General features: G+C 45.4%; 2 protein-coding genes and 1 long non-coding RNA gene across 5 annotated transcripts; 1 reads left to right on the top strand and 2 right to left on the bottom strand.

Annotated features, from left to right (window-relative positions):
* Positions 1–1,820: 1,820 nt before the first annotated feature.
* Positions 1,821–66,595, bottom strand: SLC7A1 (solute carrier family 7 member 1). Of its 2 annotated transcripts, XM_082675678.1 has the most exons (13): positions 66,414–66,595; positions 31,690–31,786; positions 18,124–18,507; positions 14,914–15,072; positions 13,083–13,257; positions 11,392–11,513; positions 10,675–10,897; positions 9,822–9,961; positions 6,998–7,100; positions 5,069–5,286; positions 4,682–4,848; positions 3,906–4,014; positions 1,821–2,644 (listed from the first exon to the last, which is right to left on the bottom strand). In XM_082675678.1, exons 3-13 carry the CDS (start codon positions 18,491–18,493, stop codon positions 2,541–2,543), a joined length of 1,890 nt encoding a protein of 629 aa, XP_082531804.1. In that variant the 5' UTR covers positions 18,494–18,507; positions 31,690–31,786; positions 66,414–66,595; the 3' UTR covers positions 1,821–2,540. The 2 variants fall into 2 exon arrangements, with proteins under 2 accessions (XP_082531804.1, XP_082531805.1); XM_082675679.1 differs by lacking the exons at positions 31,690–31,786; positions 66,414–66,595 and having other exon boundaries at positions 18,124–19,542.
* A 334-nt stretch (positions 66,596–66,929) lies between these two features.
* Positions 66,930–147,995, top strand: LOC309836077. Its single transcript, XR_014298092.1, has 5 exons — positions 66,930–67,070; positions 67,180–67,393; positions 113,989–114,068; positions 146,138–146,223; positions 147,722–147,995. It is a non-coding gene; the product is annotated as an uncharacterized lncRNA (long non-coding RNA).
* UBL3 (ubiquitin like 3) lies at positions 137,355–208,132 on the bottom strand. 2 transcript variants are annotated; one of them, XM_082675870.1, is made up of 6 exons: positions 207,045–208,132; positions 204,773–204,889; positions 150,244–150,352; positions 145,109–145,195; positions 140,965–141,042; positions 137,355–140,048 (listed from the first exon to the last, which is right to left on the bottom strand). In XM_082675870.1, the coding sequence occupies exons 3-6, from the start codon at positions 150,245–150,247 to the stop codon at positions 139,996–139,998; spliced, it is 222 nt and encodes a 73-aa protein (XP_082531996.1). In that variant the 5' UTR covers positions 150,248–150,352; positions 204,773–204,889; positions 207,045–208,132; the 3' UTR covers positions 137,355–139,995. The 2 variants fall into 2 exon arrangements, with proteins under 2 accessions (XP_082531996.1, XP_082531995.1); XM_082675869.1 differs by lacking the exon at positions 204,773–204,889.
* Positions 208,133–243,793: the final 35,661 nt, after the last annotated feature.

Here is a 243,793-nt window from a genome sequence, read left to right as displayed (position 1 = left end):
CGCACCCCTCACTCTCTGGCACAGGTCCCGGGGACCCCGCGTGGGTTTTCACAAGGCCGTGGACACGCAGGGAGGGGGCCGCGGGCGGCAGGAAGGGGCGCTTCCCCATCACAAGCGGGTCTTTCCAATGTGACCGTTTGGGGCTGGTGCACAGATAAAAAGAGACGCGGTGTCCCCGAAGGGCGCGTCACGGGAAATGTGGAACTTCTGACTCTGCAGGAAAACGTAGCCAAGCCGTGGAACCGAGTGCGGGAGGGGCTGGGATGTGAAACCGTCGGGAACTTCCGGCAGTTACTTTTGGCCGTGTGTCTGTGTCCGTGTGTCTGTCTAGCAGGTCTCTGTGTGTACGTGTTTGTGCGCGTGTCCAGCTCAGGGCCAGGAAGGAGGGGTGTGATCAGAAGGCCCACTGACTTCGGAGGCGCCGCCCCACGCACAGAAGAGAAAACCCTCGGCAACGGCATGAAGACCCGCTCTCAACAGGCCCCGTCCCGGGACCCCAGGTGCTCTTTCCGGGGGGGAGCGCGGGGGCCTTCTCAAGGCAGCCACTGCCCTTCTGCGCGGCGCCTCGCGGCTCTGGGTGAGGAAGGGGACCACGTGTCAGGACGCGCTCGCCCCGTGAGACGCTGAGACACACCTTCTTGGCTGGAGAGCCACGAGCGCTGCTGGCGGAAACATCAGTCGTGCAGTCTGCTGGGGAGCGTCGCACGGGGAAACGTCAGCCAGAACAAAAAAGGGAAAGAACACCTCAACCTGCCACCTTTCTGGGACACCCTCTCTCCCTCGCGCTCTCTGCCTCTGTGGAAAAACAGCAGACACATCACGCAAACCAACGGCCAAGAGGCCCCAGAGGACGGCAGACACCAAACCCCACAAAATACGTTACTATTTATCACAATGTTGTACCAAGCAAAGCACCAAGCTACATAAATTAAATACCTTTCTTTGGAAATCCAAGCTTTGGGCTCTTACAGTCCTCCCGCTGGAAGATTCACAAGTGACACTGAGAATAAAGCTACCATGAGCGACCAGAGCGGCCACCAGAGCCTAGAACGAAGGCCGACCCTGCCAACTGGCTGCTCCACTCATTCTTGCATTTTCCTCCAAGAACTTTTTGGGGCAGAGGGAGAAAAGCCGAGTGCCATCAGTTCATCAGGCTTCTTTCTACCAGGTTTGTGACAAAGGCCAGAGGGAGAGGATATGGGGAGAGAAGCTTCCAAAGCAGCGTTTACACTTCCCGTGGAGTCCAACACGCCTGCCCCTCACCTGCCAACACGGGCCCTTCCGTCTACTGAACTACACTCTCTCGGGAAGGCAGACTTGGCCCGGCTACCAGAAGAGTCCCCAGGGCCTCGGGAGGGAGCGCCGTGTGCACAGGGACACACAGACACCGAGGCAGGGGTGCGGGGCAGGGTCACCGACCCGCACACAAACCCGCAGCGTCTGGACGACACACACCCACACGAGAGGCACAGTAACGTGACCCCAAACCGTGTCACGTGCAGACCCCGCACCCTGGACAGTTCGGGGTGATCGCTCGGCCGTGTGCTGCGCCACTGTTAAGCGCCTGCTGAGTTCAGTGGAGTGACCGATTCACAGCGGCAGACAGGAGGACTCCACGTGAGGATAAGACACGAGAGGGGCCAGAAGCAGCTGCAGGGCCACGCCGTCACTCAGGATGAGCGGACGCCGGCCTCGGAGACCTTGAGACCCAAGAAACCGACCTCCGAGCGGCAGAGGAGGACTCAGGGCGGAGCCAGGACCACAGAAAGCGCTGTTCTCCGCTCGGCTCACTCGAGGCAGGTCCTACAGAAATAGTGTCACATTCCAGTTACTCAGGACTCGGCCGGCGCTGAGAGGCGCCAGAGCAGCAGGAACCGGCCCGGGGCCTGGGCTGGTGGCCGCAGGAGGTCCGGGTGGAGTGGCCACTGCCCTGGCCCCGCGCAGAGCCCGGTCCCGTGGCCCGAGTGTGCAGTGTGCGAGGGGGGCCGGAGCCCCTGCCTGGAAGGAGGGGGGGTGGTCACAGTCCTCACGGGCCCTCCGGAGACAGCTCAGCAGAAGCAGGAGAAGGAGACCGTCTAGTTTTCCTTCCTAAGTACACGCTGTCCTCAGGCTGGGGGCAGCACAGCTGGGCACAGACCGTGTCGCGGTGCTCAGCTGGCATCTGGGGCGGCTGTTCGGGGCTGGGCGGGGAGGCGGGGACTGGAGTGTCCAGCACAGTCCCTGGAAGGGAGGCCGGACCGCTCAGGTGATGAGAGGAGGTGACCTCCATTCTGCCCAAGGCCACAGCAGCAGGGGCGCCCGGCCGGCGAGGAGAAGGGCTGCTGTCTTGCTCAGAGAGAGGCTCAGAGGCAGGTGGGCAGCCTCGGCCCCGTGGCCCCAGCTGGGAGCTGCCAGGTGATGGGCCCAGCGAGCCGGCCTGAGCAGGACACGCAGGCCGCGGGCCGCCCCATCGCGGCACTGTGCTCTCTGGGTGCGGGCGGGTCCCGTGCATGCGCAGGGGGAGCGAGGTGCTGCCGGGGCCTTGGGGGCAGGGCTGTGCGTCACTTGCAATGATCCAAGTGACCGTCAGGAGTCCTTGCTGGGTCGGCGGCCAGGGACGCCTCCTCGCTGTGCCAGAGACCATAGCCAAAGTAGATGAAGAAGCCTGCGGGCCGAGGGCAGAGACCGGGTGTGAGTGGGCACCGTCGGGTCCCGGGAAGCAGTCCCCGCAGCAGCCTCTGCAGGCGGCCCCGCCGGGAGGCCTCGGCAGGTGGCGGCCCCAGGCAGGGCCCCCGTGGAGGAGGGCGCGACTCATCGTGCAGGGTCGCCTCTACGCTCAGCAAAGGCGCATCCTTCTGGGCAGCCTCAGGTCGGGGGAGCGGCTGGGCTCGGGGCCCCGGGGGCAGGGTGGGCGCTGGTTCCACAGCCTCATCTGCTGCCCACCTGGCGGGGTACCCCGCGGCCGCTGGTGGGGGGCCAGGACAGACCCTGCAGGAGTCACGCTGTCCCCGCCACGGCGGACTTCCCAGGGCACTAGGGCTCCCCAGGCTCTTCGCGCCGTCTGTACAGCCCTCGTTCTCCCTACCTGAGTGACTTAGACATTCAGGTAGCCTGGGACTGCGTGCAACCCGTGAATTTAGTCATTCCAGTGAGTGTCAGGGGCCACAGAGGTCCGTGCTCCTAACTGTCCCCCCACCCCGGGGCCACCTTTGTGCCAGTGACACAGGAGAGCAGGCCTTGAAGGAAGGACCCAGCCACCAAAAGCCCTGGGACCCAGGAGCGTGTCGGGGATGCTTGGAAGCGGGCGTCATCCGCCTCTGCCGCCTCCACTCCCTCAGTCACTGGGGCTGGGAGGTTTGGCCGCAACACGGCCTGGAGGTCACTGCTCTCGTCAGTGGCCCCGACCGGTCAAGGCCAGTCTCCCGGGCCTCGGCCCCCGGCCTCCGACACTACACAAGGAACCCGGGTCCATCTCTGCAGCGCCTGCTGTCAGAGGCCCAGAGAGGGGCCACGGTTGGTGCTAAATGGGGCCAGCACCCAAAGGGTGACCCCCCTGCTTCCCACAGGCCCAGCCAGTCCCCACGGCCCAGTGTTTGGGATGGACAGCAGACTCACGGGCTCGTTCTGAGAATGTTAAGCTCTGGCCCGAGACAACTAGTTCAGACAAAGGCTTTAAAGTTATCTAAAAGGGAAGGGAGGACCCACAGCCTACCAGGAGCTCCTCACTGTCAGAGAGGAAACCGCTGACTACGCGTGTTTTCGCTGTGTTTTGAAATCTGAAACGGGGGCGGCTGGAGGGCACAAGCCATCCAGCCAGTAGCAGGGAGGACGAATGAGCAGCTCAGCATAGGCTGGCGGGGCTGGGGGCCTCCAAGAGTCGCTGGGACATCACGTGCTGGTCACCTCGAAACCCACAAGTCACGTACCTATCAGCATCCACACTGCAAACCGGACCCACGTGCCTCGGTCCAGCTGCATCATGAGATAGACGTTCACGAAGATGCTCAGGACCGGCAGCACCGGCAAGAAGGGCACCTGCGGAGACAGGAGGCGGGGCGTCATGAGAGGGCGGGACAGACGGCTCTGCTCCACTCATTTAGCGAAACTACCCAAGAAAGGAGCGCACCCGAGGCTGATACGGACGGCCAGGTCTACGTGGCGAGGGGCTGAGTGCCAGTCCCCAGTCCCGTACCCACACCCCGTACCCCCAGCACCCCCCAAGTACACCCCCGCAGGCAAATCCTAGTAGGTGGGAGTTTGTCCTACGCTACTAATCGCCAAAGTGAGCTGTCGTCTAACTTCCCCGCTTACTCCTCCCCTGAGGGGCCGGAAGAGGGGCTTCTGCTTTATTTCTAAGGCTGAACTACCTTATTATGCGTAGAATCTAAAAATGCAGAAGCCCTGGTCATCCCCAAGGCTTGGTGATGACATGCGATCCACCAGGGCCCACGTTTATTTATGAGAAGCCCAGAGAACGCAGGGCGCTACCCCACCTGAGCGCCAGGGCCCAGCCTCTCTCAGCAGGCGCCGTCTGTGCCCGGGAGCCCCAGGCTCACATCCCTCGAGGCCGGCCAGCGAGCACCTCCCTCCGCCCACCCAGGCCTCGCAGAGCCCAGGCAGGCAGGGCGGCCTCCCGGCAGGAGCGCCAGCCTCACAGCCTCCCGGGGGGTTCCCTCCAGCCCGGTCAGGCCGAGCTGCTCACCTTGAACGAGAGCTTGGTCTTGCTCTCGGGCTGCCGCCAGATGATGGCTGTGACCACGCAGCAGAGGAAGGCGGAGCCCACGAGCACGAAGACTGCCCACAGCTCCCCATTTACCAGGGCCCCATTGCCAAGCACAGCCACCATGCAGAAGGTGATGACCAGCAGGGCTAAGAGGGAGAGAGAGACGCACTTCAGTCATTTCCCAAGTTCCCACACACAGACATCCTCAGCTCTCCCCAGAACCCGTGGAGAGCGAGGCTCCACTTCTGCAGGCACCCACCCCAGTTAGGACAGAATGACGTCACGGTCCAGGGCAAGTGCGGCTCTTCCCCACCCGCAAGGATAAGCAAGACCCCAAACACCCCACCGGGAAGGGCAGGCTCTTACCTATGAGGCTGGTTGAGATGTTCACAATTAGCCCAGAGAATTTGGAAGGCTCTGTATTTTGCGGTGAGAGTACGGTTTTCAGAGAAAATTTTTCTGCTTCTGGTAAAAAGCCCATCTGGGAATCGCTGGTGCTCACCAACTCGTTCTGGTAGACTGGGTCGAGCTCGTCACTAGTCCTGGCCATCTGGTATACCATGTTAGGCTGCTCCGGCTGGTACCTGTGAAGCAGCAGTTTGCTTGACCGTCGTAATGTGCTTTAATTAACAAGCAAAAGGACACACACTAACTCAAGTTCTTAGTAAGCCTTCAGAGGTAAGCTGCCCAGGACACAGGGCATAAAACGGGAAGAGGGTGATCAGAATGGTACATTTTCCCGCAAACAGAAAGAGAGGAGGAGACCCAGGCCTCACCTTCTGCTCCTACCTCTCTGGGCAACACCCTCCTTGGTGTCTCTGTTATGAGGCAACTTGACCTCCACCATGACCCAGCCCAGAGGAAGGTCCCAAGAGTGTCTCTTGCTCTGAGAAGTAGCACTGGCCCTTGGACGCTTAAGATATTAGGCCACTTCCAACCAAACTATGGCTGTAAGGGGGCTAACAGCACAGACAGAAATAGAAAGCAATTACGTTAGGACCCTGTCTGGTGCAGAGAGCCAGAGAACTATGTCTGCAGCCTGATGAATTCGAGAAACTCTGTTTGTAAGACTTAACTGGATCACTTTATTTTAAAACTCCCAGTGCCTTGGAATAAATAACTCTCTAGAGCTGGGTGAAGGACCATGACTTGCAAGACACGAGCCACCTGCAAGTGAGACACTCATTTTAAATGAGGCTCCGTATCTTCCCAGCCAAGATGACCAAAGGTCGGATCCTTCCCACCCGCTTTGCAAAACGGAGCGCTTTACGAATCATTCTGCATATAATCTAAGAGCGAATATAAAGATATTTAACCGCTTTTTTCACTGACTCACTCATACAATACCATTCGGTCTGTTAAGACAGTGGGGTGGACCTCAGAGAGAGTTTAGCACTGAGCTCTTGGGAAGGAAAGAAGGGGTGGGAAACTAGCAAACTAGCTCTAGCTGACTCTCCAGAGCCAGGTAATTAGCTGTAGAGCACGTTAGGGATGGAATCAGTGTCCTGGCAAGTGTAAAGCCCTGAGAAAGTGGGGGGCTCTCCCCAGGTGACCACACTGAGCACCTGCACAGGTATCTGTTCCCATCATGTACCCTTATCTGGGGTCGTTCCTGGGAGTGAGAAAGCAGAGCCCTGTCTCCCAGAGCAAAGGGAAACTGGAGCAGGGGTGTGCTTGAAAGGAGGGGCACCGAGGCAGCGGAGGACCCCAGGACACCAAGCCTCGGCCCAGAACTGCTTTATTAGGGCCCTCCACGGGGCTGGCCCGGTCCAGACAGGACTCCAAGCCAGAACCGGGAGAGTCTTCCTGAACACTGTCAGCTACTCCGGGACCTGTAACGGCACTCACTCCTCTGGGGCCGGTGCACTGCTGCCACGGGAGCACCACACTGACCCACGTTTCACAGGTCTTGGATTCTCCCAATTCCCACCAGGGCCTGACCCCAGTCCTCTCTGTCCCAGAACCTGGACCAAATTGAAATCGTTACCCTAAGCCTTCAAAAATTCTGATCCAAGGATCCAGGCCCAACAGTCGGGTTGATAACCTGTCTCTACCCTCCCAACATCTAGCCAGGAAAATCAGGGCCCATGAGAGAGACAGGTGGGGCCACCCCGGACTCTTCAGGGATATTCTCTGTAACCAGGCTTTCAACCACCAGATGCCACCCTCTCCCAGGCGGGTCCCAAAGGAGCTGTCCGCAGCCTAAAGTTTACACTGTATAAACCATTGACACAAACTACTAAAAAGAAGGCTGTGGCAGTGTGCCTGTCCTGGAACCCAGAAAGCCGTACCTACCGTAAGACCAACACACAGGCAGCCACCAGAGAGTAGGCCAGGAGGGTGCCAATGGACATGAGGTCCACCAGGTCCTTCAGGTCGAAGAGGAAGGCCATCACCCCTGGGGAGGAGACGAACGTCAGGACCGAGCACGACCCTCCACAGCCGGCCAGAACCACAACCCCACCTGCGACCCAGGCTGTGTGAGGCGTGCCGCTTCTACTTTCCCCCTTGCTCTCCCCGGCCCTTTCCATGGAAAAACACTTAAAGGGGAGAAAAGCTCAGGATTAACCATATACGCAGCTCTCAACAGACAGTAATAGTAATTAACATTTATGTGGAGAGTACTTTTATCAACATGATCCTTTCTGACCCTCATGGCAATTTTGCCAGCCATCCCTACACTAAAAATGGAGAAAGTGAAGTTGAGACATGTTAACAGACTTACCTAAGGTCACACAGCTATTAAGTGGAAGAGTCAGGCTCTAAGCTAGCTTCTTATGGCTCTGAGTCCAATGTGTCTTCCCCTACACCATGCAGACGTATAGACAGACATGTATATCTATCCATCACCCCATCCACCACCCATCCACCATCCATCCATCCATCCATCACCTACCCATCATCTACCCACCCATCATCCATCCATCAACTACCCACCCATCATCCACCCCTCCATCGTCCAGCCATACACCATCCACCCATGATCCATCCACCCATCCACCCATCATCCACCCACCCATCCATCCATCCATCCTCCATCCACCCACCCATCCACCACCCATCCACCACCCATCCATCCGTCATCCACCCATCATCCATCCATCCATCCTTCCATCCGTCATCCACCCATCCATCCCTCATCCCTCATCCAATGGCACTCGTGAGCACGCCAGTCCCTGGGTGCTAGGTATGTGCCACTGAACAAGGCAGACCAGACAGCCGCTGGCCTCCCCAAGCATTCACCGGAGACTCGCATCAGCAGGCAACAGTGGTGAGGAGGCGGCTGGGGGCAAGTCCACTGCCCTCAACAGAGGATTCTAACCCAGAAGATGGGCGTGGAAAGCAGTGTTATTCCCAGACAATACAGTCCCTTCACCATGACCCCACTTCCAGCAAAACAAAACATGCATGCTTCTTTGAAAATCTTCTGTAGGTCTTTATGGGAATATGCATGGCTGTTCACGTGGGTGTACGTGTCGAGTCTCCCATTTAAAAAATAACTTGGCTGCATCCACTTTGGGATATTTTCAAATCACATGCAATCAACACAGGTTGAAACATAAACACTAAGCCGTAACTTTCCCGCAAATATTTCTCAAGCCCACACAGACCACTGCAAGTAAAACAAATTCAAATTGAGGCTAAAAAACAGAATTAAAGAGCAGTGAGGCCCTTCTGGATAATTAGAAGAGGAGCCCCCTGTGTGAGCTACAAATGCCTACGCTCCCACTCAGAGGAACTCGAGCCAAACTTTTTCCATGTGAGGTGATTTTAGAAAACGAAATACTTACTTACCACCCCCGCCAAACGAAAAGAAAAAGCAAACCCTTGGTTTGGCGATGTGAGTCACTTTAAACATTATAGTTTGATGTCCCTTAATCAGCACAGGAAGGAAATTAAGGCCAGTCTTCAATACAATCAAATTACCAGTAAATACTGAAAAAACACTATTTCCAATTCCTTAATCCCTTAAACATACTGGTCACATTTTGACACATGGTGCCCCTTAATCTGCCCACGGCAATCACCCTCAAGAATGCAGACTCACGTAACGAACGTGTAAAATAAGAAAACCTGGCTTTCCTTCATTATGTAATGTTAATCCAAAAAACTATACGCACACGTTGCTAAGGGCGTAAACGCTACTGACAACAATTCACTCTGTAAGATGGTCATGCGCCTCACTCAAGGCTATTTGACAAGTTCCTGTGATGCAACTGTCACTGGTATCCTGTGTCATCATTTACCAAGAAGACCCACTGCTCTACTCATGGGCTGGAAGGAACCAGCCATTTTGGCCCCAAAACAAACCAGGAACCAAGCGGCAAGCTCTGCACTCACCGGGCAAGAGCATCCTCACTTTACCTCTCTGAGCCTCCGCTTCTCATCTGTGTGCACCTGCCTCCTGGGCTATGAAACGCAATTCAATGAGGAAACATTAAAAAAAAGCACAGTCTCCTTGCGGGGCTGCCATGGCTTTCATGGCACACACAGAGCTCCAAGGGTTCTCTAGCCCCCGCCTCTCCTCTCTCGGAACTGTCCTCTTGGCGAGGGACCCGATATGCGGTCAGATCAGCCTCCTCTGGACCTGCCATTGTTTACAAACTCAGGGCGAATGGCTTCACCAGCCACACCCTCAATGTCCCCTGGGGAATAGGTGACACGCTTTATAAAGCATCGATCATAAGGGATTCTCACTTCCCAGAGAATTCACAAGCTAAGACGCACGGATGGTGAATTTCCAGTACCAACAAAAAGTCACCCGGTTTGTACCGTGTAAAATGTCATCCCACCAAGGTCTGCTCGGGGACATTCAGAAAAGGGGAAAGACGCCGGGCTTTGAAGGGACAGTGTGTATTCTAAGCTCTGTCCAATGAAACGATAACAATTTAAAAATTCAAATTGTTTGAGAATTCCATCACATGCTCTGTAAAACTGGCTTCTGCCTTTTGTCAAAAAGGCACTTAGTTACCTTGAAATAAACCAGGTACAAGAGTAAAAACCCAAAGTTAAAAAAGACCAGTTATAGCGTCTCTCAGACCAGCACAAGTCAAGATATTTCCCTAGGGAATAATGACTCCACTGTTAAAATACTGGCACGTGAAATTCCAGTTCTTACCGGCAATGGCACCTGAGGTTAACGTGGCGATTATTGGTGTTTTGGTCCTATCGTTGATCTGGGCCAAAAATTTAAACAGCAGCCCATCTTCAGCCATGGCATAGATAACTCGAGGCATGGGAAACATGGACCCTAAAAGGCTAGATGGGAAGAAAAGCAAAATGCATCCGTAAGATATCTCATGGGAATAAAGGCACCGTAACGCGCCATGCGTGTTTACCACCGAGGAGAGGCAGCTGCCTCCAACCTGTGAAGCCCGCACCTAAAAGACGGACTCAACACACCAGCCCCCGGAAAAGCACTCACTGCAAAGGCTAACAGGAACGGGAGATGTGTGACGTAAACTAGCGTGGCAGCTAGACAGTTTTATGGAAGAGAAATTTTGTATTTATTCCCGTGATTATTTCTAGCTGAATCAAGCAGAAAATAAAAGCATCGCTGCGTTCATGAGGATTTCTCTGTGGTCAATCCGTTTTTAGCAAATACTTCCTGTGTGTCCAGGCCAGCAGAAAACATCAAAGTGTTTCTCATTAAAAGGCACGTGCTCCCCTTTTCAAGGTAGCCTCTGCTTTATGGCCAAACTAAGGGCCAAAAGACAGCGTTCACAGAGGCGGCCTGGTCCAGTGGCCACAGATGGGGACAGAGAACCAGGACCTTGCTGAGTAGACAGTGCTAAAATGTGGGCTTCAGGTTCTTCGAGATGAAATGTCAGTAACACCAACAGCCCTTGGGGTGACCGACAGCAGCACGAGGGGAGAAGCCACACGATCAGGGCTGGGGTTTGGCTCTATTTCAAGGGACAAGAGGAATATTCACAGCAGACCCGCCTTCCCGGGAGTTTCCGCTTCCTCACCTGGTGGAAAGGGCACAGAGGGAGCCGATGGCCACTGCGTACTTGGCGCCCTCCCAGCCCACGTGCTTGAAGGCGTCTGGCAGGGGGCTGTCCTTGTCCAGGCAGAAGTAGGGCATCATGAGCGTGAGGGCGGCCGACACCCCGAAGTAGGCGACGAAGCAGATGAGAAGGGACGCGACGATGCCCACGGGGATGGCCTTCTGGGGGTTCTTGACCTCCTCCCCTGCAAGGAGCAAGGGGTCAGCTGGGGGGCTCGGGACCACCCCATGGCATGCGGCCCTGTGGGGACCAGGGCCTTCCCCCGGCACCACAGACCACGACACCCACAAGCCCAGGGACAGTGTTCTCGGCCTTCACACTGATGGTCGGCAAGGAAGACTCGCCGCCTTTAGCAGAGAACACGCGGGAGGCCCGGGAGCCCGGCCTGTTCAGTCACCAGGACGACGGTGTTTTTAGCGGCCCTATGTCTCCCGGAGGGTGCACAGGTCTGCAATCAGCCGCAGCTAATGCCATCCTCCCGGCCCGCAGGGGACTGGTGGTCTCGTTCAGGGTGCCACTTCCCGTCAGGCCTGCCACTCGGGGAGTGATGAAGCGGAAGATTAGCAGGAAGGTGCGCACGCACACGGTACCCAGGAGGGAGAGAGCGGCAACGGGCACGCACGCGCCCGGGAAGGGAAGCAGCGACCTGGCCAGGTGGGCCGAGGGGGGCGGGCGTACCTGTGGTGGCGATGCAGTCGAAGCCCACGAACGCGTAGAAGCAGGTGGCTGCCCCCGACAGGACACCGGAGAACCCGAAGGGCATGAACCCCCCGACGCCAGGTTTCCCCTCCTCCGTGTCACTGGAAGAGAGAGCCACGGTCAAGAGGCCAGCACCCGCTCTGTGGTCCCCAACAGGAACCATCCCAGCTGCCCCCCTGCGGCCGGGCCCCCCCCACGGTGAACGGTCCTGGGACAGCGGTCACAGCCGCCATACTCCTGGGCGACGGGCCTCCCTGCTTTTCACAGCCAGGGCTGCAAGGGGCCACCAAGCCCTTTCCAGACGCCCCGGCTAAACACTGATTTGTGTGGGGCAGGGACCGCAAGGCAGGGTGCCCGTCAGGAAGGGGAGGAACCGGCGACCGCAGCCTCTCCCCCGGGACCCCCAGAGCATGGCTCAGCTGCCCGCCAGGCGCGGCGGTCCCCGCCCGCCCAGGACCAAAATGCAAAGTCCTGCACGTTTACCAGCAGCTCGTGTCTGAAAACAAGCATTTCCAGAGATGCCGCGGTTAGAAAGGGTGAACTGTCTCGGTGGAGAAAAGCCGCCCCTGCCTCCCGTGCACCAGGTGAAGGGCGCGGGTGCCTGTGCGGGTGGGGTGGGTTTTCCGGATCTGAGCGCACTGTCCTCACGCTCTGTCCCCTCGTGGGAGAGCTGGGCCATGCCTGTGCCCACAGCCCAGATGCAACCAGGCGCACGAAGACGGCGACCTCAAGGCTGACGGGACAGCCGGGCGGATGATCTGGTCCCTGAAAGCCACCGTGTGGTCTCGCTGGCCAGCCCCGCCCCCCGACTGTTCATTCCAGGACCTGAGACATCATTTTAAAGCCACTGCACTGTTAGGAAGGTCTGTTCATCAGAGCCGTTTAACCTTCAGCCACAATTAAAACAAAATGAAAACTCCCCACTCTCCATCCTAGGACCCTAAAATTTACCCAAAAATCTGACAAAAGAGATCAGAAAGGCCCGCTTCCACGTTTGGCTTTTGTTTCCTGGATAAGATGAGCCTGTCGGTAAGGGTGCACCCAGAGGCCTGGGGAGCTGGCCAGGCACCTGCCTCCAGCCCTGGGTGTCCTGAGCCCCAGATACGGAAGGGAGATGGGGCCACGGTCTCTCAGGGCTGACGCAACACAAGCTGAGTGAGAGTGAAAGAGATTATCATAATCACATTCTGATACTTCAGTAATTCTGAAAACCTCTGAAAAAAGCCTGTGAGGAAAGTTCCACGTATTACTTCTTTGTTCTAGGGCATCAAATAGGAAGGCATTTCCAGATAAAGTGGCTCCCGCCACGGTGCTGCAAGAAAATCTTTTCTGAAAGCAAAATTCAGAGCTTGATCATGAGAGAAACATGAGGGGAAAGGGATTCCTGAGTGAGTCTGACCATGGGCCCCAACCACGCACAGTCCTGGAATTAGAACGAGGATGCTGTTTCCCCGACACCTTCCTTAGTCAAGTACAAGGAAAGAAAACTTAACCCAAACTTCAAACAAATCAAACACCCTCAGCTACCTGACTGCCAAAAAAACAATTAAACAATAACAAAACATTCTAGTTCAAATTACACTAAAAAAAAAAAAAGACTCGTATTGTCACAGCCGACAGCATCACCAACCTCATGACTGTCACGCACCCAGACACAGAGCAACACTCACTTGTTCAGGCAGAGGTGGCCAGATGTGTTCTGGAAATCCTCCTCCGTGAGCTGCCAGTTTTTAATGGATCCTTTCACGAATCCCGACACCATGATGAAGCCCAGGACCAGAACGTTGACACACGTGAAGACCTTGTTGACCATGGCCGACTCCTTCACGCCCAGGGTTAGCAGTCCTGTAAAGCGCGTCAACAGAAACTCTCTCAGTGTGAACCTCACGCCAGGCACGTCCTTCTGGGACGGGGACGGGGACGGGGACGAGAGGGTGACTTAGGAAGAATCCAAGCAGCGTCAGACCTCCGAGGAGGAAATGGGGCTGAATTCATTCTCATTCTAGAGGCAGGGATCAAAATAACCAAGGTCTGCGGGGGTGCTGAACAAGGCCATCAAGGCTGGCCTTCCAGATCCCCTCTGGACTCGAGACGCCGGGCCAGGGGCACCAGCAGAGGCGGCGACGTGTCAGCCAACGGCCCCCGAGAGCAAGGCCCGCCCTCCCCGAGGAGGAAGAGAGCCCTCCCTCTTCCTGAACCTCCATCCCCCAGAGCCACCCTCGGGGGCAGGATTTCATTTCCTCCAAGAGACACTTTGCTCGGATTCTCGGGAGGGTGAGAGTTTCCCAGAAGACGAGTCATGCGCTCACTGCTAGGGGGCGCTAGCAGTGACAGCCACCTGGGCTGTGGGACCCCTGCCGCGTACGGGTCCTCCTGGGACTCAGCGCACAGAGAACAACGTATAAGCTAGACTAGTGCCAGCTTGTAAACTCCGGATAAAGACGACACCGAATGATAAAAACCCACGGGAGCCACATGACACCACTGCCACAGGGCACGCTTCTGTAGTGAACTCTCGGCTGGGCAAGAAAGAGGCAGGGAAGGTGCCTGGTGACACGTGACCACTGACCTGATTGGAAACTACTGCCCTGCCGTGTAGGTCTCTCATACGTTTTAAAACAAAAGACGCTCTACGTAATAGACTGAATTCTGAAAAACAGGCATTAGGACAGAATTGAGCAATTCGTCACAGGGAACACTTCTCCGCCGTGTTTGTTCTTCAGCGTCCCTCCCTCTCGTGTTTATGAAAATCTCACTCGTGCAGACTTAATTTCTGATACATGTTCCTGCCAGCTGGACCAGAAATACTGCTGAGACTGGCCTGTGCGGAATGATTTCAATTATGTGGTGTGTAAAATACGGCACGTTGTTTTTAAAACCCATCCAAGATTTTCTAACCTCAAAGGAGAATTTATCTGCGTTTCAGCTTAATGTTTATGTAAACAAAACTCCCATCCTAGTGGCTGACTCGGATAAGTGTCACTAAGAAGCTGCCGTCAGCTGTGTTCAAGCCACGTCTGCGATTTTAAAATTCCGTACCGGCAACTTCGTGGTGAAGCTTATTTATTTAAAGGGTGTTTTGCCGGCCGTTGGGTGTAAACCACCCGAGCCTTCGCCAACACTGAGGCCCTCATTCCTCCACATCGCCCTGGCTGACCAACGCCAACTTTCCTTTTCCAAGTAGTCATCCACTGACTGCAAAAATTTGTATTTCTGTATCAAAAAGCCTGCAGCATTAACAAAATCTTATTCCACAGTTACGCAAACACCTGAGATTCTCTTTTAATTAAATGACACGTAACTCGACCGATTCAAGAGGTCAATCCTACGTGAATCTCTAAGAAGCCATTTTGACAAAAAAGATGTCTGTATCAATTACAAAAAGGAGAAGAAAATGGGGGGATGGGAGAAAGAGAAAAGGAAGAAAGCAACTTAATGGGAGCCTGTCCTACACCTTGGACCCCTCGCTCCAACCCAGTGCCTTCCGGTGTGTGGCTTTACCTGTTAAGATGAGAATTATGATCACGGCAAATATGTCCGGGTTTTCGGCCAGCACCCCGGGCGCGTTCAGGGCCATGTGCGTCCGCGAGAACTCCCCGATGGGTTTGCCAATCAGCTCGTCAAACGTTGCGCTCCAGGCTCTGGCTACGCTCGAAGTGCCTGCCACGAAACACACCGTCAGACGAAACTGAAGGGAAACAGTTAACGGAGCACCTGTCACCAAGCTCGGCACCGGCGGCACTCACGTAGGGATCGCAGCCGGCGCACGGGGGTCCAGCGGCAGCCGCCGGACCCCGGGATGTGCTGACTCGGAAGTGAGGGTCAGTTAGTGTTTGCAGAGACGTGAGAAGTGGAGCCTGGCAAGAAACCCGTTTTCCATCACAATCAATACGACGTGTATAGCATGCGTTTCGAACGTACATGTAACTCAATTACAATAAAAGTCTAACAAACTAATGTTACCCTGAGCACAGAGAGGCACTCTGACAGTACTGACTTCTACTTATTTGATCTCATCCGACAAGAACTCCTGAGGGCGAACCGTTCAGGTGACTTCACGACCCACTCCTGGGCTGCAGTGAGCAGGGGCCACGCTCCTCAGGAAGCGCCTCCCCTAAGACCCCAGCAGCAGAGCCGACAGGCCTGCCTCCCGCTGCGGGGGACTAAGGGCGGCGGCTCGGGGCTGGCTCCACGCCAGCAGCGAAGTCCCCGCTCACCCCTGCCTCTGCTGCTCCGGGCCCGGGCGGGCACCACTGACGCGGGCCGTGGCCCCGAGGGTCTGCCCGACGTGCTGGGTGCGGCGTCCAGCACCCCAAAGGCCAAGAGCAGCTGACTGCTCTCTGTCTCTGTCTCTTAATCTGAATAACGGCACTGCTCTTCCAGCAATGCTTCCCGGGAAATGTCGCTAAAGTTCCAATATCCACAAAAAGTTTCTTTATCTTCAAAGGGGGCCCTGCTGGTGACCGTGGTCTGGATCTTCCACAGAACTTGGCCAGAGTGACCTGCAGGACTCCATTTCACCGTCTGGTCTCACGCTAAGTGTTCTTCCAACAACTCAAAAAGGAAACCACATTTCTTCATCCCGAGTAGCCAGCCTATGACGAGTTCTGTCCTTCGAGGCCACAACCCAGTGAAGCAACAGGTCACTACCTCTCCTGCCCCAGAGGCCAGCTCGCTGCCAACAGGGCTGCCCAGCTTTTCCTGCCAGCCTACCCCCTCCCCACCCTTGAATCGTGGCTTTTAAAAGAAACACATTTGATAGAAAAGCTGCCCTTGCTCAGGAGGTGAGGCCGAGAGCTGCCTGCAGTAGCGCGGGGGTGCGTCTCACAGGACACCACCACTCTGGCCAAGACCCCGTCGCCACCTGCTGGTCCAGAAGCTGCAGGTGCTTCACGTTCACCATTCTGTTTTATTCGCAGGTAAATCCTCTGGAAACATAACGGCCCCTTTAAAATAGCTGCGTTCCCACCGAGAGGCTGCAGCTTGTAAGGACGTGTATGGTTGCAAGTTTTGGTGCTGCACTGAGAAAAACGTGATTAGGAATTTTATTTTCCAACCCAGAAGAGTAAGCTCTCGGCAGGTGCTGGAAAGAAAGGGAGGGTGTCGCCCAGGGAGCCTGGCGGAGCCCAGGCGGAGGCCCAGCACCACACACGGCTTCCCAGAGGGCAGGCACGGGAGCCAGCGGGGCCCACGGGGTTCAACGCATCCCACGCCCCGGTTTTCTGATATTACTTCAAAGAGCTAAAGCAGAACTGGAACAGTTAGTGGCCATTTGTATTATTTCTGTTTGCGAACCGGCCACTCGTATCCTTCAGTTATTCTGACATTCAGCCGTTTGTTTCTTTTAAGTGGATGTATTCAGCTTCGGCTGTAATCAAAATACAAATAACATAAAGAGAATAACACTGAAACCTATCGAACAGAAAAGACTATGTTTTTGGTGTTTTCGTTTGTTGGTTGGTTGTTTCTAACGCTGACGCCAAGTCCAGAGTCAGCAAGGACGTGAGGAAAAGGGGCCCTTGGCCGTCAGGAGGATCGCAGGCAACACAGGCCTTGAAGATACGCAGGCCCGCTGACCCAGACATTCTGCTTCTTAGACCATTTTAAAGGAAAAAGCACAGCTTTTTCTTTTTTATGCCGAAGTCATTAAGTTACTATTTATAACAACACCACAGCTGGAAACAATCTAAATACCCCACAAAGGCACCCAATCAATTATCTGCATATAAATCTATATAATGGTACATCATCAAGAATATTACTGTGGGGCTGCCCTGGTGGCGCAGTGGTTAAGAATCCACCTGTCAAGGCAGGGGACACGGGTTCGAGCCCTGGTCCGGGACGATCCCACATGCCGCGGAGCAACTAAGCCTGTGCGCCACAACTACCGAGCCTGTGCTCTAGAGCCCGCGAGCCACAACTACTGAGCCCGTGTGACACAACTACTGAAGCCTGCGCACAGCAATGAAGACCCAACGCAGCCAAAAATAAAATAAATAAACGTACAGAAAGAAAAAAAAGAATATTACTATGGAAAAATAACGCTGTGAAAAATGTACACTATATATTGTTTTACAAGTACAGAGACACGCTAGACAGAAAAATATACATTCAGGTTCACAAAAATATTAACCGTGTTACATCCCTAAACTCTGTGAACGGAGGTCACCCTGCTCCTCCACAGGGTCTAACATTGAGCGGGATGCCGGGCACAGAGGAGGTACCTGATAAACGTTCGCTGAAAGGATGAATGAATAAGAGAATTAATTTCTCCAGGCTGTCAGAGTGGGTAATTTCCACTTTCTTCTTTGCGCTCTTCTACGTTTCCTAAATTTTTCTGTATCAGTGATGTATTTACTCAAGTAATCAGAAAAAAAATACTGAAAGAGACTACGTCCTTTTTAACTAGATACAAACACCCTACTGATTCTGTGTCTGTCGTGCTAACAGGACTGCCCTCCTTGCTGGCCTGGCTTGTCCCCACTAAGGTCATCCCATGTACTTGATCATTAAAAAGCAAGGGCAGTGATGCCCGAGGGTGGCCTCCGCCTTGCGTTAGAGGAAAAGGGAAAGTGTGTAGCAGTTCAGCGAGGCGCAGGTGCCGGGGAGGCGCCAGACTGTGTGTCTAGGGAGCCGAGCGGGGCGCGGCCCACGGCTGGGGTGGGAACAGCCGAGGCGGCAGGGGGCAGGCTCCGGGCCTCCCGGACCTACCGATGATGTAGGAGAGGATGAGGTTCCAGCCGGTGATGAAAGCCCAGAGCTCACCCACGGTGACGTAGCTGTAGAGGTAGGCCGAGCCTGTCTTGGGGACCCGAGCGCCAAACTCGCCGTAGCAGAGGCCGGCCAGCACGGAGGCCAGCGCGGCCACCAGGAAGGAGATGACGATGGCGGGCCCCGCGTTCTCCCGGGCCACGGCCCCGGCCAGCACGTAGACGCCGGCCCCCAGCGTGCTGCCCACCCCCAGCGCCACCAGGTCGAACGTGTTGAGGCAGCGGGACAGCCGGCTCTCCTCCCAGCTGCAGTCCACCACCTTCCGCCGCAGCATCTGCTGCCCGACGCCCACCAGCGCCTTGCACCCCATCCTGCGGCTCAAACCTGCCGAGAGAAAGAACAAAGTGTGTGTCAGCGTCGCCCCGCTCTCACCATCAACCCTTCATCACAGCCGGATGGCGAGGTGCGCCCGTGCCGTCATCTACAGCTAAGGCCTCGCACGTCACGATTCCACGGCCCGCGGTCACAACACCCACCCACGGCTTCCCGGTCTCAGGCGTAACCAGCGGGAGAAACGCCCGGAGGCCCACGCGCCGGCCGACTGGGCTCCGGTCACTGAGCCTCCACACTGATTTCAGTTCTTAACCAAGAGCCTCCTACGGGCAGAAGGAGCACGAGAGGCACACATTGAGGACGTCGTCCCTGCCCTCAATAACCGTGCGATTTGCCAGGAAAGGCAAGACGCCATTCCAAGTGGGCTGCTGGGGAAAGAAAACCAAACCACATTTTAATTTAATTATTAGGACCCAGAGGCCTTGAGTAGCAATGACAACGCCGTTTAGAGACCTTCCTGGGATCCTCTGAGACGGCAGGGGTCAGGCCGCCTCCACTGTAACACAGAGTTAGGTCCAGAGCAGAAAAGCGCTGAATTGCTAACAAGTTAGGGCTCCTTGTAACCGTCACTACCCGGGGAAGCACTTCCCTGGACCAAAATGTTGGCCCCAAGTGCTGTGTGATGCACTCCTGATCACACGCCAAGAGGGGGCCCCCGTGCACACACGGCTCCCGGCCTCCGACTCTCACACGGGACACACCCAGTGGGGGTCCCAGGAGGCCACCCACACCGTGAACAGCATCCCAGGACAGTGATTTAAACGCTGACAGACACGGCCCCGGCCAGGTGGCCAAGGTCGACATCAACAGTGACAAGTTATAGTTGACCATATGATGTGATAAGAAGGGCCTTTACCTCTGACAGCCTCCTCCCCAAACCCATAAGCCCAGGCTAACCCTGAGAAAAAGATCAGACAAATCACAGGCGAGACAAACTCTCTTCGAAACACCTGACCAATCGTCAGGAGTCATCGAAAACAAGGAAGGTCGGAGAACCGTCTCGAGCAGGGGGAGCCCAAGGAGACAGGACGCCACACGTCACGTGGGAGGGGATGGGATCCCGGAACAGAAGGAGAATGGCAGGGAAAACTAAGGCGGTCTGAATAAAGTGTGGACTTCGCTGTATCAATATCGGCTCGTTAATCGTAACTAAAATACCACACTAGTGTAAGATGTTAACCAGAGAGAAAAGTGGGTGCGGGGCACGTGGGCACTCTCTGTACTAGCTTCAGGCCTTCCTATAAATCTGTAAACGTGTGCTAAGATAGTTTTCAGACAACAGCATCCGCAGAGATAAGCTATCACCATGACTTTTAGCTCCTAAAAATTCATCTTTATGATCCATTGGTATTTACTGACCTACCTTTGCTGTAAGCAAGTCACTGGAAAGCAAAACGGTCTAAATGGAGACAGCAGGTCCAGCCAAGTCCACACCCAACCACCTGGCGCCCTGGACCGCCCGCCCACACCCTTGTGGCCCCGCCCCCTCCCAGCCTCAGGCCAGGCCCCCGTGGGTCATGTCACTGGCCAGCTCCCGGTCACAGAGGGACCAGTGGATGGTCCTCTCTGCCAGGCCAAGAGGAGAGATAAAGTTTCTCAAGACTCAGTTTTTAGCTAGAGTGGGCAATCAACTCATCCGATCCGACCTCCTTCTCGTAAAGACGAGGGAAAACAACTCAGACACCCAGTGTCAGACAGGGTCACGAGCTCGGAAGGTGCGGGGGTGGCTCCACATCTGGGTCTGGCGTTGGCGGGGGTGGGGGGCGGGAAATGATATCACCGTCAGTGAGGTGGGGAGGAAGTGGGAGGAAATGAGGGAAAAAGACCTTGTTAGTGGAACAGCAGTGGAGCAGGAAAATCACAGACACAGGGGCTGATAAGAGCTGAGAGGGCAGGGACAGACCAGGAGACACGCAAAGGAGCAATGGCGCCCGGGGGGTTTCCGGCCACTCACGGGCCAGCTGCCGATGCTCGGTCGGGCAGTGAGGACCTGCCGGGGCTCCGGTGCTGTCCGGGGAGCCCAGGGCGCGAGTCCTCCCGGGCCTGCCTTTCCCTTTCTTCCTCCCAGGATTTACCTGGATTCATTCAGGTCAGGCTGTGAACAACAGCAAAGCCTTTACTAAACCACTGCTTGGATAACAAGTCAAAAGGACAGATGCACCATTTCAACACAACCCTTAGCAGAAGAGGAATGTGTGAAGATGCGGCATACAACTGCTCAGCATCATCTTGGGGAGGGAGGGGAGTATTTTAAGAAGCCAGGAACCTTCAAGGGGAGCGGAGTGTGAAAGCTCCCGGTTACTGGCATTGTTTTCAACTTGCCTGGTAAATGGGACTGACATTTGGAGAGAGCGCTGACCTGCTCGCGTCCTCTCCTAGATGTAGTCGTTGGTTCATAACAGACGGATTCTCTCCCCTAAACCAAGTGCAAAGCAAAGACAGTGCAGTTAAATAGCGTTTTCTTTCCTCAGCTTCACAGAGGAAAGTAACCCCAGGGCCCAGGAGGCACCTGCCTCCCTCTGAACGACCAGACACGCTGTGCCCTGGGCTCTTTGCAAGGGCTGGGTCCACAGCGCACACGCCTTTCCAGATGTGCTGCCGTCTGGAGCAGAAGCAAGAGCTGCCGGAGTGACCCGACTGGGACGCCTGGCGAGGGGCACACTGGAGCCTGGGGATACTTTACCAAGAGCCCGGTGACCTCACTTTAGGCCGGAATGACCCCCCTGGACGCGCAGCTGCAGTGCGTGTGCCACATGCCCCTGGGTGGTATCACCGGCACAGGCAGACACCCTCTCCAAGAACCCACTCACTAACCCTGGGGGGCCCCCGCACCATCTTCAAAATAAAGGGGGCGGGGCATCAAATTCTGTAAATTTAGATACCGATTTTAGACGCAGGTTTTCAACCGTATGTGAACGGGACTTCTTGGTGGAGCCCACAAACCGAGACTCCAGGGAGGCAGTGGACTTCTAAGCAGGGACACAGCGCCCCCGTTCCTCACGAAGGGTCCTGGGCTGTTCCTCCCTCACAGGAGCCGGAGGGAAGTGCTCCGGGTGCCAGTGGACGGGAGCACAGGAGGGCCCGTTAGTTCCACCTTGGTTACTTCCTCGGAGCTCCCTGCTGTCTGGGGAAAGGGCAAACCCAACTTCCTTGGAAGCCACTGGCACAGAAACGCAGCTGCTGAGGCCCAGCGCTGAGAACGAGGAAAATGCAAGTACGCTGTTTCTACTTTCCAGGGTGGGAGAAAATGAGATGCTCGCTAACCTTGTTCAGGTTTATTTTAAAGAAATGTCCTTTCTGTCTCCTTGGGAGTCGTGCAAAAACTGTTCTCCGGGTGGCATCGCCTGGCGGCATTTTGTACACATTACGGCACGACTCATTCACGCCTGGACTCCTAAGGTGGGCACTCAGCCAGCAGTGAGACCAAATGAAACTTCTCCGTGTGAAACCCATCTAAGCACGTCAACACCGGCAGCGTCAGGGTCACGCGGACTTCCTGCTGCTGGGATTTACGCAGACAGTCACCAAATACTTTGAAAGGATTATCTGGAAATTACGTTACCCTCTCACATGGGGAGGAATTTGTGCAACAGTCGACACCTACACTTTCAGTTTTTGACAGAAATCCTGTAACAGCAAGAGCCTCAGCTCTGTCTTCCTCCCGATTCATTTATTATTAAAGAGCACTTACCTTATGTGTTATCCTCTCAGAAAAGCAAAGAAAATCTGCCCCTTTCCCACAGAATTTCTAACCCCAAGTTTTATTCTGGTGATCACTATATAGCAATAGGAGCCAAGTGACCAATGGTCCCGACTGCAGAGATAAAGATGCTGTGTTCAAGGCGTCTGACAAAGGTGGGCAAGTGGGAACTGGATGATTTTTTTTTTACTCTCAAACGTCATGACAGTCCCATCACTGAAAAAGTCCGCTTAATGGCTCGTGGGAAGGAGGGGAAGAGGTCAGACGTAGGCTGCGGTAGACACTAAGTTCATAAATCCTTTGGGGAAAGTCTTAATATTGAAATTTTATTGCCCATGCTTGTGCTTTTCCTTTAAGCGATCTTTACAACGGTCCCAGACATGGGAGCCACCTAGAGTGACATCTGCCCTTCCCGTGGGAGAATGATGCACCGTGGTCCACACGTGTCCCGGGCTAGAGAAAGTAGGTCCTCGCTAGGGCGCTCACCTGTGGGACACACAGACCGGGGGGCCGACGAGTCAGCAAACTCACTTCAGCGCTCCTACGGCCACGTGGGGGACTCCCCCCAGGAGCCCACAAGGCTCTAGAGCGCATGCAGGTTTCACAAGGAAGGGAGCAGAGGGCCCACGACAGGGCCCTCTCAACCAGATGTGGTCCAAGGGGGTCCAAAAAAAGCGTTTCGGGACGTGGGCCATCATGGGGACGGAGACTCACGGCAAGGAACAAAATCTGAGTTGAAGGAAGTTCTTCTCCAAGCCAGATTCACAGCCCCCAGATGTCAGGAGGACCAGGTGCAAGAGCTTAAAGTTAAAAAAAAAACTGTGGCGTGGAGGGGACCAGCCAATGCTGATGGAGACCCAACGTGTGGGCACGTGGAAGGAGGGAAGGAAACAACAGAAGGGAACGAAAAGCACAGGGGGGATGGGGGGGAGGGGACAACACAGCGGGGAAGGTCTGCAGTGGGTGACAGGGGCCGGCCGGCTCACACCCCACGTCCTCAATGGGCAGCAGGAGCCTGTCTGCCTCCAGGACCCAGAGTCTCTCTTAAAGTCCCTCAAGATCTACACTTGTCTGACCCCAGGCAGCACGGCCATGCTGAGGATAAAACTGAATTCCTCCAAAATTCGCAGATCTCACAGCTGTTAAGATGCCCTGTGCTGACACGGCCAGGTTTAGGGAAAAGCATAAACCCGGTCCCAGCCCAGGAAGCAGAGCGTCAGGGCCGGGCCGAGGGGTGATGGGGCTCCTGAAGAGGGGTGTGGGACCAGGCTTAACGGTCCGTCTCAAAGACCACCACCTCCACGGGGAAGAAAAGGTCCACTCCACCCAGCGAGGACAGAGGCCTAAAGCCCGCAAGGCGCTTGGGCCTGTCTCTGCTTCCACTGAAGACACTTTGTGCTTGGCTGAAATCCACAACCAATAGGTAATGTGGTCTCCACCGGCATGGGGGGCACAAGGCCCACCATCCTCGGCCTTACCAGAAAGCCAACCCCCAGGACCCCTGCCCCCGGGCTGACCCTTCCTACCGATTCAACAGAACGAACTGCAGGACGCGCCAGAGGCCTCTGAGGTCCCGTAAACTACGGCAGGTATGTTCTGCACCTCAGTCCTAACTCCCAGCCACCAGGCCCAGGAGGGCGGCCCTGGGGTCCAGCTCAGGCACGCACCCACCCCACAGAGCAGCTTCCAGGGGCAGATTCCAATGCAGGGATGCCACAGGGAACTGGAACCGCTGACCACGGGCACAGCGCCCCCTGTGGGCCAGGCACCAAGCCACTGAGGGGCAGGGAACCCCGTGTGGCCCGGGGGCCGAAGCGGTCCCATCTCCCGCGATCACGCCTTGCAGAGGCCCAAGCAGACAATCCCAGGCTGGGAGCAAGGATGCGGCACCAGCTCGGGGCCTAGAGCGAGATCGTCCAGGTACGAATCCGCTACCAGACGGGGTGCAGACAGTGAGTGTCTTCAGTAGTTCTCGTACCGTGGGAAAACGTCAAATTAAAAACTACATGGTATGATCCCGATGAGGATAAGTGGAGGTGGGGTGTAAATACCAAGATATTAACTGAGACTACCTTCCGGATCTTTTCTATACTTGCCATGTCATCTATGGCAGTGAGATGCGTTACTTCCTAAAGCGAAAAACAACAGCAACAGCTAACACGTGGGGGCACCAGCCAAAGGGAAACTCCTTTACATAAATGACCTTATTTAATTCTCACATCACCATATCCAGCAGGCAATACTTTGCATTCTGGAAATAGGGGGACCCAGGCAGACTAGAACTCAGTCATTCCCAACCCTGGCCGCCCATCAGAGTCCCGTGGGGACAGTTTTTAAACTAACAATGCCGGCCCAGCACAGATCAAGTGACTTCTGTGAAGTTCTCCCAGGTCACCTGGTGGAGGGCAAGCAAGCCAATCAAAGATGGAGTCGGGGCTCAGACCCACATCTTACTGCCTCCAGAGCTTTGAGCTGTCCTCTGAATTAGGATCTCCTGGGTCCTGGGGGTGTGCTGGGGGGGGGAGAGGCTGTGTAAGAAAGAAGGGGGGGGCTTCCCTGGTGGCGCAGTGGTTGAGAGGCCGCCTGCCGATGCAGGGGATACGGGTTCGTGCCCCGGTCCGGGAAGATCCCACATGCCACGGAGCGGCTGGGCCCGTGAGCCGTGGCCGCTGAGCCTGCGCGTCTGGAGCCTGTGCTCCGCAACGGGAGAGGCCACAACAGTGAGGGGCCCGCGTACCGAAAAAAAAAAAAGAAAGAAAGAAAGAAGGGGGGACAGATGGCACAGCTAATGGCCAGGGGGAACGGTCCCCCATCGTGGGGTGGAGCATCCACACGTCCCACTGCAGGGCCCCATCTAGTCACCCTCCGTCCCCCCAGCAGTGCTTATGGGACCGGTAACACGTAGAGTGCCCACAGCACACACGCAGTCCTATCGCTGACTTAAATTCAGGAAACTAACAGGACACAGGCTGTTTTTCCGTCCTTCATCTTAGGTCATACACTCGGCGTGACCATCAACGACTAACGAGGGTCTGTCCATCGAAGGAGATCTTATTAGCTGGATATTTAAGGGTGTGATTCACCAAGGAGCTCGGTTCTGTTTCTCTAAATGAACACACAGGCAAGAAGATGCTAGTTGGGTTAAAATCTAACCCAAGCGACGTAGTCTGGTCTATGAAGCCTTGAAATAGTTCCGGACGGCCCCTCCCATCATGGGGGGTGTCCCACCCCCAGCCCACCCCGCTCCACTGTGGGGACAGCTGGAGTCCCTGTCCCCTCTGCCCAGGGCTTTCGTGAGGCTCAGGTTCCTTGTGTTAAACTAGTCCGCGTGGCTGGGGCCTCAGTTTCCACATCTGAAAGATGGGGTGGCCCTGCAGCCCTGCCCGTGCAGGAGCTCACGAGGACTAAATGAGGTAACGATAAGCACGCTGAGAGGAAAATCCCTCCAGTGCCGAGCCAGCACTGCTCCTTCCCTTTTCAGTCTCAGCACCTGCCCGTCGCCTCTGCCTCACAGAAGCAGGGGGCACACACTCCCGGCAGCTCTGCGTTCCCGCCACAAGGCAGTCACGAACTGACACCTCGCCAGACGCTGTGAATGCTGCCTACTTAACCACACTACTTTCCAACACTGTTTACCCAAATCCAAGAATGACAAGCGCCGAGCAGCCGGCGGAAGATCCAGCAAGTCCTTCTTCATGAAAACCAGACACAATCTGGAAACGTTTCCTCCTCAAGCCAGCAGGATGTGTGTGATTAGAGAGTCTTTATGTCTCTGGACGGCATTTCCATCACTAGGGAGGCCACGCTTTATCAGGACACATGCGCGGTGTTGTGTGCAGAAACACGTTACAACAGAAATGCGAGTCCCGTCAGGAGCTCCGAGCTCCTCTGACACATGCCTTAGCCAGACTTATTCTCCAGGATGTAAAGAAAACAAAGTTCTCTCCCTGGTTCACAGCGACGTGAAACCGAGCGACGTACAAACTCTGGGGGGAGGGTCCAGGGGGAGACTCGTCGCCTCGGCCCTCCAGCGCAGGGTCCACAGGGGCCCGGCCCTGAGCTTCATCAGGTCGTGCGCCTGTGAACTGTGAGCACTTCACCTGGGCCTTGACGACCATTACCGAACTGGCTCTCCAATCTCAAATGGAAAAGAAATGTCTGAAATACATTTCCCCTAAGACAGGACTCAGACTAACTCTCAGAACATCGCCTCTTCAATTCTCTAGGCCTCTGAGGCATCCTGAAAGGTCAATTAGTTTTCAGTGGCTCCTTCTAGAAACGTCCTCTTTCAAAATGCCCCAGGACACCTGGCATCTGGAACCAGAGCAGGCAGGGGGTTCCTGCCAGGCTGATCTAATTCCGCTGCACAGTCAGACCGTTCTTCTTCCATGTACTCAGTTACTCACTCAACAAACCCTAACACACCCAGGCAGCGCACCGATTTAGCCGTAAGCCTGCGCCTACCTTAATCCCCAAACGCCTGTAATTTCCTCCCTTCCCCCAGTCTTCCCACCGTCACAAGCAACTCTGAAAAAACTCGGCATTTCCAGAAAATGCACTGGTTCAAAAGTAAAGAAGGTGTGAAAAATCAGGGACAGTTTCCCAAAACTGAGCTGGAGAAGAGACTCTTGGGGAGCTGGGGTCCACTGGAAACCAGCACTGCTCTACACACACCAGCTCTTCGCCAGACACACACACGAGGTCATTTCGTCCTCACCAGAAACCAGCACAGGTTTAGGAAAAACCAAGTGGTTCATAGGTTATTCTAAAGCTGGGAGAGAGGAACTTGTAGATCCGTGTTTCTGTGCTATGCACTGTGCGGGACATACGTGAATTTTAAGGTTCACCTCCCACCTTTCAGCAGGTCACACCCTGACCTGCCTGGGAGACGAAGCTCAGGCCCACTGCGCCGCAGGTGACCCTGGCCAGACTGCACAGGTGAGGCTGGGCCGGGGTGTGGGGAGCTGGACCGGCCAGGGCCGTGCACCTAGGAAAGTCACGGGTGGGCAGCTGAGGGATTCACACTCGAGATGCAGAGGAAGGGCATCAACAACATACACCGGGAGGATTAATCAGGTCTCGTGCAGGACAGACTAGAGGGTAGCGGCCTTCTGTACCTGGGTAGCAAATCGATATGTTACCTTTGAGCAGGTATTTTAATCCAACTAACGAAGCCCCTTGCGCAAGCAAACGCTATATTCTCTCATATGTACCAGCATTTGTTCCCCGTCCCTGCTTTCTCCCCGAAGAGCCCTGAACTATTCCCAGCACCCACGCCCTGGTTACCATGGGGATTATCTGCGTGGGGTGGGGTGCGCCCTGCAGGAATAACCCTAGTAGGAAATGCATGTTTTATGATGGGTCTTGCTGGCGTACTGGCAACCTACTTTCACTGGTGGCCAAAACTTCAGACACTCACCCCCAAGAGAAAAGCATTTACGATTTGAAAGAAACACCACGGCCTCCCTCGTGGCTCGCCACCTCACCTGTTTTCCTGCCACAAGGTTTTCTCTCACGTCACACACCTAGAGGACACGTCCAGTGGGTGGTAACAGAACGCCTCCGTTACAGAGAACGTGATGCCGTTTAGCCCAAGTCACTGTGAGGCATCGGAAGCAAAGGGCCAGTTGCACGAGGGCCTGTGAATACGGGAATGCAGGACCGAGTGATCAAGGGCCAGGAGAGAGTGGACCAGAGGATAAGGCTGAGCCCGAGACGGAGAGAGCAGCCCAGAGCGCTGGACACGAGACCAGAGCTGGCCGGTGGTGCTGAGTGTGAAGCGGCTGTTTTCCTGCACGTCGGATGGACCGTGTGTACACCATACGTCACAGGCAGAGCCCCCAGCTCTGCTGTAATGGACGCTCCAGTGCAATAACCTTAAGGACAGGCTGTCCCCCCAGAATGTCACCCGAACGTGACCCCAGGGCCTCGCCATAAGCCAACGTTCAATATCCGGACTGCAGTGACCTGAAATTCTCCCTTCTCTGGTCCCACTTAGTGACACTTAGAACCCACATCATCAGAGAACGAGGAAACACAGCACAGACTTCTCCTATCGTCTTTAAGGAAGTCTTAAAGGCTGAAAATAGAAGTTGCAACTTATGCCCCAAGTAATGCTCTCTACATGCCCCACTGCACAGAAAGCCCCACGAAGAGGGCGCCTGCCTTCTTCCTAGAAGTTCACAGCCGCATCAGTCACCTGAGACTCAGGGTCACATTTTCCTATACAAAAATGGGACAAAGCCACCACTGGGCTCAAAGCAGCTCACAAAAGGCAGCTTAACCCGAAACGTTCCTGAAGTGCATCCGAGCTCTCTGGAGCTGCCCACTGCCCAGCGGGGCCAGTGAGGGCACGAGGACACCGACGTGGGTTGGGAGGATAAATGGATCCTGCAGAAGTTGTGATCCTTTAATAGATGTAAAGTCATGGGTCATTGTGGAAAAAAGAAAGGAGCAAAACAATTTTTCACCAAAATGAATATCGGGTGGGAGCACATTTACTCCCTCCTCTCGGGGCAAGGAAAGGTGATCTGCGGTGGACGGTGTCTAAGGTGGCCCGTGACCCACTCCCCCTGGTGGGAGCAGGAGTGGGGTGGGAGCTGGGGCTTGCCTCTCCCAGCAGAACCTGGCAAAGGGGAGGGATGTCACCCCACAATTATGTGACACTATTTAAGGCTCTGTCTTACCAGCTTGAGGAAGTGAGTGGCCACATTGGGAAAACCCAAGCGGCAGTCAATGTGGCCTCCAAGTCAGCCAGCGAGAGACTGGGGCCCTAAGTCCCAAAACCATGAGGACGTGGATTTGGCCAACAACCCAAGGAAGCCCGGACACAGATCCCATCTCCAGCTGAGCCTTCAGCTGAGAACCAGGTCCTGGTCCACAGCCCGACTGCAGCTTCGCGGTGCTCCAGGCACCTCGCTAGCTAAGCCACGCTCTGACTCCCGACCAGATGAACCACGAGAAGACAGATGTCTTAGGCCCCTAAGTCTGCGGTGTGTGTGCAGTGACAGCTGACTAATCCATGGTCCAGACGGCCATGAGGTAACAAGTGAGTCTGCATTCACTTTCTCTTTAAACCTTCAAGGACCCAAAAACCAGAGCCCAACGTTTCTTTAACTTTCTCTGCTTCAGTGATGGAGTTAACCTTTAATTCACCTGAAACTATTGTTTCTTGGTTAAGGCGGAATGATTTGAAAGGAATTTCCTCTTTCTGCAAGAATGGTGTACATTAAATAGCTATTATTTTCACTTTTAAAAAATGGTGTTTCTACCCTGTGCCCCTCTTTTAGGACTTGCAGGAGCTACAAAGATAAGCACTATGCTGTCCCTGCTCTCAGGGTGCTTGCAGCCTGGAAAAAAGGCCAAATTAGCCATCCATCCATCCAACAAGTATTTATCTGACGGACACCTACTATATGCCTCTCCCTTCCCTGTGCTGTAGGGAAAGAACAAAGTTCCCTGCTCTCCTGGCAGGAGAAGACAATACAACAAACCAAAGAGCACAAACAGGCGGCAGAGACCCGAGCCCTCCGGAGACACGTCACCTCCGCCACCACCTGGCACCTGGCCTCTTCACTCAGGAAGGGCGCCGTCACGGTGTGGCCGGTGGGCTGTGAAGTCCCCTGATTTAGACACGGTTCAGGATCTGCCCAAGCACTAGGAACCATCCAGGGCCTCCCCAGACACCTCATCACGGCCCTGCCGACCCGAGAAGCCAGCAACCTGAGGCTCTTCACTCAAATGTGAACACTCCCCGCAGCCTGGGTACCAGGTAACAGAGGAAGGGGCTCTAGGAGAGGCTGAGCAGCAGAGAGGAGGAGATGCAGCGTCAACAACTCTCACTTAAGCACTTCTACTAAACAGGTGCTGAAGAGGAGGAGGAGACCAGGCTACTCAAGGCTCACGATGGGCCGCGCTCCCCCTTCCCTGCTGCACGGATCTAACCTGACTCTTCGGGGAAGCGCGCCCGGGAACCTTTGCTTCTGACATTTACAAGCTGCAACAGCCTCGTAAACAAGGTGCTCACTCAGAGCGTGGACCTCTCGGGAAGGAGGAGCTGGGGAGCCCCGCCCGTCCCTGCGAGGCGCCTCCGTGAGGCAAAGGTCCCGGCAACACGTCCGCCAAGCCGCCTGACGAAGGACTCAGAGGGCTGCAGATCCTGATCGCGTGTGCGCTCTTAGCACGGCTCCACACTCGGAAGGAACAACGTGAACGGCCCCAAACGACTGGAAGATCGCAGGGCGGCGGGGGAGCCAGGTGCAGAGCTGAAAACCCCTTGAGATAAATGAAACAGTGACGAAAATGACCGTCTCCACACTCAGCGAACCTGTTTTCTTAACCAAAACCTAAGCAGAGCAACAGCTTTCCAGCATTTTTCTAGTAGAATCCCTTCCCCAAACTACACCCTAGGCTAAGCCCAAATACAAGCATCAGGGGAAGGGGGACCCGCTCTTATGTAAAGGGACAAGGGGTGAGCAGCCCCCCTGCTGGCCTTGACCTTCCCCGCCCTCCATGCCTGCTCCTGTGCCCCGCCCCTGCCCAGGACTCCAGGGCTGCAAGGACCAGCCCGAAATACACCGACCTACAGCGGGTCGTTATAGCCCCTACACCCAAGAATGAGCTACGGGAGAATTCTTAAGGACAAGAGTGACAAGCAGAGGAGTGAGAGGCACAGGAGCAAGACAAGAAGCTTGGGAGCAGAATGGAAAGTGGAGCTGGCCCTTGACCTTGAGAAACCGCAAAGTCTCCCAGAGTCAAAGACAGACACGGAGCAGATGCATCACGGCCGAGGCTCTGTGGCCGCCCACGGGGCACAGTCCCTCCAAGGGCTGCAGACCAGGCGGTGCCCGGAGTGAGGGGACACCTTCTCCCCACGGAGCCCTGCACCGAACGCCTTGCTGTCGCAGGATGTTAAGAGGTCTGTACGAAGCAGAAGTGCAGGTGAGAATTCAAGAACCCATTAGAGTGAAAAGACAAACCTTTCCTGGTGAGTCAATGGGACGGAAGAGCTGGATGGGCGCGGCAGTGAGACATTAAAAAGACAACTTAGGGGGGCTTCCCTGGTGGCGCAGTGGTTGAGAGTCTGCCTGCCAATGCAGGGGACACGGGTTCGAGCCCTGGTCCGGGAAGATCCCACATGCCGCGGAGCAACTGGGCCCGTGAGCCGCAACTACTGAGCCTGCGCGTCTGGAGCCTGTGCTCCACAACAAGAGAGGCCGAGATAGTGAGAGGCCCGTGCACCGCAATGAAGAGTGGCCCCCGCTCGCCACAACTAGAGAAAGCCCTCGCACAGAAACGAAGACCCAACACAGTCAAAAATGAATAAATAAATTAATAAAAAAAAAAAAAAGACAACTTAGGGCTTAGTTATCAGTTAACTTAAAAAGCCAGCGGCCAGCGAAAGCCCTAAATGAGTAACATTCCAGCAAAAAAGAGCAGACTCCCCTGCCGGGGTGCTGACAGGCAGACCGTACCTGGACTATGGCGTGAGGACTGTCACCTTGTCACCCGAGGATCCCTGGGTCCTGGAGCAAAGATGTCTCAGGAGGGACGAGACGGGGCTGCAGGCTCCTGGGAGGCAAGGAAGAGACGTTAGACTCCATCTGTTTTGACCCCAGAACCTCCAAGCCTGCGGCCATCGCAGGGAGGAAAGATTCTGTTTAGCTCAGCATCCGGAAGGCAGACGAGGTCCCACCACGTGGACAGAGCAGCACGCGGGGAGCACCGCTGGGGAGAAGATGGGAAACCAGACCAGACGGCCTCCAAACCAGAGGTTCTACCCCGCCACCGCTACAAACGTGGGGTCATATCTAAGTAAGGACGACAGCAAAGCATCTTCCAGACAGGCTACGCCCACACATCCAGGACACAGAGGTGGAGCTGTGCGCGCTCTGCGGCCCTGCGAGGGGCCAGCCCGGGGAGCGAGCGCTCTCCTGACGCTGGCACTGAGAACTGAGGTCAGCAGGGGCAGAAAGCCTCAGCTGCGTCCTCCAGGGAACGCGGGGCTCCAGTCGGTGTGACCGGCCGCTCTCCTGTCCTTGCCGGCGCTTGCAGTATCAGGGCACCAGCGCAGAGCACACGGCACTAGTGCACCACCCTTGCGGGCCCTGGGCAGCCACCTGCCCGTGACTTCAGGTGGGCCACACGCTGCTCTGACGCGGGGCGTGCTCTGTCACCACGTGCCGGGGGAGCGGCCTGCAGTCCCAGAAGGAATGAATGCGGTGACGGTCACTCCTTACGGGGCATCCAGGAAGAACCTCCTGGACGAGTGGCATATAAAGTCCTCTGTTTTCCCAACTGCGGGGTTCCTACTCTACACAGGCTCACGCGCTCACCCACCCAGGAGCTGGCGTGCTTTAGCCAAGCTTCCTGCATATGACTCTGCACCGATGTGAACCCAGGTGCGGATTATTGCTGAGCCAAAAGCTCACGTGAAGATGCTCATCAACAGCTCAAGCTGCATCACTTCAACGCAGCAAAGCAGGTTTCCAGCGGCTGCAGCCAACCGTTCCACCCCACCAACACCTTCTGTATATTCATTCTGTGCTAATGTTTCAGTCTTTGCCACTTCCCACTTTGAAAATGTCCAAACCTACATGAAAGTTAACGCACACGTTTACACACTTTTCATCTCCATTTGCCAATATTTAACATTTTGCCACATCTGCTCTATCGTTATGTAAATATACACTTTTCTCACGAACCATTTGATACTGAGCTGTAATAGCTAACATGACACTTGACCTCTAAGTACTTTGGTAACTCCCAAGGATGAAACTCACCCACGTAACTGTAACGTCACTTGTTAGAAACCGAATATTCAGTAGGCTCTAAAACACAGCCCACGATCAAACGTCCAAAACCAACAACATACTGGCATTTGTCTGTCATGGGCCAAGTACCACAAGGGCAGTGAGAGAAACGAAGATGAGTTAAGGCCCAGGTTCACAGCCCAGGGGGAGACGGACACACAGATCCTTCCTGGGAGCTGGGCACAAAGGGGGAGCTGTCTCACACGCGAGTCTCTGTCTTGGCAGAAGAGAAAGTGGTCGCTCCACCTGAAGACCTCAGGACAGGTCTCTGCAATCTGGGGCTTTGCAGAGCACGAGGTTACCCAACCTACACGCAGAGAGTGGGAACGGAACACAAAAACGGAGAGGCTAGAATATGACAGCCAGAACAATGCCGCCCAACCCCAAAATGTCCAAATCCTACCTCTGGGAACTTGTGACTACGTCAGGTTACATGACAGGGAGGTTGCAGAAGGAACGAAGGTGCTCATCAGCTGACCTTGGACGAGACGCTCCCGGGGTGGGTCTGATATGTAATCCCCAGGGTCCCTGAAGGATGGGGGAGGGAGCGGGCAGCCTCCAGAAGCCCACAAAGGCAAGGAACTGGATTCTCTCGAGAGCCCTAAGAAAGGCACACACCCTCCCAACACCTGGACGCGAGCCCAGTGAGACCTATTCTGGACTTCTGACCTGCAGAACTGAAGACTAATATTAGGTTGGCCAAAAAGTAAGGTGTTACGGAACATCCCGAACGAACTTTTTGGCCAACCCAGTAAATTTGCGTTGTTTTAAAGTCTTTTTTTTTTAACGAAGAGGCTTGAAACAAGGCTGGAAACTGTCAAAGTGCCAGGGGCTGGGGCCGAGTCATCGAGTCCAGCTGCCGAGAACCATGATAGGATCTGTATTTTAGGAAGAAAGCCCCGGAATGAACGGAACAGAATCCGGAAGGAAAACAACTGGCGATGTTTGTTGCCAAGGATAGAATTTGAGCTTTCAAGCAAGAATCCTAGAACTGTGGAAAACCGGTACCTGTCACCAAGATCTCAGTCGACAGCTTCCCCAAACTTAGAGTTTTCTGAAGACTTCGGTGGTGATGTTAACAGATGTGTTTCTAGTAAACACATACGATGAAATCTGTCAACGCTTAGATCTGGGTCATTCAGTGAAACAGTCACATCCACCAAAACAGAATCACAGATGGGTAAAAGATTGATTAAGTACAAAACAGACCCATTTCAGAGTACAAAAAGCTCACGGACATGGTTTCAGACTCCACGGGGTACCAGCTACCACCTGTCGAGCTTCTGTGCGGTACCAAAAACTCTCCACAATCACCTGAAAAGGCTACTGAAGTACGCTTCCGCTTCCAAGTACAGATCTGCGGCCACATTTTCTTTATGTATTTCAACTAAAACAACACATCAAAACTGAATGAGGTATAATCAGACATAAGAACCAAGTGGCCTTCTGTCAGGCCGAACATTAAAGAGATTTGTAAACATGGAAAACAACACCACTCTTATTAAACTTTTTTTGTTTTGGAAACTAGTTTTCCATAAAAATGTTTTCCATAACAAATGTTACTTGTTAATGTAAAATCGTTTATTGTTATTGTTACTTTTTGCAGGACTAATACGTAAATATTTTAAGTTGTTCTGACTTTTAGTTTGTAACATGATACCTACAACCCACATAAGCGAAAGTTCTCAACGATTTTTTAAAAAATTTTATTTATTTACTTACTTACTTATTTACACTTATTTATTTATTTTATTTTTTGCCACGTTGGGTCTCCGTTGCTGCGCGCGGGCTTTCTCTAGCTGCGGCGAGCGGGGGCCACTCTTCGTTGTGGTGCGCAGGCTTCTCATTGCGGTGGCTTCTCTTGCTGCGGAGCAGGGGCTCTAGGTGCCCGGGCTTCAGTACTTGTCGCACGTGGGCTCAGCAGTTGTGGCTCGCGGGCTCTAGAGCGCAGGCGTCGTTGTCCCGCGGCATGTGGGATCTTGCCGGACCAGGGCTCGAACCCTCGTCCCCTGCACTGGCAGGCGGACTCTCAACCACTGAGCCACCAGGGAAGCCCCTCAATAATCTTTGAGAGTGAAAAGGGTCCTGAGATCAAACAGCTTGAGGACCGCTGCTTCAGGGATGCCGTACGGCGTGGACCCAGCCAGGCTGACACAGGCCCCACCAGCGGAGCTGCCCTCCTGCTTCCTCAGGCAGGACGAGGCAGCCTGAGAGGGGGCCTCACTCTGCTCATTTCCCTGTCATGGTATCAAAGCAGTTAATGCCAAACTTCAGTGCTAAAGAAAGGCCTGCCGTACGTTACACCAGGCTGAACCCACCAGGATTAATGGGATTGGAATGCATAGTCATAAAACTCATTAGCACTGCTTTTCTTTAATCCAAGAATGTTTCAACCGATTTGTTCTACTTCGGATTTGAAATCTCACTTGTTATAAACAGGGTAGTGAGAATGCTACAACCACCTCATACCTAAAGAATGTGATTTCACTCCGTTCATAAGTACAGCAAGCAGCATTCCAACACCACCCTTGCTGGGCTTCCAAGGGCACAGACACTGCACAGGTGTGACCAATGACACCACGTGGCTCTGCGTAACAGGCGACACCCACACACTGATGGGAAATACATACATAAAATAACCCGAAAACATCAGCCAACGTACTTCCACTGAATAATTTATAAACCCAAAGGAATCAGGGCTTCCCATCAAGTACATTGATAGCAACTACTAAACAGGTTTTTGGCTTTATTAAACACAGTGCCCAACTTTGGGGCGGCTTAAATAGCTGCTTTGCCTTTGAATGAGTTTGTGTATTGTTCTTCATGCCACAAATGTCTTTGAGTGCCAGATACACTTCTAGAAACCAGAGATGCAGCGGTGAACTAACTAGACCAAAATCCTGCCTCGGCAGAATTTACATTCTGCGACTAGGAACACGTCTTTGAAAAATAAGGATGCATGAACTATCAACAGGAGGTAGCACGCTTCTGAGCTCCTAAAGCAATTCCATGAAATTATTAGAAATAAGATGAGCCCCCCCATTATACGAGCGACTGCTCCAGCCCATGAGAAGGTCAGATATAAAGGTCATTGTAAGGAATGAAACTACAAGAAGAGTTCAACGCAGTTAGGGGAATTCTGTTAAGTCTTCTGACTGCAACCAAGCACTGTGGCAAGAACAGAGCTCCTGGCTGGCCTCAAGCCCCTGGAACAGACAAGGACCTCCCAAGGGGATGCATGGGGGGTTGGAAGCCTGGAAGGAGGGCATCTGTAGTTTGAAAAAACAAATATTTTAATTAAATTTTTTCTTTGGTATGAATAGTTTTGAAATTTCAGCACGAGATTTTTGTTTGTTAAAAGGGAGCATGGACTCAGAGGCTGACGAGTACCGCGAAGAAGTTAATATCCTTCCTGTTCAAGGAAAGAGAGGGATGATGGACTCAAAGCCTGAGTGGGGGAGAGAGGCCTCCAGGCGTCACCCAAGGATCCAAAACTGTCCTCAGAGACGCTCGCACTTTGTTCCCCTTTCCGTTATGACCCTGCAGGACGGGCGCCATGGGGCTGCTTCAAGAACTGACATCACGGTAGCTGCTCCTGCCATGCGCCGAGAGCTGGTGACTCCGATATGGCCTTCCAGACCACCAGAACCTGGGAGCGATCCCCTCTGTCCTGAGCCTTCCAGTCCTGAAGCTCTGCATTTGGCATTTATCCAGAAAGGAGCCGACTGTCGTAGACTGAAATAATACACTCACGAGGGGCCGACCTGGCCGGTACCAGAAACCACAGTACTTTTACACATCGTGTCCCCAGCCTTCCCCGTGACCCACACCTCCTGCCGCCCAGGGATCTATGACGGCAGGCCATGCTCTTGTCCACAGGTGGTCAGTGAGAAAGGGCTGGCTTCCACCTGAGGACAGGGGGCTCGTGATGACGGGGGGTCTTACAGCTATTACTAAATCCGTTCCCCAGAATGGATTCCAGCGTCCACTGAGAATGTGACTGTATCACCTCTTCCCGCAATTTCCACTGTCCACCCTGTTTCCACCTTTACTGGGGACCAACACCAGTTTCTGTCCACCCGCTAAGGCAGCAATAACATTTAAACATAAAAGCTGTTTGAAAGACCTCACAATATATATAGCCACCTGTGGTTCCACAATGCTTATTAGGGGGGAAAATGTTACAAACTCTAAAGGAAATGTGGTCAAAGAAGTAACAGCAAGATATTAATCCCACTCCCAACCCTTCAATAATTAACATTACTCCCGCCAGTTCTGCACCAAGGAAAAGACCACAATTTGATAGATCATCCTTCCTTTGAGACGCAAGATACTCCACGACAAGGACACTGAATCCTCCTCGGCTGTGTGCTGCGGCAGGCCAGGCGAGGCCGTGCTGCCCACGGGCGTAAATCTCCCGGGGAGGAGGAAGGGGGCATCCAGAGAGCCTAGGGGGCTGGGGGCACCGAGTCGGGGGCTGTAGGGCAGTGGTTCTCAACTGGGGGTGATTTTGCCCCCCAAGGACCACTTGGCCATGTCTGAAGACAGCTTTGTCATCACAGCTGACGGAGGGTGGTGCTGGCATGTAGCGGGCAGAGGCGAGGGACGCTGCTGGACATCCTCCAGCGCCAGCACAGTCCCCACCAACAGAAGGGTGCAGAGCGCCGAGGTGGGGGGAACCTGCCGCGCTGTGTAGAGCTGTGAGTGAAGTGCTCCACAGATGCAGTTTTTTAATAAGCGAAGTGGTTTTTAAAATATTTTAAAGTAATGTTTTACTCTTAAAAAACCTACAAATAATGCCTGCGATTAAACATGTATTCACAAGAAAGCAAAACGTTGTCACCACGTCGCTGGAAAACCCTCGATGTCCCCAAACCAGGGCTGAGAATTACCAAGAGGCAAGCAGACAAAGGAAAAAGTACAAGATGAAAAAAACATGCCGAGGACTAAGACGAGCTGTGCTTCTTAATCCAGGTTTTTAGAGTGAACCGGACCCTGAAGTTCTGCGCGAGCTCGTTCATCCTGCGTCACATGGACATGCTCAAAAGTCCGTGGGGACGGGACCGCTGGCGGGGGCCCCCTGAGAGAGAAGGGAACCAGGCACCCGCCACGCGGTCCCGTCAACGCTTCACAGGTGCGGTGCGGGGCTCAGAACAGGTTAAGTACCTCGAGCGGCTGTCAGGCTCCACCGCCGCCCTTGTTATACCGTGTCAGTGTCTGAGAGGGGAGGACGCCCAGGCTCTGCGGTTCTGGAGGAGCACAAAGAGGGGGCGCGGTCCGCACGCGAGGACCGCGGCTTCCGTCCCAGAAACGCTCCGCCTGCCAGTGAGCAGCCAACCTCTATTTTTAACACCTGACAATCTGAGAGGCGAAATCTTACCTTCTAAGAGTTGGGCAGGACCACCTGGCCACCTAACTCAGAAATCGCCGCAGACTGTAAAAGGGAAAACTGAGCAGGGCAGGAAAGCGGTGGGGAGAGAGAGGAGGGGGAGCCACGGAGGGCTCGCTGACTTTCCATTCAGTCATTTCCCTCCGACACGGCCACCCAACTCCATCTCCGGTCCAGCAGTAACCGGCAGGCATCTGCCGTCAGGTGTCTCCGCAAGGACGGCAGCAGCGATCGTGGCGGCTGGCGTTTACTCTAGGCGCCTACTCGGTCCCGCCCAGACCGAGCTCTGACGTTTACACAGCTAGCACAACCCACTGCTCTACGGAAAAGCAGCTTCCTAAAGCAGGTAGAAAGCAGAGCCCCGGCTCAAACCTCAGCGCGTCTACCACCACTCTGAGGCTCCTGAATTACCTTTCGCGCTACTGAAACTCTGCATGAGGCTTCTAGTAGGTCCCCGAGGACAACGGGCCATGTGATTACAGTAAAACTTTAATTAGACACAAAGATGACCCTCCCACTTCGCAAGCACAGTCAGAGGCAGTGGAATGAGGAGAAATCGTTTTCCGAAGACGACCTGGCTTTCAACCCCTGACTACCTGAATGAGCTTCTGCAGATTACTCTGAACCCCAATTTCCCCACTTCTGCAATGAGGAAACGACTGTCAAACTCACAGAACTGCTTAAAAATCATTGGAAGTTGAGATTATGCCTATAAATACATCAAGCACTTCTTAAAATCAATTCATTGTTGAAGGCTCTCTCTGAGTAAGTGACGTAACTTCAGAAATACTTTCTCTTCATTTCATACTGTTTCCCAACTGCGCTGGCTCCTGACTGGCATTTTGTTTGTTTGGGGGTTTCTTTTGGCCTCACCGTGTGGCATGCGGAATCTTAGCTCCCCGACCAGGGACTGAACCGGCGCCCCCTGCGTTGGGAGCATGGAGTCTTAACCACTGGACCGCCAGGAAGTCCCCTGGCTGGCATTTTGGAATCTCTCTGCCCAAGAGCTAATGGGCGACACCAACAGATAGCATGCAGCCAAGGGAAGCTGTTACCTACAGAAATCCTCCCACTTAAGCGAAGAATCGTTTGACCCGTGACTGTCAGCCCTTAATTACATGGTACGTCAGTATTTTAAAAGAACTGTCTCACGAACCAGCGGTTGGGGTCCACGATGCCGCCTGCCCTGGATGTGGACATTTGAGGCTTCTGTCTGCCAGTGACTTAACCCAAAGAGTTTAATAAAGGAGAGTCTTTGCCAGTGAGGAAGTGACGTTACTATTGCTGGGAAGGTGAAAGAGCTACTCAGGAAATATATGAATACAACACAAAAACTGCAGGGTTTTCTCCAGAACAGCAGCAGAGAGAGGAAGCCGAGGGGAATTTCAGGATGGAGTCATCAGGGGGGCAGTGGTCAAGGTGGAGGCGTGGCCGGGCTAAGGCAGGAAGGCGGGCGCCCATCGGACAGGACAGGGGGGTGGGGGTGGGCAGGGAGGAGCACAGCGGTCCCAGGAGAGTGGGGCCCAGCCTGCCAGGAGGCCGGCAGAGGGAGCCGAGGTCAGGGTGCTGCTGCCCACGGTCCAGGCTGAGCTTCTGCAAGATCTCTTCCGGCTCGACGATGGTTTCCCTGGAAACACACATTCTGGCCTCACACCGATGCATTCTCCTGAGACTCAGAAAATATAATCCACGGCCCTTTGTGCTCAGGATCCCCTCAGGCCACCTGCCAGGGCCCAGGCAGATCTGTCGATCACCAGGCAAAAAAGCCTGTGTGCCGGGAGAGGATGATGTCCCTCTGCCACGCCCAGTGGGCGCCCCCCAGGAGGCAGACTGCAGCCCCCCTCTATTTCCCTGCTCCCGGTTCCTGGGCAGCCTCATCAAGTTACCCCTCCTGCCCCTCTTAACCAACACTTTCTATTTTTAAAGCCATAGCATCAATGCAGAGACAGACCCTACGGTCTGGGGCCAAGGACCCCTCACCCGTTCTCACTCTCAGAGGGCAGTGAGTGGGCTCATTACTAACCCACCGCTTTGCCAAGTCCAAGTCTAAGCCACTTTCCCTTCCTGGGGCCCGAGCGATGGTGTCTACTGTGTCATCAAAGTCTACGAGGAGGAACGTGATGATTACACAACAAGGTGAATGGACTTAATGTCACCGAAGTGTATACTTCAAAATGTACAATAAAAAATAAGTAACAGGGCTTCCCTGGTGGCGCAGTAGTTAAGAATATGCCTGCCAATGCAGGGGATACTGGTTCGAGCCCTGGTCCGGGAAGATCCCACATGCCGCGGGCAACCAACCCCGCGAGCCACAACTACTGAAGCCCACGCGCCTACAGCCCGTGCTCTGTAACAAGAGAAGCCACCGCAGTGAGAAGCCCGTGCACCACAACAAAGAACAAAAGCAGCCAAAATAAATAGATAAAATAAATTTGTGTATATATATAAAAAAGTAACATTCAAAAACTAAAAAGAGGGCTTCCCCGGTGGCGCAGTGGTTGAGAGTCCGCCTGTCGATGCAGGGGACACAAGTTCGTGCCCCGGTCCGGGAAGATCCCACATGCCGCGGAGCGGCTGGGCCCGTGAGCCATGGCCGCTGAGCCTGCGCGTCCGGAGCCTGTGCTCCGCAACGGGAGAGGCCACAACAGTGAGAGGCCCGCGTACTGCAAAAAAAAAAAAAAAAAAAAAACTAAAAGGATTCCTCAAAAATCTGAAGTTACTGCTATAGGACCCAACCACTCCTAGATATATAACCAAGGTAGATGTAAAAAAACTTGTATACAAACACTTGCATACAGATGTTCACTGCAGCATTATTCATAATAGCCCCAAAGTGGTTAAACAACCCAAATGCCCATCAACAAAATGCAGTCTACCCATACAAGGGAATATTATTCCGCCATAAAAAGGAATGAAGTACTCATTCATGCTACAGCGTGGATGAACCTTGAAATCATTACGCTAATGTCACAAAAGGCCATGTACTGTGTTAGTTCAGGTATATGAAATGTCCAGAATAGAGACAGAAAGTAGATGAGTGGTTGCCTGGGCGGGTGGGTGGGTGATGAAAATGTTCCAAAATTGTGGGAATGGGTTGCCTAACTGTGGATCTAATAAAAACCACTGAATTTATACTTCAAATGGATGAACTTTATGGTATTAAATTATATTCAGTAAAGCTGTTTTTTTTAAAAAAAAAAAAAAAAGCCGAGAGGCACCCAACCCACAAGGAACTGCCCAGTAACGGCTTTTCTGTTAAAGGTGCCCAGGCAGACTCTACAACTTCTATCCAAGTTCAGCTGCGAAAGCAGCACTTTGTCCCCCATATTTTAATTCTGCTTCAAGTCAAAACTCTGCCATTCCCCACCCCACCCAATCAATAATTATAGCTCTGGCTGCAGCTGATAAGACGATCTCCACTCTATCTGCACAAGCCATTTAATATACGTAACAGTCTTTCTGCTTTGAGAGTTTCACGAACGTGAAATCAGCTCCTGTTTAATAAGCCCTAACTACACGCACTGCCTCCGCTTTTGTCCCGTTACACTGAACGCAGGCTCCAGTTTCAATACACAGCTTAAATTTCCACGGTGACAGGGCACAGAATAGCAAAACTGAGGAAGGCTGCAGCAGGTGTTGGCTTAAATGATACTTAGTTTAAGCTTCCAGCTCACACAGGGCCCGGGGGAGGCGTATCCCTCTCGCTCTGCGTGTGCCTACGGTCCAGGACCTCAGAGGAAAGTGAATCAGAAGAAAAGATCATCAGGCAGCGAAAAAATTAACAAAATTAACAAAGTCTCTTAGCACCAGCACAGTATCTTCTAAGACTGTCACGGCGCACTAACAGGACGAATAAATCACCGGTGAGGCAGGGGAAAGCCAGGCCCAGCTTGGGAAGCTGCAAGGAAAAGTGCACAGGAGGCGATTTCTGGGGGGCGCTTCCCGTACCGAATGTTCAGAACACTCCCAAGGCTCAGCTGCAGACCTCTGTCTGCCAAGGCACACCTGGCAGGTGAGTTCACACCACCCTCCTGGGCGTTCACAGGCTCCGGGTACATCTCCCTGCGGGCAGGTGTCTGCCTGCCCCTCTCCTCCCACGATGTGGCCGTTGACAGCACGGTGGCTCTGGAGAAGCCTGAGCAGACAAATGAGCCTTGGCTGTGGCCAGGAGAGCAGCCCGGGTCCGGGAACGAGAAGCCTGCCTGTGCAGCCCTGCCATTACCGAAGGGGATCAGGCAAGCACCCTCTGAATTTCTGTACTCCGATAGACTCAATTCGTCCTCCTGGGGCTAACCACTGGCTGTGTCGCTGCAATTCTACACACGAAGGCAGGCAGAGCAACGTTAACTACAAAGAGTGGATGGTGCCTCCCAGAGGCTCCCGCTCAGGGGGCCCTGCTCCCCGGGAGGGGCACCGCACACCTGCCATCGATCAGCCGGGACTCAAGTCAAAAATGGCTCTGTTCTCGTTTTCTCCACCAAACTTACACAAAATTTCTTCTCGAGGAGCTTCCTGAGAACATTTTCATCTGTGTGAAGTGGTCCCAACGCGCTGCACATGAAGTAGGAAAACAGGAAGGCCGGCGCTGGGAAGGAATTACGAGATGATCTACAACATTCCGAACCGGGCTCCCAGCACACCACCCTCAAGAGTCTCTGCTGGATCTGCGTGCCTCATACTGTTGTCATACTGTTCCTTAAAGGAATCCACCTTTTCATAATTAAAATGTTTTCAGAAAACCTGTATTCTTCTCATAAATGGAGCACCACCAAAAGATCTGAAATCAGATACGAAACTCAGCTCCGTCATCCCACGGGAGCGCCGTCTGCTTCCTGCGGGGACCCTGAAGGGTAGGGCCTGACAGGTAGTGAGCGCCGGGCGTGTCAGCATCTAACAGACGTTAGAATTTAACGCACTATTACGATAAAAATGTTCGCGTTCTCCCTGAAATCATCTTGCACGCAGAGCACACCCAGCACGCTCTGGCCCACGAGCTGACGAACTGTGGCACCTTGGGCCCATTTTTGTGTTGACCCTGAGTTCAGAGTGGTTTCTGTTAAGTTGGTTGAAAACAAAAAAATAAAAAAGAGGAAGAGGAAGACGCAGATCATTATTCGACAGAGACCACGTGCAGCCCAAAAAGCCAAAAATATTTGCTACCCAGCCCTCTTCAGCTCGTTCTCATTACACCCCTACTTCGCCAATGAGGCGACCCGAGACCAATTCCGCTGAATGACTCAGATCCACCGCACACAGGTCTTCAGGCTTTTGACAAAGGAATTGCACCCAAGAGGCCATCAGTTAAACGCTTTCAAAACGGGCCTCCGTCCAACCACTTCAACGTCATTATAAGGAGTGAGTCTCGTCTACAGCAAACCAGATGGGGGTGGGAGCAGGGCCAGGACACAATTCCTCCACCTGTTCTCGCCCACCTCCTCAGCCCCCACCACTCCACCCCTCCCACCAGGCACTGAGGCTCACCTGTGTGCATCCTGATCCCTCCGGCACCAGCAGGTGAGGGAGGAGACCCCCGGGATGGAAGACCCCTCCGCACCGCCAGCTGCAGCCCCCTGGTTACCCGAGACAGGCCGCTAACACGCCGGACCACCCCTGCCCTGTCCCCGCCTCTGTAAGCAGGTACCAAACTCACTTCACACGACCCGGTCTGAGAGTGCCCTGCTGCCCGCAGGGGCCCTGATGGCTGCGGCCTTGCAGGCAGTGAGCTCTGGATGTCTGCAGCTGCTGATGTCCCGTCAAGAACGCGGGCAGCCAGGCCACCCCACCAACAAGGCCTCTATTATAGAGCTGCACAGCTGGACGGGCCTTGAAGCCTCTGGTGGCCCCTCCTCCCCCTAAAGGGCGCAGCTCCGGGGCCAGCCTAGACCCCCCCTCACTCTCAAAACTGCCCAGAGTCTAGTGATTCGTTATAACAACACACTGCATTATAAGAAGGCATTTTTAAAAAATCTTCCATTTAATGAAATCTGAGCAGCTGGTATGTCACAGACATGTCCCAGTCACATTACACAAAGTAGGTTAATAGAAAGAAGAGGTCAGGACGGGGGGCAGGTTTCCTGACATAACGCGGAAGCTCTCTCACAGCCTCATTCTCGCACTGCCTGGCCTGGCCCACGGAGTGAAAACACCTGGTAGCTCCTGCCTGAGCGTGAACCCCTGGGCAGGTGTGGTCACAATGTCCTTATGGCACAGAATGAAGTGGCCACCGTGCCCGGCGGTGCCTCTTCTGAAGGTCCTCTGCCCTGACCTCAGCATGAAGAGACCACAGGGATCCGGGCACCCGGGGGAGCTGGAAGCTCGGCTCACGTTACTATCTGTTGAACCAAGCACATGCGAGATGGACACACCTTTCCTACACCCCATTTTATCAGAAGTCCCAGCGCCCCCGAGCTGGGTGCGCTCGGGCACGCGTCACTACCCGGTTTTCTGATGGAAAGACTGCTCCGTTTCAGCCTCACCACCTGAAAACCGGGTAGTGAGTCTTACCTCCCCTACGCCTCCCCACCCGACCCCTGCCTGCTCCCGGCTGTGGAGGTCAAAGAGCAGAGAGGGAAGAGCGAGGTCAACGTCTCAGACACAACCAGATTCAGAATATGGCGGGCAAGTGACTTACCTTCCCCGGGCTCCCTCTCCTTCCGCATAGATACCTCCCGGCCTGGGGCAGGGCCAAGCGGATTAACACGTGCAGGGCCCTGAGGAGCAGCTGGCACACAGGAAGCACTGATTAGTACTAGTTTCTTAATCTGTAAGAGATCTTACTATCAACCAGCATGTAAAGTGCTTTGAAGATTAAGCAGGTACTTCAAATGACAACTGTTTTTAATTATATGAAGGTATCCTGTAATTGACCGTGCACTACGCAAGCATACAGTTTAAAAAGTACTGGGTTGGCCAGAAAGTTTGTCATCTTATGCGAAAACCCGGACGAACTTTTTGGCCAAACCAATAAAAATAAGCTTACTGTTTGACTTATTTCCATCCGTACCAGTTCAGATGGTTGAAGGTTTGAGGGCTACTGCCTCAAAATACTTAAATTGACTTAAAACTGTTAAAAATATTAAGTATATGAAATGTACAAAGAAATAGACATACACATTACAACTAATATTGAGTTTCTGACCACTGATTTTTGTTTCTGAATCTGTAAACATTCCGGTTTCTGTAGCGCTGACGGCCGCCGTCGTCTGCCGTCATCCGCGGTGCGTGGGTCGGGGGCTGGCGGTGACCGTGGCCGTCCTGGTGTCCGCTGTCATTTAGGAGCCAGGGTGGGGGGGCTGCTCTGGGAGCCTGCTTCGCAGGCGAGCAGGTCAGATGGTGCGGGCTGCGGGCTGACACCACTCCACCCAGGGGCCTCTTCACCTGTTTGGCTCTCGGGCCAAATCCGGCCACTTTAGGAAATGAAATGCTCTGTTTCACCTGCCCTGCCGCGGGGACGGCTGCTTCCACTGCGAAACCGCTGGCGGAAAGCGATGCCCAGTCGAGAGGCCACCTTCCTCCCGCCAGGAGGTCTGGACGCGCACAAAGCCCAGTTATTTGTTTTGCCAAACTGTATATACACTGAATGGAAATGTTTGTTTTCTGTGTCCCACTCTACGTCTCAAGAGACAAATGATTAAAGAAGAAATTCAAGGGCATCTTTTTTCCGCTCATCGCCTCCAACCTGGTTATATTAAGAGCCCCACTTCCTGCCTTTTAACTTACGTTTCTGTCGGCCTATCATCCACTCTTCTTTGTTGACCTTTACGTGTACAATGTTGCTTCAAAACCCTTCTTCAAAGGAAAGGTCAGAGTGAAATGTCACCGGGAACGATGCCAGATGGCCAGCAGCCAGGGGCACCCGCTCCCAGAGCTGAGCTTACCTGTGGGGTGTGTGACCCGGGGACCAAAGGCAGGAGGGACAGCCCGCGGCTGGACCCCCTGACCTACTGCCGGCCACGCCCACAGCAGAGAAGCCCAGTTCACCAGCCCGGACCCCCAGGACCCCCCATCCAAGAGCTGCTTACGGTGCGTCCACCGCACGCACACGCTCTGTTGGAACTGTAGGTGACAGAGAAAGCTCCGTGCTCCTTGCCCTGGAGGCTGGTCATGTAACAGGAGAAAGGACATTAAAAAAAAACACAGAGTGAATATGTAAGAGGATTCCCAAAAGGTGGAGGGTTGGGAAGCTGAAAGAAACCTCTAAGGTTACTGCACAGGACAAAAGATGGCTGTGACAGATGGGGAAGGAAGGACCGACAGGATGCAATAAGTGACAACAGTAGAGGCAAGAGATGGGAACGAGTCAAAGGTAACCTAAGCTCTCAAGCCTGGGAGACTGGAAGACTGAGGACTCGTAAAGAGGCAACGTCAAGAACACACGTTCGGGTGAAAAATCCAAGTCCAGGTTTGGAAGCACTGAGTTCGAGGTGAGGGTGAGACCAAGGGAGATGCTGTGACCTGTCATTCTGACTCCACCACTCACTCTCTCAGCTCTGGTTTACAAAATACAAGTGATCCCAGGCTCACAAAAGCAGCGCGTTAGCAGCATGGAAGACCAGCGCTGGCTCACGCTAGAGAACTAAACTAACCAACATACCAACTAGAGACAAGCAACACATACGCACAACTGGCAAAGGCCAACTGAGTACGTTAACAATTCAAATCTGCAAAACCTGATCTAGAAAAACTGCACTCGGAAGGAATAAATGGCACAAAAGAAACAGTGGCTGAAGCTAAATTCACCAGAATCTGCTGTGGACACACGGCTGACAAACGCTGGCAATTTAAATGCAATGTAATTTACCCTGACGAGAATAATTTCAGAAAAAAGCAAAATTTGAATGGTTTGTCTGTGCTCTAAAAACTTAATGACTTAAACTGAAGTTCACTCAGGGAAACGTTTTCATCCAAAATTCATCTGTGATGATATTTCTGACAAAGTATTTATATTCACAAACAGAGTCAAAACATCCTCAGAACAGAACCGTGTGTCAGAATGCCCTGTGTTCAGCAGCACAGACACCCGGCACACAGCGGGGCACACGAGCCGCTGAAGCAAAGGCTCCAGGTGGGGCTTGTGCAGGGGTCAGTGCTGACGGGGGGCTCGGGGGGGAGCTGGCTGCTAAGAGCCCTGTGGGGAGCAGGCCCACGCTTTGAGCCCAAGGAGGAAGCATCGCTCAAGGGAAGGGGCAAGAGCAACCTTAGAAAGAGTCCAAAGCAGGACTTGCCTGGGGGTCCAGCAGTTAAGACTCCGCGCTTCCAATGCAGGAGGCACGGGCTCGATCCCTGGTCAGGGAACTAAGATCCCACAAGCCGTGTGTGCAACCAAAAAGTCCAAAGCAGCTGGACTTTCCTGACGTGGAGAAAGGGGCGTGACTCCATGTTTCTCCCTGAGGCCCACACCCTCACCTCTCAACGTGAGCCAGGAGCCAAAACAAGGCCAGATGAAATACAGGACGCCCACCTGAATCAGAATTTCACATGAACAACGAATAACGGCTTAGTGTATCATAATTACGTCCCAAATATTGCCAATAGATATCTTTTCAGTATAAAAAAAGTTGTACTAAAAAAGTATCCATTGCTTACCTACAATTCAAATTTAACTGCATGTCCAAATTTAACTAGTCATCCGTCCAGCATTTTTAGTTGCTCAACCTGGGAACCCTCGCCTGGTGTCCACGGCCCAGGCCTGAGCACCTCACCTCCACCCACACCCTCCGTGCCCCTGATCACCAGCCCTGAGTTCCGACGGCCTCTCTGCAAAGGCCTTTCCGCAGACGAAGCAGCAAGTAAAGACCCCCCCCCAGCATCCGTATCTACCGAGCCTCCCCCCACACACCCATACTGTGCATGGAGGAAGCTGCCACCACAGACGCAGAAAAGGAGAGAGTCTGCGGGAAGAAGGGAATGGCCAGGCGTGTGAAACATTTCAGAGACAACGGGGGTGCGGGCTGATGACAAACCACTGGAGGGTCTAATGAGAAAAGGCTGTCTAAAAGCGAGCAGTTCCAGTAGCAGCTTAGCTTCCAGAGGGGTGAAAACAGGCGCTAGCTAAGAGCCTGGCGTCCTCGCTAGTCAGCTGAAGCATACAGACACGGCTTCTCACCAACGGCTTGCGTCTTCACGGTGCCTGCAGAGAATGCCACAGAATGTGCCCTGGAAGGACCAGCCAGCACTTGGGCAACTCAGGCAAGTGCGTGTGGGCAGCCAGTCGATGCTGCTGCGTGAATGAATGAATCCACACTTTCTCGAAGAACTTGTTCTGAAATTTGAAATCGTACATAATTATTGAAATATAATATAAGTCCAGGGCCAATCTTCCGTTCCCTGGCACGCACCGCGGGAGCTGACGTTCTCTGCTCTTCCACTAGTCATGCTGAGGATTATTTGTAGGGCGGGTCACGAGCATCTGTGCTGGGCCCGAACCAAACAAATGAACCAAAAACACCTGCCATTCCACGTGATGACGCACACGTTAAGATTCACAGGCACAAAGCCGAGAAGCAAGGCCACCACTTCCCAAACAAAAGTCAATCTAGTTCCGAACCCGTTACTTTCTACGCCCCTTTGTGTAACTGCCGTGGCCGGTATTTAGTTACGGGAGCGCTTAATCAAACAAACATCCAAGAACACCGCAATTTTCTTATTTATACATAAAAGTATTATTCAACCCCACGCCAATTTCCCTTGCTCTGTGCTGGAAGAAATCCCAAGGACGCCTTATCACAGCAAAAAACTTCAAAAAAAAGAGGACGACATATATTTTTAAGAAGAGAGTACTGCATATTGCTTCTAACTTAGGATAAATCCCCAGCATACTTTGAGTTTTTATAAAGGAACTTTTATTTGCTTTGCTACTATGAAGTTTCCATTCTGCTAAAAGCCCCTAATTTAGAATTTACAAACAGATCGAGCCTGGACAAAGTGAACTGTGCTGAGCTTTGGGACACAGTATCCCCTGGCATCGAGCAAACGTGCTCCACGGCTCTGCTGCTAAACGTTTAGGTATTTTACGATGGAGTAAAAAACCTAAGCTAAGAGCGGGTTTAATGCTCAAATTAAACCAAAGGCTTTTCATACCAATGCCTGAAACGTTTAAATTCAAATGGAGTCTGTGTTCTTAGTACTTGTTTTTTTCAAACCTGGCCCAAGGGAATGTATCTCTGTCCTCATGCGGGGGGCGCTGGTGCCAGCTCCAGTTATCTGCCGCTGCCTTGCAACTTCTAAGGAAGGACCTATCCACCCACAGCTCACCGTTCAGTGCTGGAGATACACGTTTTATTATTAATTTTCAGCAAACGTCATTAATGCTCAGGGTTGCCTAGCGCTCCTGTGAACAAGAGCAAACACTCACAGGACCGGCAGAGTCAAGGAAGACCATGCCTTCTGCAGGTGGAAAGAACCACACGACTGTCTCAGCTGAGACCCACCAATGTTCTAACAGCAGGGAGACAGTTACGCCACTGACACAGTCCTAACACTGGGGGTTGGTCACTGCACCATATCTTTGGTTTCTTGGGACCCCAATTCGCCCTAAAGGCTGACACCAACAATACCAATCTCAAATGAGACCTACAGTACTTCGTGGGGCTGGGGAATGTCAGACTTGGAAGGAAGGTGTTCCGGGTCACCTGCTCCTCCTGTGCCGATGGCCTTACCTGAGGCCATCCGCTGAGGACCCCTGTCAGATGAGGGCACTGTGGTCTTTCCAGACGACAAATGTGCCGTGTCTACCGACGTTAAAAGTCAACAGAAGAACGAAAAGTACAGACAAGGGGAAGGAACACCCACTGGCCAAGCACTGAGTGCAGCCCCGGGCTGAGGGCCCCGGTCGGCCACGCCCCCTCGGTTCCCAGACGGCCCAGTGGGCAGCGCCCATCCGAAGGACGCAGGCCCTGGGCTGGAACCCAGGTCTGTCTGGCACCTGGTGCTCCCACTTCCCATTCCGGCGGCCCAGGTGAGAGGAGCCCTCGCCGTGGCTGGTCGTCTCCACTGCTGATTTTCATTATCGATTACCTACATTTAAATGCCAATATGAAACTTTACAAACTCTCAACAGAGAAACACAAGGCCAATTCTAGAATTCAACTACAATTCCCTACATAATGTGGTCTGCCGTCACTGGGGTCTGACGTGGCTAAGGTACGGTGACCTTGACAGTCAGATGGGGCTGAAGGCGCCCTCGCCGGGCGCCTCTCCTCCGTGCCACCTTCTCTGTGGCTGACTTTGCTCCTGGCGGCGTCCTGTTGGCCCTGACACCGTGCTCCCACCCAAGTGGGTCAGGGTCTGCAGAAGCAGGGCACCACGCTCAACCGGCCCCCGCGAGCCAAATGCGCCCCACCGGCTGGGAGAGGCTGAGGGGGACACGGGATGGCCAGGGAAGTGAGGACGGGGCACTGGCTGGAGGGGAGTGGACGGGAGGGAGAGCGCCCTGCAGAGGGCAGAGCAATACTGCAGAATTCGGTTCCAAGAGGGGGCTCCTAATTCAGACGAGAAGGCTGTGCCCATCCTGGGCTGTGTCTCACTTCACAAGGACCACAGAGCGTAAACAAGACAATGCAGACGGCGTCTTAGGCACCAAGCTCGCCCTGCTCCTCTGAAAGGCCACGCAGGCCAGACTCAGAGAGCCAAGAACAGAAGAAATTATATCTCGGTCAAACCTGGTCTACTCTGGCCGAGAGTCCTGTCTGTGGAGAAGCTCACAAAGCAAACTTTGTACGTAGGCATATCCCACGATAGCATCTCCAAAGATTCATGATAAACGCCAGCTCCACGTGCCAGCCAGCCGGGGATAATGCCATCCTTCTTGCGTCCACTTCCCTTTTCCGCCTCTGCTCCTCTGGTTCTGTCATTGAGCAGCTGCGGAAAGCACTATGTGGTTTTTCTTTATGCTGAGGGAGTTGAAAGTCCTGACCACGGCCGAGCTGACCGCCAGGGCTGGTGGGGAAATCCACGGCTCGCCACGCCATGGTCTACGGGAGTTTCAAACTCGGGTCGCATCTCTTTCTGCCGGTGCTGCCAGACTGGGGGCGGGGGGGTCCCAAACCTTCCACGTGGCCCTTGCACGAGCTGAGCTCTCCTCCATCCCCAAACAAAAGCCAAGGCTTCGCTGGGATTTGCAGACTAGAAACTTCCCCTCTCCTGTAATACAACCCTTATCGGATTTCTGTCCAGAGAGCAGATATTTAAGACATCTGAATCGTGGCTGTACAGTCGAAGTCTTTTTTGCAGATCTGACCGTTTGCCATCCTTTGTCTGCCGCTGACCCTTACATGAACTCGGTGGCACAGCTGAGTGTGCACTGCCCAATACAAGGGCAGGTTATTTTTATATACACACATCTGCATATCTAAATAGGAAAGCTCTGTCATCTCCGATCCTGTCCACTAAGGCAAACCCAAAGGACCTTGGGCAGAACGCCCTTCCTTAAGGGGCTCCTTGAAATAGAGGCCCAGGAAAGGCACCTGGTGTCTCAGGGTCTGTCTCCAGGCTGGTCCACCCCAGATGCAGCGAAGGATGCCTGGATGCAGAGACAAACCCAAGTCTGGGACATCCGCCCTGGTCTGCTATTTCTTCCTGGAAGACAGGGCACCATGAGGACCCACCAATGCTAGAAAAGCAGTGACCCTTCAGTATCGCCCGCATCGGCTCCCCGTCTCAGCCTGTCGAAAGCAGCGAACCTTAAAGAGCCACGTTTGCCCTTTTCTCTGCCTGCGGGGCCTGGTGGCAGGCAGGGAGCCTCTGTTCTCTCTCACATCTTCGAGACCACCTTCGTCTTTATTCCACTGCCAAGAAGTATGTCTCTTGGAGGAGGCGGGGAAGAAGCAGAAACAAGGACCCTGAGAAGGATTTTCCAAAAGAAGTGTTTCCAGTGAAAGACAGCTCTTTCCAGAATCACAGGCCCAGAGCTTCAGCTGGGCTCTGCGGCTGACGTGGCTCCATCCGTACTCGAGCTGGGCGGGTTAACAAGGGCAAAGCTCGCTTTCTTTCTCCTTTGACGGCGCCTGTGTATATTTTGGTGTGTGTGGCCGCCTAATCCTTTTGAAAGATAACCTCTCTCAAGCTTCCTCTCTGGTGAGATAGCTTGGAAATGAAACTTCTCATGGCCTATCCCGACATTCCAAAACCCGCAGGAGACGCCCCCCACACACATCAGCACCCGGCTGCCCCTGCTAGGAAGTCCTTGCCCAGGACTACGGGTAAGCGGCCGGCAGTGTTGCATCAGACCGTGAAATCCTTGGTCCAAGGCTGCTGCTCGCTCTTGCCAGAGATGCGCTGAGGAAACACACTGCTCTGACCAGCCTGGGCTCTTCTGGGGGGCTCCTAGGAGGGGGTGCGAATCTGATGCACCACGTGGAGGCCCGCGACCAGGTGCTTTTTTTTTTTTTATAACAGCCACTCTTCTCCTTCTGGTTGCAACAGGTCACGCCACTCGACATTTCTGGGCTCATACAGGCCAAGTGACACTTCTCAGTCAAAATCTCTGTCAGCGTCCTAACACCGGAGCTTCTGGTTTCTACTACCTTGGATCTCTACTGTTCCTACTCAACAACAATTCTTACAGTCTGGACACCAAACTGCTGCACGGAGCTCTTCAGAGGCTCCATAGTCACAGAATGTCACCACTTCCCGCTTAGGGCTGGAAACCCCAAAGCGAGTATCCTAGTGCCACCTCTTCGGACTCCAGAAGCAGAAAGCGTGGCCCTGAGGGCTCGGCCCCGCCCAGGGTCACTCGGTCCGAGGCTGGGCTGGCAGCAAGGAGGTCTCTGGACTTCCAGGCCAGTCTAACCGGTGGGGGGGGGGTGGGGGGGGAGCGGAGAGGCCTGCCTGGGGCACTTGCTGGGGAGGGGGTGGTGAATCCACGGGGGGACATCAGGGCTGGGCAGCAGGGGATGAAGGACTCCAGCTCTAGCCCCCGTCCATCCATCCCGGCTCCCCTGACGCCACCATGCCTGACTCCCGGCTCATTCAAGAGCTGGGAGGGACCGCATCCCTCTTCCGAAAGTCACCCCTTGTCACCTCGAGACGACCCACAAGCAGGCGGGGAGCACGTCTCCTGGGCTGGACGGCACTACCTTCCCCTTTACAGACATTCCCCACACCTTCACACACACACACACGTCTCAACTTCCCCACTGGCTGCTTTGCTGAGCTATCAAGACTAATGCCCTTCGGCTGACGGCCTTCCCCTCTGCCAAGGGGACGAGCGCGGAAAAGCTGAGGGATTCCTCACAGCCCGACCACAAGGTCTCACCCATGTAACACACCGCTCATCCTGCCACCCGGTGAGACAGATAACGGGCAAGTCTCTAGAGACTAAAAAGTGTACGAAAGGTGATTATAAGACACTCTGCACGAGACGCCATGAATTAAATCTGATTTTCCCCAAGAAAATGCCGTGGTGGGATTTCATAAAGCAATACATGCAGGAGGCAAAATGCAGACACCACCAAAGGCCACAGAGTCAAGGACAGGGTCAGCCCCACCCCGACCCCTCAGACCCCACCATCACTACCGCCGTGCACAGCCCTCCAAGAACGAGCGGTCTTGGCTCACGGTTTTTACAGAAGTGATCACAAATCCCAGATTTTAAAGAAAAACGTAAATGATGTTTCCATATACTACTTAACAGAGAGCCTTCCCGTGAGCATATGAATGAACGAGCCAGATAACACGGCAAAAAGAAAAATCAAGTACGGCTGAGTGTAGTAATACTCCGCTCCCATCACTTCTTCCCTCATTATTTCCCCTGTGACAAGGAACATTTAGATCAATTCAAAGGTCAGGGGCCGAGGCCACACCTCTGGGGCCTCTGGGCTGCGGGAGGAGGATGGACCCACACCTGAGCACCCGACCGTTCCCGAAACTTCCTCAGAGGCAAACGGAAGGAAACTGCAAGGGGCTTAACACCTGCAAGTCCGCCCAAACCCACACCCTCCCTCGCCAAGCAGCATCCTGGTCTAGGGTCTTGGAAGCAGGGAACCCCGGCACCCCCAGGCCCCATCCCTCCACACGGCTCCCCTTTAATTAAAGGTCCTGACACCCCCTCTTCCATTAAGAGCTTCCTGACCAAGAGAGAACAAGTAGCAACCTCTCCTTAGCCCCTTCCACCACCCCGCAGTCTCTGAAGCCTCCGCAGCTAATTCACACCTACTGCATTACAGCAGTCACCCCCTCAGGTGGGCTCTTCACTGGGCAGAAACCTCCAGAGGCTGAAGCTTAACCCTTTCCACACCAACCCTAACTAGAGCTCATGGTTTCTGAACACCAGGCAACGTTCTAAACTCATTTTACATATCTAGTCATCAGCACAGCCTACAGCGTAGGGACTGCAGCTCTCCCCATTTTCTAAATGGGGAAACTGGGAGCTGCAGGTGTTCCCACACACGGACTCCTAAGACGGGAGCTGCCAAGTTCTGGTGCCTCCTTCTACGTACGCGATTCCTATCGCCTCTGCCCCTGCCGGGAGCTCTGCCCCTGCAGCCTGAGTTTCCACTCCCTATCTGCAGTTGGTGGCAAACAGAAAACCCGGCTGGTCAGAGATGAATGCGCCCCACGCCCCTCCCACCCCGAGGGCCCGGGGAAAGCAAGCGCTTGGGTTCCTGAAAAGACATCTTTTGAGCATCTACTCAACAGCAGGCACTGGTGGGTCCAGGAGCCTGGCCTCAAGGGGCTTGCGGTCCGACAGCAGCTGAGGTCTCCTTGACGAGGTCCAGTTGCCAGTAGTTTGACAGGTGCCGGCTACTCCCAGAGAACCCAGGAGCTGGTTAGAAACTCTGCCCCAGACCTTCGGAAACAGATCTGCAGGTCGGCGAAATGCCCAGAGGGGATCTGTGCGCAGGCACCTGTGAGCCTGTGAGATGGGTTAGACACCTGAGGTCTGACTTCAGGATGTGAAAGGCACTAGGACATCATGCAAATTGAACTTACATACTTATGCAAAATGTATTCCTCTTCTCCATCCTGCCCCTGCTGCCACATCTGTCCAATCCTACCTACGCGCGTTTTAGATGTGGATGGAGGGGTAGCTGTCCTAACGAAGAGGCAGTATGCACAGTGCCATGGAAGCGTCTCCTGTTTTGTGCGCTACCTTCCCAGCCATGGTTAGTCTTGCCCCTCGGTTTACAGTTTTATATTTATTAGCGCACACTTTGCATCTGTAGGTCCAGGTACTAAGGCGAGGTCTAGACGAGCAGGGCTGTGGCCCTCAGGCCACACGCACGATAAAGTCGGCCGGAAGTCCTGCTGGCTGGGGGCAGTGTAGCGCGGGGGGAGGGGCTGGGAGAACTGAGCCGGCCCTCGTGAGCTGGGGACAGCGCTGCTGGCTCCCACGCAGCGTCAGACTGGAGGGAGGGCTCTTCTGCCTCTATCCCTGCTGCCAGGGCCACACACCTTGCTGGAAAGAGACACCCTGTGAGGGCTCGGGTCAGAGCCAGCAGCCCCCGAAGAGGCTGCGAATCTCCCAGTAACCGGGGGGCTCTCCAGGGTGACTCAGCAAGAGCTGCCTTGCGGATGCTCAAGGCAGGACAGTTCACAGGCAGCCAGGAGCTGCAGGGAAGCCTGAGGAATTCAAGGTGGCAGAGCCCTTGCCGTGACTCATCAGACCACAGACCTGAGAGCCTTTCAGTAACTAGGCCTGAGTCCTAGCACAAGTTACAGCTGGTATTCTCCAAATTCTGACTGCATCCAATTCTGAGGCTAGCAAGACATTCTTCCCAGTTCAATGTGCATTACTCAAAGAATTAGTGAATATTGTTGCCTAATGTCTCCCAAGGTTGCCCTCTAGGGAGAAAGAAAGGTCTTCCAACAAAAGATTTCCTTTTAAAACCAAACTTGCTGCTAAAAATTTGAGGTTATAGACTTATGGGGGACATGTTATACCATTACAATTGCAGATAATCCCCTATTTCACATAATATTAACATATATAACAGCATAAAATCAAGTTCATGAGGATTCTTCTCAAATACTAACAACAGTGGTAATATTTGTAATTTATAAATGAATTTTTAAAAGACTACAAGTTAAGCACTCTGAACTCTTACAATAAACTTACTGAGAAGCACAGCAAATAAAAGAAGTTACAAGAAACAAGCCCAGATATTTGTACAGTTTCAATAAACTAGGTGATTTATCTCGTTCTAGTTCTGTTGTCACTGTGCTTTTGTTCCACAGAATCAATTCCCTTGATTTACAATTGTTCTAGGAATTATATACAAAGACTTATTAAAGAGTATTAATTTTCTAAGCAAAAAAAAAAAATTCAAACGCTTCTCAAAAAAGAGAACAAAATGCATTCAACCTTTTCCAGAAGAACTATTTAATGGTACAATTGCTATTGCTAATATTATAATCTCAATGCCCTGTTCAATTTTAATCCATCAGACCTCAGAGTCTAAAAATTAATATTTCTGTAAGAGTGACTTTTCTTCCTCTTCTTCCTACAAATCCTCAACTCTGAAAGAGAAGGCTCACCTTTCAGGTGGACTCTTCCTCAAATCACACTGAAAAAAGTAAACACACAAAAAAAAGGTCAAAGTGCTGAAATTAACAAATGTTTGGGCCATCCCTGAAAAAAAACACACAGCCTGACCAGGCCACCTTCAAAACACCAGAGTGTGAGGTCAGCTTAGGACAGAGCTACCCGGGTTTGCATCAGCAGCAAACCACACTGGGAATTCACACAGGTCTTGCCTTGTGTCCCTATTTGCCTTCTAGGGAATCATCATAGATAATAATGTCCACTTCGGTCAGAAGCCCTTAAATCACCGCAAAAAGAAAAAACCTCTACCCTCTGACTGTCTTTGTCTAAATCGGTGTGGACAGAGAATTCCTCCCAGGCCCTAGTCCAGTGAGTGTAAAACTCAGGACACCACAGAGGAGGGGAGGGTGGGCATGGAGGCCAGCACGCCCACGCCCAGCAGTGTCTGCAAACTGCAAGTCGCCACCAGGATTTTTTGCGATGCGATAGAAAAGAGTAAAAATCATCAGAGTGCAGCGCAAGTACGAGAATGAGTCCTGTTTGGTGGGAAGGTTCATTTAAGTCTGTATGTAAATACGTACTTCCCTGTGTGCACCTGAGCAGCGCTTCCGTTATTTCCTCTTGTAGACTGCAGCCAAAGGAGCTGACAGCCGCCACCCTCGGGAGAACCGGGGTGTGGGCCCCAGCAGCCCTACCCCAGGCCGAAGGGAGCCTCCCCAAGGGGCTTCCAGAACCCTGTGCAGATCGGGCTCTGGAACCTAAGTGCCTGTGTCCTTCCGAAGGAGGAACGAAACGATCTCACCAGGGGGAAGCACGGGCGGCTGTGACACGCAATCGCTGAGACCAGGGCCATCCTCAAAGCCAACCTGAGATGCTGTGTTACTAAAGAACCTTCTGAATCAGAAACAGGGCGATGTACGGCCTACTAGGATATCTTGGTGGTACTGATACTAGAAAATGAGAAACTCTCCCCGGGCAAATCAGGCAAAATTCTCAACAACAGGACAGGTCAAGCCGGTGAAATGGTACACCAGCCACCAGCACCTGAGAAGTTGTCTCCTTACCCCATCTGTGAAGGAGCCTAGCAGCCAACCCAGGAAAAACTTATCCCAATACCCTAATTTCAACAAGACCCGATTACTCCAAAAGCAGAAACATCACAGTCACTCATTCATAGGGTGATGTGTATCAAAGTACAAAATGTGGTACATGTTTGTAGCCAAAACCCTCCAAAATAAACCCCAAATCGAGATGCCAGGACAGAATTACAATAGAAAATCAAAATAATTTATTGTTCTTTCCACTTGCCAAAATGTTACTACTTAGCTCAAAGACACCCCGCCTTTAAACTATACTGCTGTTTCACTAATTATAAAAGTAATCCATACAACGAATATTTGCTGAGCACTAATTCAGGTGCTACACACCTAGCAGTGAACAAAACAGAGCCTGATTTTCAGTGTTTTCTTTCTGTACAAATACATGTATCTCATTAAGAGAACACTGATTATGGAAAATTGTGTCCAGATTTTTTTCACTTTTAATAGTAAAGTTTTTCCCTTAAGATCAAATGTTCCTTGAAAACATCACTTTTATTGGCTACGTGGTATTCCACCGTGGATGGTGTCATAATTTACCAAAGGACATTTCTAAATGCTGACCACAGGATAAAAACACAAATGAGAGAGAGAGACACAGTCAAACACAGCATGTTAGATCCAGATTTAGGACCTTAAGGGGGTAAAAGAGGGAAGATACAACCTTACCGATCACGGACCCCGGGCAGTGGACATGTACACGGTCACGGCTTCCCCGTGCGCCACGTTAAGGCCTAACTTGTGAATCTCCCTTTTTTATAAGCCCCACTCCCTCTTTGATCCAAGAGAACATTGTCTGCACAGAACAATACGTTTTCATTTCAATTTCCCTTCTTCTCAGGAAAGGAAATGTTTGCACTTCAAAGGGTTTCTTTGAAGAGCAGCCTCCGGTGCTGGCCCGTCCAGGTTAGGAGTTCCGTGGCCCCAGCGGGTGTGCAGAGTCTGGGCGGCTGCCCACCGCAGTCCCTCTCCAGGCCACCTCCTTCAAGGAGAGGGTCTAGTGCGAGAGAAGAGAAAACAAACATGGAAAAATACTTGGGGCTTTTGATCATGGCTTTCAGAGGCCCTGTTCACACACAGTGTAGGTTTCACAGCTCAGGGAAACTGAGGTACGAACCATGGGGAGCCGGGTTCTAAGAACGAAACCCTTCCAGAAACCAGCCCCACCCAGCGAGGGCCCCTTCCAGAGCCGGGGAAAGAGCGGAGTCTCGGGGGTACTGCTGGTGATGACAAAGGGGACGGCTTTGATAAACGAAACACAGAAAGAAGCAAGAGCCACACCTCCCCCAACAGCCTGGAACCTTCCCCCAGGAACTTCTGGGCTAGCACAGAACACAACTCACCATTTAGAATCTCTCCTCTTATCGCTCCCCTGGCCCGCTCGCGGCGGCCGGGAGGCTCAACAACCCTATGAAATAACCGCAAGCTACAGGCCAGGAGGCCAGGACCATTCCTCTCCATCAGGGCCCCTGCCCAGCCCTACCCTCTGCTTCGTCTGGGCGGCCAGGGCTACACAGCAGGCAAGCGAGGGCCTGCCACGTTTCTTTTCAAGGCTTGAACAAGTTCTGGGGATTTAATAATCATCTCCACCCTTCCCCACCCCGAGGGGGTTACGTTTGCCTGCTCAGGTGGGCCGACGGCCAGGTGGTGGGCAGGGGCTTGAAAGGCATCCGCTCCAGACAGGGCGCCTGCTGCTCCGGCAGCCCGAGGCCTTGCTCCGGGCCCCCGCCCTGTGTGTTCAGGCTGCGGGTCTGCGGGACCACGTCACCCTGAGCTGAAGTCTTCCGACCAAGCGCCTTCCTGCGAGCCCTCTACCCTGGCCGGGCGCTCAGCCGCTCTGCCGAACTATGGGTGCTGTTTATTTTCCTTTATTTTACTTTTCTGTAGTTTCCAAATTCTTCACAATACACATTCTAACTTTTAGGGACATTTTTTTTCTTAAAGAGGCTTATAAGGTAGAAAATTAGACCACAGTTCCATTGAAGGAGCCTCTCCTGAAAACAAACGAAAAAACCCAAGAAAACGAAAAACAAAAAACCAGCTACCTACATGCATATGTAAAGGACATTATTTGGACAACTGGAAGTTGAATATGGACTGTGGACTTGATGATGTCACAAATGTTAAATTTCCTGATTTTGATGTCGCACGGTGGTCACGTAGGAGAATGAATGTCCTCATTCTTAGGAAACACACAAGCATGCCGGGGTAAATGAAAGGACATGCTGTCTTCCACTTACGCTCAGATGCTTCAGGAGAAAAGGCATCCGTGTGTGTAGACAGATTAACTGATTGACAGATAAACAGAAAGAAGGAATGAATGTAGACAACCAGTGAATCTGAGAAAATTGAGGCGCTCCTTGTAACCCCTGCAACTTCTCTTTAAGTTTGAAATGCTATCCACAAAAAGTTGAAAGAGCAAAGGAAGAAAGAAGAGAGGCAGGAAGGGACGGGCACGAGTTTCCCCACTCCACCTGCCAGCACCCACGGCCTCCCCATGGGGCCACGGCCACGGGGGCCCTGCCAGCACACAGTCTCTCCAGCGTAGACAGTGCCTGCTGCTACCCTGGCTCGGACAGCCCCCAGCCCCGGCTTCCTGAGGGCGTCAGGGAAGCACCTTCCAAGAAAGAAGACCCCTTCCCACCTCCCGACACTACAGAAGTCAGCAAAGTGAAGATCCTGGGAGAACGGCTACCGCCACTGGCCTTGAGAAGGAGGGAGAACCGAGAAGGGAGCCACTTATCCCTACAAACCAGACGACCCCCTGCAAAGGGCCCTCCCCCCAGCGGCGGAGGAGGGGGAGCAGAGACGACCGATGGAGATCAGTGAGGCTGGGCTCCCATGGCCCGGGCAGGAAGCCCCTCGTCCAGCCAGCTCCGGCAATGCCAATGTCAGACTACTGACCCAGGAGGAACGCAGCCCAGCCTCTGTCACACTTCGGCACAGCTGTGTCAAGGACCCCAGGGCTCAGAGAGGAAAGATCTGCGCTCAGAGGAACCGGGGCAGCTAGAGAGAAACAGCAGGCTGCCGCCCAGTGGTGGCACAGCCGGCTCCCGCGCCTCCAGGACTTACTTGGAACCAAGAGGCGCGTGGCAGCCCGGCATCTCCAGGTCCGTGTGCTAACCTCAGGGCCCGGCGTGGCCCCGCGCACACGCGTGCCAGACCACGGTTCCCAGAGCGAGCGGCCGGAGCCCCAGGCACAGGCTGATGCCCACAGCCCAAAGCACGTGGGTGTTAGGGCCCTGGAGCCAGGCCCCAGGTGCAAATCCTAGCTCTGCCACTTAAGACCCACCCCTGTGCCCATCGGCAACTTGTGTCACTTCTCAGGGCCTCCATCACCCCATCAGCCAAACAGCAGGACCAACCTCAGGGGGCGGCTGTGAGGATTTAATGACAACAAAGAAAGTGCGGAGCGAGCCCCACGGTGAGCACTAACAAGGGCTTGGAGTCTGGATCTTACTCAGCCCCAGGGCCTCTCCCTTCCTTCCTATTTGGTGTAAGAGACTTTGGTTAATGGTACTTGGTAGGCAGATAAGAAGATACAGAGGAAGAGAGCATTTCCAAGCCGACCTTAAAAGGTCACCCCCAGCATCTTCATGGGCAGGAAGACGACGGTGACAACAGTGTGATGAGACGCCGGTAAGACGTTTGCTCCCTTCCCCTCGCCGCTGCCCCGTGATGGAGCCCCCATCCCACGCCAATGCACTGGGGCATCTACCTCAGCCCTCAAAGGAAGGGATGAAAAAAGGTGGGAAAGACTTGGCCCCAGTTTTTAAACCCAAAGCGCTCGGGGGTAATTTGGACCAAATGTCTGGGGTCAGGATGGACGAGGGCAGACACCCCCAAAACACACAGACGCACACACTCACACGCACGTGCACACAGACACAGGCAGGCCACCCCTGAGGATGGGACCGTGAGCTCTGCTTCCCAGAGGCGTGAGGAGGGGACAAACCCAAGGCTGTGGACCTGAGACCTGCGGGGACTGGCCTCCCCAACACCCCGGTGCCACGCCACCCACTGCAAGGCAGACACAACTCCAAGGAGAAGGGACGACCTTTTGACACCTTGGCAAAATGGGAGGGCAAATAAAGTTGTTACAGATTTTCTTCTCCACGCCAAAATCAAAGAACTGTGCTTTGTTTCCAGTAAAACAGCTAACGTTTATACGAAGCACCTGGTATGCGCCAGAAGCTGTGTTAAGTGCGGAACCTGGACGATTGCCTCATTTAAATCCTCTCAATCCTGTAAGGTAGGCACTAGAAGCCAATTATTATGCAGGCAATATGGAAAAGGATTCAAACGTGGCTCCAAGAAATATCTTAGAAAAGGCACTGATCCTGTAAGCGGAGCCCACTCCGGGGCGGGGGGAGGCCCACGGCACCTCCTTCGTCCCCGCAGTGCGTGGCCCGTCAGGGAGAGCAGGGGGCCGCCCGGAGTCGGCACGGCGAGCGGGTCTCCGCGATGCGGGGCTCCCTGTGCGCCCAGCACGTGCGGAGAATCAGGACCCACTCCTACGCACGTGGCAAAGTACCTGGCTGTTCTCACAGGCAAGAACCTTATCTACATGGGTCTTCTGAAGAAAGCACTACGGCAGGAAGACAGAGTGTTTCAGAAACAACTGCCTCCAGAGGGGAAAGGTGACTCAGGAAGAAGGGAGACGGTGTGGAAACACACGCTGTCCTACCGGACGAAGGACATTCTTTCTCCCTCCTCAGTATAAATCCGCCTCTTGGTAGCCCCTGAAGGCTGAACGGAGCTTGATTTCTGGTTGCCTTTATCAGAAGAGAAGGCTGGCAATGGAAAGAACCTATTTTCTGAAAGAATCTAAATGGACTGACCTTTATTCTTTCAAAGAATATTCTGCACTTCATGTTTACTGGCTTCATCATTATGAGGCTGAGAGGGCGGGCCTCCCCAAGCTACAGGCAGGGCAAGAGCACGTCTGCAGGGTTCCGACAGCCCAAAGGACATACTGGAGGCTGCACAGAGACGGCCGCAAACCTGCACCGAAGACGCCTCGGATGGCGCCCTTCCCGGCACTGGACCACCCGCCCCGGCTCCTAGAAGCGGCGTCTGCATTTCAGGGCGATGACCTCAGGCTGCACTGAAGCTGGCCTCTAACTCCACACAGCTCTACCCTCAGCTGACGTGGTCTGTCCACCAAATCTACCACCTGGAGGTCCCCAGTGCTAATGACAACAACCAGAGGAAAAGCCAAATGGAAGACTCGGGTGTGGCATGACGAGGGAACCCCGTGCCAGAACCTATCCCGACGTGCAGAGATGTCTCTCCTGCAGCCTGTGTCCCCGGGTGAGCGAATCCTGACCGATGGGTGAAGCAAACAGCTTCAGCCGCTGCTCTGCCGAGGCCAAAGGTCTGAAGGAACGTCTTCGGAGCCCAATGAAGACAGCAGTCCACCAAGTCCTCTTACCAACGTGCTGCCCGTCCTTCTAGCAGATTCACAGGTGGCAAATGCACTAACCCCCCCCCATGATAAACCGGGGCTTGCTTTGAACAAGTGCAGGGGTAGTTGCTGTCAAAGCGGCTTTGCAGTTGGGGGTGGGGACATGATTACAGAGAAAGAGAAGCCACTGAAGTTCCCACAGGGCCCACAACCTGCCACCAAAGCTGCTACTCTTCTCTTGACTGGAACAGACCTAAAACCTTGGGCAGATACAACCTTGGCCTGGGGTCCAACGCCAGGGGCCTCCGGCCCAAGAAACCCCCGGCAGGCAGGCCTCCTGAAGGTCAGGAATGAAAAAGTAGGCGCGCCCCAGGGCTGCAGACCCCAAGCGGGCCACGGGACAAACCCACGGCCAAGATGCCCACTGGAGGGCGCAGGGGAGATCAGGGAGGCCGCAGGCTTGCCGGGCGGAGGGGAAGGAGGCCCCACGCTGCGGCGGCACGTGGGCGCAACAAGGCAGCTCCGGCTCAGCCCCGGCCCGTGAGGATGGAAATGTCTGGAAAAAGCCGGTTGTGACTTTCACCGAGTCCTTCCCGACACGATCTCCTCAGCCTTCCCCACCTCACTAGCACAGTGGCTCCGCTCTACGTGGAACCTCATCCGGCCTTTCGCACCTCACATGGAATCTTCCTTTAAAATCCACAGACAGAGCAAGGACACCAGCCTGCAGACTGAGCAGAACTCAACCAGCTCACATTCCTACCGTGTCCAAGCTGCCACCATCTCTCTCTCTCACAGAAACGACATATGGACACACTCTCTCGTGCAGAAATAAGCTGGGCTTGGGGTTTTTTCCAGACCTAAGTTACCAGTCTCTGCTCTGGCCTCCCCCCTTCTGCGCCTGCCCGTCCCCCATCTCTTCTCCACCCAGGAGCTGAAGTGGCCCTTCCACTCCCTGACAGCCACCCAGCACTCCCCGCTTCTCTGAGAAAAACAGCCTGCCAGCAACAGGAGCAGACAGGGGTGAGGGCCCCAGGCTGGAGAAGAGCACCAGGGCCCGCCCGTCCGCAGGTCCCACCTGGAGTGAGGACCCGGCCCCAGGTGGAAGGATGGCCATCTCAGAAGATGCCTGTGGCCTAGACACCTCCAGGGTCAGAGGAAAATGTTTCTCCCCATAACAAGGACACACCCATTCCTGTTTCAAATTCCTCTCTGGGATTAATAAACCAATACCTTCAAATACATAATTAATAATGTAAGGGAATAATTTAATAAGACATAATGCTGGGCCCTCCAACGTAATTACATATTTTTACTGGCCTGAGTAGACAAGAAACGACAGACTAGAACACTCAGTAAACATGTGTTTAAGCCCATCAAAGAATGGAAGCCCCAACCCAATACAATTAACGTGTGTCCTAAAATGCAAGCTCCTCGAGGTCAGCAATCTCGTCTTTCAAGCCTTTCTTCCTTTAAAGCAAATAATTATATGCATAAGAGCACCCATGTGGTTCAATCCAGATTTAAACAACTGAGTACATTTCTGATCTCTATTAATTCTCGTCCTGTTTCTTTAGTCAAAACCCCTTTGGCACTCTTTAAATTTTACCTGTAATAATTAAACATGAACTTAATATGCTAAACCTTTAAAAACTATTTTAATCCATTGTTGATTTTGTCCCCTAAGTTTCTATTCTGACTGTGACTTAAACAAGACTTTTTTGTTTTAATCACAGAAGGGTGTGTGCATATAAAAATAATAATTTCCACTGAGATCAACTAAAAATATCAGGGGATATTTTTGTAGGTATCACGGTTTCCCATTATCGGAACCAAACCTAAGTGGCAACAAACGTTAAGATGAATCCCGAGTAAATTATAATTCAAATGAAACACAATTAGGAAATTCAGCCAGAGGCCAAAACACAGTCCTGGTCACAGTTTTAAGAGCTCATTTAGGGAAATACACCTGGGATTGAAACCCTCACCCCCTCCTCTGTTTACAAATCCGGAGTAAAACCTACTCCAGGTTACTTCTACACGTGAGAGCCTGAGGGCGGGTACTGGGCAGTGTTCCGTTTCTTCCGGAAGGCACCTGTCTGGCTGTCCTAATCATACAAGTCAAGCACCACTCGTCTCGGGTTCTCACAGCCACTGAAAAGGGGAAGGTAGTACTACAGCGCCCTGCTGCCGTGTACACACTGGTCTTAGAATGACTGCGGGACCCGCCTGGCCCGGGAAGTTTCCTACTACGTAGAAAGGAACACACTGAGAATAGGTTGTCTCGGTGAAGCCGGAAGAACTGCCTCCTGCTCGAAACCATCTGGAAGCGTTGAGCACCGGCCTCTACGGGCCAGATTGGGTCACAAGGAAGCCCCCGGCGGGGGGGACTTCCCCGAAACAACTCCGGGGACCCGGAAGAGAGGTGGAGGCGGGCCAGGGAGTGTGCAGGGTTCCAGAGAGGAAGAAACGCGGGCGCCGCGGCCAGCTTGCGGGTGCGCGACGCCGTCCTCGGCCGGCCACCTGCCGCGGGACCACCCTCAGCCGCCCGGCGGGCTCCCCACCCGCGGCCGATAACACGTCGTGGACCTCGCGGCGGGGCGGCGTGCTCCGCTCCGCGCCATGTAAGGGAAGGTCTCGGGACGCCTGCCGGGCCCAGTGCCCGCTCCCCGTCCCCACGCCCCCGCGACCACCCGCGCGTCCCGGCGCCCGGTGCCCCGCAGGGAGCGCTGGGCCAGCACCCCGGAGGCGCCAGGTCGCCCACGCTTCCTCACGGGGTGTTGCATCATGCACCACGCCGCGCCTTCAGCGAACCAAAATGGACTCCGTGGCGGAGACAGCCTCATGGGCACCGGCCGCGTACACCCCCGTCCGCCCTGCCCGCGCCCACCCGGAGGATGCCAGGGCTCCCCGCGCGGGCTCCGCGCCCCTTCCCGCGCCGCCGGAGTCAGCCCCCCAAGGTGACCCGGACCCGGGCAGCTGCCCCGGCGCCGGCGGAGGACGGGGACTCACCGGGCCGGCGGGTGGCGGGATGCAGGCAAGACCGCGGCTGGACTGACGGACGATCGACCAAGGCTCGGCGGGACTGACGGACGCTCGGGCGGAGGCGCGGCGCGCGGGGAGCCGGAGCGGGAGACTCGGGTAACGGACGCCGGGTGGCCGCGCGCCCCGCCGGCAGCTGACCTGCCGCTCACACCTGCCGGCGCTGAGTGAATGGAGCGTTGAGGGCGGGAGGGATCGGGAGCCGGTTTCATCAGCCGCGCCCCGCTCCCTGCGCCCGCCCCCAGCGCCCCGCCGTCCGGCCCGCTCGCTAGCGTCACCGCCTGGCACCAATGGCAGCGCGGCGCGGCGGCGGCTCCGGGAGCGGGCGGCGGCGGGGGCGGGGCGGGGGGCGGGGCGCGGCGTCTCCGCGCGCCCCGCGCCCTAACCTGGGATTCCCCCGCGGGTGGGCGGCGCCTGCCGGCGCGCTGGTGGTCGCCCCGCCTGCGTGCGGCCATCCTTCGGGCAGTGGGAGCCAGCCTGCGTTCTCGGGTCCCCGCAGCCCCCCGCGCGGGCCCGACTGGCGCGGCCGCCGGACTGTCCACCCGACCGCGGGCCCCGGCGAGCGGACCCCGCGCTCGCGGCCAGTTTGCCTCCCCCAAAATGAGAAGATTGGGGAGGCACTTCAAGGTTGGTTTTTTTTTAATTATGATAAATTTTCATTTCTTTGTCATTGGAATATTTTATTGCTGTTCCCTTACTGTCAACAAATAATGTATCCTCGCCCCTTGTCCGGAAGGGCCGGAAGCCTGAATCTGCCTGTGCCCCTGGCGGTAGGACGAGCACCTGGCCGGCGGGCCTGTCTCCGCGGCTACTTCCGGAGCTACTCTCCCCGAGATGGCAGAAACTAGACCCGGGTCCCACCGCGCTCACCTCACAGGCTCCCTCTTGGCGCCCCAAACCAAGCAGAAGCCACAGTCTATAGAGATCCAGTAACCTGTGACATGAGAGAGGTAAGTAGGTCGTAGATTAACCCCGCCAGCCTCCTAACTTTGCAGGAAAACAGGAAAAACGATAGTACGGTATCCACGGCCTTTGAGTCCTTTCCACGCTTCCTACCCAACCCCCCTCCCCCCGCAATGTCCTTGGTCAGTGATGGGGCCTCATTATCAGCCACAGGGTGTGATACTCTTGGAATTACACTAGCAATTTATAAAGCATATAACTGCAGGGTGCTACTAGCTTCAGAAGCGTTTTCGTGAACACATAGCAATGGGCTAGTATTTGCAAGGCACTTTGGAGTGTTTGGGTATCATAATCAGTGACTACATACACGTTGTTTTAAAGCAGAAAATTTCAGTTTCAACTGTTCATTGGTGAAAGGATGCTCTCAAGTTGCGTTAAGGAGGTCTCCTGTGCTGGGGCTCTTCCTGAATCCCACACAGCCTCCTTAACCCGCTGACGCTGCCATCATAGGATTTCACAGAGGGAAGCCTGGTGTGATTCAAGGACCACCCGCTTTGCCTTTGCACTCGATCTGGATTTGAATCTGAATTCTACTCTTTCATTCCTTTATGGTTTTCCACAAGCTATTTCACTTCTGTTTGGAGCTTATAAACCTTTTATTCTTAGCAGAATATCCCTTAGTACTTGAAATATGATTGTGGGATTTTTTTTTTTTTTTTACTCTTGGCAGGAAAATAGAATTTAATAGATTGTAGAGATGCTCTGCTCGGGCAACAAGCAGACAGATCATAGAGTTAGTATCTGTAAATTCTGAGAGCAAGTGTTCCAGGCCCTGATGGGTGTATGGATGGAACTCAACCAAAACAGTTGTCAGCACTGTGCCCCGTTTAGCAGCCTCGCCCAGCAGACTTCGTCTTCAGTAAAACTGTAGGAGACCCTCCATGACAAGGCCCGTAAGCAAGCAAGTTGCTGGCAGAAAAGATTCAGTGCGAACCAGGGGAAGAATAATGATGCTCAAAGCCTCAGCAAAAAGTGAGGGGAAAATGTCGAAAAAACTGGCTGAATTTATAAATAAAGCGAAATCAGGCAGGTTAGGATCACACACAGGTCCAGAGGGATCATGAGTGACAGGCCACCCTGATCATACTCAAAGAACAGCGGATCCAAGATTCCAAAGACTGTTAAGGAAAGGAAATGCTAGAATTTAAGCCCTAGGAGCACCATCCAGGGTGAAGGTGGACAGACCAAGTCCCGGGCCAGCACCGTTAGGCAGGATGGGGTCCAGAAAACGTAGAGAATCAGAGTCAGACAGATGTGGTTTTGGACTAAACTCTTACCTCCTGCTAGCTGCTGGCCTAGGGGAATTGTGTTTGTCCTCTTTTAACAACATACTTTATGATGCCAACTTCTGGAAAAAGCTAAATTATGAAGACATTAAAAAGATCAGTGGTTGCCAGAGGCTTGTCGGGGGAAGAAGTGGGAGGGATGAATAAGTAGCGCACGGGGATGTTTAGGGCAGTGAAACTACTCTTAACGATACTGTAAGGGGGCTACACGTCATTATACAGTTGTCAAAAACCACAGAATGTCCAACACAGACAGTAAACCTTTATATTAACTACAGAATTTAGCTAATAATAATGTGTCCACATTGGCTCATCAGTCATAGCAAATGCACCACAACAGTTCAAGATGTTAATAATAGGGGAAGGCTTCCCTGATGGCGCAGTGGTTGAGAGTCCGCCTGCCGATGCAGGGGATGCAGGTTCGTGCCCCGGTCCGGGAAGATCCCACATGTTGGTTTCCCTCCCCCTCATCCCGTACTGGAGGACTCCTCTGGACACAGATCAGATGCCAGTGGCAACGCTTCTGGATGGCTTTCATTTTAATAACAGGTGGCCATCCCCACTGCAAGCACTCTGGGACCCCAGGTCCGAAACCATCCTCTAGAGAAACATGGTATGCGTGCATCAGTCCAGAGCCTAAGGATACATCATCAGAAGTGGTGTATTATTTCTTTTCTTTTTTTTTTTGCGGTACACGGTCCTCTCGCTGTTGTGGCCTCTCCGGTTGCAGAGCACAGGCTCCGGATGCGCAGGCTCAGCGGCCATGGCTCACGGGCCCAGCCGCTCCGCGGCATGTGGGATCTTCCCGGACCGGGGCACGAACCTGCGTGCCCTGCATCGGCAGGCGGACTCTCAACCACTGCGCCACCAGGGAAGCCCTAATTAATTGTTTAATTGTCTGTTTTCCCCCAACTAGGCTGAAACTCCATAAAGGCAAAGCCCTTTTCTACCTGTGCACTGCTGTGTGCTAAGCAGAGTGCCTGCACAGAAGAGGCATTGACACATTAGTTAAATGATGAATAACCAGAGGGGATTCCAGATGAGAAGCAGAGATTCTACATGAAGCAGTGATGGGAAGGATAAAGCCCCACTATCTTTTCTCAGCTCCTCCCCAACTGGCTACAGATTGGAAATCTTATTACCCTCAAAGACAGCTCCCCGTTTCATTGTCTCCTATCCTCCTCATTTCTCAGAGACAGATGCTATGAGATCATTGCAGTCTTTTGGAGATCCAGGTCCCCAATCCCATAATATAAGGCTCTATTCAGGAGAGGAGAGATATGAATACTTCCAAGGAAGTACTCTTGGGCACATCATTTTAGTTAATTATCATCATCTCATCAAACCATCACCTTATTGAATACTCCCAAAGATAAATCTTTGTGTTCTTATTAACCATTTCCCTAAAATAGTAGGAGACCAAGGATAATCTGTCCCTGACTTCTTCCTTGGAGATTCGTGTTTCCACAAGTCACAGCCAACCATAGTTTTAAATGGTCAAAAACAGAAACAATGACTTCTCTGTGTTAAGAATCACTCAATTGCAGGTAATCCATACCTGATTCAAACAACTCTAGGAAATCTTTTAAATTTATTGTTACATAACTGCGAAGTTTAGGATTTGCCAGGTGTACGTATGTCTGGAGCTAGGTTTTCAAAATATATCTCAGTCTCTCTATCTCGCAGTTTTCATGATGGCTGTATTCTTTGCCAAATCTCTCCATTGGTAAAAGCAGTGGTTTTTGAAGTGCGGCGAAGAAGGAAACCCCTTCCAGCATCCATTTCAATCCTACAAAAGGACCCCAGTAGGCTCTGCTTGGGTCGCATGCCCAAGCTTACATACCTCTCCCTGATTCCTGCAGAGTGGTGTTCTCTTGTGGGCTAGCCTGGGTCACATACCCACCTCTGTGGGGCAGGGGGACAGTGCAGAGAGGAGGTTGATTGGCAGTTCCACTAGTATCACAGAAGTAGAGGAAGAGGTAGTCCCCACAGGGAAGGAATGTGAGGAGACAAGAAAGAAACTGGTGTCCACTCTATTTCCACTCCCCTGCTCGTTCAGATGTCCCCCAGCCCATCCTAGAGGCATCTGGACCACGTGTTTTTCATGTGTTACCACCATCCAGCTGCAGCGACCACTCCAGGCACATCTGCCCTGTCTCTGAGGCACATATGCCCTTGAAATAGTGATTTCATTTCCTTTGGATAAATACCCAGAAGTGAAATTACTGGATCCTATTTTAGCTCTATTTTTGATTTCTTGATGAATCTCCATACCGTTTTCCTTAGTGGCTATACCAATTTACAATCCCACCAACAGTGCACAAGTTTCTTCTCTTTGATAATAGCCATTCTGTGTCATTGCTTGCTCTTCTCTTGTAGACAGCATATAATTGGACTTTTTAAAATTCATTCTCCCAATTTCTACTTCTTAATTGGAATGTTTAATCCATTTACATTTAACATAATTACTAGTAGGTTAGGGCTTTTGTATGTCATTTAAAATTTTCTTTATGTCATGTCTTTTTCCCTTTATTTCTTCATCACTGCCTTCTTTTGTGTTAGATAAAATTTCCTAGCATACCATTTAAATTATCTATTGTTTCTTTACTATATATTTTTGAGATTTTTTTATTGGGTGCCCTGGCAATTAAAATGAAATTGTAACTTAGAACAATCTAGTTTGGATTAATAGCAATTTAAACAGTCTGCTAAACTTTTGCTTCTTTATATTCCATTCCCTCCCTTTTCTTTATACTTTTATTGTCATACAAATTACATCTTTACACACCGTAAGCCCAACAAGATAGTTTTATAATTGTTGCTTTGTACAGTTGTCCTTAAATCCAAAAGAAGAAAAAAAACTACAAATGAAGACACATTTGTACTGTCTTTGTAAAACCCATGTATTGACCTCCTCTGGTGTTCTTCATTGTTCACTTGGATTTTAGTTACCGTCCCATCATTTCAGCCTGGAGGACTCTGTTTAGTATTTCTTGTAGGTCAGGTCTGATAGTGACGAAGCCTCTCATTTTTTCGTCTCCTTCATTTTTGAAGGACTAGATTTCCTAGATGTAGGATCTTAGTTGACAGTGTTTTTCTTTTAGTACTTTGACTATGTCATCCCACTGCCTGCTGGCAACCATGGTTTTGAATGAGAAGTTAGTTGTTAACCTCATTGAGATCCCTTGTGCAGGACGGGTTTGCTTTCCTCTTGCTGCTTTCATCAGTGTCTCCTTTTCTTTGGCTTTTTAGCAATTCGATTATGGTGTATTTGGTATAGATCTCTTTAAAATGATCTACTTGGAGTTCATTGAGCTTCCTTGGTGAGCAGATCGTTTTTCATCACTTAGGAAGTTTTGGGCCATTGTTTCTTCAAATATTCTTTTTTCTCCTTTCTTTTCTTTCTTTCTTGGACTCCCCTTATGTGTAGGCTGGATGGTGTCCCACAGGTTTCTGAGGCTCTGTTTATTATTCTTTATTCTTCTTCTTTTTGTTCTTCAGACTGGATAATCTCAATTAGTCTATTGGTGGTTTTGTCTGCCTGTTCAAATCTTCTGTTGAGCCCCTCTAGTGAAGTTTTCATTACAGTTTTTATACTTTTCGACTCCAGAATTTTCATTTAAAAATAATTTATATCTCTTTATTGACATATTCTATTTTGTGAGATGTCATTCTCATACTTTATTTCTTTCAACATGGTTTCCTACATGATTGATGACTTTAAGTCTTCGTCTAGTAAATCTAACATGTGCCCTTTCTCGTGCACAGTTTCTTTTGTGTGCTTTTTCTCTTGTGAAAAGATATTCTTCCTGGGTTTTTTTTTTTCATGTCTTGTGATTTTTTGCTGAAAGCTGTACATTCTAGATAAATAATGTGCCCACCCTAGAAATAAGATTCTCTCCTTCCCAAGGTTTTTTTGCTGTTGTTCTTGCTGTTTTCTGTTTATTTGTTCAGTGACTTTCCTAGACAAATTTTATAAAGTCTGTATTCTTTGTCATATATAGCCACTGAAGTCTCTGCTACTTTGCTTAGTGTTCAGCGAATGATTGCACTAAGATTTCCTTATGTGTCTTGAACCAATGAGTCTCTCATCCTTTCTCTGGGGCTTCTGTGTGTGTGTTGGGGCATGCTTGCCAAGTTCCCACAGGTAGCTTACAGCTCTGCATTAGCCTACACTTCTTGCTTGTGCAGACCCTCAGGGTCAGCCAGAATTGAGAGCTTAGGGTCTTCTCAGTTGTTTCTTAGGCATAGACACAGCTCTAGGTATGCACACAGCCCTGTGTGTGTGCTTGTGGTCTTCTAGATTCCCAGGAATATATAGAAACTTTTGAAAGCACCCTATGGATATCACGTGTCCAGTGTTTCCTTTTAAGTTTTATTTTCATAGCCTTTTGTTAGCCTCAACTTGTAACACTTCCTTAAGCAACTGCAGTGTTAAACAATTAATGCTGATTGTTTTGACAAATACCCTGTCAGTAGGGCTGTTCTCACCGAGGGAGTTCTAAGTCACATCAAAGAAAGAGATGCCCTGAAAATGGAACTTTTCAGCAGGCTGTCAGACAGGTCAAATATTGACAGTTCTTTGGGAATGGCCCTTTTGGGAGCTCTGCACTCATTCTGCCCCCTCTAGCGGCTGCTAGGCTGCTAGCTCTCAGGCATATTCTCTTTGATCTTCAAGGTTACTGAGAGGGAAAGCATCATCTCTGCAAAGCTTGGCAGTGTCTCTTGATTGATGAATGTTACTAGACTAAAATTAGGACTTCTGTCTATTAAAGACACCACTAGGAAAATGAAAATGGAAACCAAAGAGTGGAAGATGGTATTTGTAATACATATGACTGACAAAGGATTGTCACAAATCTGTAAGAGCAGGTTAGACACAGCTGAATTTTTTTAAAAAATTGTGAACAGAAGGAATTATTTGGAACGCCATCTAAAAAGACAGAGATGCAAAATATAAAACTATACTGAAAATAAGGAAGTAAGAGTAATAAGTCCTAACATATACAAAGAGACGATTTTCAAAGACATGTAACTAGGATATTTTCAGAAATATTGCTAAGATTTAAATTCTAAAATATCAGAATGCAAATGAACTTCAAGTAGGGGAAAAAGTCCACAACTAGAAACAACATAGAGAAACTATAGGACATGAAAGACAAAAGACCTTAAAAGCATCCAAGGAAAACCAGATTACCTATGAAGAAATGGCAATGAGAGTAAAATTTTATTTTTCAGTGACCATGATATCAGAGCCAGTGAATTATTTTCACTGTGCTCAGAGACACTGAAGAGTTACCCACAGTTCTCTACCCACTGACACCATCTTTAAGAACAAAGGTTAAATAAAAACATTTTCTGACTTAATAACTAAGAATGTTTTTCTCTAAAAGACACTCATTGAAGGAAATACTAAAAATATGTGGAAAAAATACCTCAGGTGGAATGTCTGAGGGACAAGAAGAAATGGTGAGCAAAGATATTGCTAAATATAGATACAGATGGTATAAAGTAAATAAAGTAGCGTCTAACTTAGGGGTAGGGATAATAGAGTAGAACTAAAATAGTGAACAACTGGATGTGTGGTCAGATTTGAATGGTGCTTCGTGATTAAGAGATGCTAAATCCAGATTTCTTTGGTTTGAATTCTGACTTTGGTACTAATTATCTGGTGGTACCTATTACCTTGCTTTAGGCAAGTTAATTAACACCTCTGTACGTCTATTTACTTCTCTTAATATGAGGATAGTAATAGTATCACTCATAGGGTTACTGGGATGCTTAAATTAGTTAATATATGTGAACCACTTAGAACAGTGCTTGATACATGGCAAGTGCTTCATAAGTGTGAGCTATGATTATCAATAAAGCATTCTCAGGTCCTTGTGTTGCCAGGTGAAATACAGAATCATGGTGAGAGACTTTATCAAACTTCTTTTGACAGCAGTGATTGAGAAAATAAAAATACTATTAGCAAGTTCGTTTTCATTGACTCATAAACTTTGTACCACACTAACTTAAACTACATAGACTTTTCAAAAATCTATTTATTGATCTACACAATAATTCCAAGAAGTAAAAACCTGACAGGTTGTGGCAGACACTGCTAGCGGCCTTCGTGATGTTCAGCCTGCCTTTCTTACACACAGAACACTGGTTTCCTGTAGAGTGTGAATGTGTCCAGCTAAGACACTGACTCTCCCAGATGTCTTTACAATTATATGGCCGTAGCCCCTAGTTCAGATCATTGAGATTTAAGTGAAAGTCATTGGGTTGGATTTCTGGAAAGGCCATGTCATGCTTTATGCCTTTAAAGCTAATGTGCCTTGAACCAATATGTTTCTATCCTTTCACTCTGTGTGTGTGCTCCTCATGCCTTCAAAGCTCCCGTAAGAAGTTGACAACTCTGCCTTAGCTCTCACTTCTTATTTGTACATAGCCTGAAGGTCAGCCAGAGGTGAAAACTTACAGCCTTCTCAGGTTTTCCTGGGCATGTGCACAACCCTTGGCATGAACACAGCCCTGCACATGCATGTGGCCTTTTAGATTCCCAGGAACGTACAGGAGATTTCAAATGTCCCTTGTGAACTTTTTTCCAAATAATCTATTTACTCAGAGAGAATTCGCTAAAAATTTCTGGGAATTTAAAAGTGGACTTTGACAGATTGTTTCCTAAAATCGGCCAAGAAGAACAATAAAGTGGAATCTTCTATGTCATCAAAATGACAGTAATGATAATAGGGTGGCATTATTCAGAAATATATAGCATGATGGGAAAAGAAGTCCATAAATAGACACAACACACACGCACACACTTTGCGTATGATATAGGCTGCACTTTAAATTAGTAGGGAAAGGATGAATTATTCCATAAATAGGTTGGAATGATTGGCAGTTCATTTAGGAGAATAATAGATCTTTATGTCATTCCTTACATAGGAATAAATTCCAAATGGTTTAAAGATATAGATAGATAGATAAATGTGTTAATAATCTTAACGTGAGGAAGGATTTTTTTTAGGACAAAGGAAAACGAGAAAACAAAGGCAAATCTTGACAAATTTGACTATCGACGAGTTAAATACGTCCTCATAGTGAAAGTCCCCACAAATAAAAGTAAAGGCAAACAACAGGCTGATTGACAGTTCTTATCAAATATGTAACAGAAAAAGAAAAAACTAAATAATGGGATCCTGTTTTTAACCAATTAAATTGGCCAAAGAGAAGAAGCTTTTAGGAGGTTGATCGTATACCATGTTAATGTGGAGGTGAAGATACAGTCATACTCACCTTCACTGTTAGTAAGAGTACAAAGTGGTAGAGCTGTTTTGAGAGAGGCAATTTGACGGGTTCTAACAAAATTTTAAATGTGCGTCACTCAAATACAATATTCTCACCTCTAGGAATCTGTACTGCAGAATATTCACACGCTCCCAAAGGGGTGTTTGCGTGAGGCTGTTCACTGCCCTACTGTCTGTGGCAGGACCAGGAACCTGAATGCCCTTCACTCCTCTGTGTGGGGGGTGGGGGGTGGGTGTGTGTGTATATGTGTGTGGGGTGTGTGTGTGTATGGGTGTGGGTATGTGTATATGTGTGTGGGGTGTGTGTATGTGTGTGTGTGGATGTGTGTATGTGTGTGTGGGGGGTGTATGTGTGTGTCGACGGTGTGTGTGTGTGTGTGTGTGTGTGTGTGTGTGTGTGTGTGTCAAAAGAGGGAAGGGGGTTACAGAGAGAAAAAGTCTACAGTAAAGATTCAAATTACTTCACAATTATTTTGGATGGTGAACTTCTTTCTTTAACTGTTTTTGGTGACCCAGAGTGATGACAGGACAGCTTGGCTTTGTGGGTAAATATACCACAAGCGGGACTTTAATGTTTCATCACATATGCTTCTGTATTGTTTACATTTTTCAAGTGATTTTTTAAAATAACAGAAAAGAAAAAGAAAAAAGCAAACTACAGAGCTCTGTACTATGCTCCAGTTAGGGTTGAGGAACTCCACAGAAATAGCTGTGTGTTTGTTTATATGTCACGGACGTCTGATACAGGTGCACACCCAACTGTTAACAGCTGAGTGAAGGGGAGGCAGGGAGAGGGCGGATGGGGGCCTTTTACGTTCAGTACGCTTCCGTTCTGTTTGATGTTTTTACAAGTTTGTTTTCTGCTCTTGAAATTTTTAAAAAATGAACAAATAAATAAAACATGTCAATAAAGGGAAGGGGAAAGAAAGCCAGTTGCTTTCCAGCAGAAGGAAAGAAGGAAGGAAGGAAGAGGTGGTGTTTTCAAGACTGGGGAAGCGCAAGGAGACAGGAGTGACTCAGAGGCGAGAGAGGACGTGGGTCAGCCATGCTGTGACGTCCCGGGGGGTGCGGGGAGGGGGCGCGCCACATGCATGGTGTACACCTCCCTGCAGTGGGGGAGAGACGCAGGGGACCGGGAGGGAGAAGAAACAGAGATTTTGAGCTTGGCCGTCTGTGTGAAGGGAGACAAAAGGAGGGGTCCAGCCAGAAGAGCAGGGACCAGAGCGCATCCTGAATAAATACCAGAGGGAACGGCCGTGTTCTCATTTTTAGACGTGTGCTCCTCAGCTTTACCAGCAATTGTATTTCTGTGCAAACCAAAACCGTTTTCTTCAGTTAATGTCCTTTAAACCATGGCCACAGGCTGCCTGCGCCTTACTAAGGTGATTCATAATGAAGGACCCTTCAAAGCAATTGGCTGTCTTATCTCTATCATCTTGTATTTCTGCAGCAGGACTTGGGAATTAGCTTTCACCATAGAAGGGAGTGAATAGTATTAGAGAAGAGAAAAATGTATCTGTGACAAATGCACGTGGGATAATAATACGATTTTAATTGAAGGAAGACTGGCCTGAGAAAATGCACAGGAAGCGTGCTGTTTGTGTAAAGTGTCCCTAAAACCCGGGCAAAAGCTCTAGTCTTTGTGGCTGTGATGCATAAAGAAATCTTCAGGGTGCAGGCTGAGTTAAAACCAGCTAAACTGGGATGAATTTGTGTTGTGGGAGAGAAACATAATATACAAGGGACTTAAGAACCACCAAAGCTCTTGCTGAAGGAGACACCTATGGTATCTCTTGTTGTGTTCTGCTGCTTATTCCCTTTGAGCAAGAATAAAATTACTGTATTTTTTGCTCTTCAAAAATCTTCTCTGGGCTTCCCTGGTGGCGCAGTGGTTGAGAGTCCGCCTGCCGATGCAGGGGACGCGGGTTCATGCCCCGGTCCGGGAAGATCCCGCATGCCGCGGAGCGGCTGGGCCCGTGAGCCATGGCCGCTGAGCCTGCGCGTCCGGAGCCTGTGCTCCGCAACGGGAGAGGCCACAACGGTGAGAGGCCCGCGTACCGCAAAAAAAAAAAGAAAAAAGAAAAAGTCTTCTCTGCTTGCCGTTTCTCTGGTGCGATTGGCCAGCATATTCTGATCCACGGAAAGAGGAAGGCAGTGGGGCCACCCCTTCCCCTCCCACTGCACAGGGGAAGGGCTATTGAAAGCGTGCAACGCGAGGCTGTAAGACTCGCTAAGCTACATATATCAGTAGTTTCTGGAAAGTGTGTGTGTGATGGTAGCTTCTCATGTAGCTGGCTTTTTTCCAAAGCCATGCACCTCGGGGGGTCATTCTGTTCTCAAAGCGTGTCATGTGTCCAACCGCAAACAGGGCTAACTTGATTCTCAAAGACAAGTGGACAATTTGAGGTTTTCAAATAGGGAAAGCTAAAAAATAAAACCCATGAGAAGTAGTCTGTGAGATGCCATTAAATAGACCTGGATGCTAGTGGCCACCAAGCGCCAAGTATTTGAGAGGCGGTCCTATAACCACCCAGTATAATGGTCTGGATAAGAATGAGATCGTATTGCCGGAAATTTCAGGGTCGTAGCAGATCATCTTGCCTCTTAAAAGGTGAACTTTCGTGAAGAATTTTGCCTGTAACGGATGGCACGGAGCTGAGAACTGTCCTACCGAAGGGTCATCACAGTTCACTCTGGGGTTTTGACACGTCTTCTGTCTCTCGAGGCTGCGGGAATTGCTGACGTCCAGTCCAGCTTCCAAGCACTGAACTCCCAGGACAAACTTGATCTTGTTCGTGAACCGAGGGTGGCAAATTAACACAACATAATTTTATTCAGCAGAGTTGCAGGAGTTAAAACAAGCAGAACTGGCAAAGATTCAGATGAAGAAGCGTTCCTGTGTTCGCTGGTAGGTGTGTGAGTTGCTACGGCTCGTTTTGGCAAGCAGTCTGGCAATGCTCATGCCTCGATTAACTCATCTCTCCCCAGCAGTGAAGAAGCAAGGCTCCAACGGGGGCAGAGGCAGAAAGCAATTTTCTCTCCTCTCCTTTATGGTTTCTTCCTTGTTCCCAGCTAAAGTCTCCAGCAGCTTACATAACCTTTTCTGTTGCTTTTAGATTTTTAAAAAAAGCCTCTGGTCACTTCTGTTCACAACATTGAAAGTGTCCAGCCCCGTGTAAAAGTCAGAACTGTGGATTTTACGTCAATCTTTTCCCTGGGCCTGGCCTGGTGGCGGCTTCTCAGCTGCTTCCCTCCATGGCTCCACGCCTGCAACCTGGCCCAGGTTTCTGACCCCGCCAGGCTTGGAGGCCGGGAAGGACAGGAAAGGGCTAGGATTCATGAACATTGAGCTCACGGCCAACAGCACTGTAACTCATGCCTGAACAGAGCTTCTCTGATACATGTGACATGTGGCACACGCAGTCATCCTGTGCTTAGGATACTAGACAGCACTTCATGCTGTGCTTGGGGGCGATTTTAAACAGCAAAATCATCAACAAAAGCACAAAAATATGAAAAGTGTGTCACTGAGTAGACAGTGAAGAGGACAGTGTTTACGATATGAGAGCTGGTGCTCCACCGAGTATCACCTCGGCCATCCTCAGCTGTGAAGGTGCATGTCAGTGACAAGTATTTTGCCACTCTGCTCTTGACTGTGAGTAACTGCAGAAGCCCCACAAGCACTGATTTTAGGGTTACAAGTAAATGTTAGCAAGTAAGCAAATTTCCAAGTACAGAATCATGAACAGTGATTCTAGTTCCATCGTAAACAAATGCTTCTCAGATCATGCTCTTCCAAAATGTCATCAGTTTCTTACTGGGAATCTGATTTTATAGGAGCATATGCCAGAAATCTACTGCAAATATCATACTGAATGATGAAAAATTAGAAGCATTATTATTAAAGGAGCAAGAAAAGGCTCCCGTCCCATTCATTGTGCTGGAGATCTTTAGTCAGAGTGATAAGAAAAAGAAAAAAGATATGAATACTGGGAAGGAAAGACAAAAATGTCTTTGATTTAGGATGATGCGATTATCCGTCCATAAAATCCAAGAGAATAAATTAAGACCTAGTTAACCAATAAGAGTGCATGAGGGTGGACAGGTATAAAATCACATATGAAAAGTAATAGCTTCCCTATATGCCAACCAAAAGCAATTAGGAAATATAATTGAAAAAACGAATTCCATTCATAACACCAACAAAATCTAGGAATAAACCCAACAAGAGAAATGTAACACTTATGAGGACAAAAAAAATAAGACTTATTAAAGGACAAAAAAGAACCTGAAAAAATGGAGAATTAACCATATTCCAAGTTCAGATAAGTCAACATTTTTTAAATGTCTGTTGTTCCCAAATTAAACTGTAAATTTGTTGCAATGCCAGTCAAAACTCCTTTCCCCAACCCAAATCTTACAGCCCATGTCAAATGTTTTCAAAACTTCATCTGAAATTTTTGAGAGTATGCACCAGACCAGCAAAGCCTACTTTGAAATAGGAGGCCAATGAGGGTATCAAAGTACATTATACGTTATAGTATTTAAAAATGTAACTTAAAGGGAATTAATAAACAGATCAATAGAACATAATATATAGAGTCCGCAAACAGACCTATGTATATATAGGAATTTAGTAAATAACAAAAGTTATACTTTGGACCAGTCAGTAAAAAATTTACTAAATGATGTTGGAAAATAAATGATGCAAAAAGGTCTTTGCAACATACAATAAAAGACAAGGGATGAATAGACAGAATATACAAGTAATTCTTACAAAGCAGTAACGCAAAGTGCAAAAGAAAAGTGGGCAAAGGACGTGAAAAGACATTTCAGAGGAAATCATGCCAATGACCAGCAACTAAATGAAGAGATCCTCAATTTCAATAGCAATCAGAGAAATGCAAATTAAACAGGATTGAGACATCGTCTCCAGCCGTAGTTTGGCAAAATTGAAGAGACTGATAATAGCAAGTGTTGATGAAGAAGTGGAGAAATGGTATTTTCCTGCATTAAAGGTGGTTCAGCTCTTTTGGAGAGCAACATGGCAGCGTGAATTAAAATGTTAAATATACATACTTGGTGAGCCAAAAATGCCTTTCTAGGTATCTAATATAGAGACACACTCTCACATATGCTCAAAGAGATATTGATGGTAACAGTGAAAAATTGGAAGCCAACTTAAGCGTTTGTTAGAAGCGGAATGCTTAAATAATCTATCATACTTTGATGCTGTGGAGCATTGTAGCAATTTTTAAGGAAACCCATATCAATATATACCAGCATTATAATATCTCAGACATATATCGTCAAGTGAAAAAAGCATGTTGCCGAAAATACATGCAGTGCTATGTAATATATGTTAAATTAAAAATCTGCACAAACTGTTCATTTCTATCTTTATCTGCATAGGTATGCATGTAAACACATGGAAAAATGTCTGTAAGCACACATGCCAGATTAATAAGCAGATGCTACCTCTAAAGAGGTGAATGGGATCAAAAGTGGTCATCAAAGAGACTCTTGCTTTGTTTTTTAATTTTTAAAAATTTCGTTTGTGGTAAAAAAAAAAAAACCCACATAACATAAAGTTCAGCATCTTAATCATTTTCAAGTATACAGTTCACTAGTGTTAAGTATATTCACATTGTTGGGTAACAGATCACCAGAAATTTTTTAGCTTGCAAAACTGAAACTCTGTACCCATTAAACAATTGCCCATTTCCCTCTGCACGCCGTCCTGGTACCCACCATTCTGCCTTCTATCTCTATGAATTTGAGTACTTTGCAAACTTCATGTATGAGGAGTCATACAGTATTTGTCTTTTTGTGACTGCCTTATTTCACTTAGCATGTCTTCAGCGTTCATTTATATTGTAGCAAGTGTCAGATTTTCTTTCCTCTTTAAGGCTGAATAATATTCCGTTCTCTATATAGACCACATTTTATTTATTCATTCATCTGTAGATGGACACTTGGATTGCTTCCACCATTTGGCTATTGTAAATAGTGCTGCTGTGAACATGGGTGTACAAATATCTCTTCAAGACCCTGCTTTCCTTTCTTGTGGGTATATACCCAGAAGTGGGATTGCTGAATCATAATGGTAGTTCTGTTTTTAACTTTCTGAGCAGCTGCCACACTGTTCTTGTTTTTATTATCTAAGTATTTCACAACAAGAATGTACTTACGTGTTCTTCATGTAATTAAGGGTAAAGGAAAAAATTAGTCTAGATAAGTGTGGTTCAAAGGACACCGTGCATAAGTAAATGGTGGTTTTGGTGAAACTAAGAACGGGCAAATGTGGTGGTCTCTGTCTTAGCAAAACGCCTGTGAGCTGGGAGTGTTGAAAACTATGGGTCTAGCGTTGACTTAGCATGCCTGATAGTTTCATTGTTCTCAAGTATCTGCTAGCCTCTCCTGGGGAGGCTTATGCCTCCCCACCCTACAGATAACCCTCCGGCCATCTGACTTGCATTGGCCAATGAAACGTGAGCAGAAGCGCCGAGAGCCAAAGCGAGGTTTTCTGTGTCCTCTTCCCGTGTCCTCTTCCTGCTGTGACCACCATCACCATCCCAGCCCAGGTTGTAAAAGCAGTCGGGGTCCCAACGGGAGGTCGTGTGCAGCAGAGCTTCAGCCACACTTTGATGCAAGTCAAGCACGAGTGAGAAGTACATCTTGGGGGTTGAAAATGACTGGATTTATTTATTTATTTATTATTGACGTATAGTTAATTTACAGTGTTGTGTTAGTTTCTGTTGTACAGCAAAGTGATTCAGTTATGTATATATATATATATAAAACTGAATATATATATATCTTCTTTTTTATTTTCTTTTCCTTTATGGTTTATTACAGGATATTGAATATAGTTCCCTGTGCTATACAGTAAGACCTTGTTGTTTATCCATCCTATATATAATAGTTTGCATCTGCTGATCCCAAACTCCCAGTACATCCCTCCCCCAACCTCCTCCCCCTTGGCAACCACAAGTCTATTCTCTCTGTCTGTGAGTCCGTTTCTGTTTTGTAGATATGTTCATTTGTGTCATATTTTACATTCCGCATATAAGTGATATCATATGATATTTGTCTGGCTTACTTCACTTACTGTGGTAACCTCTGGGTTTATCCATGTTGCTGCAAATGGCATTATTTCATTTTTTATGGCTGAATAGTACTCCATCGTGTATATATGTGTGTATATATATAATATACATATTTGTGCGTATATATACATATTTGTGTGTGTGTGTGTATATATTATATATATATATATATATATATATATATATATCTCACATCTTCTTTTTCCATTTCTGTCAAAGGACATTAGGTTGCTTCCATGTCTTGGCTATTGTGAATAGTGTTGCTGTGAACATTGGGGTGCATATATCTTTCTGAATTAGAGTTTTCCCCCAATAATGCCCAAGGGTGGGATGCCTGGATCATATGGCAACTCTGTTTTTAGTTTTTTGAGAAACCTCCAACACTGTTTTCCATCGACTGGATTTATTTTTGGTATCACAGGACAACATGGTCTGTCTGCCTCATGCAAGACGTTTATTTAACACTCCTTGTCTGCACGAGGACTGTGGACTCCTAGTGGGAACAGGAATCTGTAAATCAAGGCCCCTTCTGAAGACATGTATGCACCGCTGCAAAGCCAGGGAGAAGGCCAGCGCCATGCGTGCATGTCGCATTTCAGGGCAGGGGCTGAGATCCACAGAACTCCAGGGTTTCTGGGATTCTTTGGAACAGTTGTTTCAAGTAAGCATCAATCCTCAACTCTGAGTAAAAATGATCTAAGAGTATGGTTTCACTGTCTCTAAGAAGACACACAATGTCAAGATGAGGCCTGTGAAGTGCACATTTTCTCTTGAACTTGCTACGTGTAATGCTGAGAGTTCCCCCGGAGTGCGCTGGTTAATTAGCATTTTCTTAATTAGCTTAATTAAGAATTAATTAGCTTAATCTTTCAATCTTCTTTATGAGCCAGAAAGCATTGTGGATAAAGCATGGTACACCGCCGGCTAGGAATGTGGGATTCTAGGTCTGACTCCACCAGTGACTAACAGGATCTAGGCAAGTCCTAGCTTCTCTGACCTCATTTTTTTCTGTTTATAAAATAATTCTGGCTCATCTATATTATCTGATTTGTTAGGACAAATTTCATGACCACATCGGCATGAAATCTGCATGAGGTTGATACTGAAATGGATTAGACACACTTAATCAAGATGGTGAAAGAGGAGGCTGGAACCAGGACAGAAAACCCATTCCCACCCCAGCCAAGGGTTTCCCCGTGTGCCGGGTTTGCTGGGGAGGTCAGGGAGAGAGGCTGGCAGCCAAGGCATTTTGAAAACATAGCTTTTATTTGAAATTCGCGGTACATTTGGTTAAATTTAACTTTTAGTAAATTACGTAACATATTATGATCTATGTAATTATATATCATATATTACGATTTTGGATGGATAGATAGATAACGTTTTAGTTCTTAATGGATTTTTTGGTCTTTTTAAATTTTCTGAGTTAGAGGAACTCTCTGGATGGTGTTAAAGAGAGAGATATGAACCAGATGGGGCTAATTCTGATATTTGGAGCAGTGAACCATTTCTGGTCTTTACCCTGCTCTATGGTAGATGGATGGGCTAGACCCAGTGAGCACCTCTCTTTAATCGTGGAGCCATAGAGGGACTATTGTGGCCTGAGGATGCCATCCCTTCACACCTAACCCTTTTCACGTTGACGTGTGGAGCTGATGCTGCCGATTGGCAGGGCACTGGGTACTTTTTTAGATACTATACGTGTCATATTCTCGGTACAATTTTTAAATTGAGGGGAGCTGCAAACCTTATCACCTGGTACTAACATACAGGTAAGTGGACATACTGAGCATTATTTAAATTACATTTCTTTCAGGCAAACAAACAGCAACAGCAAAAACTCGAAACAATAATTGATTTTAAAAAAGGGGGAGGGGTTGGAATGATCGGAAATGGAATCGTCACCATTGGGAAAAAGTTCAACTTGTGATTCTTATTTATATCCAACCTTTGTGAGCATCCTTTCGTTTATTTACATAAAATCAACTTGGGCTTCATCAACTCTGCTGAGAAAAAGAAGATGACATGTACCTGTAACCACCAGCAAGCGCTCTGGAGAGGACAGGTTCTTAAATTACGTCATTAATTTCCAAGATATGTGCATCACATTTGTGTTCGCAGAGCATAGAAATGTATTAGAGGAAAAGCCCAATTTCACGTGCTAATAAAAAAGAACACAGAAGATCTCATTCACTAGCAATCTCTCTTCCTTTTGATTTACAACTTTCAGGGAGCAACGGTGTCATTCAGCTGCAGGGTCACAGGGCCGCCTTCTGGGGGAAATACAGAGTAGAAGTGAGGAGGGAGGGGCATGGGGGGCACTTTTGCTCTACTGACAGTGTTTGATGCCTTAAGCTAGGGGATGAGGACATGGGCATCTTAATTATTCTTTATTCCTTTTCTTGGCATATCTTAAATATCGCGATAGTATATTATTTTTAAGAAAAGAAGACCCAATTCTGAGGGCTTTGGGAACTAATTCAGTCATCTTAAGTTACTTAGGTCTGTGTACCTTTTGGGCTCCAGTGAGAATTATTTTATACAATTAGGGATAGGAATGTCGGAGAAGAAAACTTGAATTGATTAGGGGGACAGCTATGATCTTAGAGAAGGGAACCATGGCTTGTTAATCTTGCCCTAGACTGTGTGCCCAGAGACTTGTCTAAGATCTTCAGAGCGAGAGAGCTGAGGGGCAACAGTCCCCAGCTGCGGACCTGGAACACCAGCATGTCCCTTGCTGTAAGGGCTGGTGGCTGAGAGGTGGAGCCTGAATGACCCGGGCACGAAAAGGACAAAGCCCAGCAAAGAAGCTGGTTTTAGAACCAACACTGACTCCCAAGAGGCTACGTGTACAGATAGGTCACACCTGAGATGAAGTAGTTTCTGCCCCGGCCGTGGGTTGGGTGACTCGCTGCTAAGGGTCAGCATGGATGACACAGGAAGGACAAGGCAAGGCTGTGGTCCTAGGCACAGCCTAGAGACAGGTCCCCCTTTACCCCAGGGGCAGTAGTGGGAGGTGTAAGTGTTAAATCTTGGGGAGCCTGCCTTTCTGTGGCTGCTTAGGGGACAAAACCTCTTCCTCCTCGGACCCCTCGGGAAGGGGAATCTCTTAAAGCGAGACCCATGACCTGGGACAGCAGATGTGTGAACTGAGACTCCACGCAAACAGGGATATCACAGCCAGGTGCCCTGTCCTCAGACCGTGGCGGCCTGCTATCTCTGGGTGCTTCCAGGGTCCTCTTTGGGAGTGCGTTTGCTTTCTCTTCCTTCTTAATGTACCTAAACCAGAATCCCTCCGTGGGGATTTTCTTCTCGCACAACTTCTTTAAACTGGGTGTAATAATCCGCACCCCGAAAAACTCACCCTTTTCAAGTGGACGGTCTGGTGGCCCTGGGGTAGACTGGCTCCTTCAGTTCTTCCTCTGCGGGCTAGTCTCTGTCGAGCCTGTTTGGGGGAGCGGCTTCTTCCTGTGCGTTTCCCCCGGCAGAGAGGGAGGCAGGCCTGCCTTTCACCGTGGCTGCCTGCGGCCTGTGGTCCCGCGTTGGCTGGGGCTCTGCCCACCGGCTCCCCATGTGCTGAGAGCACAGGCTCGCGACGTCTGAGGCAGGGAGAGAGCTAACCCACGCACACTCTATCGATTTTTCCCATCGTCTCGGTTCCTTTGACTCCCTCTTTTCCCCTAGGGGAACAGTTAGGAAATAGCCAACAACCCTTGCAGGCAAACTGAGTTTCTGAATTTATTGCATTCCGAAAACAGTGGAAAAGAAATCAAGCATCGGGCCTCAGAAGGATCAGGCAGAAGCAAGTTATGTTCCCGTTTGATGGTGAAGCAGCCCGGTAGTCCATGCCTTTGGGGATAGGACGTACACTGAGAAGGGTATTCCCTGATGTTAGGAAAATAATAGGCTGGCATGCGCGCGTATCTTCCTCCTTGAGACTAATTAGAAAGTTCAGGAAACCTAGTCAAGGTTTCCAATATCTGGTATTTGCCTGGTTCTCTGCACAAGATGGTAATCCGATGGTCAGGAATAACTATGGGTGTACATATTTTCTGAGAATACAATAAACAGAACTCTAAATTTACAAAACATTAAGAAGTAAAGAGTAGTCATTAGCTTTCCAAAACCAATTGGCGTTTTTATCCTGCTGAAATTCTGTTGTAAGGGATGAAGCTAACAATAAATGGGTCAGAGACTACAGAGCTTTCCGTGCTAAAAATTCTGAGATTCACATGTCAATACCTCAGAATGTAGAGCAAGACAGACCCTCAGAAACTAAAGGCTCTCAATCAGGGTTATATGATTACCCAGGATCATGTGCCAAAATGTATCTTAAATTGATGTTGTTGGAAATTTCCCCCATAAAAGCTAATGAAAATGATAGCTCCTGGAGTTCTAATAAAGTTGAGAGGTTAAGAAAGATCCTAAATTAGCTTTCCTAGTCTTAAGACACTGCTTGTCTACCATGGAACGGTGAAAAACCACCAGCCTCGTGAACCAGGGCATTAGTGTGAACCCACATCCCCTGGGAACTTGTTAAACATACAGAGGCCCAAAAAACAAAAACAACAACAGCAAAAACAATAACAAAAACCAAAATACAGAGGCCCAGGTCCCAGGCCGCAGGCTCAGTCGGTAGATCTGGCGCCCTCGAGCGTTCGGAAGCACACCAGATCTGAGAAGCCTAACATAGTGGCCACAGTTGGAGTTTGAAATCAAGTAGACAGTTGAGACTCAGAGGCCACCATTCCGTGACCTTGAGCAAGCTGCCGCTCTCTCTGAACCTTAGTTCTCTCAACTATTACGAACTTCCTGGGTTGTTGTGAGGATTAAGTTAACGGCCTGTTTATCTCCGTGTTTGCCACCTAGTGGATGATTAATAAATGTTTCTTCCTGCATGAGTTTACTAGGACTGCCATAGCAAAATACCACAGACCGGGTGACCTAAACAACCGTCATTTATTTTCTTACAGTTCTGGAGGCTGGAAGTCCAAGGTCAAGGTATCAGCAGGGTTGGTTCTCCTGAGGCCTCTCTCCTTGGCTTGCAGACAGCCATCTTCTCGCCGTGACCTCTCGTGGCCTCTTCTCTATGTGAGGGTGCCCGCATCTCTTCCTCTTCTTATAAGGTCATCAGTCCTGTAGTCCCCTTGGATTAGGGCCCCACCCTTAGGCCATCATTTAACAGCTCTGTAAAGCCCTTATCTCCAAATACAGCCACACTGGGGGTTAGAGCTTCAACACGCGCGTTTTGGGGGAGACACAATTCAGTCCCGAACACTTCCCTTCACCCTATCTTTTTACCTGTGCTCTTGCCTTTTTCCTTTCCCATCACCGTCAGCAGTAGTTTATGTTTGAATCATCTGTAACTCAAAAGAATCATTTTACAATACTTATCTGATGAAAGCACTGGTTGAAGATGAGGTGAGGACGGGGTGCAGGTATTCTGCCGAAGGCATTGGCTTCATGGGAATCCAGTCCCCACAACCCTGGTCCAAGAATATAACAGAGACTCTACTCTTAGCTAAAGGGTCTGGTTACTCTCACTAGCTCGGTTTCATTTTTTTTTTTTTAAAGTGACCTAGATGGAGAAGGCGCAGAGTCCCCCCTGTCTAAATTCTCAGCCCTCAATTTCCAAATTCTGAAGGGCTGTTTTTTTCTTCTTCTCCTTCTTAAGATAGATCACAGCAGAGAAGAAGAAAAGTCTTTTCAGATTTCATAAGCGAAAGCTTAACTTTGTGATATATCATTTCCTGACAGAGTGGTTATTTAGCGCCTATGTTTAGAGTCCATAATATTCAGTTTCAGATGTGTGAGGCCTCGTTCCAAGCAAGCTGCCTCGCCCTTCCCTGCTGCTCAAATGTCTCCTTCATGGTTGCACACAAGGCTCCACAGAGGCTGGCAGCCTCCTAATAGAATCTGTGATGTGAATTGCATTCATGCTGATGTTACAAGGCAGCACCTGGCCGCCTCAGATCCTCCCTGATGTAACTGGCAACACACTGAAATGAGTCAGTCTGTGAGTCACTCAAGAAACCTTCAGCGACTGCATTGTTCTCTTATTCATACTCCAGTGAATTAAGTCTTCTGACCTGGACTATGAATTTTAGCTCTTTCCCAATTAAGTTCCTTGGCTCTATGTTGGTTTTTCTTCCGTGAAACTGAAGCAGCCTTCTAAAAATGTGTGCATTTATTATGTATGTTCCTCTGCCTGATTTAAAATGCGCCACTCTGATTACTCTGAACTGTGATTGAATGGAGAAGCCTGGGAATAGGTATGTATTCATAATGAATTTTTCCTTTGCTACCTCGGGCGGAGATTAAGGCCTCCATTGAGGGGCACTTCTGATGCGATATTGACAGGACCGTCCTGACCACCGCAGTGGGCTGAGGCAGCCCAGAGATCCTCACTTTCTACCCTTCTCACTTCTTGTTTGTCCAACGCTTGGGAAAGGCACTGTATGGTTCAGTTCTAAAATGTCCGAGCCCAAGGAGATCCTGGCATCTCTGAATTCAGTCCCCTCTCTCTTCCTCAACTTCTGATTAACCAAAGTCAGACTACATAGTTTTCCAGTGTCCTCCATCCTGAGGCAAGGTGGGCTTTCCTGGGCCTGGGCTCAGCCATGTGACTTACGTTGGCCAACTGGATGTTGACAGAGTCGATGCAAGGAGAACCGTAGACAGTGTTCGTGCGATGGGGCCAGCTCTCTGGCGCTTCTGCTGTTGCTGGGAGAGGAACGTGTCTGGTAGCTGCGGGTCCAGGAGGAGGGAAGACACGGCACGTGTGACCAGCTTAGTCTCAGCTAAGCTTTTCCTCTGCAAAGCCTAGAGCGGCGCTCCCAGCTGCTCTGGGCGGACAGTTCATTCAGGACTTTAAAAGTGTTGCTTTGCTGTTACTGTAGTTGCCTCTAGTGCTTTACATCCTTCAAAGTAAGCAGGTGAAGCCACCTGTACTTAGTGTGGGACTGGGCTGCCGCGTCTGTTCTGCACCCCTGGACCATGGAAACCTCTCCCCCATCGCTCCCCCCCCTTAGGGGTACGTGAATGCTGCTTATTACTCAGTGAGATGAATGGTGAGCAAAGGGGAACGTTCTTGGACTACCTGATGTCTTTTTTTTTATATAAATTTATTTTATTTTTGGCTGCGTTGGGTCTTTGTTGCTATGCGTGGGCTCTCGTTGCGGAACACAGGCTCTAGGGGCGTGGGCTTCAGTAGTCATGCCTCGCGGGCTCTACAGCCTGTGCTCTGCAACGAGAGAAGCCACCGCAGTGAGAAGCCCGCGCACCGCCATGAAGAGTAGCCCCCGCTCGCCGCAACTAGAGAAAGCCCGTGCGCAGCAATGAAGACCCAATGCAGCCATAAATAAATAAATGTATTTAAAAAAAAAAAAAAGAATTCCTCTTAGAAGTCTTCATTCGGTATTAATAATTCAGCTTCTGGTCTGTTTTTGCTTGTATTTGCAAAACATATTTTGTTCATTTCTGTCACATTTCCCAGTCGGTAGGTCTGGTAACGGGCCTTTCGGTCAGTATCTGGTTGGCTTTTATTGTTTGCCGCTTGTAACCTCTTGTGTTCCTGGGACTTTGGCTCCTGTGTCGTCGTCAAGCTCTGCCTGGAGGTCTTGTCTGTGCTCTCGCCAGGCCTCCTCACCTGTCCTCAAGTGCACTCCCTCCAGCCATGACCACTTCAGATTGTGTCACCTCCACCCGTACGTGGCGCCGTCGCTACCTGCTCATTCCAAACTGCGTCCCCAGAGCCTCTCACATGCCGGCACACGGGAGTTCTCAAGAAGTATTTTTTTAGTGACTGATGATAGGTGTAGGATCAGTTAGGTTCATCCGTAAGGAATAGAAAACCCAAATACCAGTGGCCTAAAAGGAGTTTCTCTCTCCCTTATTTAAAAGTCCTTAGGCCTTTAGGCCAGAGCTGGTGAACCTTTGCATCCGTACAGTCTCAGGGACACAGGTTCCTCCCACATCGTCATGCTGCACGTCCAGGGCACGCTCCTTGTCCTCATAGTGCCAGACGGCCCACGTCTCGGGCCACAGGATGGGAGAAGGGACAAAGAAGAGCCGGCAGGGTCTCTGAGAGAAGGTTTCTGGAATTGCCAAGCAGACAAGCACTTCTTATGTAGCGTTAGCCAGAAGTTAGTGTCAGGGCCACGCTGCCTACAGAGGAAGCTGGGGTGTGTTGTCATAATGTGGATAACTTGGTGCCCAGCTGAAAAATTCTACCGCTGTGGAAGAAGAGGAAAACACGCTGCGGAACCTTTAGCAATTGCAGAACGCTAACGACCTGAAAAGGCATAGCGTATTCGTGGAAACAAGGGGACTGGTGGAGCGAGCGGGTCGTAGTATGAGCAAGGTAGCATGGTGGGCCAGCCACAGAGACCAGGAGGGCTAACCTGGGAAGTAATGCCAAGACTTCGTATATTATCCTGTAGTCTGTTTATCAGTGAGGGTCCGGAGAGGAAGCAGGCACTCCTCAAAGGGGTGAAGTGAGTTTAATGAAGGACTGTCAAAAGGGTTAGAAAGATCAATTAGGAGGCTATTATGATAGTTCTGTAGTTGCTTTCCTTTTTTAAAAAAATCAAAACTCACAGTAAGAAGTATATATTTATATTGTTATTTTTATATTGTTCATCAGGTAACACACACACACACACACACACACACACACACACATAAAATCTGAAGCCCATGAAACAATACTTAACCTTACTAGAAGCAAAGCACTCTGCTTTCACTTAGAAATACTGGTTCCATATTGTAATCATTTCACAATACGTGTACATCAAACCCTCACGATGCACACCTTAAACTTATACAGTGATGTGTGTCAGTTATTCTTGAATAAAACTGGGGAGGAGGGCTTCCCTGGTGGCGCAGTGGTTGAGAGTCCGCCTGCCGATGCAGGGGACACGGGTTCGTGCCCCGGTCCGGGGGGATCCCACATGCCACGCAGCGGCTGGGCCCGTGAGCCATGGCCGCTGAGCCTGCGTGTCCGGAGCTTGTGCTCCACAACGGGAGAGGCCACAGCAGTGAGAGGCCCGCGTACCGCAAAAAAAAAAAACAAAAACAAAACAACTGGGGGGGAATGCTCATTCCGAACCATTTTGTTGATTTTATGAGTCACTAATGAGTCACAACTTTCAGTTTCAACAACATTAGTCTAAGAGTGTAGTAGGCAGAATAATGCCCCAAAGACGCCCACGTCCTTTGATTTTGATTGAGGACCCTGAGATGGGAGGTTATCCTGCACGCCCCGGGGATGGGGGCCCCGCGTTATCACAGGGGTGTTTATAAGGGGAAAAGGGAGCAAAAAGAGATGTGAGGAAGGAGACAGTGTCCTAGTGGGGCAGCTGGCCGTCGCTGGCTTGGAGGACGGAAGAAGGGGGCCTCGAGCCAAGGAATGCCTGCCGCCAGAATGTGGAAAATGTGAGGAAACACACTCTCCCCTGGAGGCTGCATGAGGAACGCTGTCCTGTTAACACCTTGATTTTAGCCACTTTTGACCTCCGGAGCTGTGAGGTGATGAATGTGTGTTGCTTTAAGCTGTCAGGTTTGTGGTGATTCATGACAGCAACGGCAAGAAACTAGTACGAGGAGGGAGGTGAAGGGAGTCGGAGTGAAGGCAGTGTGGGTGTGGGGAGGGAGGAGAGATGTGGCGTCCAGCTTCTCTCTCAGGGTGGAGGGCCACTGCCCTGAGACGAATCACAGTTTTCCTTCGTCTCATGTGTTATAATCCTGGGAAAGTTAAAATGAATATCAAAGACTTAGAGGAGGATAGAAGTCTGGTTTAAAACTCTTTGTTTTAGCGACATGACCATATGAATTCAGGGCAGATAAATAGTGTGCCGTAAACCTGTGAGCGGATCTGGAAGACGGATGGGGCCACCCAGATGGTTTCTTCATTTAGTCCCGGCTGCCCTAGGAGGTTAACCTGTGACCAAGTGGCTCTACACCTCAGAGGGAGAGGATGGACTAGTCAATAAATGGTCATGGACAGCTGTCAACATGAGAAAACAAAGTTGGACTCAAATGTGGAAAGCAAGACGGTAAAACTTTTAGAAGTATAGTAGGATAGCTTTATAACATCAAGGAACAGCATAAAGTCCAAGCTATACACCCAAAACAAAAGGGGAAACAGATTCATTCGATTATATTAAAATTTAAAAACTTGAATACAACAGAAGTCTCCGTAACAACGTGATAAAGCCAACCAGAGCTCGAGGGGACTTGTAAATACAGATATCTAATAAAGCAGCAGAGCCTAGAATATCTTAATAACTCTACACATCAATGAGAGTCAGCCAACCCAGTAGGTAAGCAGGCAATGGATGTTAGCTGACAGTTCACAGAGGAGGAAACCTGAGTAGCCCATAAATATACAATGACACGTCCTACTTCACTGGCCATTGAAGAAATGAAAACGAAAATGAGAGGCCTTCCCACTGTCATCAAATTAGCCAAAATTTTTAAATGTGACAATGTCAAGTGTTGGAGAGGATGTGGAGAAACAGGAACTTTCATACTTTCCTGGGAGGAGTGTAAATGGGTCCAAGCATTTTAGAGAACAATCTGATGGTGTCTGGTGAAGATGAAGATTCCTAGAGATGCTCCCTTGAGAAACCCAAGCATGTGCACAAGGAGACCCACAAACTCCTCTCATTTAAGCATTGTTTAACCTGGAAACGAAATACCCATCGTTACAAGACTAGACAGATAAATAGTGATATATTCCCCCAAAGAAGTAATATATCATAGCTGAAAATGAATTAACTAGAGCCTTGTTGTGTTACCATAGAGAAATCTCAAAAAACATAACACTGAGCCAGAAGATCAGGTTGTAGTAAAATACATACAGTAACATCGCATGCAAAACAGTATTGTTTATGCACAGAAACATCAGTGTAAAAATCACAGAAACAGACACGAGAATGGTAAGCACCGAACTTAGAATAGTAGGTCCAGGAAGGAGGGAGGAGAACGGAGTCAGGGAGGGTGGGAACACACAGGAGGCTGTAGCTGTAATGTCTGATTCATACTTTACACTCATTATTTTATACTTTATACTTTTTGTGTGCTTGAAAAGTTTTATTTAAAAAATCAAACCCTTCACCATGGCAAAAAAGCCACCTACAATACTGCCCCCTCTGTGGCCTACAGTACTGCCCCCTCTGTGGCTGTCTTTGCCAACCTTTTCAATCTCCCCATCCATCACTCCCATGTGCTGTCCTACTGAGCTCTCGGTAGACCAAAGTTTGTGTTGTTTCCCGAGCATATTTCTTTTCACAGCTCCGTGCCTTTATGCTGTCCCCTCCCTCTGGACCCCACCTGGAAGACCATTCATCCTTCCAGATTCATTTCATGTTTCATCTCTGGTGTTCTCCAAGGTATGCTTCTCAAACCCTGATGTGCAGAGGAGTCATCCTTAGATCTTGTTAGAGTGCAGGGTCTGATTCTTCTGGTCCACGAGGATCGCACTGAGTACCGGGCCCTCATGACCCCATCCTCTTCCAGCAACATTAGGAGCTCCCCACTCTAGATTCCCATAGCTTCCCCTACATTCCCTTCTGACAGTATTCCTTGCATTGTTCTGCGTCTGCTTTCTTTTTTAAAAATAGATATCCATCTTCTTCGTGAAACCCTTAAGGGTAGTAATCTCCTAAGAGTATTTATCCTGCCCTGAACTTCACTGTACTGCCAGCACCTAGCATTCATTGGCTGAATATTTGAAGCATTCCCACGTTGAAAGTATAATTGTCTTTTGCACCTCAGGTGAAGCCTTATTAAATCTTTTCAAGCGTGTCTGTTTAAATTGTGTTTTATGTCTCAGGCCAGTAGCAACAGGTATGTAGGGCAGTAAATGCATACTGTGTGCAGATCAGGTCTGAAGAAGTTCCTAATTACAGTGCTCATCGGAGAGGGGAGCTGGGAGCTGGAAACCCTTAAAGATGTTCAGATCCCTTAGGGCAGAGAAAGCTTTGGAGATGCGGGGGATTTAGTTACTTGGTCACAGGGCATGGATTTTGCTCTAATCATTAAGATGGCTTAGGGGAGCTTTGCAGACCTGTCCTAAGAAAACAGGCTCTCTGAGAACAGGATGAGTGGAGGGGCAAACCAAGGGCTGCCCGCTGATTAACTCTAACGGCCTGACCACGGCTCGCCCTCTGCGCTGCCCGTCCCGTCCGTGGGCAGGGAGCCCGCCTGGGTGCGCCCGCGCGGCAGAAGCAGGCCACTGAGCGGAGGCGGGTGGAGCCTAGCCAGCTGGCACCTGCCCACCCGATTCCAGTGCTGGCGGTGCCACTTGGTGGCCATGCCACCTTGAGCAACTTCCTTCACCTTTCAGGGCCCGGGGGTGCCGGATTTAACAAATAAAATATTGCGTGGGAGGTATGTAGACTAAAAAAGCATTCCTTGTTTATCTGAAATTCACATGTAATGGGGCATCCGTATTTCATCTGGCAGCCTCCTCTGGGCCTCGCTTTCTTCATTTCTAACATGGGGATGGTAACCTTATGATCCTTATAAGGTGGTGAAGATGAAAGGATTTAATTTACGGAAAGTGCTCAGAACGGAGCCTGGCTCAGTGTACGTACTCACTGCGGCGACTTTATCGTTAACTCTTTTGCAAGTTCTAACTGGTCTAACCCTGACTCCGGTTCCTTTTCCCACCTTCCTTCCATGTGACGGCCGGAGATATCACTCTAAAATATTGGGATGGCCAAAATGTTCGTTCGGGTTTTTCCATAACATCTTCTAGAACTCTGAGCATGCATTTTCAATTCTACTGCACATCTCATGGCTTCCAAATCCACGTTCGTCTCTCTGGGGTGACCTTTGTGAAACGAAAATCAGAATGGAGTTGGTGTTGCTAAGAGAGCTCTCTACAGTGTGGCCGCTGAGGCTTACGCACGTCTCAGCCGGGGTGGGATCTGAACTTTTGACCGCTTGTCCTAACGAAGACATCCAGAACATCCGCCAGAAACTCAAGATACGTATCAGACCCTTACCCTCCTCATGATAGCCTATCTGCTTATCAGGCCCCTACCTGGTCCCTTATGAGCAAATATTCATTTCTTGGGTCGGAGAACAGCCTCGTGGCTTTTGCCTTTATAAGCCCCTGACTCTTCGGTTTACCCGAATCTGTGTCTCCCAAATTGCAGTTCTTAAGACCCCCAAATGAAGCTCTTTGTTGTTAAAGGCCTTGAGATTGGTTAGTGTCCAACGCCTTCAAGACTTGCACTCCGTCACCTTTCCGGTCCCTGTTTCCACCAGCCCTGCCCTCTGTGCTCCCTGATGCCCGGCCTCTCCCTGACCCCGTTCCTCCCTCTGTGTCCTTCCACGGCTGCCCCCTCGACCTGGAATCCCTGTCTCCCCTCGGCCCCTGATCAGTGGCCTCTTATCCTCTGGAGATCTGCTGAAGAGTGCCTTCTCTGGAAACTTCTCTAAGCCCCCATCGTGAGCCTCCCCCAGTCGTCATCCACCTACGTATTTGGGTTCTCCTGCCATACTATATTATAGTTATTTCCTTTTCCATGTCATATTTTCTCTAACAGGATAACATCTGTGTGTAAATAAATTTTAATCCACAGCCTAGAGCTTTTAGTTAGTATCTGAAGTATCTTGGTCAGGAACTCACTCATCTAGGGTGGTGATCAAACATGAAAAGTTCACCACCCAGAGGGGCTGCAGCAACTTCCAACATCCTTATTGCCGTCTACGCCAGAGGCCTTGCTCTTTGGCTAAGGGATGTGGAAGCAATTTTTCACTTCTAGAATGGTCAGTATCCAAAGACTTGTACAGGCACTGCTGTCCTGTCACGGGCAGAAGCGAGGGAGCCTGAGGTCTCACTCCCCCTTGGCTGGGGTCTTCCACTTCCTGGAGGCTTCTGCCATCTGATTTGATTGAGCTGACTTATTGTCGGGATACAGTTGCATTTGCTTCTAGTGAAGCTTTCATGCAAGGTGTCCGTTAGAGAGCCTGAAAGAACAGAGTGCAGGGACTTCACCAAAATTACGCCAGAGAGACTGGTTGGAGTTCTACCTGCTTGCTGACAGAAGTTGCTTCACGTTTGGGAATATGGCTCTTATTGCAACACACCACCTGGTGGGGGTGGGGTGGGGGTTGGCAGGAGGCACCTGCATCCTTCCATCCTGGGTCATTGAAGCCACCGTCATCCACCAGAAAGGACCCGACCAACATGAAACCAAGTTGGTTCAGTCTGCAGTACCTCGTCTCTCCAACTAAAGGTGAGCTTGAGAGCAGGGGCCTGTATTCATCTCCTTGGAGACTCCGGCCCCTCCCTCTGCAGCTAGCACCACAGGGGGTGCTTGTACCGAAGGAGCAGGAAAAGGCCAAGACCCTTCATTGCTGAGCCAGCTTTAAAAACGTTGAGGACAGACTCAGACATCAGTCAGCAAATAGAGTTGGGATGAAAACATATAGGAAAACAAAGAATACACAAGAAAGGTACCTTTTTTTTTTTTTTTTTTTTTTTGCGGTACGCGGGCCTCTCACTGTTGTGGTCTCTCCCGTTGCGGAGCACAGGCTCCGGACGCACAGGCTCAGCGGCCATGGCTCACGGGCCCAGCCACTCCGCGGCATGTGGGATCTTCCCGGACCGGGACACGAACCCGTGTCCCTGCATCGGCAGGCGGACTCTCAACCACTGTGCCACCAGGGAAGCCCTTGATGTTTATTTTAATCTTTATTAGAGGGACCAGTTCTGACTCTGTGATGTTTGTGATTCTCTGTGGCTTTAGTTCTGTAGCCTCAACCCTGAAGAAGTTATTCCACTTTTCCAAAAGCCTCACTTTTTCACTTTTAATTTTATTATTATCAAGAAAATGATTCCTCTCTATTTCTAAAAGAAATCCAGACAGTCAAATATTTATCTTTATTTTAAAAACACCTTTTTAAATAAACTTTTATATTTTGTAATAATTCTAGTTTTAAAGACAAGTTGCAATACAGAATTCCTATATTTCCTCCATGTGGTTTCCACTAATATTAGCATCTTTCATGATCGTAGTAGGTTTGTCAAAGCTAAGGAATTAACATTGGTCAGTACCACCGATTAGACTCCAGCCATGTTTGAATTTCATCAGTTTGTCCATTAATGTCCTTCTTCAGTTCCAGGATCCAGCCCAGGATCCCACCTGGCACTTAGTCTTCGCGTCCCCATAGTCTCTCCAGTCTTTGACAGTTTCTCAGTCTCTCCTTGTTTATCACGACCTTGACAGTTCTGAAGAGTGCTGTCCAGATATTTTGTAGAATGTTCCTTAATTTGGGTTTGTCTGATGTTTCCTCATGATTAGACTAAGGATCTGGGTTTTGAGGAAGAATACCGACTGGCAAAGTGCCTGAGAGGGATTTTTTTAGATTCCTCAATGCCTTTAATGCTAACGGGGTGATGTGTGTGATGAATTCTCAAGAGGGCAAGCTATTTCTTACAGAAAAAGTTTCAAGGAAAAGATATCAAAAGATACCTTTCTGTTGTTATAAACATTACCACAGTAAGTATCTTGGAACGAGACAATATAGTGAATAATTAAGACTTGTCAAAAATTAATAAACAGAAACCTCAATGAAAAAGAGTCAGGAGCCCAGAGGGGGAGCTCTCACATCCTGTGAGAACAGCAGAACCCAACAGGAAGAAGGAAGACTCCACTTCTTCCCAGGCCAGGGCTCAGCCAATGAAAAGCCGTGGACTCTGTTTACTTTAGCCCTCCCAGCTCCCTCTTCCTCTTGATAAAAGCATTTTCATTCCCTTGCTGTGCAGGGACTTGCCCCCGTAGCTCACCATGGTTGCAGACCCCAAGTTGCCATCCTCTGCTGATCTCAGATAAACCCACTTTTGCTGGAGAAATATATCTGGCAGTCTTTTTGTTTCAGGTCAACAGACAGTAGACTTTGAACTCGCTCTGTGTGCAAATTCTGGTTCTGGCCACCCCCCCCCCCCAGTACAACTTTGAGCAAGTTCCTTGGTATCTGTGCTGTTTCTTTCTATAAAAGAAGGAATGCGGTACTTATTATTTATTATTGTAAAATATACGTAACATAAAACTTACCATTTACCATTTTAAAGTGTATAGTTCAGTGGCATTAAGTACATTCACACTTTTGAGTAATTATCATTACCATCCATCTCCAGAACTTTTTCCTCATCCCAAACTGAAATTCTGTATCCATTAAACAGTTCCCCGTTCTGTCTTCCGTCCAGGATGTGGTAACCACTATTCTACATTTTGTCTCTATGGATTCGACTCTTCTAGGTATAATACTTGTCCTTGTGTGTCTGGTTTATTTCACTTAGCATAGTGTCTTCAGAGTTCATCTATGTTGTAGCATGTATCAGAATCGAATTCCTTTTTAAGGCTAAATAACATTACTTTGTATGTGTACCACATTTTGTTTGTTCAGTCATCCGACAATGCCCTTTTGACTTGTTTCCACCTTTTGGCTGTTGTGGATAATGTTGCTGTAAACATTGGTGTACAAATATCTGTTCCAGTCCCTGCTTTCAGTTCTTTGGGGTTTATAACTAGAAGTGGAGTTGTTGGATCATGTCACAATTTTGTGTTTAATTTTGGGGGAAACTGCTCTACAGTCTTCCACAGTGGTTGGACCATTTTACATTTCCACCAGCAACGTGTGAGAGTTCGAATTTCTCCACATCCTTGCCAATATTTATTCTCTGGGTTTTTTTGGAGGGGGACATGGGGTGGATAATAGCCATTGTAATTACTGTGAAGTGGTATCTTCATTGTGATTTTGATTTGCATGTGTCTAATCGTTAGTGGTGTTGAGCCTCTTTTCATGTGCATATGGGCCATTTGTATGTCCTTGGAGAAATGTCTATTCAAGTCACCTCTTGACCACCAACCACCTCTGTCTTGAGACTCTTGTCTGCCTTTACTTCCAACACCCTGCTTTCCTCCAGTTCTCCCTCCAGCCCTCTGATCAGTCCTCCTTTCTTCTCACGCATTGTGGCAGAGCGTCTTACAGTTAGTCCCCTAGAGGTCCCTGACTCTTCCTGTACTAGTTTAGCTCATGCCACCTTCTCAGAGAATCTCATGGCCGATGTGAGATTTGAGGAACTTATTTCCAATGAAGACATCGGGTATTTAATTAATACATTATAAATAAATAAATAAAGAGGTTCAGTTAAAAAGCCAATTAAAAAAGAAAAACTGAATACTAAGAAATACTCAGGTAATCAAAAGAAATCAGGAAGGGCAACAAAGAGAGAGAGAGGTATCAGATGAGACCAACAGAAAAAAATAGGAAGGTATTGGACTTAAACACAAAGATCTCAAAAGTTACACTAAGTTTAAGTGGACTAAATACTTCAATTGAAGGGGACTGTCAGGCTGGATAAAGAAAGCAAGATCAAATTTTATTCTATTTATAAGAGATGTATTTTAAATATAAAGGTATAAATAGGTTAAAATTATGGGAAAATATATAACATATACACCAATCATAAGAAAGCTTGAGTGTCTATATTAATATCTGGATTTCAGACTTGCCTCACCTGCTCCCACAATCACATATTCCTTGCAATAAATCTCTTAATGTATCTCCTACTAATTCTGTTTCTCTGATTCAACCTTGAATGACAGACACTGATACCAAAACTAGTTAACAACAGGCAGTGCACCCGGCGGACCCACAGATCTGCTCTTGCTTCAGTGGTGTTTGGACGGAACAGACCCAGGGATGCCCCTTCTTCCAGCCTCCGACCACCTTCCAACCTCTCTTCTGAGAGAAATTAAAGAAGATCCAAATAAGTAGGTTGTCCACAGGTTGGAAGGCGATATTGTTATGATGTCATTTCTCCCCATATTGTTCTATAGATTCAATGCAAAATCCCATTCACATCCAAGAAGGCTTTTATTGTAGAAATTTACAAGCTGATTCTAAAACTTATAAATAAAGGGGACTTCCCTGGAGGTCCATTGGTTGGGACTTTGCCTTCCAGTGCAGGGGGTGTGGGTTCGATCCCTGGTCCAGGAGCTAAGATCCCACATGCTTCATGGCCAAAAAACCAAGGCATAGAACAGAGGCAATACTGTAACAAATTCTATAAAGACTTTAAAAATGGTCCACATCAAAAAAAAAAATCTTAAAAAAAATAAAATTTATAGAGAACAGGGAACTTAGAATAGCCAAACAATTTTGAATGAGATTCAAAGTTACTATAAATTAACTATAAACTGTCAACTAGTAACAATTCTGAACAAAATGTCAAGTGTTACTATAAAGGTGCGTTAATCAAGAAAGTATGGTATTGGCGTAAGGATATACCTAGACATCAGTGGGATTAATAGACCCTCAATGGTACATGGTTAGCTTGTATTCAGTATAGCTGCCAAAGCAATTCCATGGGATAAAGTCTCTTCCGTACATGGTGCTGGAACAGCTGGATGTCCATATGGAAAAAAATAAATCTTGACCTTACTTCACACCATACCCCAAACTAATTATGAAACCTGAATGTAAAAGCCAAAACTATAAAGGTTTTAGAAGTATGCATAGGAGAGTATCTTTGCAAGCTTAGGATAGGCAAAATTTACTCAGATGAGACACAGAGAACACTAACCAATGTTTTCTTTTATGAAGCATTGACTTCATAAAATTCAAATGTCCGCCCATCAAAAGCCACTGTGAGAAAATTAATAGGTAAGCCATAGATTGGGGAAAAAATTGTGATAGGTAGATAGGGATATCTATAAATAGATCATAGATATGATAGATAGGTAATAGCTAGGTAGGTAGATAGATAGATAATAGATAGGTAGATAGATAGATGATAGATAGAGACATCTGTAGGTAGATACACAGATAGATACCTGACAAAGGATTTGTATTTAGAACATATCAAGAACTTGTGCAACTGAATAATAAAAAGATTTACAACCCAGTAATTGAATAAATGATCCCGATTAAGATATTGAGTTCAGAGTTCACTTTATATATAGTCTCTGGAGGCAAAGAAATGAAAGTTGAATTATACTATGAGAAAATCCACTCCCTCATCAATAAGGCTCTCCAGGCTTTCAAAATAACCACATAAATTCAAGATACAGTATCACAATTCCAGTCACCTTTGGTGCATTCTGTACAGAGGGTCTACACAGACCTTTGGAAAGATTAGCCGGATAACCCTCGCGGTTTCCTTAAAGCACAGGTGAGGGAGTGAACAGTTCAGCTTAATCCCATAAAGAGAGGAAACTGCGGAAGATCTGCTCCTGAGCGGCAGCAACCTTGACTCCAAGCAGACACACAGATGTGCGCTGTCGCCAAGGCGGGACCAGCTCTGCCAGAGCTCGCCTTTCCCACCCTTTCTGATTGACTCACCTGCCCGCCCACTCAGCACTTAATCATGCCCCGCTCTAGGTGGAAGTCAGGGCTTGTAGCTTGACTGTGGGCTCTCCTTCGAGGAGCCTCTGGTGACTCATTTCCTGCTCCAGCACAGGCTGGGCGCCCAGGGTCTCCACGCCTGCCGTCTCCTGCGCTCCCCTCCACCTTGCCCGCGGCTGCCCTTGACGTTGCTATAGAGTAACAGTAGTAACGTCTCTCTGCGAAACCCCAGTGTGGACTTCTGGGCCCCAAAGCTTCACCTTCGTGCCGCCCTCGGAGCCGTCGCGTGTGCTGGTGCCTCACCCGCAATGCCGTTCCCATCCTTCAGCTACCCAAACAGCAGCGCCGTTGGTAGCCACCATGTCCATGAGGTCCCCCCCGCATCCTCTCTCCTCCCAGCGCGTCATCCTCTGCGCTCGGGAACTTACAGTGTGTACCACTCAACAGCTTTGTCCTCCTCGGAGAATACAGACAAGAAACTTGTAAACACATAAATAAGACAATTCAAAGTACAGAGAGGCGTTGTGAAGACAAGAAAACAGGCTGCTTGACTTGCAAATGAAGTGTGGTGGCATAACCTCTGAGGAGGTGACTTGGAGGACAGACCTGAGGGATGAAAGGGAGCCAGCCTTGCACAGATCCCGGGGAGAATGCCTCTGCCGGGCAGGCACAGCAAGTTCAAAGGCCCTGGGGCGGAATCCTTGGGGCATTTGAGGGAAAGAAAGAAAAGCAGCGTGACTGGGGTGGGGAGAGGGTGAGTGGGGGTCAGTTGCGGGTAGGTGGACCAGGTCCGTCCAGGCGGGGCTGGGGGAGGTGAGGAGAGGCAGGTTGCGACCTAACTGTGGAACAAGGACAGGAGTGAAGGGTGGTGTGCTGGGCCGTCTCTTGAGGTCGCCGGGACCCTACTTGTGAGAGGCATTTGGTCTTTTCTTCCACGGCCTCAGGAGTGGAGCTTTATCTGCCAGGCCTTCTGCCGGAAGTTCCACAGGCCACCCTGTTGGAAAGAAATTAGTTCCCATTCAGAGGACGCCGAGAGGGAGCTGCGGATTGAGAAGGCGGTAGACAGAAATCCTTCCCGATAGCCAGGACGGCGGTTAGGAGACAAGGCAGAGGATTTTCTAATAGCTTCCTTCCTCTTGGCTTCTTAGAACTAGAAAACCAACCTTGCAATTTACCTAAATCAGACCGTCAGGAGAAACTCGCAGTGTCTCTGGGTGCTTGAAAAGAAAGAAAAAAAATCTCTAATGGCAAATAGGTGAGAAAGTGGAAGAATTCCTGGGTTGGAAGTGAGTGGTTCGCAATTCAGTTTCCAGTCCATTAGCACTGAGCTTTGAGAGGCCAGATAAAGGGGTGTGATCGGTGAATTTCCTCTCTCTTTATAATCGTAACCAGAACAACAAGCATGTTTTGAACACACCCTGGGAGCCAGGCACACGTAACGTTAAGTAGCTTACCTGGAAAATTTACAATCTTCATTTTTCAGGTGAAGGTCGGGAGGTTGAGGAATGTGCCCATGATCGTGTGCCTGGGCAGCAGAACAGCTAGGACCCAAACCCTGATTCTCGACTCTGGGGTCTTAACCCCTGCCTCTGGGTGGCTGTGCACTTTCAGCATCTGCTCCTGGCCTGCCGGGCGCTGGCAGAGCTGCTCCCTGGGCCCGGCAGCTGCCCCGAGGCTGGTCCTGTTGAGGCAGAAGCCGCCACCCCTTGGGGAGCTGGCCGCCACCATCAGGGCTGAAGGCCGAAGCAGAAGGGAGACCCAGGATTGGCAGAGTCAGGACGATCCCTATTTATGCTCCCCTTAGGGGAAAAGGTGGGGAAATTGTGGTTTTTATGAAAGCGTTCACCCTGGCCTCTCGTTGGCTGCACACCTGAGCGCACCCAGCCCTCTCCAGGAGCTCCTTCCTAGGGGGTGGCTGAGATGTGAGCCATGGAGGAGAAATTCCTCACACTGTTTGTTAAAGTAGGTTCCATCTCTTAGGTGGTGTGACCCTCAAGGCTGAGCGTGTAGTCCGAGCAGAGGCCCTAGACACGTGCTTTTCTAGATCCAAAGGTGGAACTGAACTGGCCAGCAAAATCGGTTTAAAATAAGAGCCAGATGTGACAGGGAGGGGCACCCTTGGCGAAGGCAGTTTGCCCCCAGACAGTCCCATGGGTTGGCGCTCCTCCAGGTGTGCCCCCTCCAGATGCTGGCATCCCATGGCAGGCCCGGGACCCTGATGTGCCTCTGTGTGGTGGGTGGAACTGAGGCCCCCAAAACGTACGCCCAAGTCCCAACTCCCAGAACCTGTGACTGTAGACTTAACCTGGTAAAAATGCCTTTGCAGATGTATTTAAGCTTAAGATCTAGAGATGAAATCACTTTGGATTTAGAGTGGGTCCGAAGTCCCATGACAGGTGTCCTTATAAGAGCAGAGGGAGGTCTGGGACACGGACACACGGGGGAGAAAAGGCGCGAGAAGATGAAGCAGAGGCTGGAGTGGTCAGCCCAAGGCAGGGCAGCTGGGAGAGGAAGGCAGGGGTCCTCCTCTGGGGCCTCCAGCAGCTGCAGGGTCTGGCCAGCACCTTGAGTTTGGACTTTCGGCCTCCAGAATCATGGTGGAGAGGGGAATCTCTGTCGTTCTAAGCTGCCAGTTTGTGGTCATTAGTAAAGCATCCCTAGAAACTGACAGAAGGTTCTACTGCCCCTCATCATGAGGCCTGACTCACTAGCTACACTGCACCCGCTCCATCCCCAGGGCAAGGGGTTCCCTATTTCCAGGGAGAAATGCAACCGAGAAGGGGAGGCCACCTCTGTCCAGTGTGCTGTCCCTTGTAGCAGAGCCCTGGGCCGGAGACGGACGCTGGCCGTGGTCCAGCTTCAGAAAGGCCCCCGCTCGGCACTGGGGTGGACCCCTCCTCCCGCCGCACTCTGGGCAGCTTCTGGGGGTCCAGCCAGGCCCCTCGACCCTGCTGGCGGGTGCGGAGAGGTGGGGCGCAGGTCGGTGTGTCTTCGCTGCTTCCCTCTCTCCTCTTCTTCCCTCTCTTCTGGAGCTCTAGGCTCCGGAGTCACGCGGGGGTTCTCCCGGCCCTTCTCCGAACGGGCCCTGATGGAGCCGCTGCGTCCACGTCGCACAGGCCCGTTTTCCTCGTTGACCCGCCTTGAGTGTTGAGTGATTCCAGTTTCTTTAGTCACATGTCTACCAGCAAGTCCCACAGAGGGCTAATCCCATCTTTTCCGTGTGGATTTTTCTAGTTTCGCTCTAAGCACAGTTTCCAGGTTCTCGAGGGGTGGGAGGCACCGCATGGTTGGGGCTCCATGGGGACACCCACCAGGGGACAAGCTGGTCCTCTGAGCTGAGTAGCCACAGCGAGATGCCAGAGGGATGGGCAGGTTCGTCCTTACTGCTCTTTTTCTCCTGTGTCTGTGTGTCTGTGTGCGGGCGTGCGTGTGTGTGAGACTGAAAGTGCGTGTGTGTGACTGAATGTGTGCGTGTGTGTGAGACTGAATGTGCGTGTGTGTGCATGTGTGTGTGCATGTGTGTGAGACTGAACGTGTGTGTGTGAGACTGACGTGTGTGTGAGACTGAAAGTGCATGTGTGTGAGACTGAATGTGTGTGCGCGTGTGTACACGTGTGTGTGAGACTGAACGTGTGTGTGTGAGGGACTGTGTGTGTGTGTGTGTGTGTGTGTGGAGGTAGGAGCCAGTCACTCGCCACCACAGTTTCTTCTCACTAAATGAAGGGAGACTTTGAAGTTCTTACTCTTTTTCCTGTCGGTGCTAAAGCCCTGAGATTCTGTGGAGCTCGTCCCAGGAGAATTTAAAACCAGAAACAGCGAGCCCGCGAGTGCTTTCAGCAGCTCCAGCTTACAGAGCGCTCCAAACCCACAAGAGAAAAAAGAACGCTTTCAGGTCCTCTTCCTCTTCCACTGGCGTCTGCAGCAGCCAGCGCCTTCGGCACAATCTCCTGCTCCCTGGGAGGCACCACTCTTGTGGTTTGGTTTCACATCTGTCCTTGAGCCGCCCTCCAGCGGGTGAGGCTGCCGCCTGCAGCGCGGGCCTGAGGCCGGTGCGAGCTTCGCCCTCGGCCCGGGAGGCGAGTTCCCAGGCGGCCCCCTCGCGGCTCAGTGCCCCCTTTCCTTGACCACGGTAAAGAAGGACAGTAAAGCCAAGGACTTGCGTTGCAGAAGGAAATAGACCCAGGGGCGTGCAAGAGCAGGGAACGCCGTGATGAGGGCTCCGCAGCACATCTGCGCAGCTCCGTTTCATTCACTCCTGGATCCCCAGTGGTCCCACCATCCCAGACTCGCAGGATGTCGGAGGAATTGGGATCGCTCACGTGAAGATGTTGTGGCCTCACGTGCCAGCCCTCACGGGAGGGCTTTGCGCTACTTTCCCTGCCGTTCCTCCTTTGCTTTGTCTGCCCTGTGTCTGTGGATGTGGTTCAGGGAGCGGGGAGGGTGGATGAGTAGGGATTGATCGCCCAGAAACGGTCCTTCTTATGACGCTGGGCCCCCCTTGGTCTTGTCAAGCTCCATCCAGTGGAAAGACCAGCCCAGGTACAGACCCCACCCAGTGGTTTATGGGGGTTGATGTGTAACTCTGGTACACAAGGCACACAAGGTTTTACGGAAACACCCGAAGGAACTTTTTGGCCAGCCCACTACACTCAGATACAGTCTAAGAACAGTACGGTCCAGCTGCGATCTCGTCCTCCTAGGCGCCTTCATTAATTCATTCCACTTGAGAAACAGTGACTGTGTGCCTTCCGTGTGCCGGCCCTCGTTCAGGATGCTGGGGGGCGCACAGGTGAACAGACCCGCCGTGGATCCTGCTCTGGGCCCAGGCGGTTGGCTTCCTTTCCTAATGCTGAGGAAGTGCCCAGGCAGGAGAACGCGTCTGTCTCCTCCTCGCCCCAAGTGTGTGGATATTGGGGTTCAGTGCCTGCCCCAGCTCCCACGTTTGAGCGCCCCATCTCCACCTTTGGTCTGCAGGGAGCCAGAGCTCCACCACCCCTGCGCCCAGCAGGCTTCTGGCCCCGGGCCTGGCCTTGCTCTTTCAGGCGTACAGCGCCCTCTGTTGGTGACCCACATGTAATACCCTGGCCTTCAGCTGGGACACCGTGCAGCCCTGGTAGCCTTTTCTGCTCATCTGAGCCCGGTGTGTGCTGTTCACCCATCCAGCCATCTATCTGTCCGTCCAAACAGCCACTGCTGAATGCCAGACCCTGTCCGAGGGGGTGAGGATATAAAAATGTAAAGATAAATTTTCTGTCTTCATCACAAGGTAAATTTTCAGTCTTCTCCCAAGTTTCAAGTTCAGCTCCGTTCCCCTGAATGAGGATCCCAGTGCTGGTGGCTGGATGGGGCCTGGGATGCATTCCAGGTCCCATTATCTCTTTCAGAGGATGTGGCCTGAGGGTCCTCTCGTCAAGTGGACCCTTCGTGGTTGTCCTGTGCATCCTACAGTTTCCCAACCTAACTGGGCAGATCTGTCCCCACTCTGACTCTGTGCTACATGTAGAATAATGGGCTTAATTCCCCTGGGGGGACAAACTCGTATCCCCCCAAACTACCTCCCCCACCCCCGCCGCCCTGGAACTCCTCCCTTCCCCTCCCTAATGGGAGCCCACTGGCCATGGGCGTGAGCAAAGCCGGGCAGGTCCCAATCAGGATCTCCTGCCACCTTCCCTGCAGCCACCCGCTGCCGCTGGGCTCTGTGCACCTGCCATCCCCACCTTCAGGTTGCTGGTCCGCCACCAACCCCTCCATCTTCTAAAGGCAAATGCACACACCTTGACTCTCAGCGGTGACCGTGGGGAAGCTCACACTCCCTTTCTTGCACCAGCAAGTCTCAGAAAAACGCAGGCGTTGTGACTTGGGGCCCCCCAGAGGCCAGCAGGGGTTACCACATGCCCTCAAAGTGAAGACAGCCTCTCCTCAGAGGGACCAGCCTTTCAAGTACAGAGTGTTTCTCGCCGGCAGAAACACAGGGCCCAAGACTTTTGCTGTCTTTCTCTTCCGGTATTTCTGCAGTTTAACTCTTTTTAAAAAATATTTTATTATGGTTGATTTACCATGTTGTGTTAGTTTCAGGTGTACAGCAAAGTGGATCAGTTATACATATATATATATCCACTCTTTTTTAGATTCTTTTCCCATGTAGGTTATTACAGAATATTGAGTAGAGTTCCCCGTGCTATACAGTAGGTCCTTGTTGATTATCTATTTTATATATAGTAGTGTGTATATGTTCACCCCAATCTCCTGATTTATTCCTCCCTCCACCCCTGTTTAACTCTTTTTAAGCTTTTGTTTCAATATAGCAGCTTGAATTCATATATTATACAATATATTATACATATAATTATACATATATTATACAATATATTCATATATTCCTGTGTATGAATATATACAATTCATATGTTTATATATTACATGAATTGTATAATATATGAATTATACATACATTATACAATTCATACATTCATACATTATACAATATATAATATATGAATTCATATGTGATATAATTCACCCATTTAAAGTGTATGATTCCGTGGTTTTAGTATATTCAGAGTCTTGTAACCATCACCACAATCAACTTTAGAACCTTTTCCTCCCCCCAAAAAGAAGCCTGTCGCCCCCATTAGCTGTCACCCCCCACTTCCCCCCAGCATGCCGAGCCCCTGGCAACCACACACCTCCTTTCTCTCTCTGTGATTTGCCTGTTAGGGATAACTCGTGTGATTGGAATCACATAATATGTGGCCTTTTGTGTCTGCCTGGCTTCTGTCACAAAACAAGCTCTTTCTCCTTATTTCATCTGCAATTTAATTGGACTGATAATATCAACCTAAACGGGACACTTGTAGAGTGAGAGCGGTGCCCTTGATAATTACCCTGTGACATCAGGCACGCACATGGGCCACCCCTAGTCAAAGCGGCAGAGGCGTGAACGTCCTGCCTTCAACTGGAAATGGTTGCACCTCACATCCACTGTGAAGCCACCTGCCTCCCCTTCCCTAAATCAAAATTCCCCAATCACCCTCAGCAACCTCGGGTCTCACCAGGAAGTGAAGTTAATTTAGTTGTAGAGTTGCTAATGCTCTGTTCACAGCTGAAGCGTGCTCGTGATTTATGGGAGAAATAAGACTCATTTCCCCCAGAGATGAAAACTGGCAGTTGTATTTTTCATTTTGGAAGCATGGAATTTGACTGCACAGGGTGCAAACTGCAAAGGAAAGCGGGCGCAGAAAACACAGCTTTGTCATGACAAACATGAAAGGGATGGCACGAACTGTGGGCCTTCAGGATGAGCCTCTCGGAGGCCTAATCGGGTGGGTCACACGTCGCAGCTCTGAAAAGGGCAGCATGACTATTCATTGTTGGGCTGTTAAAGGCGCCTGGCTTGGAGTCATCTCTCGCCGCGCCTGTCCCTCCCAGGTTCTTTTATGTACTCTCAGAAAATGGTTTCAGTGTTCGTAAACCAATGAAAAATTTATTATTTTTACATCATAAGTATCTGCTGGGTGGAGATACAAGTGATGCCTTTAGGACAACAGCTTCTCACGGTCGCTGCTGACTCATGAGCACGCGGTACGGTTCAGAAGTAGATGTGTTTAACTATCGATGCCTGCCCCTCACCCCGCCTTGCTGCAGTAAGGCGTTATGAAATAAGGCGATCTCTACCACCAGACACCTGCATCACTGTCATCAAACGAGCATTGATGGTCCCCCCGCATGCAGGATGCTCTGCACCATGCTGACGGGGCTGCAAACAAAATACACTTGGGCTGCCCTGGAACGCTACACACACAGACACGATTATATATAGTAACTAAGAAGCCATCTTCTCCAAATCTCTGGCTCCCATCATGCCCCTGCCTCAGCCTCGAGCCTGAATTCTCTAAGGAACCGAGTGATGGTTCTGTGATTTGTGTTCTGAATTCACTACCCAGGTCGATTGAGGGCCACCTGTCAGTGTGGCCAGGGATCACCCCCTGTGGAAGCTGGTTTTGATTCCCGCTCTTCAGATGCAGGGAACGTCCTTGGAGCCAGACGTTGCGTCTAGACGCTTCCAAGCCAAGGAGGACCCTCATACCAGTCCGGTTCTGGGCCCCAGATGCCCACGTGCTCCTCTGGTGTCCCAAGCAGCTTTTGTTTGTGTGTGTTTTGTGTCTGAGCTCATCCATCTGGCTCCCCTTCTGCCACCTTTTCTTCTGTTTACACCCACAATCTCAATTTGTCTACCAGCTCTTTCCAAACCAATTAGGCTATGGACAGATTTAGTCCATTTCTAGGCCAGATGCTCAAATACATCCTTTTCTGCATTAAAAATAATCGAAGTAGGCTCCCAGCCAGCGCAGGATTTACAGACCCTGGAAATTCTAGGAGAAATCCGCAGAAATCTTTCTGATTCTGGCGCAATCCCCACATTCATTCAGCAGGGGGAAAAAAGGCATTGATTTCATGGGAGCATGGAAAGCATCTTAAGTGTTGGTCAGAGCACCCAGTCTCTCACAGTGAGAAGATCTGGCCTGGACCACCTGGTACCTTTCTTTCCCGGTGCGATGTTCCTCTCCAGTGAGGTCACGCACCGCTCCTGGGCAGGGCAAGCCGCTTCTCCCAGCATTTGTGTATCCATCCCCTCCAGCCGGGGAAGCTGGGGTTTTCTTGTCAGCACTATGCTCTCCACTTTGTTGCTTATTCGGGTGCTGTTTATACAGATACGTCATATTCTCTATGTGTGTCGCGTGTTTAAGCTAGGACTATCATTTCTCACCTCATCTTAAAGCTTCAGGAAAGGGTTTGCTGATGAAATGGGTATGGTGTTCCAAGGAGAAAGAGCTCACGTCATCATGCCCAGGGGAGGAAAACAATTCCTTAGCTGGAGCCCAGCGGAGAGCTTGCAGAGCAGGTGTTTGTGCCTCTGGGAAAAAATCATACGATGCTGCGGGTTTCCTTGCTGACGGGAGAGCTGCCCACAGGCAGATACCTCCTGGCCATTCATGCTCACACAGAGGCCTCCCTCGGCTTCCCGGGGAGAAAAGCCAGTGTCAGAATCCAGTGTGCGAAAGACTCCAGCCTACTTCCAGGAACCTCAATTAGGTGTCGTAGGTGAGGCCCCGGAATCTGCAGGTGAACTGGATGCAGGAGTTGCCAGCTGCAGAATCTGGCCACGCTGTACCATGGCCTCCCTGGTCCCCCAGGATGCTGAGCTCCAAACACAGGTGCTGTCGTGCTGCCTGGAGGTCCAGTTGGGAGCCTCAAGGGTTAGAGCAGAGGGGGGACACATCATACCTGGGGGCCAGGTGGAGCACCCTACGTGCAGCCCATGGGCACCGTGAAGGGCCCCTCATCAAACGTACAGGCAGAGAAACGCTGTCCCAAGTCACCCCACAGGAGCCATGGGTCCAAGCGTCGGAGGAAAAGAGAGGGGTCAAATGTCACCCACGATTGTCCCAACACCATAGGTTAACCCCGAAGGTCAAGGCTTCTCAAACAAAACCAGCTCTCATTTATAGATTGAGACTGACATTGCCCCTAACTGCGTTCTATACTGTATGTATGAGCCGCGTGGTGTCATTTACTGAGCATTTACTCTGGGCCACAAGGTGGGGCATCCTTCCTGTGGGAGGCGATGGCGTGTGAAGACCCTGAAGAGGACGGTGCTCCCCCCGCCAACCCCACCATCGCTCTCTCCTCGAAGTGTGGTCTGAGGCTGGCAGCGTCAGCATCACCTGGGGGGAGCGTGTTCGAAATGCAGGCTCTCAGGCCCCCAGCCCCCCTGAGTCAGAGTCTGCCTTCTAACCAGACCCGCAGGTGATTTGAAAGCAAGTTAACAATTGAGACGCACCGTTCCGCTCCTCCGAGGACCCGTGGAGGCTCCCATCTCCCCATCAGTGATGCTTTTTCTTGTTTCTGTCTGAACAAATAAATGTGCCTCAGCCCATACTTTTTTTTTTTCTTTTAAAGGCACAAGCCCAGATTCCTATTAATAAATAAATTCCCAGTGAGTGATTTCCAAAGCCAGAGGGGACACGGCATGGCTGAGCTCCAGGGGGAACGGGTGTCGACTGCAGCAAATGGCACCGTCCCCAGCACCGCCCAGGGTGTTTTATAAACGGCCAAGTCGATCCCCTCATTAAACAGCCGCCCCCGAGCCCCCAGCCATAGAAACACAAGGCCTGCGTTTCCTGACGCTGTGGACTTGGACGGGGCCTCCTCTGCGGCGGGGAAGCCAGTGGCAACGGGAGCCTGCAGGGACCCGGCTCTGTGCCCTGCTCTGAACACAGGCGTGTTGGAGGCCGATGGGGGTGTGCCCAGGATGGGGCCATCGGCCGGGCTGTGACAGGCCTCCGCTGGTCTCACGCTCCATGCAGGATAAAGCAGGCTTGAGCTTTACCAGCTCCCCTGGGTGACAGATTAAGTGTGACCCGTTGGACGGAGTGCTCGTCTCAGGCTGGCGGGGAGAAGGCTTCCGTGCCGGCCTCAGGGCTGGAGCTACTGTGCCTTAACCATCTGTCTACAGCGGTGGCATCGTCCTCACCTCCCACCTGTTCTACCAAAGAGTCAAGGACCCTAGGGACCGGATTTCAAACACTTCCCTGTGGCCCGGGCCACATCCAAAAGTTCTAAGGATGTCATCTAGTCCTGATACAGACTTGCTTGGTATGGGTCTCCTGCGGTTGCTATAATCAGTATTAGAATCAAGGTTAGAAGTCGTTGCTGAGAAGTGGCGGCGAGGCAGGAGGCTCGTCAACGAGCCCGTCAGCGTCAGATGCAGAAACTGCTGCGAAGAAAACGTCTTTGCTGAGTCCTCAGCCTCAAAGTGGTGACAGTGTTAACTCTCTCGCAAGGCTTTTCAGAGGAACAGAGGAGGAGATATCAATGCAATTGCCTCGTGCGTATTAGGGATGTGGTAAATGCTTGTAGGATCTGGAACCTTCCTCTTTACCACTGAGTAGAACATGGAATAGGGAAAATCCATTTTGGAGTCAATCCCCAAGGCTCGGTTTCCGGCACACGACGTGGGTATCACGTGAAGGCGATTTGACCCAAAGGTATTAGTGTTCATGGCGGAGCTGTGCTGTGTTTACAGGGGGCCCTGATGCAAGGCAGAGGCTCAGCTCCGTCACAGCCTCATCAGGAGACAGTGGAAACTCAAACACTATGGATTCTTTCCTGCCAGGCTTTTTTTTTTTTTTTTTTTTTTTGGAGTATAGTCACTTTACAATGTTGTGTTAGTTTCTGTTGTACAGCAAAGTGAATCAGCTATACGTATACATATATCCCCTCTTTTCTGGATTTCCTTCCCATTTAGGTCACCACACAGAACATTGAGGGGAGTTCCCTGTGCTATACGTAGGTTCTCATTAGTTATCTATTGTATACATAGTTGTGTATATATGTCAGTCCCGATCTCCCAATTCATCTCATTCCCTCATCCCCCCTTGGTATCCATACATTTGTTCTCTACATCTGTGTCTCTGTTTCTGCTTTGCAAATAAGTTCATCTGTATCATTTTTCTAGACTACTCAGCCATAAAAAGGAACGAAGTTGGGCCATTTGCAGAGACGTGGCTGGACCTAGAGACTGTCATGCAGAGTGAGGTAAGTCAGAAAGAGAAAAACAAATGCCGTAAAATACCGCTCATATGTGCAATCTGCCAGGCTTTTCTGGAACACCGAACCCCCTTGATCTGTCTACCTTCCCACCTGTGGGCTCACATAAGCCAGTAGAGGGCAACCTTCCCCACGGGAGGTGTTACCTAAGGCAGGGCCAGCTGTGTGGACAACTTGGGATTTTCCCGCGGGCAGGTTGGTACCACATCCTGTCAGCCAGGCCTGTTCTGCTTTTTACAGGGAAACAGCTGCCTTCTTGTGCCCAGCCTCTCCCAACAGTGTGTCATCACAGGCCACTCCTGGGCCGCTAGGTTCTGTGTGGTGGTCAGAGGCAACCAGCGGCCCCGCTCAAGAGAATTTAATTCTCACCGTATGTGTAAGGGCCGACGCAGTAATTTTGCAAGCATTGTTTAAGTATTTGGGAACGTTTTGTTCATTAGACAACCAAAGTGCTTAAAAAGAAAATTAAACATATTTTCATTATAAAAGCACTATGAAATGTCCAAGGGAATTTAATTAGCCAAAAGTTCTAAAGTCCTTTTGTAAACAATTACTTGAATTTAAATAGATTTCTAAGTGAAATCATAAGATTTGTTAAGTTCGACTGAAAAGCTTGAGAAAACCTGGGTTTTACAATGCGTTACTTTAAAAAAAAATTGAACACTGTATTCATTTTTAACACCAAAGTCGCCTGCTTTGGTACTCAGTCTCCTTTCAGGACCACAAAAAACATGCAACAGCAAAGGTGCATAGGAGAAACCGGGTGATGTGTTTCCCCAGGGAAACATGATTTTTCTTACCTGTTCTGAGTCTTATTCTTTTCCCACTGGATCTGGTTTTGCCCTTTGAGGGAGAGAAGAAAAGTGTGAATTCAGTGTGTTGTCAGAGACGGACGATTTCACACGCTGAGCTCTATTTTTCTGCTAGAAAGTAATTCCTTCCTCCCTATCTCCTCCTAATAAATGATCTTCCATCTTGATTCTGTCTCCCTGAGATATCTCATCTACTTCTGGATCCGAAAGCTCTATGACTTCTCTTCCAAACACCGGTCCCCTGACTCAGATACTAGCCGTCCCTAGAATGGGATGCTGTCATCTCGAATTCAACACATCTCTGTGATCTCCTGTGCCTCCTTTTTCATGTCACCCGGCTCAGAACCTCAGGCATCTTTAATGTCTTTGCCGTGGACCACTTTTATTTAATAAGATCATTCGTTCTTAGAATTTCCTTACCACCGCCATTACCGTTAGAGGCCAAGTCCTTACTTCCAGACCACAAGAACTTTTTTTTGGAGGGAGGGGGATTTTTTTTGATTGATAAATAATTCACATCCCATTGAAATTCACTTGCTTAAAGTATACAGTTCTGTGTGTGGTTTTTACTATATCCTCAGATATGTACAAATATAACCACCACCCACCCCCAGAACACGTTCATCATCCCCCAGGGAAATCCTGAACAATGACTTTTGAATGAGCCGTATTGCTGCTGGTCTTTGCACTTAATTAAATACACCTAGAGGTGGTTTGAGGATTAAGCCATGTTCGGTTCAAATTCTGAGAGCGCCATGTTGTCCTTAGCCGAGGTGACTGTGGTGTCATGTCTCTGAACCCCAGCAATACGACATTACTATTTTTGTGGCCTTAATATTTCCCGTGCCCAGTTTTATCATCTGTAAAATAGGATAACAATGGTACAGTATGAGAATAAGATAAACTGGCATGACGTGAGCAATCAATGGACGTAAGTTGTTATTTTATAAACTTCTCATCCAACCATATAACTTTAATGCATCTTCTTAGAATTTTAATTTTGAGATGACTGTAAATTCACATGCCATTGCAAGAAATCATACAGAGAGATTACTCAGTTTTCCCCAGTGATACCATCTTGAAAAACGATTGTCCAAATCACCACCAGAAAATTGACATTGATTCGCACAAGATACAGCATTTCTGCCATGACAAGGATGCTTCCCGTTGCCCTTTCATAGCCCCCCACTCACTCCTTAGCCCCTGGAAATTCTGAATCTGCTCTCTGTTTTATCATTTCAATCATGTTAAGTCAATGCGACCATAGGGTGGTTGGGATTGACTTTCTTCACTCAGCGCAGTTCCCTTGAGTTCCATCCAAGTTGCCGTTTGTAGACGCTGGGTTCACTTTCCTTGCCGAGTAGTGCCCTTCGCTGTGGATGGACCACACGTTGTTTGACCATCTGCCCCAGAAGGTTTCCAGATTTTCACCATGACAATAATGCGTATTTATTCAGACTTCACTGCTGAGAAAGAACTCTTTCGTAGATCTCACCTGTCCAATACAATAGCCCTGGGAGACAGACCAGGCCATGTTAGCCTCACTTTATAGTGAGAAAACGGATTTGCCCAGTGTCACATAGGTTGTGCATGACAGAGCTGTCCCTCAGATCACCCGAATAAATACCCTGTGCTTTTTTTCACCATATCACTCTGCTTCCTTTATAAACTCATTCATTCAACAAACGTTTCCAGAGTGCCTGAGCTCCAGGAACACAAAAATGACAAGACACTGTCCTTACAGAGCGTATGTTAGAGGGCAGTCAGGAATTCAGATAACAAAATAACAACCCAGAAAGGTAATGACTGTGATGCTCAAGGTGGGAAAAGAGAAGATGTGTTTGAATATGTGTTTGGGGGCAGCCTCACCAGGTCCCCGCACGTTGTGGGCATGGGAGCTGGTGACAGTATCATGCAGTTGAAGGCAGTGGTATGTGTGTGCTGCTGTATAGAAGGTTCTACTGAAATTTCCCATGGAGTGTGACAGTTCCCTGAAGGTCATTGGCTGAGGACAGATGCAGGCTGGGGCCAGATATGCTAATTTCTGTGACTATGCGAGTCCCCAGAATAAGCAGAGCCTTGTACGCAGAGACCCAGAGAAATACAACTTTCCTCGGGTGGCTTCCGCAAGAGGAGGAGAGACGTTCGCATTTGCCGAGAGACCCGGACCTCAGACCCTGGAGAAAAAGGGACCCTAAGGAAAGCACTGGGTCCACACAGGAAACGAGCCCCAGGGCTTCTCAGACCCACACCGCGTCTCCAGGACAGCACACAGCAGTGGAATTCCCGCCACCAGTTTCAGAAATGACGCTGAGAGCAAGCCTGTCTTCACAAAGCTAGTCATCGTGTTGGGGAGACAGACCAACAGACACACGCGGCGTACCCAGTGTGACGGGTGCCATTCCAGGGCCCACAGGGTGAGCGCTGAGGACATGTGACAGCCCAGCAGAACGGTGCTGCAGGGCAGGCGGGACATTTGCAGGAATGTGGGAAGAGTTAAGAGCTAAGGCATAGCACCCCTCATCAAGTTTGTTGCCCACGGCCTCCCACCCCGTTCCTATCCGGGCAACACTAAAGAGAAAGCAAGAGCCCTGGATTTCTCAGCTGGGCAGGACCAGCTACTTCAGGTCACAGCCCTGCCCTCGGGGGCTTATTCTCCACAGTTATTGGCCGGCCTCGGAAGCATCCTTCCTCTGCTGCAAGAAAGGGCTCTTGTTCGCTGCTGAATGGCTTCGTCAGCCTGCTTCCTGCCCACATCAGCTTGGAAGCCCAGAGGCTTCTTTTCGTTTTTGAACCACCTCCGCCCCTTTAAGTTCAAACTGATGACGCCGCCGTCAATTCAAACCTTATAAACATGGTGTGGGTTTCCCCGGAATCAGGAGTTTATAAAAGTCACACTCACAAATATTTTGAGATGGGTCCCTGTCTGGCTTGGGATTAGATTTAGGATGCTGTAGGGTAACACCCTTAAGAGCCTTAGAAGTCCTTTGACCAGCTGAGAGGTCTCGGAGACATGCCATTAAATATTCCTGAAATCGTAAAAGAGAACCACATCCTTGAGAGGACCCTTTTTTTTTTTAAAATTTATTTATTTATGGCTGCGTTGGGTCTTCGTTGCTGCGTGCAGCCTTTCTCTAGTTGCAGCGAGGGGGGCTACTCTTCGTTGCGGTGCGCGGGCTTCTCATTGTGGTGGCTTTTGTTGCAGAGCGTGGGCTCTAGGCACGTGGGCTTCAGTAGTTGTGGCTCACAGGCTCAGTAGTCGTGGCTCACGGGCTCTAGAGCGCAGGCTCAGTAGTTGTGGCGCACGGGCTTAGTTGCTCCGCGGCATGTGGGATCTTCCCAGACCAGGGCTCGAACCCGTGTCCCCTGCATTGGCAGGTGGATTCCTAACCACTGGGCCACCAGGGAAGCCCAAGAGGAACTTTTACCCTAAGGCCGTCTTACTTTGAGAACAACTTGCCTTCTGGAAAGGCTGGGAGTGTGAAGCAGTTTAATTTTGAACCCAGAAAATCCTGGCTTCTTTATATATTCTCTAAATTATATTTGAAAACTGAAAAATTCTTCTTCTAGTTCATTTCTCTTTATCTGTCCCTTATCTGCTGAAAGAAATCAGTTGACACTTTCAACCTTCTGCCCAAAACTTTCTTGGCCAAATCGCTATCCATTAGCTATGGCTGGTTTTATTTTCCACATTTCCACACTTGTCACAGTTGAGCAGGTGACAGCTTTGCTAAACTTCCCACCACTACATCACACGGATTTTTTTTCCTCCAGCTTCCGATAGCAATTTCCTCTCTGCTTTTACAGGCCCGACAACGATCTTCCTAAAACTCTTTTAAGCCAGTGCCGTACGGTTTACGTTTTTAAATGTCAACACGCCGTTCCTGGTACCAATTTCCATTCTGGTTATCTGTTGCTGTGTAGCACACTGCCCGAAAACGTGGTGCCGTAAAACAGCAATATTTTCTTATCTCTCACGGTGCTGTGGGTTGACTGGTCCCAGGTGAGCGGTGCTCATGGGGGTCTTTCCTGTGATCGCAGGCAGATGTTGCTGGGGGCTAACGTCGAGGATGTGAGACCAGAGAAGGTCAGGGTTAGACCGTGAAAGATCAGTGTGCCTGGTTAAGGAATTTTAACTTTAAAACATAGTCAGTAGGGATTCCTGAAAGAATTCTGAGCAAGGAAGTGAGGTTATTAGCCCTTTCCTAAGAAAATAATGAGAAGCCGAGTGGGAGTGGAGGGAGGGAGAGGCCGGAGAGGCGCAGGTTGTTAGAAGGCCTGGGGGTGGGCAGAGGCGGTGGGGTGGGGGGAGAGATGAAGTTTAAGGGTAAAAGTGATGTCCAGGCTCGTCTGCTTCTCTCCATCAGTCCTGGCAGCTTCTGCTGGGGGCTGCACCCAAGTTCTCCTCTTCAAGCCTCTAGGAGTGTGCTCAGGGTGGAGAGCGGTTCCAGAGGGCACTTCGTGGGGCTCAAAGACCGCGCTACCCCCGTGTCCTTGTCACGGGCTGAACTTAACTCACGCCCTCTGCTGTCATCTCACTTGTCAGCTTGATTCCAACTTTTGACGACTCTTTCCTCCCCGAGATACTCTCTTCCTTGCATGCCGTGTCCAAGACACCCCATTCTCCTTCTTCTTCTGCCCCCTGCCTGCTTCTTCTCTGTCTCTCTGCGGATGTGGCATCCTCTACTTGGCTATTCCATGTCAGAGCCCCTCAAGCTCAGCCCTGGGCTCTCCTTACCCTTGTCTTGGAAACTTGACTCTGAACTCAAACGACTTCCAGTACTTCTTTGCTCTCATGACTCTTGTAACAGTTAGGATTGGGTTTGACTGTAGATGAGAGAAAACTCCAAGTATCAGTAGCCTAAATGCTATAAAAGTATTTCTTTTCAGGGATCTAGTCTTCTTGTCGCTCTGCCATCCTCAACCTAGGACTTTTACCTCATGGTCCAAGATGACTTCTTGGGTTCCAGCCATCACAACCACATTTCTGTCAGCAGGCAGGAATAAGTCAGGAGGAAGGACACACCCTTTCCTTTAAGCATACTTGACAGAAGTCATACCTGGCACTGCTTATACTTCATTGGTTAAAGTTTAGTCAGGTGACCACCCTGGCTCAAGGGAGGTTTGGAAATGTATGGCCAGCTAAAAATTAGATGTTCTAAAACTAAAGAAGAAGGAGTAAGTGGATGGACAGCAGGTTCCAGCTAGTCTTTGCTACATCTCCCAGATACATACCTCCAAGCCAGACTCTTCTATAGCCCCTGCCACTTTGGTACTCAAATCTCAGGACCAAATATCCAAGACTGAACTCATGATCTCTCTCAAATGTGTTCCACTTCTGGTATTTCCTTTCTCGGTGAAGGGCACCCCAGTCTCTCCAGCCGTGCAAGCCAGACACCTAGGCGCCGTCGCTGGCTCCTAGGATGGGTAGCGTTAATCGTTCACGGTTCATCCTTGCCATGGCTTCCCTGGGCAGAGTCCGATCCGCTGGCCCACTGCCTTTGGGCTTTGCCGTTCGGCATCCTGGGGCTGGTGGTATATGAGCAGACACTTATTAGGCCTTGTCCAGCCAGAGGCTTGAAATGTGCTTCTGTGTTTTGGCCTGGCCTCTTGCCCTTCTGACATCCACCGTGGAAGAGCTTGGCCCCAGGTGACTGCAGATTCTAGAATGAGAAATACATGGATTGCCTGCAACCCGAAGCAGAAATGCCCCCAACCAACCTGCAGACGTATAACAAGAAAGATGAGTATTGTAACCACTGAGAATTTGGGGTTGTTCGTTATCCAACATTACAGTGGAAAACCACTGTAACTGTGTGTTATTCTACTGCAGTGGAAACCTAATTAGTAGAGTTACCTTGTACTTCCATATCTGCTCCTCCATTTAGTCCTGTCAGTTTATCTCGGTAATATCTCTAGAATCTCATCACATCTCTCCAGCTCCAGGACCACCATTACCTTAGCCCAAGCTATGGCCACTTTGCCTGGGCCACTGCAAAGCCTCCCGCCTGGTCCCACACCTCTGCTCTGGCCCCTTGGCGTACAGCTCTCCACCCTGCAGCCAGACACCCTTTGGAAAAGGTCAATCTTAGTTATTTCTTTATTTGCTTGTTTGCTTGGTTTAGGTCACGCCTTGCGGCTTGCAGGACCTTAACTCCCTGACCAGGGATCAAACCTGGGCCCACGGCAGTGAAAGCGCCTTGTCGTAACCGCTGCACCGGCAGGGAATTCCCGCCAGTCTCATTTTACAGAGGGATGGGGCTCTCCGCTTTCTTGTCCCAGGCGATTCTTTTATTCTCATTCATTTACAGATAACAGGGGTTTCCCTATCCACGGGGCCACTGTTCCCCATACCCAGGTTACTATTTCACCATTATCTCTTGGGGGAAGAACTTTTTTAAAGTTTATTTTATTGAAGTATAGTTGATTTACAATGTTGTGTTAATTTCTTCTATACAGCAGGGTGACTCAGTTATACATATATGTGTGTGTGTGTATATATATATTCTTTTTCACATTCTTTTCTATTATGGTTTATAACAGGGTGTTGAATATAGTTCCTGGTGCTCCGCAGTAGGACCTCGTTGTGTTTCCATTCTCTATATAATAGTTTGCATCTGCTAATCCCAAACTCCCAATCCTTCCCTCCCCCACCCCCCTCCCCCATGGCAACCACAGGTCTGTTCTCTACGTCTGTGAGCCTGTTTCTGATTCATAGGTAGGTTCATTTGTGTCATATTTTAGATTCCACATATAAGTGATACCATATGGTATATGTCTGACTTACTTCACTTCGTATGATAATCTCTAGGTCCATCCATGTTGCTACAGATGGCATTATTTCATTCTGCGTTATGGCTGAGTGATATTCCATGGTATGTATGTACCACGTCTTCTTTAGCCATTCATCTGTCAGTGGACATTTAGGTTGCTTCCATGTCCTGGCTATTGTAAATGGTGCTGCTATGAACATTGGGGTGCATGTATCTTTTTGAATTAGAGTTTTCTCCAGATGTATGCCCAGGAGTGGGATTGCAGGCTCATCTGGCAACTCTATTTTTAGTTTTTTGAGGAACCTCCATACTGTTTTCCATAGTGGCTGCACCAATTTACATTCTCTTGGGGGGGAGAACTTACATGTGTCACGAGCCTTTGAACCGAGGGCGACAGTCTGAGTGGGCTGAACAAAGGATGATGTCACCCTTGCTGGGCTCATGATGAGGGGAGAGCGGGCTGTGAGGAAGATGACCCCTCAGCCCAGGCCGCCTCCTGGCAGCGTGCTTTCCCGGGTGTAGACAGGCTGCCACGTGGGCTAGGGTCCCACCCGGCCCTCTGGCGCTTCTGGGGCAGAGGTTGGGCAGTCCGTCCATGCCCTTCTCTCTGCGTGGTTCCTACAGGCTGGCCAGTCCTTCTGGCCTCGTGCGCACGGTCCCCACCCACCCCCGCCCCCATACCGTCCAGGTTATGATCTACTCACTTTGGATGAACTTCATCCCCCGATCTCTTCGGGACTTTGCATTTTGGTTCACTGGACGCTCTGCTCTTACAAATCAGAGCTCTGGCTCTCGCAGCTATTATCTCTGGACTGGAAGCCAGTGGCCAAACCTTGACCCCGTGTCTGTCTTTGCCATCCAGGAAAGCACAGTTTTACTCCTCCCCAGGAAGAGCCGTGCTGATTTAGGAGTGCAGAAAAGAAAAGCACAGGAAGACATGAACCTATTTGAAACATATTTCAATGCATGATAACGTCACTGTCTGTCTCCACTTAAAACTACTCAATAGCTTCCTGCTGATCTTAACACAAAGAATAAAATCTTAAACATGGCCCAAAGAGCCTAAGTGGTCTGGCTTTGGCCTTCCTCTCCAGCTAACCGTCCACTCCAGCCCCTCCAGCCTGCTGTCTGTACCTTGGGAGAGCCACGTTCCCTCCCCCGTTGAGGCCTCCTTCCTCTGGGAAGCCCCTCTAGACGCCCGCAGTCCCTGTGACAAACTCCCGTAGCCTCACTCCTTTAATTTCAGGAACTTCTTTCGTTTGCTGGATTATTTGGTTGCCCTCTCTCTCTCCCTGATTCTCTGAGCTGTGAGAGAACTGGCACGTAGTTGTCTTTTTCGTCACTATTTTCATTCTTTTCTGGCTGCGCCATACGGCTTGCGGGGTCTTAGTTCCCCGACCAGGGATCGAACCGGGCCCCCCCTGCAATGGAAGCTCGGAGTCCTTAGCACTGGACCGCCGGGGAATTCATTATTTTCATTCTTCAGTGAATGAGTGAATGGGATAGATGGATAAATGGATGGATGCAGGGATGGTAGTTACTGGTTAAAGACAATCGTGCAACTCTGGGTCCTAATCCAGATTGGTCTATCAGAGTATCAGGGAGCAGACACAGCCTGATGAATGGTCGGAGTATATATAGCTGCCTATTTGAAATAGAAAAATTAAGTCCTCCCAAATCACCTGGTCCCACCTCCTGGAAATTTTACCAGTCAGGGTTATTCCTTTGTGCTGGTCCTCAAGAAACTTGTACTAAAATTCCAATAGTTCTAGGAGAGTTCAGTCCTCACGAGCTGTATTTTAGGCAGCAGAATTCACGGCTGAGCCCTGGAGATCAGGGAGAAAGAGGATGGGGAAAGAAGAGAAAGGGGGAGGTGGGGAGGGAGACACACCGTGAGTGAGGCCCTGAGACGGAGTCAAGCCCGCGAAGGCGTCATCAGCGTCACACATTTGCCAAGATCCCACCCTTTTATGCTTCACCATCCAGCAAAAAGTCATTTCGCTGTTTTGAGTTTTTCCCCCGAGGCACAAGGATACAAAAACAAACCAGGGAAACTTCTTTAGAGGTAATTGGAAGCACATGGATATGAGATGTTTAGCATTTGAATATATCCTCTTGGAAAACTCACTCATTCATCCATTTACTCATTAAAGAAATACTATTGTCAATCACGTGCCTGGCCCCGGGGAAACTGGAAATACAGAAAGAACCAAACAGACTGCGTTTTTACCCCCATAGGATAGAGGGAACTTCCCACAAGGGCTTTTAGAGAAAAAGACATGCGTTCTTCTGGGTCCACCCAGACTACCCTGGGCTTGTAACTGCCTGGGAGCCGTGGGACAGGGGGGATCTGGGGAAAGTTGGGAACTGGATGACATTGTTGAGAGGCACGAGAGCATCGAAAGGGAAAGGAAAGAATATTCTCTTTTCCCATCTTTTTAAATCTTTGGTGCCAGGACCTGGGCAGATGAGGGGAGAGAGGGATGTGGTTAGAAGCTGGACTCCAGGAAGTGTCACCAGTGTGGTTTGAATTATGCTAATGGCCTGATGCCAGCCTGTAGCTTTGAAGCTTTGCTGCAAATAGAGAAAAGATGTCTGATCTGCAAAGGAGAGTTTAACTGGCTGGTGATGCGAGAATCAGCTCTGCGGCATCTTATTTCACTTTACTTATTTCCTTTTGTTCCCGGTATTCAATTTCTACCCTTCTGCAGTTACGTAAGAGCTGGACTCTTCCTGTTCCAGCATCCTGCCCTTAATGAAATTCCTTCTATTCCTTTTCTTACTTTTCTTACACATTCTTCCCCCCAGGCCATTACAGAGGGCACGTACAAAATACAGCGATTCTGCGATTTCAATAAAAAGCCATGTAATCTCTTCCTAAAGCACCGCTCTGCTTTGGAAAAGTCAGTATTCCTCCATTGGCAATTTCCCATAATGTGGTTAGTTTAACAAAATTTGAAAAAGCCAAAATGTTGTGAGAACAATTGCATTCTTCCAAATTCTCCTTAATTTCCTACCCTCCAGTGTTTCTTAGACTGTTTCACGTCTTACCTCATTGTTGGCTAAGGGAGAAGGTCAGAAAAAGCTGGCCTTGAACCATTTCAGAAGAAAGGGTGTATCAGTCAGGGTGGCTTGGTTGTAAGGGATAGAAACTTTCCGTGAGTGAGCCCAAGTGGAAAAGGCATGGACGGAGGGTGTGGGGCTTGTTAGCAGAGGGACGGGAGGGCACCTAGGCAACAAAAGGAGCAGATGTCCCCCGTAGAGGCCCAAAGCAAGCGGTCCCTTCCCATCCCACACTCAGCTGGACAATCATGAGGATGGTGGGGACGCAGCTGGAAGAAGAGGTTCTCCTGTTCGGAGAAGGTGCCTGGGCTGAGGGCTTGAGTGTGCTTAGTGGGCAGAATGCTCGTCTTCTTGCCCCACGGTGCGAGGCCCCGTTCCGGACTCCCCTGCTTGGCAAAAAGGGAAAGCTTTCAGCAGAGCTGTCTACAAGAGCTGTATCCACTTCCTCCCCAATGGAGCTTCCAGCCACCCGTCTCTGCCCTGGAACTGTGAATGGCTGGATTCCCCACAGCCTCCATACTGCCAACTCCAGTGGACTTTCTGGTCCTCCTGTTGCTCTGCCGGACACTATTCCCTGGGCATCTCTGATACGCCCCGTCCTTGCCCTGTCCTTGCCCCGTCCTGCGCTGGCCTCTCCTTCGTGCTCTTCTGCCAGCTTCTCCTCCTCCTCTGGCCCCCTAGTTGTGGGAGTTGCTCAAGGCTTGGCCCTGGGCCCTCTTCTAGTCTCTGTGTTCTCCCGTTAAGCGGGTCCATCAGTAACATTCCTGCTTAGGGGTGCCCCGGGCACCTCAGTCTTAACATACAAAACATTTATTTTCCCACAGTTCTGGAGGCAGGAAGTGCAAGGTCAAGGTGTCCGTAGGGCTGGTTTCCTGCCCCGCCCCCCCGCCCCGTTTGCAGACGCCTTCTCCCTTTGTCTTCATGTGGCCTCTTCTCTGTGTGTGTGCGGGAATCGCAGACATCTCTCCCTGTGTGTCCTAATCCCTCTTCGTATAAGGACAGCAGTCATCTTGGATTAGGGCCCCAGCCTAGAGACTTCAGTTTAGCTTTAATCACCTCTTTGAAGACCCTATGTGTGTACAGTCGCACTGTGGTCCTGGGCGTTAGGACTTCAACGTAGGAATTTGGGCATGGACACAATTCAGCCAAAACACAGTATTTTTATGATCTGATTTTATTTTATGGGAATTGATGCTGCCTGCCTTAAACACAACACAATTTTAATGAACCCCACTTGGACAATAATTTTTCATGACCATTTGAACACTGATTACAGACTTAATTGGATACATTTTCTAAACAATTTAAACTAAAATTATAGTCTTACCATGACTGACCGTTTGAAACTTTCAGTATTTTCATTTTAAATTCTAGAGCGGACGGCTTACGTACCACAGTATGTTAGTTTTAACAACTACATGGTTTTACACTATAGAAAGGCTACAGACACACTGAAGATGGCTTTGACAATCTGGTGATATCGCCTGCATCTTCACTAGGACACAGTTTAAAGGTTGTACCCAGTACTCAAAGGTTTCCTCTGAGGCTCCTTCCTTCCTGCTCCCATGGAGCTTGTCTCGTGTTTCCACTGCCTCCTCAACTGTGCCCAGCTTGCAGAATACTGTATGTGTTCCAGTCTGGATTGTGGGTTAATCAAACAAAGACTGTGTATCCACACGTCTTTCCATCCCTCGGCATCTAGCGAAGGTGCCCCCTAGCAGGTGTTATGGTTTGAATTGTGTCCCCCACAGATTTGTGTGTTGAAGCCCTAACTGCTGGTCCCTCAAAATGTGACCTTTTTTTGGGAACAGGGTCATTACAGATGTAACTGGTTCAGATGAGGTCCTACTGGAGTAGGTTGGGTGGGTCCCTGACACAATATGACTGGTGCCCTTATAAAAAGAGAAGTTTAGACACGGACATAAGATAAGGACAGACATTGGGACTCTGTTACAAGCCACGGGACATCTGGGCCGGAGGCATGGAACAGATTCTCCCTCCAGCCAACCCTGCTGAATGCTTGAACTTGGACTTCTAGCCTCCAGAACCGTGAGGTAATCTCTGTGTTTAAGGCACCCAGTTTGTGGTACTATGTTATGGCAGCTCTAGAAAGTTGAAAAAGTGAGTATCAATAAACACAGTGAAAAGGAGCCTTATTAAAAGTGTACTGGGGGAATTCCCTGGCAGTCCAGTGGTTAGGACTCAGAGCTTTCACTGCCTGGGGCATGGGTTCAATCCCCGGTCCGGGAACTAGGATCTTGCATGCCACGCCAAAAAAAAAGTGTACCCAGTACAGCATAAATTAACACAGCATTGTAAATCAACTATGCTTCAATAAAAGTTTTTTAAAAAGAAGAAAAGAAAAAAAGTGTACCCAGACAATAGGCATCACTGGGCCATTTGGGTCCCCTTCCTAGAAATACTTGTTGACTTGATTCTCTTTGGTTTCTTTGTCCCTTTTGTGCTCTCTCTCCTCCTGACAAGGCTGCATGGGCTCTTTTTTTTTTTTTTTTTAACATCTTTATTGGGGTATAATTGCTTTACAATGGTGTGTTAGTTTCTGCTTTATAACAAAGTGAATCAGTTATACATATACATATGTTCCCATATCTCTTCCCTCTTGCGTCTCCCTCCCTCCCACCCTCCCTATCCCACCCCTGCAGGCGGTCACAAGAGCTGATCTCCCTGTGCTATGCGGCTGCTTCCCACTAGCTATCTAGAGGCATGGACATATATGCATGGGCTCTTAAGTGACGGGCAGGAGGCCTGTTTCTTGCACTGCACAGGGTGCCTCAATCTCTCTCCGACGAATCAAATATTCTTTGAGCGCCTCTGAGGCACATTTGCCTAGAGTAATGCACACCCAAAATAAAGGCTCAGATGAGAAGAGCTTTATGACCCAAGCTCACCAGCACAAACTTATTTGCAGACACATATTTTTAACCAGCTCAGCAGCTGTCCCTGGGCCGGGCACAAACTGTACAGCGATGCTGTGTTTCTGGCTTTCACATTTGTGTACGATCTTGGAGACCATTCTCGACTGTTTACAGCTACAGCTACATTTCTTACTTGGGAGCCCGTTGTGGGGATCCCCACAGCAGTTTTGGGGAACTGAGACAGAGAACCAATTTGCATTTGCACTCATGCACATACCCCCTCCTGTCAAGTGCTAGGTTCTGAGTGTCCTGTTGCTTAAAATTCAGGTGTCCTAGCAGCTAGGGGCCAGGATCCACAAAGCTGCCACCTTCACATTGATTTCTTTGTTCAGTAGGGATGCCTTGCCTCCCAATGCGTCCAGAAGAAAGAAAGCAGCTGAGATGGGTCCGTGAAAAAAAAAAAGGAAAAGGAAAGAGGAAAGGAGGGTCACATCTTTTGAGCTCTTACGTGTGTGAGTTCTGGGCAGATAGTAGCTCATTAAATCTCAACACTGATCGAACCACTGGGACACTGGGGATGGTACCTCTATTTCACATGGAGCGGTGGATGTTAGAGGAGTTAAACGATGTGCCCACACCCATTAGACTGGTTTATGGGGGCGCTGGGATTAAAAGCACATCTGTCTGACTCTTGGGCTTGTGTTTTTCCACATTACCGACAGAGGTTATGTCAAGGCTGGGCAGCTGGGTAGACAGTAAACAGAAAAGGAGGCTAAGGGTTATTAACGGCTGTGAGTAGGTGTAAAACAGAGCTAAGAGTTTTAGGACAACCAAGGAACAGGTTGCTGAGCTCTCGTCCTATAAATAGGTCAAAGCAATTCATCAAGACGAAAAACGTTTTGAGAAATTTGGTACAAAGATCTTTTGTCAAAAATTTAAAAAAAGATCATGAAGAACCTAGGGGCAGGACAGGAATAAAGACGCAGACGTAGAGAATGGACTTGAGGACACGGGGAGGGGGAAGGGTAAGCTGGGACGAAGTGAGAGAGTGGCATGGACATATATACACTACCAAATGTAAAACAGCTAGTGGGAAACAGTTGCATAGCACAGGGAGATCAGCTCAGTGCTTTGTGACCACCTAGAGGGGTGGGATAGGGAGGGTGGGAGGGAGGGAGATGCAAGAGGGAGGAGATATGGGAACATATGTATATGTATAGCTGATTCACTTTGTTATACAGCAGAAACTGACACACCATTGTAAAGCAATTCTACTCCAAGAAAGATGTTAAAAAAAAAAAAAAGATCTTTTTTCATTATGCTGTCAATGTAATGATGTATAAGGCCTTCCACCATTCAGGAACTGTCTAATCGCTCCCTTGGAAAGCGGGGCCGCGCTGGTGTGGGTTCAGCTGTGGGATGTGTCTAGGGGTGTGGGCAGTGTTGGGAGGTGAGTGGCATTTACTAGAAGCAGGGCCTGGACACCAAGGAGATGCCAGGCCAGAGTCAGAAGGAACAGGCCAGTGCTGGGTCTCCAAGCCCCGTGAGGCTGGGCCCAAGGGGGTGTGTGTGTGTATGAAAGATGGAAGCAGTGCTTGAACGGGTCAAGAAGGTGGAAATAGAGTGCGTCCGGGTCATTCCCGACCCAAAGGCCATCTGCTCCTGTGCTTTGTTTCTTTTTAAAGTAGCACCTATGGCCTCTGGGGCGCACGTGTAAGGCACGCACGGAGAACAGGCAGGAGTCGTTTCCAACTGGCCGTTTTTGACATCCACCCTTGATTAGAAGTGAGAGCACAGTTGAGCTCCAGGAAGGCTCCCTGCGGGTGGTTCAAGTGATGGGATGTAGCCCCTGGACGCAGGGGACGCTGAGAACAGCTGGGACAAGTGGGCATAAAGCAGCTGAGGGTCTCCAGCCTTCCCATGCCCTGGGATGGCTGCAGACCTGCCTGGGACAGGACCTGGGAGCCAGAGCGGCCTGTTAGTCTGAAGAAGGGCCATGTGTGACGTCACACAGATGATGTCACCCTGCCCTAAGGGTTCTGTCTGGTCCGTCTCCCCAGGCTCAATGAGCAGACGCCCCCTGGCGCTGACTCCAGAGCCTGCGATGTGACCCAGCACGGGGACTGCTCTGTTCTCGGGGCCTGGTCGTCAGCCTCCGTGGGAACGTGTACTGAGACCCTGTCATGGACCCTCACCCATCAGGCCTGCGCTGCAGCCTGAGGCGTCGGCAGACAGGTTGGGTAACGGAATATAGGCAAGCTGTGTACTTTGTCCATGAAACAGGGCCCACACTCTAAGGGGGACTCGCCTTCTTGGAAAAGAATTCTTCTCCCCATCCCTCGGGGCCTGGCCTTGCCAGCTGCAGGGATTTCTTCTTCTTCTTCTTCTTCCTTTTTTTTTTTTTGAAGCTTTATATCTGTTAGAAGTTCCAGAGTCAGGAGAATCACCACCAATATTACACAGGCTACCAGGAAGCTGCTGACACTCGCACTGAGCAGAGATACCTGCCACACAGCTGCTCCCTTCCCACGGCACGGCTTCAGCCAGGTAGACCCTCCCTTTGGAAATCTTCGTGCAGATTTGACAGGAGCTGCGAGCCCGCCGTGGAGAGGTCAGCCACAGCCAGGGGCATTGCTCCCGTGCAGCTGGTGAACGTTGCCTGTCGGCACCAGCTGCAGGGATTTCTCTCCAGCGGTTAAAATACACAGTCCACACGTGCATGGCCAACCTTGGAGGAAAGGTGTCAGGAAGCAAAGAGGCCACAGGATTTGAAGTCAAATGTTTCTGAGAGCAGCTCGGCTCTCTTGGCTTGGGAAGTAGCTTGTCTTTGAGTTTTAGAGTCTTAACTTTTGAATTGGAGGTCAACGTGGTGCTCACGTGATGCAACCTCCACATTTTATGGCAAAGGAAACTGAGGACAAGTCCATCCGGGATCGCCATTGGATGGGAGAGCTGAGGCCCTAAGCCTACTCTGACCCTCGGGGCTGGGCTTCTCTGTCCCGTGAAGAGGACCAGTGGGGACACGGGGTCAGAGAAGCCCCAGGGGAGACAGATGTGCTCTGGATCTGGAATTAGAGGACCCAGGGAGACAGTTACATCGCAGGGGAAAGCAAGAGGGCGGGTGAAGGGGTAAGTGCATGAAGGACAGACATGAAGGGTATCTTCCCGGAGCCAGTGAGGGCACCAGGCTGATAGGTTTGGGGGGAAAGTGAGAAGTAAAGCTGGGTAGTGTATTGGTCAGAGCGAAGGATTGCAGAAACCAGGGTTCCTCCCAGCTAGTTAAAGCAGAAAGGACTTAATGGTATATATCACCTAGAGAATGGAACAGATAGACAAACAGGCTCTAAGCTGAGCCTCCAAGAGTGAGTCCCTTCCCCACGCGGAAGAACTGGGCTGCCGGGAGGGCTGAGGCCTCCGTCATGATCAGAAAGCTGCCACACTAAGATGCTGCCTGCAAACTAGAAGTCACTGCCTCCAAGCCAGAGCGCACGGCCCCTGTGCCATTTGTACCAGCAAAGCAGATGCTTTGTGCCCGGCTCCTCTTCCGACACACCCCAGCTGTGAATCAATCTCCCCGGGATGCCTCCGAGAGGAGGAACTTAAAACTGGACCTCTAGCTGCAAGAGAGTCAGGAGAATGGATCTTAGCTTTCACTTGTGCAGCTAATGCAAAAGGGTTTGGAATGAGTGTTGAATAAGCCAGTCCCCGGGATTCGCTGCAGGTGGAGAGCCCAGAGCCGCAGGAAGGAGACCTGTGCCAGGGAGCTGGGATTTTTGTGGTCAGAAGTGAGGAGTCACTGAGAAGTTCTGGGCCCCAGAAGCGTCATGAAAAAAGTGATTTTGAAAAGATTTATCTAAAAACATTATTCCAACCAGATTTGTCACCAGGAAGTCTTAGATAAAAAAGAAGATATAGGAGACGGTTGCTGTGATCTGCTAATAATCTCAGAGATAAAGAAGGCCTGGAGCAGGGACAGCAGGAGCAGAGAGGAAGAAAATAATAACTAACAGTAAATTGAGACTATTCAGTGACTGATGAGACAGGTAACAAAATGAACCACAAACTCTGTGAGCAGAGACTGTCTCACTTGTCCTTGAACTCTTAGTGCCTCCCCCAGTGCATGGCTTACAGTAGATGCCCAATGAATGGATCTCAGGTGAGCGAGAAAGACAAGTCAAGATGGTAAATGATCATCAAAAGGCAGGTGATTAAATAACTTTAAAACAGTGAGACAACAGATTTTGCTATTTTTCCCTCTTTTTTTTTTTTTTTTTTTGCGGTACACGGGCCTCTCACTGTTGTGGCCTCTCCCGCTGCGGAGCACAGGCTCCGGACGCGCAAGTTCAACGGCCATGGCTCACAGGCCCAGCCGCTCCACGGCATGTGGGATCTTCCCGGACCGGGGCACGAACCCGTGTCCCCTGTATTGGCAGGCGGACTCCCAACCACTGCGCCACCAGGGAAGCACCTATTTTTCCCTCTGTGACCGGCAACTAGAAAAGCACTTTACACAGAGTGTGTGGGGGGAGAGACGGAGGGGTGGAGGAATATGGGAGAAAGTGAAAAATAGAGCTGATTCTCCGGCAGAAGTGAGGGACTAAGACGGTGCCTGAGTTGGGAGAATAATCCGACCCTGAGGGTCACCCCAGGTGGGAATGCACAACATCCTCAGCCGGGCGGGGGGACACCAGCTCCAGACCCTCAGTGACGCATCAGCAGAGCGAGCAGGGGAAGCTTCTCCAACAGAGCCTGCACACCCCGCAGCTGAGTTTTCTTTCTTTTCCTTCCATCCCCCTCCCCCCCACCCATTTCCACAAACTCCACAACATCATACTTAGAGAACTAAAGTATAAATTTCTTAAAAAGCAAAGGACTGGACCCAGCTGAGAATCAAAGTGCTGACATCAGAAGAAAGACGGAGGTCATCTCAGTGACTGCACACGGAAAAGACACCAATGTTAAAGCAGAGAAGATAACACATCCGGCCCGTGAATGGTGAGAATCCAATAGAAGCACAGTTGGTGTCCCTGAAGCAGAGTATTGACAAGAGGACCAGAAGATGTCCTGAGAGATACGTATGAAAAATTTCCCAGGCAGAACTGAATCTGCAGGTTAAAAGCACACTCCACATTCTTGGAGATTTTGACACCGAAAGCTCTTTGCCAAGGCATAGCCTGGAGAAGCTGTTGAACTTGAGGCTTAAACAAAGAAATCTCCAGGCATCTAGAAAAACACAAATCAACTACAAGAGAGACAAATTAGACTGGCCTCAGAATTGTTCACAACAGTCAGAGCCTGAGAACATTGGAGCAATGTCTACCAAGTTCTGAAAGAACGTGCAGCCTGAGATCATTCCACCCCATCAAGGTGTCATTCAAACGTAAAGGTAACAGACAGACATCTTTAGGCAGTGCTGTGAATCTTCTTAAAAAGATATTTTACAATAACAACTTAACCCACTGATAGATGACTCATGATTTAAAACCATCAGGACTCGGGAAGCTTTGATGAAAGATTGGTAAGTGAATATGGAATCCATTTAAATGTAGAGTTAAAACTGAATAATTATGATACCACATAATTAGAGAGCAGTGTATGTGTTAGAAATATGGGAAGTATTAAAATAATCATAACTTAACAAAATTCAGAGGGGGTCAGACGGAAGAAGTAATACCTCTTTCATCTTTCAGAGAAAGGAATCAATTAGTATTGTCTGAAACTGAAACATAAAGTACTAAAGATAAATAGTAACCCCTTGTTTTTCTTCATAATCACTTTATTTAATCCTAGAGGGATATTTAGGAAACAACCCTCTGGTGGTGAAGAAACTTTTATGTGACAGTGATTCTTTGAGTTTCATTTCCATGTCTTTTGTTGAATGCAACTAAAATTCAAAACAGCTTCTGTTGTATGACCCCAAGTTTATAAAGCAGTTTTGCTTACGAACCGTCTCTGCTGTCAACATGAACAGAGAATACTCAGATCATGTTCTTATTTGTGCGTGATGGGCTTGGGGTGAAACTGAAGTGAAAACACTTTTCACCTCTTCATGTTTAAGACTCTGAATTCTTTATAATAAGCATTTTTTAAAATACAGAAACAGTGCATTTTATTTTATTATATAATTTATTACCGTAGAAAGGCTGGAGGGAAATCGCCAAGTCCCTTCTGGGGGTGTGTGAATGTGCGTGACAGTCAGTGGTGCAGCCCCACCTGCAGGAAACGTCCAGATTTCGGAGTTACGGGTGGGGTTTCTGAGCTTCCTCGCGTCGTGGCCCCGGCTCGCTTTGCAAGCCTCCACTTTCCCATTGCCTCCCTGTCAAAGTCAAGTCCTCCGTGCTCCAGCCACACCGAGCTACTCACAATTTCCTTGCCAGCGTGCCCGCTTTCATTTCTGGGCCTTTGCATTTCTGTTTGCTCTGCTTGCATCGCCCTCTGCCCATTTTCTCTGAAGCTCTGCCGGGCTCCTTTTCCTGGGTAAGGCCTACTCATGTGTTTGAAAAAAAGTTTTATTTTTCTTTTACTGTGGTAAAATATATATAACATAGAATTTACCATTTTAATCATTCTTAAGCATACAAGCCGGGGCATTAAGTGCATTCACGATGTGCAGCCATCCCCACTGTCGACCTCCAGAGCTCTTTTCATCTTCCCAGACTGAAACTGTGTCCCCGCGTCCCCATCCTTGCCTTCCCCCAGCCTCTGGTCACTTCTGTTCTACTTTCCATCGCTATGATGCCTATTCAAGGTACTTCGTATAAGTGGAATCATACAATATTTGTCCTCTTGTGGCCTCTTATTTCACTTAGAATAGTGTCTTCAAGGCTCATCCGTGTTGTAGCATGTGTCAGAATTTCCATCCTTTTTAAAGTTGAATAATAGTCCATTGTCTGACGATACCACATTTTGCTTTTCTATTCATCTGTTTGGGTAGTTGCCACCTTTTGGGTACTGTGAATAATGTTGCTGTGAACACTGATGTACAAATCCTTCTCATTTTTATGGATTCCACTTCGACATTATTTCTCCCCGTGGGTATCGCGGCTGGGATGCTGGGGGTCTGGCCTCGTGGTCTGGGAGCGGGTGGTGGTGGTGAGCATGCGCAAAGGCACGCAGGGAGGAGGGGGTCTAGGGCGATGCGGCGGGAGGGGCGCAGGGGCAGTACTACTCGGCGTGCGCAAGGTCTCCTAGAATCCAAAGCGGCTGGGACCCTTATTCCCCGTCTCCATCCTCTCGCCCGGTTTCCATTTCTACTTTAACTCCACTTACTGCAGTCTTTCCACCGTATTGTGTTCTCGGTATTTAAGTGGTTCTGGTTTTGGTCATTGGCAAGAATTAAGGAGACCATTCCGAGCCACGAGTGTTCTGATTTAGTTCAGCTGATGTGAGCAACCCAGGCGTCAATAGGAAAAAGTAAAAAATTAAAATAATGAAAACTCCCCCGGTGGTTCCGGCATGCAGCCAGGGTCGGCACCCAGCAGTGTATCCCTGCCATGTTCTTTTTGTTTTGAGCACAGCAATCGTGTACTTTCTATTTCCGTTCAACCCCCGTTCATTCCAGACCTTTCTAACACCATTCTCAGAGGTGTCTGACACTTACTAGATTTCTCCTTGATTTACATAGCCAAACACCCGGTTCTGCTCATGCTGTTTAAATTACAATGGGAGAGCTGACTTGTGGCCACAGTGATCTCTTCAGTGTCTTTTTTCCTTCCTCATCGGGATAATTTGTGACTACATAGTGATTTACTTGTGAGAGATCTGCACGCAGAATCTTCCTATTTTTTCTCCTTTTCGTAAGCTACTTCTTCATGATGTCTAGAACACACATGCGTGCTGGGCCCTCCATTTCCGACATAAGGCCCTCTGACAGCTCTGATGGGCGGTCAGATGAGTTCTTGGGCCAGTCAGTGCTAAAAATGTTTATTTTAAAATAATCCCTACAACCCTACAAAATAGGTATTATCCTTACTCTATATATGAAAAAACGGAAGCCCAAAGATTAAGTAACTGGACCTCGAAGCCAGGCCTGATTCCAAAGCCCTGCTGGTCTCGGGCATGGCATCCCGCAGTCTGAGGGCTGAATGGCAGTTATCAGTCAAAATGGAGATGTGTTCATCAAATTTTTAAAAACGCTTGAGAAACACTGGTGGAAGGTCGCACGCTAATTAGTGGAACTCAGTTAAGCAAAGCCCCGGAGAGAAAACCTCGTGATGCAGAAGGGGACCATGAGAAGGGCCAGGCTCCAGAACGCCGGAAAAGCCATCTTATCCAGCAGACAATTGAGAACGGAATAAATCCCCCTCTTTTATTATCACATGGAACATGTGGACAGTCTAAAAAGCAGCACCGATTAAAACCTTGAGGTTCCAGTTCCGTGTGTGGTCAGGCACTATTCCCCTCTAGATCCTGTTCCCTCCTTGTTATTTAAAAGGAGCAAAGTGTCTTCTACTACAACGTAGACTCCCCTTACACCAAAATAAGGCTTGAGAAATGTCTGTAGAAAATAAAAATCAGATACTGAACAATGTCTGAATGTGTAATAACTACACTCTAGAATCAGTTGAGTCTCTGCCTCAGACTCTTTTGGTTTTAAAACAAATCACTTCCAGAGCCACGTTAAGAAATATATGTTTGTTTACCCAATTCCTTTTCTCCCCCCCCCCCCCCCGCCGTGCCACGCGGCATGCAGTGGAAGTGCAGTCTTAACCACTGGATCACCAGGGAAGTCCCCCAGTTCCTTTTTTTATTGGTTGAATCAAAGGAGAGATTGACATCCCCTTTCCCCAAGTATTGATTTACCATGCCTACTGTATACTTCTTGAAAGTTGGCGTTTTGAAAAAGAGGCAGAATAAAAAAAATTGAAGGACATTTGATGTCATTGTCAAGGGCCACAAAATAATAAATGAAGTATGTTTTCATATTGTAGTACTGGCTTAAACTTCACCGAGACTTGGACGTTTATTTACTTTTGTCCACGAACTCTTTCGGAAGCCAGTCCCCACCCCATCCCCCGGTCTGTGAAAGGGCTTCACACACGCTGTATTCTTCCGAAGAAAGCGCACCAAGCGCTCGGAGCCGCAGAGGGGAGCCGCAGCCAACCACCCGCTGCCCACGTCCGAGAAGCCCACTCTGCTAGGTCAGGGAAACCGTGCCTAGGAGACAGCCAGCAGCCTGCAGTTTTGTTTCAACCACAAGTATAGGTTACACGTCCTTCTTCAAGCCCTCCTCCCACCCCTAGTCACTCTGTTTGGCTAACCAGTGGCTATATTGCAAAATAATAATGGGAAAAAAATTAAAGAGATGTCTGCAACAGTTACCAGTAAGGATGGTGTGAAGGTACACAAAATTTTGGTTGATCACTTCTCTTTGGTTTCGGTAACAGAGAAGAAAAAAAGGCTGACATAATGCTGATTTTACTGAGGAATGTAATAAAATAAATGGAAGGAAAAAAGAGAAAAATAGTAGAGACAAAGAATATTTCTACACCAAAATTATGAAGTCATTTAAAAGAAGGGAAATATTCTACAACAGATGAAGAAAGGTTTAATTTCTTTTCACATTAAACATTGTTCACCACAGTCAGCTAACAGAAATTATTGTAACATTGGTCAAGATGACATAAAACAAAGGATAGATGTTTGTCATGAGAAAACCTCATGTAATGTGCGTGATGATGTTAAATACTACATTTTTCATGACAAGATACAACTTATCTTGAAGAGGAACCAAATAAGTCAGATCAAGGAGACATGCTGAGGTTTTAATAAAGAAGGAAAGCTTTGCCTTTTCCAGAATACTTCAAGTCTAGGACAATTTAGGTGAAAGACATGAGTTAAATACCAAGTGCTGGGCAGGGTGACAGGCCCGTAGCTCAGGTTTTATTTACAGGACTGGACCTCTGCGGCTCTCGCCTTTCAGCAAGCAAGCTGTTTGTGGCAGAGGGACCGTCAATGGGATATGATCGATCCGTTTTAACCGGCAGGCAGTCCAAGGAACTATTTTCAAAGGGATGGTTGAGTATCTTCATGTATACACTATTAAGGCATCTACATTTTTGGTGTTTCCTGTATGTAATTTTACTGCAATTTTCAAATTCTTCTTTGCATTTTGCACAACAATGATATCAGGTATTGAGAGACATAATTCTCTACTGATGAACCAGTTCATCCATTTTGCAAACTCCAAATTGAGGTCTTGTGAAGGGAAATTTATAATGTGGGAACACACAGAAAGATATATTGAAAACCAATAGAGAATATGGTTAACCATAAAATTTCAATCACAATTAAATGTAGTCTTTAACTTTGGAGAAACAGAAGAATAATTAGAATTAAAATAGGTATTAAAAATAATTACCAGTAGTTTGTATTAGGAAAGAATACAGCCATAAATGGCTTAATTGCCCAATTAAGTAACTACCAGATTCTTCTTTAGTCCACACTAACAGAATTCACATGTGAGTTAGTCAACAAAGCATATAAATGTTCGACATCTCTTGAATAGAACATCTTAGTGATAACAGGGACTACATAATTCTACCCATTGTCGTGACTGTGCACAAATTAACCAGGTTAAATACCAGAGATACATTGGGATTCGTCCCAAACCTAACAGTAGAATATTAAACAAATTTTTTAAAGATTCAGAAATAAAAACTGAACAATTTTAACATGGATGAGACAGTGCTTAAACAATTATCAACCTAATCAAGACCTTTAAAATTACCACCAAAATGCACTACAATATTTTTTTTATTTAGTTTACAGAAAGGATCTATAAGTCCAGGTTGCAGAAGGAAAATGTTCAGTGCTATTTACATTCATTTTAAAACTCTGCTCTATACAAATTTAATTCTGATCAGTATGAACAATATTTTCGTAGATCTACTGCAATATAAAGCCTTTTCGTCAAAGCATTAACAATGAATAAAATAACCTGATTACCTTTAAACAAAGCTGACCGTTTGAAACGATTTACACTTACTATTTGTAAGGGCCGTGGACACTCATTTCAGTACAGAACATAACGTCAGCCTGCAAGTTCATTTTTATAAAGGCTAAAGTTATTTATATGGAACATTGTTCTATATACTACACGCCAATCTATATTTAAGTTCTATAGTTAGGTATTTTATAAGTTTTTTATTAAATATATTCTACATGTATTTGTAATTTCATCCAGGAAGAATTTCTTCCCAGTGAAAAAATATAAAATCTTTTATATTTTTTACAGGTTTAGATGAAACTAGCTCATGCTTTAGTGCTGTGCAAATTGTTTTTAGCATATCAATTTTTAAATTATTGGTACAAAACAATGGCATCCCTAATCAAGTGTGCCTTGAAAATCAGCTTTTGACTTTAATACAATTGCAAGCACTAATACCCAATGCAAACTACATAAAGAAACAAAATTAGTCCTATGGAGAATTTTTTAATTTTAAGAATTCATCTGAGGTCTCTAATGAGTAACTGTGACACTGGACACAGAGATGAGCAATAATTATGGAAAAATTCAATTTGCTGATATTCAAATACACAAAAGTGATGAATAAATGAGGTTTTCTAATATTTCTGTGCAATCACGGAGGTCTACGAGTGACTGGAATTTACCCCTGCGTTAAGGCTAGGACGCGAGCTCTCACCCATCTTGTGCTATGTGAACCAGCCCTCCGTCACTGTCTGACTACAGTGCACATGTTAAAGGAAAAACAACTAGTCTCATCAGCCCTCTGCTGAGTAATTTCAACAAGAGGCACGTTTTGTTTCTTCACTTGTTGCAGTGAGAACAGTCGCACTCAGTGTAGGATTCTGTGCCAGTGCAGCCGCCACGGCTGACTTTGGTAGCATTCACCCAACATTTCAGTTTCTTTTCCATTTCTTACTCTCATGTTAGCCCAGTAATTAACTTCAGTAACTGCTGTGTCTTCCAGTGTGGATTGTATATGTGAGTATATTTCTAGGTACCATAAACCATGTTATAAATTCTGCTGATGAAGAAAATAACCGTCAGTCTTTTTTAGTGCACACTGTATCTGGAACGCTTGATTTTGTTAGTTCTGGTAATGAAAATTTTTGTGGCAGCAAAATCGTTTCTGCTATGAAAGATAACTTGTTAACTTTTCCCCTGGAGATTGACTTGCATTCAAAAATCAATACATTTTAAAACTGCTCAACATAAACAAAAATACTGGACATAAAAAATCATAGTGAAAAATGTTCTTGGTTCTTTTTACTTTCATGAGAAAAGATGACAGTGTTCATGTGATAGTTCAGGTCCACGTATTTATAGGCAGACTCTTCCTAAAGGTTCTGAAGCGACGTTGGGTCTCCTCTGGCCCAGCAGCATGAAAGACAAAGACTACATCACACCACACCTGGCAGACACTGTTTACAGGATCACACAGCAATTACTCTCTCCAGTCTTTTCGCGATTCCTCTGACCTAGGGAAGATGAAGAGAAGCCTTGTTTATAAAAATGCATGGGGGGACTCCCCGGGGGGGGGCTTCCCTGGTGGTGCAGTGGTTGAGAGTCCGCCTGCCAATGCAGGGGACACGGGTCCGTGCCCCGGTCTGGGAAGATCCCACATGCCGCGGAGCGGCTGGGCCCGTGAGCCATGGCCGCTGAGCCTGCGCGTCCGGAGCCTGTGCTCCACATAACGGGAGAGGCCGCAGCAGTGAGAGGCCTGCATACCACAAAAAAAAAAAAAAGCATGGGGAAAGGGGCGTAATAAGAAACAGCAAGCATAGTGAGAAACAGGATTTTTCTGCTTAATGTCTGCATTATTTTAAATTAAAAAGCTATAGTAAATACCCTTTTAATTTTAGCCTGTTTCCAAAATGTCTGGTTATTTGCTTACTAACAAGTTCCATCCATAAACTATGAATAGTTTCTGGTGACTCGTTAGGTCTTAGCAATCGTCCACAAAGTCACCTTCCCTCTCCACTGAGACCCAGCTCCAGGATGGATGGTAGCACCTCATCCTGCACTATCCTCCACAAGCCTTCCCGGAAGCAGAAGGCTTCCACAAGGCAAGCAGATGGCTGGGCGGCGGGCGGGGCGGTGATACCTGTCTTCACCCCCAAAAGAGGCCCGCAGAGGTTTTTAACATAAGGGCCCACTTACCTACCCAGACACCCTAGAGATTCCACAGTCCTGCCCCTCCCTCTCCTCTCCCCCAAACCAAGATACACACATAAACACAGAGGAGAATCAAGGGACACGCTGATTTGGTTTGACTGCTAAGGACCAGTCACCATAAACTATGAGAACTTCTTCCCCTCAGAATTTCCGAGAAACGCGGAGCCACTTCTGAATGGCTGTGGCTCGAGTGAGAACCTTCTCGAGCGCACGGCTCACCTTGAGAGTTGGGCTCTGGCAGTGTCTCTCTGGCCACCAAGTGCATCACTGTTGTTTTGCCACAAGGAAGTTTTAATGCTATGTGAAAAGCAGAAGACAACTTGTTACATATACACCAACCTGTTGAAATCACTAACCAAAATTGAAACCATTTTAAAAATTGATTGCTCTTTGTATGACTTCCTCAACAGATGGCATTTCTTACCAGAGAGAGCATCTCTTACAAAATGAAATTAGGTTCATATTATCAGAAACAATTTTTATAATTCAGAAATTATTTAGCTATGGCTATCAGCTTGACACATATATACACATTGTTTAAGGAAGGGGACAAGAGAAAATGCATAACTGGTTAATATTGGATAATCTTTAAAGGAGAGAAGGAATTTCAAAAAGGTTTTAAAGAATACTTTTTCTAAATTAGGGGGAAGTTTAGATTAAGAGACATTTGTTTCTAAACCTAATTATGTTTAGTCACATAATAAAATTCCTGCACCAGACAGGCCACTATAATGTAGAAGCAGAAGAAATGACAAACATAATTTTAAACATAATAATAATATAATAATTTTATTATTTCTAACCTTATATGCTTCAATTAGAAAATAATTTTCTTAAAAAGGTTACTTTAAAAGAATCACTGTCTTGGCATTATTAGTAATCACTGTTTTCTAATCAAGTCTTTAAAAGGTTTTTCTCATTTATAAGTAATAGTTTTTATTATGAAATATTTCAGACACAGACCAATATAACGCACCCATGAACCACTGACGCAAAAGTTTCATGGCAAATCCCTTTGTCATTCTGTGTATAAAATTAGAAGCAGCCGGTAGCTCTAACATCTGGAGTTGTTTCCATAGCCGTGATGTTTTAGTTCTGACGTTTCAAGCTAGTCTCTTCACTACAAGCTTAAGGCAGGCTTAGATCATTACTTAGCAAGCACTACCCTCCTACCACTTGCTCTTTAAACCTGCTCTATAGGATGATGGTTAAAAAGAGCCCTAATTATCTTCAATATTCCTAATATTTCATGTAATCAAGGTGAGTTTCCATCTTACTTAAAGCTAGCCAGCCACTACTTGGTCTGTTCTCTTAATTTCTGAAGTTAAAATGAAGCACTGTGGCCCCAAAATACACACTAGGCTGAAAAAAAAGGAGGGCCTTTATTGGATAATCTCCTGGGCCTGACTTAACACTGAAATGCAAACAGGACTTTATATGATGAAACATTTCACTAAATGTATTGGGAGAGCCTGACTGAATTTAAAATGTCCACATACCAAGCTGTGTTCCACTCTCACACCACCTTCTTGACTCCAGTAAGCCAGACCTGGGTTACAATTGCACCCTGCTACTTACTGACTGTAAAATGAGTTCTGAGAGTTCTGTTGACCCCTCCCTACGCCTCAGCTTCCTCCACCTAAATTGGAGATAGTAATTCTATCACCTGCCCCCTACCACTGTATTGATTAAAAGAAACAATCCAAGGAAAGTGCTTACCTCGGGGCTTGGCACAAAAAACATTCCATAAATACTACCATGATCATCATCTTTTTGAGCAGCCAGGAAAACAGATCTCAGAGAACAGGTAAGTGAACTGAGATGTAAATGTGGAGAAATGTGGGACAGGCCTAGAAAGCTGCTGAGGGGCTTACTGTTTGAAGCCACAAATTTGATTGACGGGGACTTAGTTTTCTTCTCCATCTGAATTTTAACTAGAAATTGTAGACACTGATACTAAGAGAAGGTAAAGGAAGAGGGATACCAGATCCAAGATGCTTTCTCTCCTTCACTGTGCTGCTTCTGCTTTCTACTGGGGCACTGCACAGTACCCAGAAGAGAGATTCTCACCCTTTACAGAAAAATGACCAGGGACGGCAAATCGGTAGTAGATTGGGAGACAGGGCGGGGGAGAGTGGGCATGCAGAAATCTGCATTTAAAAATAAGTATCCGATGCCCACAGAGCAAGTCTCAAGCCGTGCAAAGCAAGCCTAGGCCTTCTCCACACTAGCCATTCAACTGTATGACCCTGTGTGCCGTCTCCTCCTTATCCACATTCAACAATACAGGGAGACAGAGCCTTCCCTAGTGGCGCAATGGTTGAGAGTCCGCCTGCCGATGCAGGGGACACGGGTTCGTGCCCCGGACCGGGAAGATCCCACATGCCGCGGAGCGGCTGGGCCCGTGAGCCATGGCCGCTGAGCCTGCGCGTCCGGAGCCTGTGCTCCGCAACGGGAGAGGCCACAGCAGTGAGAGGCCTGCGTACCTCAAAAAAAAAAACAAAAACAAAAAACAGGGAGACAAAGAAAAACAGCGACCAAAAAGCCACAAATAGTTCAATGTTATTACCCAGATTTACTGATCAACTTAAAAGGTCTAGGTTATATTCCTATGCTCTTTGTCTAAATCACTAAGACCAGAGATGGTTTGTTCTTGAAAAGATTGACAGCAACATAGAATGAGAGTAATAACGTAAGTCAATCTGTTAATCGGTCAAAAACAAATTCAAAAAAAAAGTCAATAGTTTGATTTTAACACAAATTCTATTATCTTTAATATGAAGTTGGAACTTTGGGGCCACAACAGAGAGGTAGTTAAAGAATTAAGTTGATAAGAAATTGCTCATGTAGATCGATACTCAAAGGGAAATGGAGTCTCAAGAGTCATTCGTGGAGTCAATAGATTAATTCAATCAACATTGACCCATCAACACTACAAGAGCTTATGTGAGGCACAGACAATCAAAAAAAGACTAAAATATGGTCCCATCCTTACTGAATGTAAAATATAGCCATAGACAACACATTAAGAATTGGTCCATGTAACTACACAAAGAGCTATAAAGAAGTAATAATAACAATAACTACAAACCAAAAAAAGCTATATTTTAAACGGCAGATACCTCTCAGTAGATAGCAGCACTTTTTAGACCAGTGTTATCAATGCCTCCAAAACTTGGCTGTGTGTAAAATTACATACTGAAACACTCCATCGACTTGATATTGTCATAATAATCATTTGCATTCATCTGCTCCAAGTCACATAGTATTTTAACAGTGAATTGTATGTGTTTCTACTATGTAATACCAGAGCACCTTGAAGGAAGAGATTCTTTTTCAACCCTGTATCTTTAATTGTTTAGCAGTGTTGGCACATAAGAAATAAATACATGCTGAATAAATGAATGAATGAACGAAAATATTCTACCTTTAAGGAAGAACAGATTAAACATTTCGATTATTAGGTTTAGAGGAAAAAAGTCATGACTATATGTAAACAAAGATATATTACAGTAGATCACTTCCTTTGCCTACCTATTTCTAATTCTCATAATATATTTGAAATACTTGTACTTAAATAAAAACAAATCCTGCTGATGGTAGACAATGTTCCACCCAGAAGGGGGCACTATTGAGCTACATTTCCCCATTCACATATAAAGAGCAGTAATAGCTAACAATTAAAGTGTTTACTATGTGCCAAGCACTGTTCTATGTGCTTTGAATTTATAAACTAATTCAACCCTCCCAACCTATGAGGTAGGCACTATGGTTATCCTAATTTACTGATGAGGAAACTAAGACAGAAAGCAGTGAAGTAACTTGTTCAAGGTTACAGAGCCAGTAAGTAGTGGAGCTAAGATACAATGTAGACAATCTTGCTCTAAAATCTGCTCTTTCAGTCACTACACTACAGTTTCTCTAATGTTACTCACGTACCTTTATTCCTGCATGATTAGCAATTACATCAGTTAGAGTCAAACTGAAAACATACCTTCAGTATTCTATTTGAAAATCCATTACCATAAACTTTTCCTAGTTTGTGTGTCTCGCTTTAACTTAAAAATATTACATCTAAATTATATTATCCAGAAGTACACTTAAATTACATTTATAAAATATAGGTATGGACTCCCATCTGTAATGGCTTAGAGTTTATTCTACAAGGCAGTAAACACTTAATCATAGTGCTAAAATTAAACGGAATGAAAAATGTAAAGAAGTAGACATATCAAAAATTAGGCAAAATTCACAGTTTGAAATTATATATTTTTAGTAAGATAAGACATTAGCATTTAAACAAACAAATGAATAATGCTGCCATGAGACAGGCATTAAATCCCATTACAAAGGTAACTATTACCTCCTAATGTGACATTTCCATGTAGAAATCGTCCTTGATAAATAAGGCGTAGAATGTTTGGACTGCTGACCTGCTCTTCTTCCCAGTCTGAAAAGAACCAGGGAATTGTTAGGTGCATTTCAACATAAAATTAAGGTATTAGTGCATTGTTCTAAAATTCGGCTCCAAATCAGATAGAATACATCAGAGAAGACGCTTGGCGCTTCCTTATAATTGGAACAGTCACGACCCACTTAATCACTGTTCTTGCTGTTCTCGTTAAATAGCAAGAGCTGCTTAAGGCTAGTTTTTGCTTCCTAAAGAACACTAAACTGTGCCAAAATATGGTTCTGAAGTTTAAAAATGAAAACAAATGAGTTGGGGAAAATCTAATCCTAGTTTAAAAAATGTCAGCTGAAAATGTTAATAACCAGTAATTAACAGAAAATATTATAATATTACCAATATTTGTACCTTTTAAAATATACATTTGAGGCTGGAAACAATAGGTTTAACAAAGATTTTTAAAAGAATTAATATATTGATATAGAGCATAACAAAAAATTATACCTCAATAACTGGAAAACAAACATTTAAAAAACCAGAACAACAAAAAAATTAGGTGTTTACTTTTGGGTAATGTTGATAACTTTATCGTTTTTCTGAAGCCAATTGATAAACATTACAGAAGACACAACTTTAGTTGACTTTACCCAAAATTCTCAGTATAAACTTGAAAAATAACATATTAGAAGGTGCTATATAAGTATGAAAGCTAGGATAATGTACAAAGAAAATCAAAAGAGAAACTGGTAGGTAGAATGAATAACAGAATATTTCATTTTAGTGTATAACTTACATTATAGTAAAATATGGAATATGATTCTGTTAAAATAATGGTTTGAGAACAGTAGTATCATGACAAGGTATGGGGTTAGTAATTTTCACTAGCTTGTAGATACAGAATTTGAAGCTCTGATTTTGAAAGGTTTGAGAATTTCATCATCATCTTCCTCAAGAATTCTAGTACCATGTGTTTGTTTCCTATAGAAGCTCCTGTTCTCAGGAGATGATAACTGTCAACACACAAACTAGTTTAAAGTAGCCTGAAGAGCAAGGGACAGAAGAGAAAGGAGGTAAGTAGAGCACTTTCTTCTTGTCTTTTTTTGAGTGTTCAAAGTGATGAATATGAATTTGATAAAACCAGTGCCTGTCAGTGCCTCAGCACAACAGGAATGGGTAAGGAGAAGTGAAACTCATTCATTCTCCCCCAGGCCCCCGTCTCGTCCCTCCCCCTGGGGTGTCTCTGTTGCCTTCTGACTCCAGGGCTCCCAGGTCCCTCTTCTCCAGAAGAAAGAATAAGTTGTCAGTTGTTAACACTTTCGTATGGATTACTTTGAATTCATCACACCCAAAATTATTGTTTAATAGAATATTTCTTCTTCCTTTCCTTTAGCATTGTTCATTTTATTCTGTCACGATAATTTCTACCTAATCTAATTTTACATGGGTCAAATTGTATTTTGTGTTAAATGTCCTCAATGTCAAAATGCCAGGGTTAAAATATTCTCCTATAATTTTTCTTTTTAAAATAATTTTCATTCAGTTTATTCAAACTAAAAAAAAACGTTTACCCATCTCTCCCCTCCCCACACCTTGTGCAACCACCAATCTGCTCTCTGTTATCTATGAGCTTGGCTTTTTTTGTTTGTTTTTTTTTAAGATTCTACATATAAGAGATATCATCCGGTATTCATCTTTCTCTCTCTGACTTATCTCACTTTGCATAATTGCCCTCCAGGTCCATCCATGTTGTTGCAAATGGCAAGATTTCACTCTTTTTCTAATGGCTGAGTAATATTCCATTGTGTATGTGTGTGTCTCTCACCATCTCACTATGCATTCATCCACTGATGGAAACTCAGGTTGTTTCCATATCTTGGCTATTGTAAATAAAGCTGCAGTGGGCATAAGGATGCATATATCATTTCGAATTAAGTGTTTTCATTTTCTTCAGATAAATACCCAGAAGCAGAATTGCTAGACCATATAGTAGTTCTATTTTTCATTTTTTGAGGAATCGCCATACTGTTTTCCAAAGTGGCCGCACCAATTTACATTCCCACCACTGTGGCTGGGAATGTAAATTGGCCTCCTTTTCTCCACATCGTCACCAACACTTGTTATTCCTTGTCTTTTTGATAACAGTCATTGTAACAGGCGTGAGGTAACATGTTGTTATGGTTTTGATTTGCATTTCCCGGATGATTAATGATGTTGAGCATCTCTTCTTGTGCCTGTTGCCCATCTGTATGTCTTCTTTGGAAAAATGTCTATTCAGATCTCCTACCCATTTTAAAACTGGATTGTTTGTTTTTTTTGCTGTTGAGTTGTATGAGTTCCTTGTATATTTTAGATTTTAGACCCTTATCAGATATATGAATATTTCTGGTCAAGATAGAAAGACAAATGACAGTAATTGTCTAATTTACACGGAGAAAAAATTCTAAAAATGTTTAAAGTATTTTTTTGAGATGCAGAAACCTGACGCCGCGTATTTCTTTGTCCTACACAGAGTGTCATGATTCTCATGTGCTTCTGTGGTTTAATATGCTATCTTCCTTTCCTTCTCAGAGGATCTGAAATTTAAAAAGACCTGTAGAAGAAGAATGCTTACAGGAGGAATTTCAGCTACTAGCAACATACATCAGTGGGTTGTTTTTTGGAACTCTGACCCAATAACACTATGTGCCTGACTATTCCATCTATTAACAATATTCCACTAAGCTGCACAAGAATATACCAGAGGAAACCAACTCCTTCCAAAAATATATTGCACAAAGTACTTCCTCCTACTGATTTAATATTCACTACGCTTTTATTACCAGCACCAATAAATATTTACATCTGCTGACCTTTAGTGCATTATGTGATACAAAGCAGACCTAGATTTTTTAATGTTTTATATAAAATAAAAACTATTTATTTTTATTCCCTGCAGTGTCTAAAACTGCTGAGTAGAACTGGCAAACTGAGGAAAAGATTGGGTTCAAAAACCTTTTCTATGAAAATAAGTAACGTAGAATTGATACAATTTCCAACACTGGTAGATGGTTTGGGAAACTATGTTACAGACCTGCACGTGAATCTCACCTTTGTTTACCATTAATCAGGATACTTTAAGGAATTGAAACTACTTCTAATGTCTAAGTCAAACAATCACGAAGGTGAAACTATTTCCTTTACCTCAAGTTATGGCGTAACCCTTGCAGCCAGGGTTGTAGTGCCCTTTTCTACAACACGCCCACAGATGTCAAAAGCCTATCTTCACCCTCCACCCCACAAAAGTCACAAAAGGCATCTTTACACTTAGTACAACATCACCACCACACAGGTATTTAAAAACGCTTTCCATACTCTTACTTATCTACCCTGTCCGGCTATGACGAAAATCCAGTATTCTAAGAACGCAAGTTTAGTTTACTTCAGCTCTTCTGAAATTCCTTCTTATCTATGACCTCTAGCTTCAGTCTCTTCCTGATTTAGGAGCTAGTGTTGACGTGTTCCTTGGTTATCAGTGAGAAGAAAGATCCAGTCATTTGAAAGTGTTTGTCTAAAGCAGAGTATTTCTTAAACTCAGGTCTATGAATCCACAAAGACAGGTTCTTAGGGTCTCAAAGTCCTCTTCAATAAGTTCTAGATTCTGTTTTCATTTTAATGATAATCTGCAAGAGATTATCTAGATAATTCAAATAATTACCTTACAACCAAGTACAGCCTTGGGATTTTAGTGCCCATGTATGCATTTAAGTTTATGATTGTACTGGTGCCAAGCAGTACTTCTTTGTCAAGAGGTTAACAAGAAAAGAACAGAGGTTGACTTAATACATAAACGATGCATTCTTGTTAAGTGAAGGCTGAATGACAATTTGGTACACTGTGTGAATGAAGGTTTTGTGGTGAATCTGCAGATAACTGGGTTCTCATACAGCAAGTAGTAGCAGAGGCATGCCACACTCAACAGTACCATATTCATGGTGCAAGCAGTGAGTTAGTTTTAGCGAAATATATCATGTGGCACACTGAAGTTGTTAATTTGAACATTACCGGTTTTAGAGTTATATTTGCATTTTCTTTGTAGATCTGTTTTAGTTTTATGGTTGTATACAAGTTAATAAGGATAAAGAGTTAATTGAGTTATATGTCTCTATCCTTAAAAATAAACATTATAACAAAAATAAGTCAGCACTAGGGAATCTACAAGAATTTTCTTCCTGTAAGGAGTTCCATATATATTTTTTAGGTTGAGAAACACTGACCTAATTGATTCATTTTGTATACACTGTGTTCTTTGTTAAAACAAGTCTTGTGATTTAAAAGTCCAAGCTGCTTTGGTAGTAAAATTAAGTGAAATCAGCTGAAACAGTCATATCACTATGGTACATGCCATTAAAAGGGTCAAGATGACTTGGGTTAAGTTTAAAGGAAGAACATAAGCTAAAGACTCACTTGAGGATGGCAAGCCAGTCTTATTACATAGAAAAGAACCAGAGGAAGGAATAAGACATACACACACCCCGCCCCCACGCCCAAATTCTGTTTGTCATGGATACTGGCTTGAAAATGCAACGTATAAATGGATTTTATACCTCCTTGACCTTGTAGTAGTTCAGAGAACACAGGAAGTGACATGAATTAGAAATTAACTTTGTGTCAAGCTCAATTTTAAATAGGCTATGTATAGAATAGACCAAAGAGAACGTATTATAATTTGTTAAAGACAGTTTTTCTTTCCTTTTATGTGTGTTTTGTTATTAATAGGGTTACTGATATGAAAGTGTGTATGTGTGTGTGTGTGTGTGTGTGTTAGCTACCTTGTGTATTCTTTAAAAAAAATAATTTTCTTTAATCAATACATTAAAACAGCTCTAAAGCCAACCAGGGACTTGATGCACTGGCTCCGTTATCATTCTGCAGTGAGGGAGCTGAAAAGCAAAACCCAGGAAGGATGCAGCAACCCCCTTAACTTTAAGCCTTACCCTCAATCATTTGTTTGTTCTCTTTTATTTACTTACAACTTTTTCAAAATGTTTGTGAAACAAGGTAGGGCATGAAGAATTAACATTATTCATTCCCAAGAGAAAAATACCACTTACCCATTGGCCAATTGTCATACACATGCTTTGCAATGTCAGAAGCAGAATCATTAGGAGAAAACAGGAACTCTTTTGTTTTCCCGCTTACCAAGATGAGGCGCAAGTTTATCTGAAAGAAGACAATGATTCTTTTAATATAAATCTTGCAATTTTTAAAATAAAATAATCTTTTCATTTCAATAACATTCTCAGTTATTACTAATGCCATTTTCTGGTTTTTATTAAATTATAAAAAGATTCTTTTTAAAGAATGGGAATTTGAGACATGATTTTATTTCCATTATTTAATATATATATGTGGGGGGGGGGTAATTTACCATAATAAACGAACAAAGGAAAACCAAAATTCATTATACTTAACTACTCCAGCAATGCTCAGAATTGGACTTTTACAGGTTATCACTATAACTATAAAATACACATTTTCCATTGAAAAGCTAATAGAAGTGGTTACCCTGCAGATCACATCACTAAACAGGAAAAATAGTTACTTGCTAATCTGCTTCTTAGGAAAACGAAAGAGACAAGAATTATATACAACTGTTTATCCTATAAAAAATTTTCAAACCTAAACAAATGAACCAGCAACTATAATTTTAAAGAACTTTATTAGAGTTAATAGAGGAGTCAATAATTGTAATTACTTTAATCCCAATTACATGATCGCTCATTTCTGTGGGAAGGGGAGGAGGCGCCATGTGTGACAAAGAACACAGATTCACCCTCACCGGAAAACCTAATCTGGACGAGAGAGCTACAAATTTTGAGATCCACTGGATTTACAATTCCAAGTCAATGTATTTTGCAAAAAGTTCACTTTTTCACGTTTGTCTTTATCCATAATTAATGATATTATTTAAAACCACGATATTCATTAATTTCCCCTATAAGTTCCAGGAATACAAGTGCGGTTTTCTATACCTCCAGGCGTCTGTTAAGAGACCAAATAACACCTTCCTAAAACTTCCAGTCCTGAGCTCAGCGCTGGGACTAGCCTAGCTTCTTTATATAGAGAGAACAGAGAATGTCATTGTACCAGTTTGAATTGCGCCAGGTCCTAGGTTACCCAAGCTCTCCTCCTCAGTTACTAACATTTTTTTTTCTTAGAAAAAAAACCCCAGAAAATCTTTAAGATGACAAAGCCTACAGTGAAAACACTGGTGCCTACTGCAGCAACACCAGGATACCAGGTCACTGATTTACTATCTGCCACAACAGTGGCCATTGCCACTCCCAGTGCCTCACCACTTTGAAAATGTACTGAAAGTTATAAAATGCTATACATGGGCTTCCCTGGTGGCGCGGTGGTTGAGAGTCCGCCTGCTGATGCAGAGGACACGGGTTCGTGCCCCAGTCTGGGAAGATCCCACATGCCGCAGAGCGGCTAGGCCCATGAGCCATGGCCGCTGAGCCTGCGCATCCGGATCCTGTGCTCCGCAACGGGAGAGGCCACAACGGTAAGAGGCCCGCGTACCGCAAAAAAAAAAAAAAAAAAAATGCTATACACAAACAATTCTGCATTCAATGGAATGCAACTGGATTCCATAGTAGATGGAATAGAACTGGGTTCTATATTAGAAACTGTATTCTAACTGTATGTACACTATATCTCAATTTTTAAAGTATTTTAAAAGATAAAAGAAAAAGAAATCTACATTTCAGGTGAAAAGCCCTTTCGATATGTCCAATATGAATTTTTGCTGCCTTTTCTAATTAAAATGAACTTAGACCAAAGAACTTAATACAGGAAGAGATCTGATGAAATCACACTGCTATAAAGAAGTAATTTGATTCAGAAACTCTAAGTTCCATTAGAAAAAAATTCAAGTAATAGTTTGCAAACATGATTTTATTGTAAGAAAGCACCACCTTATTCATCTCCTATAACAATGAGTGATTCCCAAAGCAAGAAACCTAACATCTACACAATACAATGTGAATTTTAGTTCTCACACATATATCACTATTCAAGTATGTCTCTTTACGTGTGAATATTGGTAAATATATATTTGCTCTGAACTTATATGGAATCTTTTAATAGCTTCAAACTACTATGTAACATCCCTTCAGTTATTAATGCCCAAGAAATTATGCCCTTCATAATGGTTCAGCCACATGTGTCTGCTTAACCAGAAAGAAATATAATTAAATTCAGGCTTCAGAATATTTAATATAATTAAATTATAAATATATATAAATTAATTTAAATATATAATTTAAATATATATAAATATATATATTTTATATATATATAAATTTAATATATATATAAATATATATAAATATATATATTATATATATTTATATATAAATATATATATAAATTTAATATATATATAAAAATATATAAATTAAATTATAAATATATATAAATTAAATTATTAAATATAATATAATATAATTTAATATAATTAAATTCAGTTATGTAAGTGATATGAACCTACTATTTCCTGGAATCAGCTTTTAAGTTTAACGTTCATTTCTATTGAGCTTTTCTTCAAATTATATTTTAAAATAGCAAAGAGAAGAGGGAAGGAGGACCTAATCCTTATCTTCTGTAAAGGTTACACTAATGCATACTTTAGATTTTCCCTAATATCCATCAATATGGAAATGGAAAAGTAAATGATAGCACATCCTTACTATGGAAATTTCCCACAGTCATTAAACGACATAAGAGATAGATCTGTATGATTTGACATGGCAAGACATCCACAATATATTAAACAAAAACAAAATAATCCACATACCTCCACCCCATAAATACATAACACTAAGTGCATTCATGCTGCAAAGTTCTTGGCATTTCCTATTTTAAAACTGATATAATCACTGTCACTAATAAACTGATATTTCACTTTCATATTTAAAAGTCAACGGTCTAACAAATTTATGTTTATCTAGATGTTCAGAATGTTGAAAACTTTTGGCCTGTAGATGTGTTTGACACAGGTTAAAAAATATTTTTTAAAATGTTTACAGGTGGGCATGAACTTTTCAGTTTGACACATACCCTACTAATCTCAATATACGCACACTGGTCTGCTTCATACACTTATACCTGGCTGGCCCCAGAAAACATTTAAGTTTATAATTCGTGGTAAAGTTTGAAAGTGGCTTTGGGCTACAAAATGAGAACAGAAAGCAGAGTAAGACTTTAAAACCTACTTAGAGGGAAACTAATCACCCCTTTGGGTGGGGAAAGGGGAGAACATGACAACTGCAAGAATAAGTCTAAAAGTACATCAACCTAAGAATTTATCAAATCTTACCGTTAAACTATCTATAACTGACAGTAGCAGTTAAAGACTGCATTTGGAAAGAAGCTTAAGTCCAAAATTAAAACTAACAGCAATAAACCCACAAAATTAAGTGGCTGAGTAAAGTTAACACATTGCCTGAAACACTTCCACTGCCTGGAACAGTGCCTGGCACATAGTAGGTGTTCAACCAGTATTTGTTGACTCACTAATGTTTCAGTTTCTTCAGTTTGAAGACTCAAGTAGAGATGTAGACTAGATAGGTCAGCACCAAGATCAAAATCCAGGCTTCCACATTCTGGGCATTTTATTAAATGACAAGTGTAGTAAGTAGAATGAGAATGGATAGTAATTTTGTGGTAGTGACACGGACATGTGGCTATTTCACTGTGTAGAACCCTCAGTGGATCTTAGTGTCAGCAATATGCCACAATTTATATAAATGCTATTATTTAGTAAGGTGCTCTGAAAAGTGAAGTTAATCTTGAGCTACCATATTAACATGTATATTGTGCCTAGTTTTCAAATGAAGATAAAGACTGGGTTTATTGATGTTAGATTAACAGATGAGTCTGGACTTGTTCCTATGCTTACATCTATGTGACTGCCTTGTCCCTAGACTAGAAGCATGAATCCATCTGCCTCAGTATGCAGTCAAGTGTATCTTAGGACTGTAACACCAAGGGAGGAAAACACTGAATTCCCATCATTTCCTTTAGAAGAAATCCTGAAAGCAATCACCCAGACAAACATCTAGCTACACAGGCTGGTCAGCAGTTAATTGTTCTTATATTATAGTTAGAATCTCTCAGGCTTATTCAGATAAGTGATGTCAATTATAGCTCCCCTCAGTAAATGTATAGCAATTCCTACAAATTTCTTTGTAGGAATTTTCTTTTAGAAGATTATGTATTAATTATTTAAATACTCATTAATGAAAGACCTTTTTACTTCTTTGAAGCCAAATCAATCTATAAAATACCTTAAAAGAACCTCTGCTCATGAGGTAGTGGGATTCTCAACACATCGACGGATTACAACACTCTTATTTACAGCTTAAAATGTGATATACTGATATACATACTTATCTAAAAACAAAACTGTTAATTAGGACTCAATGACTTGGTATGAGACGGAGCTCCTATTATGTAATGAAATCCCCAAGGGATGGCACTTAGGTCATCCAAATGAATTATATATTTTATAATTACTTTTGAGGCAAAACAAATCAAAACAAGACTATTAGTGTGGCAGAACTACCATGATAATTTCCCGTAAGGCCAATGGAAACAACAGAAGCTCTTCCATGCATGTAATTTCAAGTTAAAAAAAAAGTTTTCGGTCAAATTGATTGCCATTCCTATTTGTTACATTATATCAATTTGGAGAAATCTCATCTAGAGCTTAATTCACTCAACAATTTGTTTTCAACTGGTCAGGATGGAAAAATTTAGAGGAAGGAAAGAGGGGGCATGGAAGATGGGACTAACTGGAATATAAACGGGCAATAGGAGATGGACCATGCCCTGTAAAAGAAATATGAAAATATGACTGTTTTCTACAAAAAGATCAACATGTTGATCAAAAAAGGAACTCCTGACTTCCCTGAGAGTCTCTGAGGAGTAAACTGAGTCCTGGGGCACGCTACTCCACTTCCTAGGGAAGCACCTTTGCCTCTGCAGTGCTCATTCCTGCCTTTTTTGCTAAAGGATGAATAAGTGGCCAGTGGGAAAGATGTTAGACTTTCTTTGAAAATCACTTTTTAAAAGCTCTCAATTTATCTCAAGGGGATTATACCCAGTTAAAAAAAAAAAAAGTCAATCCAAAAGGCTACATACCGTATGATTCCACTGATATAATGTTCTTGAAATGACTACGGTAGAGATGGAGAAGAGACGAGTGGTGGCCAGGTTTTAGGAAGAAGGGAAGGCAGTGGCTGTGTTTGTAAAGGAAGCACAGGGATCCCGGGCGTGGAACTGCAATGTGTGCTGCTGTGTAAGTGGCACATGAATCTGCACGTGTGATACAACTGCACAGAACTAAGACACAGACATGAATGAGTGCACGCAAAACTGGAGAAATCCGAATAAAGTCTGTGGATTTTATTAGCGTCAATTTCCTGTTGAGCTACTGTACTAGTTATAAGATACTACCATTAGGGAAAAGTAGGTGAAGGGTGTATGGGATTTTTCTGTACTATTTCTTACAGTTGCATGTGAATCCATAATTACCTTGAAATAAAAAGATGTAAAAACAAGCGCTCAACTTGCTAAAAATTGATATGGTATTATGTTTGTCTCTACTTATTTTTCTTATTTTCATTTGAAGATGAAAAGCGCTTTTTAAAACAGAATCTTGTATTAAAATAGCTACTTGATCTAGAGGAAAAAATATAAACCGACCATTGACTTAAGACAAGGTATGAAGTTGAAAACAGATAAGCATTTCTTTTCTAGAGTTACGGATTTTTATAAATGGCATATTTTGAATTTTTGTTAACTGTATGTTAAAGAAAAATGGAATGAAGGAGGAATGTGTTCATGTTTCTACACAGGACTGATTTAAAACAAATTATTCAAGTAACTGCAGTGCTTAAATATGATAATTATATATTTCACAAACTTTCTTTTAGTTGTTTTATTCAAACTTTTCTGAAACAGACACTATGTTTGGTGCCTGGATTACAAAACATTTAATATGAAATCCCTGGAGGATTTCATACCCTTGAAGCTATGAGACATACAAACATAATTATGGAGGACAGGCGTGGCTACAAAATGCTCAACAAATATTTGCTGAATGAACATAAAAGAGAACAGAAAGGAGAACCTGTGAGCTGGAGATTCCAGGGTAGGGTAAAGAAGTAAAAATGCTACCAGCTTGCCATCTTTTGCGTGGCTTACTACACAGGCACCTAGTTAGCACTAGTCTAGCCAGGCTCTGATGCAGCTGTTCCTACCCACATTTCAGAGCTGTGGGAAGCAGTGTAGAGACCTTAGTAAGTGGGAAGCTGAGAGCTGAACCCAGTGCACTAACAACCCAGAACCCGCTGTCTGCCATTCTGCTCAAGCAAACCAGGTGGTCCTGGCGAATTCCTCACCATGGTCTCCATGATTATTCTCTGTCATCTAGATCACACTTGCCCCCACTATGCCCCAATGACAGGTACCTTCTTTCAGTTCCTCAAAATCGCCCAGTTCTTCCCTGCCTCAAGGCCTTTACCCAGGTTGTTCCTTCTGGTCAGAGCGCTCGGTGCCCCATGCTCCCTACCCGAGTCCACACACACTCTGGGCTTATATGTTTGAGAGGGGATGGCATAAAAAATTCTCCCAAGCCTAACCATCCTGGATGAAACGATAAAACTAAATTTTTGAAAGAAGAGCAGGAAAAGAATTTCAAAATAGAACTGAAGAAGCCAAGACAGCATTCCTACATTCTACTGGAATGAAGGAGCAGTCCTGTTTGTGAAGAAGTTAATATAAGGTAAGGCATTCATGAAAACAGATTTTAACTTCTAAGAAAATACACCTGAATTCTTGTCTCGGAATTTACTTGTATTATGTAGTCATAAACTCAGGTACACTGAGACTTGCTAAATGGATTAAAACTATGGGATCTGTTTCTATCTTCCTTTTAACACTTAAAATGATGTAGAGTCTAATATACATGAAATATGAAATCTTTAGAGGTAAAAACTCAGTGGGATTCCTTATTTTTAATTGTAGAAACACTTACCTACCCTGAAAAATAGGTAAAGGAGAGGTCAGAGAGTTCTCTAGCTAAAGTCCCAAGTAAAACTTTTACAACATCTCATGTTACGTGGAATGTTAATTTCCAGAACTTGACTCATTTAAAAACGTAGGAGAACTACATCCCAAAGCAACACTTAACGCTTTTTGAATTACATGAACCCATCAACTGTTTATATTCATTATTTTTTGACCACTGAACATGAATAAGAAGCTGCTGGACAATAAAAATGAATTGATAATAATAGTGAATTAGCCTACTTGCTTTCTATATAGATTGACTTTTTTTTCCATCAGTGAAGAAACAAAGAAAATGTTGAGTTCTTATAAGTACAATTTAAAATCAAACAATGTAGCTTAAAATTTGTGCAGCATTTAGTGCCTGGCACATCTTATCACAAGTCACCTATTACCATCGTCATCACAACCATCATCGGTTTAGTAAGTCATGTAACACTAACCACATGGTGCTCTTTCTTTAGATACTTTATAATGTATATTTACTTTAAAATAAGTTTGGGAAACTTGGATAAAATTAAAATTCCATGAGAAAACTGGATAACATATTTTCTTGAGAATTCTTGAAAATTATTCTTAACATTATAATTTTTCCTTCAAGTTCTAAATCCTATAAACTTATAAAACATGGTAGTAATGGAATTAAATTATGATTTTGCATCACTTTAAAACCTGACTATAGGATATGCCTTTAAAGCTTGCCCCTAAATAGGATACAAACTAGCTGCTTTAACAAGATTTCAATATGAAATAGTAGCAGTCTGATTTCCTATACATACTATCAACTAAACAGCAACTCTGAATGAAAGTAAAGCACTCTCTTTGGGACACTGGGTTTGTATACAGGGAAACCCTTGTTTTGAGGATTTTTAGGTCTTATAACTCACTTTAATAAGAACAACAGTTCAGTACAATTGTTTCTGTCAACCAAGCACTTAATATATTAAATTACAGACAGGAGAAAGGGAAATGGCAAAAGCAAAGCAATAAAGGACACTGGGGAAGGGAGAGAACTTTTTCTATATTCATAATATATATTTTCATGTATTTCAGGAAGGTGACAGGTTTTTTCTGTGCCCATCTCTCCTTAGTGGAAATACAATGGTGTTAAGTTTTTTGGCTAACAGCCTAAAATCATGAGAGAAGAAACTAATATTTATTGAATACCAACTAAGTACTAGAACTTTTCCTTACATACATTGTATTTTGGCACCTACTATATAGCACTGTCTCTTCTCTCTAATCACCTAGCTACTCCGATAAATCCAGGTATGACACAGCATGAATCTTTCAGACATCTATACTTCTTACACTTGTCTTGGCTTTGCCATTATTTGAGGTGTGTGCCAGGTTACATTTGAGGTTCCTGTGGGTGTCAATTCCCAGATGCTCTTCCTCCTACTTCTTCTAAGCTATTATCAAATTCTCGGTACTATAAATCCCATGCCTTTTACAGTATTCCTCAATCATTCAACTTTTAAGATTGCAGGGAGTCTCAGGATTCATCCAGCTCTTAGGAAACAGACAAGGCAAAATGCCCTGGAAGCCTAGCTAGTTAGTGGCAAAGCAGAACAGGAACACAAGCCTCTCTCCTAGGTCAGGGTTTGCTCCAGCATAACTTCAATGCCTCCCTAAGCCACCCTCCCAGTCTCCTCTAGAGCTTTCAAAATATTGGACTTATGTCTTATTCAGATAGGCACTCCAGAAGGGCTTGCTTTTCTCTTCGGAGTCAGGCAACTTTTGAGGCAAAAATACTCCTTATCTGCTACATACTAGCTGAAAACTAATCCTGCATTTCTCTGAATGATGGAACTTCTAGAGAATATAAGTAAATGTCAAGAGGAAAAGAGTTTTCATTTACCGTAAAATAAGTCTGGAAGTGCCAGGTTAAAAAATTCAAACAAGGTATCTGCCAGGAGCTTGGGGAAGGAGGAATGTGGAGTTACTGTTTAATGAGTAAAGAGTTTCAGTTCTTCAAGACGAAAAGAGTTCTGGAGGTGGATGGTGGTGATGGTTGCAGAACACTAGGAATGCCTTTAATACCACTGAACTGCACATTTAAAAATGGTTAAGATGGTAAATATTATATGTATTTTACTACAATCTAAACACACACACAAAATTTATAAAACAAAATTCAAAGTTTCCTCACTGCAAAACTTCTCAGAATCTTTCATGTGCCAAAATGAATTTGTGAATTTCCAAGGGGAACAGGGGTCTATATCAGAGTATTCAAGACTTCTACTTTCAGCTGATATTCCCAGAGACTGAACACACAAATGTCTGTTAAACAAGCAACTAGGCTAGATGCTGTAGAAGATACAAAGATGACCAGTAGCTCTCCAGTACTCTGAGTTTGCTCTCAAGCATTCACCCACCTCCACAGACAGTGAGGCTAAGGCAGGAAGGTCACTGAAATTCAAGTTTGTTTCCTTGAATGGCACACAGGAGTAGTTTGTGTGACCGCTCCAGCCTACCTCGCTCAGTACGGATTTTCAAATTTGTCGGGCGTGCTGTGTTGATGCAGAGCCTGATTTGCATGGAACAGAAAATCAGACATCAGTTCTATGGCATATTTTATCACAAAAAAATGCTGAAACAGTTTTAATTAAAATTATCTACACCTGCTGTTAGAGGATGTCAAAATGACTTTCCTCTTTACAGCGTAACTGTGAATTAAATATCTGCATCACTGTCAAATGAAAGGACAGTATATATCCAAAATGGTCTTTAATATTAGAGTAAAATTCACATAAGATGGACCCATTAAAAACACACAATTGATAAGTCTTATCTTTCCCATATACTTTTTTAAAAAATTAATTAATTAATTTTTGGCTGTATTGGGTCTTCGTTGCTGCATGTGGACTTTCTCTAGTTGCAGCGAGCAGGGGCTACTCTTCGTTGTGGTGCGTGGGCTTCTCACTGCGGTGGCTTCTCTTGTCGCAGAGCATGGGCTCTAGGTGCACGGGGTTCAGTAATTGTGGCTCGTGGGCTCAACAGTTGTGGCTCGCGGGCTCTAGAGCGCAGGCTCAGCAGTTGTGGCGCACAGGCTTAGTTGCTCCATGGTATGTGGGATCTTCCCGGACCAGGGCTCGAACCCGTGTCCCCTGCATCGGCAGGCAGATTCTTAACCACTGTGCCACGAGGGAAGTCCCTCCCACTTTTTAAAAAACATGAGGAAAATGGTTTAGACTTGATGGTCTGGCTGTGGCTAGAAAAGAAAATAATTTTAATGGGTGCCTTTGCCCTAAGAAAGAAAAACTTAATAGTTCTCTGAGGGATTGTCCCAGATGACTGTTAAAGTCCCTTCCAGCTCTAATATATGATTAACATTAAACAAAAAGGGCATGTTATTTAGAAATATAACCATTTTATTATGCATAATAAAAATGCATAGGATATATAAACATTCACTAATGACCAAGTTACTCCTATCCGTCACAGTTCATATTTGAATTAACAGCGATGTGATGACGCAAACCCACTGCCTCGATTTCCTCGTCACATCACTAACTCTTATCTTTAATTCCCTATAAACCAGTGCCTATTGAAGTCACACTAGTGAACTGTACTCGTGAAGGTCACCGAGGGCCATCTAATAAAAAACATCAAGTATAGATAGCTTCCTCTCATTTCTCATGTTCCTTAGTCTTTCTGCAACATTTGGCACAGTTTAACTCCTTCCTTCTTGAAAATCTTTCCTTGTTAGGCTTCTATAATTCCCAGAATGTGTTTTCTGGAACACTAGCATCCATTAGTATTCTGGGGGAGAAAAGGGTTCAAGTGATCGGATAAATCTGTAAAACATTACTTCATATATTCCCCTCTTGGAGATTTGCCAGGTATGCTAACATATTAAAAACCCAGAGAATTCGTGCAATGAACAAATTCATTTAACTTTCAAACAGTTGTAGTTTTTAACCACAGAACCAATTTTCTTTCCCATATTACCTGTTACCATCCCACAGATCTAGTGTTCAGTAAAACATACTTTGGAGAATACTTTTCCTGTTCCTTTGAACCTCTTTTTAGTTGTTCTCTTTCCTCTTGCACTTACTCCAAATACGGGCTTTCCAATGTTCCCTCATCAATCTTTTCTTTCCAACACCCTATCCAGGAGACATCCTCATCCACACCCAAGGCCTCAGCTGCCCCTGCTTGGGACACCCCCATTCTCCATGGAGGACCACTTTCACTTCTCCAACTGTCGGCCACCATTTCTAATTAGAGAGCCTGCTGTCCCCTCAAAATCATATGTTTAAATTTGAACTTATCCCTTCCTAAACAACAGGTTTCCCTCCCAACTTATTTATTTCTGCTCAGCTCTCCCGGTCTCCCAGTCACTCAGGCTTGAAAGCTCAGAGTCATCATTTACTCTGCCCTGTTTTCTCCTCTCCCCTCTCTGTTACTAAATCCTTTCAGGTTCTCTCTGCTGCCTCTCTCACCCCCAATCCACCCTGCACATTCCCAAACATTTTTGGCAATTAAAATTGTCAGTGTGCTACAGGTAGCTAACATTTACTTATCACTGGAACGCGCTACACAGTACTTTGCATGAAAGTATGCAGCTCGTGGACGTACAACCCTGTGAGACAGGTACTACTGTCTCCATCTTATAGATGGTAAATGGGGACACGGAGGTGAAGTAACTTCTCAAGATCACATAGTCACGGTCGAAACTTCTCAGTCCAATCCAACCACAGCTGTCCCTCGGTATCCACCGGATTGGGGTTCCAGGGCCGTGGCGGATACCCATATCCCTTACACAAAATGACATAGTACAGTAAGTAGGCTTAGGGTCTCTGTACCCACGGATGCGGAACCCACAGATATGGAGGGCTGACTGTAATACTATTTCCCTAGGCAAATTTCTACTCCAGCCAAATTGATATATTCATTATGAATCCTATCCTGGCGAGAATCACAAGAATGACTTCCTGATTCCTCTCTTTCAGTTCTAACGTCTCCTTTGAAGCCTATGTGACAACTTCAGCCTACACTGCTCATTCCTACCTCAGAGTTTCTACCCAATCATGGGTGTGTACTGGGGTGGCCCTGTGTGTCCACGTTTGCCTGGAAGAATTGTGATCGTTGTTGTATAATTGTTGTCTCGCTATTATGATGCACAGTGCCCCCTTTTACTCGCAGAAATATCTCAATCTAGACAATAAATAATAAGGTCATCCTACATATATCATATCATTTATTGTAGGAAGATACAGTTTATGTCGTGTCTTAACTCTCCAATTAAATCATGGTCCTTGAGGGTGGCAAAATCAATCTTAAAACTTCATAGTTCTCTTCTTTCATAAGTTGCTAACTTAACATACACAAGCACAGTTGCTTATGTGTGTGCGACAAAACAATTTTGGAGATGAGCCTTTGGCTGGGTTTTGTTTCCCAATTAAATCCTACTTTTAGCTCTAAAGACGAAAATTGCATTTTAAATTAATTCATATAGTTAACCTCAGTCACCGTGCCTGAAAAATACTATGTATTTAATATACTGGAAGATGAATGAATAATGTACCAGAATATGCCAGACTACAGCCAACATTCCTAAAATATTTCAATAATGTAACGTAACAGGATACTTCAAGTATAACCAGGAAGTGGATCTACCAAGAAAACAATACCAAGAAAAATATGTATTCTAATGTTTTTACTATTATACACAGTTAGGTGATGATAGACTCACTGTTTTCCACACACAACTATCATGGACTACGTGCCCTGAAACAGCCCGTAGTGATAATAAAAAAGTTACCCTGAAGAGGGAAAAAAGAAAAAGACATTTTAAAAAATCATCCTATTCTTTACAGTATGTTTGTAGTCAACTCATTATTCAAAAGTGATAGCAAACTCTCCTGTTTAAGAAGAATACATTCTGTCTGGCTATGAAGACGACGATTGTTCCAGGCTGCCTGTGCTTCACAGGCCTATTCAGCTCACACAGACAATTTGCATCAACCTGTGCCTAGTGATACTGTCACTCAGTGGTGCCCCAGATAGCCACAACCTCATGTGCTCTTAACATTGAGGTTCTCATTTATAAATTAATGTCTCTGGAATACTCATGAATTCTTCCTTGAATATAACTGTTTTATTCATTATTATTTATTAAATTTTAAAACCATAATAAATGATTTTACGTAGGTTTAGTGTGACAAAATTATTTAGCAGCAGAACTCTACAAAACAAGCAGGAAATGAAAAAGGCAGACATGTAAATGCATCAACATCAGCATATAATATTAAGTACAATTATGAGGAAAATATAGCACAAAATTCTGCATCTATGCAGGGTGTACCATCTACGCTAAGAACGTTATTAATTAACGCAATCACTAAGTGTTCATCATTGGGGGTGAAGGCATCGTGCTAGTCATTTAAAAAAACACAAGAGCTGTATGTTCATAAAAGTTGTTACTGAATATAAATATAAATCCAGCAGCATCAAAACATTTAGCATTACAATACAGAGAGCAAATGCAGTGGCAGCAGATGGTTTCAAAGAGGGGAAATAAAGAAGAAAACTACACAGTAGTAAAGTACAAATTAAAACTAAAAGGAAAAATTTTACAGAGAAATAGTTAAGGAAAAGGGCAGATGAACTCCTGGGAAAAAGTAAATGACTAACAGAGAGCAAAAGAAGGAATATTTATAAAGAGGAAAGACTGTTATGAGCAGATTAGACAATTGTCTAGAAACATGGACATGAAAAGAGTAGAATGCATCTTTGCCAGAGAAACAATTCAAGAACTAAAGAACTCCTGGCACTGAGCTAGAAAATATCACTTATGCTTTCTGCAAATTTAGAAACTTAGGTTCAGAGTTAAAGAAAAATTGTCTAAGGTATAAAAAAACAGAAGATAGTTAGAAATCCAAATAAATTGGCGCAGGTCAGTTAAGTATGACTATCTTCTGACTTGGACTATATGCTATACGCTGAGCAATGCTCTATTTTTTAAATCAAGAAAATAGCCTACGCTCATGTCTATTAAACAAAATCCACAAGAATAAGTGAGGAATTTCAGAAGTTTCTAACATATATCAACAATAGCTCAGAGTAACGAACACCATAAAATAGATACAAAAGTCTGGGAAAGATATTTAATGAGTCTCTCGATCTCTCATTGTAAGAACTTAATAACAGTGTTCCTATCACTTTGATTTCTTATATTAGAGCTTATTTTCAGAAGATTCATGACGTTAATGTTTGAACAATTACCAATCCCTAACATGCTGTCCTTACTCTATCTTCCGTTTTAGAAAGTACTAATAGGGCATAAAAATTGCTTTCTTAGGGAATATAAAAAAATTATTTTTTCCATTTTCTTCAAAAGTAATTCCACAATGCTATGCATTTGATTATGCTTTCTTGCAGCAGTTGTGGGGAAGAACTAAATGCATCAGGACTACAACTAACAAAGGCAGAATTCTACCCAAAGTTAGTGTTATGATTATTACCTCCTGGAGCCCAAACAGTCTTTCTTGGCACTCCTAAATGATAAGACTGCAAACACTCATTTCACATTCAAGTATTCAGGCTACTCACTCATGAATGGAATTAGTGGTTTTGATCACATATACATAAATTTTTATGTGCATAGGACCTCATGCCTTCGAGGAACAACTCTCCTGGTAGTGACTTTAATCTAGCAAATACTAAGTCATCTGGATCCTAACCACCTCTCATTTATAAGCTTTGATGTCCCAAGGCTTCACGTGTAAATCCACTGTTTGAAACCTGGATTGCATTTCTATAGAAAAAAGGCTATTTACAGCAGTTAGTTTCCCAGCGAATTCCTAAGTCTATTTAATCTATTGTAATAATATGACTAAAATACACCTAATATGCAGTGAAAAGCAGTAACATTATTAGTAACCGCAAACACCCATAACTCTTACTGTGTGCCAGGTCATCTTTTAGGTGTTTTTCCTATGTTGACTCATTTGATCCTCACACCAACCCTATGGGAAAGTTACTATTACTACGCCCGTGTCTACAGAGGAGGAAACTAAGCAGAGACTAAATAACCTACCCAAACCTGGTTAAGAAGTACCAGAGCTGGGTTTCAATCCAACCCTGGTTCCAGGGCCTGCACTTTCAGCCACTAGGCTAAATTTCCTATAATTATTGACAAGTTTTAGTTAGTTCAGCCTGCAGAGCATCCAAAGTTTTAAAAGTACATCATGGTTTTTTACTTCAAATGACTCATCTGACACTTTAAAAGATTCTTCTGAGGCTGGTTTCGTTACTTCACTCAGTCACTATTATTTAATGAATTATTCACATATGTGCACGTAGAATTTACTTCAGGATAAGTGTTCGTGGTCAGAGCCCCTGGTCCCTGGCTGAAGCCCCTGGACTACTCCATTTGTCTCCAAAATGTATGCTTCCTAAATAAACAAACCTGAGTTGTCCTGCTTTTTAAAAATAAAAGTAAAAACAAATCAATAAATAATCTCTATCAGGAAGTTAAACGGAGGAACAATTACGATGACTTCTACTAACCACTCCAGAAATACACTAAATTGAATAACTTTGATTCCTGTTCTTAATGTTGTCTTCTATGTTGTATTTACTGGGGGCTTGATAGCATCATCTGTTCATTTTCTGTCAATTTCCCCCTCCACTGCTCTTGGCAACACCAATCTTGGAGCACGATCTCCTCACCCCAGGAAACAAAGATTCAAAGGAACTACTAACAGAGGTTCAAATCCAAAAGATTCACTGGTGCACATACAGGACTAGTTCTGGACTAGCTGTTCTGTGAAGACAAGAAGGCAGGGGCAGGGGCGAAGGGCTGGAGGATGGAGAGAGAGCTCAGCGATGACTCAAACTAGAGAGAAAGAAATGAAGAGACAGGGTCTCCAAGTTCTAGCTTCTAAAATTACCTTTAATTTTTATTCAATTTACAAATCTGTCAAAATGTATCACTTGACTTTTGATTAACTTCTTAAATTTTAAACTGCAATTATAAATTCAATAGATTTTTTTCCTTTTTACATATTTCAACTACCTGATAGCAAATCTTCCCAATTACTTAATAATTTCTATAAAACTAATAAACTAAACTTATAAAAACATGAACCTTAAATTCCTGTCAATGTCACAGTAATGTAAATACTTATAAGTGTTTATCTTAGAAATCACAAGCAAAAAAACATTATATCAATTACATCTTTTACATTGTAAGTACATTGACTTCAGCATCATTTAGTCAGCCATCAGAGAAATCAAAATCAAAACCACAATATCATTTCAAACCCACTAGGATGGTTATAACCAAAACAATAGACAATGAGTGTTAGCAAAGGTGTGGTGAAACTGGAATCCTCAAATATTGCTGAGGGGAATGTAAAATGGTACAGCCGCTCTGGAAAACAGTTTCGCAGGTCCTCAAAACGTTAAAACACAGAGCTGTCCTATGATCCAGCAATTCCAGTCCTAGGTATGGTTGATTCTCATTATACGTAGTAGTTCTGTTCTACACAGTTTCATGAACACTGAGGAAGAGGATACTGAGCCACTACTATTAGGGTCAGGTTGTGAGCCTCTGGTAACAATTTCATCAACCAATGAATACATAACCTGATTTTATATGTGTTTCTGTTTAAAGATACCTTAAAAAGATGTTTACACAACTCTGTGAACATTCCAAAAAATCCACTGAACTGTACACTTTTTAAAAGGGTGAATATTATGGTATGTGAATTATTTCTCAATTTTTAAGAATTGGAATTACATTGAACCTGAATCTAATTGAGTCTCTAGACTTCAATACCAGTTTACAGGAAAACTGAGGAATAGAGGAAGAAATAAAATAACACTATGAAAAAGCAAAACTTAAACCAAACCCAAAATGCAGTACATTGTACAAGACATATGTCCAGCTCTTCCAACAAGTCAATGGCATAGGAAGAGAGAGAGAAAGGGGGTTAAAGAGGGAGGGAACTAAGAGAATAAAAGATACTCAAATGACATAATCATATGCAACGTGCAAACCCTTTTAGATCTTAATTTGAACAAACCAACTCTTAAGTAAAATAAGGGAGATCTCAATATGGACTGCAGAGTAAATGTTATTAAGGAATTACTGTGCTAATGAAGTCATGATTATATAGATTCTTATCTGTTAGAGATTCATACTTAAGAATTTAAGGAAAAATGACCAAAAACCTGGGATTTGTTTTAAAATACTCTATTAAAAACAACTTGTTGGGGGAGGATGGTGGTGAATAGGTATAATAAGAATGGTATACATGTTTTTAATTGTTGAAGCATGGTAATAGGTACATAGGAGTCCTTTAGACTGTATTTTCCACTTCTATGAATGTTTGAAACTTTCTATGATGAAAAGTTTTTAAAATTATAATTATAAGGCAGTCTTATTATTCAAAGACGTCTAATTCTCTTAACTATGAAAACTACACAAACTGCCAAATATGGAGAGATTGCTTATTTGTGTATTCTTTTTAAACTTAATTCAAAATCTTCCAGAAAGTAAAAGACATTTGTCTAATAAAAAAATTATACCGTCACAAACAATTTTGGGATAACTTTCCCATGAAACTTTTAGGGCTACCATCTCAGCTGTTAAGATTTCTTCAAGATCAGAGAGGCCCAGGGACAGACCCTTGCCTGCAACCACAACTGCCCGCTGAACCTGCAGGATAGCTGCTGCATCAGTGACGCCAGAACTTAGAGAAGGAGACAGGTCCCTCAGCAGCCTGCCTCCAACCTAAAGGATGTCTTCCTGACCTCCAAACGAGACACTGACCGTTACCTGCCAGAAAGTTGTCAAACATATACATACAAATCATCTGCCTCTGCAGTCAACAATTATAATAAAAAATGAAAAAAACTCAAAATAATCAACGATCCGTTCAATATGAATGGTGCCGCTACCTTGAGTGGGACGACTCTGACCCTTAGATTCAGGTTTACTATTAATGTATATATGCTTAATTTTTCTGTTTACTCAAAGAAATCTATAACTCTACTCGGGTGGCTACAATACTGATTAGATGTGGCATTTATCTGAATTTTAAGATATGTGAATGTCTTCCCATGTAAATATATAAGAACCCTGAACTTGGTTTGTATGTATTCCATATATTTTCTACCTTTTGGAGCCACAGTTCTTTTAGGTGATAAACTAACAAGGATATAATCTTGGCTCTTTTTCATGACTTGGTCTGAATTCTGATCACAACTGGTAAGGCCATTCTCCTAAAAGGTATTATTTGCAGATTCCTTCAGCTTTTTAATTAGGTACTGTTCTAAATTCAGCTGCTGTTCCCCAAGGGTTTCCTATTCTAGATTTAAGGAAATGACAGGAAAATTTTAGGAAAAAACTTGAGGGCAGGAAGTCCCTGCCACGTAAAGAGAACATGTAAGTGTCTCTTTTCTTTAACAACTGACATTTCAATTACAGTGCCATGGAAGAAGCAGTTCATGTACTTACACATTAATCATTTACATATTTATTAGTAGAAATACCTTACGAAAACACCACCTAATCAAATAGGCTCTAAAGACAAAAAAAATCTTAACGTGTTTTTCTTATTCCCCATATGCTGTGTTCTGTGCACCCGTGTGTTCTGTGCACCCGTGTGTTCTGTGCACCCGTGTTCTGTGCACCCGTGTGTTCTGTGCACCCGTGTGTTCTGTGCACCCGTGTTCTGTGCACCCGTGTGTTCTGTGCACCCGTGTTCTGTGCACCCGTGTGTTCTGTGCACCCGTGTTCTGTGCACCCGTGTGTTCTGTGCACCCGTGTGTTCTGTGCACCCGTGCTCTGTGCACCCGTGTGTTCTGTGCACCCGTGTTCTGTGCACCCATGTTCTGTGCACCCGTGCTCTGTTGGTTGGTCTTTGTTTTGTCTCCCCAACAAAACTGTACATTTCTTCAGGTCACAAAAAAGGAAAGGAAGGAGGAAGAGTATATGCTAGATGCTTTGTTATTTTGTGAATGAGATGTAATACAGTCAACACAAGCTTAGTTGGTGAGTAAAATATGTTTGAGGAGTACAGACAGAATCTTAGAATTAAAGGAGGGTAATGTCTCCACAGGACGTTTTCATCAACATATGGTTCTCTGGTGAATACCCCTCATCTTCTTTAAGGTCTCCTAACACGTTTACGTTAGGCCAGGATAGTGCTGGAGACTACTATTCTCCTAATTCCCTCCTGACGTTCCCCAATATGTTTTCAAATCTGTTATTTAATTCACATTACATACATTACCTACATGCATCTGGGAGGCACTTTAATGACTGTTACTTTACCTGTAATGGCTACTGCAAAGATCAGATAAAATAAGTATGAACATTTACTCTACATTCTAAGACCTTAAAGTGCTGTTAGTCTCATATTTATATATAAGGAATAATTCGCTTCAGTCGAATAAAATGGCTATCCTTAATTTGTCCTTTTCCTAACCTTGCTCAGTGATTTCCTGCCTTGTATATGAGGTTTGCCATACATTTAGGCCTATTAATCCTTTGAGCATCAATTAAACATGTAACTCCTATTTAGACTATAAACTCCTTAAGGACAGGAAACACAAGAACTTCAATTCCTTCTGTGTCTGTACTTCCTTCTACTTCCTCTCACCATTGGCCAGTTTTTTACAGAGTGGGTATTTGTGGCAGCATTATTAAATATCCTTAATGAAGGCGTGGTACAAGTACGGAACCAGCTAATCATTCTCCCTAAAGTGCGTCAATAAAATCATTAGGGGGCCATTAGAGAGGAAGAGGAAAATACCATGACTACCAGGATCACGATGCTGTCTCTAACAAGCCATAGCAACCACTGAAGAGGTGACCCTAAAAAGCAGCAGCTGCATTCCACATGCTTACCAACAATCCTTATTCCAAAGACTCAAGGTCCTCTGAATGTCTGCAATCACTCTACAAATGTTTCAGTCTTTAAACCATTATTATTTTCATAATTTAAATCTGAATAAGGTAGCCTGAAGCATGTACAATTAGAAAATAACGTGGAAAACAAACCACTTCTAAGTGGTCTTACTATGCTGCAGCACAGCTATTATACAACATATATGTGAATTACTTCTCAAATGAGGGAATTCAGCAAAGAATTAGAAAACCTGTAAGACTTATCAAACTACCATTCTAGTAATTTTTGACATGCTTGATATTATTGTTGGTGGTGATAACAATAGGATTTACTACTTACCATGTGTCAGAAAGTGTGCTAACTATAATTATATAAAGCAGATATTATCTTTATTTTCCAGATGAGCAGACTGAGGCTTAACTGAGGTTAAATATCTTGCCAAAGTTAAGTGGAAGGTTTTTCCAGTTCACTGTACAGCCTGGGTTTGGTTATCAGACCTAGCACTTAATAGCTGTGACATCCCAGACATATTACTTGACTGTTCTGGGAGCTAAGTTTCTTAGTTGTAACATCACTACTATCAACAACTGTTTCATACTGCAGAGTCTGAAAAATGTTTTGATATATATTAAGTTACTGGATATTCACACCACCCTCATTTTCTCGTTCTGCAGATGACTTACCCAAGGTCACACGCCTGGTGGCTAGATCAGGGCTTACATACAGAGAATACCCTAACTACTCACAACCTATTCTGAAGCTCAAATGAGACAGTATGTGAATGTATTTTGTAAACTCTACATCTGTTTGTAAAAATGTAAACTAGCATCTTATTGTCCATGTTCTCTGATTAGGGAGGTACTGATTGTATTCAATGATCTCGAAAGTTATATCTAGATGTAAAACTGCAAGTTAGAAGAGTTTTTTTCTTTTGCTATTAAAAAAAAAACAGATTCCCACCATCTAAAGACTATTAACATTTTTTTTACACAGTATGATCACGCTCAATAGAATATAAATTTTTTCTTTTCCTCAAGATAATGTTAAGAATCTCTCCATGGTATTAATCATGCATTCAGCCAAAAAAAAAAAAATAGCACCTACTGTGGACACACTGGGTATGTAAACAAGCAAACAAACAAAAGATAACCTGTAAGAAAGTGCTATAAAGGAAACAAGGCTCTAGAACAGGGAGCTTTAGGCAGGTTTCATTGAAGGGCTCTCTGAGGAGATGATACTTACACTGAGACCTAAACTAGCAGCCAGAAACACAAAGAATAGGCAGTAGGACACTCCAGGCAGTGGGAACAGCGTTTATGAAGACTTCAAGGAAGAAAAGGAAAAACCTGCGCATTTCAGGAAAGAGAACACGAACGCTAAGGGCAGCCTAGCAGCCGAGGAAGGCTGGTACAGATGAGGCTGAAGGGCACACGGGCCAGATCCCACACAGGCCGGGAGGAGTCTGAGTAGTGCTCAGAATGTACTGTGAAACCATTTAAAAGTTTTAAACAGGGAGGCACATGATCCAAATTCCACTGCAGATCACCTTGGCTGTTGTAGGATAAAGTAGCTAATAAGATAAGAAGAGAGCCCAGCCCGAGCCCTGAAGAAGGCTAACATTCAGAAGGCAGATCAGAGCTGGCAAAGGAAACTGAGAGGGAGGGGCTGATGAGAGAGCAAGACAGCTCTGTGTGGGGTCATGGGAACCAAAAGAAAGTGTTTAAAGGAAGACCAGATGCTATACTACTTTAAGTTCTGCTGAGAGGTCGAGTAAGATGAAGACAGAGAAGCGTCTTCTGGATTTGTAACCTAGAGATCACTAATGACCTAGAACAGTTTCAGTGGCGTGCAGTCTATTCTGTGCACAACCTTTGTAAATATTTAATGACTTCTTATATCCCACTGAGTGAAAACACAGCCATTTTTCCTACAAAAGTGAGTTTTCTCCATAGGAATTAGATATTTTAAATTCAATTAAAGAACATGATTTACCTTATTTGAACCAATATTGTTTATAATACAAACTATGATGAAGAACTAGCACTCTGTAGGAAAAACCAGCTGCACACAGGACACACGGGGACGCAAAGCTACTCTGTTTGAAAGGCTGGCTACTATGCTGGTGGTGTGTTTTTTTGCTCACCGTTAACAGTTATGAATTTCCAGCCTCTACAATAAAGGCCTGAAAGAGATACTCAAATTTCCAGCACCCATGTACGCATGGGCCCTTGACAACTTCAGGTTAATGGGGTACAGGTTAAAGTACCTGGGGAGGAAGGGCTCTTTCTCAAATAAAGTGCTGCTCAGGAAAAGCCTTTTGTCCTTCCACCTTTTCACCACCTGGAACATAATGTGATGTTTGGAATTACAGTAATCTTTAGACCACGGGAAGGAAATCCACAGGCTAAGGAGAGTAGAGTGGAGTGACAGGAGGAGCCTGGTTCCTTGAGGGCAGTCTCAGGCCACTGTATTAGCCCTAAAAAGCCACCTTCCAGATTTCTTGCTGGAGGAGGCATGTAAACCCCTCACTTGTTTTAAGCCATAATAGCTAAACACGATGCTAGCAGGTACATGATATGTTCATTTCATTCCTTCCTCAGTAAGAGTATTTTTAAAAGAAGCAATGTTTAATACAAGAAGACATCAGAACTATAGCAAATTCCACTGCAACTAGGAGTGGCATGTGATCTAGTTGTGAACAATGAGGTACAAGGAAGACTGATGGGGGCTCCTAGGAAATGAAACCCTTTGCTGATAAGAAGAAAGTGCTGAAGAAAAGTGGTAGCTGGGCTGTCCCTGCCATGCCCTCCACACCACCGCTTGCCCTCTGCCCTTCCTGCCTTTTGAACTGGTTGTGATATCTGGAGCCACATGCGATCCTGAAGCCACAGGACAACAAGCACAAGGATGAAAAGCCCATCTCCAATAATGGGAAACCCTGGCTGCTGGACGGTACCACCAACTGCTAAACCAGACTGCCCTTCTCCAGATTTAAGATAGTTAAGCGTCTTTATTGATAAAGTCATTTATTATTTACTATTTTTTTAAGTTTCTTTTCTTTTTTCCCCCCAGCAAAAAGCATTCCTACCTCCTTTCAAATAGGCAAGTGTAGCATTTCCTCCTTTACTCTGGCTTTGCATCTCCTTTCCAAGTTTCTTCTCCAGTATAGGTTGAAATTGTACTAATGTGCCTGTCCTTGGAATGCTCTCCCTTCTAAATCTTATCAGTTCTTAAAGGGCCTAACTGAATTCCTGTGTTCCTCAAGAACTGTTCCAAAGGAGCCACAGGGACCATGTCCTGATGCCCACAATTCTCTCCAGTCATTTACTGACAGTCACTCACCATTCTCCACCCCTTTTACTTTATTCCCCACATAAACCCTCCCGTTCAAATCAGCGCAGCAATTAGCCAATTCAAACTTCAATCTCAGAATTTTCAGGCTGGGAATGCAGAATACCTTCACTGTGGCCCTTTTGCTACTCTTAACTGAAAGCCTAGTTGTAAACTCATGGTTACGTTACTTTAAGTATATGCAACTTATTTTCTCTTCTGGATCAGTAATTCTTAAGTATAAATCTGAATGTATCCGGGAAACTTTTCCAAAATACATACACCAAGAACCATCCCAAACCTACTGACTCATTTCCGAGAGCACATGTTGAAGGTCCCAGGTGACGCTGATGTGTACCCCTGGGTAAGATTTTTCTGCTGTAGGTATCCTACAGCTGCACTGTTCAACAAGGTAGCTGCTGGCCATATGTGGCTATTGAAGACTTGAAATTAATTTAAATTTAAAATCTGATGTGAGATTCAGTTATAGGAAAACTTTATGTCTGGAATGTGGGTGTGTGAATTTACTTTTGAAATGTAGATTTTATGAAATCTAAATACAGACGGTATTTCCAATGAAAATTTAACATCTGAATTGAAATGTTTTATAAGTAGATTACAAAGACTTGGTACAAAAAATGTAAAATACTATTAATAATTTTATACTAGTTACATGTTAAGATGATAAATTTTGGATATACTAAGTGAAAATATATTTAAATAATTGATTTCCCCCATTTCTTTTACTTTTTTAATATGACCACTAGAAAATTTTAAACTATCTGTATTGCTGCATTCTATTTCTGTTGGACAGTACTGTTCTTTAAAGAATCATTTTTACCCAATTGTGACCAAGAGTTATGCTATTTAAAACTCTCTATTACATTTACTTGGAGAGAGCTACTCACTGTGCTACCCAATGTCTCCTTTAGAAAGGCATGTGTAAGTCTGAAATTTCTCTCAGACTTCAGTGTCAGGAAGAAAATTCCTTTTCCTAAGCAACTGGTATAGTTTTATTTTAGGAACAATGCTAATCTTATTACAACTGAGGCACCTCTTCTTGCTCTGCCCACAGGAAGCTCAGAGCCAAATAAGAGGCAAACTTTATTAATTGTATAGACTCTTCAGGAACACTTCTCTACCTAGTGCCCAGATTTTATTTTTCTTTTAGAAAGTCACAAATTTTTTTTTTTTTTGGCAGTGAGGCAGGAAATAACCTTCAATAAGCATCAAAGCTTAGATAAACACTAAAAACAAAACTTAGTTAAATTAAATATAGAAAATTGTATTCAATTCTTTAAACTGTTATTTCTCATTTTCTAATTTACTCTGCATAATTCATTCTTTTCAATGAAAATAAAGCAACCTTTAAACAACACATCACAATACAGCTGATCCTAGAACAACATGGGGGGATAGGGGTCTGGACCCTCTGAGCAGTTGAAAATCCGAGTGTAACTTACAGTCGGCCCTCCATAGATACAGTACCTCCGTATCCATGGTTCTGTACCCATAGATTCAACCAACTGCAGATCGTGTAGTACTGTGGTTTTTACTATTTTTAAAAAATCCATGTGCAAGTGGACCCGTGCAGTCCAAACCCATGTTGTTCAAGGCACTCTCATATACTTTGGAGAAGGAGAAACAGAGTCACTTGTGAAATAAGATGAAAATCGTTAGAGGACAAAGGTGTCATTAGTGAATATTAGTGACACCGTTCTGCTTTATCTAATGAAATAATGTTCAGAGTCACAAAAGAAGGAACCCAAATCAGGCTCCTTGAATTCACTCATGGGAATTCACTCCTATTAAGCCTAACCAAAAAGGAAACAGCAGTTTCAGGTCTAACTTAGAAGGTTTAAAAAAAAAAATTATGTGTTATTTGACTAAAGATTTTGTGAAATTCTCTCATTCATTTACAGCCAGTATGATAAGTATAGATTGTTTAATTACCTCAGATATCATAAGCGCAAAAAGATCTTTCGGCAGATACCTATTTTACTAAGTCCTTAACTAAACTGCGCATACCAACTGGCTTACAGATGTTACCAAGAAGAACAAATTTATATTCTACCAAACAGAAAACTTAATCTAGAAATGAAACTCATGGTAACAATCTGAAAGCCTGCTAAAAGCTTCTATTCTTCACATGAATAGATCATTTCATATAGGTATACACCAACTATGTAATAAGAAACAATAATAAAGATTTTAATTCTGACTTTCCAAGCCAAATTTTCCACATGGGTAAAGGGGAGAAAAACTAATACTTTTTCAACAATCCATCAGAGTCACTGAACACCTACTCTTTTTCAAGCACCATAACAGGCCCAAGATACAAGGCTGAATAAGATGCACAGGTCTCATGCTCTCACTGGGGAAACCAGAGTGGGATTAAGCAGGGCCGAGGGGGGCTGCTGTCTAGGAATTCAGGTCTATAAGGGACACTAAAGCACCGCTGGACTATACGGTCCATGTATGGCTAAGGTCAGCTCAAGCTCTAAAACTGAACAGTATAGAGATTTTTATCAGGAATAATAAATGTTATCATCTAAATTTTAAATGCCCTTTAAGAAGCTCTCTGCTTTAGAAAATTCATGAATTAAAACTACCAAAACTTGGGAAATGTTTTGTCTAATTCTTTTTTAGAAAATTGACCTTGCTTTAGCAAGCAGAAATGAAGCCGTAACGTATTTGTTTCTATGTGGAAATGTTATGAAAATAAAATTAGTTTATCCTTATTCCATTAAATACATGTTGAGCAAACATTTAAAAAATATTATTATTAGTTCCTAACCCACATGAACTGACCCAACCCCAGGCAAAACAAAGTAGCAAGTGAAATGTCAATCCAGTGTAACTCAGCACTACAAGAAATCCTGTGTCATTCACAGGCACAGAGCCAACAAGCACCAACACAGACCTAAAAGGCCTAGAACAGCATCCCAGAGAAAAGGGGCTCCTACACCGAGATCTCAAATAGGAGTTAGTCAAGTGGAAAGTAGATGGGGGAAATACGTCTTATAATACATGGGCTTCAAACCTCTGAGATCCTCTAGTCTGGAGGCTATAGAATTGTAAATACACATACTTTGAGAAGTTACCATGAATTACCAATCTGCCACGGAAAAAGGAATCAAAGAGATTAAAATTACTTTACCAAGTTAGAAGTTTGCTGAATAAATTTGGGAGGGCCAGAAGTCAAGGCATATATTTAACCCACTGCAAAGCTAAAAACATCCTTGTTTTATTCTCAGTCTTCTGAATACTATTTAATCCCCAAATATGTACTATCTTCTCAATTCAGAACCACAAAACAAAAATTCAGGCAACATTACTGGCATTTTGTGGAAATTTTCAGGAAGCTGTGCTTCCTGTACTGCATAGAGATCTAACTCTAAGTTACTAGATGAGTTCCACACCTGGGCAAACAATTGGCTTTATCATTCACAGGTTGGTTACATGGATTCCAGTCCAAACAGAAAAGCACGCAGCGGAAGATGTCTGGAAAACTCTCTTAATGCAATAAAGGAAAACCCATACAGTCCTTTCTTAACTTTATCTTCTGGGGCCAACTAATCTATACATTTCTAATGGAGATAAGCTTTCAATATTTATCAAATAACCAGTCCCTGCATGGAGCCATTATAAATTTCATTTATCACACACTGATGCCTTCAGGACCTATTAGGTAGGTGCTCAGGGACATTTTCCCCTAAACTTTCAGAATGCTTGCTAGGAATTCTCTTTTCAGTATTATTTAATTATGTTAATGTTACTATTATTATGTTACTTTTTTTCTTTTTTTTGTGAGGTACGCGGGCCTCTCACTGCTGGGGCCCCTCCCGTTGGGGAGCACAGGCTCCGGACGCGCAAGCCCAGCGGCCATGGCCCACGGGTCCAGCCGCTCCGCGGCATGCGGGATCCTATTATGTTACTTTGCATAGAGTCCCTTCTTCTCCTCAGTTAAAGCACTGAAGGTATTGAACTTACTAGATTATGAAATATAATCACAGAATTTAGGGAATTTACTTTTAGAACCAACTAATAGTAAAGAGTTTTTTATAATAGAAGCTGCCTGTTGTGGCTACCCAGAGAGCTTCTCTCTTGCTATGGGCTAAGATAATCAGCTTTAAACTGTGTCTAAAATAAGAGCAACTATGCCATCAATGTTGACCTCTGGAAATCTTGTAATCAAAATCAATTTGGTTATAAGAATTGATTATAAAAATTGCTGTCTAGAGGCCTTCATTGTTATTTTCTTGGTCTTGGCTAAACTCTGCACAGCAGAGATTGCTATATAGCCACTAGGTAAATTAGGGGTTATCTATCCTATGTTGTATTATATCTTGATTCAAGACATGGAACATGAATTACCTTGGCTGCATGTAACGATCCTCAAGAGCAGGACAAAACTGTGGCAATGCTGCTATGCTGTGTCCTCTTTATCCCTGGACATTTTGTGCTGAGGACTGTTCAATTCCAAGCTACAGTGCTAAATGCTAAACCACTTCGATTTTTAAAATCATACGTAGAAGGTGAATACATGAATTTAATTTCTTGTCTGCTTTATTTTATTCCTTCTGGAATAAAGGAACGGAAGCATTTTCTAGTTTAGACTTTGGATGTCAACACGGGGAAAGGCTACTACTACATAGCTCAGTATGCTATAATGTTTAAAATAAAAATATAAATTTCAATAAATAAATTTCAGTTCCTCTGTTTACTTTGCCTCCTGTTTGACAGATCTGCAGAAGCAGCAGAAACCTTGAATTTTTAAAAATATGATTTCAGTTGTCCAGGCTTGCTCTTGTGATTTAATCACTGCCACAGTCCCCTCCCCACTCTTGGGGGTTGGGGATGTGTGATGAGGAGGATAGTTGCAGTAATTGTAATGGCAGAATGGGTCAGGGGAGGCACAAGGAAAGGGCCATAAACAAAAGAGCTTAAATGTATTAGAAAAAAACAGGGTTTCTAGAGGCTTGTGATGTTTTGAATGTCAACCTGTAATCCAACTCTAAAAGCAGAAAGTAATCATAGGAGAAAAAAAAATCGCCAGCCAACGGAAGGTCATCAAGGTTGTTAAAAGGGATATTCAAGTGCAAATTCACAGGTACACATGTACATGTACGGATACACTTGCACATGTGGCCAATCCCTACTCGGATCCAGAACTGGGTCAGGGTTTTGAGAGATGGGAGAGCAGAGAGCTGCGTGAGTGGCAACCAGACATAAAGAAATGCCTTCTCTGTAAGCCAAGGATTCCAAATGAAACTTGATTCAGAGAATTTTTTTAAACTTTTGCTTTTATTCAGTTCAAGGGTTATAGAAAAATAACCTCTAGCTTGAACTGTTTGCAAATGTTTATTTTTAGCTCTCCATTCACCCTTAACTGCATAAAGGAGTGAAGAAAAGGAAGAAGCAAAATAAAGCTAAAAAATAAGAAAATAGCCATACTTTACCTCTAGTTCAGATATACTCACAAGCTTTCTAATTCATGATCAAGAAGTCTAAATTTGGACTAAGGAAAAAAGATACTATCACACACATCCTCTTCAGTCAGGAAGAGAAAGTTAATAGTATCTGCAAAGCCTTCAAACCACAGGAATTCAGAGACACTTAACATCAATTATTTAAATGACTACTAACCTATTGCAGAGCAAAGGAAAAAGAGAACAAACTGTTTAGGTCACTGACCAGACATATAAACACTATTTTCTTCCTTTTCCTTCCGATAAAAAAGGAAGATAGCAACCTAATGATTTCCCAGATTAAAGCCAATCAATCACCCGAAAGCTATTGCTCTGTCCAAGAACTATTTTTAAATCTTTAGGCAATTTTTTTAGCTTTCAAAAATAGTTTCTTACTTACTGAAAAAAGTCTTACTTCACATAATATGTATGTCACAAGTGCGCTTGTGCTCAACGTTAGTGGCCAATGTTTAAGTTTTTATATGCTGACACCAAAGTCAGAATACATTTTACTTCTTTTAGAGGTAAGAGAGAAAAACTGAGAACTCTAAGAATATTGCCTAAAGTAGGATTAGAAAAGAACTTTGCTATACTATGCCTTCAACATTTCTCAATGTTCATAAGACAAAAATCACTTTAATGCTAAACAGATTTTGAAATGTTAAATTTTTCAGTGCCTTCAGTTCAAAATTACTAAAAGGTAGCATAAAAACTTGTCTTTATATGCTTTTATATCTGTATGATTGATAATATTAGGTAATTATTGCTAATTGTGAAGCTGTGATGATTACTGTGGTTGTTTTAAAAGTCATTATCATATATTTCATATATACCAAATATCACATGTAACATGATAATTGGGATTTGTTTCAAAATCATTCAAGAAAAGCAAGTAAACATGACTGACTATGAGCTGATAATTGTTGAAGCTGGAATATGGATACATGGGGGTTTCATTATACTCCTCTCTCCATTTCTGTAAATATCTGAAATTTTTCATAAAACTTAAAATAAGTGTTTACAAAATCCCACCTAAGGGACTCTTAATGTTGTCATCTAAAGGAGTTGAGTCAAACTGTAAAGCTGGTCATTTAGCTTTGGGACAGAAAATGAGAAATATTCATAGTGTAACACGGAAGAGAAAGGCCAAGTAAGGTGTTTTGTTGCAGTATGCATCCATACCAGAAGTCCGGGAATAAAGAAACGTGATTATAGAGTTTAAAAGAAATACAGCCACCAGTGAATAAAAGATTCCACCAAGTCCATGAACTACGGTGGGTGTTATAATGGTACTTTTACAAATCCGGAAGAAATTAACCTACCTATCCACAGAATTAGAAGACTTAATATAATAAAACAGTTATATATTTTCTATAATCCATCCTGGATAATTACTGTTTATTTACAATAATGAATTAAACTACTAGGGCACTGCAAATTATACAGATTTATTTTTTATGAGCAGTTTTCCAAAATAAAATAAAATGTACTCTTCTTTCAACCAGAAAGAACATCATTTAAAAAAAAGGAAAGTTAGAAGAGAATTATATTAAGTAATTTAGAGAGAAACAATTTAGAAAGAATTCAAGAACCCCCCCACCCCCACCAAAGAATTAATGAGCAACATTCATTAATGTTAAAGGCTGATTAAAAGGCCAGAGACCTCCATCACAAGGAATAACTCAAGGGTAATAATCCCTTTTCCCCACTCCCTACCCCCCAAGTTTTTCTATAGACAACTGCAAGGATAAAATGTCAACCACTTCAGAAATGTGAAAGATTCTACAAATAAGCTTAATAGAATGATTTACGGTATTTGGATAAGCCTAACAACGTCTCCTAAACTTATAGTATTCCCCTTACATGGTATTTTCTTTGTTTTCTGGAAAGAAGCTTCTCTAATGAAGATAGCGGTATGTTAGTGACCCTGCAAAAAAGATGTACCAGAGATAAGCAGGATCTCACTGAGAGGTCCTTAGACTTTTTATAGTAACATAGAATGAATTCTGGATTTAGACTACTCCCAGATTCCTTGCAGTCTTAGAGTTTATTTTACATTCATGGTTCCTATATTTGAAATAGTATTAGACATTTAAAAATATTAAATTCAAGGTTTTTTTTTTCCCTTGCGTTATCTTCCACTCCTTTGTTCTTTCAATCTAAAGAATCAGATATGGACACTGTTCAAATCAACATGCTAGGCTACAACCATGATATAAACAATAAACTCAACTGCATAATAAAGATATTAAAGGAGACCCTTTACCTGATTTGCTATTATTTGTTAAATAAATGCTCCCTTTTTGCTCTGCAATCTTACTACATGTGTACATAAAAGAAACTGGCTCATTTCTAATGTACATAGTAGTACTGAATAATACAGTACACCTTCCCAGAATTCCAGAGATGTTATACTCACATAACAGGCTCTGGAGACAGAATACCTGGATTTGAATCCTGGTTCCATCAGTCACCAACAAATTGCTTAATTTCTCCATGTTTCAGTTTCCATATTTTTAAAATGGGGATAATAATAATTCCTAGCTCATAGCATTGTGGGGAAGTTTTATTGAATTAATGTGTGTGAAACACTTGGAATACTGCCCACCTGGGCACTCAATACTAACTAAGCTAAACTGTATTTACATATTGAAAACAACAGAAACTAGACAAGAAGGCTTATTGACTTAGGCTCCAAAAGGACCTTGTTATAAAAGACTGAAATCTGAGCAATGTTTCAGTATATCTGATACTACTTGTGGGTTTTTTTTTTAAACCTATTGTTTGTAGTACCTGATTTATTACACTAAATTCATCAGAGAAAAGTGAAATACCTCCCTTGTGACGTAACAAAGCTGTAACACGTATCAGGACTGAAACTGTGTTTATTATTTATAACTGTACAAAGTCATCTCATAGTAGTCACGGTTCTTGGTAACTAATCAAATTGCTCAGGAAGCTATTCTGACAAAGTTTCTTAGTAGGTCCAACTTTAAAACCTTTAAAATGAAGTAAGAGATGGTGCTACTATTGCTTTGCAGATATTAAATTTCACCTGGGGCTTGAAGACTCAGTCCTTTCCAAAAGAACACGCTAATTTCTTTGGCTGAATTCTCTACCATTTTCTATTGTGAATATGTATTCCACAGATAGCAAAGTTTAGTATTCCAATAAAAATCTTTCAGAAAAATTAATATTTCTCTAATACAAGGCCATAATATAAACTTTGACTTTCCTTAAACCTACTTTCAGTTTAGAGTATTGTGTACTGACTTTGTAAAGAAATACATATTCTGAATTTTCTGATTGCACATAAAAATCCCCAAAATAGAATCATCAACAGTGGCTCTCAAGGAATTCAGATGAAATTAAGAGTTTTATAAATAGTTGCCAGGTGATTGCAACTGGTCTTCTAAAGTCCTTTGTTAAATTACTTAAATTAGAAGATCTAGAAATCTAATCTCATTCAGGACTGTTGAGAAATAGTGTTGATGTTCTTAATTGTGATATAATTAACAATAACATCACTGTAATATGCTGTGTTGGTTGAATATATCTGGCAGACAAAGTAGCTTATGAACTGGCAGAGACGGAACTCAATAAGTCAACGACCTTTACACAAATGTGATTTCTAAAGAGTAAACAGAACGTATAAATTTTGTAAATCATACACTCAGAGACTTGTTTTTATTTTATTTACTTTTGACAGGTGGACTGGAGAGTAAACTATAAATAGAATTTAAAGTATACTATTCTTTTAAAAAATCTTGCATACCATAAACATGTATATAGACGTTATCTTTATATCATATATGTACTTCCAAACCTAGAACAGGATAAAGCAAAGTACTAATTGGAGAAGGGAAAAACTTAAAAAAAAAAAAAAGGTTGAGTCCTTTTGTAAGATCAGAAAGCCTTTAAGCATTCTTGCAAAACTCAAATATAAATAAACTCAAACTCCTCCTTCTTTGATTCTACTGAGATAAAGTGCTCTGATTTAGGTGAGTTTTTGTTTTGCTTTGACTTTAGGGGAGCTACCAAATAAAATTAGCAAAATATTTCTAGTCAATGGCACTCCATATTAGACTCCACAGAATCCCCAGAAAGACGACTGCATTTTAAAAAGCAAAAATGGGGACTTCCCTGGTGGCACAGTGGTTAAGAATCCACCTGCCAATGCAGGGGACACGGGTTAGAGCCCTGGTCGGGGAAGATCCCACATGCCGCGGAGCAACTAAGCCCATGCGCCACAACTACTGAGCCTGCGCTCTAGAGCCCCCGCGGCACAACTACTGAAGCCTGCGCACCTAGAGCCCATGCTCCGCAACGAGAGGCCACCGCAGTGAGAAGCCCACGCACCGCAACAAAGAGTAGACCCCGCTCGCTGCAACTAGAGAAAGCCCAGTGTGCAGCAACGAAGACCCAACGCAGCCAAAAATAAATAAATTTATAAAAAAATAAAAAGCATAAATATACACCCCTAAGTTCATAGCAGCACTATTTACAATAGCCAAGACATGGAAACTACCTAAATGTCCATCGACAGATGAATGGATAAAGATGTGGTGTAATGTATGTGTGTATGTATATGTACACACACACACACACACACACACACACACCACAGCCATAGAAAAGAATGAAATGATACCATCTGCAGCAACATGGATGAACCTACGGATTATCATACTACGTGAAGTAAGCCAGAAAGAGAAAGACAAATACCATATGGTATCACTTATATGTGGAATCTAAAATATGACGCAAATGAACTTATCTATGAAACAGAAACAGACTCACAGACATAGAGAACAGACCTGTGGTTGCCGGTGGTGGGTGAGGAGGGGGTTGGGGGAGGGATGGAGTGGGAGGTTGGGATCAGCAGATGCAAACTATTACATAGAGAATGGATAAACAACAAGGTCCTGCTGTATAGCACAGGGAACTACATTCAATACCCTGTGATAAACTGTCATGGAAAAGAATATGAAAAAGAATACATATATTTGTACAACTGAATCACTGTGCTGTACACCAGAAACCAACACAGCATTGTAAATCAACTATACTTAAATAAAATAATTTTTAAAAATATAAATATAAAGCAAAAGTGGTACCCATTAAAATATAAAGCTATTTTATTCTTTGGAAAAAACCGGAGACTTAAAGGTTTCTTAAGAGTAAACATAACCTTATGAGTGAATGTGTAAGACTACACATAGCTAAATTTGATCTTTAAGACCTCCCCAAATCAGAACATTTCAAAGTGAATCATCAACTGTATACATACACACATTTACATATACCACACAGAGAAAAAGTCTAGAGGGTAGAGAGCAAAAACATTAACAGTATTTATACTAAGTAAAAGAATTTTATAAACGGTATTGTTTTCTTTAAAATGTTTTACAAGTTTTTCAATAATCCTATTGCTTTCTAATCAGTTACGGAATTAGAATAAAACAATAACAAACAAAACAATGAAGTTTACATTTTTAAAACTAAATACATAAAATAAATAGACTACGGCCAAGAAAGGGCAAATAAGACAAGCTAGATAAACACCTGCTTTTAGAAAACACTGGTCAAGTACATGGAGACATCACAGAAAGGATAAATGTCATTCATCTTACTGTGGAAGATCAGTTATATTTCATTGATTGCTAAGTGGCAATCACACTAACCTACTTGATAATGCACAATTACGATTACGTTTCTAAGTAGTTTATCTGAAAAAAAAGTTACGCCTTAGCTAAAATTAATACTATAGGACCACATAGGTAACGACTATGTTTTCAAACAGATAAGAGTAGAAGTGGGTACTACTGTTCCTGCCTTTGTACTACCTGATGTACCTATTCTGGAACATCTCCCTTCTGTACTTTTGATTATCTTTGGTGTTATGTCTCAGGTAACTATAACTTACTAAGTTATTCAAGTCATCTGGGAAACAAGAAAGGGTTTTACAGTTTCAGGGTAGACTGCCCTCCCTTTTGTCCAACTGAGATGGCCACTTGAACTAGTCCGGGAAGACTTCAGCTATATAGCTAGTGGTTCTACTTGAGAAAGGAGATTTCAGATATGACTCGTGTGTTGGAATAATTTGAAAATACAAATACAATAATAAGCTTACATCTGCACTCTGCACTATAAACAACCTAAGAGTGAACCCATCTCTACTTCAGAATAATGATATTTATGGAAAAAGTTTTCCCAGTTTCTTATTTTTCTTGGCTGCCTGTCCTAAGTCCCAAAGGAGTAAGGCAGACAGCACTCTGGGAAATGAAAGAGCTGTTTGCTTGCTTCCTATGCCAGCTAGAAGTCTGACAGTACCTCTGCGAGGCGAGATGTCTCAATTTTTTAGTAAACCTGTCTTTCTCTGGGTATGAAGAATTAAACAAGAAACATCAAAGCATGAACTGAATGGCTGCTACTGAACCAACAACCCTACTACTAGGTAATAAAGAATATCCCTGTGCAGGATTAAAAAGGATCAATTTCAGAGCAAAAAGCAAGTATTATTAATGTTTGTCCAGATCATATATAATAGCAAAGCAAAATACTGTGAAAAACAGAAAGGGTTGCGAAAAGGTAGATATGGACACAAAACTGAAAAATAGTAATGACTTCAAAAAAAAGTGGACATGTTGAATTCTTCTATGTCTAGCACTTCAATATGGAAGAAAACTCTGTGAATTATAACAAAAGCACTGTTTTGTCCACATTAAAATATTTGACAATGAATTAAGATCCACACAACCTTCACCAAATTACACAAAATGGACTTTAGTTGGTCCTCATCCAATCCTCCTGCAACCTCTGTCCACCCCTACTCCTCCTTGGGTTTTCTCCTTGCATGGCTTTCATGAGCGTCAAACTTTTAAAAAAGTTTGTTTTTCCAATAACTCTGTTCCTTTTCCCATTTTAAAAACTCTCCTATCTCTAAATAGAGGCATTGTACGTTTGGGTTGTTCCCCATCTCAATGAATTCACGTAACCTCATATCGGTATTTTTCTTCAATTTAATGCACACTAATTTCTATTTTTAGCCCTCTCTTCTTTCGTGAGGGCTATTCCAGTAAGAATGTGGAACAGCCCTCACGAAAGAAGGCTCACATTCTTAAGTAAGAGGGCTATTCCTCTTACTTAAGGAGAGGTCAAAGATGACTCCCAGGTACCTATACTATTTGCTCTTTCTAAAAGAATTCCATTAGCTTGATTGTATGTCTTTCTATGTCATGTAGACTAAAACCCAGAAAGTTAAAAGAAAGGCTGATGACAGTATACACAATGACAGTAGCAAAAAATGAATGCTGACACTGAGAGAACAAAAATCACAAAAAGTAAAAGCAAAAGCTTAGCAATTTGGGACCATTTGAAATACAAGCCAAAGAAAAAACTGTCAGAGATGTCTTTAGTCCAGTGAGAGAAATAATTATGTAAACTATATAACTGCACTGTCCAATACAGTAACCATTAGCCACATGTAACTACATTTAAATTAATTAAATAAAATTTAAAATTCCATTCCTCAGTCACACACCACTTCGCAAGTGCTCAATCGCCACATGTAGCTAATGGCTACCTTACTGGACAGCACAGATGAAGAATACTTCGATCACTGCAGAAAGTTCTATTGGACAAAGCTGCAGTACTCATTCAACATTCACTGAGTATTCCCTATACAACAGGCACATGCTAGGGACGGAAGTATAGAAAGATGAGTAAGATAAGGCCTCTCTCTGCCCTCAAGGAGCACACAGTCTGTCTAGTGGATGAAACAAAAAATATTTACAAGTGCTAGACTAGAGGTAATAACATTTATGAGAGAGTAATTGATTAAGAGGCTCAGCTCTGAACTCCAGACCAATTAGCTGGAATTCCAATCCTTTTATCTGGTTTCTCTGTGGACCGGGCCTTATTCACCTGGTGTTATCATGGTACAGCAAACAATGCTGAGACTCATCACTACCTAGCAATCCTAGGCTCATCGGAACCAAGATGCTGAAACCTAACCAGGATTTACGTTAGCTTTGTCCCCCTGGACTTGGTGCTTCACACTGCTGGCAACCCTTGAAGGAGAAAACCGTCCTGCTACTCTGGCTTTTTTCCCTTGGTCCCTCCCAGGAAACAGCTTTGCCTCAACTGTCCCTTTGGTTTGGAGCTCCTAGCACGTGCTATACTTATAACGATGAAGTCCTTGACCAAGTAATTAAGGCATTACCAAGGAATTAACACTGCAATCGAGAACAAGTATTCAGTGGAAATGAAGCAAGAAGGGAGGGGAGAGGTGCTCCTAAGCAGAAAGGGCAGGCTAAGCAAGGATGAAAGAGAGAAGCATAAATGTTAACTGAAAGATCTGTGGGCAAGCAGAGGACTGATTCATTACAACCCAAACACAGGGCACACACAGCGGGCAACAGCAGGAGATGAGGCTGGATTGAAACCCAACTGCTAAGAGCCTTAATGCCACCACCCAAGGAGCCTGGCCTGTGAGTGATAACCAAGCGTTATTAAGTAGAACAGTTACGTGATGAGATCTGTGTTTTCAAAAGACAAACCTGGGAAAAGGGTGAAAGGCAGATAAATAGCAGTAGATAAAGAGGAACGATACCTGGATGAAGACCTGGCTGAAGGTAGTGGAGATAAAGAACAGGAAATTCATCCGAGAGACATTAGAGAAAACTGGTTAGCGCTGACTACTGACAGGATGGATCTGGTACACTGGCATCCGATGTTTGTTGCACAAGTTAGTGGGAAAGATACTGATCTCTTAGATGACAGAGAAGGACAGAAAACGAAAACCATGAGAAACACAAAAATTTAAGGGAAGGACTGGCAGTGAGAGAAACTGAAAAGGAACAAAGAAATCAAACGAGGCCATAATCCTTCTGCCTGGAATGTGATTCCCCAAGATACCTGGATGGCTGTAGCTCCTTCAGACCCTTGTGCAGATGTCGACATCTTAGTGAGTTCTCCCCTGATGGCATGATTTAAAACTGAACTGCACAGGAGTTCTCTCTCAGCACTCTCCAACCCCCTCTCCTGCTTTATTTTTCTCTGGAGAAAAATACCAACATCTATTATACTATATATTTTACTTATTTATTGTGTTTAATGTCTGTCTCCCTACTACTTAAATGTAAGCTCCGTTAGGGGAGGAAATTTGTCTGCTTCATTCACCACTGTACACCAGAGCCTAAAACAGTGCCTGGCATATAGCACCTGCTCAACAAACACTTGCTGATTGACTGAATGATGCGAAGAAATAAAAATAGCAGGATTACTACGCATATACTGATAAGTATGGAAGTAAACTGATATCTAAGTTGGAAATTATATTGATTATATTGAGTGCTAAAAGTAAAAATCTATATAACAGTCCTTTAAGTACAAAAGGCTCAAACATATTTTCTTCAAATATGTGTTTCATATATACTGTATTCAAATAAATGTAATTAATTTTAACATAGGCTTTCTGTTTACTCACAAAGTAATGAGAGAGACTTTATAGCTTGAAAAATCACTCACAATACTCGACAGCCACACTGCAAATCCACCACTTCAAGTATTTAAATCCTATTAATACCTTTTCAACTTCCATTACAAATTTCTAATTTCCTTTCTGAAATTTTGGCTATTTTAAAACATTAAGCAGGGCTTCCCTGGTGGCGCAGTGGTTGAGAGTCCGCCTGCCGATGCAGGGGACACGGGTTCGTGCCCCGGTCCGGGAAGATCCCACATGCCGCGGAGCCTGCGCGTCCGGAGCCTGTGCTCCGCAACGGGAGGGGCCACAACAGTGAGAGGTCCGCGTACCGCCAAAAAAAATAAATAAATAAATAAATAAATAAAAATAAAAATAAAACATTAAGCAAATGCAAGAAGCTAAAGTTGAAATACCAGAATGTCAGTATAAGCACAGTCATTAGCTTTAAGATATAATGAAAAGGATATGACATTAAAAAGGTAAAGAATGGTCAAAAGTTAGAAATGCAAAAATATCCAAGAATACAAAAAGGCCCACCTAGCTGGCTGGCTTCAGGAAAAAGACCAAATATCATTAAGTCTCACTTTCCTCATCAATAAAATGCAGCTAATACTAGCACCTACCTACCTGATAAGCTTGTTCTGAGAGTTTTTGTTGGATTAAATCTGTTTCAAGTAATTAACTTGGCACAGTGTAAATGTAATTTACACAGAGTAAATGTAATTTACTCCTTTAACCCACAAATATTTATGACGAATACAGAAGGCATCATACTTACTGGCTACAGTGGCCAGTGAAAGAGATATACCTATCCTCATAGAATCTAGGACAACTAAAATAAATCTAAAGACAAACAAACTAATTACCAAGTGTGACAAGTGTCACAGAGGAAGCCTATGGGGTCCTGAGTCAGAAACCAAGGGAGTGAGAGAATTCAACCTTAGATGTGGGCAGTAAGAGTACCTCTGAGGACAGGCAAGCTAAGAAGTCATTACCCATACATGTAGGGCACAAAAGTACACTGATAAGGATTCCAGGCAAAGGGACTGATACGTACAAAGACTCAGCCCAAGTGTGGGAAAGAGCTTGTGGCCTCTGAGGAGCTGAGAGGACGCAGTGTAACTGAAGCACAGGAAGCCAAAGGAGGTAAGATCACAGAGACAGGCAAAAGCCAGATGATGCAGGACTCTGGAGGGCCACTGTAAGGATCTGTGACTTGGTTCTACGGGACTTTATTCTTCAGTGGAAAGCTGCTGAAGTTTTCTGGCTTTCTTCAGAGGCACAGACGATCCAATTACATCTCATAAAAATCACTAGAGCTATTTTTGGAAAGTGTAATACAGGGGAATGTGAAAAGAGGTAGAATAATTAGTTCCAAGACCGATGCCATAGTCCAGGAGACAGCGATGGTACTTGCAATATGGTGGTAGCAAGGAGATGAAGAGGACTTGATGGATTCCAGATACAGTTTGAAATGGATTGAATTTGGGGGATGAGGAAACAGAAGAAATCAAAGATGACTCCTAGATGTCTGACTTAAGCAAATGCTTGGCTGATGGTGCCATGGTAAGTAACACAGTTAAGAATTTAATTAATTTTAGCTATTCATAGCTACTATTAGGATAGAAGCGAGAGGAAAAAAACCTGGTGATCCTACAGCCAAAATAGAGGGAGGGAGGGAGGGGACACTAAAGCACAGACAGAAAGGACAATTAGGTCAAGCTGTGAGGGAAGAGCAATATCAGACCAAACTTCCCACTGAAAACAACTATAAAAGTGACATAAAATACCAAACAAACTGAGCTATCTAAAGGAACAGAGAGAACAACCGAGAGAGCCAGGACGTCAGGAGCCTTGAGGAGGGAGACACATAGAAGGTCCCCACTTCCCCCTTGAGGTATTTGCCGATTACCACTACGGGGTATACAGGCCAAGCAGAAAGCAGCATCTCGGAGCTTCTGTCAGTCCCACGGGGCTGGGAAGACAAGAATCGGAATTCTGTACCACACCAAGGCAGCTAGGAATTGAGGATCCCAGATAAAAAGGAACCACAAAGCATGAGCCCATCATTCTGCTCAATTTTTGCCCTCCAGGAATGAGCTGAACATGGAATGAAGTGCAGGAAAACTCCTCAAAAAGATGTTGCAAAGAGGCTAAAAGCTGAGCAGAACTTTCATCAGCCTCACAATACTTAAAATTCAGGGCTTGCCAAGGAAGAGGCATCTTGGTAAATACTTCAGACTTTTAAATGAGACCTCAAAAGAGCTCTGTGCTAAGAGGCTGTTTGAATTTCCTGATTACCCTGAATTCAGGCTTATGTCTTACCAATCACTGATGAATCAAAGTGATCAATGTTGTCCTAACTGCCTGCCAGAGAATATTAATAACATTTTTCTGGGACTTCCCTGGCGGTCCAGTGGTTAAGACTCCACACTTCCACTGCAGGGGGCACAAGTTCGATCCCTGGAAGGGGAACTAAGATCCTGCGTGCCACACGGGGCAGCCAAAAAAATAAATTTAAAAATTTTTTAAGAAATAATATTTTTCTATCTGAAGAAAGATAACATCATTCTGATCCTCTATAATTTTTCATCACAACGTTAATAAAACATTACCAGGCATACTGGAAAAAAGGATCAAATGATCAAAACGCAGACAACAGAAATAAGCTCATGGGTGATGCAGGTATTAGAGTTATCAGACAGAAACATTACAACAATGTTTATATACTCAAGAAAATAGGTAAAACACTGTGAGAACTTGAATCTGTATAAGGTTTTGGACTGAAAATACAAAAACTGAAATTAAGAACTCAATAATTGGGTATAACTGGATATTGGACAGAGGAGATATGATAGGTAAACTTGAAGATAGTTCAGCAAAAATATCCAGATACACAGAGGGGGTAAAAATAGTATGAAAACTGTGAAATGACCTAACATACGTGAATTCATAGTCCAAGAAAGAAAGGAAAGAATTAGGGCTTTCCTGGTGGCACAGTGGTTGAGAATCCACCTGCCAATGCAGGGGACACAGGTTCGATCCCTGCTCCGGGAAGATCCCACATGGCTCAGAGCAACTAAGCCCGTGTGCCACAACTACTGAGCCTGCACTCTAGAGCCTATGCACCGCAACTACTGAGCCCATGTGTCACAACTACTGAAGCCCATGTGCCTAGAGCCCGTGCTCCGCAACAAGAGAAGCTACCGCAATGAGAAGCCCGCGTACCGCAACGAAGAGTAGCCCCCACTCGCCGCAACTAGAGAAAGCCCACACATAGCAACAAAGACCCAAAGCAGCCAAAAATAAATAAATAAACTTATTTAAAAAAAAAAAAGAATCCCAGCTTATGAAGAGGGTGTGTAGAAAAGGGAGCCCTCCTACATTGTTGGTGGGAATGGAAGCTGGTGCAGCAACTGTGGAAAACAGTATGGAGGTTCCTCAAAAAACTAAAAATAGAACTACCATATGACCCAGCAATCCCACTACTGGGCATATACCCTGAGAAAACTGTAATTCAAAAGGACACACATGTACCCCAATGTTCATTGCTGCACTATTTACAATAGCCAGGATATGGAACAACCTAAATGTCCAATGACAGATGAATGGATAAAGAAGATGTGGTACATATTTAAAATGGAATATTACTCAGCCATAAAAAGGAACGAAACTGGGTCATCTGTAGAGATGTGAATGGACCTAGAGTCTGTCACACAGAGTGAAGTGAGACAGAAAGAGAAAAACAAATATCGTATATGTGGAATCTAGAAAAATGGTACATATGAACCTATTTGCAGGGTAGGAACAGACAAAAAGACGTAGAGAACGGACATGTGGACACAGTGGGGAAAGGGGAAGGTGGGACGAATTGGGAGGTTAGGAGTGACATATATACACTACCATGCGTAAAATAAGTAGCTAGTGGGAACACGCTATAAAGCACAGGAAACTCAGCTCAGTGCTCTGTGATGACCTAGATGGATGGGATGGGTGGGGGGTGGGAGGGACGTCCAAGAGGGAGGGGATTATAGGTATACATATAGCTGATTCACTTCATTGCACAGCAGAAACTAATACAACATTGCAAAGCATTTATACTCCAATAAAAAAAAAAAACTATGATGCATAAAGAGATTCATCTTAAGCTATAAGGACAAAGAAAGGTTTTAAAGAAATAGTTGGAAAGAGAAGTTAAAAAAAAAAAGGTACTATATAATATCCAAAAAAACCAGACTTTAAGGCAAAAATTATTACTAGAGATAATGATAAAAGGATCAATCCAACAGGAAGATACAACAAATTTATTTGTAAATTTATTTGCAACCAAGAACTTGGCCTCAAAATATATAAGGCAAAAATTTGAGAGAACTAAAAAGACATATAGATGAATCCTCACACAGTTGGAGATTTTAACACATTTCTCTCAATGAAGTGATAAAAAAGACAAAGAAGTTGGTAGTGATACAGTCGATTTGAACATGATTAATAAACTTGACTTACATGATATTAATCACACCACACTTAATTTTCTAAAACTGACCAGAAAGCAAGTGTCAACAAATTACCAACAACTGAAATCAGAGAAAGAATGATCCTAGACCACAGTAGTATTAAACTAGACATCAACAATAAGAATATCGCTAGAAAATCCCCAAATGCTTAGACATTATGCAATATACTTCTAAATAACCAATGCATCAAAGAAACCACAATGGAAAATTTAAAACAATTCTAATTGAGTAATAAAAATATGATATATCAGACTCGTGAGATCCAGCTGAAGTTGCATTTATAGGGAAATTTCATAGACTTAAACGCATACATTAAAAAGAGAAGACTGATCACTACTGATTTGAGTATCCATCTCAAGAAACTTTAAAAAGAACAGCAAATTAATTTTTTTAAGAAATAGAAGGAAAGAAAGAAAAGTAAAAGCAGAACCTAATAGAAAATAAAGAACTTTTTAAATCTGAAAATTGGCTCTTTGAAAATCAATGGTGATCAAGAAGCAGCACAAATTACCAACAATCAGATTTTAAAAGCACATATCATTACAGACACTACAAACATTAAAAAGATAATGAAAGGATACTGTAAAAAAATGTAAGCCACATTGGAAAATTTAGATAAAACAGACAAATGCCTTAAAAGCAAACCTTGTCAAAATTGACAAAGAAGTAATAGAAAACGTGAATAGTCCTACATGAACTGAAGAAACAGAATCAATAATTCCCACAAGAAAACTCCAAATGGCTTCACCAGTGAATTCTTCCAAACATTTATGGATGCAATAAAATCAATTTTCACAAACTCAGAGAACAGAAAACATTTCCCAGGTCACTTTATGAAGTCAGCATAACCTTGATACCTAAAAGTGTCAAAGACTTTACAAGAAGTTAAAAATTACTCGTCAATCCTTTTCATGAACAAAAATGCAATGTAAACAAAATATATTCTAGCATATTAAGAAGATAATGTATAGTGAAAAAGTTAGGTTTATCCAGAAATTCAAGGATGCTTTAAAATTAGTAAATGTGTACCCTCCCCCACCCCCCCAATTTTAAACACATATCTAAACACACAGCAACTCCATTCAAGCATTTTATCCTAAGACAATAATCAGACAAGGCACAGAGATATACTCTAAGATATGTATTATGACACTGTTTATAATAGCTTTTAAACGCTATATGAATATGGAATAGCTAAACAATTTATGTACACTTATCAGAATCAGTTCAAAATTATAATATGGTTCTATAACTTGTTTGTATGGGTAACTGTTAATGATATATGACTAAATGAAAAAGCAGGATACAAAAGCAGGAGTATTTCTAAGGCAAAAACACTAATTTTATATGAAAGTGAAGAAAATTAAACATATCATGAGAGAACATTTTGTCTAGGCATAATGAGTTGCCATCTTAATTTATGTTCATTAACAAAAGATATAATGAGTAACTTAAGACAATTTTCTTCAGCAGAAAGAACACTTTCTTCTCAAAATCTAGTCAAAGAAAATTGCCCAAGTATATATTTTATTTAGACCATAAAAAAATGCTACTAGATTTGAATCTATCAACAGAGATCTGCATCATACATAAGCAGTTATACTAGTATGAAGACAAAAACAAAATACCCTAAAAGCACTAAATCAATCTATGTGTTGTGTGTGTGTGTGTGTGTGTATATATATATATATGTGTGTGTGTGTGTGTATATATATGTATATATATATGTATATATATATAACAATAACAGTCTGCATTCAAAGTGGTAAGTTTATAGGAAAAAGTTCTATTGTATAATATAAATATAAGAGGACTCAAAATTCCAACAAGTTTAAAGAAAACTCCCTTTAATTGTAGCAACTAATAAGAAAATCCACCTGCATTAAAATCATTCCAACCCAGAGGTTACATAGTATTTTGCAAGGATACCTGGAACACGGTTTTGGGAGGGAACCTGAGGTATTTTGCTTAGGAAGGAGTGCCTAAGGGATTTAGCACTGTCTGCTCAGGTATGGTAGGGGGCAAGGGCTTAGTGTGTTTATCACTATTGCCATGAGACCCAAATTCCTACCCTAGCTCTGCATTTTCCTAGCTACTCCTGATTCCAAAGAAGTTCCTTACCCTCTCTGAACCTAGGTTGTGAGAAAGTAAAAACAGCTCTGCTGACAATCACACTGTGATGCCTCTAAAAGACAGAGACAGACAAAGCCAACAGAAGACCAACAGGTAATAAACTCTCCCAGGGCCACTCCACAGCTCCAAAATGACTAACACTCTCCCCCAGCCCCCTTCCTTTCTCCTGACTCCTAAACAAAGACAGCTGAAAGATCTGATTACCAACCCACTTCCACTTTGTGTACGCAGCATTCAGTCCAGAGCTAGTCCCCACTTCCCTGCTCTCTCATCAGAATCGTTAGGCACAGTGCAAACTCCAGCAAGAACCTCTCCGGACACCCTTTCAGGAGATTGCGTGGCCGCTCAGGCACAGGCTCCTCCTCGCCGCAGCAAGTCAATAAACCTGACTCGTTCCACTACAGATGTATTCCTGGTGGTCTTCTCCTGGTGGGTAATAGCTGCTTCTTTTTCTATATACCAACCTATTTATCCAGGGTCACTGAGAGGATTAAACTAAATGTTATCCTGTAAAATGTCAGCATCTGCCTGGGAAACTGCTAGTACACAACAAATGTTAGCATCTCTCCCCTATGAGCTCAAAATAAAGCTACACATGTAATTTTATTTTTTTAATCATCTACCTAGTTCATCCCTGCAAGAATCTGCATCTCTGCAAAACACAGCTAACAGCCAAAAAAGATAAGCCCTGAAGTAAACAGAACTCTAAGCAACCAAAACAGACATGATCGAGTCCATGAAATAAAGATTATGCACTTTACCATAAGAACTCCTAAAAATCTCACTTGGACACCATTTGCTCATTTTTAACACACTTTATTCTAATAAACTTTGAAAATCTGGTTTCCACACCCACAGCAAATTAGAATCAGCAACTGTAAAAAGTTAGAGAGGAATAGGTACTTACCACAGAAAAATGTAATTGCTTGACAAGGCAGGAGATGGGAAAACTATAAATATCAAACAGAACTTAAAATACTTAGAAATCTTAAGTCATCTTACACACAACTTCTAAAATTTTTTGACTGAACATCCCAACTATAAAATACTTCAGCATATACTCCCGATATATATATTCATTTATAAACCATATATTTTATGTCTATTATAAAACGTATACTAAAACAGAATTAAAATATTAAAATATTGTTTTAATTATTAACTATTTTAAACATTATCTGTTTTAATATTGCAATCACTAAAAATACTATTACTGTTAACATACTAAGTAAGAGCACTGTTACTGAATACGCCTCTTTATTTTTTAAAATCTTGCTTTCCCCTTTTGTAAAGTTCAATGTACTCTGAAACTTGGTTTTAAGAGAAGTCAAGTCATAGCTGAAAAACCTAGCTTACAAATGCATAGATCCATGTAGAACACTATGTCACTTACTGTTTCACAAAATCGTATCACTTTTCTATTGTATCACTAAACGTGCACAAGTCTCTGTTAAAAGTCAGTTTCTTGATGTCAATGTTATCACAATTGTATTTTACCTGATGTCAGTCAGATATTTTTGCAAACTAAGGAAAATGTGTTGCTTTTTACGTTTCTAATAAACGGGTCTAAAGCCCACTGAAATTTTCTATGAGGAAGATTTTTCAACAGACTGGAAAAATCTAAACATGTTTCCAAATGTTCTCTCCATAACACTTCTGAAAAGCAGGTATTTTTTTCACTTACTGGTTAAAAATATCAATTTTGCCTTAAAGAGACAACTAATTGTTTTCTAAAAATTATTTGCTGGGCTTCCCTGGTGGCGCAGAGGTTGAGAGTCCGCCTGCCGATGCAGGGGACACAGGTTCGTGCCCCGGTCCGGGAAGATCCCACATGCCGCAGAGCGGCTGGGCCCGTGAGCCGTGGCCGCTGAGCCTGCACGTCCGGAGCCTGTGCTCCGCAACCTGAGAGTCCACAACAGTGAGAGGCCCGCGTACCGCAAAAAAAAAAAAAAAAAAAAATTATCTGCCAGGTAGCATACTATTGATAGCTTCTTGCCATCATGGAAAAGATCAGTATCTAAAATGTTCATCTTTTGTAAAATAAAAATGTGTAATTCAGCTTTGAGTTCTACAATTCTTTAAGTACTTTGACAGTGAACCTCTGCTCCCCTATTTTTAAAAGTAACTATATAATACACTATGACAGAAAAGCTGTAGAAACTTTGAGAAACTCATGGTGCTGCTTTTGTTCTCCACATTACAAAATTCCCACACCTTCTCCCAGCAAACCATGCTCATGAGAACGTGGACCTAGAAAAGCCTCGAGGCTTTTTCAGATCCTATCCATATTTTAATTCAAAACCTCAATTCTTCCCTCTTTTTGGAGCACGAAGTAACAACTAGAAGTTCTATTTTTATTCTCACATCGCAACTGACTTGCCTCATCTCACTTTGTAAATTACTAGTAGTGAAGGGGCATAAGGCTTCACAATCTATATTAGATGCTGAGGGTATGACAGCTATAGTTTATAGAATAATGATTACACAGTGAAGGAGTCAATGAACTTCATTGAAGTGAATCAATATTATTCAAATGATGGCTCTAAGTCACGGAAAGTAAATTATGCGTAGCATATTACACGTAAGCAAATAGGACAGTAATCCAAAATAAATTGGGATATTCCCCAAAACAACCTTTAGGTATTCAAAAAATTTACTGATTCAAAAAAATGTATTACCCAGGGTTTTTAGTTACCATGCATTCTAGTCACTTTCAGTTTTTCCCCCCTCAGAATGAGAGGAATTCTTAGAGCATATTTAAGAAGTATATACTTCAGTCTCCTAAATCATATTTACTGTTCCATGTTATGAAAACCAGTAGAGCCATCAGTACTTTATCGATCATTTAAAATAACTTCAAGCCGTACACTAAAAATATATCTTCCATATTCCAAGTAGTAATAGAAGCAGACATCACAGACTTCGTATTTAACACCATTATTATAAACAGTAGTGGTATGGGACAATATTTACCTTTCCCATAAGTGACAGAGAGAGTAACGCTTTAGGAGTCAAGAAAACTCTCAACAGTTTTTTTTTGTTTTTTTTTTTTTGCGGTACGCAGGCCTCCCACTGCCGCGGCCCCTCCCGCTGTGGAGCACAGGCTCCTGACGTGCAGGCCCAGGGGCCATGGCTCACGGGCCCAGCAGCTCCGCGGCACGTGGGATCTTCCCGGACCGAGGCACGAACCCGTAGTTGTCCCCCGCATCGGCAGGCGCACTCCCATCCACTGCGCCACCAGGGAAGCCCCTCAACAGTTTTTAAATGTCTATTCTGTTTTAGAAATTACAGGAGATCTAATAAAGGTAAGACACATATTCATGTAAATTTGACATCACGTAAGAATCTGAAATACACTGACAGAAAATGGTTCACAGGAAGGAAAGATCACTGTGGAGTAGAATGAACTAAAAACCGTTTTCACAGGAGAGGGACATGAGCTGGAGTAGGATTCAGAGCTAGAAAGGAAAAGGCATTCAAAGCAGAGGGAAATAATGTGTCATTTGTTTTCTCAATAAAAATGCCTAATTCAGAACACCAAATTTAAGACACATTCAAGTAAAACAATTTAGAGAAACACTCCATAAGAGATATGTTAATTAATAAGCCGTTCATCAAGTCACCTACGTGTGTGTGTGTGTGTGTGTGTATAAGTATATATACATAAATGGTACTATCTACCCTTTAGCTTCATAGAACCCTCCAACTTATACTGGGAATAAGAAGTTCCACCAAGAGAACGAAAAATTAAGAAGAGCTGTAAGTAAAGAGAAAATCTGTGCATTACATCTTTTGGGGGGGGGATTTTTTTTTAACATCTTTATTGGAGTATAATTGCTTCACAATGGTGTGTCAGTTTCTGCTTTACAACAAAGTGAATCAGCTATACACATACACACAACCCCGTATCTCCTCCCTCTTGTGTCTCCCTCCCACCTTCCCTATCCCACCCCTCTAGGTGGTCACAAAGCACCGAGCTGATCTCCCTTTGCTATGTGGCTACTTCCCACTAGCTATCTATTTTACATTTGGTAGCGTATATATGTCCATGCCATTTTCTCAGTTCACCCCAGCTTACCCTTCCCCCTCCCTGTGTCCTCAAGTCCATTCTTTACATCTGCGCCTTTATTCCTGTCCTGCTCCTAGGTTCTTCAGAAGCTTTTTTTATTATTATTTTTAAGATTCCATATATATGTGTTAGTATACGGTATTTGTTTTTCTCTTTCTGACTTACTTCACTCTGTATGAGTTTCTAGGTCCATCCACCTGACTACAAATAACTCAATTTCGTTTCTTTTTATGGCTGAGTAATATTCCATTGTGTGTATGTGCCACATCTTCTTTATCCATTCATCTGTCGATGGACACGTAGATGAATGGATATTGTAAATAGAGCTGCAATGAACATTGTGGTACATGACTCTTTTTGAATTATGGTTTTCTCAGGGTATATGCCCAGTAGTGGGATGGCTGGGTCATATGGTAGTTCTATTTTTAGCTTTTTAAGGAACCTCCACACTGTTCTCCATAGTGGCTGTATCAATTTACATTCCCACCAACAGTGAAAGAGGGTTCCCTTTTCTCCACACCCTCTCCAGCATTTATTCTTCATAGATTTTTTGATGATGCCCATTCTGACTGGTATGAGGTGATACCTCATTGTAGTTTTGATTTGCATTTCTCAGTGATTAGTGATGTTGAGCATCCTTTCATGTGTTTGTTGGCAATCTGTATATCTTCTTTGGAGAAATGTCTATTTAGGTCTTCTGCCCATTTTAGGATTGGGTTTTTTTGGTTTTTTGATATTGAGCTGCATGAGCTACGTGTAAATTTTGGAGATTAATCCTTTGTCAGTTGCTTCATTTGCAAATATTTTCTCCCATTCTGAGGGTTGTATTTTCGTCTTGACTATGGTTTCCTTTGCTGTGCAAAAGCTTTTAAGTTTCATTAGGTCCCATTTGTTTATTTTTGTTTTTATTTCCATTTATCTAGGAGGTGGGTCAAAAAGGATCTTGCTGTGATTTATGTCATAGAGTGTTCAGCCTATGTTTTCCTCTAAGAGTTTTATAGTGTCTGGCCTTACATTTAGGTCCTTAATCCATCTGGAGTTTATTTTTGTTTATGGTGTTAGGGAGTGTTCTAATTTCATTCTTTTACTTGTAGCTGTGCAGTTTTCCCAGCACCACTTATCAAAGAGGCTGTCTTTTCTCCATTGTATATTCTTGCCTCCTTTATCAAAAATAAGGTGACCATATGTGCGTGGGTTTATCTCTGGGCTTTCTATCCTGTTCCATTGATCTAGATTTCTGTTTTTGTGCCAGTACCAAAGTGTCTTGATTACTGTAGCTTTGTAGTATAGTCTGAAGTCTGGGAGCCTGATTCCTCCAGCTCCGTTCTCAAGATTGCTTTGACTATTCGGAGTCTTTTGTGTTTCCATACAAATTGTGCAATTTTTCTTCTAGTTCTCTGAAAAATGCCATTGGTAGTTTGATAGGGATTGCATTGAATCTGTAGATTGCTTTGGGTAGTATAGTCATTTCCACAGTGTTCATTCTTCCAATCCAAGAACATGGTATATCTCTCCATCTATTTGTATCATCTTTAATTTCTTTCATCAGTGTCTTACAGTTTTCTGCATACAGGTCTTTTGTCTCCTTAGGTAGGTTTATTCCTAGGTATTTTATTCTTTTTGTTGCAATGGTAAATGGGAGTGTTTCCTTAATTTCTCTTTCAGATTTTTCATCATTAGTGTATAGGAATGCAAGAGATTTCTGTGCATTAATTTTGTATCCTGCTACTTTACCAAATTCATTGATTAGCTCTAGGAGTTTTCTGGTAGCATCTTTAGGATTCTCTATGTATAGTATCATGTCATCTGCAAACAGTGACAGCTTTACTTCTTCTTTCCGATTTGTATTCCTTTTATTTCTTTTTCTTCTCTGACTGCTGTGGCTAAAACTTCCAAAACTGTGTTGAATAACAGTGGTGAGAGTGGACAACCTTGTCTTATTCCCGATCTTAGAGGAAATGGTTTCAGCTTTTCACCACTGAGAATGATGTTGGCTGTGGGTTTGTCATATATGGCCTTTATTATGTTGAGGTAAGTTCCCTCTATGCCTACTTTCTGGAGGGTTTTTATCATACATGGGTGTTGAATTTTGTCAAGAGCTTTTTCTGCATCTATTGAGATGATCATATGGTTTTTCTCCTTCAATTTGTTAATATGGTTTATCACATTGATTGATTTGCGTATACTGAAGAATTCTTGCATTCCAGGGATAAACCCCACTTGATCATGGTGTATGATCCTTTTAATGTGCTGTTGGATTCTGTTTGCTAGTATTTTGTTGAGGACTTTTTGCATCTATGTTCATTAGGGATATTGGCCTGTAGTTTTCTTTCTTTGTGACATCTTTGTCTGGTTTTGGTATCGCTGATGGTGGCCTCGTAGAATGAGTTTGGGAGTGTTCCTCCCTCTGCTATAGTTTGGAAGAGTTTGAGAAGGATAGATGTTAGCTCTTCTCTAAATGTTTGATAGAATTCACCTGTGAAGCCATCTGGTCCTGGGCTTTTGTTTGCTGGAAGATTTTTAATCACAGTCTCAATTTCAGTGCTGGTGATTGGTCTGTTTATATTTTCTATTTCTTCCTGGTTCAGTCTCAGAAGGTTGTACTTTTCTAAGAATTTATCCATTTCTTCCAGGTTGTCTATTCTATTGGCATATAGTTGCTTGTAGTAATCGCCCATGATCCTTTGTATTTTGCAGTGTCAGCTGTTACTTCTCCTTTTTCATTTCTAATTCTGTTGAGTCTTCTCCCTTTTCTTCTTGATGAGTCTGGCTAATGGTTTATCAATTTTGTTTATCTTCTCAAAGAACCAGCTTTTAGTTTTATTGATCTTTGCTATCATTTCCTTCATTTCTTTTTCATTTATTTCTGATCTGATCTTTATGATTTCTTTCCTTCTGCTAACTTTGGGGGTTTTTTGTTCTTCTTTCTCGAATTGCTTTAGGTGTAAGGTTAGGTTGTTTATTTGAGATGTTTCTTGTTTCTTGAGGTAGGACTGTATTGCTATAAACTTCCCTCTTAGAACTGCTTCTGCTGCATCCTATAGGTTTTTGGGTTGTCACGTTTTCATTGTCATTTGTTTCTAGGTATTTTTTGATTTCCTCTTTGAGTTCTTCAGTGATCTCTTGGTTATTTAGTAGTGTATTGTTTAGCCTCCATGTGTTTGTATTTTTTACAGATGTTTTCCTGTAATTGATATCTAGTCTCATAGCATTGTGGTCGGAAAAGATACTTGATACGATTTCAATTTTCTTAAATTTACCAAGGCTTGATTTGTGGCCCAAGATATGATCCTGGAGAATGTTCCATGAGCACTTGAGAAGAAAGTGTATTCTGTTGTCTTTGGATGGAATGTCCTATAAATATCAATTAAGTCCATCTTGTTTAATGTATCACTTAAAGCTTGTGTTTCCTTATTTATTTTCATCTTGGATGATCTGTCCATTGGTGAAAGTGGGATGTTAAAGTCCCCTACTATGACTGTGTTACTGTCGATTTCCCCTTTTATGGCTGTTAGCATTTGCCTTATGTATTGAGGTCCTCCTATGTTGGGTGCATAAATATTTAGAATTGTCATATCTTCTTCTTGGATTGATCCCTTGATCATTATGTAGTGTCCTTCTTTGTCTCTTGTAATAGGTTTTATTCTGAAGTCTATTTTGTCTGAGATGAGAACTGCTAGTCCAGCTTTCTTTTGATTTCCATTTGCATGGAATATCTTTTTCCATCCCCTCATTTTCAGTCTGTAGGTGTCCCTAGGTCTGAAGTGGGTCTCTTATGGACAGCATATATACGGGTCTTGCTTCTGTATCCATTCGGCCAGTCTATGTCTTTTGGTTGGAGCATTTAATCCATTTAAATTTAAGGTAGTTATCAATATGTATGTTCCTATTACCATTTTCTTAACTGTTTTGGGTTCGTTATTGTAGGTCTTTCCCTTCTCTTGTGTTTCCTGCCTAGAGAAGTTCCTTTAGCATTTGTTGTAAAGCTGGTTTGGTGGTATTGAATTCTCCTAGCTTTTGCTAGTCTGTAAAGGTTTTAATTTCTCCATCGAATCTGAATGAGATCCTTGCTGGGTAATCTTGGTTGTAGGTTTTTCCCTTTCATCACTTTAAATAGGTCCTGCCACTCCCTTCTGGCTTGCACAGTTTCTGCTGAAAGATCAGCTGTTAACCTTATGGGGAGTCCCTTGTATGTTATTTGTTGTTTTTGCCTTGCTTGGGCATTAAATCTTAATACACCCTTTCTTCAAAGTTAAAATTTTTCTATTCTCTAGACCTTTAACAAGCATGACATTTTCCCCTGGCATAATCTATATCTGTCATTTTAACTTGGAAAAGTGATAAAACTTCAGTTTGAAAAGAAATTCATTTTAATAATTTCCTGTCCACTAGAGGGCTCCCACATTTCTTCCACAAATGTTACAGATATGACATTACAATAAAAATATTCATTAAGCACTGAAAAAACTCAAATTATCATTAGCTCACTTAACCCCAGACTAAAAATGGTTACATCTGCTACAATTTTACATTAATAGTTTTAAAAGATACACGGTTTTCCTGTATTTTATCATCTAAAACATTTTGAATAACCAAAATTGCTTTGCCATTATTCTCACACTAATTGTCAATGTCTCTCTTAGGTAGGGTTTTCAATTTTACAGATATCATAAAGTATACTTTCAGTCCAAAGCTCTAAATTGTAGTTCAAATGTCTTATATAATAGTTTTATAAATACAATAATTTATTTCTTGATAACTTTCCAAATCCAGAAAATTACCAGCTTATCCACCCAGCCTTAGGCTTTATTACTAACAGAAAGAGTAAACATTTTCTTTCAGAAAAACCTAAGTCATTAACATAATTCATGCTACAATTATAAACAGTGAATATTGCCCATCATAAACTATGATTTGCGCTGAGGCGAAAAAAATGAATCATTTAAACACAATGTATTATAATGATATTCTGTTCAGATATTTTCAGATTTTTCTCACAAATAAGTTATTACACTGGAATGTTAGTAAATCTCCTAGTTAAAACTCAATCACTCTTAGCAAAGGAAAAGCCAACATTTTAAGTAAACACATTTATATAATTTATAGGACATCTTTACAGAATGTTCATTGGAAAAGTATCAACTGCAAATTATTCTTTGTAAAGAATATAGCAAATCCATTCACGGGGGGTACCACTCCCACCCATCCTCAAAAGACTGACTTGCTAAATTTGAATTGTAAGAAAAAGAGACTACTTATGGTAAACAAAAAAATTTACTGAATGTTTAAAAATAAATTTTAAATGTTATATTTACAAAATTAAAAAGTGATGCTAAAAAACCGATTTTAGAGTCAAAATAATTGCCGTAAGAAGACTTTACCAAAAACATCAAATGATTTAGCAATTATTATAGCTCATTTATGAACTATCTCCAATGAAAACATGACAGGGGTTATAACTTCACTGCCCCACCTCGTCTCCTAAACAGGATTTTCCTATACAACTGACAGGCACCGTTAACACCTGAAACAGAGTAACATTCGTTTCTAAATAGCACATACGAACTGTCGCCACTGAGAAACTTGACATTTTTACTGCATCTAGCAAAAATGTATGTATTCGTACTTGCAAGAGTGTGTATCCTGATCACTTTAGAGTTGTACTTCAAGGGAAATGTCAGAGTGTGGAAAGAGGTGGGAGTGGACCGGCTGACGCTCTCCAAGAGTGGTAAAAGTCTTCTCACTTTAAGTCACAGATGTAAATGCAGATTGTCAATTACAGATAATAAAAAGTTGAACAAATATGAAGCATTTAATCGACAACTTTCAACCAGTATTTATCATGTCATATTTCAAAAAGTTGAGGATTCTAGGTACATATCAAATAAAGGCACTTCTTAAGCAAAAATGCAATGTAAGTACTAGCAAATGAAGGTTTAAAAGGTTTTAACGCTGGAAAAAGCCCTCAAGACCTCCAACAAGTTGGACAGCTAGAAAATGACACATAAAAAATATTCAGAACCATCTCATCTGAGCTGTACCTTAGATACACTCTGAAATAGCATCACCAGGGCATTATATGTTTATTACATAATACTGCTTTGCCCTTGCATATCACCTTTAATCACGGGATCTCAAAGCACCAAAGAATCATCAAGGCCTTAAAATACAGTCTGAAACAGAAATAGTTGTATTTTATAACTGCAGCTATTAATAAAACCTTGCACTACTTCCCGGTCCCCTGATACGAACACTAGCTTCCAAACCTTCTCTCTGACTTGGAAACAGTATTCCCCAAATCATCTCAATTTGTGACTGATGCTACCCGCATTCCAGCTTTTCTTCATCACTGGGCCTAAATAAAGTTGTGGCACTGTTTTAATGACACAAATCTATTTCACGACAACTTCTGTGACAGATAAATAATACGAAGGGTGATCATATCTCACAGTGCGCATGATGATATAAGATGGAGGCTTTAGAGAGAGAGCCAACCTTTGCTGGAGGTGATGAGCCCACAGAGCAATTATCCAACAGAGGAAAGAGCATTTTCCAGCTCCGTCCAGAGACCTCTCCAGGCAACTTCGCGAGTAGGGTGGAGGAAATCAAGTCCAGCTATCCTTAAGCAGGCCGGAGACTATTCTCCGGTGTGCACACCAGGAGGGAAGGGAAAACTAAAAGGACAGTGCTCGAGTTTTAAGAATCAGGAAGGAGAGTGTAAGGTTGCTATGTGGCCACCCTAGAGACAGAACACTGTGGTTCCTTTGCATTTAAATAGTGCACTAAAAGGGAAATCAAACGCTAGCAAAATGTCTTTAAACCAAGGTCAAATTATGCCAGTTAGAGCCATTTAATTTTTATTTTACAGCCTGTAAATGAGGTTCACTCTTATTGAAACATCTGTCATTTTAAAATTTAATCACCAGGAAAGTTCAATTTTTTTTCGCTGAAATATACAAACACTCAAATGTTAACTTCATGTAAGTGAGCATAACTATGTTAACTTCAATTCTTTCATAAACAAGATTATGCACCTTCCTGTTAATTGCATTACGTTTGTCCCTAGGACAGCAAAGTGTAATTTCACACTCATACAAACCCACCTCCCAGCACTGTAAACCTACACAGTTCCTGTTAGTCAACAGTCTCATATCCTTAACCTTTATGCAGAGTACTTTTTGTTTCAGGTTCTTAACATTCCAGTATGAAGGCTCAATCAATAATATGTTTTATGAGCTTTTAAAAGTCCAGTGATGTAATACTACTAAATATTTGGTACTAAAAGTCCTGGAATATTCATTCAAAGTACCAAAATACAGCCAGCCTAGATTTGTGAAAATTCCAAAACGTCTTAATATTTCTGTTGCCATACTTGCTCACCCATACGTTTCAAAAAGCTCACAGCAAATTCTGGTCAAGTTTCTCTCCAAGAGATAACACGTCCCTGTTTTTGTAAATATCAAGCTTGTACCTACTGCGTTAATGATCAGTGCCACCGAGCACGATCCCCGTTTTCCTGTCCACCTCTGTATCTAGCAGGGACACCCGTCCTGAGCTCTGCCCACTGCCACTGACGTTTTCAGAAGCTTTAAAGACACAAGTGTTCAGAGGCTTCTAGCAAAGAAGAAGAGATTTTCTCCACTTCAGGCTACCTTGCTACATGTTCCCAACTTCTCCATTGTCTTTAATCATTTAGAAAACACAAATGAGAAAAATCTGCATTAAAAGCAGTACTTTCTCAAGAGGGACACCAGACCCTCCAACTTCTCCAGATCTCCCAGCACCGTGGCTTTTCAACAGTCCCCCGCAAACCTTCACCCCACGCCTGTATCCTGATTTAATAAGACTGGAAACCACAATTAAATCAAAGGGTGTCGTAACTCTTATCCTTCACTTACCATATCCGCCGGGACATTACTGGACATCTTGCCGTTTGATATATATACCCAGATGTTTACGCCGAAAAAAAAAAATCAAGAAGAGACAACAACAAACAAAAAAGAGAAATCTTCGAGCTACAGAAATCAACCTTCACGATCTTGACTGCTTCGAGATGTGCTTCCCCCTAAAATAAGTTCTTTCGGAGCCAAAGTGCCGGCCGGGCCGAGGTTCCGAGAGAAGAGGAACAATCGCCGGGAGCGGTGTGGCCAGACCAGGAGTGAACTCCTGGGGTAGCAGCCCCGTCGTCGTCGTCAGCAGCAGCAGCCCCAGGACCGGCCGCGCCAGGTGGACCGAGCCGAGTGACACACGGACATGGAGCGGGGTGGGAGGGGGTTAAATCGTCTTCCTCCTTTCCCAGCCCGGCAGTGATTCACACTTGCTCCCAAGTCGAGTCTTCATTAAGCAGGAGGAGAATGCCCCGGCGCCGCGGTACACAGATAACTATGTGGCTACACATGGACGCGTTCCCCGGCGGACGGCGCGGGGAAACGGCTCAACTCGCGCGGCCGGCGTTGCCAGCCGGGCCGCGGAAACCCGCGCTCAAGGGCATTTAACTCGTTGGCAGCCGAAGCGCAAGCCCGGGCCGGAGAGCCGGGGCGGCGAGCGGGGAAAGCGGGGCGCTCGGCCCGGCAGGAGACCCCACGGCCCGTCGGGGCTCAGGCCGCGGGCGCCTCCGGGCAGCCGCGGGGCTCAGGACACATAGTCTCCGGCTTCCCGGCGCTCCTCTCTCGCCTCCGCCTCCCCCGGCTCCGCCTTCCCCTCCCCTCCCCGGCCTCGCGAGCTCCCCGCGACGCCGACTTCGGCTGGGCCCCGGAAGAGGCCGGGTCCTTCCTCTCCTCAGCCCGGGAACCGCTTCCTCTCAGAGCTCTGTCTCTCCTCCTCCTCCTCCTCCTCCTCCTCCACTTTTCAGTACCCGACGCCGCAGCCGCCTCCTGTCATCGCCCCTCAAGCCAACATGGCGGCGGCGGCGGCGGCGGCGGCGGCGGCGGCGGCAGCTGCCGGAGCGCGAGTCGGGGACAGGGGAAGAGCACGGCCCCCCCCTTCGCAGCCGCCGCCCCCGCCTTCCTTCTCCCCCTCCCCCTCCGCGAACACCAAAGGCGTCACTACGGAGACCACCCTCGAGCATCACGGGAAGTGTAGTCTACGCCGGGGGGGGCGGTGCGGAGGGAGCGGGCCGCCTAACGCGTCCTCGCCCGACTCCGAAGCCACGCCCCTCCTAGCAACAGTTGCTAGGAGAGGAAAGCTCGCTTTAGCCAAGCTGCTGCAGGGAAGTTAGGAGATACCTGCTACCAGAAGTGCTGTGATCGTGCGAATTATTGGGCGAAAATTATTCTGCACAGGGAAATTCCCTCGTGCACAATATACACGCAGAGTTAAAACATGGTTTACCTCCAAGCAGAACCATTCATTTTTAAGGATAGCACGCTCTCCACATCCTGCAATCTCAAAGCATTTTGTATAGTGATTTTGTCTAGGTCTCTCCTCAACAATACATTTGGAAGATCAGAAGCATTGATTTCCAATAAGGTCATAGAAGTTCAACAAGAGTAAGGATATAGTTAAGCAGGGAGAATGTTGGAACATATGTTTCTTGAAGACCCAGGCCCATAAAGCTACAATCTAGTTAATTGAAATTACCAAAAACTGCATTAGATGCAATAGTGTATGAACCAAAAAGTGTATTAGATACGATAGTGTATGAGGCTAAATCTCTATCAGGAAATAGCTACTACAAACTACATGAGGATTCGCCAGTTTACCAGGCTAGCCCTGAAATTCTATTTAACTCAAGATGTAATTGAAAATTTATACACCTGCAGTGATTAGCAAACAGCAGAAAATAATACCATTAATGAGAGACTTAGATGAAGAATACATCTAGCCCAGATTTAGGAACAAAATGCAGAGACCACAAATGTCTATCTGACTCCCTATACATACCTCTCTTAGGGTATTTTAGGAAGGGTCGTCTCAATGAGACACCTGTATAAAAATGCCAACAAGGTAAGAGTCTGACAGCCACCTCTCCAACCTACAGTTATGTGACCGCATCTGTGAAACAGTCTTGTCTTCCTTCCAGGGGTAAAGTAGGGGCACTTGTGAGGATAAATTCATGTAGGGAAAATAAATCACTTTGTGAATAACAATGCATCATTTGATGTGAAACGTTACTACTTATTCATTCAGCAAACAAACACACCAGGCACTCTGCTAGGCACCAGGAGTTCAAAAATGAATAATCCAGGCAGTGTCCCCCATTGTCTAGGAGCCTGTGTCATTCCCCACAGCAATCTCTCCAGTCAGGTGTGTCTCATCATGATGGAAACTCACAGGACGTTTAGAGTACCTGCCTCTTGATTAGCCCTGCTGGAGAAATTCCAAGCCCTCCTGGAGGCCTATATCATCCTGGGGTGAGTTAGCGTAGTAACCAGGGAGGAGGAGGGTAGATTGAATTCCCAGAGAGACCAAAGGACAGAAGAAAAAAGAGGCCTGAATCTTGCCCTGATTAGGCTTCAGGACTTGGTATAGATATTTCTGAGTCCATAGCTACACGATTTTCCTTGGCCTCATTCTCCATGTTTAGCAACCACAGAGGCCTCTCTAGCAGCCCTCCAGGAAATAAGGGCAGCTGAAGATGTTTCAGTGAGTTCAGAAGGAATATTGAAGGCTGTTGCTCACAAAGTTAGTCCTCCACCCTACTCCAAACCCCAACTTTCATCCAACTACTGCCCTGGCCAAGGCTCTGCAAGAAGCAGAAGGTGGCAGGATGTATAGAAGCCTCAACTCACTTCCTCTGCTGCTTCCCAGCAATCGTGCGACGACAGGAGACATAATGACCACCACTGCCAGCCCAAGACCTTGGCATCTCTGATACATGGTGTTGCTGTTTGACACTGGTTACCCCAGCCACCTCCACAAAAGGCAGCATCTTTCAAACGTAAAGTCCCTGCACCTGGCTGTATTTCCAGTGTCTCTTCTAAGAGAGGCTGCGACATTATTCTCCATAAGACTCATTATAGCTCTTGCCTAATAGAGTTAAGGCACAAGGGAGCATGACTGGACACAGTTGCAGACTTTTCCACTCTCCTCTCTTTCCTCTGTACTTCCCGACTCAGGTGGGTGAGAAGAGAGACTGGAAAAAGAGCCCATCTGTTCCCGGCAGGAAAGGATAACATCTTCTTAATACCTTCAATCTACTCTCAGCATCAATTTGAAGGAAGCAAGTGACACGGCATTTTTGTATTACAAAAAGTAACTCTATGGGAAATCAAAAGACCTGGCTTTGGGGATGAATTTGCTGTGTGACCTTTGACAAGACACTTTGCTTCTCTGAGTCTCAATTTGTTCATCTGAGGAGGTGGGACTAAAATCTCTAAGGCCCCTTCTAAGAGTCTGTGAAGTCAAGTCCTGGAAGAATAACACATGACACCCATGACCTGTTAAAAATATCTCCCCCAAGTGACTGCTCATGGGTATGAGGGGTTTTTGGGGGGTGGAGGGCAGAGTGTGATGGAAATGTTCTAAAATTAGATTACGGTGATGGCAGCATAACTCTGTAAATATACTAAAAACTATTGAATTGTACATGTGAAATGGAAGAATTTATATTTTTTTAAATTATAAATACACATAATTTAAAATTTACCATCTTTACTTTTTGGGGTGCACAATTCAGTGGCATTAAGTACATTTACTCCATTGTACTACCGTCACCACCATCCATCTGCAGAACTCTTGCATCTTGTGAAACTGAAACTCCAAACCCAATACACAACTTCCCATTCCCCCTCCCCCTCCCCCCAGCCCCCGGCAACCACCAGAATACTTTCTGTCTCTATTAATTTGACAACTCTAGGTACATAATATAATTAGAATCATACAGTACTTGTCCTTTCGTAATTGGTTTATTTCACTTAATGTCTTCAAGGCTCATCCATGTTGTAGCATGTGTCAGAATTTCCTCCCTCTTTAAGAGGAAATAAATACTCCACTGTATGTATGTACATAGTACATTTTGCCTATCCATTCATCCATCGATGGACACTTGGATTGCTTCTACATTTTGGTTATTTTGAGGTGGATGATTTTTATGATATGTAAATTGTATGTCAGTGAAGCTGTTAAAAATATAATCTCCCCTATCTGCCATGTAAGGGGTCTGAAATGATTTCCATCTTAGGATCATTCCTTAAGGGTCTTCACAAAAAACTCTGGAATTTAAACTAGAGAGAAGCATTATTTTCTATAAGACCAGTAACCTTTAATCAGGTATTACTTTGCTTGATTATCTCATTATGCCATCCATTGTCATTTATTAAAGATCTGGGGGTAGGAAAATGCCACAAGGGGCAGAGAAATGTTTGCAACAATGCCTGGGGGGTGGAGACAAGGGTTGTGGATATACCATACTCTGTGGGCAAAGTGGAAGTAAGAACTTTGAGAACCTCCTTTGCCCTCTATGTCCGGTTTTACCCAAGACTGGCCTGGTCCCCTTTGGTCCCAGTGTAAGAGACACATCAAGGTTTTGCTTTGTAAAATTATACTACATTTCTTTCTCATGAGAAAATCTATATGAAGCCCCCTAAAACCAATGTGAAGACTCCCATCATAGAAGGGTTCTCAAGAAATGTCCATTTCCTACCACAAAAAAGGTCGAGGTCTTTTCTCTGAAACTAGATGTAATTTGCTAGTTACTGGTTTAGTAATGGACTTTCCCCCTTTAGTCTTTACTCTTGCTGCAGCAGAATAAACGGACTATGTGTGTTTGTAGATTTGAGAATCGTGCTCTGAAGGCGTTTGGGAGATGAAGAAAAGAATTATATTGTGTAAGGCAAGGGAACAGGCCGGACACGTTGGCTGACCTATTTTCACTCCTGAGGAGCACCCCTACACACGTTGCAAATATGTCCAGCCTTTTAACCCTACACTCCCCTAACCAGACATTCTCAACCCAGTTCCCATAAAAATCACTAGGAACCACTTAAAGAGACAGATGCCCCAGCCCTTCCCCAGAACAACTAAATCACACTCTCCTGGACCGGACCTGACACCGGTATTTTTCAAACCTCCCCTAAGTGTTTTGATTGTGCAGCCACAACTGAGAAACACTGTGTATGTCAAATTCCTTCAAGTTCAGCTTCCTTCCTTTGCCTCAGTCTTGTCTTAGTAATAAGAGTGATAACCTGTAGGTACTGTGATTGGTAAAGGTGGACACTGTCACAGAGATGTAAGGAATAATCATAAGCCCACTGCTCTCCCCTCCCCCGCCCCACTGTGTTCATTTACTCACCCAGACCTTGACCTCTCCTCTGACGCAGCCCAAGTCTCTTTATCTCAAGACATTTCCCTCTGCTTAGAGTCCATGGGAACCAGCACTGGGCAGTTCGAAAGCACAGAGGAAATGAGGCAAATTCAGCCTGGAGGTATCTGGAGTTGAACCAGGTGAAGGCCAGGTCAACAGCCGGGGTGTTCAGGAAGAGCATACACACACACACACACACACACACACACACACACACACACACACACACACACATACACACACGGGTTGAGACGCAGACTTGAAGCCAAGGAGTCAAGGAGGGGAGGTGGCTGAAGCCCAGATTGCTGCTTGGGAATGGGGGAGGGGTGAGGCAAGAAAAGGGCAGGAGAGAGAAAGTGGAAGCCAGTCACCAAGCACTTTGCAACTGAGGCTAAGCAGTTTGGATTTACTCTGATAGCAAATGGAAGCCATTGAAAGGTTGTAGATGGGGGAATGCCATGATGAGATTTGTTTTTATAGGAGGATGGAAAAGGGCCTCTGAACTCCAACAGTACCTTTTATCTGTATGTTTTGGGTTAGTTGTCATGGACCCACGTAATCTAAAAACTCTTAGGCGGTCCTGAAGATGATCAAAGCCCAACTCTTTTTTTCTTTTTTTTTTCCAGATCAGAAAGACCAGTTTTATAGGAGACCAGGACTGACTCCTAACACAGTGCTTGTTACTCTCTCTTCTGCTAACAAAGTTCCACAAAAACAAGGAGTCATTCTACTACATAATACATAATCAACCCAGTATGTACTTTTCTCTTTTATTTTTAAAATAAAGAGCAATGCCAATATTATAGAAACTTTGGAAATTAGAAAAACTATTTTTGTTTTTTGTTTATTTCCTTCCAGGTTGTTTTATGTACATAATTTCACATATTTGTGGTATGCATAACATTTTCTTTTCAATATTAAATGAAAATTCATTTTTTTTTTGGCGGTACATGGGCCTCTCTCTGTTGTGGCCTCTCCCGCTGCGGAGCACAGGCTCCGGACGCACAGGCTCAGCGGCCATGGCTCACGGGCCCAGCCGCTCCGCGGCATGTGGGATCCTCCCGGACTGGGGCACGAACCCGTGTCCCCTGCATCGGCAGGTGGACTCTCAACCACTGCGCCACCAGGGAAGCCCTGAAAATTCATTTTTTAAACATTAAAATGTTTTAATGCTACAAATGGCTACCTAATCTTCCTACTCATTTGTAACGGTTGCATACTATTCCACTGTGTCCATGTACTATAATTTATACAATCATTTTCTGTTTGGGGGACATAAAGGTTGCTTGCAATTGTATGCTCTTTGTGCAAATAAGTCTTTCTGCATTTTGAATTACTTGTCTAGGGGAGAGTCCAGAAACTGTTATCATGGAGTCAAGTCTATAAGCCTCCCCATGGCTCTTGAACTGTGCCTTCAAGTTATTCTCCAAAGGGTTTGCCTGCTTAGAATGCTGTCTGTGAATATGAATACCAACTTTACCATCATCACCACCCCAGCCCTTATGTGTATCTGTAGCTGTACTACCTGTTTATAATACGCACGTATACCTTGCGCACAACAGCAGTGCACAGTGGTGACTGGGCAGTCAGAGCTCCACCCCGCTACCCCATCAGCCCTCCTCTCCTCCGATTAAAGACACAATCCAAGGAAAAACAGGTATTTTCTATGTAAGCACAGCTTCAACAACACACCCACACCCATATCCATACACACACACACACACACACATACACACACACACAACCCCAACCAGATAGGAGACCCCTCATATTTAGAAATTTTGGATATGTCCCTGACTGTATATGCTATTTATTAGGTTAAAAAAACAAATCCTGTTCCTTGTGGCTTTTCATTTTGCATTGAGATGATTTCTATCTGGTTGAGCCTTTTTCTGTGTGTAAGAAATAAACATTTTTGAACGTTCATTTCTTACACACAGAGAGCAAGCAGAAACAGGACAGCAAGCACAGTACAGTCTGGGGCCAGTGTGGATAAAGCCCAGGAGGCTTACCTGGTGCATAGCTGGGGCGATCCCTCACGTGGGGAGGATGCATCTTCCCTCCAGCTGGGCATGGGTGACATGACCGTGGAGTTTTAAGGGTCATTTTAGTATAGATATCAATCAGATAACATAAAGAAATTAGTTTCTTATTTACAAATAATTTATCGACATAAGACAGCTCCTGGGCCACCACATCATGAGTGAAGGAGGTAACACCCAGTTTTGCTACAGGTTGGCAGCTTTATTTCTCCCTTGGGCTGCAGCCGCCTTTCTACCTGTTTGGATCGTGGGTCTTCAACTATCTGTAGCCTCCTTAAGGGCCTGAACTGGGTTTTATTCATCTTTGTAGCCTCAACGCTTAACATAGTGAATGAATAACACGCAACACCCTTGCCAGTAAGTGCACGGAAGAGATGAACCTTTATGTTCTCTTCCCAGTTCCAGGATTTTGTAAAGTCGGGGATTACCTTTTGATGTTCTATTCAGACCTAGAAGTATGCCTCATTAACGCAGAAATGATATTCAGGCTCAGCTCAATTGCTTTCCCACGACTAAGAGAATATGCCAACAGAAAGACAATTTTTGTGTGAAGGCTGGAATTCGCTTTTGAAAAAACGAGAGTTATGTTTTTTAATGGTCACATAGTTCTAGCAAGCTTTTGCAAACATTACAGCCACGGGAGTTGGGCAGTCTGAGTTCATAGGCCACTAGAAAAGTAATACCCGTGTTTGACCTCTCGCTGATGTCCCACAATGCCTTTCTTCCTGATCTGACCCCATGTTTGCCCACACTATTGAATATCTAAAGCTAAAGTTGGAAGGAACCTTAGTGATGGCATCATCTTCAACTCTTTTAACAAGTGAGGAAATAGAAACTTTTTGAGAAGCACGCACATTTTCTCTGTACTTTTCAAATGAACATGAGAATGAGTTTCCTCTAAGATGTTCCAAGAAACAAAAAGGCAGAATAGTTCCTAGTGGCATTATGTAATTGTTGAATTATTATATAACTCTGTGTTAAGTCATGACAAATATACCAAATGAATATAAAATGTATCATCAAATTGGTATCCTAAAATACAATCATTATTCTTGGTTTCCACTGTCACAGAAATCAGCCCACCATCACAGGATTATTCAATGAAGAAAAAAAAATTTTAACGCCAAAAGTAATAAAACTCTATTCAATTAAAAAAAAATTTTAAATCCTGCATTAGCATTACACTCCCATCAGTGTAGGCAAAACAACTGTCCTTAACACTAATCTTGTGGCATGTGGCATGAACTGGAAATTCTGTTGCTTTTGTACCCCAGTAACCTCCACCATAGTCACTGGGCTTTTGTTTGTTCATTTTTATTTTTTTATGGAAGTTGCTTTACAGTGCTGTATTAGTTTCAGATAGTCATTGTTTTTGACACGAGTTTTTTGATTGATTGATCCATAATTATTCCACGCTGTTCAAATTGTGTTTTTCTCTTTTCACCAAGGCAGATAGTGACCCTGTCCATCATTAATTATCTTATTATCTAATTATCATTGCACATTATCTTACTATCTAAGAGAGCAGAATGAAGAATCAAAGAAAGATTTCTCCAAAGCCTTGTGTACGCCCTTGAAGGCTTCCAGTGTATCACACTGACAGGGAGGTTGCCAGTCGGAATGGCTGGGCCAAAGAATGGCCTCTGTCATGACTGATTCAGTCCTTGAGTCAGGCCTTGTTGGACAACTGCCCTTGTGGTTGAATTTCACGACCGTGTTTCCTACACTGAATAACCATCAGTCTCATCCTCCATGCCGATCGGGGACTTCACAGAGGGGCCGGGACCTAACCGTCTCACAAGGGGCAGCAGCGGAGAAAGAACTGCCATGTTTAACTGCACATCTCATCCAGCAGGCCGGGAACCTTCATGCCACATCACCATCTCACCTTTGGGGGTGACTCATGTGTCATTAATTTATCACACAACCTTTGACTTAATACCACAGATAAAAGAGAAAACCTAAAATGAACTTAAATCAACAGATTATAGTGAAAGAGACAGGGGAAAATAACATATTGGTTGTGAGTGTGGGCCCTGGGTTTAAATCCTGGCTCTGCCTTTTACCAGATGTGTAAACGTGGGTGAGTTACTTGATTTTCTCATCTAAAAAAGATTATGAAAGTAAAAAAGTGCATACACAATATATAAATTTAAAAGAGAACTCTTTCTAGCACATAATAAGCTCTCAGTACTAATCTACGATTATAATTATCATAATGAAATGGGATACAGTGATAGAGGCTTCAAGTGTTAGTGCTACAGGTTTGTCTCAGTCTACTTTTTCTGCTATGCTAGGATTTTCACATGTGATAGTAACTCGACTAAACCAACTTCTCTTAGGGCGAGTGTTCTCAGCTATTTGTTCATGCTCAGCTCGGATCCAGCAACACTGTCGGCCTCTTGTTATAGAGACCAATGGAACCACATTTATGAAAAGGTCGGCCTCATGACTAGCAGAATAAAGCAAGTTGAACCTGGAATTTGAACCCTAAACTGTGACCTCATGGCCTCTTCCTTCACAGACAAAAGGAGTCAAGTAAGAAATCTCACAAATTTGTATCCAGCCCTTAACCTGTAGCATCCATACTCTTCCCTCATCAGCTTTGGGGGAAGCCCTAAGCCTCTCCTTCTAAGAATCAGCCCTCTACCCACCCAGGAGCCACTCCTTCTGTCCCCAGAACACTGTTCCAACAAACAACCCTTCTCTTGTCTTCCATCTTCCGTCTCTCCCTCTCCCAAGGTTCTTCTGCCCAGGGTGACCATATAACATGTTGTCCCAAATCAGAAAAGTTAAAGAAAAGGGGGCATTGTTGATACTTGCACAGGGAAGCTGGGACCACCCCAGGCAAACTTCTCCTTACCATGGAAATATGCTCAAATCTCTCCTATCTTTAAAAAGAAAAAAAAAACAGGCTCTCCCATTTCTCAGAATTCTTTCTAATTCCTCCTATATCTTGTTCCTCCTTTAATATCAACTTCTTTAAAGTATTGAGCATGTCCCATACACTCCTTTTTTTTTTTTTTTTTTTTTTTTTTTTTGCGGTACGCGGACCTCTCACTGTTGTGTCCTCTCCCGTTGCGGAGCACAGGCTCTGGACGCGCAGGCTCAGCGGCCATGGCTCACAGGCGCAGCCGCTCCGTGTCATGTGAGATCTTCCCGGACCGGGGCACGAACCCGTGTCCCCTGCATCGGCAGGCGGACTCTCAACCACTGCGCCACCAGGGAAGCCCCCATACACTCCATTTAACCCTCACTCAGGGCTGCTGCCAAGAAAGCCAATCAAGTGAAGGGCTACGGGGCAGATGGTTCTAGATATTTCTCACTTAAGGGACGTATCGTGCATACACATCTAAAATCCTAACCTTCCCTGTATGCCATCAGAGCACATGGTAGTTGCTCAGTAAATGCTGTGAGTCGGATAGTTAAGCTGCAGATACTAGGAAAGTTCAGCGGCCGGGCTCTGCATCTCTTAGGACTCTCCTACTATCCCCCTGTTAAGAAGACATTGCTTTACAAGATTGGTCAGATTGTCATGGGGAAGCAAGGAAAACAGAGTCAGCAGGGAATGACCGTGTTTCTGATTTGTAACCAAAGCTGCCACTGGCTCCTGGGTATGGCCAGTTCTGACAGTTTCAACGTTCTATGGGGATTTAGAGAGGAATTTTCTGGTTTGACCTTGTGGTTAGCTTTTTCATGAAATATTCCTCTGTATGTTTCCTACAATTATTTTCACCTTCATCACTTTTCCATCCCTGATCTTATACCCACGTGACATTGAAGTAGGAACATAAGTCTTCGGTGAGATCAGGATCCCAGGAAGAGAGAGTAACATGGTAATTTTGTTAAAGCCCCGGAAGCACATTTCCCAATTCTACTTAGTGAATTTGTGTCTTGCCATCTTTAAGCAGCACTGAAATCACAAGCATTTGGATTTAGCTTGAAAATGAAAACACACGTGAGTTCTAAACCAGCTTCAAAACTGAGGAAAAAAAAAAGGTTATTTCCTACTTATAGAAAATCTAACATGAGAGATATCCCTAAAACACGTTATTTTGTAAGTTCTTCAAAACCCTGCAGCAATTTGCACAAAAGTGTGCTTGGTGATGCTTACGATGCACACAATGGTAGCCTGAGGATTTGAGAAGTGAAGCCCAGCCATTTCCATTATCACTGAAAAATCTCCGTATTTCATTACATTTTAGCAAAGTCATCTTTTCCCTAAATCCTAGAAGCTCCAAACACACTTCACCCCCAAATATTTCTATGTGCTACAGAGAATGCATGGAGAACATAAACAGAAGAGAAGGGGAAGAGACAGAAGCAGTACACCCAGGCATAACATTTGCAAAAGAGTTAGCAGAAAACTAGGCAACAAGCACAGATGCCACGCGTGCCCCCAGGCGAGAGGCGGAGGAGAGTAACTACTCCCTTTGCCAGCTCTGCTTCTTCCCTGAGGGGCCCAGGGCAAGGTCCTTGACCCCCTCCGTCTCCTCCTAGCTTTCAACACTTGCATTTGTGGATTATGCCTAGGCTGTTTAGTTAACTTGCCCAAGGGGAATTACACCAATTACAAAGTCATGGATGGGAATGATTTTCCCTTGCAATTTTTCATACTGCACGGGGTTTTAACCAGGTAACAGAATGGGCAAAGAACATGGAATGTTCCTCCACAAACCTTCCAGACTCTATCCTGTGTCTGCCTGTTTTCAGGATACAGAAAGTGAGGACAAGAGACCTCACACCAATCAGAATGGCATCATTAAAAAGTCTACAAGTAACAAACGCTGGAGAGGATGTGGAGAAAAGGGAACCCTCCTACACTGTTGGTGGGAATGTGAATTGATACAGCTACTATGGAGAACAGTAGGGAGGTTCCTTAAAAAACAAAAAATAGAGCTACCATACGATCCTGCAGTCCCACTCCTGGGCATATATCTGGAGAAAACTCTAATTCAAAAAGATACATGCACCCCTATGTTCAAAGCAGCACTATTTACAATAGCCAAGACATGAAGCAACCTAAATGTCCATCGACAGATGAATGGAGAAAGAAGAAGTGGTACATATATACAATGGAATATTACTCAGCCATAAAAAAGAATGAAATAATGCCATTTGCAGCAACATGGATGGACCCAGAGATTATCATACTAAGTGAAGTAAGTCAGACAGAGAAAGACAAATATCATATGATGTCACTTATATGTGGAATCTAAAAAAAATGATATAAATGAACTTATTTACAAAACAGAATAGACTAACAGATATAGAAAACAAACTTATGGTTACCAGAGGGGATAGTGGGGTGGGTAGATAAATTAGGGGTTTGGGATTAACGTATACACACTGTTATGTATAAAACAGATAAACAACAAGGACATACTGTATAGCACAGGGAACTATATTCAATGTCTTGTAATAAGCTATAATGAAAAAGAATCTGAAAAAGAATCTGTATATGTATGTATAACTGAATCACTTTGCTGTATACCTGAAGCTAACACAACATTGTAAATTAACTACACTTCAATTTAAAAAATGGTTTAAAAGAGAGAGAGAGAAGGAAAAGACAAGAGAAGAATATAAAGAAAAGGAGGGGGCAGCAGAAGGCGAACTGAATGGTACCAGCTCTCCTAGGCAACCTCCACGTGTCAGGCACCATTTGGGACTTTACATCCTTTATTTCATGTAAGCTTTATAACAACCCCGTGAGGTCACATCGTTTTGCCCAATTTTACAGATGGAGAAGAGACTCAGGAGATAGATAACTTTCTCAAGGTCCCTGGGATTCAGACTCAGATCTGTTTAATTCCGAGAAGGATTAAGGAGAAGGGCAGAGAACAATTAGAAAAAGTACCATGTGGCAGAGTTGAGTTAAAACCTTAGAAGGGGGCTTCCCTGGTGGCGCAGTGGTTGAGAGTCCGCCTGCCAATGCAGGGGACACGGGTTCGTGCCCCGGTCCGGGAGGATCCCGCGTGCCGCGGAGTGGCTGGGCCCGTGAGCCATGGTCGCTGAGCCTGCGCGTCCGGAGCCTGTGCTCCGCAACCAGAGAGGCCAAAACAGCGAGAGGCCCGCGTACCACACACACACAAAAAAAAACCTTAGAAGGACATTCACTCTCTTTAGCTCATGCATATACACTTTTCTTCCATAAAGAACAAAAACAGATAAATAGCTTTAGGGACCCAGAAATAAGTTATTGGAGTCATAAAATGCTGGCTTTTGAGTTTAGTTTCTTCTATGGATATAATTTATCCATTAAATCCACTCCTGGGGTTCTCTTATTCCTGGAAGGGTGTTCCTACTTTCTGTACAAATACGATTCCAGGTAGCTGTGCATCATGACATAGTCAAAGAAATCAAATAAAACTTTGCCATTTATTTAAAATCAAATCACACGACTCACATTTATTAGTACAAAACGGTGGCAAACTTAAATGCATCTCCTGACACTATAACATGCTTGGAGGCCTGAACAGATCTTGTGCCTTTTTGCTATTCTTTTTCTTGCAGGCTCCATTCCTTTAGGACATGAGCAAGTGGCCCAAAGCTCATTTTTTAAAGTGTTTTAAGAAGCACTTGTCAAATTTCAAATTCAGATTTCCTTGCAGGCTGCACATGGAACAAATGAAAGATGGTTCTCTTGAAACTTGAGTGTGCTTCCCCTACACCTAGTGGTTCTTTGGGGCTTATCGTGTACGGTCGTTAAATTAAAAAACCAGTTTCCTGTGAATAAGGCTATTCCTTTGGAATATGCTAAATAACAGTTATAAAAATATTTTGGGGAGGGTTTTGTTGGCATTGGAGGCTGCTTTTTTTTTCCCCCAAAAGTTAAACTCCAATTATATTTCAGCATACGTGCATTCTTTTCATGGGCATGTGCTGTTTTGTTCTAGTTTCTGTGGTAAATCATATGTGCGAAGTCTCAAGTTTATGAATAAATCATATTAACAATAATTCTTATGAGGCTAAGTACAAAATTAAAAGTCTTGATTAAAAACCATCAGTACCTCCATTGTCGGGGGGGGCACTGTGGTTCTCAGAACAGCTGCCTGGTGCTCCCCGCGCTTTACTAGGTTGGGATGCCTTCGAGCCGGCAACCTTATTCACCCTTTATTTATAGCACTATGGGTGTGTTTATTTCCATTCTTGTAAAAACTTTCTGCTGATGGCAAGATACACAAAGCTTTCAGATCAAGGACAGGGACCTACCATTTTTGGAACCGATCATGTTTGGGATGATTCATTATGGATTCTTTAGCTAAAGTGGATGGTCTTTTTTCAGCCTTTGTTTTCAGCACAACTAACCTAACTGGCTGTGGGTCTGGAATTCACTTTATCCGCACTGACGAGTAAATGAATACATGGTCCTGGGTGGAGGGTTGACATTTCTAGGTTCTGATCAGCCCATGTATTCTAGTCTGATTCTAGAATCAGAGGAAAACTTAGGCACATCCTGGAAGGGTTAATCCACTAGGTCTCCAGCTTGAGTTCCTTCATGTCAGGGAATCTGAAAAGATGGTGATGGGGGAGAGAGGAGGGAAGAATCCTTGAAATAATTTCAACTCTTTAAAAAGGTTAATAGAAGTTGTATATTTGTCACTGATAAGGCTGCTCAGGAGACTCAAATGTCACATTTCTGGGATTTTTGGCTGGAACATGATGGCATTGATCATCCCATGGAAAAATCTATTAATAAAAACTTAATAAATGCAGTTTAGGAGATGAAAATCTTTCAGGAAAATGGGGTGCATTGGGGAAAGATAACAAAATTATGCAAAACCACTAACTGGGGCTTCCCTGGTGGCGCAGTGATTGAGAGTCCACCTGCCAATGCAGGGGACGCGGGTTCGTGACCTGGTCCGGGAGGATCCCACGTGCCACGGAGCGGCTGGGCCCGTGAGCCATGGCCGCTGAGCCTGCGCGTCCGGAGCCTGTGCTCCGCAACGGGAGAGGCCACAACAGTGAGAGGCCCGCGTACCGCCAAAAAAAAAAAAAAAAAAAGATAACACTTAATAATCATGAGAGCCATTCAACAGATACATACACTGTACCATGTACTGTTCAAGATGAATCCTGCCTGAATTAGCTTTCTGACCCATTCTCACATGAAACTAGATCATCACTACAACGGTACTTTGGAATATCTATTTGTATCAATACATAAAATCAATGCCTAATCAGTATCAATACTTAAAAGGCTTCTTTTACTCTAATCTTTGCAAAAATAACAAAAGGATTAATTAAGAATGACTGAGTTCAGAAAAGGCATATAAATGAATTTGTCTTTTAAAACTTGTCAAAAATCACAAATACAAATGTAATACATCTTCATTAGAAAAATGTGAAAGGACATAAAGACGGAAAAATAAACTCCATCCACAATCCTAACCCTAAATCTTCTCCTACCCCACACCATTTATCTTGTTTTCTACATTTCTTGTAAATATTTGGACTCAACCTATATATAAAAATTTCGAATCTTGCTCTTCTTTTTTTAACTACCATAAACACTTTGCAAGCGTCACAACTCTTTGTAAATATCATAGTGAGTGACTGCATATCATCCCATCATAAGGTCATGTAACAACATATATATTTTTATATATATATATTTACATTTATTATTTTTACCTGAGCTGGAACAGGTCCTTGAATATGACTTTTATATCCTCTCTCTTGCTAAACCCAGCATCTTGGGAAGATCCTAAGGAACAATTGTCCAAGGTCCAGTTATAATTAAGAACAAAAATTAAAAGTCCTTAAATTGTATCATTAACTCTTAGTCAAAGTTGAATGTATTTCAAATGCGCATTGATTTTCTTTCTTTTTGATATTTATAGCTCAATCTAGCATCCTTTAGACCCAAGTCTTTGGGCTCTTGGCAATTGGTAGAGATTTATATTTCGACTATGTACACAGTAGAATAAATATATTCATATAATTGGTGATCGATGTTTCCACCTCCAAAAGTCTTTAATGCCAGCTATATCTTTTTTCAGTTGAACTGTATTAGACTTTATTTAGTTTTTCTTTTTTTTAAAGAGATTTCACAATATCCTTGAGTTGCCCTGGAATATTACATAACTAGGGTCTTGGAGTCAGGATGAAAGTTATGTTAATATCACATCTTACGTGACAGGAACAACATTCTTCTGGTGTTTTGATGAAGCAATAGTTTTGAGGAATGAAAAGGAAAAAAAAGATTATCTCTGGTGCCCACAGAGCATCTGGGGGGTGTGGCGGGGTTCTGAAGGGTGGGGGGAGTCCGGGGCAAGCGAGGAGCGAACTAAAGCATCGTGGGCGCAGGAGGCAGAGTGTCCGCACACCAAAGGACCGAGAAAAAAAAAAAAAGAAGAAGAAAAGGAAAAAAAAAATGCCATTGTTTGCCTGGCTGATTTTAAAGTCTCATTTTCATGGAATGAAATTCATTTAAAAGTCATTATAAAGCAGTTTTTAGTTATTACATTCTAGTGATGGAGGAGTTTGTAATGTATTCATAGAAATAATTAAATGTTCATAATAGTGCTCTTGTTCACCATTTCTGAAGACAGCATTCTTTTAAACTATAAAAGCTCAGAACCCACCTATTATCTTTGATTGATCCCCTGAAATGTCCTCTCGTTCAGTTTCAAGTAGTAAAACGCAGTGAGGATTTGGAGAAACCAAAAGGGAAGTTCATAGAGGTTGACTGAGCTGAACAGTCAGAATTAGAGGTTTTCTTTTTAAAATGCATTACCTTGAACAACATTCAATTAAAAATCTTGAGAAAAAATTAGGTAGATGGAGAGGCAGAGCCTTTAGGTGGGATAGATTTCTTTTTTCCCCCTAATTCCCATGTTGCTTGGGATAAAGTTCCAGAAAGGAACCCTTAAAGGCATGAAGGGTCTAGGCCACCCGCCCAGCCGTCTTTATGGCAGGGGACATGACTTTAAATTTCTCCTGTCTTGGTTGCAGGAAGGAAAATTCTTTCTCTGCAAAACCTACTCCCACTTCCACCATCAGATTTCCTCCGATTTGTAGAAACTGTATCAGCATTTTGTGAAGGTGAAAGAGCTCTGAAATAAAGGGCTACGTTTGCTTTGAAGGTCCGGCGGGGACAAAGCAAGATTCTTTTTCTCCCGGGAGGATTGGATGGCACAATAAAAGACAAGAATGTGAGTGAGGGGCACCAAGGAGAAATATAAAGGACACAGTCCGGCCCTTCTTGACAGAGCTAGCTTCCTATTCTCCTGGTTAGAAAAACATGCTTCGCCAACTAAGTTTGTCCTTTTCCATCTCCGTGGTTTTGTTTTACATCAATTTACAGATTTCCTTGCTCTGCCCTCATATCTCTTTGTGCTGGATTCTCCCACTCTTGTGACTGCCACTCTGTGAACAGAATCAGTTGTAAATTTATTCCTACTTTTTCAGCTCTGTGGAATATCAGGGGTTTCTTTGTTTGCTTGTGTGTTTTTGTAGGATGTAATCTCCCAAATAGCCTGGTAAATTTTAAAAGAAAATCAAAGATATTCAAACTTCAGCCAGGCAAGGATCTCGACCACCCCTTTCTGTGGCACAGTGGCTCCCAGGCCACATCTGTACCTTGCGTTCCCCTCCATTTACAGCAAATTACCCTTTACACACTAATCATCAGCACTGCCAAAACCAGAGTGTGATTGGAGCAATTGACTCTTTTATTGTTTAAATTAAAATTAAGCCAAAAGACCAATGCTCAGAGTAGCAAATAAAGCAAGGTCTACCTGTTTTAAGAGAGTCTGAAGGATTACATTCCAGATCTGCAAACCCCATGCATTTGGGAGTGATTATTTGCTTTGTAAAAGAATTTTTGACTTTGCAAAGGAGCCACTAGAGGATTTGCTTGAAAGCTCTATTGCGCTGAAAATCATTTGGTTTACTTACCTTTAATTTACACCAAGGGCTCTTCTCTTGGGTAAAGGCAGCGATATCCTGCAAATGGCCAAGGATGCCAACCACTTACTAGAGAAAGTCTGACAGATATTACCTGTTAAAACTGCTGACTGGGTTGGTGGGAGTTTTTAAAGAATGAATGACAGGCAGACATCCATACATTGCACTAAACTTTGGAGAAGTCCCCACTCTGGAGAAGCAGAATGGTCTTGTCTGTCAATGGAGACCTGTTTGACTTGGTGAGGTAATTGTAAGTTGCTGACCTTAGATCTTGGCTGAGATAATCAGGTTACTAAAGTACACAAAGGAGAATTAGCTCTAATACAGAAACTTGAGACAAGAGTTTAAGGGAGGGTCCAGAATAATTTAAAAACTGTGAATATTTTCAAAGAGTTCCCATTGTGCATCTTAAACTCATCTAAATGGAAAAACACGAGGTGAGTTAATGAAAAATGTGGAATGCTGGGATCATAGCTTAATTGTACAGTTTTGTTCCAAATAATAGATTAACAGTTACCGAGCACCACACACCATGGCCAGCCAGTGTGCTGGGCATTTTCTATTTCATTGAACACAAAGTCATAAATTGATGAACCCAGCAATTTAAACCATGTTTAAAGGCAACGTTTCTTTAAATCTGGAATTAGAAGCAAAATCTTACTCACTTTAGACTGGGCTTTTCCTCCTAATGGCAAGAATTTTACATTTGCAGAGGGCCAAATTATGTTGAACTCATGGGTAATTAAATATTGACTTTAGTGCATCTAAATTATTGCTCATTTTACAAAAAGATTAGAATTAGGCATTATATATGCGTGATATGGCTTAGAAGTAAGATTAAAACCTAGTTTCTTTTTCATTTATTTCCTCAAATAGCTTTTTAGTGGAAGGGTTTCTCTTTCCTTCATCTCCTTGCATCCCAAAAGATTTTGCTGAAGAAGGAAACCCCAGGCTCTCTGGTAGGCAGCAACAGAAGAGAGCTACGGGTCATTCCTGCCCAGTGATGGGACTGGTTTTCCCACTGTAGAGAAGAAAGGGCACCCATTCGAGTCCTTTTCCTCCTAACCAGTGCCGAATGCCTCAAAACTGAAATTTCACAAAAGACGTTAACGGGAGTAAGTTCTGGCCAAACAATTGCCTTTGGTAGTTCTGAAAACTCTCTCTGAAGTTGGCATGGCTCACACTGCCCTCACTGGACCTTTCCGGTCCTCATACCTCTCTACCCACCTAGTTCCTTACTCACCTCGGCTCTATTTTTAGGCATCTACGTTGTTATTTCAAGGACTGATTTATAGCATGACATCATTGTTAGTTACCTTCAGTTGATGTTGTTCTCTAATTGTTGCGCTCATTCAGTCTTGTCTCCCCCGACAAGACAGTCATGTCACCAGGTGACTCACACTCCCCTACGGCGCCCAGGAAATCACGAGTGCAGCACATGTGCTCCGGCTCTCGGCTCTGTGTCAGGGGCTTGGATCTCTGACTTGGTGAGCTTAGGTGGTAAGGGCCTGAAACAATAACAATTGTATAGTAAGGGACTATTTTTTAATACTCACATATTTACTTATTCAGTATTAGACCTTTCCTGATGGTTTCTTCCTTGATAGGCAAAAATTACATTTCTTTCTCCTCTTTCATCTTCTCAATATACTTGAAAGGTCATAATTCTACCAATCTGTCATAATTCTACGAATATCATATACTGCAGAGCCAAGACTTATACACCATAACTGCAGTTTCTTTAGAGCACAGCGTTATACTGTTGAAGTTTCAAACAGCCTCATCTCTTCCCTGGTTATAATCCCCAATGCTGCATCTGGTCGTTCACATTTTTGAATTTCTGCTTTTTCCTGGTTGCCTCCCTCTCAGAACTCTCTGCCCTGCTCCAACCTGATTTCCAGCCTCGTCAACCTGCTTTATAGTTATTAGTCAGGCTTCCCTTCCACCCCATCGACACTGGATCCGCTTCTCCCAAATCCCTTCTAATTTTAGTCCCTAGTTTTGCCTGAGTCCATCCTCCAAAATCTGGGCACATTGCTTGTATGAAGTAATGGCTTTATTTTACACTTGAGTTGGAATTGGTAGTTTTGCTGGGTGGGGGACATTTCTTCACGTGAAAAGAAGGTGTTTTGATAGTTGTGGGGTTTTTTGGTAGTATTTTTTTTTTTAACTCGTTTCCTGCCGGGGGTCCATTGTTGCAGCAGTGGGATGAAAGAGAGAGGGAGAAGGAAGAGGATGGCAAGATAAGGGCGCTGAAAGGAAAGATAAAAGGTCACCGTGAGGTTACTTGCTCCCTGCTCTCCAAGGCCCGCCTTGCATTTCAAGGCACTGCTGTCTTCAAGGAAATTGGTTTTCAATTACACGTCTGTCATAGCTGTTGCTTCGGGGTCCAGGACACAGGCTCAGATTACTGTATTTGTTCTGGAAGCGATGCCAACGGAGGCTCAGAAAAGTGATGTTTATTCAGGCGGTATTCGGGGACCCAGGTGGGCTCCTGTACTTCCTCATTGCCTATTTCCCTGGCTGTTAGCCAGCTCTGAGTTATAAGAAGTTAGAGAGAAGCTATATATAAGCCACCGAAATAACAACAACTTATTACCGTTTCACAAATAATTATTAAAGTTGTTTTTGATGGTTTCAAGAAGTAAAAAACATAACGTTGTGTCAATTCGTGGTAGCCCCATAATTTCCAAATGGAAGGATGTTGAGGGGTCACAGTTTTGTTGGAAGGACCAGAGCTAAGGGACTTATCTAGAAGCAATGTTTCCATGTGGCACGCACTGTTTTTACTTAGATTGTCTACTTATTTGGGGTAGCAGAGGAATAGCTGATGGAGAATTTAGGGAGAGTCTAAGACTTTCCAACACATATTGTTATGTTGGACGCGGGGGTCTTTTTCAAACATTGTTTCCAATGTCCGTGGTAGGAAAATCAAAAGAATACCATGTCTGAAATTTTAAAAGTTTTCAAACTGCAAACTTCCGCATTCCCTCTCACCCAGGCTCCATGTATCTTATTTTGAACACCATTGACATAGTTTTACACAAGTGATCAATATGAGGGGAAAGTTGAGATAAGTATCTGGGAATCCTAATTGAATCTGATGTGCTATGCGTGTAAACTTGGGGCTGCCTGACAGTTTGCAGAACTATATTTCTTGTATCAGATGTCAAGAAGCCTGCCTGCCTGAAAATACCTACCATAATTACCTGCTAGGGTACGCCTGTTAGTCATTCCTTGAGTCTAGTCACCCAAGGCCTTACTAGAATGTTATAGTAGAATAAAAACACTCATTACGTCCCATGAATAATTTAGTATAAATTTAATTCTTGCATTACCTAGTCGGTCACCTGCCTGATCCCAAGGGAATGGGATGTAGGATTGGTAAATCTGGATAAATGAAGAGTGACTAGAAAAATTGCAAAGCATGGGTGCTTCAGTGGAGGACATTAGTGCAGAGGCAGACAGAGGGCATCAGAGGACAGTGGGTTCTGGGAGAAGATTCATAAAAGAGGGCCCAGAAGATGAAAAATCAATTCACCTAGTCACTATTTTAACTATGGCTAGTTCTGTATTTGTGGCATATAGTTAGGATTAAATTTGGTTGTAAGTAATATGTTACAGTGACTTAAGCAAGAAAGATTGTTTTTCTCTTATGTTCTGTAAGTCCAGAGACCATTATTTCCGAGCTAGATTGTACTTCATAGTTTCAGGAGAACCCAAACTCTTTGTTTGGTTGGTTGCTTGCTTGTTTTTGCATGTATAGTTTCCATTTTCCACGTCCGTCACCTCATGGCTCAAGATTGCTGCTAGAGCTCCAGCCATTGCCTCTACATTCTCATCAACAGAAAGATTGAAGGAGAAAAGAGGGGTATGACCCCTCTCTTCCATTTTCACTTATATCTCTTGGGCCGGAACTTAGACATATGTGGTCTCTATTTTGTATCGTGAGCAATGTATTCTATTACTGTGGGGAAAGAGGAGAGAATCCTGAGTCCCTGCCACAGGTTTACAGCTCCCATCTATGCTGGTTCCACTGCTGGGTTTCAGTCACACCTCAGCATTTCTACCAATTTTGTAGGCAGTGCTGGCTAGAAGTCTGCTGTGTGTCAGTGAAGTAGGAGACTGGAGAGGCTGTCAGTGAGCAGCAGAGATGGCAGGGTGCTGAGGGAGCCATCACTCAGGGACATGGCCACCAGTCACTGGGCCTGTGGATGTGGCACTCTGTCGGGGAGGAAAGAGCCGGGTCACCAGCAAGAGGGAGCCTGAGGAAAAAACAGAAAAAAGAAACAACGCCACAGCTGCCCCTGTGAAATTCAGCTCGGCTTTTTCACAAGCACATGGAGCACATCAGGAACTCTCAGAAACACTGGGAGACAGGGAGGCGGACCTTGCTTTGGACCAGGGTCCGACATTAACTATCAGCGCAAAAGGGAGTGAAGCACCGGCTACAGTTAAAACCTTCGATAACTCACAACTGAAAGCAAAGTTCTTTCTGTGAGTTTAGGTTATGATTTGGGTAGAACTTCGAGAAACTCGTTTCTTCACATGTCTCTTTTCCTGCTTGGGAAACCTGATGGTGGTTTAATTAACCCCAACTGAATATCAGCATCAGGTAAGGTCTGATCTGGTCCTTTTATTAACTCTGTCAGATACTAACATCAAAGCCTCCATGGGCTTTGTGATTGTGAGTATTACATTCTGCTCTGTTTCTTCCTCTTATGCATTAAAAACTAAAGACAGTTATTTCAAAGTTATGGTCTAAAAATTAGGGTTTTCATGGTAATATTAATTTATTTCCCCATTTTCCATGTCCTGTTCTAAGATTTTGCAATGATCAGGATAATTGGAAGTTTAAAATACCACGGTCAATAGGACCGGTTTAATGTTTTGTTTTGTTTTTTTATAAGAACTTAGATGTTCTAATTTTGTAGCTTTCAGTGTTTTATGGCTTTTTTACTGCCTCTGCAAAGGTTCTGTCTTAATATATATGAAAGTTTTTAATAGCTGCATCCGCTGACATCTATTTTACTCCTATCTTACAGAAACAAGTAAGCATGCAAAAGATGAGATTAGAACCTTGCAATATACACAACTGAAAGAACAATGGTGATGTGAATAACACCATTCAAGCTTAATGGCCTTTCCTTCCCTTACCAGAGGGCATGGATCATTATATTTGCATCTGAAGGTTGTGTACTTAGAATAGCTCACTGCTTGGGCACAGAGTGTGGCAGGTGACAGACATTGCTAGATGTCTACCGTATCATTCCTTCTAGACTTGCTTTTTTGGATAGAAACCTGATGGGAAGATGAAATTTCTCATCCTCTTTTGTATGGAGGTGCAGCCATGGGACTAAATTCTGCCCAACGAGGTTAAGAGGGAACCTCCTAAAAGGATGAAGGATGCCCTCCTTTGATTTCCCTTCTTTCTGTCACTTGGAATGTAGATTTTTAGATCATGAAATGATGGAGTAAGGTTGATGAAACAAGAGGACAGAAGGAGCCTGGATCCCAGAAGGACCCTCATATTAATCCTGGAGGCAAATTCTGGTTTTTTACCTAAAAGAGAAAGTTCGATCTGGTGTAAACACTACTATTTAGGATTCCCTCAATTAGGCACCTAAGATGAATTCTAGTGGATGGACTGGGATTCTGAAACATGGGATGGAGGATACAGATGAGAGATAGCAAAGGCAAGAATCTTGTATTCTACAAGTTGTGGGTCCTAGTTGGGACTCACAGTCACCTGTCAAGCTTCTAGACCAAGGAAGATTCGTCAACTTTTCTATCCTTTGCAGAGACCGGACAATGCTAGAGCAGGTACACGAAATAGCTGTTGAATAATGAATCAATAACCCAATGAGTGAAGAAAAGGAAGTCTTGTTGGGGGTGGGGAACGTGGAAGGGACGATTTTTGCTCATGAGGCCAAAAATACATGAGAAAACTTGCTTTGTGCACTTAAAAAATTAATTTTAAATTCATGATGGATGAATATGCTTCAGAGTGATTCAAATGCTAAGGTAGTCTTAAAACTATTCTTAAAATTGATTATCTATAATTAGCCCATCAGGTATGTGTTGAATATCTATGGGTCCAGCACTGTGCTGGGTATATAATACTGTAGTTTGTATTTTAAAATGATTTCTCATTTGTGATATATGATATACGATGAGGCGCTCTGGAGCCTCATCCTTGCTCTCTCTCACCTGTAGGGTTATTTCGAGGCAGTGGTAAGTCAAGGGAGAGCATCAACAAATACTCTAATTACCCTACAGATCTGTCTTTTTCTCTCCTGCCCACCTGTGTAGCCCATGCACCTTGTCCCAGTATGGAGACTAAAGAAGATACCTGTAAAGGCCAAAGGAATGAAGCTCTAATGGTGGAATGTCAGGCATCTTGCCAAATAAAGAAACTAATATAGTCTCGCTCTGTCCAAATGTGTTGTAATGAAGGTGGAATTCTACTGTTTCTAGACTCCTCTTTTCCATGCTGCTCTGAGTTCCTCAACCTAAATCTTCGCTGATGACCCAGTTCCCAGTGTTTGTGACTTTTTGGAGACCCAGATAGTCAAAGTTGCACTATAGGTACTCTGGAGTCATCTGAAAGAACTGTGAACCACTCCTGGAATTATCTCCAGAGAATACTAACAGGATTATTCCAGATTCAGTGATTTCAGTTTCACATTACTTGGATTGGGGGAATTTGGGGAAGATGCCAAAGTCAGGTTGGTCACCCCTTAGGGTTGGGATATGAGTAGGAATGTCTCTAAATCAACCCTGTTCGGTAGAATTTTATGCAGTAAAAGGAATGTGGCTCTTGTGACTGAGGAATTGGGTGTTTATATTTTATTTAGTTTTAAATGATTTAAATAGCCACATGTGGCTAGCAGCGACCACATTGGAGTCCATAGTTCTAGAATTTTGTATTCCTAGTTGTTATAAATGTGTCTAGAGAGCAAGGATTTAAAATCTTATCCAAAGGAGAATGCTAAGGTCGGCCAAGAAAAATGCTGCCAGGACGGGTGGTCAGGCTCGAGAGGCGATTGCAAGGCACCAGATCTGAGTGCAGAGGACCAACTGGGGCCAGAGACGGACAAGGCCAGGTGGAGACAATGAGGGTGTGGGACACACAGGCAGCTTCCCCTCAGCCCCCAGCTTGGGACACTTTGCCTACAGCTGTATTTTTTCTTTATTTATTTACTTTTCAAATTTTCATTGGAGTTGATTTACGATGTTGTGTTAGTTTCAGGTGTACAGAAAAGTGAATCAGTTATACATATACATGTACCCACTCTTTTTTTTTTTTTTTTTTTTTTTGCGGTACGCGGGCCTCTCACTGTTGTGGCCTCTCCCGTTGCGGAGCACAGGCTCCGGACGCGCAGGCTCAGCGGCCATGGCTCACGGGCCCAGCCGCTCCGCGGCATGTGGGATCTTCCCGGACCGGGGCACGAACCCGCGTCCCCTGCATCGGCAGGCGGACGCCCAACCACTGCGCCACCAGGGAAGCCCTCCACTCTTTTTTGTTTAGATTCTTTTCCCATATAGGCCATTACAGAGTATTGAGTAGAGTTCCCTGTGCTCTACAGCAGGCTCTTATTAGTTATCTCTTTTATATATGGTAGTGTGTATATGTCAATCCTAATCTCCCAATTTATCCCTCCGCCCCATCCCCTGGTAACCATAAGTTTGTTTTCTACATCCCTGACTCTACTTCTGTTTTGTAAATAAGTTAATTTGAACCCTTTTTTCTTTAGATTCCACCTAAGAACCCTTAACTTGCATTTGATTGCCTCAGCCTTCTTAGAAGGTTCAGGCCTGACGTCCAAGCAAAGTTTGGCCATAGAGAGAAATTTGAAGATCACATGTCAGAAGCCCGCAGATTATACTGTGTTGCCATATTTAAATACTAAGCTAGATTTTTTTTTAGGTAAAATTTTCTTTTGCTAATATGTTACTTTGGGGTTCTCCATGGGGTCTTTTTTTCTCCTGATATGAGAAACCTTCTTTTGTCGCAAATCAACCAAATACCAAAAGAGAAAATCTGGGATGAAAGCAAAGGTATATCGATATTTTTCTGTTCAAGGTGTTTGTAATTTTATCTAAATACTTATAAGTTAACTTTCCCATCTTTAATTAAGAAAGTATGTGAAACTCTCTTTGAAAAATTCATCAGAAAGCCCACCTGACTGTGACTGGCATTTTCAGTTGCTCTGGAAACAGGCTCAAGACTGTTGCATTGTTTCAACTTAATGGGACAACACAATAGTCCAGTGTCTTTCAGATCCGCTGTTTCGTGTGTCTTTAAATTTATCACTATAGATACCGGGTACAATTAACAAAGACTTTGGAAGGAGGGATCCTGAGAGCATTGACAACACTGAATCATGCCTTTCTAGTTTTTCTCAATGTGAGGCTTTCTTTGGAATTGTAGAAAAAAGTCAGGAGGAAACGTAACCCCACAGGGAACTGGTCTTTGAAAATCCTTAAAGCGAAAGGACTCTTCTTAAAGAGTTCTTCTTTCTCAACCAAGGCTCAGAAGGGTTAGACTACTGGGCTCAGGACGTTTGGGGAGAGAGAAAAACATCGACGCTCCTTCAGTCTTATATTTGTGAGAACAGAAGTGATCAGGCTCAGATTCGTGCTTGCTAGCCAAGCAGACGAGTAGCAGGAGAATGAATGCTGTGGTTAGGAAGTTGCGTCACTGGGGTTGGGGTGGAGGCAGGAGAGCCAATCCCGTGCATGGACACTGTGTGATTGGCAGAGAAGTCAACCTATCCAGGTGTGTTGGGGAAGAACAACTTTTCAGGATAAGTATTCACCATCCAGGAGAACTCTGATTTTGCTAGCCCATTTTCCTGGGTCTCGTTATGTAGATTCCTTCGGTGTTGGTAAAAGAAAGGATGGACTGATTTATACAGGAAGGGGCAGAGAACAACTCTGTGCTAACCCTTGCCCCACTCCTGACACACTGAATTAGAAGGTCTGCAACTGAGGTGAGAGCATTGTGTTGAAAGAGATTCCCAAGTGATTGTTTTCTTCATGCTTGATAAAGGACCATTGTTCTAATCGATGCACCCATAGAATAGGTCAGATCTGAAGAAAAAGGTACATTTAGGAGTAGGCATGGCAGTAGTGTATATGGGAGGAGGTCATGGATTATGGTATCACAGATAAATAAATGGATTTTGGCAGGCGGATAATAAGCGGTGGCTGTAGTGCAGAGCGTCGTTACTCACGGCGGGGTCTGCGCGTCAGCAGCATCAATGTCATCTGAGAACTTGTTAAAAAATGCAGAACCTTGGACCATATCCTAGACCTGTGGGATCAGAATCTGCATTTCAACGAGGTCCCCGGTGTCGTGGGAAAGGTGGTCTAGGATTCTGGTGGTGGGAGCAGCAAAATACCCTGGGATGAAGAGGCAAGGCTTGGGAGCCAGACTGCCTAATTCGCATGATCCTGACATCCCATGCAGGCTGAGCCCATGGGCAAGGTGCACGAGGACTCTGTGTGCCTCAGCTTCCCCATCTGTAAACTGGGTGCAGTAATATCCCCGCAACTCTGGGCTGTTACAAGGAAGAAATCATAAATCCAAGTAAAGCACTTATCTAGAAGGTAGTAGGTGCTCAGTAAATGCTAGATCCTAGTCATCTTTCCTTAGATGGAATGATGTTGGACCAGTCTCTTCACCTCTCTGGACCTCAGTTTCCACGTTGAGGACATGAGGGCAATAATCAGTAGTCACTGGGCTGCAGTGAGGGCTATCAGAGACATACGTGTTCTGTGGTCTGTAAACACATCTCCAGATGTGAGGATGCTGTCGTCGACCGCCTGTCAGAGGGAGAAGGGCAGGTACGAAGGCGAAGCTTTCAGCCAATCCCAGCAAGAAGGCAAGACCTCCCGAGGGGAAGGGGACCACCGAGGTTTTTCTGAAGCCCATTGAGAACCAGACCACCCTCAAATATGTGATAAGGTAAAAGGTCATTGGGCTCAAGTCATCCTGTTCTCTGTCTTATTCTCTCCCCCTCCACCCATGGACCGGATCGGACCACCCATGAAGAGATGTTTGTGCAGTGGCTGGAGGGTAAATGACATCTTTGTGCAACCCTGGCTGGAGTGTGGCAAGGAACAGCGGGGGTGACCATCCCCAGTTCTGTCCTAGAGTCCTCCGGACTTCCCTCTTTCTTTCTTGTCCTAGACAATCCTTGGGCAAGCTGACAACTCAGACTTTGACACTTTGGGTCCTCTTTTTATTTTTTTTATACATTTATTATTTATTTATTTATGGCTGTGTTGGATCTTCGTTGTGGCGCACGGGCTTTCTCTAGTTGCGGCGAGCGGGGGCTACTCTTCATTGCGGTGTGCGGGCTTCTCATTGCGGTGGCTTCTCTTCTTGCGGAGCATGGGCTCTAGGCGCACGGGCTTCAGTAGTCGTCACACGTGGGCTCAGTAGTTGTGACACACGGGCTTCACGGCATGCGGGATCGTCCTGGACCGGGGCTCAAACCCGTGTCTCCTGCATTGGCAGGTGGATTCTTAACCACTGCGCCACCAGGGAAGCCCTGGGTCCTCTTTTTAATCTTGACTTTCTTCTGAGGGTGCAGCCCAGCAGATCTGGGATACATTCCATCATTTGCAGAACCGAGAGACATAAAATCTTTTACACTCACTTCCTGTAGCTGGCTTAGGGCCTAAGGGGCAGAAAAGCTGACCCTGGATTTATTGCTGCTGCTGGGAGACTTGGGAGGTTTCGGCAGCAACATGACATTTTTTTCCCATCATGGCTCAGCTGGATGGAAGCACTGTGAGTGCGGCTCAGTCCCAAGTGCCTCGGGACACTGTCAGGGCCAAGGAGTTAATGCAGCCACTACAGGGGCCCCTAGAGGCCTCCAAAAAGGTCTGTGTGAGAATATGTACCAGTTGGGAAGGAGCAGAATGCACGGCGAGTCATCGGGTGCTGACTGCTTCTTCCTCGTGCGATCCCCGCCTCAGCACTTGCCTTCTGCTCGGAGGACCGCGTCCACAGCACCTCTTTCTGTGTCTTCCTTGTCCTCGAAGACAGCCTCTACAATTACAGTTGCAAAATCTAAAGCCCAAGTGAACACCTGAGGAATGTAAGCTGTGCCGAGCAAGTCTTTGCTTTTCCCTTTCATCATCCGTTGCCCCATCTAGAACCATCTGTCAAGGCTTTGACAGCAGAATGCCCCCCCCTCACAGAGACAGCATAAAACTTGAGTTTAACCAGAGCAGAAATGCTGGTTCTGACCCTCTCAGTCATCCTATCTCCTGAAGGAAACCCCCAGCCCGGCCCTGCCCGGCCTGAGCTATCCCATTGTGTCTTTCTAGTTGGGGAAAGGACTCTTTCTGTCTCAGGAACAATGTTAGTCGCTGTTCAGAAGAAAGCACATTTGTGATGGTCCAAGATATTAAATAAGAATGGCCTGATTCTCCCGAGGCTCTCTGGGAAGACAGAGTTCTGAAGACTGACTCAACTATTTACGACTTAACATGGAAAGGACTGGATGGTTTGCCAGAGAGAAGCAGGCACCTGCTGGTCTCAGCACAGGGCAACTGCAGACCCTCTTACTTGACAGAAGACAGATGGCCCGGTGAGAGGGTTGGTTTTGTAGCAGGGCATCCGCGCGCATGCGCGTGCGCGTGGGTGTGCGTGTGTGTGTGTGTGAAGGTCCTCTCCCCATTACCCTCTGAGAGGGTCCCAAGTCAGGAGGTGAGTTCTCAGAAGGAAGGAGGGCACCTGGGACATCGTGCCCATTCACTGGCCCAGAGCGGCTGACTGGACCCCACTTCCTAGGGCGGTGCAGCTTCTGGGTCCTTCCGGGGTGTTGGGGTCCCTGACCCTGGCCAGTGTGGAGGGGAGGTCCTGCGGTCCTGCTCGGAATGGAGCAGGTGGTGAGGCCCCTTCCCCGGGGAGCATCAGGCTGCTCTGAGACAGTTTTGTCCTTCAAAACAAAAGGGTCCCTTGATGTAAAAGAAAACGCTGGTCCTAACTTCTTCGTTTACTCTTGGTGGGTAACAAGCCTCCCATTCACTTTCCAGAGGGTCTCTTTCTCTGGGGCCTCAGAGAAGGCGCATTGTTAGGAGACTGGAGGATGGAAATGTGGGCCAGTGAGGGCCGTGCTGTGAGCTCTCAGGGCGCTTAAATACTTGGAAACCAGCCCCTCCCTCCCCTTTCAGAGAGAAGCTTATTCAGGTTGGAGATTCGGAAACTTTCTCTTTTGTGAGGTAGACTCTTTTGATCCATCAACCGTGGCATTAGTTTCTTCTCAAACCAGGTGAAAAAATGACTGTAATAAAAACAAGTCTGGGTTTTCCTGGTTTATGATACATCCCGTCACTTGGACGCATGCAATTAAGTCTTCAAACCCCCTAGACATCGTTCTCTAAAGAATAGGGGAATCATTTGAGGACAGGTGATAAGTTCCTCGAAACAGAAAGGAATGTGTTCTTTGGGTACGAGCAAAACTTCAACTCGTTCTTTTTTTTCTGGAGGAAAAAAAGTCTCTGGTTTAAGGTCTCCTTAAATCACTTCGGCAGAAAACCAGTTACATTGGCACAAAAAAGAAACCAATTTTCAAAAGGAATGAAAACACTTAAGATTGAACTACACCCTCCCAGTCCTATTTTTTCAACTCTCATCTGTCTGTGGGTGACTCTAACACCTGTGTCTGGATGCTTCTCTCTGGACTCCAGATCTACCTTTCCAACACCTGCTGGATTTGTCCACCAGTGGGTATCTTGCTGTCCCCCAACTTGAATGTGTCCCACTCTGGACTCCACCCTCCCCTTTGGAATACCACCTCCTCTTGATTCCCTTGTTTCTGCTGATGGCATCAACTCTTGTAACCAAGCAGGACCCTATGGGAAAGAGAGCCCCTCATGTCCTCTGCCTGCCTCTTGCTTGTAGGAAAACTCTAGCCTCCCAGGCTTTTCCCAAATTCCAAAGAGTAAATTTAATCAGAGAAGTGGGAAAGTGCAAAAAGAAAGGAAAACAGTCAAACAAGACAAAATAATAATACATTAGCCATTAAACAAAGTCAAAGACCTTTAGTTCCACCTCAAGGACTGTAGATAATATTCTGAGCCATGTCCTTTGAGCTCTTTTGCAGATACTAGAATCTCCACCATGTGGAAGAAGTTAACTGTGTGCTGCCCACAAGCATGTAGACCCCAGACTGGTTGGAACCAGAAGGTTGATGACGTTGACTCCCGATTACCTCCCCACCAACCAATCAGAAGAATGTCCACGAGCTGTTCACACACCCCACAACCCTCCTGCCTCACCCTGTCTTTAAAAACCTTTCCCTGAAAGCCTTCAGGGAGTTCAGGTCTTTTAAGTCCTGCCTGGACTCCTTGCTTGGCACCTGCGATAAACGCTTCACTTTCCTTTACCACACTGGGTGTCAGTAGATGGGCTTTACTGTGTAATGTCAAGAGGACCCAAGTTTGGTTCAGTAACATTATCATTGTGAATGTTGTCAATTCTCTCTCTTTAGTGATTCAGAACCCCCACCCCCACCCCCCGGTTCCCACCACTAACAAACATGATAGTGAAAGACCTTATCACTGCTTCCTTTGACAATTGCAGCAGGCTTCTCCCTTGTCCAGCCTTTTCCCATGCCAATCCTTGTCCACAAATCATGCAGAATTAATTTTCCTAAAGCACAGCTATAGTCATCTCCTTGCTGTAGTGGACATTTGTCAGTAGAAGCTGCCCAATGTCACTGAACATCCTCCCATATTTTGGGCTAACGTCTTCCTAATGTAGAAACCGCACATCCCAGACTCCCTTGCAGCTAAGGCTCAGGTTTATGATTTCAGGAATCCATTCTCCTGTAAATGCATGTGGGGGGTTGGATCTTCAGGAGTGAAGGTGGGATGTGTTTTCATGACAGTACCTCCTGTTTCCTGGCTTCAGAGCCAAAATGTTTAGCTCACCTGAAGTTTCTATAAGCTACCTAATCTTGTGTGGAAATTCTCAGCTCGGACTAGGCAGAGTGGATTCTGTTGTTGGCAACTAATAAGCAAAAAATTAAAAATAAATATTGATGGCTCCTCAGTGCCTAATCAAATAAATAGCTGCTCCCCAGCCTGGCATCCACATTTCTCTGCAATGTCTCAGAGCAACAGGACTTTCAAGGCCATCAGACTTGTGTTTCTATTTTCCTACTTGTGCTGCCTTTGTTAAGTGCATTTCCTCAGATTTTATGATTTTCCCCCTGTAATCATAGTTTCCCTGCATTAGCTTCTACTTTGGTTTAACAACCGAAATAAAATAACCACCAGGAACAAGCTTTTTATGATGAGGACATTCCAAAACTTAGTGTGTGGCTGTCTCCTCTTTGATTTTTAGACACTGAGATCAACAGCTCCCAAAGGCCCCAAATTATGCTAATATATGTCCTGTATAAATATAAAACCCATCAAGTCTTGCTTGGGAGAAAACTCTACAACATTAAAGGGGAACTTTATTAGCATCAAAAAAGCATTTTTGACGATGTCTTTCTACACACCTTTCATTTTTTTCTCATATTTTCCTATCTTTGACTCTGTCTATACAACATCAAATGAAAGTGAAAAATTCAATCAAAGAAGTTTTTCATGTTACGCAGATAAAACATCTGGAAGATTTAATTTCTTCTTTTCCATCCTGTGGATGGTCTGGTAGAGATTTAGTCTGTGTCATTTACCAAGACAGCTACTTCCTCATCTCAGTCCATCCTTCACCTTCACATGAATTTTTAAAAATCTTTAATTTTTGAGAAGCTCTTTTCCACTTTAGAAAGACAAAGGCTTCACCAGACCTTTGAGGATGCCCATAGAAAGGGATGCAATATTCATTGCTAACCTGCCTCTTCCCAGTCTTGCTTTGATAATGTTGGAGATGATGAATTGAAGAAAAGGATATTTGGATCAGAACAGGAAGGTCCTGACTTTATTAAGCCCTATGAATATGGAAGTAATTGTCAAAATCAGTCCTGGACCCTCCGGTGGACATGGTTCACGTGAAGCCTCCATAGGCATCATTGTTCACTGACTGCTGGAAGGGCCTACTGCTGCCTGTGACTGTGGCCTTGGATCTGATACCATGTTGCTGACATTGACTCTGAGCTATATTGTTCTCATTAGTAGTGACCACCTTGGTTTCCCAACTGATTGGAGCTGCACTGCCCTGCTTCAGTGTTGATGGTCGACGCTCTATATGAGATCTAGTCACAGTTTAATAGCTTCCCTTTCCTTGGCAAAGAAAACATTTTTCTAAGATCTACAGTTATCATTGAAGCCAAGTTCATTTAGACTCATTGTCCTTCTTCTTCTCCCATTCTCACTCCCCATGCATGCTACAAACATCACTGTGAACTGACAGTGTCAACCATGCCACTGAAAACCAAAGTGTTGCAAGGTAAGAATGATGAGAACCCAGAACCTTTACATGATCAGATGACAGCCTTTTGGATTACATTCTTAAAAGATTTTAACGATATCAGCCTAGTTTTAAGAATGGCAAACACCACGAAATTCTACTGTCAACAGTTTGCATGATAAGTCTTTACTGATTGAATTTTAAAGAGGGAATGAAAAGCTTTGAGGGGGTTTGTTTTACCTAAATGAATTCAAGTTTTCTTTGTTCTGCATAGTTTAACTGCCATTACCATAAATAGGTCATTGGTTTTGACTTCATGAAGCTATTGCAAGTTCCCATGATAAATCCCTGTGCTGACATTTTATATCATTATATAATAATAATATATAATATAGTATATATGTAAGAGCGTTTATATATTTAAATATTTATAAAGATATAAATTAAATTATACTGAATTAAGATGTTTAATTATGAATTAAGTATATTTAAATATATAAATATTTAAAGATATATATTTAAAGCTTCCCCTCTAGTGTGGTGAATGAAATATTTAACGCCAATTATTATGGAACAGTTACTTATTGGCTAAGAGGGAGTAATGTTTGCATTCACTCCCAGCTTTGTTAATCATCTGTCTCGTGATCGCCAGTTTGCTGGATGTGGTGATTTAGGGCCTGTTGGAGTCTGTGAGATTTTACAAAAGACATGTTCACCGTCTTTCAACACATTTCAGGAAGGTCAGGCTTGACCATACAACCTGGACAACCGTGTTGCTGGGGCAGATTTAATTTGTCTCCTGGTAAATTATCTACCCCATACGTTGAACAAAACTGGAAAATCTTGTCATCTGGTTGCCAGATGCTTTAGAGAAAATTGAGATGAAAACACTGAAGTTCAGTCAGTACTTTAACAATTTCAGTTTTATTATTTTACAAAGCTTTTCAGATAGGGATCAAGCCTATATATATGCTTGATATCTATCTATGTATCTATCTATATTCTGACTCCCTTTTCAAAAGTTTATTAAAATCCACTGTCTTTCAATTTAAGGGACTAGAATACTACTCAAGTTGCCATCTCTTGGAAGCCCAAGACACTCAGCAGGCGTGAAGTGATCCTAAACATAACCCTTTAATATTACAGATTCTGTGGGGCTGATCTCAAAAGACTGAGGAATAACCTGGGGTGAACTTTATGTATCTAACCATTTGTATCCTTATCAAGAAGATGAAATACATCAGAGATTTACCGTTTGGGCTGAGAGCCATGCGCAGGACGGGCCCACACTGATTACACTCTGGGAGTAATTGTAAGCTGTCTTCACACTTGAACTCTTAGTGAGGTGAATGCATTTTCTCTTTCCTTTATGAGGCTATCATGAGCTTTGTAGTGTGTGGTAATTAAGGACCATGATGACATAGTGGAGGCCCCTCAAATGGACACCCCACGTGAAGCTGAGCAACATGGTGGAATGGGCTGGGAACTTACGGCTGGAGATCCTGGACTTGAATGCCAATCCTGCCACTTATGAGTGGTTTGACGTTGGACAGGTCTCTCAGTCTCTCTTCTTTATCATCTGCAAAAGGAGGATAATCACACGTCCTTTCCAGGCTCTTGGACGAATGAAACGAGATAATACCTGTGAGTACATCCGGCACCTGGTGGGTCTTAATAAGCCTTAGTTGAACCCGAATCTGGACTCAAAAATCACCAAACACTGGACAATGTCAGTGTTGCCAGCACTGGACCAAATTAGTGCGCCTCCACCCTGGAAGAAGCAGGGACTCTCTTGGTTCCTTGTTTACCTTGGAAATTCCAGTGAACGATGGGAGGTTCGAGGCATCAAGGTTTAAGGAGACACGATTCGGTTTGGAAGTCTCCGGGAAACCTTGGAAGAAGAACTTGCTCCGCCTTCCTGGGTACCCTTCAGGATGGACGGGGAACTTCTCAGACCACTCTCCCAGAGACCCTTCCACATTGAACAGGACTCTCAGGCCTATTTGTAGTGCTCTAGAATCCTTTGGGATGTTTGGGGGCTAGAATGAGCTTCCAGGGGCCGAGAAATCGTCTTTGGTCTGAAGTTGCTGGAGTAACAATCTTTTGATCACCCTGAGCAACACAAGATCATGTCTTGTCACCCAAACATAATGGAGCTTGTCTTACTCTTTAAAGAATCACCACTTCCCTAGTGCAAAGGCTTCCTTGTGATCTGAGGAGGCAGGGCTGGAAGGAGAGGGTCCGGGGAGGAGACGGTCACTGCTTTGGCCGGAGGGTCGCTCACTTAATAGAGTGGAAGGAGCATGGACTTCACAACTGCACAGCATCAGTTGTCTTAGCTGTGCAACTTGGCCAAGTTCTCCAGCATAAATAAGCCTCAACTTCCTCATCTGTATAGGGGGTAGAATGCCACCTATCCACAGGGTGGCTGTGAGGATTAAATGAGATCACAAGTGTTAAAGAATCCACACACAGTAGGCATTCAATAAATCTCAGTTCTCCTCACTGACCCCCAACTATCTCCCTCATTTTTTCATGTGGTCTCAGACCGTGTGCATGTGCCCAAACCCCTCTCCCATTCACGGCTCAGTCCCGTTTTCCTGGGGCTCCATTCCTACAAGTCTCCCATATCCCACCTAGTTTCCACATCCCAGCTTCTTTTCCCTTTGGTCCTTGAGATGCTCCCCTGCTAGTTGCTATGTCCTCTCCGGCACATCCCATCCCAGTATCTTCTCGGGCAACCCCTTTGTGGCATTTCTGCTCTGGCTTCTCCAGGTGGCCGTGTACCTTTCGTAGCACTGGGGTATCCAGTCTCATTGGTCCTCAGTAAGCAAGTGGGCGGTGCCAGGCAGAACACCAGCTATTAGGCCAGGGTGGTGCAGAACCCCTGCCCCTCTGGCTCGGTGGAGAGGACAGCGTTTCCTGCCACTAGCCGGGTGTGTCTGCGGGTGTGTGGGTGAGGGCACTCACTGTCTGCACGTGAGTGGCCTTCTCCTGGCAACAGGGAGAGGAGAAGGGGAAATAAAATGCTGGGTCATGACTACAGAGCACCTTTCTTATTGCTGC

The sequence above is a fragment of the Grampus griseus genome, assembly GCF_964374135.1.
Source record: "Grampus griseus genome assembly, chromosome: 18".
Classification (NCBI taxonomy): Eukaryota; Metazoa; Chordata; class Mammalia; order Artiodactyla; family Delphinidae; genus Grampus; species Grampus griseus.
This window is presented reverse-complemented; position numbering and strand designations above follow the sequence as displayed.

Coding starts and splice junctions, on each gene's coding strand:
- SLC7A1 (XM_082675678.1), bottom strand. CDS start 18,493: ATGGGGTGCAAGGCGCTGGTGGGCGTCGGGCAGCAGATGCTGCGGCGG. Junction 13,258..14,913: donor CATAATTCTCATCTTAACAG/GTAAAGCCACAC, acceptor CGCGCTTTACAG/GACTGCTAACCCTGGGCGTG. Junction 4,849..5,068: donor CATCTCAACCAGCCTCATAG/GTAAGAGCCTGC, acceptor TCTCCCTCTTAG/CCCTGCTGGTCATCACCTTC.
- UBL3 (XM_082675869.1), bottom strand. CDS start 207,071: ATGTCCAGTAATGTCCCGGCGGATATG. Junction 150,353..207,044: donor GTAATGTCCCGGCGGATATG/GTAAGTGAAGGA, acceptor GTCTTCTTTCAG/ATAAACTTGCGCCTCATCTT. Junction 140,049..140,964: donor GCCAGAGCCCAACTCTCAAG/GTGAGCCGTGCG, acceptor CATCTTCCCTAG/GTCAGAGGAATCGCGAAAAG.